The sequence below is a fragment of the Chiloscyllium plagiosum genome, unplaced genomic scaffold, assembly GCF_037043375.1.
Source record: "Chiloscyllium plagiosum isolate Xiang-an unplaced genomic scaffold, Cpla_swu_hap1 HiC_scaffold_28, whole genome shotgun sequence".
NCBI classification, from domain to species: Eukaryota; Metazoa; Chordata; class Chondrichthyes; order Orectolobiformes; family Hemiscylliidae; genus Chiloscyllium; species Chiloscyllium plagiosum.
Window position 1 is genome coordinate 23,002,206 of NW_028270166.1, and position 255,201 is coordinate 23,257,406.

General features: G+C 40.9%; 3 protein-coding genes across 12 annotated transcripts; 1 reads left to right on the plus strand and 2 right to left on the minus strand.

The window, feature by feature from the left end:
* Nucleotides 1–33,208: 33,208 nt before the first annotated feature.
* On the minus strand, nucleotides 33,209–57,534 carry cactin. The gene is made up of 10 exons (XM_043721173.2): nucleotides 56,757–57,534; nucleotides 54,808–54,903; nucleotides 53,200–53,345; nucleotides 51,760–51,922; nucleotides 47,709–47,823; nucleotides 42,260–42,452; nucleotides 39,342–39,464; nucleotides 37,747–37,869; nucleotides 36,720–36,988; nucleotides 33,209–36,010 (listed from the first exon to the last, which is right to left on the minus strand). Exons 1-10 carry the CDS (start codon nucleotides 57,336–57,338, stop codon nucleotides 35,520–35,522), a joined length of 2,301 nt encoding a protein of 766 aa, XP_043577108.2. The 5' UTR covers nucleotides 57,339–57,534; the 3' UTR covers nucleotides 33,209–35,519.
* Nucleotides 57,535–58,241: 707 nt separating this feature from the next.
* LOC122565320 (uncharacterized) lies at nucleotides 58,242–78,520 on the minus strand. The gene is made up of 4 exons (XM_043721172.2): nucleotides 78,191–78,520; nucleotides 65,417–65,618; nucleotides 62,076–62,142; nucleotides 58,242–60,328 (listed from the first exon to the last, which is right to left on the minus strand). Exons 1-4 carry the CDS (start codon nucleotides 78,421–78,423, stop codon nucleotides 59,961–59,963), a joined length of 870 nt encoding a protein of 289 aa, XP_043577107.1. The 5' UTR covers nucleotides 78,424–78,520; the 3' UTR covers nucleotides 58,242–59,960.
* LOC122565318 (phospholipid-transporting ATPase IC) lies at nucleotides 71,194–223,717 on the plus strand. 10 transcript variants are annotated; one of them, XM_043721168.2, is made up of 30 exons: nucleotides 105,784–106,139; nucleotides 107,453–107,475; nucleotides 121,533–121,580; nucleotides 121,659–121,748; nucleotides 133,410–133,501; nucleotides 139,077–139,190; nucleotides 145,489–145,587; nucleotides 149,097–149,158; nucleotides 149,724–149,796; nucleotides 149,888–149,958; nucleotides 151,948–152,030; nucleotides 156,330–156,488; nucleotides 160,775–160,863; nucleotides 165,565–165,758; nucleotides 167,729–167,937; nucleotides 169,450–169,481; nucleotides 170,305–170,461; nucleotides 178,667–178,855; nucleotides 180,735–180,847; nucleotides 185,995–186,159; nucleotides 189,724–189,835; nucleotides 191,555–191,630; nucleotides 193,199–193,343; nucleotides 194,390–194,666; nucleotides 199,509–199,732; nucleotides 201,480–201,563; nucleotides 203,704–203,949; nucleotides 206,816–206,954; nucleotides 212,227–212,357; nucleotides 220,453–223,717. In XM_043721168.2, the coding sequence occupies exons 4-30, from the start codon at nucleotides 121,691–121,693 to the stop codon at nucleotides 220,696–220,698; spliced, it is 3,639 nt and encodes a 1,212-aa protein (XP_043577103.2). In that variant the 5' UTR covers nucleotides 105,784–106,139; nucleotides 107,453–107,475; nucleotides 121,533–121,580; nucleotides 121,659–121,690; the 3' UTR covers nucleotides 220,699–223,717. The 10 variants fall into 10 exon arrangements, with proteins under 10 accessions (XP_087832173.1, XP_043577105.2, XP_043577104.2 ...); XM_043721164.2 differs by having other exon boundaries at nucleotides 121,680–121,748; XM_087976047.1 differs by lacking the exons at nucleotides 105,784–106,139; nucleotides 107,453–107,475 and adding an exon at nucleotides 71,194–71,371 and having other exon boundaries at nucleotides 121,680–121,748.
* Nucleotides 223,718–255,201: the final 31,484 nt, after the last annotated feature.

Here is a 255,201-nt window from a genome sequence, read left to right on the forward strand (position 1 = left end):
CCTTCCCTATGGAATTGGCTAGCTGTCTTTATTTTTCAATTCATTCATGGGATGAGGGCATTGCCAGCAAGGCCAGCATTTACTACCCATTCCTAATTGCCCAGAGGGCAGTTGCTGTGTGTTTGGAATAAATGTAGACTAGGGTAGCAGTTTCCTTCTCTAAAGGGCATAGTCAACCAAATGGGGTTTTCAACAATTGACAATAGTTTCATAGTCATAGAGTCATAGAGATGTACAGCATGGAAACAGACCCTTCGGTCCAACCCGTCCATGCCAACCAGATATCCCAACCCAATCTAGTCCCACCTGCCAACACCCGGCCCATATCCCTCCAAACTCTTCCTATTCATATACCCAACCAAATGCCTCTTAAATGTTGCAATTGTACCACCCCCCACCCCCAACATTTCCTCTGGCAGCTCATTCCATACCCGTACCACCCTCTGTGTGAAAAGGTTGCCCCTTAGGTCTCTTTTATATCTTTCCCCTCTCACCCTAAACCTATGCTCTCTCGTCTGGTCTTCCTGACCCCCAGGGAAAAGACTGCCTATTTATCCTATTCATGCCCTCATAATTTCGTAAACCTCTATAAGGTCACTCCTCAGCCTCCGATGCTCCAGGGAAAACAGCCCCAGCCTGTTCAGCCTCTCCCTATAGCTCAAATCCTCCAACCCTGACAATATCCTTATAAATCTTTTCTGAACCCTTTCAGGTTTCACAACATCTTTCATTACGAGATTCTTAATTCTGATTTTATTGAATTCCAATTCCACCATCTGCCATGGCTGGATTTGAACCATATTCCCCAAAACATTTCTTGGGTTTCTGGATTAATAGTCTAGTGACAATACCATGAGGCCATCACTTCCCCTGAAGGAGCACTGTAACGCTATATTAAAAAAAGATTGTGTGCTTTGATCCCACAATCATTTTTTGATGCTGCCAATATTAGCACCCAACTCCCCTCTAATTCAATATTATGAGAGTTTAATCTTTCAATAGTATCCACACCCATTTAATCCCCAGCGGGAAATATCTTCAGCAATTCTCTATGCTTTCCTAAGGGAAAAATACTAGAATTTCTATTAACATCACAACCTACATTATTCACCTGTGAGTGATTGCCTAGACATTTCCCTCAGTGCCTGCAGCTCTGTTATTGTCTTTCAGAATGGCATTAAGAGGCACATCTGGCTGCTAATTCTTCATAAAGTTATGGCTGGAGTGCATCATACAAATATCTAGTTGTAGCTGAACTGCATGCTCCAAATGATAACATAGAATATTTGTACTGAGGTTTTATTCATTACTTGACAATGCCTACATTTGGCTGTCAGACAGGACATTACTTGGAACACACCCCAGTTCAAACACAAAGTCAACTGTCACTTATTGACATTGGGCTATGGGAAAGTTCTTGGAATGTCCTTTGACCTCCCTCAGACAAAGTATCCAGCCTTTCTGTTCTTGGGAACAATAACATCGATTTGGTGATATCTATGTGTTCTGTGGGTTTAGTACTGTGTTTCTAAAAAATTTTTTAATGGATGCGGGAAAATCAGGCAGGTCCAGCATTTGTAGTCCTCATTGCTAATGAGGGCAGTTAAAAGTCAAACACATTGCTGTGAGTCTGGAGTCAGACTGTAGACCAGACTTGGGAAGGAAAGCAGATTTCCTGCAAGATTACAACACTTAATATTCTGAAGTCCAGGAGATGAAGAATGTATTAGTTATTTGTATTAAAAACACAAATTGCTAGAGAAACTCACCAGGTCTGGCAATATGTAAGGAGACAGAAGCAGGGTTAATGTTTCAAGGCCAGCATCTTTGAAACCCTTGGAACCATGACTGACCAGGAAATTTTCCTGCCATAAGTGTATCAGAAGGACTTACGAGTGATAATCAGGTGTATGTATGGCCATGCTGTGAAGGCACCTTCTATAGCCATCAAGTCCTGGAGCTGGTCTCAAACCTAGGACTGCTGGCTCAGAGGCAGATATACAACCAACTGCACCACAAAAAACAATGTAGGCAATGCAGTTTTAATTTTAGTCATTTATGGGATGTGGACATTGATGGCTAAGCCAGCATTTATTAATTGTCTCTAATTGCATTTAGAACTGTGACGGTGAGTTGCCTCCCTAACGTTTGCAGTTTTGGGATGAAAGTAGACCCACAGTGCTATTACAAAGCGAGTCTCCATGGCTTTGACCCAACAGCAGTGGAGAAACGGTGATAAAATTCCAAGTCAGAATGGTGTGTAGCTTGTAGGTGCCTGTTTAAAATACATTTTTACATCTTTCCAAAAGTTGAAAAAGTATTTTTGATTTTATAGTATATGCTCTCTTTAATGAGAAAACACCTTTACTGGGAATAAAATAGACTAAGTGCAGTATCATATTACAATTTAACTTTAATCTGTCAACCACAGTTGCTGTATTTCATTTTCTGGACATATTTTTTGGATCAAGTCTACAACAGAAGTATACTTTTTTCACCTTCAGCCAATTCTTAAAATCAGTGAGAAACTGAAGAATTTCAACCTCACAAAACTGCCAGAGCACAGATCTCCTCTTTCCTGAAATTTAAATCAGGGCATGGTGCCAAAAATGTCATCAACTTTTGCATGTTTGTAGGCCTCTGCCTGTCTGGTACAAGTTTATATTCACAGACAAACTTTTCTCCAAGCTAAAATGCTGTTGGACGAGCGATCTTTAGAAATCATGTTTCCATTGGCTGGACTGGATTCAAATCGGGACTTGAATGTCACGTTGAATTACAAACCAAATCAGTAATGGAGCAGTGAGGTAAGACTGACTCACATTGTCACATTTATTTTACGTGCCCCTGTTGATTGTTGGATCCATAAATGTACAAATTCTAAGCATAGCCAATAGATTTGAATGAGACATAAGACTAGGACATTTTGTTCTGTGGATGGTTGAAATTAAGCATAAAGTGCTGAATGTTTAATCTTATTCACTCTGCCTAATCATTATATGGTTCAGTGTCTATCAGCATGTTGAAAATACATTTTTGAGATGTCTAGGTTCTATTTTTTTCTGCAAAATATTAATTTATTTTACAACCTGTCAGTTGGGTTCTTTGCTATGGCATATCTCACTGACTATATGTCTGCTGCAGGAAGCTGATTAGCGGCAGGAACTCACTGTACAATTCTTGGCCTCTGTTGTATGCAAATAAAATGATTGACAGCAGCACAGAGATAGAATGAAACTCTGTTACATCCCATTTCCCAAAAGTGCCACAACTTTAGCATTACAAATCATCATTCACTTATATTTTGTTCTCATACATTGATTACATTTAATCAATGAGTTCGAGAAATTGTCACATGAATGTATTTGTTAAATGGTAGAAACTACAGGGATAGGCAGGGCTCTTGGGATGTGTTATGTTGCTTTTAACGAAATGTGTTCTGCCTGGTGCTGGAATGCATCGAGTCACAGAGATGTACAGCACGGACACGGACACTTCAGTCCAACTTGTCCACGCCAACCAGATATCCAAAACAAATCTAGTCCCATTTCCCAGCATTTGGCCGATATCCCTCCAACCCCTTCCTATTCAAATACTCATCCCAATGCCATTTAAATGTTGTCATTGTAGCAGCATCTGGCAGCTCATTCCATACATGCACCACCCTCTATGTGAAAAAGTTGCCCCTTTGGACCCTTTTAAATCTTTCCCCTCTCACCCTAAACTTGTGCCTTCTAGTTCTGGACAAACCCACCTTAGGGAAAAGACCTTGGCTATTTACCCTATTAACGTCCCTCATGATTTTACAAACCTCTATAAGCTCATCCCTCAGCCTTCAATGCCCCAGGGAAAATGGCCCCAGCCTATTCAGCCTCTCCCTGTGGCTCAAACCTTTCAGCCATAGCAACATCCGTGTAAATCTTTTCTGAACCCTTTCAAGTTTCACAACATGAGTCTGAAAGGAGGGAGACTAGAATTGTACACAGTATTCCAAAAGTAGCCTAACCAATGTTCTGTACAGCCACAACATGACCTCCCAACTCCTATACTCAACGCAAGCATACCGAATGCCTTCTTCACTATCCTTACTACTTGCTACTTCACTTTCAAGAAACTATGAACCTGCACTATGAATGCAGAGAGCATTCAGCATGGATTTCTTGTGTCTATTGCATTGAATGTTAAAAATGGACATTGGAGGGGCCTTCTGCTCTTTTATTAAGAAAGAAGAAAAATCTGCTACTGGAGACCCACTTCTCTAGCTGCCACTTACCAGTTGCAGGTGGGGAAGGAAGTGTTAGTGGCAATCCCAGTGAAAAATGGGACATAGTAAAACAAATGCTGAAAAACTGATCCACACCCCATTCCCCACTAAACCATCCTCTCTCTAATGTCACATTATTTCCACAGTTTTTTCAATTCTTTCCTGGGATGTGAGTATCATAGGCAAGGCCAACATTTATTGGACATCCTTAAGTACCCTTGAAGGAAGCAATGCAGAAGGTGGGGTGGGGGACGGGGGACGGGTGTGGGGGTGGAGATGGGGGTCAGTAAACAATCTTCTTGAATTGCTGTAGTCCATGCGCTTTGGTTCTGCCGTGCTTTGGTACAACCGAAGGGTTTATAGACCATTTCAGAAAGCCATTAATTGCTGTGGTATTGGGCTCACACATAGGTCAGACAACCAAGGATGTTGATCCTGACAAGTGTTAGTGAATCAGTCTGGTTTACCATTACTAGTGAGAAACATATCTTGTTCTCGAATTATTAATTCATGGAGTTTAAATTGTCCCACTGCTGTAGTGGGATTTGAATGCATGTCTTAGGAGCATTAGTCTGGACCTTTGGAGTTCCTCACTGAATAGCATTCCTACTCTGCTAGCACCCCAGCCTTTCTGGCTTTCAGCAGGGTTGTGAAGAAAAGTCTCTCTTTTCCTACTTATCCAGGCTCTAAAGTGTTAAAATCAATCAGGAGAAAGTGAGTACTGCAAATGCTGGAGATCAGAGTCAAAAAGTGTGGTGCTGGAAAAGCACAGCTGGTCAGGCAGCTTCTGCTCGAAACATCTACTCTCCTGATCCTCAGATATTGCCTGACCGGTTGTGCTTTTCCAGCACCACACGTTTTGACTATAAAGTGTTAAAGTAAACAGAAGTGATCTTAGTATTCATCAGTCCATGTAACGCTGTGATGTAAAGGTCTGACTCACTGTGTTGTATTTGGAAACAAGCCCAAAATCTATCCGCACAAAGAATTTTGATGAAATTAAAATGCCCGCAAAGGAATTGGCACAAAATATCGTCACAGGAACTAGCTCAGGAAAATGTCAGGAGGGAGATGATTCCTTTTGACAACTGTTCTGACTATGAGTAGGTAACTATTAAAAATAACCTTAAGTACTGATGTCTACTGATTACAAAACAAAGGGTGGAATTTTCCCATTTTCATGTAATATGTTTCTCAAGTGAAATTCATGTGGCCTGATCCATCATGGCTTGGAGTGGCTTTTCTCATGCAATCTTCACTTCACCAATTATACAGCCAGACCTTTGGGCATCTTTTTATGGGGAAATCACCTTTCTTGGCCATTGCTGCCATATTTAAAACCCAGCTGCACACCTGTTGCAAGCCAGGAATTTTGCCTCATATTGTGGTGAAGGAGCCTTTACATTCAGGACATGAATGCAGAGGAAAACAAAGAATGCAGAGGAAAACAAAGTCCTTTTTTCCAGCTGGCTATCACAGGACAGCAAGCCACCAGATCATGTCAGCCTGGACACCAACTGTAACCAGGTCATCACTGAGTCCTGAGTGAAGGGAATGCCCAGCAATTTGGGGAGAAAGTTAATTACCTTTGATACGCCAGGATATCTCAGCTACGTTGTACTCACAGGGCCACCATTCACATTAACTCAGCTACTGCATATACTTCTGACCAAGGCTCATGGACTAGAACTCTCACTATTACATGCATCATCACTACTCAATGGCTCTCACTGCCTCATCCTCCCAAACTACCAACCCTTCTTGCCCTCTGTATTTCCTATGCATTCATTTGGGATACCTCACCACCTGCCCTGTTCATGGATTGCTGGTAACTGCCCTTCCATCCATTTCCATCATACTCAATCCATCTCTCAGTTCCATTGCAGGACAAAATGGCAGTATATAAATAATTATAGTCAAGGAGCTAAATACCAGAAATAATGTGGTACTGAGCAGGAGAGACTGAGTTCAGCCTTTAATTTCTGAGTTGGTTGAAGAATGGATGAATTCAATAATTGGCCTCAGTGTCCATGCATATGAAAGGAAAAGATCAGCCATGATTCCATTCCCTGATGGTTATCCTTTCCAGAAACTCAATTGTGCTCCTTTTGTTTCTCTAAATGTTTCAATGTAGCATATGATGATGACACATTCAATCCATTATGGAAATGTGCCAAGTGCCATAAGGGGTTGGGTGTCCATCTGAAGTAGACATTAGGTCCATCACCAGTGTGAACTTGGACTGAACAATTTTGTTTGCAATTCCTATTCTAAATTGAGTCTCATTTGAATAAAAGTCCTTGTAAGGAGTCACAGGAGAAAATCACAAAATGCTTTATGATTGATCAGTAACATTTGCTTGGCATCTTTGTCCCTTCATTGTTGATCTGAGATTTGCCATAAAATGAGAAACAAACAACAATGAATAAGACCATAAGACATAGCAGCAGAAGTTGGACATTCAGCCCATCGAGTTTGGTCTACCATTCAATGAGATCATGTTAAATCAGAAAATCTTCAACTCCACTTTGTTGCCTTATCCCCAATATCCTTGGTTCCTTTACTGTTTAAAATAATCTGTCTCTCTCAGCCTTGAATATAATGACCCAGCTTCCACAGGCCTCTGTGGCCAAGAAATTTACAGGTTGACTACTCTCTGAGGAAAAGAAATCCTTTTCATCTCTGTCTTAAGTGAACAACCCCTTACTCTGAGATTATTTAGAGAATCCCTATAGTGCAGGTAGAGGTCATTCAGATGCACTAACCCTCAGAGGGCTAACCATCCAGACCCATCCTATCCACATAGTCTTGCAGTTACCATGGCAAATCCACTTAGACTGCACATTCTGATCACTACAAGGTAATTTAACATGGCTAGTCCATCTTACCTGCACATCTTTGGACTGTGGGAGGAAACCAGTGCATCTGGAGGAAACCAACACAGACACAGGGAAAATGTGCAAACTCCACACAGACAGTCTCCACCCAAGGCTGGAATTGAATCCAGGTCACTGGTGCTGTGAGGCAACAGTGCTAACCACTGTGCCACTCTGCTGCTCCTGTTGTCCTTGACTCTCCTACAAGGGGAAACAGCTTCTCCATGCCTACTCTGTCAAGACCCCTAGGAATTTCATGTGTACCAATAAATTCATAGTGCTATTCAATCACATAGTATAGAAGCACACCCTTTGGCCCACAATGTTATGCTAAGAAACAAGCACCAAATTATACTAATCCCATTTCCCTACGCTTTGTCCATAGTCTACTATGCCCCAACATTTTAAGTTTCCTCTTACTCTTCTGAGCTCCAATGAGTACAGACTACTTATCATCTCCTCATAAGAAAATTCTCCTGTACCCTGGATCAACTGAGTGAATATTCTCTGGACTGCCTCCAATGTCAGTGTATCATTCCTTAGGTAAGGGGTCCAAAACTGTTCTCAGTATTCCAGATGTATTCTAACTAGTGCCTTGTGCAGTTTTATCAACTTCCCTAATTTTTTTACTCCATTCCTTTTGAAGTAAAGCCAACATTCCATTTGTATCTTCTGTTATCTTCTGAATTTAGATGCATGCTTTTTGTGATCAATGCACGGGCACCCAATACCCTCTGGTCTCCAGCTTCTTGCAGTCTTTCCCCATTTAAATAATATTCAGCCTTTTTGTTCTTCCTGCCAAAATGTATAAACATTTTTCATATTTTCCCACATTATATTTCATCTGCCAAGGCTTTGCCTGCTTACTGGACATGTGTACATCCCTTTGCATACACTTTGTCATGCTCATTGTTTGCCTTCCCACTTATGTTTGTGTCATCAGCATATAGTACATTCACTTCCTCCATCCAGGTCATTTGTATTTAAATAATTGTGGCTCCAGCACTGATCCATGTGGCACTCCATTAGTTCCAGGTTACCATTTTGCAAATGTCTGCCTTACTCCAACTCTCTGACTTTCATTAGTTTTCCAAGACTCTAACCATGCTAATATACTACCCCAACTCCATGGACTTTTAAATTATTAAGTGCAGTATCTTATTGAATGTCTTTTTGCAATCCAAATGTACTACCTTTAGTGGTTCCCTTTTAGCTACCATTTGTTACAGCCTCAAAGAGTTCACAAAGTCACCTTGGAGTGCAGGTTCATAGTTCCTTGAAAGTGGAGTCAAAGTAGATAGGTTAGTGAAGAAGGCATTTGGTATGCTTGCCTTTATTGGTCAAAGCACTGAGTACAGGATGGGTTGGTCAAATTTCAGCTGTACAGGACATTGGTTCGGCCACTTTTGGAATATTGTGTGCAATTCTGGCCTCCCTCCTATAGGAAGGATGTTGTGAATCTTGAAAGGGTTCAGAAAAAATTTACGAGCATGTTGCCAGGGTTGGAGAGTTTGAGCTATAGGGAGAGGCTGAATAGGCTAGGACTGAAGCATCAGAGGCTGAGAGGTGATTTTATAGAAGTTTATGAAACCATGAGGGGCATTGATAGGGTAAATAGAATAAGTCTTTTCCCAGTGGTGGGGGAGTCCAGAATTAGAGGTCATGGGTTTAAAGTGACACTGGAAAGATTTAAAAGGGACCTAAGGGGCAACCTTTTCACACAGAGGGTGGTGCATGTATGGAATGAGCTGCCAGAAGAAGTGGTGGAGGCTGGTACAATTACAACATTAAACATCATCTGAATGGGTATATGAATAGAGGGATATGGGCCAACTGTTAGCAAATAGGACTAGATTAATTTAAGATACCTGGTCAGCATGTGCGAGTTGAACTGAGGGGTCTGTTTGCATGCTGTACATCTCTTTGACTCTAATAAGTTTGGCTGGCATTATTTCCCCTTTGTGAAGCAATGCTCACTGCCAGATATATTTATATATTTCTAAATGCTCTACTATTGCATCCTTAATAACAGACTTTTAACAGTTTGCTATTGACAAGCACTAAGCTAACTACCCTTTAATTATCTCTTTTATGTCTCCCTCTCTTTTGGAGTAAGGATATTATATTGACAGTTTTCCAATCCTCTGGGACTTTTTCCTGAATCTAAATATTTTTGGAAGTTTTCTACCAATGCATACACTTCTCTGCTACTACTTCCTTTAAATTGAAAAGAGGCCTTATTGGGGACTTATTGGCCTTTAGCCCCATTAGTTTCCCTAGTAATGTTTCTTTAGTAATAGTCATGGTGTATATTTCCTTCCATCCTTGAACTCCTTGATCATTTTAGTTTTTCTGGAGCTCTATTGCTGTCCTCTACTCTTTGCTCCTTTGTTGTTTTGGTTCCCCATTATTATTTCTCATGCTTGTTCTCTTACATTCACTTTGGCTTTTCTTTTTTCTCTTTATACATTTAAAGGTTCTTTAATTATCTGTTTTTATATAACTTGCTAGTTTGCCTTATAGTTTATTTTCTTCCTTTTTTTGGTCATCTTTTATTAGCTTTTAAAGCTTTCCTAAATGTCCAGTTTACCATGAGCATCTGCCACTTTGTATCCTTTTTTTTTCAATCTGATGCTATCCTTACGGTTCCTTGGCTAACCATAGTTAGTTTATCCCCTTCTTAGACACTTTCATCCTCACTGGGATATACATTTGCTGAGTCATAAACCATTTTCTTCCATCATTCCTCAATCATATTTTCTGCCAAGCTCCATTCCCAATCAACTCCTGCCATTGCTGCCTTCATCTATATGTAATTATGCTTACTTACGTTTTAGCTCAGTTGTTTCTGACCCAAGTTTCAAATTGAATGCTAAATGCTCCTATGTTATGTTCATGGTTCCTGAGGGGAATGCCTCTTACTCTGAGATTATTTTAAAAACCGTGTCATTATACATTACCAGATCCAAAGTAGCTTGATTCCTGGATCCACAACATATTGTTCTAGGAAATTGTTACACATATATCTTCCTCATGGCTACCTTTGTCAATTTGATTTTACCACTCCAAGCGAAGATTAAAATCAACCATGATTAGTGTACTGTCCTTATTACATGCCATTATTATCTCATAATTTATTGTCTGTACTGCACAACAGCTACTGTTATGTGACATATAGGTTATTCCCAGCAGTGCCTTCTTCCCCTTATTATTTCTGCTGCCTGTCAAATTGATTCCACATCCTCAGATCCAGGAACATTTCACATGCCCCTGAATCTTTAGTACCCAGCTTTGATCTCCTGGTTACCAAGTCTCCACAATATCTCTAAGACCATACACATTAAACTCTATTTGTGCTGTTAATTCACTCATTTTGTTCTGAATATTATACACATTTAAGTAAAGATCCATTACAATTTCTCCCCCTTTGAGCCTGAGAATTTAAAAATGAATCTACAATATTGTTATGATACAGGGTAAACTCCTTTGCTAATTTAAACCCAACAGACAGAGAAGCTCATCTCGCGCTGTAATGTTAAATTTTGAGAGGCAAAAAGCTATCCCAAAGGTCACTATTTACAGTAAAAATTAACAATTTTGTTCTTTAAGTCCAACAGAGAAGATTAAAACAACAGCTATTTACAACCCCCTTCTCTTTTATCTCCCACTCTACAATACTGGTCTGATATAATAAAAACAACCCTGATTAAGATTTACAAAAAAACTTCAAATTTCAAAACCAACTGGAATCTTCTTTTTGCATCTTCCCCTGCAGATGCATCCTCTTCATCTTTTCTTCAGTATTCTGCTTCACAGGTCTTTCATATGAACAGGTACCTTTCAGAGAGCTATTCAGCTAGCAGTCTATACTTGTTGGCTTTCTTGGCAGTTCTCCCCCTAACTGTTCAAAATGTCTGATTTTATACCCCAAAACATTGGATCGTTTCATTGGTTTGATGTCCTCCCAAACAGTAAAATTCGATTTCGATTGGATTTTGGTAGCTGGGGCATAATTTAAACTGATTGGCCAAATTTGAATTTGTTTTTCTTCCATGGCAACACATCACCAGTTACATGTGTCAACCAAATGTTACATTTTTTACCTTGTTCAGGACACTCTGTGCTTTCAGTCAGTCCTTGCTAGCTTCCTCTCTCTCCTAAAGGTACAGTACACCTCTACACCTTCCTAACAATATTTACTATTGACAATGTTTCAAGATGTTAATTGAAACAATGGTTGCAGGTTAAAATCCTACGCACAACAACATTCTAAGAACTTCAAACTGTAAATTTCTGTTTTCCTCCTTTTGTACTTGACACTATTTAACTTTGTAACTGTATTGCTTGACTTTATTATTTTCCCCAGGGCTAGCAGATTATAATCTCATACTCATTTTCACTCTACTTGACTCCTTACTGTACAATAGAACTGGTTAAAGATATTTTCATTGGAGACAGTGCATTGCCCTAAAAATAACGCAAAACGTTAGTTAATGTGGCTAGTCAGGGATGATGAAAAGAGGGGACTAATTCACCCCTATCACCTGGTTATGACAGTGTATCCAAAACATTAGTTCCGTTTCAAAGCAAACCTGACTTTGCCATTCTCAAAAATATCCACCTTTGTCCAGAAAGTTGGTTTATTCAATTGAAAGTTCCCTTGATCCGAAGTAACAAGGCGATGGATTTAAACTCGATTCCTAACTTGAAGCATTCAGTCCAGAGATAAGAAGTACTGAATTGACATGGTGTGGAAGTTGGGGGAGCAGGGTGGGAGGTCTGTTTCCTAAATTAGACAGATATTAATGATCCCATGATACTTTTTGAAGATGATTTTCCTCGTGCCTTGACTATGATTCCTACCCCAATCAACACCACGGCTGTTTATGTGATCCTGCTGTGTTGTATAGTTGTAATTCCTTATTGGGAATATTTGCAAACAAGGTGCGAGATAATTTATTTTATTTCAAGGACTGTGACCTGACAAAGGTTAGCTATAAGCATTTTAAAGACTTTAGTCATCTTAATGTGTAACTCCTTAAAAATTCTTCTGTATGTTTTGAATACTTCCTTGAACTGATTACATGAATGTGAATCATTGAGTTATGTTATTCAGCATCCATTTTACATTATGACTGCAACTCATTAAATATTTTCATCATACATTCTCTGCATCTTAAATATGTAAATAATTACATGTTTCAAAACACCAGCTGCCTTACCAGGATATTGATAATAGACTAGTCAAGAACATATTTGAACTGTTAGCAAATTATATCCAGATGTGGTATTTTTCAAATCACCTCTTTTGCATCAAATCACTACTTAGCATCTAAATGAATTATTTTTGCATGTTTTATTCACTCCTGGAATGTGGGTGTTGCTGGCTGGGCCAACATTTATTGCCTGTCCTTATTTGCCCTTGAGAAGGTGGTGGTGAGGTGTTTTTTTGAACTGATGCTGAAGGTGGACCCACAATGCCCTTAGGGAGGGAATTCCAGGATTTGACCCAGAGACAGTGAAGGAATGGAGATATATTTCTGTAGTGATTGGAACCAGCTGGATCCTGTTGACTATGAAGTCCTTGATGGAGTTGTTAACCTGGGCCAATCAGGAAAGCCCTGGCTCACCAATTATAAACAGGAGATACCTGAGCCACCTCTGTAATCTTTGCTACATGTATTTCAAAGGTGTGAAATGGCACGCTCTGTACAGACTATCCACCTTTTCTTCATCCACCACCAGGACACGCCTTGGCGTGCCCATTTGCCCTCGGGCGGTGAAGATCCCCAGTGCAGGTCTCTTTACACGAGAGTCCTCCACTTTCCCTGGGGGATCTGGGGTGGAGGGTGGTGCACGTAGTGGTCCCCTGTAATCGCAGATTGCAGTGGTTCATGGACTCCAGCCCAACTGTTTGTTCTGTGGTTTTGCGGAGTCCATAGACCATTTATATATCAGGTGTGGGCATTTGCACTCCCTTTTTAGTTTTCTGGAGAACCTTCTCTGCTTTTGGCTGCTCTTCAGCCCCACCTGCCTGATCTTTGGGCACTCGGTGCGGTGGGGGGAAGGTAGGTCAGAGGATCACCTCGTGGGTCTATTTCCCTACAGTGTGGAAACAGACCATTTGGTCCAACAAGTCCACACCGACCCTTCGAAGAGTAACCCACCATTTCCCTCTGACTAATGCAACTAACACTATGGACAATTTAGAATGGCCAATTTGCCTAACCTGTGCATCTTTGGATTGTGGGAGAAAACTGAAGTACCCAGCATAAACCCACATAGATACAGGGAGAATGTGCAAACTCCACACAGAGAGACAGTCACCCGAGGCTGGAATCAAACCTGGGTCCCTGGCGCTGTGAGGCAGCAGTGCTAACCACAAGCCACCGTGCTGCCCTTTTGTATATGGTAAGTCTGAGTTTTTGGTCAATTGTAAACCCCAGGATATTGATAATGAGGGATTCAGCAATGGTAATGCCGTTGAATGTTAAGGGATGATTGGTGATGGTCATTACCTGGCTTTCAGGTGACACAAATGTTACTTGCCAGATGACAGCCCACATATTCACTTGGTATCAACAGAAGCTTGATTAACAGCAAGCTCTGGAATGTTATAATATACAGTTAAAAGTTAAAAACATTTCACACAAACATTGAGGTCTTCAACTTTCTGAGTAAAGTGCCTGTCATAGATTTAAAAAGCTTTCTTTCATTTCAAACATTAACTGCTGTGTTTGCATTCCACTCTCCGAACAATATGTGGGTGGTCACATCTAAATCATTTAACCACAGTAGCTAGATATTTATGAGGCTTCAACCTGATTTTAGAACTTTAAATTTTACTTAGACATGCTTTTATAACATCATTATGTCTGCCGCAGGGCCAAGTGGTGGGTTTGGCACTGTAATATACCAAAGACAAGTTTGTGGGTGATATGAAAACCAAGTGGGAAGGCAGATGAGGTAGATGACACAAAGAATCTGCGGGGGATATCTAAGGATAAGAGAATGGGCAAAACCTTGGCAGATGGAATATAATCTGGAAACAGGTGAGGTTGTGCAATTTGGCCAGAAATTAAGCAGCTGAACATTACTTATATGGACAAAGATTGCAGAACGTCACAGAACGATTTGGGAGTCATCATGCATGAATCAAGAAGGTAGTATCCAAGTCCAGCAGGTAAGACAAGAGGCAAACAGGAATTTTGGCCTTTATTTCGAAGGGAAGGAAGTTTAAAAGTAGGGAGGTTTTGCTCATTCTATAAAAGGCATATTCAGACAACAGCTGGAATACTGTGAAGTGTTCTGGGGCCCCTTATCTAAGGGAAGGTATGCAGTATGAGCATTGGAGGCAGTCCAGACAACATTTACTCGGCTGATACAGAGTACAGAGGGACTGATTTATGAAAGGAGGTTAAGTTGGTTGGGTCTGTGCTTACTGGAATTCTCCCTTGTGGGAGAATCTAGGATCAGACAGCATAATTCTCCCCGTGTCTACATGGGATCCCCCTGGGTGCTCTGGTTTCCTCCCACAGTACAAGAATGTGGCTGTTAGAGGGACTGACCATGGGAAATGCAGTACTGGGATGGAATAGGGGGATGAGTCTGGGTGGGACTCTCTTCAGAGTGTTGATGAAGACTTGTTGGACTGCATGGCCTCTTTCTGGACTGTAGGGATTCTATGACTCTATGACTCTGGTGTACAGATTACCTATCCTCCCATTTAAGGTGATTTATCACATAAAACCATGTCCCCTTGTATTTTGGTCCTCATCCTCTAGCACAACAAGCGAGATTTACAAAAGCCCACACCAATCACTGAACTGACCCACAATTCCAACCAGTTCAGTACTGCAACAACTTGATGTGAAGAAGTCCGGTCTCAATATTTACAGAAGTGCTACAACACTCCTGGGATTTCTTCATTATTTCTACTTTATCAATGTGTGATTCCCTTGGAAGCATCCAATCCTAAAATATCATCAGTGGTACAGGATGAAAGAAAGTTTGACCCGGGATAGTCCTCAGAACCATCACCTGATTTCATGTATCTCCTAACACACCACCAATAAAATCAGTGGAGATCCTGGTATCAGCAAGGTGATGACTGTGGTGGCACTATCTTTTTAGAATTTGGCTAACAGAAAACCTGATGCAGAATTATGCGATATTGGTCAGGTGAGGCCTCAAACCAATTGTAGTGCAATGCTGACCTAGGGAATGATGGTGTTTTCTGGTAAACGGTGCCATGTGCAGTATAAACTCTACATCAGGTGTGATCAAAGAAGATCATGCTGGTTGCTCCATCATTGTCAATATCAGAACCTCCTCTGTTTCTTGGAATGGCTTGGCAGATATGGGCGGCAAGCAGAAATGTGTGTGTCCACATATGCCTCCCTTTGAACTTGGTCATAATCCAATTGGCCCCAGGAGCATAACCTCTTTGGAAATCTAGTCCAAAGTTGATTCCAGGAATGTTGCTCCAGGTGTCCATTTTACTAACAGGCCTTGTTGTTCACCCTTTGTGAGCTTGTAGGATCAACAACAAAATCAGAATTGCATAAATGTATCTCAGGGAAATACAGATAAGTAAATGAGGAAGAAAAGAACAGTGGATATGAAGTTAAGTTGAAATAAAGTAATATGGGAGGAGGCTTGCAGGGAGCTTAAATAACAGTTGGACCAATGAGATGTTTCTGTATTATAAACTCTAAAGGAACAATGTCTTGTGGAAATGCCTATGGAGTGTCAGAACAAAGTTAATTTCCTTGAAGAGGCCATAAGTAATGCTCTGGGTATATGGTCAGGAATCAGCAGCATGAAGATGTCACCAAGATACACAATGAATAATGCTCCCCATGTAAGGAGTGCCCAACAGCCAAAGCAAATTTAAACTTTTACAGCTTTTAATTGTTAGTGCAGGAGGGATGGCTTATGGTCAGCAATGGTGCACTGAACAACAACACATTGAATTGGCAAAACTAATTTGAAAGATGAATTTGTGGAATGCTTTCACAATAGTTTCCTGGAATAATATGTGATGAAATAAAGCTATTATGCAATGGTTCAAATTCCTTTGGGAAGTCATAGTAAAAGATTCTTGTAAAATATAATTTATTTCCATATTCCTTTTAAAAGTAATGAACTCAAGCCCATCCAAGGATCTTAAAACTTAAACAGAACCAATTATGTCAACATGAGGAAAGCTGGCTAAAGTTGATTAGAAAAAAAAACAAAAAATTATGATGAGAAATTAATGATGGCAAACATTTAAGGAAACAAATCAAAATGTTCAATAGAATTACATTCTATTTCATGGTTTACTGGGGAAGTTAAAGCAAAACTCTTTACTTAAAGAAAAAAAATCTGAAATCTGGTAAATCCCCAGAACCTGATGGTCTACATCTTGCGGTTCTAAAATAACCTAAGGTTACAAAGAACTTGATCAATTGGGTCAATAGGCTGAGGAGTGGCAGTTGGAGTTTAATTTGGATAAATGTAATCTCTGGACTGGTTATGTTTTCCAAAATTGTGAAGTGATCCCAGTGACTTGAAAGTTATAAAATACAACTCTGCTATTCAAGAAAATAGATGAGAGAAAACAAGGGATTACAGACCAGTTAACATAGCATTGGTCTCTGGGCAAATGGATCATACAACACAGAAGCAGACCTTTCAGACTAACCAGTCCATGCCGACCATAATCCCAAACTAAACTAGTTGTATCCATCGCACTTGGCCCATATCCCTCCAGACATTTCTTATTCATGTATTTGCTTAAATGTCTTTTAAATGTTGCAACTGTACCCGCATCCAACATTCCTCTGGAAGTTCATTCCACACGTGAGCTATTCTCTGTATAAAACAAATTGCCCCATGCCATTCTAAAATCTTTCTCCTCTTACCGTAAATATATGTCCCCTCGTCTTGAAATCCCCACCCTAGGGAAAAGATACCTACATTCATCTTCCATATAGCCCCCTAATTTTATAAACTATAAGGTCACCCTTTATCCTCCTGCACTACAGTGAAAGAAGTCCTAGCCTATCCAGCCTCTCCTTATAACTCAAACCCTCCATTCCTGACAGCATCCTGGTAAATTTCTTCTGGCCTCCTCAGCTTAATAACATCCTTCCTATAGCAGGGTGAGCAGAACTGCACACAGTACCCTTCCATTAACACCCTCCTTCGACTGATTGAACTGGTCCTCACCCTGAACAACTTCTCTTTCCAATCCTCCCACTTCCTCCAAACCAAAGCAGTAGCCATGGGCACCCGCATGGGCCCCAGCTATGCCTGCCTCTTCGTAGGATATGTGGAACAGTCCATCTTCTGCAGCTACACTGGCACCACCCCCCACCTTTTCCTCCACTACATCGATGACTGTATTGGCCCTGCCTTGTACTCCCACGAGGAGGTGAACAGTTCATCCACTTTACCAATACCTTGTACCCCGACCTCAAATTCACCTGGACCATCTCAGACTCCTCCCTCCCCTTCCTAGACCTTTCCATTTCTATCTCGGGCGACCGAATCAACACGGACATTTACTATAAACCGACCGACTCCCACAGCTACCTAGACTACACCTCCTCCCACCCTGCCCCCTGTAAAAACGCCATCCCATATTCCCAATTCCTTCATCTCCGCCGCATCTGCTCCAAGGAGGACCAGTTCCAAAACCGTACAACCCAGATGGCCTCCTTCTTCAAAGACCGCAATTTCCCCCCAGCCGTGATCGACGATGCCCTCCACCGCATCTCCTCCACTTCCCGCTCCTCTGCCCTTGAGCCCCGCCCCTCCAATCGCAACCAGGACAGAACCCCACTGGTCCTCACCTACCACCCCACCAGCCTCCATATACAGCGTATCATCTGCCGTCATTTCCGCCACCTCCAAACAAATATATTTCCCTCCCCTCCCCTATCAGCGTTCCGAAAAGACCACTCCCTCCGTGAGTCCCTCATCAGGTCCACAGCCCCCACCAACCCAACCTCCATTCCCGGCACCTTCCCCTGCAACCGCAAGAAATGCAAAACTTGCGCCCACTTCCCTCCCTTACTTCCCTCCAAGGCCCCAAGGAATACTTCCATATCTGCCACAAATTCACCTGCATCATTTATTGCATCCGCTGCACCCAATGTGGCCTCCTCTATATTGGGGAGACAGGCCGCCTACTTGCGGAACGTTTCAGAGAACGTTTCTGGGACACCCGGACCAACCAACCCAACCACCCCATGGCTCAACACTTCAACTGCCCCTCCCACTCCACCAAGGACATGCAGGTCCTTGGACTCCTACATCGCCAGACCATAGCAACACGATGGTTGGAGGAAGAGCGCCTCATCTTCTGCCTAGGAACCCTCCAACCACAAGGGATGAACTCAGATTTCTCCAGTTTCCTCATTTCTCCTCCCCCCACCTTGTCTCAGTCAAATCCCTCGAATTCAGCACCGCCTTCCTAACCTGCAATCTTCTTCCTGACCTCTCCGCCCCCACCCCCACTCCGGCCTATCACCCTCACCTTGATCTCCTTCCACCTATCGCATTTCCAACGCCCTTCCCCCAAGTCCCTCCTCCCTACCTTTTATCTTAGCCTGCTGAACACACTTTCCTCATTCCTGAAGAAGGGCTCATGCCAGAAACGTTGATTCTCCTGCTCCTTGGATGCTGCCTGACCTGCTGCGCTTTTCCAAACTTTTAATTACACAAATCCTGCCGTTGCTTGTTTTAGCAAGATGCAATACATGACGTATATCCAAATAAACTCCATCTGCCACTCCTCAGCCCATTGACCCAATTGATCAAGCCTCTTTGTGATCTAAGTTAACCTTCTTCACTCTCCACTGTATTACAATTTTGGTGTCATTCGCAAACTTACTAATCATGCCTTTTATATTCTCATCTAAATCAATTCTGTAAATGACAAACAAAAGTAGAACACTGCTGTTTACAGGCGTCCAGTCCAAACAATCCTCCACCATCACTCTCTGTCTCCTGCCGTTAAGCCAATTTTGTATCCAATTGGCAAGCTCATTCTGGATCCCACATGATCTAACTTTACTAATTAGTCTACCATGCGGAACCTTGTCAAAACCTTTACTAAAGTCCATATAAACAATTTTGAGAAGGTTTGGAGCTCAGTTTAAAGTTCTGGATGTGCGTTTGCTCGCTGAGCTGGAAGGTTTGTTTTCAGATGTTTCGGCACCATACAAGGTAACATAATCAGTGAGGAGAAAGTGAGGTCTGCAGATGCTGGGTGATCAGAGCTGAAAATGTGTTGCTGGAAAAGCGCAGCAGGTCAGGCAGCATCCAGGGAACAGGAGAATCAACGTTTCGGGCATAAGCCCTTCTTCATTCTTCGTGGCTGAACACATCAACTCCCCCTCTCAGTCCGTCAAGGACATGCGAGTCCTGGGCCTCCTCCATCACCAAACCGTGACCACCTGATGCCTCAAGGAGGAATGTCTCATATTCCACTTTGGGACCCTGTAACCATAAGGGATAAATATGGATTTCAACAGTTTCCTCATTTCCCCTCCCCCCACATTATCCCAGTCCCATGCCTCCAATGCAGCACTGCCCTCCAGACCTGTCCTTCACTCTTCATTCTGAGCTATCACCTTCTCCCTCACCTTCATCCACCTATTGTTTTCTCAGCTGCCTACCCCCCCAACCCCACCTCCTCCCATTTATCTCTCAGCCCTGACCCACAAACCTCATTCCGGATGATGGGCTTATGCCCAAAACATCGATTCTCCTGCTCCTTGGATGCTGCCTGACATGCTGTGCTTTTCCAGCACTACACTTCCGATCTCGGAAATGACTGCCAGACTACTCAGACCCCTTGGCATCATGGTAGCCTATAAAACTACCAAAACACTAAAACAACAGCTAATGAACTTGGAAGACCCCATACAGACAACAAGCAAAACTAATGTCATTTACAAAATACCGTGCAAGGACTGTAACAAACACTACATTGGACAAACAGGCAGAAAACTAGCCACCAGGATACATGAACATCAACTAGCCACAAAACGACATGACCCACTCTCACTCGTATACTTACATACAAATACGGAAGGACACCACTTTGACTGGGACAACCAATCCATCCTAGGACAAGCCAAACAGAGACAGGCACGAGAATTTCTAGAAGCATGGCATTCCAATTAGAACTCTTATCAACAAACACATTGACTTGGATCCCATTTACCACCCCCGAGAAAAAGAACAGGAAATGATATCTCCACAGGAAAGACATCACCAATCCAAGGAAACCTAAACACATAAATCAAAAGCAGGCCATACCATCAGTGCTTCACCAGAGGCTCATTGATGATGTTACCTAGTATGGTGACGAAACATCTGAAAACGAACATTCCAGCTCAGCGAGTAAACTTACATCCAAGTAAACAATGACGAAACATCTGAAAACGAACATTCCAGCTCAGCGAGTAAACTTACATCCAAGTAAACAATGTCTATAGCTCTGCCTTAAAAATCTTCTTGGTTATTTCGTCAAAAAATTCAACCAATTTTGTGAGACACGATTTATCTCGCACAAAACCATACTGACTAGCTCTAATCATTTCTTGCCTCTCCAAATGCATATAAATTATATCTTTCAAAATAACTTCCAACAACATATCCACCATTGACATTAGACTCACAGGTCTATAGTTCCCAAGCTTCTCCTTCTCTTCTAATGTATGATTTTGTTTTAGTCTTGACGAGAACCTCAATGCCTTTATTCATCAATTGTTCTATAATTCTTCCAGCCTTAGCTTATACTTTAATAGGAACATAATGATTCTGAACTCTCATTATCCCACTTTTGAAAGCCTCCCACTTATCAAATATCCCTTTCCCTGTGAACAGCCTACTCCGGTCAATGTTTGAAAGTGTTTGTCTCATGCCATTAAAATTTGCCTTAATCCAATTAGAACCTTCAATTATTATAGAAGGCTTATCCATTCCATAAATATTTTAAAACAAATAGAATTATGATCAATAGGTCAAAAATGTTCCCCTAATATCACTTCAGCCACTTGCCCTGTCTTATTACCAAGAGAAAGTTAAGTTTGCTCCTTCTCTAGTAGGAGCATTATTTTCCATAATGCTGGAATCCATTACTAAGAAAGTAGTTATAAGCATAGAAAATTATAAAAGAACAAAGTCAACATTATAATGAGAGGAAATTTGTTTTTAACATATTAATTAGAGATTTCTTTGAAGATAAAACACATAAAGTAGATTATGAGGAATAAGCAGATTTAGTATAATTGGATTCCCAAAAGTCATTCTATCAGGTGACACACAACAGTTCAAAAGTTTAAGCTCAATGAGATGAAAGTAATATATTTGCCTGAATAGACAATTGGGCAATATGCAGGAAGCAGTGAGTTGATGGAACATAAATGATGGGAATCCTTTAAGAATCAGTGCAATATTTACCATCGATATTAATGACTTAAAAGGGACCAAGAATAATATATCTACATTTGGCTGATGATACAAAGTTAGGTGAGAATGGAAGCATGGAGGACGACAAGGAGAGTTTGCAAAGAGATATAGACAGGTTAAGTGAGAGGGCAAAAAGTTATCAGATGGAGTGTAATGCGGGAACATTTGAAGTTATTCACTTTGGTGGGAATGATAGGAAAAAAAAGCCAAAAATGACGTTCATAGAGATGTGAGAATGTTTGTGTAAGGAGCATAGAAAGTTTGCTTGCAAACACAATAAGCAACTGAAAAACCCAATGGCATATTGCAAAGGGATTGGAATACAAGAACAGCAAGTTCTGCTATGGTTGTATATGATTTGTGTGCAAAATGTGTATAGGTTGGTCTCCATGCTTTAAGATGGCTGTACTTGCCTTGTTGGTGGCCCAGTAAAGGTAAACTCAGTGAAACATACAGGATTTAAAACAGTGTAGACACTGAAAGGATGCTTCCTGTGGCAAGGGAGTCTGGAACACAGTGAGATTGGGCACCAGGGGAATGATATAGAGCCTCAGTATAAGGCATTGGTCATTAAGGACTGTGACAAGGAGAACAATCTGTATACATGAAATCTTTGGAATTGTCCAATCCAGAGGCAGTGAATATTCTATCATTGAATATTTTCAAGAATTAGATCAATTGATTTTTGATCATTCAGGAGAGCTGAGGGATGGGAGGAAAATGGATTGGTGGTAGAAGAGCCACCGCAATGCTATTATATGATAGAGTAGAATCAAACAGCCAAATAATCTTCTTCAGTTCCAATTTTTTATTTTCCTAACTAACAAACAGATGTGGTAGATCTATGCTGACTTGTCTTTGCTATTGTTGGCCAAGAACCAGCCCAACTTGCCAAAGGGAACTGCCGTCTGAAATGTAATCAAAGTTGAATTAGATGTTATGGTCCCTTAGTGTGTTTTCAGTTTTGTTCTGCTGCCAAATCTCTCTTATTCGAACCGCTAATGTTGCCTGCACAGGTTCCAAAAAAGAGACAGTGTAAGATAGCAGATCCTCCCAAATTGTCTCAACGCCTTCTATGCTCACTTTGAGCAGAATTTCAGTGGAGAGGTAACACCAATTCCAATACGTCCTAACAAATCTAACCCAACAGTCACTGCATCAGAGGTTAGATCAGTTTTCCTTACTGTGAATCCAAGGAAAGTGATGGGATCAGACGGAGTACCAGGCCGTGCACTCAGGGAATGCGCAGATCAACTGGCAGAGGTCTTCTCGGACATCTTCAACCTCTCCCTGCAGCAGGCCACTGTCCCTGCCTGTTTCAAGAGGGCCAGCATCATCCCTGTGCCTAAGAAGGCTCATGCAGCATGTCTCAATGACTACCGCCCAGTGGCCCTAACTTTGGTGATCATGAAGTGCTTTGAAAGGCTGGTCATAGCATTATTAGAGTGGTGCTTAAAAAGCACAGCAGGTGAGGCAGCATCCGAGGAGCAGGAAAATCGATGTTTCGGGCAAAAGCCCTTCCTGATGCAGGGCTTCATCAAGAAGGGCTTTTGCCCGAAAAGTTGATTTTCCTACTCCTCAGATGCTGACTGACCTGCTGTGCTTTTCCAGCACCACTTTAATCTTGACTCCAATCTCCAGCATCTGCAGTACTCACTTCTGCTCGGTCATGGCATTAACAAACTACTCTTGACCCAATCAATTTGTCTATCAGACCAACCGATCCACGTCAGATGTCATATCACTTGCCCTTCACTCCTCCCTGGAACATCTTGACACCAAGAACAGCTACGTAAGAATCCTACTCATTGACTACAGTTCAGCCTTCAACACTATTATCCCCTCAAAACTGATTACTAAACTTAGTCATCTCGGACTAAGCCACACTCTCTGCAACTGGATCCTCAGTTTCCTGACCCACAGGCCACAATCAATGAAGATTGGGGACAATATTTCATCCTCACTAACACTCAAAACTGGAGACCCCAGGGGTGCATACTCAGCCCCCTATTGTATTCACTGTATACCCATGACTGTGTTGCCAAATACCAGACACTAATGCCATTTACAAGTTCACTGATGACATCACCATAGTCGGTCGAAACTCAGATGGCGACGAAACAGAATACAGATGGGAGGTGGAAGACCTGGAAAAATGGAGCACTGAGAAGAGCCTAGCTCTCAATGCTAGCAAAACCAAGGAACTCATTATTGACTTTCGGCGGGATGTTACTCATGCCCCCCTACACATTAACAGCACAGAAGTGGAACGAGTGGAGTGTGTCAAGCTCCTGGGAATGGTCATCCACAACAAACTTTCTTGGACTCTTCATGTGGATGCACTGGTTACAAAGGCCCAACAACATCTCTTCTTTCTCAGGTAGCTGAGAAAATTTGGCATTCTGTTTGGATGTATCACTACCTGATATGGCAACTGTACCATTTAAGATCAGAGATGGTTACAGAGAGTGGTAAACTCGGCCTGGACAATCACAAACTTCCCAACTATAGAATCCATCTACCACGCCCGCTGTCAAGGAAAGGCCGCCAGCATTCTCAAAGATCCATCTGATCCTAGCAATGTTTTTCTACAATCTCTACCATCAAGGAGAAGGTACAGAAGCCTAAACAAACGCACCAGCCAGTTTCAAAACAGTTTCTACCCTACTGTTGTTAGAATACTGAATGGACTCACAAACTCTTAACATTCGCCTGTTCCTGTGTTTTTGTTTTTGCTGCTGTTTACCTATTATTTACTTATCTATGCTACTTGAATAGGTTAGGATTCTCTTCATTAGAATAAAGGAGATTGAGGGGGGACCTGATTGAAGTCTACAAAATGAGGAAGGGTATAGACAGGATGATAGAGATATCTATTTCCCAGGATGAGGGACTCAATAACGAGAGGTCACGTGTTCAAGGTGAGAGGTGAAAAGTTTAAGGGGGATACACATGAAAAGTATGTTACATCGAGGTGGTAGGTGCCTGGAACGCATTGCCAGCAGAGGTAGTAGAGGCAGGCACAGTAGATTCATTTAAGGTGGATTTGGATCAGCTCAGGATTGGAGGGCCGACGGGCCTGTTTCTGAGCTATAAATTTTCTTTGTTCTCTTTGTTCTTCTTACTTAACTCTGTGATCTGCCCGTATTGCTCAATTCAATTTGTCGTAGATCCATTTGACTTAGGATTTGCTAACTTTTAAAATGTTTCAGCAGATGATTTTGCTTGGAAAACGTGAGTTTCTTTCTTGAGAAAACATTCTAAAAACACAAATTAAACTATTACATAAAATCATTTCAATTAAACTCGCAAACATGTATATTTAGACTTGCCAGACCTTGGATGTCACAAATCAAAAAGTGGATTCTGGTTAAAAAAATGTTAACACTTTACTACAGATCTGAAGCTCTGATTTGGAAGCAAATAGCTTGTGATATATTTTAAACAATCAACTGCTAAAGTTTATGTTGATGCCTTCATATCGATGTGTTCCATCGGTTCTATATTCCTCACTGGCACTTCAGAATTAGAAACTGCACTTTAAGTCGTGCAGAAAATTTAAACTTAAAAAAGACTTTTGTCCAGAATATTTGATAGATTAATGGAAGGTAAAGAATGAAGTTCATTAACTTCAATGCCATAGGAAATTGTAATAATTTTGTAATGAAGTTATTGGTCTTGTGCACTTCAAGAAAATCACAAAAATAATTGAAGCGTTAAAATGTAAATGTTGGAACATGTGTCTGAAAGTTGAAAACAACAATGAGCAGTGACTTTACAGGAAGCTTTACTCAATGTATTGCTGCACTGAAGGACTGAAGGAACAGTTGAACGGATTAGGTCTAGAACATTGGAGTTTAGAAGAATAAAGGTAATAATATTGAAACATACAAGATCTTGAGGAGACTGGATAAAAATTGAACTGCAGAAACAATCATTCCAATGTCCACAAACAAAGCTGCGTCAGAACATTATTTCAATGAGCCAACACACACTGAGCACAGAGGAACTACGCAGAGCAGAGGAAAATCATCTATACTGTGTATTCAAAAAGAATGGGTTCCTAATGAACACAGTCCACCGATTTCTCAGCAACAAACCAAAACAAGCAGACAAAACACGTCTAGACACCCTAGCCACTCTCCCCTACATGAAAGACATCTCAGAAATGACTGCCAGACTACTCAGACCCCTTGGCATCATGGTAGCCCACAAACCCATCAACACACTAAAACAGCAGCTAATGAACTTGAAAGACCCTGTACAGACAACAAGCAAAACTAATGTCATTTACAAAATACCTGCAAGAACTGTAACAAACACTACATTGGACAAACAGACAGAAAACTAGCCACCAGGATACATGAACATCAACTAGCCACAAAACGACATGACCCCCTGTCACTAGTATCCTTGCACACAGATAAGGAAGGACAGCACTTCGACTGGGACAACACATCCATCCTAGGACAAGCCAAACAGAGACACACATGAGAATTCCTAGAAGCATGGCATTCCAACCGGAACTCTATCAACAAACACATCGTGTTCAACCCCATCTATCACCCAGTGAGAAAAAGAACAGGAAATGACATCACTGCAGGAAATTACATCACTAACCCAAAGAAACCCAAACATATAAATAGAAAAGAGGAATTATCAGCAGTGCTTTGCCCAGAGGCCCACTGAAGATGTTACCTAGTAGGGTGATGAAATGTCTGGAAATGAATCTTCCAGCTCAGCGAGCAAACCTACATCCAGAACCTCAATCTGAGCTACAAATCTTATCAACACTTGCTAAGACTAGGTAATTTATGACCTGATGACCAATGGATATTTCCTCATGTGGGGGGAGTGTGGTATGGGCCAGGATAAAACAGAGAATTGTTTTTCCCTCTAAAGTTCACTGGAATGTGAAATTCTGATGTTTGAGCTGGGTAAGACTTTTGATAATACTACGCTCAATCCCCAGACAATATTCGTCAACTTGAAACAGTTGGAATTCCACAACTCATTCAGCTCCCAGGTGAGGAGGGAAGAACCACCCCCCTTCGTTATTCACAATCCCTTGGTGTTTGCAACAAGGTTAGTTTAAATAAGATTCCTCCTCTTATGGATATATTTCTCCCAGACCAAAGGAACTTAGATTTTAGAAATCAATTTAATCAGGATTTCTTACATTAACAGAAGAGTGGGTTTATTAGTTACTAAATGGGAGCAGAAATAATAAATCAACACTCGCGCACACATTAGAAATGAGAGTCCAAAAAATATAAGACACCTGATTCAGTCTGACTCATTTTTGAATACAGTAGACCTCCGTAGTCACAGGAGATACATTCCAAGACCTATCGCGGAAACCCGAATAGTCGCAAACCCGTTCATTTAAATGGGAAATTCACCTTCCCAGTAGCCCCCGGTCCCTGGTTCTGGAATGTTCCCTGTAATATGTTCGGGCCATGTTAAACCGTGGGTAACTCAAACCACAGATACTGGACTCATGGATACGGCAGTCGGCCTGTAGGTGAAAAAGTATTGTGGACATTATCATGGATATTACCATAATGTGATATTGATAGCTGGAAGTCAATCTCTTGGCTTGGCAGGTTGAAGAAATCCATTCATCTTGGTTTCTTTTGACAGACATTGGCTGACAGCACACAGAGTGAAAGAGACATCTCTCTTTCCTTACCTGTAATGTAGGTGTATTAATGGCTTTTCTCAAAACTGTAACCTTTACAGCACACTACAGGATGTCAGGCCACTAACATAGAAAGATTACTTACAGTGTGGAAACAGGCCCTTCAGCCCAACAAGTCCACAGCAACCCTCCGAAGAGCAACCACCCAGACCCATTCCTCTACATGTACCCCTTCACCTAACACTACAGTCAACTTAGCATGGCCAATTCACCTAACTTGCACATTTTTGGACTGTGGGAGGAAACTGGAGCACCCGGAGGAAACCCACGGAGACACGAGGAGAATATGCAAACTTCACACAGACAGTTGCCCAAGGTGGGAATTGAACCCGGGTCTCTGGCACTGTGAGGCAGCAGTGCTAACCACTGTGCCACCATGCTGCCCATAAAGACTGAGGCTGAAGCTTGTTTTTAAGCCTTTTTTTTAACATTGATCTTGAAGGAAAAACCACAAACTGCACAAACCACTTCAGGAAATGGCTGTGGACTTTCTATTTGAAGTGTCCCTGATTTGTGCAGGTTGTACATTCTAGAATTTCTCCTCAGATAGTGACTGAATTTACATCTGCAATTAACTTGATTATATCAGCCCTGTTTTAAGAAAGATATGTGGAATTAAAGCTCAATATGCCCATAAGTTTCCTAGGGTTATGATTCACAGTCATGATAGTACACAATAAAGTCAAGGATTATGGGACACAGATGGTCAAGAGGAGCTGAGAACACTAAATCAGAAATCGCCTTATTGAATGATGAATCAGTCTCTTACTTACAAGTCTTATGTGCAATGAGCACATGCACAAGCACATATCATGCGTGTGAATATCAAGTGTGCAATTCTTTGCCAGCATGATAGTTCTTGCCTCAAATTTCAATAGAATTCAATGAAAGATTGTCCTTTTGGGCTGACATCAGAACGTTGTATTCATAGCAACTGATTAAAACTGACTTGATAGTATAATACTAGTCCAGTATCTACAAATTTTAGATGAACGACTATAACCTGCAGTTAATATATTATCAACCTGAACTGCCCCATAAGGCTACGTAATTCTAAATAGTTAAAAATCACACAAAAACCAGGTTATAGTCGAACAAGTTTATTAGGAAGTACTAGCTTTCAGAGCACTGCTTCTTCATCCTTCATTTAGTCAATTATAAATAGGCTGTGCAAAATGATTTAACGCCAGTTCAAAGATTTTGCATTCAGTGACCATTCAGTAATCTTCACCAAATATATAGAAACATAGAAATTAGGAGCAGTAGGTCACCTGGCCTTGAACTCTATCATTCAATATAATCATAGCTGATTATCAAACCCAGTATCCTGTTCCCACTATTTCCTCAAAACCTATGATTCCTTTAGCTCTAAGAACTCTATCTAACCCCTTCTTGAAAACATTCAATGCTTTGGCCTCAATCTCTTTCTATGACAAAGAATTCCACAGGCTCACCATCCTCTAGGTGAAGAGATATCTCATCTCAGGCCTAAAATGCCTACCTGTACCAGACTATGATCTCTGGTTCTGGACTCCCTGACCATCCTTCTCTATACCTGTATCCTTCTTATCCTACCCAGTCTTGTGACAATTTCATTAGTTTTTATGAGATCCATTTCTTGCTTTTCTAAATATAGTCCTAACTCATCTAGTTTCTCTTCATATTTCAGTCCTGCCATCCCAAGAATCAGTCTGGTAAAGCTTTGACACCCTCCCTTCTCAGATAAAGAAGCCAAAACTGCACACAGTACTCCAGCTGTGGTTGCATCAATGTCCTGTACAATTGCAGCTAGTCATCCCCACCCCTGTCCTCAAGTTTCCTCACTAGGAAGGCCATCATACCATTTGCCTTCACCTGCATATTTACTTTCAATGATTGGTGTATAAGGACACCCTGGTCTTATTGTACGTCTCTTTCCCGATCTATCACCATTCAGATAATAATCCAGATTCATGTTTTTGCTACGAAAGTGGACAACCTCACAATTATCTGCATTATACTTTATCTGCCATTCATTTGTCCACTCACTCGACTTGTCCAAATCACACTGAAGCATCTCTGCATCTTCCTTACATTGCTTCATGTCATCTGCAAACTTGGAAATATTATATTTAGTTGTCTCATTTAAAAAAAAACATCATATACTTTGTGAATATCTGGCATCTAAGCACATTTAATCCTTGGAATACAACACTTGCTATTGCTGTTTATTCCTGCTCTTTGTTTCCTACCTGCCAGCCAGTTCTGTATCCATGTCAGTCTCGTGTACTTTAATTTTGAATTCTAGTCTTTATGTAGGACCTTATCAAAAGTCCAACCACATTTCACCTGCTCCCTGCTTATCAACTTTACTAGTTACATCCTCACTGCTCTGTCAAGCACGATTTCACGTTTGTAAATCCATACTGACCCTGTCAGTTTCCAAGAGCATAGCTTTTATTTTGTGCGATGGATTCTAGCATTTATCCTACTACTGATGTCAGGCTAGCTGGTCTATGATTCTATGTTTTCTCTAGTTTAAAAAAAAGGTGGTTACATTAGCTACCCTGGAATCTATAGGAATTATTCCAGAGCCATAGATTTTTTAAAAGATGACCACCAATCCGTCCACTGTTGCCAGGGCCACTTTCTGGAGCACTCAGGGATGTGGACCTTATTGGTTTTTAAGTCCATCAATTTCCCAAACACATTTCCCTACTAATATTGATTTCCTTCAGTTCCTCCCTCTCAATGGGACTCTGTGTTTGCTAACATTCTGGTTTCATTATTGGTGTCCTTTGTGAAGGCAGAACCAAAATGTATACATTTAATTGGTCTGCCATCTTTTTCTCTCCAATATAAGGGACCAACATTTGAGTTCATCAATTTTTTCTCTTCACATACATTTGCTTTTACAATCAGTTTGTATGTTCCCCGTAAGTTTTCTCTTGTAAACTATTTCTCACCTTTTACTCAATCCCTTTGTTGAAATCCAAAACACTCTCAACTGAGGTCAGCTACTCTTTTTTTTTTGTCAATTTGTCTGCCAGGTCTTTGGATTTAATACCATCCCTAATTTTCCATGTTAGTCATGATCAGGCCCACAATTCCTGTTTTATTTTTGTGTCAGTCAGAAATTAATAAATTATTTCAGCTCCTCTATGTATTCTTTAAATGTTTGCCATTACTTATCCAACATCCATTTAAATGATGTTCCCCAATTTATCATAACCAGCTTATGCCTCATATCATTGCACTTTCCTTTATTTAGAGCCGGAGGCCCAGACTCAGAATCAACTACATCAGTCTCTATCTCTATGCAGTATTCTATACTATTCACTCAACCCCAAGGGCCTCATTCAACGAATGCGTTGCACTACACAATACCCAATCTAGGATGGTCTGTTCTATAGTTGGTTCCACAACGTTTGGATCCAGAAAACCATCCACTGTACACTCCAAGAACTCTTCCTTTTCTTCATTGTCACTAATTTGATATGCTCATTAAATAAGCAGATTAAAGTCATCCATAATTGCAGATGTTCTTTTATTTGTTGTGTCTCTAATTGCCTATTAAATGGCTTCCTCCATATTACTGCTACAGTTTGGAGGTGTGTATGCAACACTCACTATCATTTTCTGTTCTTGGTATTTCTATTCTCTACCCATAGGGATTCCATTTCCAGTAATTAATATCTTTACTCAAAGTAGCAGGATGTACTCTTTTCATTCTTATGAAAAGCACATATGGAGAAGTTGGGAAAGGGTCGACTTAATTGGTATTCACTATGTCAGTGAGATGTAGCTTTTTGCTTTTACATTTTAAAGTACGTACACACAATCCAAAATCCTTTTAATTGTTGCCATATTCTTCAAATTGCTCCCTTTTGATTTTACTCTTAATTTCTTGTGGAATAATTAAGCTAGTTGTTGAGCCTGATGAAAGAAAAATATATAAACAGTGTGGGAAGGAACACAAGATCCAGGCCCTGCAGCATATGCTCTTCTTTGGCCAATTGGCAGATATTCAAGTTCCCACCATCTTCCTTAATCCCCACTGTAGCTCCATATTTTCAATGGAAAATCATTTTTCTCTTACATAAGTAAAAGCCACAGTGTCTCCACATTACAGTATGGTCAAGTGGCTCCTCAATAAGCTGTATCATAAAGTATACTATCACATTTGCAATAACTTATTTACTTTCTATTAATAATTTAACTGATTTGTCAAGAATCCAGTGGCAATGATGTTGCTGTCAATGGATAAAAATTTAGTGACTCCAATTCAATAAATGCCACAGATCCAGAACTATAATTCTTTGATTAAGATGACTACACCAATTTTGGGTTTAGGCAATTTACATTTAATGATGATTCGGCATGATGATGATTGCATTTTCAGCTTTAAGGAGGTGGAAATTATCTATCTGAAACACATCTGGGACTGCTCCTGTGGAGCCTGATTTAGGATTAGAGAAACAAGTGGATTGGATTTCTTTACGTATCCCTTTCTGGATATTTGCAAATTAATTCTGAATTTTATTCCATATAGGCAACATGTTGAGTGCTCCAAAGATGAGAAAGCAGAAAATCACACTATTAATACAAACCCACCAGATATTTACATAATAATGTCTCAAAGGTGCACTTAGAACCTCCATCAAACCATGTATATGCTCCTAGCAGAACATCTCTAGCTTCCATCTGACATATTCAGCACACTCATGCCCATATATTGCCTGTCTAGCAGCACTTATAGGGACATCTACAGGCCACAACCCAAAACAGTAAATAAAACAGATCGCATATTAAAATTACAAACTCCTACTCTGGGCTCACTCTCCTGTTGAATTAAACAAAAAACACATTTTCTTACTTATTTCTGGAATCAAAAAAAAAGTTTTCTTTCTTCTGCTTCACTTCCTCATGGATTTGTAGGTTGTGCTAGTTAATCATCACCACTGCTAAGCGAAGTAAAATCTCCCACCCTTGTTGAATTTTGAATTCTCTGCACTGGACCAGGAATCATCATTTTTTAAGTGCCATATCAAATGGCACAACTTTACACGATCCTCTAAACTTTCATAGCAACACTGCATGACCTCATTTTTGAAGTTTTAGTTTAGGTAATCTTTAAATGTTTCATTATTTCATTGTTAGCCTTTTGCTTGCCTTCCATTAATCCTCTGGTGACAATTTTACACACCAACTATTCTGCATGTACTTATTTGTTCTTATTTAGAACCTTAGTTCACGCTTTGGAACGGTTGTCAACATGGCATTTCAAAGCTGTGATTTTCTTGCTCCATTTCCCATTGTTCCAAGCTTCACTTTCATTATTCAGTCCTGACCAGACATAACATTTTTGAACAAAGATTCTTGATTTCAAGCTGATATTCCCTAGAATGTTACTTTGTTTTGTAAATACACTTTGATGGTCTAATTCTTCAATCAGATATCAATTTTGCTTTTGCCAATGTATGTTGCTGTACTTCAGAATTGATTGATATGACCTAATTTGTTCCTATTTACTGCGATGTTGCACCCTGGAATGTCCTTCTCCTTTGTCATTACTAGGTTAGATAGAAGTATCTAGGAGAAAGTAAGGACTGCAGCTGCTAGAGATCAGAGTCGAAAAGTGTGGCGCTGGAAAAGCACAGCAGGTCAGGCAGCATCCAAGGAGCAGGAGAATCGATGTTTCAGGCATAAGCCTGTCATTCTTGATGAAGGACTTACACCCAAAACATCAATTCTCCTGCTCTTTAGATGCTGCCTGACCTGCTGTGCTTTTCCAGCGCCACTCTTTGAACCGAGATAGAAGTATCGCTAATTAGCTTGGATTCCAATGAAAAGCTTACCACAACAACATTTCTCAATTGTGTTGCTGAAAGTACCACAGGACAAGACTCATCAAGATACCATTAAAAAGTAAAATTTTTATTTAAAATTTTTATAACCCTTTTTTCCTGGAATTATTTCTAGAATCAGAATACATTTTTCTTTTGCCTTACTGCCTAGGGAATTTTTAGCTTTTGCTGACTTAATCATCGATAATCATCAAGAAAACGGTACAATATGCTGAAAAGATGACTTTAAACTGTTTTAGTCAATGTTCATAATAAATTGCAACAATTACTATGGTTAATGAAAAAAAAACTAAACAGTGAATTGCACGATACACCTCTCAAAATTTCTTTACAGGAAGAAAAATAAAAATTTCAGTCCTTTTCATCTTATTTTCATGTGACACAGATTATAAATTTTTAGATTAGATCCCCTTCAGTGTGGAAACAGGCCCTTTGGCCCAACAAGCCCACCGAAAAGTAACCCACCCAGACCCATTTCTCTCTGACTAATGCACCTAACACTATGGGTAATTTAACATGGTCAATTCACCTGACCTGCACATCTTTGGACTGTGGGGGGGAAACCAGAGCACCCGGAGGAAACCCAGGCAGACACGGGGAGAACGTGCAAACTCCACACAGACAGTCACCCGAGGCTGGAATCAAACCTGGGAGGTAGCAGTGCTAACCACTGAGCTTCCATGCAGTTGGATCATAGTTTCACAGCACTGGAGCAGAAACATTTGATTTAATGCACAAAAAGAACTTGCTGACCGCAGCTGAAAATTCCAGGATGAGAAGTGCATTTCCAATTGAAACTACAGCGAGAAAAGCTGACATTTGGCAGAATTTCTATCACATAGCAACTATTCTTATATGCAATTTTATTCACTTCTTTTAGAATTATTTCTTTTTTAAAAAAAGTAATGTAAAATATTATTGCCTGTTGTGTACGGTCACCTGAAAAGAAATGACAGACAAAAATTGCACGGAGTAATTTGAGCAATTTGGTCACTTTTGTGACTATTGTTGAGTTAATAACAGCTTTCGGAAAACTGGTCAATTCAAGTTAACTCTGCTTCCTGCTTTTCGTTCTTCATTGGTTCAAAGACACAACAGTAGTGGTAAAAATCAAAGTCATTACAATATTTGGTGTTTTGATAGGTAAATAATTTCAACCAATTACTAATATTTATCCTATTTTATAAGCTCTAAGTGCAAAATGCTAATAGACAGCATGACAAAATTTCAACTGATACAGATTAGGTATATACGTTCCCTGCTTAGGCGGATGTAAACAATCCATAGCTTTATTCAGCAAAAACACTGCACTAGCATTTATCCCTTAAAAAAATACTAACTACAAATATCTATAAATCGAGGCATGTGGAATCTTACTGTGTGAAAACTGACCAACTGATGAAACAGTTGTTGAACAGGAGAATCCTGAATTTACAGAACTGGAGTCTTCCTTTGCCAATAACACCACTCAAGATTATATATTTAGATATTTTATGGCAAGTCAGGATCTCAATGTAATGTTGCATGGGACAAAACATTATAGGGCTGTGTCAGTTCACAGAACAGTAAATCAAGATAATGTTTATGAAAAGAGACTAGAGATTTAGCAGGCCAAGAGATGATTTAATCAAAGCTTTAAGATATTAAGGGTGACAACTGGAGTTGATGGGGAAAAAACAAGTCAGAATGTTTAGGATTGGGGGCTGTGGGAGGGGGTTGAGGGAGAAAAGACCAGTCCAAAAATTGAAGCTCGACTTATCAAGAACTAAATAATAAAACATTTCTTCACTCAAAGGGTGATATCAATTATCATTTGTTGAAGAGAATTTCTATAGATAAATTATTAATTTTCAAAGAGAGTTTGATAGATTTTTGATCGCCAGATATATGAAGGGATATGGAACATAAGCAGGCAAATGAAGTTGAATTGCAGATTAACCATGATCTCAAGAATGGTGCAATAGGCTTGAGGGATTAAACAGCCTACTCCAATGTTTATATTCCTACTAAAAAAAATTGTATGGAAAAAAGAACTTGCAAGTTCTTGCAATAGAGATCAAAGGAACAACACAAATATACCTCAAATGATACAAAGTCATTTTAGGAGATTTCGTTCTTACAGCGGGGCAGTATTATGAATTTATAATTAGCTTGCATTCCCATGACCACAGAAACTTACTAGAAAAATCACAGTATAGAAGGGATTAAAATTTATCTCTCATCATTATGAAAAATGTATTTCAGTCTTGTTTGAGAACACGGTTTTATAGTCTTCTGCAACATTCATAACTGGTCGACAATCTCAGAAAAGAATGCAATGAATACACAATAAACAGTCATATCCTTTTACTCAGCAGCTTCTATCTTCTGTAACGATATCTTTTAAAATGAAACCATAGTTGAAATATCCCATTGGCAAACTGACATCTAAAACCATGCCGGTGAGAGTACTCCCACTCACGGTTCACAATTTTGAAAGCAATATCTTCATATGGAGGGCCTGCATGGAAGCGTAGAATTGCAAAGTCTTTGTTGTCCACACACGGCTCTAGGAAGTATTGTGGGGTTGCTCTTTTGTCAATAAGGTCTGGATAAAATATGTTGAATTTGTAACCCTGGACAATCTTTGGAGGAGGATTGTCAAAATCATAATGTGTTTGATTGTACTTGTTCCACTCAAAGCCTGTATGAACACGGTTGAAGAAGCGGGGTTTCCTTGGACGATATTTGTCAGCCCAAAGGTAGACTTTACCAGTTAAGGGCATCTCCACACTGAACTGAGCTTCGTCAGTTCCCATTCCCTCCTTGGCTTTGCGTACAAAAGCATCTTCAGCACTCTCACTAGCATCACCTACACAAAACAATAAACCAGACACTGAAAGCAGAAGATAATACAATCTAACAAAGCAAACATTAATTACTTGAATAAACTATAGGTTATAATCACTAAAATAGATAATTTGAAGCACAGATCCCGATTATATAAAATGCCTCAATAATCATGACTTGTAGTACGTTAAAGTGCTGTGAATGGATGCTTAGAAACTAAAGAACAGCTTGCACATATCTTACTCAATCATAATTGTACTTTCCCCTCTTTCTTTTTGTTCAGAATTTGAGGAACACAGTTAGGATACAGAAATAAGAAGCTGCTAGCTAAGTCAGAGAATAGGAAATAAAGTTTGTTAGTGCAATCATTTTAACAAATAAAAAAATTACTGGTTATCACAAATAGGTTGGGAGGGCATCCTTATTGAGATAATGCTGAAAACAGTTTACTTTGCTGAAAACAGACTGTCAGAATGGAATGTCAGAACAAAGGTTGACCTTCAAGAACAGATACACATGAAATGAAATAATCTTTTCATCGAAAACCTTGGCCAAGGAAAGATAACATTTCAGAGGCTCTGGTGTGGAACAATGTGTAATTCGTAAAAACTTAACTGCAAATACTGCATTTCATGAAGATAATTAGAAAAATAGCTACAGTGCAAAGCAACAGTTTATTTTAAAAATTCCAGATTTCAGAAGATTGCTTAGTCAACAGATCATTCACTTACCTGTCACTTGCAATTGCTGCCTTGCCATCATTAATTTTTGCAGATCCTCTTCAGCATCTACTATGTGAGTGTCCATAGGTAATTCATGAGGGCTGAGTAACCTAGGACTGTATTTGCCAGCATCATAATCATCCAAGCTTTGCTGGATTAGATCCTCCTCAGTAAGCACTGCCTCTCCTTCAGCTTCCTGTTCTGCATTCTCATCATCTTCATTTGGTTCTGAAGTGCCTGAGGCAGAAGTGCCCGGTGCTTCCTTGTTTTCACTTGATCTGCAGGATATAGTTAAAAATCAGAATCTCACTCTTTAGAAATGATAGCTGGAGAGCCTCAAAACCATCAAAGTGGAATCACTTTCAAAATATTTCCATCATTAATGGCTGGCTAATTAGGAAAAGAGGAACAGTTTTGCCAAAACATGCATAAACACATTTGATTCTTCTTTTGGATTTATTTTGTTCAATTCAGAGGACATGTTGCCCCAGCTGTTCGTACAACTATTTGCTATTCTACAATTTGGAAGGCTATTTCAAGGATACAAAACACAAAATCAGTTTGGTCTTTGGGCCAATAAAGAAATCAGCTTTCTTGAGTATAATGTAAGGTTGATATAGCAAATAACAAATTCTGAACATCAGAAATTATGTTTATACCTGGGAATTCTAAACTAAAGTATCTGTATGGATCAAGCAGAGGGCCAGAGGAAAGGGACAAAGTTACAGGGAGGTTAGGCAGACAAGAGGCAAGAAAGCATGAAACTAAAGATTATTCAGCACTAGCACAAAAGTTATGAAAGAAATATAACAGAAGGTAAAAAAAAAAGGATGGAGGGCATTCCAAGAGGAAGGATTTTGTGACTGAAGGCATAGGACTGACAAGATTGCTAATGTTTACTGTGTGAAGCTGCCTTAATAAATTCCAAAATTCAATTGCTGTCTACACCAACAGGCCATAAAATAGGTAGTTAAAACTTCTGGGTCTCCAGAACAGGCACATACAGCACAGAAACTTAAAGAACAAAGATATGTACCTGTCCTTGGGAAATGGAGGCTCTTTATTTGGAATTGCGAAGAATGACTCATTTTCAACTTGTTGATTTTGCTTTAGCACGCAAATATTCTGATGTAATTCATTTCGACCTGTTTCGTCAACTCTAATGAAAACAAAATAATATTCAGATAAACAAACTGTAGAGTACAAAAATACATTCGAGTTTATTTCATTGACATTAGTCATTTTCTGTTACTTCTTATAGATAGATGTAACAAGAATAAAAAAAGAAATTTTTTTCTCCCTAGAGAGGGAGATTCAAATTCAACAATCCCATGACATAAAGCTTTCCCACATTGCACTGCCACTTCTAGATCAGTCAATCTCTGATCGAAGAGGAATAAAATTATTCCACAATAACTAACAGTTCACCATCCTGTGTAAAATTACTATTTGGGTCAAATACTTCACAGCAGTGTAAGGTGCCAAAATATTTAATTGGAAATAATGCCAAAGCAATTCAACTGAAATTAATAATCAGCGTAACCCTATCATTTCATATAATTAGTTATTTTTATGCTTCAAATAAAGTAGTATTGGATGCAGAATCAGTACAACTGATAGTAGCTTCAATTTTGCTTTATCATGGAGCTCATTTATAGGATGTTGGCATTGTTAGCTGGGCCATCCCTAGTTGCCCTTGGGACAGTGCCTTGGTGAAATGCCACAGGCCATGTGCATTAGGTATGCCCACAATACTATTATGGAGGGAATTCCAGGATTTCGACACTGCAAATTTACAGCTGATGGTTTTCCATGTATCTGCTGGAAAGCCCATTTATAGATGGTAGTGGTCAGCAAAGATATTTCATCTCCAGTGTCAATAAAGAACAAGGTTTTTTTTAAAAAAGGTCTTTATAGACAATGCTATTGAGTGAATCATCCTGCAGCCACACATTGTTTAGAAACTCCTCCATTTTTTTGAGAACAAGGTTCTCTGTATTACAACTGTTGGATGAGGACAGATTGCTCTGTTCTGAGTACACAAGTAAATGAGAATAAGACAGCATTTATAAAATGTAGCTGTCTCAAGTAAGCCTACTGAGATCAATCACTTGTAACACAGAACATAGTTTCCATAGGTATCTCAAAAACAATTTCCATGAAAGTACAGAATGGAATCAAAGATCTTGATTAACATGAAATCATCCTGTTGCCCTCAACCATCCTGAAAGTTAATAATCAGAATAATAACAAGGCTGTAATCCAGTGGATAGGAGAACATCGAAAACCATGACAATAAAACATCACCAGTTCATCAACATCTGAAACTCAAAATGTTTTACTATGATCAAAAACTTTTAACCTGTTCTTTTTCCATTTATCTTTGTGGTCAGTAGAATGCACATTTGACTGCAATGAACATCATGAAAGTTGAATTTACCTGGCTCACTCACATTTAATCTTGTCTCCAACATGTGGCAATACTAACATTTAGTGTGATAGCTTCTAAACAATGATCCTACATTAAGAAATTAGGTTAATTCGAGTTATCAAACAAAAAGTGATTCTAAGTGCTCTTGTTATCTGCAATAACCAGATGGAAGACAGACCTTGAACAGCATGAATACATACTTTTCCTTGGGAGACTCTGATTCTTTCTTTAGAATGGGAAACAAGGGTTCACTTTCCACTCCCTGCTCCTGCTTCAGTTTGTAAAGCTTCTGACGCAACACATCCTGATGCCTTTCACGTAGTCTGACAGAAACATCACAAATACAAAATATGTTACAGTTCATCCAAATAAAGTAACAACATGTCAGAAAAAATAAAAAGGACAAATCTGTGACCATTTAATGTCTCATTAGGATAAAGAATAAAAGAAACAGAAGCAAGACTGCTTGTGACTGCTCGACTGTCGAATAAGATCACAGCTGGGTCTTCGCCTCACTGCTATTTATCTACCCTGCCTTGACATCTTGACGCCCTTAAAATCACACATTTATGGATCTCTGTCTTGAATATCCACAATGCCACAGTATTTGGAGTACAGAATTCCAAAATTCCAAGCCATCTGAATGAAGTATATTATCCTCATCTTGTTAAGTGACCTGATACTTTATCCAGGGATAATGGCATTAGTCCTAAACTTTCCAGCCAAATTCTGTACTGTCAATCCTTGAAGAATCTTACAGGCCGCAATGAGGTCACCTTGCATTCTTCTCAATTTCAGAGTACAGGCCCACTAGACTTAATCTCAATAATAAAACAATGGTCTTATTCCAGGAATCAATTCAAAATTAACTTTTTTTTGCCTCACCTCAGACGCATTCTTTAGATATAGAGACCAAAACTGTTCATGGTATTCCGGACTTGGCCTCACTAAAGCTCTTATATAATTGCAGCAAGACTTTCTCACTCTTACTCAACTCCCTTGCAATAGAAATCATTTACTATTTGTCTTCCTTAATGCTTGCTGTACTTGGATATCAGCAAATATATATTGCCTTTTCAAGTTCATCCAAATCTCTCCAGTCACTACCACTTAATAAATTCACATTATTTGAAAAATATTCTCATTTTCTCTTCCACCTGCCAAAGTCAATTACATCACTTCCCAACATTTCAGGCTTTGCATGGTCTTAAAATTTGGATGCATTAACACTGTTTCCAGGATGATAATGTAAATGATTAAATAGTTGACGTTCCTGAAGTGAGTTTTGCAGCACTCCACTAGTCAACAGCCTGCCAACCTGAAAGTGATTCTTTTGTTCGTTTGCTGTCTTCTGTCCTTTCATCAATTCTCTATCCATACAGTATATTATTCCACTAGCTCACCTTGTGCAACCTTTTGTGCAGCACCTTAACAAATGTTTTCTGAAGATCCAAATGTACTACACCCATTGTTGTGGTTCTATTCGCCGAGCTGGGAATTTGTGTTGCAGACGTTTCGTCCCCTGTTTAGGTGACATCCTCAGTGCTTGGGATCCTCCTGTGAATCGCTCCTGTGATGTTTCCTCCGGCATTTATAGTGGTTTGAATCTGCCGTTTCCGGTTGTCAGTTCCAGCTGTCCGTTGCAGTGGTCGGTATATTGGGTCCAGGTCGATGTGCTAATTGATTGAATCTGTGGATGAGTGCCATGCCTCTAGGAATTCCATGGCTGTTCTGTTTGGCTTGTCCTATAATAGTAGTGTTGTCCAAGTCGAATTCATGTTGCTCGTCATCTGCGTGTGTGGCTACTAAGGATAGCTGGTCATGTCGTTTCGTGGTTAGTTGGTAGCTAATTCAACTAGCCATGAAACGACACGAGCAGCTATCCTTAGTAGCCACACACGCAGATGACAAGCAACGTGAATTCGACTGGGACAACACTACTATTATAGGACAAGCCAAACAGAGAACAGCCAGGGAATTCCTAGAGGCATGGCACTCATCCACAGATTCAATCAATTAGCACATCGACCTGGACCCAATATACCGACCACTGCAACGGACAGCTGGAACTGGACAACCGGAAGCGGCAGATTCAAACCACTATAAATGCCGGAGGAAACATCACAGAAGCGCTTCACAGGAGGCTCCCAAGCACTAAGGATGTCACCTAGACAGGGGACGAAACGTCTGCAACACAAATTCCCAGCTCGGCGAACAGAACCACAACAATGAGCACCCGAGCTACAAATCTTCTCACAAACTTTGAGTACTACACCCACTAGTTCCCTGTTATACACTGATAGTTACATTCTCAAACCTGAAACAGATTTATCAAACATTCTTTCACTTTTGTAAAACCACTTCTATTTGGTATAATCAAGTTATAGAATTCTAAGTGCATGTTACCATGTATTAATAATGGATTCCTATATTTTTCTAATGAGTAATGTCAGATTAATTGGTCTGTAGTTCCTTGTTCTTTCCTTTTTTCTTAAATAGCAGCATATTTGCCACTTTCCAATGTTTGGACAATTCCAGAATTTGGAAATCATAATCACTGCATTATATGTGCACCATATAAATTTACAACTTAAAGAACTGAATGAGACAAAAATTATTCGTGACATGGAAGATAAATACAACTAAAGGCTATTTGTATACCTTCACTTTGTGTAGGCTATATACTGAGATATGATGCACTGAATAGCCTGTTGCAGTTTCTGTAAAGGATGGCTAGTGGACAAAAAGCTTGCTGATTGCCTTTGGACAAAGTTCATATATGAGGAGTGACAACTTGGGCAATCCATAGCTCATGTAAAAGGGCTCCATTGCTTATGTGTTTGTAACATTCACACATATACATACTAATATGTATCATCCAATGCCAACAGTACTCCAGAATGTGTAGAGTTCTACCAAGCAGTACCTTTGGAACCATAGAAAAGCAGACCTGAATGAGTCAAAAGTTTCATACCGATTAACCAACAGCCTCTCTGAAAAGCATGGTTGCACAGCAATCCATAATACACTGCAAAGCCCCACTGCATTCAACAAAAAATAAATGCCACTAATTATGAATCCTTTTTTAGTGCCCTCTGTCCCTTGTGCTCAGTCCTACCTGGCTCTGGCCATATATGCCTTGAGTTGTTGCAATAAAGATTCCCAATAGCCAATGTCCAGATTTGAACCACCAGTTTTGATCTTTGCCTCAATGTTCAGGTACAACGCTTGAAGCTGGTTGTAAGTTTTTCCTTTAAATACTGACTGGACATCAGTGCTCACTGAAGTATTAATTCCTTCTCTTCTCTCTCCTTGACAAGAATTTAAAGAAAAACAGTGAATTAGAAACAGCATTCTTTAATCATTTAGCACTGAACAAAATTCTAGAGGAAGGAACATATCTACTATTGCCACTAAAATTTTTACACAAGCACTGCTATCATCTAGTAGAACGTTCACACCCAGAAGCCATGCATGATATATCAAACCTAATGCTTTTGTTACTGTACTATTATTTGTTTTCTATTCTGTGCTGAAGGTATATCTCCATCACAGCTGCAAGAGTCGATTTGAGGACTCAATTAACCATTTACTTTCAATAGCCACCTGAGCAGTGTAGTAGATACAGAGGAAGCAATTGCATAAAACCAAGATGGTTTTCATATGCTATCACATCTTACAAAGCTTACGAACCACATTTAACAAAATGCGTGTGTTGTATAATGATCAACGAAGATAAATGGACATTTTAAGTCAGAGCTTCTCCAAAGTGGGGGTCAAGACCTCAAATAGTTTGTAAGGTTTGAGACAGCAGACCACTATGGAATTTTGACAGAGTTATATCAGCTGAAACCCTGCAGTCTCAGTTCTCAGTCAATGATCACATTAATTTTCAAGTTTCAAAATGGGGTCACACTGGTATAAAGTATGGGATGCAATGTTTTAAACAATGAACAGAATGCAGCAGCTCAAAACTTAAATATTTTGCTTATCAATTCATCTAAGTAACAGAAGTGTTCGAAGTAATCAGCAGTATGGACAGAGTAGAATTGGTATTGTAGAAGCGTCAAGGACCAAAGGACTCAGATTGTAGGTGAATGGCAAATGAACTAACATGACACGAGGAAGATATTTATTTTAATAGCCTAAACCTTAATCTAGAATTTTGCAAAGAGTTAAAAGTACAATTTTTGTCCAGAGATCATGAGCAGCCCATTCTGAGTCAGGTTACACTTTAAGGTCAATTACCTGCAACCAACTGTATTACATTCTGGACATCGCTAAGCCTTAAAAGCCTATTCATAATCATAGAATCATACAGCATGGAAACAGACCCTTCAGTCCAACTCGTCCCTGCTGACCAGACATCACAATCTGTCCTAGTCCCATTTGCCAGCATTTGGCTCATATACTTCTAAACCCTGCTTATTCATATACCCATCCAGATATCTTATAACTGTAATTGTACCTGGCTCCACCTCTTCCTTTGGCAGCTCATTCCATACATGCACCACCTTCTGTGTGAAAAAGTTACTCACAGGTCCTTTTAAAACCTTTGCCCTCCTACCTTAAACCTATGCCCTCTAGTTTTGGACTCCCCACCCTAGGGGAAAAAAAAGCTTGGCTATTCACCCTTTCCATGCCCTTCATAATGCTCTACAAGTTCATTCCCTCCGCTTTTGATACTCTAGGAAAAAAAACCCAGTCTATTCAACCTCTCCCCATAACTGAAATCCTCTAACACCAACAACATTCTTGTAAATCTTTTCTGAACACTCAAGTTTAATAACATCTTTCCTATAGAAAGGAAACCAGAATATACAGTATTCTAAAAGTGGTCTCACTAATGTCCCATACAACCACACCATAACATCCCAACTCCTATAAGCAGTGTTCTGACGATGAAGGCAAGTGCGCCAAACACCTTCACCACCCTCTCTACCTGTGACTCCAGTTTCAAGGAACTCAGTACCTGTATTCTTAGGTCCCACTTTTCGGTAGCTCTCCCCAGGACCTTACCATTAAACATATAAGTTCCATCCTGATTTGGTCTACCAAAATGCAATACCTCATTTATCTAAATTAAACTCTATCTGCCACTCCTTGGACCTCTGATCAAGGTCCCATTATACTTCACTATCCACTTCACTACCTATTTTGGTGACATCTGCATACTTACTAACCATACCCCCTGTATTTGGATGTGGATCTTATATGACAAAAAGTAGTGGACCCAGCACCAATCCCTGTGGCACACTGGCCTCCAGTCTGAAAGGCAACCCTCTATCTCCCACCTTCAAGTCAATTTTGTATCCAATTGCCTAGCTCCCTTTGGATTCCATGCGAACTAACCTTCCTAACCATTCTACAATGTTGGTCAGTCTTGGGGGCCATGGAAGTCAGAACAGAGAGATAAATCTTGAGATTGTCTGGAACAAGACCTATATTGATTTGATCAAGTATTAAAAGTTGATTAAAAAGCTGAAAAATACAGATCCTGTATATTATGGAAGCTTGTATGGTGCTATCATAACTATTAATTAGAAGGAGGGGCAAAAACATGGGAAGACAGAGCGAGAGAGAGCAAAAATGGAATACTGAACTCAATAAAGCCATGCGAAACAACAGCATGCGTTCTGGGGTGTTCTCCTTAAGAACATTAGTACACTTGGTATGACTGGGTCCAAAGAACTCCATTCTTGGAATACAACTACAACATGATTAACATGTCGACATGATTACAAAAATACATTTCCCAACAGTCCCTTCAAAGAAAACAAAAATGAATCTGGGTTTTCAACAACAAAATCCTTCACAGTGAACATTAAATTATATTGGAGACCTTTATTCAGTTTGTTTGGTTCTCTCTAGCCCTCAAGCCTTATACTTTATCCTTACATTGCTTTTCACTGTTTCATACAGGTTCATTCCCCTTGTAACCATGTTGCGTAGCTCTAAGCTGCTGCACATGAGTCTATTTGAGTCTAATTGGAAAGCACTCCCACAAAGAAAAATAAAACATGCTGGCATTAGCAGTATTTCTCGGTCACTGACAGGCCTTGCTACAAGTGGTTTCTCATACTAAGCTTGACCTCCTTAACCATTGCTTGGTGTTCAGATCACAACCTGCTCCACCAGGAGTATTAGTTTAACATTCTGGTTCAAATACTTTTTCTTTTTCAGTTCCAAACATTTAGGAGTTGCTGCACTGTTTCTCTGCATGCTAATGGACAATGAACGTATCAGGAACTTCAGAAAATGAAATGAGTATAGGCTGGTTCAGGGAGGCAGACTGAACTCAGAACTTGCACTAGGAACCTAGGCGCGATACAGATCGGAAAACGCAAACAGAGAGACTGGAAGGCTGGGACTTCATACACATTAAAAGAGTTCACAACACAAATATGCAAATTAAACCTGGGAAGTAACAGTTTTAAATACAAAGTATGCTTAGTCTGAAAGGGTGCAGGGAGGAAATAATTAATAGGTTCAAAAATAATTGTAAAGCTTTCTAAAGCAGCAATGCATAGACAAGAAATACAAAACTACCTGGATGTCTCACAGCACAAATTAGGTTTGGAAATGGACAAATACAAACACAGTAACCAATCATTACAACCAACACACTGTTCAACATAGAAATGACAGGCTTTTCTTTCTGAAAACAGAGTTTCATTTGGCAGAGAAAAAAAAACACTTTTTATTATTATTACAGGAAATGTTTTAACAGTATTCCTGTACTGCACAGAAATTCCTCATCAGACATGACCAGATCAGTGATCACTCCAGATGATATAATTTTCCCTGGATCACTCCTAATTATTTAATTATTCAATTAACATACTACAGACCAGTCTGTTACAGGTGTCAACCGGTTAATTTTAAAACTAGATATCATGCTGTTGGATAAAGTTTTCAGCCAAGGAAGGCATTTTCTTTTCCCCATTTGGATCCCAAATTGATTGGTGGGACTTTGAGTAAACAAAATAGCTCATCAAATATTGTTCTAATTTTAGTTTTCTGAAAATGGTTGTTTTGGTGACTTTTGAAAAGTGGTTAAGGTCTTTTTCATTCAAAAACTTTAACATAGTACATAAATTGGAGGTAAAGTATTTATAAAATGTAACACAAGTAAATCATATGATCAAATAATTAAAACTCATTAAGAATGGCAGTTCTGATGATGTGTCAAGTCTGCAGCATGTGGGAAGTCCGGTATGTCAACATGACCCAGGGCAAACAGGTCTGCAATAGGAGTCTGAAGTTCAAGCAGGTTCAGCTTAGACTTTATGAGGTAGTAGCTGAAGAACAGACACCATGATGCATAACAGGAGGGAGGAAACTTAATCATATTCTTTGTATCACACTGCCTAGGTCATCAGATTTAGTCAGTAGTCAGAGACAGGAGGATGTTACTGAGAGTAAGGCAGATGAGGGGAGCGAAAGAGCAAAAGTGTCAGCCCAATAGGTCTGAAGTCCCCCCAGCCTCTTTCAGCTGGCAGAAAACAAAGTGAATGCACAATTGGTCTTGCAGGGCCTCAACGTTTTACAATTTATATAAATGACTTAGATTGGTTATCACCAAGATTGGTATAAAGAAGTTGCAGATGGACATAGAAATGTTGAGTGGGGGACATGGATCTGGCAAATGGAGTATAATATGGGGAAATGTGAAGTTGTTTACTTTGGTAGGAAAAATAAAAAAAAGAGGCAGTGTATTACTTAAAATGGAGACCCACATGGAATTCTGAGGTGCAGAAGGATGTAGGTGCTCAAGTCACAACAGGTTAATATGCAGGTATAGCATGTAATCAAGAAATCCTTTATTATGAGAAGAATTGAACACACAAGTAAGGAAGAATATAATGGGAATTGGCAATGCCACATCTTGAATATTGCGTGCAGTTTTAGTCTCCTTATGTAAGGAAGGATGTAACTGTGTTGGAAGTGTTTCAGAGAAGGTTTACTAGACTGGTATATAGAATGAAGGATTGCGTTATGAGAATACATTGGCAGGCTGGTTGGTTTTCAAAACAAATTTAGAAGAGTGAGAGGTGACTTGATTGAAGTATACAAAATCATGAATGGCCTTGACAAGGTGGATGTGGATCAGATTGGGACACTACTTTAAAATTATTTGTGTTTTATTGCCCTTTCAGAACCGAGGACCTCTTTTTCTTCCAGTGGTTGTGTAACATTTGAACAATGTCTCAGAAATGGGCAAAGGCAGCATCAGCAACTATCTTGAAAAGAGAGGTGGATAATCTGGTTAGGTAGGCGAAATCAAGGGTTAATCGTGGGTCGATGGGAATATGATACTTTAACCAAAACAGATCACTCATGATCATACTGAACGGTGGAGCAGGCTCAAGAGGCCAAATGGTCTATTTCGACTCCAATTTTTGTATGAAATCTACATTATAGCAAAAATTAAATAATTTGAGACTGGGAAGTGACCAAGGCATATTTATTCGCACACAAAGTTTTAGCTTTGCAAATTTGTAACATAACTTGTTCATAAGAATCAGCTTAAATAAATTCAAACTGGCCACTTTCTTTCTATTTACCTGGTCCTTTTCCAGAAGCTTCAAGTTTTTTCAGGTTACTTATTTCATCCTCAGTAATAGTAGTCATATCTCTCCAAAAGTCAGCATTCTTTCCTTGCTCTAACTCCATATAGACCTTAGAGAAAAGATAAAAGTCGGTCAGTCTCACAAGGATCTTCAACTTGGCATGTAGTTAGACCATGCATAATGTTAATGTTTGTATTTCTAAATCATGTCACAGTCTAATTACTGAAATGTTTCCCTTTGAAGTTTATCTACACAAAGAGTGTTCAAAATATTATTAACACAGTCTAATTAATATTTGCACAGCAACTCAATCCAAAGGGATACACACCCACCAGTAATGTGTGAACACTGACAGTGAATGCTAAAACAGCTAACCACTGCACACCTCATGACCAAACAGAAATCTGCCATCATTAATTTTTCACACACATCCACTTCCAACTGAATTAATTCCATAGAAATAAACAGATCTTTTTCACCGTGGAAGATGGCGACTTGTGGCGTATAACAGGAATCAGTGCTAGGGCCCCAGGTATTCATAACATACATCAACAATTTCGCTGAGAGAATCAACATAATACTTCCAAGTTTGTTGATGACGCAAAACCAAGAAACTTGAGAGAGGTGAACGGGAAGAAACTTCAAAGTAATTGAGTTGAACAAGTGGGCAAATACTTGGCAAATGCATCATCATGTGGTTAAGTATGAAGTTATTCACTTTCGTATTATTTAAATCGTGATAGAATCACAGATGTACAGAATGGAAAGAGACCCTTCGGTCCAACTTCTCGATGCTCACCAGATATCCCAACCCAATCTAGTCCCACCTGCCACCACCCGGCTCATATCCCTCCAAACCCTTCCTATTCACATACCCATCCAGATGCCTTTTAAATGCTGCAATTGTACTCGCCTCCACCAAATCCTCTGGCAGTTCACTCCATACATTATCACACACAGGGTGGTACAAGTTGCCCCTTAGGTCTCTATTATATCTTTCCCCTCTCACCCTAAACCTATGCCCTCTAGTTCTGGACTCCCCCACCCCAGGGAAGAGACTCTGTCTATTTATCCTATCCATGCCCCTCATGATTTTATAAACCTCAATAAGGTCACCCCTCAGTCCTAATCAGTCCTTGCCTTTCCAAATACATGTGCATCCTGTCCTCAGGATTCCCTCCAACAACTTGCCCACCACCGACGTCAGGCTCACTGGTCTATAGTTCCTTGTCTTGTTCTTACCACGTTAGCCAACCTCCAATATTCTGGCCTCTACAATATTCCTTTTGCTTCAGAGAACTTCATCATAATTACCTGACAGCGGTCCCTTGTCATTATCATCGGCAGTCCCTCACAGGCAGTATTTGTATAGACCGATGTAACTACCGCAGGCTCTGTTAGACTTGAGGCAGTGGTGATCATGGGAAACGGTGGGTGGGGCATTGGTATGGCAGTGTGTTCCTTTTACTGTTTTCGCCTGCCTTCCAATTATTTCCCCAATGGCAAGTCTTGAAGTGCTCAATGCCTTCCCAGATGCTGCTCCTCCACTGTGGACGATCTTGGGCCAGCGACTCCCAAGTGTCTGTGGGAATTGGAGCTACACTTAGTCAGTGAGGCCTTGAGGGTATCACTAAAGCACTTCCTCTGTTCACATGGGGCTCACTTATTATTTCGAAGCTGGGAGTGGAGCATCTGCTTGGGGAATCTCATGTTAGTCCTATAGACAACGTGCCCAGCCCATCGTAGTGAACAGAAGGTGGTCAGTGCCTTGATGTTAAGGATGTTGGCCTCACCAACGACACTGATATTGGTGCATCTTTCTTTCCTGGGATTTGCAGGATCTTGCATAGGTAACATTGCTGGTACTGGTCCAGCACCTGGAGGTGCCCGCTGTAGACAGTCCATGTCTTAGAGCCATATAGGAGAGCAGGAACCACCACAGCTCTGTAAACTATGATCTTGGTGTCAGATCTGACGCTGTTATTCTCGAACATCCTTTTCTTCAGACAGTCGAAGGCTGTGTTAGCACACTGGAGGCAATGCTGGACCTCTTCTTTAATAGCTACTTTGGTCAACAGGACACTTCCGAGGTATTGGAAGTAGTCAATGTTCTCTAAAGCCTTCCCATGGACCTTTTGTGAAGATGGGTGGGAAATGCACATTTATTAACTCAGGTGTCCATGTTTCCACAAAAAAACTTCCTCTTTTCAGTCCCCACCAGGTTTCACAATTCCTTTGCTTTTCATAGGTTTATAAAAGATTTTGATTCTCTTTTATCTGAAAGATAGCTCTAAAAAATTATCCTATCTTTGCTGTGGATTCCAACGTGGATCATAACTTCTGGCTATGCTCGGTATTATTTAAAATAAAACTGTCCAAGGATGTTTTCACATCTCTGGAGTGGGTAGGCCTTGAAGCCAGGCCTCCTGGTTCAGAGGAAGTGACACTAACACTACACCATAAGAATCCTCTTTCCAACTATTCTACTTCTTCGTGCAAAATATCATGCATCTGTTCAGAGATACATTTTACCCTTGCACCAAACAGGAAACACACCATTCACAACTGTGATCATAGAAGCTTTGAATCTCCTACAGAGAAAGAACTCCTCCATCTTCATGTGATCCCTGGGCAGCTGAATCACTTAACATGCCATGATTTGCTTATTCTTAAAAAAAAGTAGTCTTCCTCTCTTTCCATGTTTTGGACCCTTCTCAGAGTGACAGCGTAATAGGAAGTTTAATTTTTAACAACTGAAAATATTCAACCTGTGCAAGATAAATCACTGGGGAGGACAAGAGGGATCTGAAACAGCTATAACATAAAGCCACAACATTCCAAGGCAGTTTTGTTATACTTGTAAACTTTCAGTCATTGCTGCCTCACTCTTTCAGAATTCTTTCCGTCCATGTCTTCAAACGTCTGGTAGCAAACCTTGAGCTATTCATAAATTTAATTTCCCACAAAATTCTTAAGTTTGTAAAGTGTTTTGAGCAATTTACACATTTTGTGAAAATTTAACTTTAGTGCAACTGTGACATCTAGTGGCGTATCTCAATACAGTTTAAAAGTTCTGGGGATCAATTATTTAACACAAATCTGAAACACCCTCTCAGACAAATCTTGACAGTGCAAGTTGGTTGAAAGACAAGCCAATTAAATGCTTTTATCTTGATTACTTATCAGTGCTGGAGCTGATCAGCTCTTAGACTGAAGAGGACCAATAAATGTCATCTCCCAACATCAGGACTACACTAGTGGACTCTCAATATTGAGACAACTACACTTTACAAGAAATACTGATGCATGTTATTTTAAACTGTTTCAGATCTGCTCCTATTTTGTTAAAATTATTCAGTACCATCTCAACATTTGAACATTTCTCCCAAGCAACAAAATTTCAAACAAAGTGGAGCAGGCTCCAAGGTTTTACAAAGTTGTTATTGTATGCAGTTCTCTACTATTACTACAGTATGATAGTTGCAGTTAGAAGTAGCTGTGAGAAACTTTCTATACTTCTAGTATTTGGAATGAGGAGTGTGCTGGAATACTTTCCAATGTCAAAACTAGCATTCTGATAAGAAAAATAGCAAGATTTTTAAAAAGATTCTCAGGGAATGCATATGTCATTGGCTATGCCGTCATGTATTAACCATCCATAGTTGCCTTGAGAAGGTGGCGAATCACCTGCAGTTTGATATACTTGAGCAAACTAAATAAGAACCTTCGTGGGAACAACACTACCTGCAAAGTTCCCCTCCAAGCTAGTGACCAACCTGACTTGGAAGTATATCACTGTTCCTTCATTATTGCTGGGTCAAAATTCTGGAATGCCCTCCCCAAGGGCACTGCTCAGCCTACAGCACACATGACTGCAGTGGTTCAAGTTCGCAGCTGGCCACCACCTTCTCAAGGACAACTAAGAATGGACAATAACTGCTGGCCAGCCAGTGACACCCACGTTCTACAAGTGAATAAAAAAAAGAATAATCAGTGACAGGATATCAAGACATCACCAAAGAAGAGGGCATGAACTGGGACATACCCTGATATCCTCAAGAAGATCTTCCAAGTCTGATGCAGTCAGCCCATTTAGAAATGTATACGGTTCATGCATTTCTACAGCTAGATCATCATCCTCTGCACTGATGTATTTTGCAAGAAGGTCAATTGGCTTGGCTCTGCCTCCTAAAATGCGGATCTTTGATCTAAAACAGAAGAACAAATTGACAGCTACCTTCTCACTAACATAAATAAATCAACATGAAGTATGCTATTACTCATATATTTTTATTTTATATTGTACACTGTATAAAAGGTGGATAGAAGTATTAGATGAAATAAACTAATAGATTGCAGGAATGAAGCATAACATTACACAAACAAACTTCTACTTTCCAAGCTCCAGAGGAACCCATTCAGATCTGCATAACAAGACCAAATTAACACTTGCATGCTATACAGCATAAACGTTTAAATTAATTTTGACTTTCAGTTGATCATCTTTACTATTATCCATGGTGACTGGTTTTAAAGTGTATACCTTATCTCACCCAACTTTCAAAATGTTCATTAAAAACCTTTAGGAAAGGAAATCTGCTGCCTTTACCTGATCTGACCTAGTGATTCTGGATTCTTGATGTGATTGACATTTAACTGCCCTTTGGACAATAAATACTGTCCCAGTCAATGAAATCCACAAATAAATCTTTGTGAAAAGTGGCGTATGGCTCATGCACACATGCCTCCAGAAAAGTTCACATGGCTGCTAAAGGGTGCATTGTACTTGTTTATTTTATTTTTATTTTCTAAAGGACAATCATAGTCACCTGCCACTTCTTTACAAGGGTCGAACACCTCAACTAAAAGAAAGGCATTTAGAATGCTGGAAATGTGAAATAAAAACAGAAAATACTGGAAACACTGAACAGTTCTGGCAGCGTTTTTGAAGATAGAAGCAGAGAGTTAGCACTTCAAGTCAACCTTCCATCAGAATTCAATTCTGGCGAAAGGCCACTGACCTGAAAAGTTTGTCTCATATTTCTCTCCTCGGCAAATGCTGCCCTTCTTGCTGAGCATTTTCAGCACCTTCTGTTTTTGTTGAATTCTTTAGTGGAGAAAGAGATTCAGCAGCAGATCAAACAGTAAACTTATCAGAATTGATTATTAAAATAAACAAGCCAAACAAAAATAAAAATCCCACTTAGGTTTAATTTTGAATAGTTCAGCAAATTTGTTATAGTATTTTAAAAACAAACATACATAACATATAAATGTTTGGAGTTCCTTAAGTATTATTTCTAAAAATGTACTAAAACTCACCAGGAACATTGTCACTTCACTTTCTGTCTAGAAATACAGATGATAATGCCCGTACTGAACAAATGATATTCTAATAGAGGTAGAACTACACATTTTCAATGTAAAAAATATGGAATAGCTTGTTTCAATGCACTCTGCCAAAAATAAAACTTGCTTTGTTTACCTCAGTTTAGCTTGCTGTAAATGGAAATAATCCTCTTGTTCTGCCCAGGTCTTAAAATGCTCTGCTTCCTTCTCGCGTTGTAACATCTCCAATTCCTGTTCCCGTAGGCACTTTTCCCGCTCTCGTTCCAGACGTAGCTGTTTTACCTACAGCCATAATAGAATGTGTAAGAACTCTTTACCAAAAAGCACATTGGCCAAATAAAACAGTTTAGCACAACCAAAAGCATGTAAAATTAATGATCCAAATTATGGTTCATAAATTAGCTCTTTTCTTTAATTCACATATGAAAGGTTTATCGAATGTGTATTATTCATTTACAGGACAAGGATTTATCGGTTTTATGTTTACATTAGAAGTGTAAATTTGTTCCATAAATCGGTTATGTGTTTCTATTTATTCTTTACTCTCACTGAAACTGTTTCTACAAAATTGATATTAGTTTGTCAACAAGTTTAATTTTGTTGATAAAATGCTAACAATTTTTAAATGTAAAAAAATGTTGACAAGCTTGAAATCCGTCAAAATAGTACTGACAAAACAAGGTTTTTTTCAATACACTCATGCTTTTCTGATCTTGAATTGATATATGAAATTGGAAAGATGATGAATCACCTTCACTTTCTACTCTATAACTCACCCTCATGTTTGCAGACAAAAATTTACTCCAAACCAAATTCTAATCAGTTGTTCCAATAACCAATTTCCAACATTTACCAACTGCGCAGAGAGTTTGGATTTCTTTCAATGCAACTTATGGCTAACTAAGAAGAAATTTCTCCACGTACCTTCTGTCGATGACGATTAAATAACCTTCTAATATTATCTTAAACCAACAGAAGCAAATAAAAGAAACATGCAGCAAAATAGAATCAATGTGTTACATATTTATGGAATCTCAGAAAAGCTGCAGTGCAGAAGGGAGCCATTTTGGGCCATGGTGACTGCACTGGCTCTCCAAATGATTAAAACTTCATACCATTCTCCTGCTCTCATTTGCTGTATTCACAGAATCCCAGAAGATACTTGACAAAGCGCCACACAACTAACTTGAGGAAAATTATAAATTATGGAATAAAAGGGTTACGAATAATGCGGACATAAAGCTGACTGAACAATAAGAAACAGAGATTAATGGTCCATAGATATTATTCGTGGAGTAAGGCTGGTGGTGGAGTTCCCAAGGGGTTGGTATTGAGATCTTTGCTTTTTCTGCAATATATTAATTGTGATGTGAAGGGGACAATTTTAAAATTTGCAAATGACTAAACTAAGACGAAGAATAATATTAAACACAAAAAACTTCAGAGCAATCACTTTATGGAAAATGTTGTTTAGAATGAGGTGAGTCAATTTCTAACAAGTGACATTCGCATTTCAGGTAACACCATTAATTGAATTTTATTTTAAGAAAAACACTACAGACTATATTTAATTAATTACTCTTCTTAATAAAAACATCCCATGAACTTTAACTTCCAAACAAACAGTCAGTTACAACTAACCAGTATGAAAAAATGGCTGAGAAATGTATTTAACTCCTGTATGCAAAACACAAGGTGTGATTGCAATGGAAGATTGTGGAACATTGAGATATTAAACCGATACCTTTTGCAATTCCAAGCGATTGTCTTCTTGAATTTGCTTGTTTCTCTCCTTTAAATCTTTCTCAGCTAGGTGACTAATTCCTTTCTTTTCCAGAGCCTATAATGAAAGAAATGAAAAGTTTGTTTTAAGCAGTAACATTTATTGAACCACAATCTATTCTGAACATAGAGAAAAATCTATAAAATCAAACGTATGAACTTGAAGCAGGAATGGGCAATTCAGTCGTTCAAGCCTGCTCTGCTACTTGATACAATCATGGCTGATCGCAACCTGAACTCCACTTTCCTGTTTGCTTTCCATAACCCTTCCATCCGTTACTGCTTAAAAATCCATCCAACTCCTCAAACTTTACTCAAAATCCCTTTATCCACTACATTGCGGGGCTCATGATTCTTTGAAAGAAGTAATTTCGCATCTCCATTTTAAATCTGCTACTCCTTATTCTAAAATTCTGACTTCTTGTTCTAGATTGCCTGTCAAGGAAAAATCTTCTCAATCAACTTTGTCAACCCCCTTTAGCATTTTATATACCTCAATCAGAGGAGACTTCAGTCAATTAGATCTCAAAGGAAGCATTATCTTTGATGAAAACTCCTTTAGATCTGTTACAATGCAATGTTATCGAGGGACTGCGTCTGGTACACTGGTAGTGTCTCTCCCTCTGAAACAGAAGACATGGGTTCAAGTGCCACCTGCTCCAGAGGTGTGTCATAACGTCACTGACCAGGATGATTAGAAAATATTTACAATGTTATCTATTAGAATTTTAAAAACACAACTGCTATTCCTGCAATGATTTGCAAATATAGAAAAATACAACTTTAATGAACAGAATGTGTTAGCACGTTTCACAGGAGCATAACCTGACGAAGCACTGACCCACAAAGAGATATTAGGACAGGAGACCAAAATCTTAGTTGTAGATTGCTATCTTTTTAAGTCATTTCTTACGAAGTACAGAGATTTAAGGATGGAATTCTACCCTTAGGAACTAGATAGCTGAAGGCACAACCACAAATGGAAAACTGAAGGAATTCATTATGTCCACAAGGCCAGAGTTCCAAGAGTGCAAGATCTTAAAACATTTTATAGATGATTTTGGGTAGTTAAGAAGGTTCAATGCCAATTCAATCACAAGGTTGGGAATTTCAGTACAAGTTATTTCCTACAGTGCAACCTTAAACAACACTAAGAATGCTTCATTGAATGAAAAGCATTTTCTAGCAGCTGAATAATAAATTCAAGTTCCTTCATACCAAGGGCAGAGTCTAGCTGCGAAGGCAAGGCTCTCCTCAGCTGGCTAGAGAGCTGGTAATAGGGCCGAAAATAAGGCTCAAGATGCACCCCCAGAGAGAGCTGCTGCCCAGAGGTTGGCAATGCCACAGAGTTGGTTATGTCTGCTGATAGGACAACAATCAGGACAAAGATATCAAGTTTGTGTGCATGTGTACATGTTAACTTTCAATGACAATCCCCACTCCATGTCCAATCTCTTGACAAACACTGAATGCTTCTGATCAAGGGACCTTTCACAAGCCTCAGTTTAATAAACTGCCGAAATTGGTTAACTTGTTAGTTACATTGCATAGTCAAAAGCCCTCATGCAGCTTAGTTACTCCTAGGGGCAGGGTACTGCATCCTATAGATGATCCTCAATGGGTCACTTGAGGGCTTCAAATGGAGGCAGGGCAGAAAAGTCGACGTTCCCATCCCAAATTTAATTCTAGTGGAGACAGGAAAGCCTCCTCCAGCCCCCTACGTCAGTGACCTTCCAGCCTCCAAACTTATGCTCCTCCTCTGGGAGCATAAGATACGTCCCATGAATCTTGAGCATTATTATGATGATGAGCAGGACAGCTTTAAGATTAGTGTCAACCCTGAACGAAGGGCGGCTAGAGTTCAGAACCTGACATTCAGCAGCAAATGTGTGCGGGACAATTAACGGTAACCTTATGCCAGATAAAGGTGCCCAGCAGGTTGTTGTCTCCGAATGGATTGTCCGCGTTCGTGTAGCCCATGTACTCCTCGCTCCAGCCCATCTTCTCCCTCTTCTTCCTTTCTTTAGCCTCTTTCCTAGCCAGGCGGCGGGCCCGCTTCTCCTCCGGGGTCTCGATGGCCTTGGCCAGTTCTCGCTGCTGCTTCTTCTCGGCTTTCTGCCTCAGCTTCTCCTGGAGGCTCAGCAAGCGGCTTACACTGCTCGGGCTGCCGGAGGGGGATGGGGATGGGGATGGGGATAGGGAGGAGGAGGAGGAGGAGGAGGAGGAGGAGGCGGCGGCGGCGGCAGGACGGGGAGAAAGCGGCGGCGAACGGGACCGGCTCCTGGAGCGGGCGGGGGACGAGCGCGGTTTTAACCGTCTGGGAGACGGGCTCCGGTTCCGGCTGCGGTTCCTCCTGCATCTCCCGTCCCGGGAAGCTGACCGGGAGCGGCGCCGCTTCTCCTTCCTCTTGTAGTGGCAGTGGCTGCGACTCCGACTCCGGTCCCGGTCCCGGTCCCGGTCCCGGCTCCGGCTCCGGCTCCGCTTGGAACTCATCGCTTTCCAACCGTCAACACCTCAATAAGGGTCCTGTCTCACCCGCGGGCGCAGCTCCGACTACAATCCGCCTGACCCACTCCATCAATCGCTTCACTCATCGTCAAAGAGAAACAATATCCAGTGTTTCTTTCGCGGTAACAAAGCACGAAATAAAACAAATACTTTACGGCGAATTGTCACGGGATTAAAAAAAAACGAATCAAGTCCCTGTAGTAATTGTTGAGGTCCTTTTTCTGGTTCCGGTCGCATACTAAATGCGTCACGCACCTGCCGGAAGTCAGTCAGTGTCTGTGTTTGAAGCTGTGGATTGGGTAGAGTGGACTTCTGAGCCAAGAAGGCATGGATTTGGGATACATCCACTCTAGAGCTGTATAATAATAATAATATATAAATGTAAATAATAAAGGATTTGAAGTTATCTCTAACTTTCTTTAGAGTAACCATATAATGAATTAGTTTCAGAACTATAAAGCTGTGAATAAATTTGGTTGTAAATGTTTTTATTTGTTCTGAGTTGATAACTTTATCACAGTACAGGTATTGATCCAACCTTTTTTTTAAAAGAAGGAATCCTGGAGGACAGGCAGGAAAATTAACTTCACAATTAAGTCAGCCTTGATCTTGTTGAATGGTGAAGCAGGTTTGAGGGCCCAATTACTTACACTGTTCCTATTTCTGGTGTGATATACAGAAAATTTAAGCCAAAACTACACCATTACCCTCCCAATCTAACCTGATTACTCTCCCAACCAACCCACTGATCTGATTACAATTCACCCTGCACAACCCAAACTCACCTTCCCATCTCATCCAGCAATTCCCCCATCTACTAACCCAGCCAGCCCCCTACCCAAGTACCCACTTCATTCACTTACCCATTCAGTCATCTATTCAAAAACATCAAAATATACTTTTAAATGCAAGTGTTTATTAAGTCAACATCTGTTTTTCTTTGAGGCAATAACATGCACAATAGCTCCACTTGATACATTTCTTTGTACATAAGAATCACATGGTGCAATTAGTCTGTAAGGTACCTTGTACTGGTATAGTGAAAGAAAGTCATCCATTTTTATAAAGTCATGAGTAATGTACTACACTGGTTTATAATTCACTGGTACATAGTTTTTGATGAAGAAAAGTGATACAAAATATGTATCCTCCAACACAAGCATTTTGAACAACTTTAAACTAGATATTATTAAATCATTGGTAGTACAGTGATGACATATTTTGAACAAGGAATTGACCATAATACAAGATAGTGAGTTTTGACAAGATTTATAGCTCAGGTTGAAGTTCTGGATGTAGATTTGCTTGCTGAGCTGGATGTTCGTTTTCAGACATAACATCATCAGTGAGCCTCCAGATGAAGCATTTGTGGTCTGGCCCACTTTCTATTTATGTGTTTAGGTTTCTTTGGGTTGGTGATGTCATTTCCTGTGGTAACATAATTTTGAGAGACAAACAAGACAAAACATGTCTAGAAACCCTAGCCAATTTCCCCTACATCAAAGGCATCTCAGAAATGACTGCCAAACTACTCAGACCTCTTGGCATCATAGTAGCCCACAAACCCACCAACACACTAAAACAGCAGCTAATGAACTTGAAAAACTCCATTCGGACAACAAGCAAAACTGATGTCATTTACAAAACACCTCGCAAGAACTGTAACAAACACTGCATTGGACAAACGGGCAGAAAACTAGCCACCAGGATACATGACCATTAACTAGCCACAAAAAGTCATGACCCACTCTTACTAGTATCCTTCCATACAGAAGAGGAAGGACACGATTTCGACTGGGACAACCCATCCATCCTCGGACAAGCCAGAGACACACATATGAGAATTCCTAGAAGCATGGCATTCCAACTGAACTCTATCAACAAACACATTGACTTGGATCCAATGTACCGCCCCCTGAGAAAAAAAAACAGGAAATGACATCTTCATAGGAAATGACATCATCAACCCAAGGAAACCTAAACACATTAACAGAAAGAGGGCCATTACACCAGTGCTTCATCCGTAGGCTCACTGATGATGTTACTTAATATGGTGACAAAACAACTGGAAACGAACCTTCCAGATCAGCAAGCAAACCTACATCCATAATACAAAGTCTGTTTCCTAACCCTATAATCATAGATAGAATGATCTTTTGAACTGTCCAGCAGAAGTGGCAACTACAGATCCAAATGCTATACAAATTTTCAATAATGGAAATCTGAATGGGCTATTATTGAGTAATGTTCTGAAGGAGATTTACAAATATGAAGTAAAATTATTCAATTGCATTAAAACCTGTGTGCTGAAATCATGTTAATGGATTCAATAATTAATTTGATAAATTAGATCATTTGAAAATACAGATCCAGATATTTCAACTTTATTGAAAGCAAACTTCAGTGGCAGTAATTGCATTGGCTCAACTTCCAAAGTGATAAAATATTCAACATTTTCCTTCAATCTTCTGTGGGAAGAGATGAATAAAATGACAGCTCAGCTGACCACTTTTTTTGTCTTGTTTTTACTTACATTTAATATTTTCTCTCAATCTTGAGCAGAATGTATACCACTATATAACTTTTATATAACTTTTCATACATTCGTTACAAGTGCCACACTTTCTTCATATATGCCTCTTTAAAACTGTAGTCACTGATGTAGTACCCCATGTCAGGATGACTCTTCAGGCTACAAGCAATAGAAGTTGTTTTAAAATATTCCAGAAACTGATGTGTTATGTTCTGAATACTAATAATTGTGTCCTCTAATGCAGGCAAGACCTGATTGATGTACTGCATCCAATCTGGAAGATTTATTTTCCACCATTCCTGATCAGGATCAGGCAGAACTGTTCCATTTGATTCCAGGACATGGACAGAGTTCTTGTATAATTCCTCTGAGAGCTCCAAAACATCTTTGCAGAACATTTCCAAACAGACCAGTGATTCTGGAAACACGCAGAATAAGGACTCTTGAAAACAAAAGAGAAATCATTTCAGCATTTTTAAAATGTGTATGTCAGTGTCTTCTCAATGTCTTTCTCTTCTTCTTGAGGTCTCTGTCTAAAGGGAGGACCATGCCACAATCCATAATCTCCACTATGGGTAGGACAAGAAGACTGCTGCCGACTCCATTCCAGCTGGAATGGGGATTGTGCCCCATGCCATGAGGGGAAACATTTAAAAGGGAACTAATGGGCAATTTTTTCACGCTGAGAGTGGTGCATGTATGGAAACAGCTGCCAGAGGAAGCGGTGGAGGCTGGTAGAATTACAACATTTAAAGGCATCTGAATGGGTATATGAATAGGAAGGGTTTAGAGGGATATGGGCCAATTGCTGGCAAATGGGACTAAACTAATTTAGGATACCTGGTCAGCATGGACGAGTTGGACTGAAGGGTCTGTTTACATGCTGTACACCTCTATGACTCTAACTGGACTAACCAAACCCATAAGGAGTTAGTTTCTGGATGTAGCATTTCTGAACAATATTCTGGCTCATTCCCAACCCCAGTTGAAAGACACAAGCTGCCTCCAGATTCCCCAAACCCCCTACTGATCAGCAGATCTGATCTTCTCTACCTGTTAGCACTTGATTCCTCACAGTTCTCAGTCCTTGCTCACCTTGCTTTTCGGTTACATATCTGCTGCTCTCCTCTCTTTCTTTCCCATTCCAAACCCCGCACACCTTTCCACCTCCTCTCCATCTCCTTATCTTGAGTTCAAACCCTATTCCCTTCCCCATCTCTCTTGTTCCTATAAAGAAAGGTCACCATGTGATCTTCTTCGTGAGTCTAGGATGCTTCTCACTATTCAGCTCACATGCAGATAGTAGACTTTGGCAAAAACGTACTCTCTCACAATATTCTCTCACAAGTCAGAACCTTTCATCAGTCCAAACTTTCAAAAGTTTAAGGAAACTGATTTTAAAAAATGAAGTACTGCTAGCAGGTAGTCAAGCAAATCGTGCAACAAACAATGATTTAAACTCAACCGGGACTAAGCATGGTTGATATGGTCTCACACCATCATTACTTTGTGAACTGGCTGTGAGTATGCTACCTCTGGCTGTCTGCCTCTCTTCTGCAGCTTTTACTGACATGCCTGGGTGGCCAAGGAGCAGGGGTTAGCATGTTCACTTGAAGCCTTGTGTAACTCACAGGCAACCCTGGAAGTCTTTGTGTTTAATGTTTAATCCATTCATGGAATGTGGGCGTCATTGACAAGTCGAGCATTCATAGACCACCCCTAATTGCCCTTGAAGTGAGTGGCTTGCTTGGCTATTTTGAAGGGCTGTTAACCACATTGCAATGGGTCTGGAGTCATGTAGGCTAGACCAGGGTAATAAGGGTAGCTGTTCCCTTCCCTCGAGGACATTAACAAGCCAGATGGGTTTTTATGACAAATTACCAGACCCACGTACTGAGAATATTACTCTGGGGTTCTGGATTACTAGGCGAAAGTGAGGACTGCAGATGCTGGAGATCAGAGTCAAGATTAGAGCGGTGCTGAAAAAGCACAGCAGGTCAGGCAGCATCCGAGGAGCAGGAAAATCAACGTTTCGGGACTAGTCCAGTGACATTACCCCAATTACATTAGTTGTGACTCTAAACAGGTTCACCTTAGGTTTTCTGTTTGTTTCATAGCTCTGCTGTGACCAGCACCTCCTCCTTAATTTATTTAAAGAAAGGATGTAGTGGTATTAAAAAAAAACATACCAGCACTGGATTCAGAAATACAGCTCCCAACGGTTTGGCTTTCTTTGTTATGCATGTGTATCAATTCCTGTAGCAAATAAAGAAGCAAATATACAAATTGTTTGCTGAAATCCTATTTCTTTATTTGTCAGATTGTTTAAAGTAAAACACTTTTATTAGTTCACAACACTAAGCATTTGCCTCTTTCTACTGAGCTCTATAGTTGCACAGGAATATCCTATAATGGGATGAGTGAGTCAGTCTCAGTCTTACTATTTAAAAGGAGAAAGTTATGTTAGTTTTAGCTAATCACCCTAATGAAATTGGGGAGAAAGTGAGGTCTGCAGATGCTGGAGATCAGAGCTGAAAATGTGTTGCTGGAAAAGCGCAGCAGGTCAGGCAGCATCCAGGGAACAGGAGAATCGACATTTCGGGCATAAGCCCTTCTTCAGGAATGAGGAAAGTTTGTCCAAACTTTCCTCATTCCTGAAGAAGGGCTTATGCCCAAAACGTCAATTCTAATGAAATTGGGGCATGTGAGGAATTAAAATCGCTGAGGCACGATGCTACTTTTACACTGCAATTTCAACTGTGTCTTATGACCTCATTCCAGGCAAGCGTGGAGCTGACTGAAATAAAAAACGCTGGGGGTCAGAGGATAACAATCATTTTAGCATATTTTCTGTGAGGTCAACACCTACTGCTCACTTCCAATAATCATGATGTCAAAACACAGCAGATGAGAAAGTTAAACCATAAAGCCCTTCTCGGCTCCACAAGGAAATCGAGGGCCTCCTACACCACAGGTTACCCTTCAGTTGTCTGTGATTTACTTTACAGACCTCCAACCCCTATCAAGAAGTATCTTTACTGATGCTTTCTTTTCCCAACCCCGCTGCACATACCAGGTTTTAGAGTCAATTAGGCTAACTTATATAAATAAAACATACAGGGGTCTTGAAGTTGAAATGACATCATGCCAGTAACTATGAGAACGTGGTGCTTGGAAACTGTTACATTTGGGCTATTGAAACTAGAATCTGTTATGGCAAATTCATAATATCAGCAAAGCATAGTGATTGATGACCATTTGGAGAGTGAGAGGAAATAGGGTTTAACATCACATAACTCTGGGGTACCTCCAACAATTTAGTTTACAATAGTGGTGACGAAAGATTGGAAGCAATCTGGCTGCCTCAGAACGGCATGTGACAGGTCAAATCTATAGACAGCAACATCACTAATAAATCAGAAGGGCTGAACTATTCAAAACATGGCTGCAACTCTAACACTGACATTATCTCAAAAATTCTAAGTAGGTATACAACAGAGGGAATATGACCAAATGGTCTCCCAAGCTTCTGGGTGGTGCCATCCTTTGTTGATCATTTTTATTTTTCTTAATTTTAGTCACTCTTTCACAAGGAGGACAATGGTATGATATAGTTCTTGCAGGTTGTAATCAGCCCTTATTGCAAAGTTTCCTGTATTTATTCTGTTCACAGAAGTTTCCAATAGGAAAAAGTGGGAGAGTTCAATGTCCAGACGCAGTGCATTCCTGCAATGCATGTGCTTAAGCACAGATACATCTGCTCTCTGGAATAACTGAAATGTGTGGATGCATGGTAATTCATTCAGAAGGTCACACTGTTGATATCACTATCCTTTAAACTGAATCTCACCTCACATTGACAACAAGCTGCTGTGGTCCAAAGCAAGAAACCTAAAGCCAGGAAAAGACTGCTGCTCCATCAAACCTATCCCATACAGCTGTGATGTCATTGCACATCTGGTGAATAGTCACCAGTTTCATTTCTTTGTTCATGAGGCAAAAGACTGGGTGAACAGATGAGTCAGCTGGAGCAAAAACTGTTGGCATTCACGAAGCCACAATCTCTCATGCCCAGGCCATCATTGTAACTAAGGCTTGAATTCCCTCTGATCGCCTTTTACAGGATTCTTCTGGCGTAGTGGTAGTATCCCTACCTTTGTGCCAGATGGTTGGGTTCTTGTCCCACCTGTTCAGGAGGTGTGTAACAGATTGAAAGGTTTTTATATAAAAAAGGCCACAAGCTGGGTAGAAAAAATAAGCCACAACCTGCAGCAGTTAATAGTCAAGAACAAGCAAAAAACCAAATTCACGGTGATTTGGTGATGGAAAAAAAGTTTAGTTGTGTATGATAGTACTTCCAGATGTAAAAAGAAAAGAAAAGAATCCTGGACACTCAAGTCATTCCTAAGCATTGGACTTGCATTTGATGGTGGTCTCAATAAAGTCAAATGAATAGCTCAGCATCAGCAGCTCACAGAGTCATTTGAGCATGTACAAGCATTTACTTATGATAAGGTTTTCGGCCTACATCACGGTGTCAATGGATTGCTACCTTATACAGTTACAGATAGTCAGGGAGAAGGTAGCAGCTCTAAGGTCATTTAGTGTGATGAGTCTGTGATTAAACATCTAGCAGGAAATCTAAAGCACAAAGGGACTTGGAAGTCCTGCTGGTTCTGGATTCACTTAAGGTTAACATGTGAGCTCACTTGGCAGGTAGGAAGTCAAGAGCAATGCTTGCATTCCGAGAGGGCTAGAATGCAAGAGTAGGGATGTACTCCTGAGTCTTTATTTGACTGAATTTGGAATATTCTAAGTAGTTTTGTGTCCCATACCTAAGGAAGGATGTACTGGCCTTGGAGAAAGTCCAGAGCAGGTATACTAAAATGATTGCGGGAATGAAAGGATTGTCACATGAGAAGTGGTTGAGGATTCTGGGTCTGTACATAATGGAGTTTAGAAGGATGAACAGGGATCTCAATGAAACCTACATAATACTGAGAGGCATGGAAGAATGGACATGGAGGAAATATTTCCACCAATAGGTCAGGCTGGGACCTGAGGGCAGGGAGTGAAGGGATGACCCTTTAGAACTGAGGTGAGGAGGAATTTCTTCATCTAGAGAGTGGTGAATTTGTGAAACTCATTGCCGCAGAAGGCTGTGAAGGCAAGTCATTGAATGTATTTAAGACAGAGATAGATAGGTTCTTGAATAGTAAGGGGATCAATGGTTATGGGGAGGAGGCAGGAAAATGGGGTTGAGAAACGCATCAGAGGCTCAACTGGCTGAATGGCCTAATTCTGTTCCTTTATCTTATGGTTGTTATGAATAAACACGATCAAGACACCAAACTTCAATCTAGAGTGAATTGTTTTTTTTCTGCATTCACCATGTTGGATAGTATATTAATATAATTCTCACTGGCTCCTATTCTCAGACATGATAAATAGAATTGGAATATATAGAAGGCAAATATTTATATTGCAAACAACTTTAATGCAAAAGGTTTTGACAGTGATAGCTACCGACCTCAGTGGTGACCGCTGCATGGCGTAAATTTTTTTTCTGTAAATATATAAATTCTGAGATAAATTTCACATGTTGCTGCTCAATAGAATTCAGTTCAATATCAGTAACACCTTTTCGATGGAGCTCATATACTTTTCCGCTCCAGTTGTGACGAAGAGTGGTGATGCTATTAGTTGCTTCTGCAGATTCTGTACCATTCCATCTGCAAGACAATAACAGACAAAGGTTTCCAATTTCAGAATACTTCATGATCTAGCTGGTGAATTTCAGTGCTAGGTTGTTGACAGGTCTGTAGGCCATATGTCCCAAAGACAAATAGTTTAAAATAGCACATCCCTGTCAAATAGTTTAAAATAGCACATCCCTTCAGCTAAGAAATGAAAGAACTGCGGGTGCTGTAAATCAAAAATAAAAACAGAAATTGCTTGAAATGTTCTGCAGACCTGGCAGCATCGATGGAGAGAAATGAGAGTTAGCGTTAGTTCTGAGCAATAGCCACTGGAGTGGAAGTATTAACTCCAATTTCTCTTCACAGATGCTGCCAGACCTGTTGAGCTTTACCAGCAATTTTTGTTTTCACAACTCTTCAGCTGTCTGGTTAGCTCAATTGGTTGATCTGCAAGCACAATGATGCCAACAGCATGGGTTCAATTATTGATCTGGCTGAGGGTACCATGAAGGACTTGCCTTCTCAATTGCTCCCCTCACGTGACCCTCAGATTAAATCACCACCATTTGTCTTTAATGAGAGGAGCTCTATGATCTGGTAGGACTATGGCAACTTTATTTGACCTTTTACTTTTCATAACAAGCAAAGTACCGACCGTATCCAACCAGCCCATGCTTGCAAAATCCTTGAACCCAGTGTCCATCATTAGATGTAAATCTGTAATTGGATAGCATTTGCTGAACAATTCCAATGTTTGAAGAATTGTGTTGGCAATTTAGGACTGTCAGTCAAGCTTGCAGGGAGGTGTCCTTGTGTGCTAGAAGCTACACATACTAATACACAGGGCTTTTTTTTTACACATAGAATCCGTACATTAATTCTACCTGTTTCAAATCAACAAACTAGATGATAGCATTTGGTAGGAAAGCCTTGACCAGAGTGAGAGTGTAAAATGTAACCAAAGCTTGACATTTAATTGTCATTCATCATTAATCAGTTCATTTTCCCTGGCCACACTCTTGTCAATCAGAGTCCACTTGCTAACCTAACAGTACTCATGCAGAATAAACATTAGTTTTCCTTTTGAATGAGTGTTCTTTAAAATTGTCCGGATGAGTGCAAGATAAGAAACTTCAACAAAATGAGTCTTTCTTCAATGTGCTAAATTACATGAAGAATGTTCAATGCATGATCAAACATAACTTTCAGTGTTTCTGCTCTCACATAATTTAGAAAGAATACAGGCCAAACATTGTGTGTCAAATTATGTACAGAGTATCATGTAGTATATGAAAATGATGGACAGAAAAGACCCATTTTTCCATAATCTTAAGTTAAATGGGATTTTTCATAAAATTTGGACCTCTACTTTCCACTGATGCTGTTTGACCTATCTGTACACTTGCTGCAATTTTTATTTTGTTTCAAATAATGGGCTAGAAATTGGCAGTGAGATCCGCAAAAGGTTTGGAAGAGCACTCCTGCTTACGTCTGAACCCATTCTCTCTTGGGAAAGGCTTTCAATAGTTGAGTTAATAGTTGATGCCTGGTTAGGCTTTATAATGTCTCGAAACAGGAAACTTGGATGCCCTTCCCATTTCTGGAACATTGTAATTGTGATTCCAAAATATGTCAAGTGCCCTCACATGGTTTTCTAACCAGACATTCCCAAAATTTTCTGCAAAGCTTTTGGTTTCACATATTTTGTAATTAACCTGTTCAGAGATGTTGTAATAACATTTGGCGAAGGATGAGATTTGTTCCTTTCACCACACCACAAAAGATTTTCTGGTTCATATTCAGGTATATTTAATTAACCTATTCAGTGATGTTGTGACATCCTTGGGCTCCTTAGTTCAAAGTTATGGACACTACCACTGCTCCACAACAGCCCAGGCCCACATTCAAAGACATGATCTGAAGGTTGATAAAGTGGTCAAATGTGCACCCTCAATTGCTGACCTCCTATTCTTCAATTAAGACACATGTGCTATTATAAGGTTCCTCCATAATTGATACTGATACTTTCATAGCTGAAAATGTGTTGCTAGAAAAGTGCAGCAGGTCAGGTAGCATCCAAAGAGCAGGAGAATCGATGTTTCGGGCATGAGCCCTTCTTCAGGAGCCCTCCTGAAGAAGGGCTCATGCCCGAAACGTCGATTCTCCTGCTCTTTGGATGCTACCTGACCTGCTGCGCTTTTCCAGCAACACATTTTCAGCTCTGATCTCCAGCATCTGCAGTCCTCACTTTCTACTGGTACTTTCATCCAGAGTTGAGGGGTAGGATCTTGTTGAAATGCTATAACCATTCCAAGATATTCAAATGAGGTAGAGAGGGGTATAGAAGAGGACAGGAATCCTAATACTGATCAAGGAATCAATTATAGCTGTAAGGGGTGATGCTCTCTTGGAAAGACTATAAAATTAGACCACATTGATAAGAGTGAAATAAAACACAAAAGGGCAAATGTGATGAATACCCTAACCAGTCAGGAAGAGATAGGGAATCAAAATTTCAGAGAAGTGTAAGAATAATAAGGCATTAGTAGTAGGAGATTTTAACTACACAAATATTAACTGGAACAGTTTTAGTGTGCAAGGTAGTGAGGGCACAAAATCCTTAAATTGCATCCAGGGAAACTATTTTAACCACAGAAGTGAGCTTGGGAAAGTGGAAAGGAACATTTTGGACATAATCACCATAATTCAGTTAGATTTGGGATAGTTAAGGAAAAAGATAAGGATGGGCGGAAAATTTCTTATCGGGGAAAAGGCTAAATTTATTAAGATGGGATACAATCTGGCCCAAGTGGACCTGGTGCATCTAGTTGCAGATAAAACTAGACAGTGGGAAGTACTTATGGAGGGACCATCAAGAGCAAATATAACCTCATAAAAACAAAGGATTGGGCCAAGACCACAGAACTCTAGATGTCATGGGACATAAAGCTTTGGTTTAAGAAAAAAAAGAGAAACCTATGAAAGATATCAAGAGCTCAATATGGTTCAATACTCCAGAGGAAGTGCAAAGAGGAACTTAGAAAAGCAAATTAGGAAAGCTATGGGAGTACATGAGAAACTGAAAAGGGTCCCGTAATATATAAACAGCAAGTGAATGATAAGCAAAAGAGTAAGGCCTATTATAGACCTCAAGAGGTAATATGTATGGAGACCCAGAAGACAAAAGCACAGTCGTCAGTGAATACTTTGTGTCCGTCTTTACATTGGTAAATGGTGCAGGTATAAACGTCAGGGTGGAAGAGGGTGAAATATTAGAAACAATTAACACAGAGAAGGTACTAGCTGGTTATAGCAGCCGTTTAAGTGGATAACTTTGCAGACTCAGATACGATGTATCCTAAGCTGTTAAGGAAGACAAGAGAGGAGATAACAAGGGCTATGGCAGTAATTTTCTGATCTTCTCTGGCCATAGGTGAGGATCTAGAGGACTGGAGGACTAATGTTGTCCCATTATATGGCACGGTGTCTCAGTGGTTAGCACTGCTGCCTCACAGCGCCAGGGAATCGGGTTTGATTCCTGCCTTAAGCAACTGTCTGTATAGAGTTTGCACATTCTCCCCTTGTCTGCATGGGTTTCCTCTGGGTGCTCTGGTTTCTTTCCACAGTCCCAAGATGTGCAGGTCAGGTGAATTGACCATGCTAAGTTGCCCACAGTGTTCAGGAATATGTGGGTTGGGTGCATTAGTCAGAGAAATGTAGAGTAATAGGGTAGGGGAACAGGTGTAGGTGGGATACTCTTCAGAAGGTCGATGAGGAGTTGTTGGGCCAAATGGTCTGTTTCCACACTGTAGGGGTTCTATGATGATTATTTTACAAAACGGAGATAGACCAGGAAATTACAGGCCAGTCAGTCTAACTTGATGTTTTAGAAAGAATACTAAGTGACAGAATGCAAATGGATACAAACAGATTGATTAGAGATAATGAACCTGGATTTGTTAAGTTTAGGTCACGTTTGACAAATTCTGCCCAAACGCTTTGAGGATATAATGATGAGTGCTGATGAAGTAATGCATTTAATGAGCTCGAGATTGACTTCAGCAATACTTTTGATAAAGTCCCTGATGACAGATCTGTTGGATCCAAAATTGGCTGAGAGGTAGGAACAAGAGCATGATGTTAGAGGAATATGACTGGAGGTGTGCTCCACTGTGGTTCTACTGGGTCAGGGCTGAGGCTATTACTATTTGTGATGTATATAAATTATTTAGACTTAAGTATAGGGGGCATGATCATGAAGTTCATGGATGACACAACATTTGGTGGCAAATGTGGTGGCAAAAAGTGAACAGGATAGGTATAAACTGCAGGAGGGGATCAATAAACTAGTCAGCTGGGCAGAGCAAAGGCAAATTAAATTCAACAAGGAAAAGTGTGAGATAATGCACTTAGGGAGGGCTAGCAAAGCAAGAGATTACACTATGAATGGTAGAACTCTAGAAAATACTGAATATCAGAGGGACCTTGATGTGCCTATCAACAGATTCCTGAAGATAGCAGGGTAGGTACATCAGATGTTACAATGATACAAATACTGTCAGATGTTACTTCTTTCAAAAAACATAAAGCATGAGACAAGCTATAAATCAAAACAAGGAGAGTTCTTCCATTATTTTAAATGAGGTCTAAATGAGAACAATAGTGTGTGAAAATAGAATATGTTTACTTTTTATTAGTTTGTTTAAATTGGACTTTTATAAAGCGGTGGACCTAATGAAGCTTGGATACCTTGGTTAAGTACTAACATTTTAATACATTTATATTTGTGTGGCAGAACATTGGTGTACTACACTCCCTTCCATTGTGTTACACGCTACAACTGATATTAACCTATTTGACATGTTCTCTCAAGACTATTTATTTATTTAGAAAATAGGAGAAGGAATAGCCTATTTGGCTGCTTAAGCCTGTTTTTTTATTCAATAAGATAATAAACTTCACATAAAGCTACTTTTCTGCTTGATCCCACAGTCTTAAAGTTTGGCTGATCTCATTGGGTGTTAGCACATGTCATGTACATGTTTAATTCAGTTAAAAAAAAATCATGCAACACTAAGTTTTTAACTCTGTCCACCTCAGACCAACACCAGCTCCTCCAAATCTTGATTAATTCAGACATTATCATTTTATCTTATTCCAGTTCTTGTTTTGCTAAGTTATGAAATAAAGCTTATGCCTGGGATTGACTTGCAGTAACAATTTGCATTGGATTACAAATAAAAATGTAACTGCATAAATTGTTTAAGAGATTTAATCAAATTCTGGAAAAGCAATGAATTGTAACTCTTGAGAGTTAAATACTTTAATTCCATCATAGGAATTGAATAGGTTGTATTTATTTGAAATATGATATAGATCGAAATGGAAAAAAATGGCTACGAAAGTGCACTGTGTTAATAACAAATAGGATAGCATCAGGTGGATGGAGGTAACTATTCTATTGCATCCAATGCTCATGTTACAATGCAGGATTTGTATCTAGGCCATTGCCTTGGGGACATTTAATTTGTTTGAATAGATAAGAAAGGCAGGCATCTATTCAAAGTGGGTGGTTACAATAGCAAAATGGCTCAACAGCAAGAAAAGTGATTGGGATATTATTAGACCCTATGAATGTCGAAAGATTCAGAATGATTTGTTTAAATCATTAATTCTTTAATTTGGAGAAAAAGTGCCACATAAAATGAAAAAAAAACACTACTGGTTTGAAAGCTAGGATTCACTACGTTCCCAGAGAAGGCCTGGAATTACTTTGATGTTCTAAGGTAAGTGTAGAATGACTTCAGATGAACAATTACATTTTTGATGTACAATGTAAACAAATATTCTAACACAAAAGTTTCTAACATGCAAGTATTAAAAGGAAGACATGAATATGAATGATTTTATTGTCACATGTACCTTACAGTGAGCACATTAAAATACAGTGAAAAGCTTTTCCACTGTTTCTATGATTCATGATTTGATAATATTAAAATTGGAAGAGTTCATCTAGAAGAGAAAGTTATATTTAATTTACTGCACTGTATTCATTTATTTCAGTGCATGAAAAAGGTTAAGCAAATCACTTGTTAAAACGTTTGACAAAATACCTCATTGTTTCTCTATTTAGCAAGGTATTAACATGAAAATCATTCAAGTGAATAATTTCTGTCTCTTCAGTAATTAATGCTAGCTATAAGCAAAAAGTACTTAACAGAGCTGTTGCTCTGAACGTGTCTTATTTTAATATTTAATAGTTGATGTGATGCACATATAGATTGATAAAATGATCAATATTGCATTGAAACCTTCTTAAGCTCCACATTAATTTTCCAAAGTATAATTTAAAATGAATGATAGGTCAAGTGATTTCCCAACATGCATTCACTGTGAATGCTGTCCATTACTGGAGAAGTATTATTGGGGATTCATCACTTATGACTAAGCCAGGGTCTGTTTTTATACTGAAGAGTATTCAAGAATGTTAGATATGGTTAAGAATATCATTATGCTTCTTAGCATCTACAACCACTGGATGAAATACATGAATGGTACTCTAAGGGCTGGATTTTTTCAGTGATGGGCTGTTTAATAGATTAATATCCATTGGTGAATTAAGCAGCAAAAGAATTTCAGTGATTTATAAAGGTTCAATTGTAAATCTGCAGTTTAACACAAACACGAGTTTCCACTTTTCTTTGTCCAGAAGTTAACTCTCCACAAGAAATGAAGCCAGTTTTATATTCAGAAGTGCTCTATATCACAACTAATTTTTTTTTTCTCTATCACTAAATCACCCATGGTATTTTTTCCATCTATTGATCACCAACAATAAATGATCCTAGCTATTAAACACAAAGTCCAATGAGCAGCACCTACTCTCAATTAATTCTGAAGATGTGCTGGTCTAGTTTATAATTTTTTTAGAATTGGGTTTTATTGTCCTGGGTACTCAAGCAAAGGAGTACAGTGAGAAGTGCACAAAGTTGCCATTCTGTGGTGGCAGCTTAGGTACAGAAACCCTAAATAAGAAAAAACAACCATCTTAGATATAAAACCTAAAAGGCACCTGCATTTCTAACATGGGTGTCCTAATGCCAGGCTGGAAAGTTAATACAGGAGAAAGTGAGGACTGCAGACACTGGAGATCAGAGTCAAAACGTGTGGCGCTGGAAAAGCACAGCAGGTCAGGCAGCGTCTGAGGAGCATAAGCCCGAACATCAACTCTCCAGCTCCTCAGATGTTGCCTGACCTGCTGTGCTTTACCGGCGCCACACTTTTCAACCCTGGAAAGCAAACACAACAGAGTGTTTAGTTGACCTCTGATAACATTTTTTTTAGAACAAGGTGTCCCAACCACTTAAAAGACAGGAGCCCACCTCCAAGAACTGCCATCTAGATGGAGGACTGATAACTCTTAATTCTTAGCAGCAGGTGTGGTGTCTACTGCTGGGATTGCAACTGTCAAAAGTAAATATCAAATTCCCCACAAGAGGTTGGAGTGCAAACAGTAAGGCATTTTCTCTCAGGATAACCTTTGTCACTTGGGACCCCTGAGCCACAGATTACCAAAACAGGCACGCTGCCCTAGCCTACAAGAAGCTGGAAATGTGTTGCTGGAAAAGCGCAACAGGTCAGGCAGCATCCAGGGAACAGGAGAATCGACGTTTCGGGCATAAGCCCTTCTTCAGGAATGGGGAAAGTTTGTCCAGCAGGCTAAGATAAAAGGTAGGGAGGAGGGACTTGGGAGAAGGGCGTCGGAAATGTGATAGGTGGAAAGAGGTCAAGGTGAGGGTGATAGGTCAGACTGGGGTGGGGGCGGAGAGGTCGGGAAGAAGATCTCAGGTTAGGAAGGCGGTGCTGAATTTGATGGATTTGACTGAGACAGGGTGGGGGGAGGGGAAATGAGGAAACTGGTGAAATCCGAGTTCATCCCTTGTGGTTGGAGGGTTCCTAGCCAGAAGATGAGGCGTTCTTCCTCCAACCGTCGTTTTGTTGTGGTCTGACGATGGAGGAGTCCAAAGACCTGCATATCCTTGGTGGAGTGAGAGGGGGAATTGAAATGTTGAGCTACGGGGTGGTTGGGTTGGTTGGTCCGGTTGTCCCAGAGGTGCTCCGCAAGTAGCCGGCCTGTCTCCCCAATATAGAGGAGGCCACATCGGGTGCAGAGGATGCAATAGATGATATGTGTGGAGGTGCAGGTGAATCTGTGGCGGATATGGAAGTTTCCTTTGGGGCCTTGGAGGGAGGTGAGGGGGGAGGTGTGGGCGCAAGTCTTGCACCTCCTGCGGTTGCAGGGGAAGGTGCCGGGAGTGGAGGTTGGGTTGGTGGGGGGTGTGGATCTGACGAGGGAGTCACGGAGGGAGTGGTCTTTACGGAATGCTGATAGGGGAGGGGAGGGAAATACCTCTGGGACACCCAGACCAACCAACCCAACCACCCTGTAGCTCAACATTTCAATTCCCCCTCCCACTCCACCAAGGATATGCAGGTCTTTGGACTCCTCCATCGTCAGACCACAACAAAACGACGGTTGGAGGAAGAACGCCTTATCTTCCGGCTAGGAACCCTCCAACCACAAGGGATGAACTCGGATTTCACCAGTTTCCTCATTTCCCCTCCCCCCACCCTGTCTCAGTCAAATCCATCAAATTCAGCACCGCCTTCCTAACCTGAGATCTTCTTCCCGACCTCTCCGCCCCCACCCCAGTCTGACCTATCACCCTCACCTTGACCTCTTTCCACCTATCACATTTCCGACGCCCCTCTCCCAAGTCCCTCCTCCCTACCTTTTATCTTAGCCTGCTGGACAAACTTTCCCCATTCCTGAAGAAGGGCTTATGCCCGAAACGTCGATTCTCCTGTTCCCTGGATGCTGCCTGACCTGCTGCGCTTTTCCAGCAACACATTTCCAGCTCTGATCTCCAGCATCTGCAGACCTCACTTTCTCCTAGCCTACAAGAAGGCTGCCAGGTTTTACTAGGAGGTGTCCTCATATAGTGGGAAGGTGACCAGCATAAATTTCTAATTGGTATATACAACAAGTATATAACAAATGTACAAATATGCAACAAGTAAATTGCCTGTGGTTGAGGAAAGATTGTTACTCCCTGTCACAAATAAAATTCCACTGCATTGAAAAAGTTACAGGCACTCCATGACCTCATCTTCCCTAACCATTTTCTAACCAACATCCACCTCCCTGTCTTCAGAGGGTTCATACAATTCAACCCTACATGTGCAATGCTCCACTCCATGCAAGACTAAATCTTAATGTTGAAATGCAGGTGGAAATTTTCACTTTGTGACCTACTTTTGCACAGCACTGAAATTATATGATGTGCAAACTCAAGTAGAAAAGGCGATGGAAATTCACTGAGTGTGTTTTGGCTTTGTAACATGACACAGTCAGATTGGAATTCCCCAGCCCTTCGCAGTGTGTATCGGGTTTGAAGTCTTTGCCCATTCCCATATCAGTGTCTTCATGCCTCTCAGAATCAGACCACACTTAGCCCCGGCATTATATTGGGCTTAGTGCTGAGCTTTAAGCCCCACCTTTCTAAGATCTCTCATTCTGACCTCTATCATGATGCTCCCTCACTTCTATCTTTTCCAATCCATCACCTCTTCTGGATTATTTCAAAACTGCTGCTTTGCTGATTTTCCATTCCGTACCCTCAATCAATTCCACTTTTTCAAAATCTTCACATTTCAAATATATCCTTTCCAACCTAAGCTGCATTCATCATTCACTATTCCCCTTTTATAAAATAACAGAGTATTTAATTCTTGATTCCAAGAGATTTAAATTCCTCATCCATGTGTTTCAAATCCCTCCACTGCTGCTCTGACATTTCCTGCAATTTCCCATTTAAGTCACATGACAAACTGATTTGGGACTACGCTGCCATCACTTCACTGTCAAACTTATGAAACTCACTCCCTAACAGTCCTGTAGATATATCTACACAAGAGCCATGGAGGTTTAAGAAGGTGATTCACCACAATCATCTTAAAGGCAATTAAGAATGGGTGAATAAATGCTTGTTTTCCCACATCCAACAAAAATTAAAAGAAAACTACCTTCAGCTTTATATCTGTGATCACGTTTTATGATGTGAGACAATGGCCCTTTTCCAAAGGATGCAGAGATATGGTGGTTGGCAAAAGAAGCCAAGTTAACATAAGGAAATTGTTTTTTGGAAAGGAAAGGCTTTGTGATCTGGAATGTTATGCCTTAAAGTGTTGCAAGGAGATTCCACTTGCACTTTCAAAACGAAATTGGATAGCAAGTGAAGAAAAATTGGGAAAGGAACTATTTGCAAGTTCTTTCAACAAGCCAGCACGGAAAAATGGCCCCATCTACCTCCTTTTGTGCTGTACCACTCCACTATTAGTAATGCAAACTAAGTCATAACAATGCTGAACTGTTCAATCAAATAATCCAAACTTAAAACAGCAAAGAAATGGATTTTGGAGAAAGGTAAATGGAAAGCGTTTGGAACCCTTGGAAATAAAAGTTGAATGTGGAAATATACAAAACTGCAGACAGTAAATGTAACAGCAAAATAGAGTCCCAGTAAAATAATAATCAGGGAACAACGCTTAATGGCTAGATATGCAAACCCAATTAATGGCTTGAACATGACAGTTCAATAATAAATGACCCTATCCACAGTATGCCAATATTTGCTGAAGTTGAGCATCTTATTATGCTCCAAAATCAAAATTGATCTTGAAAAATGTTTCTTGCTGTAACTTGCTGGGAATTTATACTGATTACCACACATCAAGGGCAAGAGGGCATTGAGATTTATATGAATGTCAGGAGCAATGATATATCTCCTCTACCAATTCTATTTAGGCAAGGCTGGGTTTCACAGCCTTATCAAATACACTTGAAGAATTAAAGATAAAAAGAAAGATTGAATTAAGATGGAAGAGAGACAGAAAGCAAGCACAAGTAAAGGAAATTAAAATCTGACATTTAAAAACTCCCATATTAATTAAGTATCTGGAGGAAGGAGGCATCACATTTTTAATTGTTTACTTTCTGGGCCAGTGACATTGATTAGCAATCATCAATAATTATCATGTAGTTGAAGGGGTGCTTATTCTGTTAATTATGAGACAACGTTCTTAGTGTCCATATAATGTGCAACAGCAGCAACTACACAAAAGCCGGGAGGAGCTGGAGGATAAAATGACATTCCCTCGAAGCTAATGAGTGGTGAAAATCTGTCAGCATATTTGGGGATTTACAATTCATAAGGTAACTTCCCTTTGCCTCAAGTTGCTGACCAATTGGCACATCAGCAAAATATATCTTGTTCACATGCTGTTATTGTATTAGCAAATTTTGGCATAGTGAAAGAGAAACTCTCAATATGAAAAAGCCTAACCTACCTTTTGTTCGCAATTGTTTCCTGTACGTGTCCATTCCTTCATCGTCTCCTTTGCCTTCATGATCTACTCCATGATGTTATTTAGATCTTCCTTTCTCTTATTCTTTACCTCCTTCAGCTGTGAATCAGTGTGTATCACCATGACCCAAGACTTACTCCATGAAACTAAAATACAAAAATCTAGGCTGACCCTCCAGTGTAAAACTGAGGGAGTGCTGCATTGTTGGAGATGCCATCTTTCAGAAGAGATGATAAACTGAGGACCTGTCTGCTTTCTCAGGTGGATTGAAAAGTTACCATGACACTATTCTGAAGCTCACCCTGAATCCCATGTTATCTAACTTTAGGTCACCATGTTGAACCTTGTCAAAGGCTTTACTGAAGTCCAAGTGAACAACGTCTAGCTTTCTGCCCTCATCAGTCATTTTGATTACTTTCTCAAAAAACTCAAATTTGAGAGAAGCCATTACTGGAAAATTGTAAAGTTAGGACAATTGCCTGATACAAAGCAATTTAAATTTATGATTAATAGATTGAAGCACTGATTAATGACTAATAAACTAGGCCATCTCTCACATACTTGGCCCAATTCACTGTCCTACACCAGTTTTAACCAGTGGCACTCTGTCATCAATCAAACGTCTTTGTCATCTCCAACTCACATAATTCTGAACCTTGCATTACTTAACAATCAGAAGGTTCCGTGAATTAAGGAGCTGGTAGCCCCAAACTCATCAAATTTTTTAGATTCGTTATTAGTAAAAACATCACCGTTTTCTTTATTGTTGGAGATATCACTTCCCGATACTCGAGCAGTTTTACAAACCATTCTTTCCGGATCCTAAGCAGTGAGATTTCATGAAAAAAAAGACTGAATTATTTTTGAGGGTCGAATGAAAGATTAGAAACTTTCCCACGTATTAATATTAACAAATGCTGGACGTTATTGTGGACACATATCTGTCGGAGCCGGAACTAATTCACCATTGCAAGTGAGAAAATTTGCAACTATTTCCAAATGTCAAATCCCTCCCAAACTCTGATTGTGGATTTAATTTATTTTCTTCTCTGACCTAGATTAACAATGCATCCGCACTGCATATTTTTTTTTAAAAAAACGGTGAGTTACGCCATTATCCATCATGTGTTGTAAATACCTCGAAAATACAAACATAAAACGAACATGCAAAGCTCTACCTTCGGTACAAATTGACAATGTCATTAAGAGCATCAGCCCACTTCCAGCGGTAGTAGAGGAGCAGGATATTGGAAGGTCTGCTGATCCACTGTTTGGATGCATTTCCAATTGATTTGAGCAAGATGACAGCATCTCTCCGGGCTGCGTTGAGCAAGGCTTCGTGACTTTTGATTAAATCCACTGACCAGAGCGCCCGGTATCGCTTGTTGGAAATATCACACTGCTGCAACATGCCTGGATGGAGTCATCTGGTGGAGCTATTGGCGTTTGCAGTCATACCGCTTGCCCACTGCAGATAGCCATCTCACTCTCCCTCTTACTCTACCTACCTATGTATCTCACCGAGATTTCAACAAATTTCACTGACGTCACAGTGATGGACTTGCTGTGAAATGATTTTAAAGTCAACCCCCGCCAAGTTATAAATATAGAAACGGTATCATAGCAACAACAGCTGGCAGCAAGTCCCACGAGTGTAGGACGGGTGTCAGGCCAATCAGTTATGAGAGAATTGTAACGGTTTACATGTCTTCCCTGGCTCAGGGATGAGCAAAAATTGGAGCTAAGTTGCAGAACATTGCAAATGCTAGGCTGCTAGTTGTCAGCACCTTTGGAATATCCAGCTAGAGATGGTAATGCAGACATTCAATTGCAAGGAGTCCAGCAAGTTTGTCACTCTGTGAACAACTAACTGCATGTAATATTGCTTCCTGGATGACAATTTTAAGTAATGCAAAACTTATTATGAGCTTAAATCCTCCCTACCCATCCCCACCTTATTGTTGAGGTGGTACCTGTGTTGTTCCAGCTTCACCGTGACAACTGCAGATTACAATTGCAATCTGTAATCAGTTGAATTTTGGGATGGAGCTCCTGCAATAAGAAGCAAACTGTGACCATCAGTTCGTTGTGGTCAGTGTAATTACAAGTGAGAAACAGTTGTTGTCTGTCCCACTTTATTATTTTATAACTGAGGCCATTAAGTCAGGGCAGCACGGTGGCTCAGTGGTTAGCACTGCTGCCTCATGGTCCCACGTTCGGTTCCAGGCGCGGATGACTGTCTGTGTGGAGTTTGCACATTCTTCCCCATGACTGCGTGGGTTTCCTCCGGGTGCTCTGGTTTTCTCCCACAGTCCAAAAATGTGCAGGTCAGGTGAATTGGCCATGGTAAATTGCCCATAGTGTTAGGTGCATTAGTCAGAGGGAAATGTGTCCAGGTGGGTTACTCTTCGGAGGGTCAGCATGGACTGGTTGGGCTGAAGGGCCTGTTTCCACACTGGGAAGAATCTAAAAAAAAGAGAAACGTTAACTTTCTGTTTTAAAGTTGGCAAACGCTTGAGGCAGAGTATTAGCATGTGACCATCATCTGTCGGGGAAGAGTAGGAATTTCAAAAAAACACACAAGTTGTGATGTTAAGCAGAAAGATGTAAAAGCAGATATACCTTTCATTTGGTGCTCCATTTCCACTAGCATGGTCCATAGAGCTGCAGCAGTGAAAGTCTGAAATCCCGAAATTTCTTAAGGCTTTTCATTGTTATATTAAAGTATGAGTATTGGGTCACAAATATGATGCTAATAAACTTCTTGGCTTCAGGTCAACCCAGCTTAAAACCTCCCTTCTCATAGAGTCACAGTCATAGAGTCATACAGCATGGAAACAGACCCTTTGGTCCAACTTGTCCATGTCAACCAAGTTTCCCAAACTAAACTAGTCCTATTTATCTTTGTTTGGTCAATATACCTCTAAACCTTTCCTATTCATGAACCTATCCAAATGTCTTTTAAATGTTTTCATTGTTCTTGCTTCTACCAATGCCTCTAGCAACTTGTTCCATATATAAACCACTCTCTATATGAAAAAGATGCCCTGCAGGTCCCTTTTAAATCTTTCTTCTCTCATCGTAAAATGATGCTCTCTAGTTTTGAACTCCCATACCCTAGGGGGTTGAACAAAAAAAACTTTTAATTTTGCAAAATAACAAACAGCAGATGGCGCAGGTCTGAAACAAACAAAAACAGAAATTGCTGGAGAAACTCAGCAGGCCTGGCAGCATCTGTGGAGAGAGAAAACAGTTAACTTTTGAGTTGAAAATTAACAACTCAGACTAATTCAAATGTAAACATGCACAAAGAAATTAAGGTAAAGGTGCAATGTACATTCATATTGAGTATCTATATTGGTAGCTTCCCTGAATTATGACATTTTAAAGGATGGGCATTAAGATTTAATTCTAATTACTTCTTGTGCTGTACTGCTAGAAATAATCTGTTTTCTTAAGGATGCCATCTGTTTGACTATTTGGGTTGTACTTAAAGAAAGGAAGAATCTGGATGTTTGTATGGCTACTTGTTATGTTTTATTATTCCAATAATTTCTATTTGAGATTTTGCCCATTATGTAATTTTTATTGCATGGGCCACATGCTATTAAGATCTGAATTTAAAATTATAGCATTTTTGTTAACAATAGTGGTTTGTTGGGATATTGTGCAAATGAGAATTCTCAATGAAGGACAAAAGTTCACAGTACAGGATGCCTCTAAGAATAAGAAGAAAGAATGATGAGGTAATTAGCATTATCTTTGGGCAATAGATCATAAAATACTTTATATGGAACATGTATTGTCAGTGCCTGGGCAGAAGTCAGCTGACTAAGTGGGGTGTGGGAGGCTATGTAAGAAGGTAAAGGAGTATACATCCAATAAACTCTGCTAATCAACCAAACAAGGTAAAATATTGTGCAAACAAGTCATTAGTGATGGTATATATTCCATGAAGCAATTTGGTGATGAGGAAATCATAAATCCTGATAAAGCTTACATCATCCACAGAATTAACCTTGTAGCAATTGTGTGAAGGACTGAAATGAAAATTCTAATGGTAAACAAACTTATCTCTCACATCTTCTTTAAGGTTAACCCCTTTTACCTTAAACATATGTCCTCTAGTAATTGCCATTCCAATCCTTGGAAAAAGACTCCAACATCCATCCTATCTATACCTCTCATAATTTTGTGATCAACTATCAGACTGGCCTTCACCCTTTGACATTCAAGTGAAAACAAACCAAGTTTGTCAAATCTCTCCTCATAGCCAATACCCTCCAAAGCAGGTAACATCCTAGTAAACCGTTTCTGTAGCGTGTCCAAAGCGTCGACATCCTTCAGGTAGTGTGGCAACCAGAATTGTACACAATATTCTAACGTGGCCAAACAAAAGTTCCGTACAGTCATTATAGCAAAACATACAATTATATCACTTATATCCAATTTATATATCTTAATTAATCCACAAATCCTGTTGTGTTACATATCAGGTCACATATCAATCTATCTTTAAGAGATATGCTTACATTATCACTATGTCATGGCATGTGACCTGGGGGTATGAAGGTCTCACTAGTGCCTCTTGAGGTGTAGTGGTAATCTCCCTAGGCCAGAAAATCTGGGTTCAAGTCCTACTTGTTCCAGAGGTGTGTCTTTACAATTCTGAACAGGTTGTTTAAAATAATTAACAATAAGGTCTCATTTTACCCTAGAATTGTTCGAAGCATGATATGCCACAGGAAGCATGTATACAATTTTAATCTAATATTTGTATGTAATAGTTGTAATAAATCTGTAATAATCTGTTGGACTTTTCGAAACCCACAAAATTGTAGATACAGCAGATAAATGGAGGCCAATTGGAATTTGGGCATTTATTGCAAAAGGAATGGTGAAGTGTTGCTGCAACTGTATAAAGCATTCATGAGACTGCACCTGCAGTATTGCATACATTTTTGGTCCCCTTACTTGAGGAGGGATGTAGTCATATTAGGGGCAGTTCAAAGGAGACAGTCTTGATAGATTCCAGAGATTAGGGGTTTGTTTATTGATGAGAAATTGAGTACTTTAGGCCTTACTGTCTTGAGTTGAGAAGAATGAGAAGAGATCTAATTGAGATATATAAAATGCCAAAGGGGATTGAGAAAGTAGACGTTGAAAGGGTGTTTCCTCATATGCAGCAATCTAGAACAAGATGTTGTGGGTTTAGGACAAGGAATAGCAGATTTAAAACATCCAAATAAGAAAACGTTACTCTCTCAAAGGACTGTGAATCTGTGGAATTCACTACCCCAGAGTCCAATGGATACTGGGACTTTGAGTAAATTTAAAGAGGAGATGAATTTTTAACTAGTCACAGGTTGAAGAAGACCAGGCAGGAAAGTGAAGTTAAGGCCGAGATGAAATCTGCCATGATCATACCAAGTGGCACAGCAAGCTCACGAGGCTGAATTTCCTACTTCTACTCCTAGTTCTTATGTTCTTATATCCTTACAATGTGGGGAAATACCATACGCATTGCGACACCAGGGAAACAAAGTCGCATCAAAGTTAGCAGTGGTGGCTTTCCATCAAAAGACTCCAATATCTACACAAGTATATGATCATTCATATTGACCTAAAAAAATGAAAAGCTAGAAATGTTGCAGATCTAAAGAGACTTATAGAAGATTTGTGTATTTAAGCCATTAAATTTCACGAACTGTTAAAAGATTTAATATTAAGCAGGATTGTTTGCCCATAGGTTTTGCTTTGGGTAGGTTCAAAAGCTGCATATTTGCATGCAGGACAAATACTGCAAAATATTTCCAACTATCGCAAATCAGTCTTGTGAGAATCATCATTAGTGGTACCGTTGTCTTGGTTATGTACTGTTCTGCTGCAGAAAGAACAAACAAACCCTCAGGATTAAGTCATAAAATTTGACAATATGGCTGGAGGACTAGAATGCAATGAGTTAAAAGTCTTGCTGCAGTTAGACTAAGCTCTGGTTAGCATTGTGCTGAGTTTTTGGTATTACACCTTTGGATGAATACATTGGCACTTGAAGGAGTAGAAATTGCAAGGGTTAAATACCATGGTGAGAATAAACAAACCAAGGTTATGTTCCTGACAATTTAGAAGATTAAACAGTGATTTTGCAGACATTTTCAAGATATTAAAGGAGCTGATATGGTAGATAGAGAGAGCATTTTCACTGATTGTGGAATATGTTAAAATTGGATCAAAACCTTTCAGAACTCAAATTAAGACTATCCTCCATTCAGGACTGTTAAAGTTTGAAATCCTCATCCAGAAGTGGGAATTGATGCTGGATTGCCTGAGAGTGAGAGATTTTTGTTAGCCAAAACATTAAAGATTAGAGGGGCAAAATCCCAATCAGCCATGATCTCACTGATTGGTAGTAAAGGGTTGGCAGTTAAATGACTTTTACTTATGCCTATGCCAGGCCAGAATGTAGATTAACATGCAAAACAAAGGTAAAAGTTAATATGAAATAACTTAATGCTTGTCAAATAGTGTGAAATATAACTGTCTCAAAACAGAAATAAGTTGAATACTTCAATTGAGTATCTTATTGCGTAAAACAGGAGTTATTATGTAGAAATAATTCTGCTTCTGGCACCAAGATAACAGATGCTTTTGGGATTAATGGAATAATATTTTTACCATGTATTTTAAAATCCTTCAAATTCATGTTATAGATAAGGATTTTGGTTTATTCTGTGTCATTTTCATTTCTGTTGGACAAGAAACTTCTGTTTATTGTTAAAGCAAAATCTGTAACATCATGGCTTATGTTTTAATGGGAGACCACCTCATTAAAACCAAAAATACAAGATGTGATCCATCAAGGCAAATTTCAATCTGGAGTCTGATTGTCCAGCAATCACATCAGCTGGGATCAGAACAAAATCAAGGCTACTGTTAAGGAATGTTTGAAAGCTTTACAAGATCTGCTGCTCCCACATTCAAAAATGGCAATAATGGGGGGAATTCAAGATGGCAGCCATCTAGGACGATCATGTTAACTGGGCTCCGGGCTTCAACATCGGCAGGATAGAGCCAGAACCCATTCCAACCAAGTCTTTTGACTTAAACAATAGTAAAAGAGATATAGAATTTAAACATTTTACTTACTTTCGCTTTTGCTGCGGGAGAATGCCGAAGAAAGGAGGACGTTCGCACAAGGCCGATCCATTGGGGCGGTGGGCCTGATTACTCACCAGGCCTTGGTTGCTGAACTCACCACGGCTCGTGAGATGCTGGGAAAAGAGCCTGAATAAAATAATTGAGGAAAAGCTGACCTCGGTCTCTACTATGCTCCAAAACCATGAACAGCAGCTAGAAGACCTCAGGAAAAGGACAGATGAGCTCGAATGCCGAGTCACCGGAGTAGGAGTTGAAACTGATTCATCCAAGAGTCGAATTGAAGCCCTGGAAACACAGGTCAGTGGTTTGCTTGAGCTGTTTGATGATCTCGAAAACCAGGGCAGAAGGAAGAATCTTCATATTGTTGCTCTGCCAGAGAGGAAAGAAGGTCAGTGGAATATTTTGAAAAGTCCTTGCCGGAATTCCTTAGCTGGGAGGTTGAAAAGGGAAGGATAAAGATTGAGAGAGTTCACTGGGTAGTGGCACAGAGGCCAGGTATGGACCAATGCTCTAGCGCTGTCTTGTACGGTTCTACCATTATATAGACAAACATAAAGTCATGGATGCTTCCAGAACCCAGGGGGAGGATCCAGGGGCATTGGTGTGTGAGGGCTTTGGAGTCATGTTTTTCTAAGACTTTACAGCAGCGGTGATCCGGAAAAGGAAATCCTTTGATGGCATCATGAAGCGATTGAGAGAGAGCTCAGGGTCCAATACTCTCTAAGATACCCAGCGGTTTTGGATTACCTATAATGGATCTATGCACTTATTTAACTTGCCAGAGAAAGCAAAGAACTTTGTGGATCTGATCACTTGAATTGGACAATTTGCTAATAAGTTGTGTTAAATTATGTTTGGAATGGACAGAATATCTACCTTTAATTTCGAAGTTAAGCTATACCAGAGAATGGGTGATGTGTTTACTTTGACTTCACTTGTGCACATTGCTAATCTTTCTTTTTTTTGTTTTACTTTATCCTAATTACCTGTGTTTGTGGTGCGACCCTAGCGAAGAGGAGTTAAAAGTGTGGTTGGGATAGCTGGCAAGATTTTGGGATGTGCCCCCATTGAATGGGGGGGGGGGGGGTTAAATGCCCCTAATCAATGTCTTTGGCACTTTGTATGTGGCTTTGCTTTTTGATTTTTGATTTATATATAGTTTATACAAGTTTTGTAGATTTGTTGGTTGTAGCTGTTTTAGTTTATATAATTTTTATGTTCTGTGGATTTTATTTTACTGAAACTCAACAATTTGTATTTTAAATTCTTCCTCTCTGGACTCTAAATGTTACTATAGAAGGTTATGGCTAAGGATGTGTTTAACTGGTGTACCTGGAACATTAAAGGGAGCCATTCACGGGTCAAGGGGAATAAAGGTACTATCTAGTCTTAAAAAGGAAGGGTGGATATTGCCTTATTGCAGGAGACACAACTAGATGATGCAAGACATTTGAAACTGCAAATAATGGGTATGACCGGGTTTATTTCTCATCTTTTAATCCCAGGAGTAGAGGAGTGGCCATAGTTGTTAGGAAGAATGTCCCATTTAAGTTGTTAGAGCTTATTAAAAACACAGACGGAAGATTCGTAATTCTTAAAACCTTGATAAATGAGGAAGAACATGGGATCTTAAATGTTTACTGTCCCCCAGCCCACCCCCTTGGGTCCTTGGTAGATGCACTTTCTAAATTGATGAGTCTTGCACCTTGGCATATTATCATGGGGGGGGATTTTTATTGTCTTATAGACCCTACAGATTGCCTAAAGGCCCCTCGATATCTTCTTCACGATCTAAGCAACTAAGGGATTTGTGTATTGAACTAGGACTGGTGGATATCTGGAGATGCCTTCACCCTACAGGCAGGGATTTCCTGTTTTTTTTCCAATGTGCACAAATGTCATACCAGGATTGATCTCTTTCTGACTCCCCCAATGTATTTGGGCTCAGTGGTATCATGTACAATTGGCAACATGACTATCTCTGATGGTCAAGAGTAAGGACCCTAGAGAAGGTTTGGGCACTGGCAACTGGATCCCTTCACTCTTAATGATGCCAAATTTATCAAGTACTTTTCCAATGAATTCAGGGTTTTTCTAGACATTAATTCAGGCTGAGCCAACAATTCATCCATTCTCTGGGAAACTGCTAAAGCCTATGCCAGGGGATTAGTTATTGCCTATTCTGCCAGTAAGAAACGACAGAAGGGTGAGCAGCAATGCTTGTTCGAAACATGACTGAAGGCAGCTGAGAAGGCTTACTTTGATAGCCTGTTGCTGGCTAAATTACATAAGATCACAGTGCTCTGGTCCACACTGAGCTCTCACACAGACAGCGAAGGGGGAGCTTACATTTGCAAAACAAAAGTTATTTGAGCATGGAGTCAAACTGGGCAAGTACTTATCATATCTTGCCAGGAAAAGGAGTGCTCCTCAAGCCATCACCTCAGTCAGGGAAGGTACTGGAAACCTAACCAGTGACTGTACCAATCTGAAAGTTGTGAAGATGGACGGGCTAGCATGGTGTCTTTTTTTCAGAATCTGGATCTCCCGGGTGTGACCCCTAAACAAGAGTCTCTCCTTAATGCCACATTGTCGGTGCAGGAGGTGCAGGAAACTGTGAGGCAGCTCCAGAATGGAAAGGCACCAGGTCCTGATGGACACCCAGTGAATTTTATAAGGAATTTATAAACATATTATCAGGACCATTGCTTAGTAAGCTTAATGATGCTCATAGTCATGGCCTCTTTCCGCCATCTTTAAGGGAGGCAAACACCTCTCTTATCCTTAAAAAATCGATGGATCTCAGAGGATTGTGCTTCCTGTAGTCCCATCTCACTTCTGAATGTTGTTTTCAATGTCCTATCTAAGACTTTTGCACCAAAGCTAGAAACTGTGCTGCCCTCTATTATTAAGGAGGATCAGATACCATATAAAGGGTCACGGATCCTCTAATAATATCAGCAGATTACTTAATGTGATCCAAGTATGTCAACAAAAGTCGATACAGGGATTAGTGATCTCTTTAGACACAGAGAAGCCATTTGATTGGGTCGAGTGGCCATACCTTTTTTATACTTTAAAGTGGTTTGGCTTGGTGAGGCCTTTATCAGATGGGTTAGGATTCTTTATGGTGACCGTCTCTCCACGGTTCTCACCAATGGTGTGCAGTCAAACAATTTTAATATTCTTAGGAGCAGTCGACAGGGCTGTCCCCAATCACCATTGCTTTTCACACTGCTAAATGAACCACTGGCAGAGGCCATACATAGGGATCCCAATATCTCTGCTCCAGAAGTGGGGACAAAGTCACATATGATTGCATTGTATGCAGATGATGTTCTTGTCTTTTTGTCAAACCCAGCAGTTTCGGTACAATGCATCAACTCGTTTGGCAGTTTCTTGGGTTACAAGATCAACTTTGCGAAATTGGAGGCCATTACCATAGTTGAGCTCCCAAAAATGTATGGCCCCGAGGGTGAATCTCAATTTTCCTTTCAATGGTCACAGGAGGGTTTTCTTTACTTAGGTATATTCATTGCTTCCATCTTCGATAAGCTATTTAAAACCAATCTTGCCCATTTATTCAACAGCATTAAACAAGACCTTCAAAGATGAGCGGTGCTTCCAATCTCTTGGTTAGGTTGGATAGCCCTCATTAAAAAGAACATTCTCTCCTGCTGCTGTACCTTGATCTTCCCTTGATCTTTACAAAACAAACATTCAGGAGGCTGAATGGTTTGTTCAGTTCTTTCGTCTGGTGCCACAAGCAGTCCCTTATTAAACTAATTAAATTATAGCTACCCCACACATTGGGAGGAGTGGCCCTCCTGGATATTAAAAACTAGCAATTAAGCTTGTTGTTATCTTAAGTGAGTGACTGGGATCAGGAGGACCCTCTCTCATTATGGTTAGACATTGAAGCTTCTCAGGTAAGATGTCTCCTTACTAGTTTACTGTTCTTGGATAAAATGAGGACAGTTAAGGAATAATGTTATAGCCCAATTGTTATTAATACTATTAAAGCATGGAGGGTAATGCGACAGAGTGAGGGCAATAATGGTAAAACATCCTTTTTGACACCCATAAGTGGTATGCTGGTTTTCAACCGGGGATGATGGACTCGGGGTTTGAACTTTGGCATCTAGGGGTGTGTCTTGCCTGGATGACCTATTTAAAGGGGACACATTGATGTCTTTTGACCAATTAGTTTGGAAATGCGAGTTACCTAGCAGGGATCTAATCCATTTTTATCCAAATCAGGGACTATATTCAAATAAAGAACACTCCTTATAGATCTGAAATAAAGAAGAAGGTGCTTAATGCTAAAAATCTTCTGTCAGTACTCACTATCACCTGCTGGGAGAGGGTTCCTCAGACGAGACCGAGTGGCTTTGTAAGGTGTAGGAGAGGGGACTGGGCGTTGAGAACTCTTCTGAGGCACGGGAGGATATCTGGGAGAATGCAAGAAGGATCTCGATTTGCAATAGGACCCATGCCTTGCAATTGAAGATTCTCCACGGGGTCCACTTGGTTCTGGATCATGTGTCAAAATTTAAAGTGGGAGTATCTCCAATATGTCCCAAGTGCAAAATGAGTACAGGCACTCTCACTCATTGTCTCTGGTCCTGCCACAGGCTCCGGGCATACTGAAGAACAGTGGCAGGTGGAACAGAGAGGATCTTGGGACAGAGGTGGAAATGGACCCAGAATCTCTTCTTCTTGGCCTAGCTAATGTACCTCCTTCAGATGCACGCAAAGAAAAAAGCTTTTCAGTATCTTCACTTTTTATGTAAGAAAGAACATTCTGTTCGGGTAGGTGTCTGGAAAATCCCCTGAGGTTGTTGGGCTGGCATAAAACGTGGCAGCCCTTTTTGGACTACCTGGGCACAGATGTGTCTGCCATATTAATAAGGGCCTTTATATAGCCATGACGGTTCTGTTTAATGAATCTGGTATCCATGTAGGAGGAATTAGGAACACATGAATACGTATAAATTTATGCTCTCGATGATTATTTCGCTTAGCTGTATTATTATCATTACTATTATTATTACTTTTTTTTAGTTAGTTGTTAATTGTAATTTATTTATATATGTAATTAGTGGGTTACTTTGTACTGTTGTGAATTGTTGTGTTTTGTGTTTGTTGTAATATCCAGAAAAATCTTGTTTTTCAAGAAAAATTTAGATCAAAAAAGGCAATTTTTCTGTCCTGATGGGCTTTCAGGAAAAATGAACGTTCATTCAGGCTGTATTCAAACATTGCATGACAGTAAGGAAATATTCATTTCTGAAGCTCCCTTCATAATCACGTATCTGAAATTTGCATTCTGGGTTCTGCTAAGGTCCTCATCAGTTTGAGAGGGCATCCTGACGCAGACTCTTTCTCATCCACCCATCCTCATTCACCCTTCAGCATTTGCAGTTTTGGATTGACTGCTAAATGAGCATGTAATGCTTAAGCTGATTTCACTCCAACATCTAATGTTACAGAGTTTATGCTGAAAAGCTTTTTTTCCCACTGGAACAATGTGCTATGAGGCAGTGTTTGGATATCAATGAAACACTCGATATCACCCATCCCTCGATGAGTGCATGCTCCCTTGTATGACACAGAGCTAGAATGATTGCTTGCCCTGAGACAAATGCATTGTCATGAATAATTGTACAATTAAATTCATAGAGTCATACAGCAGAGAAACAGGCCTTTTGGCCAACCATGTCTATGCTGAACAACCAGACCACACTAATCCCATTTACCTGCATTTGGTCCATAGCCTACTTTGTCCTGGTATTTCAAGTGCTCATCCAGATGTTTGTTAAATGTTGTGAGAGTACATGCCTCCTTCACCCTTGCAGACAGCAGGTTCCATATTTCTATCACCCTCTGAATGAAAAATGTTTCCTCAGACCTCTGCTAAACCACTTACTCCTCTCCATAAACTTGTGACCTCTGGTCTTATGCACATCTGCTACTAGGAAACAATTCTCATGATTATCCTGTCTATCCTTCTCACAGTTTAGTATACCTCAATAAGCTCTCCCCCTCCCCCTGTTCCAATGTCCTTTACTCCAAGGATAACAAACCTAGCCTACTCAGTCTGTCCTCATAACTGAGACTTTTTATCCCAGGCAACATCCTGGTGAATCTCCTTTGCAATCTCTCCAGTGCAATCAGATCCTTCTGATAGAGTATCAATCAGAACTGCACACAATATTCCATTTGTAGCCTGACCAATGTTTGATAAAGTTGTAACAAGACTTCCTTGTTCCTATATTCAACACCCTGACTAATGAAGGCATGAATCCTGTATGTCTTCTTCACCACCCTGTCTACCTGTGCTGATACCTTCAGGTACTTGTACATCAAGGTCCTTTGGTTGCTCAGTACTCCCTAAGGACCTACCATTCATTGTGCATGATCGTCCCTCAAATGAATCACTTCACACTTATTGGGATTAAATTCCATCTGCCATTGCTTTGGCAAATTTTCCAGCAGATCAATTGTAGCCAGAGACCATCCTCTTCACAATCAGCAACACTACCAATTTTCATGTCATCTGCAATTACTCATTATATTTTTAACCTTCACATCCAAGTTGTTAATGTACAATACAAACATCAAGTATCTCAGCACATAGTAATAGACCAGTACAAACTTAGAGTCGAACATGAATTGAGAAAGGACCTTTTTTTAGGAATTCACATTAACTTTGCAATCAGTAATCTTATCACCAAAGTACTAAATATCGGTTTCTCTCATGAATGTTGTGATCCTTCTGAAATCTGTTGCTATCCAGAAATGAGCAATGTTTCACCAATGTAATTTCTAGCCACCTTGGGATGTGTGAAGAGGCTGCTTAATTTTGACACATTAGTCACATAACTTGACCCTGCAGCTAAACTAACAGTCGATCAGACAGATGATGATTTTGAGTATACACATAGATGTGAGATCCTATTTACAATAAATTATAATCCATGTGATACATGTGCTTTCTGAAGCTTTTCTTTGTGCTTGCCCTCCAGTGTATCTGGCTACAGTCCATGGGCCTGTAGTTCGGGTGAAGGGAACCTGACCTGGAATCAATTGACTGGATGATCTGGACAGATGAGCCTGGGGTCATTTGGAGCTAAAGGGCTCAGACATGCTGAGAATGTCTTGCCCAGAGGCAGGCTCACCATCCTTAAATACAACTGCCACTGGGGTGACAATCAAAGGCAGGATGGGGTTGGATGGGCCCAGCACATCTGGAACTTCTTGAATGGAGACTTCAGTAGGGTCTCTATGCAGTTCCTCTTCTGACTGTGTACCTGATGACACCACTCTATCTCCTTGAGATGAAGGGTTGGTCCCTTGGGGCAAAGGGTGTATGAATGCCACTGGCGCCTGGATAAGAGAACAGACCAAATTAGTTGCACAATAGGGGTAGGAGCTTAAATATAGTCGCAGTGGTGGTAATAGGAGATAAGTTCAGTACAAACGTATTTGATTGCCTTGACATTGGAAGTTTTGGCATTTACACATGAGCAGGTTCAATCCTCTTGTGCAAGTTCAAGGATTTTCTCCTCACAGTGGCTGCAAAGAGACATGTTGACTACCCATCCTTGTCTTTTCTGAACTATCCAGGTTATTTTCCCCTGCAATGAAGTGAACTGAAGGACTGAGTGAGATGAAAGTGGCTGGGACAGTTGAAATTGTTGGTGCAGGAGCAGGGAAGGGTGTGAGGTGTCCCAAATGGATGAGTAGGAAGCACAAGAGCAGGGAGCCCTAGTAGTTTAGGAGGGTGCAGTGGGTGAGAATTATTGAGGGAAGATGCTGCAAACAATGAAGGACATGAATGTACAAATAATGGAGGAATATACATCAAGGACAAGCAGAAGGGATTAGTTAATTTTGGTATTATATCCAGCACAACATCGTAAGCCAAAGGGTCCATTCCTGCACTGTATTAATCTATGTTCTGTGTTCAGTAGTGAGACAGGCAGACCATTAGCTTTGGTGGGAGGTTTGTGTAATGGCAGAGTTAGAGTCAGTGTGAGGTAGTGGAGAGAAGAAGGTGGCACTTACAACATTGCTACCTGTTTCTAATGATTATGGAAATGCACTGACATGGGTCCAGTCTACCTTGGTCCAGTCTGACAGTGTCTGGTGCTGCAATCTCCATTGGCAGTCCTGAGGAAAGAGGATGGCCCTCCTTTCCTCCAGAACCTCCAGCTGCCTCTCAGTGAACAAAGTAGCCAACCTTCCTTCCTCAACTATCTCCTATCGAGTTGCAGTAAAACAACTCACTTGGAATGGTATTTTCTAGCTGGCAGCATTTGATCTAGTGTATAGCTGAGTTTAGATATGGCACCCCCAGTTTCACTGCTAGAAGATCCTTGCAACTGTGAGAAATTCTGCTGTTAAGACTGCACAATTCAATGAGAAGTGCACTGTGGAGTCCAGATGAATTACTAATGAGAAAGTCACCATCGACCATGAATGGAAACCCTTCATAAAACTCCCTGAAAATGACTCAAAGTTAAAAGATGGGAAATCTCAGCCCATAGTTTTTAATTAATCCAGGATGCTCATTGTTATTCACATTGACGTTTTAGCTATACATTTAGTTATGTCAAACAATTATTTATTTTTCTGACAATATTGCAATTGCAATGCACCCTAAGGTAATATTATGGCATGTGAGGAGACTACAAAACTGACATTAGTATCAGTATCAATGACAGTGGACAATGTCAACAGCAAATTGTACATATGCCTTCTCCTTTTGGTGGTACTCACTCCCAGTCAGTAATGATAATAAACTCCCTACCCATTTCATATTTTTGCTTAAAAGCAATGTTAAAACCTTTCTAAGGCAGGATTCTTTGCTCCATCGATTTGGCCCTGGGATGGTTAAGACTCTTCACATTGGTATACAGGACTAAAACTACAAACTGTTGGCAACTATCACAGAGTTAATCTTGTGAAAATCCTCATTATTGTTACTGTTGCCAGAGTGACACCCTTTTGTTTTGTTACAGAAAGAACAAACAAACCCTGATTAATAAATAATGTGTTTAGGTAATATGCCATCCATCACTGTAATTTCTTCGAATATGAATAATGTGTTAGTTAAATTCAATGCATTAGATTGAATGTATCTAACTTATGATTATGCTGGGAAGCAATTAATTCAATTGCTTCTCTTTTCATATCTTTGTTCTTTTTTTCTGTTCCCTTTCTAACCATTTTGCTTGTATATGTTTTTGTATTATTTATGCAACATTTTGTGGATGTCAGTGATGTTGACTACACCAGCATTTATTGCCCATTCTTAATGGAATTTGATGTTGGTGCATCACCTTCTTGAATCACTATAGCCCTTGTGGTGTTGCTTCTGACAATAAGGGATAAAGATAGGATGGTGTGTGATTGGAGGGTCCTTATAGCTGATGTCATGCCTATGCATCTGCTACTTTGGCATAGAAATTTACAGCATGGGAACAGACCCTTTGGCCCAACTAGTCCATGCCAATCATCATCCCAACTAAACTAGTTCCAGCTGGCTGTGCTTGGCCTACATCCCTCCAAACATTTCTTATTCAGGTACTTATCTAAATATCTTTTAAATGTGTAGCTGCATCCATTACTTTCTCTGGAAGTTCATTCCACCTATGAACCACTGTCTGTGTAAAAGAATTGCCTCTTATGGCTTTTTAAAATTTTTCTCCTCTCACCTTAAAATATACTCTCAGTCTTTAAATCCCCCATCCTAATGAAAAGACACCTTATCTTTACCCTTCATGATTTATAAACCTCTATAAGGTCACCCATCAACCTCCTACGCTCCAGTGAAAAAAAGTGCCAGCCTATCCTGCCTCTCCTTATAACTCAAACTCTCCTTGCCCACAACATCCTGGTGAATGCTCCCTCTGGTACGAGAGGTCCCAGGTTTAGAGAAATCTGATCCAGTAGCTAATTTCATCTTGTAAAAGGTATTCATGGCAACCATGGTATCCTGTAGCATAGGGGTGCCAATTAAGTGAGCTACTTTATCTTGGATGATGTTGACCTTCCTGAGTATTGTTAGAACTGCACCCATACAGGCAAGTAGGGAGTATTCTGTCACACTCTATACTTGCACCTTATAGATGGTGGAAAGACTTCTGGCAGTCACAAAGTCAGTCACTTGCTGTACACCATGCAGCTCCTGTCCTGCTCTTGTGGCCCAGTATGCATTTGGCTCGTGCAAGGATTGTGATTAATATGAGCCTGAATTGTTGACGTGGAGAATTTGGCAATATCGTGGTGTTGAATATCAAGGCAAAGTGGTTAGATTCTATTATTAGATGTCACCTGCGTGTAAAACTTAAGGCTGAAGCTCCAGTGTACACTGAGTGAGTGCAATAATGGGGCAGATACCAACTTCTGGATGAGATGTTAAACCATTTGTCTTGAATGATTGATGTTTTTGTCACGTTTACTGAGACACAGTGAAAAGTGTTGTTTTGTGTGTTAAAAAGTTAGATCATTCCATACAAAATGCATTATGGTAGCAAAACAGAGTGCAGAATACGGTGTTACAGCCACAGAGAAGGTATACAGCAAGATCAGAATTAACATTTGAGAGGCCCATTCAAAAGTCTGATAACAACGGGGAAGAAGCTGTTCTTGAATCTATTGCTATGTGTATTCAAACTTTTGTATCTTCTGCCTGACAAAAGCGGGTGGAAAAGAGAATAACCCCTTATGGCTTACGGTGGAAAGGATCTTTGATTATGTTGGTTACTTTCCAGAGGCAGCGGGAAGTATACATGGAGTCAATGGGTGGAAGACTGGTTTGTGTGATGAACTGAGCTGCGTTCAACACTCTCTCCCTGCTCAAGTGAATGCAAAAGGAGAGAGGCATGTTGGTTCAGCTGCCTCATAGTGCCAGGGACATGGGTTTGATTCTAGCCTCTCTGTGTTGACTCTTTGTGTGGAGTTTGTATGTTCCCCTTGTGTCTGCATTAGTTTCCTCCCACAGTTCAAAGATTTTCAGGTTAGGTGGATTGGCAATGCTAAATTGCTCATAGTGTCCAGGGACATGTAGGTTAGGTGGATTAGCCATGGAAAATGCAGGGTTACAGGGATAAGGTAGGGAGGTGAGTCTGGGTTGGTACTCTTCAGGTAAGTCACTGTGGATTCGTTCAGCTGCATGGTCTGTCTCCACACTGGGGATTCTAAAAGATTCCCTGATATTATTTTGAAAAACACCAGGAAACTTAACCCAATGTTCTGACAATAGTCTATCCTAGAATCAGCATCACAAAAATAGATTATCTGGTCACTACACATAGCGATTTGCATGGGTTTGCTGTACGCAAATTGGCTGTCATGTTTCCTATATGATAAGCATGTGGAAACTACAAAAGTATTTCTTTGGCTGTACATGGTTCACGGCAATTCTCTAATTCTGAAAAGCTCGATGAAGAAAAGTCTTTCCTTCTTTGTGGTCATTTCCTGGAACTTGTGTTCTGTGACTATTTCCTGCCACTTATCAGGCCAAATCTGAATGTGGTCCAGGCCTTGTTACACGCAGGCTTCAGACTGCTTCACTATCTGAGGAATTGTACATTAAAGAATTATAATTGGACATGCTAACTTCTGGCCTTATGATAGAAGAAAGATGATTGATGATTTGTGGATTCGGGAAACTGCTTCTGAGGACTTCTTGTAGTGCTACCCTTGGGGTGAAATGGTTGTCTTCCAAAATTATAACCATCTTCTTTTCTGCTGGGTACAACTCCAACCAGTGGAGGGTTTCTTCCCTCTCCTGTCAATTCACATTGATAACAATTTTACCAGGCCTCCTTGATGTCACATTTTGTCAAATTTTACCTGATGTAAAGGGTAGTCACTCCAATTTCAACTTGTTCATCCATATTTGGACCAAGGCTGTAAAGAGATCCAGAGTCAAATCATCTTGACAGAACCCAAACTGAACATACCTGAGCAGGATGCTGGTGACTTAACTACTTGATAGCACCATCAATAATACCATCCAGGATTTTGCTGATGATCAGTGCACTGTCTATTTAAACTGGTATATATGAGAACCCAATAGATGTTAATTCTTTATTTAACAGAATGCAAATGAGAGGAATGAGTTGCAAGGCAGTGATGCTTTAAGGGAGTGATGTGATACCATAACCCATGAAAGCAAAGTGTAAATGATAAATCAAAAGAAGGAGAAAGTGAGGACTGCAGATGCTGGAGATTAGAGTTGAAAAGGGTGGCACTGGAAAAGCACAGCAGACCAGGCAGCATTTGAGGAGCAGGGGAATAAATATTTTGGGCATAAGCCCTTCATCAGGAATGACATTCCTGATGAAGGGCTCATGTCCGAAATGTCGATTCTCCTGCTCCTCAGATAATGCCTGACCTGCTGTGCTTTTCCAGCACCAACTTTTCAACATAAATCAAAGGAACCCAACTTAATAATGTAATCCTCAAACATACTGGGTCTGATTATATCGCAGGGTGGATTTCTAATGATTGAAATGCAAAAAATCTGGGTAGGTGATATACTCGCATGATAGGCCATGGAGACATTTAAATTCTCAGGCTTTTTAACACCTGGACTCAACTTTCAACCGAACCTGGCAGAAATCACTGCCTGTGCAGTAAACAGCAGTACAGGAGTCTGCTGCCATGACCCACAGAAGTAGTCATTGACAGGCAAGAGGTGCTGTGGGGAACAGGGGTAGATGATGCATTGTAACATCACAAGCACTCTAATATACAGTACACCACACACCATGATCCCTCCACTCTCTGTGCCTCCCATCACTCACTACTCTCTCTCTCACACACACATGCGCATACCCACACACAAACACCACACACTGTAAAACTTTTTGCCTTGTAACTGTACGTACACAATAACAGGATAATTATTCCTTCAACATCTGGAATTTTTCCACTTGATCTGTCTGTTGTAGTCTGACAATTCCTTCCATGTCCTGGATATGAAGCTGGTTCACTTCAAAGTATGCAAATATGATCTCAAACTGTTGCTAGGCACTACTAAACCCACATTATTAAACTATCTAATTACAGAAGTTACTAAGGCTCTGCACAATAGATCTTCTCGCACATCTCTCCTATTGCAATGGTTCATTTGCTACTGATGATGAACCAATGGAATTGTGATCAAGGTTTTGCTGTCTCATTCATTCTGGCAATGTTAGGAAGGTGTCACTACCAGATGGGGTGAAGCAAATTGACTCCCCTTTTTCCAAACTTCCTGATTGATTGTAACTGAGGTTTGAGTTCTTTTTAGCATGCTAATTTTTCCAATTAAAATGCAGTAAGGAACCATTTAGAAGATTGTATTGGGTTAAAAAAAATTGTTATCTGCTAATGCCAGGAGAAAGAATAAAGACTTGACTCCATGGATGCAGTCCTTGTGCAGTGACTGAGGCATCATACACACACACACGTCATTCCTGTGTCCTTGAGGCGTAACATATTAATCTGAAAACACACTTTTATGGATTGTCAGTTGTAGTAAAGGTTGCCTTTATTGCTTTTCTCTGTTATTTCTGATGGAACCGGCTTTTTTCCTCATGATGGGGGAAGGGACAGACTTCTCCGCCCATGTTCAGAGCTATATTCTTAGTTTCGTCTTCCTTGCTCTGATAAAGAAGCCCTTTGAAATTACAGCCGGTTGTATATTCCCTGTCAGCTGAAGGTTTTGTTTCCAGGTCTGATCATTTTAAGGAAGTTTCCAATTCCAACATGTGAATTGAAATAGGAGATTATGATATTTTCACACCTCCCAGGGGTATCTGAAACATTGGGGCAAAAGGTTTATTTTGGCTCAGGATGTCTCTTGTCTAACCTATGTTGGTTACACTGAAACCTAGCCAACCTGTGTGGATCAGGGATGCCTATGCCCATTTTAATTCAGTGTTTTTGTCCCTTTTTTTAAAAAGATTTCAGTCCATCAAAATCTCAGGTATTTAATTAGAATTCAAAGTTCAGTGGCCTATATTGTACATCATTTTGACAAAGTTCTGACTATCTTGGATAGTTCTAGCTCTTGGGACAGGTTTTAAGTGAGCCAACAATGTGTGCTATGCAGGGAAATTTGTGAGAGTCACGTGACAAATCAGGTAAGGCCTTTCTTAACATCAGGAGTAAATTGTTGCATTTTCAAACAGAGTTCTGGGCACTGAGACGAGATTCTGGCCTATAAATAGTGAGGTATCAACTAAGGGGGATTGTTGTTAGCAGTTAACCTTATGCTATTAATATTCCACCTACCACGAGAAAACTAGATACAGACAATTCTTGACGTTAAAGTCAGAGCTGGTAGCTCGCAACTTCAGCTCACTGCTTGCTCCTCTGGACTCCATCTTGGACACCTGATGATAAGGTGTGCATCAGGGCACAATGCAGGCATGCACCTCCATCCATCAGCTTGTCCAGCCAAATGATCACATGCTTGAGGCAGTTGAAGCTCCAGAGCAGAGTTGCATTGCTAATGAGGCAAAATTGCTCTCATATACCTTTCTGCTACTCCTGTGTTTGCTTGTGCATTTGCTTGAAGTCCTTGATTGCCAACACCGTGCGGTCTTCTCCTGCCTGTGGCCAAACAGGTGCCTGGTCTCCAGCAGTCCTTTGAATGCCAGTGACCTTCCTCAATCAGCTACGGATGTATTGCACTTATGTGCACCTGATTAAAATTTAACCACGGTCCCCACCAAGGTGTCACTTTTTGAGCTAGTGAGCCTTATCTATGCATCTTCTGACCAATGAAATCTCCTCGTGAGGAGTGTTTTTCTTGTGGGTCAACCTGCTCAACCAGCAAAACATTAGCCACCTCTCCCGAACTTGCAAGGCACAGGGTTAAAATCCAGGATTATAGATTATGAGCAATGAATAACACTGACGATGGGATTCATCTGAGAGTTGCATGAGAATGAAGAATGGTAGTTACTCAGTTTGTGGGACATGGATACCTCAGCATCCCGGCAGCAGTGATCCCAGTCTCCTTCCACAAGGGCCATGAATTGTTGGATGAAGAACTTACTGTCAGGCAACTCACCACATGTGCTGCCCCTTTCCACTATATTGTGGCCTCTCCTCCTGAAATGAGAGAAGGGGACACATTGAGTGAGCTGAATAGTAGTGTGGGAGATTAAGTGCGGGGGGTGGGGGAAGGATTTTTTTTAGAGAAAATGAAGAATAGTAATGGATGCAACAGTGAGAATGGTGGAGCATTACCCATGATGAGAGGAAGTCATAGTCGTAAGGGTAGAAGTAGCAGAGAGAAGATCGTGGCACTTACTTTGGCAGACCAGAGAAATGTATTGACCTTCTTAAGGCATTATTATGCATTCCTCCACACTGGTGGTTTATGGTGACCATGTGAGTCTGGTGGGGACATTGGCAGGGACTGGCAAGTTCTGATAGAGTCGCCTCCTCTTGTCTATCATGCAGGAAGAAAACACCATTCCTGTGCACCACCCTATTGACCAGAATATCTGGGACCCCATCTGAAAAGTAAGGCTCCAGTTTCCCCTTGTCTGCCAAGTCTGCAAATAAAGTGATGAAGTGTGCAGGGCAGCTTCAGAGTGCCAGTATCCAACCGAACACCAGTAATATTTTAAAGATGGTGGAGGTACTAGGGAATCCAATCCATTCCAGAATACCTGGTGAGATGGCAAGCTGGTGGTAATTGCACAAACATTGAAGAAAAGGTAGCTCATCGGATTGCAGTTTGGGAATGTTACAGCAAGAAATTCTCACCCATTCTCACAGAAACTTGACAAAATTGACATTGAATCAAAGTACTGTAAGATTCAGCCTTTGGATGTGAATGTGGACACGTACCATGCTTTGTTTGTTATGTCAGTCTGAGTGGTTTTAAAAGATCCGCCACCGAATGGCCTTGACAAAGGCTGAACAATGTCAAACAGGGAAACCATTTTTAGTTGTGGCTGAAAACTGATTTCCATTGAAATCAGGTTGAATGGAGGCTACAAGGTCAAGACCCACTCCAAGCACTTGAATAAAAAATCTTGGCTGACACTTCAGTGCAGTACAGAGGAAGTGCTTCAATGCCACATGTGATTTTTCAAAAAAATTCTATTAAACCTTTCTTCTCAGTTCAGCATAAAGATCCTTTGGCACTTTTTGAAAAGTTCTCTTGTTGACCTGCAGGAGGTGAAAGAACACAGCAAGCCAGGCAGCATCAGGAGGTGGAGAAGTTGATGTTTTGGATATATCCGAAACATTGCCTTCTCCATCTCCTAATGCTGCCTGGCTTGCAGTGTTCTTCTAGCCTCCTGCTTGGTTACTTTGAATTCCAGCATCTGCAGTTTTTTTTGTGTCTTGTTGACCTGGCCAACAAATGCTTAGCCAACCTCAATAAACAGGTCTATTGCAACTGGGACAAAGTCTCACTTTTTTCCCAGACATTACAACACTTCAAAAATGCTGAAAAGTGCATTGAGATATCCTGACATAGAGTCATAGAGATGTACAGCATGGAAACAGACCCTTCGGTCCAACCCGTCCATGCTGACCAGATATCCCAACCCAAACTAGTCCCACCTGCCAGCTCCCGGCCCATATCCCTCCAAACTCTTCCTATTCATATACCCATCCAAATGCTTCTTAAATGTTGCAATTGTAACAGCATCCACCACATCCTCTGGCAGCTCATTCAATACACATACCGCCCTCTGCGTGAAAATGTTGCCCCTTAGGTCTCTTTTATACCTTTCCCCTCTCACCCTAAACCTATGCCTCTAGTTCTGGACTCCCCGACCCCAGGGAAAAGACTTTGTCTATTTATCCTATCCCTGCCCCTCATAATTTTGTAAACCTCTATAAGGGCACCCCTCTGCCTCCGACGCTCCAGGGAAAATAGCCCCAGCCTATTCAGCTTCTCCCTGTAGCGCAGATCCTCCAGCCCTGGCAACATCCTTGTAAATCTTTTCTGAACCCTTTCAAGTTTCACAACATCTTTCCGATAGGAAGGAGACCAGAATTGCATGCAATATTCCAACAGTGGCCTAACCAATATCCTGTACAGCCGCAACATGACCGCCCAACTCCTGTACTCCAATACTCTGACCAATAAAGGAAAACATACCAAACGCCTTCTTCACTATCCCATCTATCTGCGACTCCACTTTCAAGGAGCTATGAACCTGTACTCCAAGGTCTCTTTGTTCAGCAACACTCCCTGGGACCTTACCATTAAGTGTATAAGTCCTGCTAAGATTTGCTTTCCCAAAATGTAGCACCTCGCATTTATCTGAATTAAACTCCATCTTCCACTTCTCAGCCCATTGGCCCATCTGGTCCAGATCCTGTTGTAATCTGAGGTAACCCTCTTCGTTGTCCAATTTTGTTGTCATCTACAAACTTACTAACTGTACTTCTTATGCTCGCATCAAAATCATTTATGTAAATGACAAAAAGTAGAGGGCCCAGCACCAATCCTTGTGGCACTCCACTGGTCACAGGCCTCCAGTCTGAAAAACAACCCTCCACCGCCACCCTCTGTCTTCTACCTTTGAGCCAGTTCTGTATCCAAATGGCTAGTTCTCCCTGTATTCCATGAGATCTAACCTTGCTAATCAGTCTCCCATGGGGAACCTTTGCGAACGCCTTACTGAAGTCCATATAGATCACATCTACTGCTCTGCCCTCATCAATCCTCTTTGTTACTTCTTCAAAAAACTCAATCAAGTTTGTGAAACACGATTTCCCACGCACAAAGCCATGTTGACTATCCCGAATCAGTCCTTGCCTTTCCAAATACATGTACATCCTGTCCCTCAGGATTCCCTCCAACAACTTGCCCACCACTGAGGTCAGGCTCACTGGTCTATAGTTCCCTGGCTTGTCTTTACCACCCTTCTTAAACAATGGCATCACGTTCGCCAATCTCCAGTTTTCCGGCACCTCACCTGTAACTATCGATGATTCAAATATCAGCAAGAGGCCCAGCAATTACTTCTCTAGCTTCCCACAGAGTTCTCGGGTACAGCTGATCAGGTCTTGGCGATCTATCCACCTTTAACCATTTCAAGACATCCAGCACTTCCTCCTCTGTAATCTGGACATTTTGCAAGATGTCACCATCTATTTCCGTACAGTCTATATCTTCCATATCCTTTTCCACAATCAATACTGATGCGAAATATTCATTTAGTATCTACCCCATTTTCTGTGGCTCCACATAAAGGCCGCTTTGCTGATCTTTGAGGGGTCCTATTCTCTCCTTAGTTACCCTTTTGTCCTTAATATATTTGTAAAAACCCTTTGGATTCTCTTTAATTCTATTTACTGAAGCTATTTCATGTCCCCATTTTGCCCTCCTGATTTCCCTCTTAAGTATACTCCTACTTCCTTTCTACTCTTCTAAGGATTCACTCGATCTATCCTGTCTATACCTGACATATGCTTCCTTCTTTTTCTTAACCAAACCCTCAACTTCGTTAGTCATCCAGCATTCCCTATACCTACCAGCCTTCCCTTTCACCCTGACAGGAATATACTATCTATGGATTCTTGTTATCTCATTTCTGAAGGCTTCCCATTTTCCAGCCGTCCCTTTACCTGTGAACATCTGTCTCCAATCAGCTTTCTAAAGTTCTTGCCTAATACCTTGGCCTTTCTCCAATTTAGAACTTCAACTTTTAGATCTGGTCTATCCTTTTCCACCACGATTTTAAAACGAATAGAATTATGGTCGCTGGCCCCAAAGTGCTCCCCCACTGACACCTCAGTCACCTGCCCTGCCTTATTTCCCAAGAGTAGGTCAAGGTCAAGCTTTGCACCTTCTCTAGTAGGTACATCCACATACTGAATCCGAAAATTGTCTTGTACGCACTGAAGAAATTCCCCTCCATCTAAACCTTTCACACTATGGCAGTCCCAGTCGATGTTTGGAAAGTTAAAATCCCCTACCATAACTACCCTATTATTCTTACAGATAGCTGAGATCTCGTTACAAGTTTGTTTCTCAATTTCCCTTTAATACAATCCCAATAATGTGATCATCCCTTTCTTATTTCTCAGTTCCACCCAAATATCTTCCCTGGATGTATTTCCGGCAATATCCTCCCTCAGCACATCTGTAATGCTATCCCTTATCAAAAATGCCACTCCCCCTCCTCTCTTGCCTCCCTTTCTATCCTTCCTGTAGCATTTGTATCCTGGAACATTAAGCTGCCAGTCCTACCCATCCCTGAGCCATGTTTCCGTGATTGCTATGATAACCCAGTTCCATGTTCCTAACCATGCCCTGAGTTCATCTGCCTTCCCTGTTAGGCCCCCTGCATTGAAATAAATGCAGTTTAATTATTAGTCCTACCTTGTCCCTGCCTGCCCTGACTGTTTGACTCACTTCTGTTCTCAGCTGTACCCGCCTCAGACCGATCTCTTTCCTCACTGTCTCCCTGGGTCCCACCCCCCCCCCCCCCCCCCCACCTTACTAGTTTAAATCCTGCCAAGCAGTTCTAGCAAATTTTCCTGCCAGTATATTAGTCCCCTTCCAATCTAGGTGCAATCCGTCCTTCTTGTACAGGTCACTTCCACCCCAAAAGAGATTCCAATGATCCAAGAATGTGAATTCTTCTCCATACACCAGCTCCTCAGCCATGCATTCATCTGCTCTATCCTCCTATTCCTGCCCTCACTAGCTCATAGCACTGGGAGTAATCCAAATATTACTACCTTTGAGGACCTCCTTTTTAAATTTCTGCCTAACTCTCTGTAATCTCCATTCAGAATCTCAACCTTTTCCCTTCCAATGTTATTGGTTCCAATGTGGACAATGACCTCCTGCTGGCCCCTCTTCCCCCCTAAGAGCATCCTGCACCCTCTCTGAGACATCCTTGATCCTGGCACTAGGGAAACAACACACCATTCTGCTTTTTCTCTGCTGGCCATGGAAACGTCTGTCTGTACCTCTGACCACAGAATCCCCTAACACAATTGATCTCTTGGAAGCCGACATACCCCTCATTGCATTGGAGCCAGTCTCAATACCAGAAACTTGGCTGTTCGTGCTACGTTCCCCTGAGAATCCATCACCCTCTACATTTTCCAAAGCAGCATATCTGTTTAAAATGGGTATATCCACAAAAGACTCCTGCACTAGCTGCCTACCTCTCTTACCCTTCCTGGAATTAACCCATCTATATGACTGCATCTGAGACTTTCCCCCCTTCCTATAACTGCCATCCATCACATACTGTTGCTGTTGCAAATTCCTCATCGCTTCTATCTGTCTCTCCAACTGATCCACTCGATCTGATAAGATTCGCATCCAACAGCTTTTATGGCAGATATAATCCGCAGTAACCCTTAAACTCTCTTTCAACTCCCACATCTGACAACTAGTACATATCACTGCAAAGGCCATTTTTGCTCCTTCACAATCTACAGACCCAGAAAATAACACCGTCTTATTCCTCTACAAACACTGCCCCAGGTTAAATTAATAGCTATGGCTTATATTTTAAGTTTAATCAAGAGACTTATCTCCAAAAACATATAATCAAGAAAGAATCCACTATACTCACTACTGCAGCCTTTCTCTTGGACAGACTTAAAACAACAACTAACTTATCTGATTCTGTGCTGTGAACATCCTGAAATGTTCTGTGCAAATGCAGATCTTGGCAGGAGCCAGGACTCTTTGTAGCTGAACCTATATCTTTGATTCAATCCCCTCTTCTTCCTATTTCTATTTGGCATCCATTTGGCATTTTAGAATGTTTCACACAGTTAAAGGTGTAATGTTAATGTTGTTGAGCTGTTTTTTGAATTGTTCCCTTTTAATCATCTGCAGCATTTAGAATGCAGAGAGAACTGACCTTTGAGTGAGGTTTCAGGGACTGGGTGCTGTCATCATTAACCATCTATATGGTGACTCCAGGAGGTTACATTACTACATACTACATTAATATGATGCTTTAGGCCACCAAGATTTATTTCTTTGAAGGGATGTAAGCATCATTGGCAAGGCAACATTTGTTGCCCATTCCCAATTGCCCTTCTGAGCAGTATTATTCAGTTTGGATTCTGGTGATCTTATAACATGGTGCAAATATAAGATTAGAAATGAACATTATCAATATTAGATGCATAATTTATTTATTAAGACTAACACCTTCAACATTACTGAACAAGGAAGTAATAGGACCACATTTAACACTATACATTAATAATGTTGGCAGTAATTTCTGGCCATAATCCCTAATAATTGGAATGGGAGTCCAGATTATAACATTGACAGTGCCAGCTTTGTTAAAATGTACCTTAATTTATTTTAAATAGTTAACCCTTGAATTTATGTAGCCCCTTTACTTCAGAAAAAAAAGCCAATTGAAATATTTGATATATACTGTGATCAATTCCTGAATAGATATGACCCAAATCCAGAGAAACTGTTCTCTCCTTACGGTGCTTTCCCAGTTCTGGGCAGATCTCCCTTAGGAACACACACTGATGACACACAATCAAATCAAATGTCAGTTTATCGAACTTCGCCGCCGCAAATGGTAATCGGAGCAGAATTTATAGTCCATTGAGACAGCGCCCTTCACGATTTGAAGCAATCCAGGGAATATATAAAGTATGCTGTTCCTCAAATGAAATTAGACTCGAGTGCGTCATGTGATGCAATTTCCTCCCTGCAAACTATTTTGAAATATTCGCTGAAGAGGATTTGTACTTTAGTTCTAAATGGAACACCTAGTCTCGCCCGGGTTCAGACAGAAAGACCGTGGAGAGAGACGAAGTAATAATTACCCTCCCAGTTAAACTTCATCCTATGCAGCCCCACGACAGTCTGATTGCTCTTCTAAGTGCAAAAAAAACTGCTTGAAAGACAAACCCGTCCGAGCTACATAGTGTGCACTGAGAGAACTTTGCGTTAAGTAGATAGCTGGGGGAGTAAAGATTGCTCAGGTGAGTTTGTTTTAATATTTTGAAACTGTAAACGGATCAGCTCCAACACGGAGCTTTGTTGAGATGAAGTTCTGTAGGTGTGGGCGCGTATCACTCACCCAGTGGCACTAGCAGCGAGTGAACATGCCACTTCGCAAAGGCTCAGTCAGCGTGGGCTAACCATGAGCCCCGGCTACAATTCTGATCAGAGTGGATTAATCATTCTGCATTTCTGGCAACTCACGATTACATTGCGGTTTATGCGTTTCTTTCTTAAATTATTGCGCAACCAGAAACAGCATAGAATTAGTTAACAGCTAACAAAAAGCAGCCACACAGAAAATGGGCTTGTTTTGAAAGACAAGCATTCCAGACCGTGCTGAGGGAGAATAGAGAACACTGGGCCCATTCAGTCTCTCGATATTTGACACAACAAATATCAAGCCACTGCAGCCTCTGCAATCAGGAAGGATAGCACTAGAGCTTCAAAGCAACACTTGTTAACGGAGAGAGTTGCCATTGTGCGACCAAATCCTGGGGCTGCAGTCTCATTAAAGGGGGAAGACTGGTGGTGGTTTGATCCTGAGAGTCATCACACCTCAAGTGAGGGGAAAGGTTGAGAAGGAGAATTCTTCATAGTCACCTTAGCCATTGTAGGAATTGAACCCACGCTGTTAGTATCACTGTGCATTACAAAGCAGCCATCTGAACAAACTGTCCCCCTTTCCTCATACGTAATAGTGTAGAATTGGAATTAATTTAATGGTCTATCCCCATTGGAATAGAATAGAATTTCTGAAAAAAATATCAAATCCATACTGTATATTGTTGGTTTAGACACCAAAACTCTTACTATTTTTCAGCTAGTGTGCATTACTTCCCACTACATTTACTTTGATATCTGTTGGTGTTATGATAGGACAAGGATGTAATGTTTTTGATTTATTGGAGCTTTTATGTTTAATTCTGTTTCTAAATGTTTCAAGCTCACCACATCCAATTCAGGGGAGAGCGCAGGTTATAAATACCAGCATTTGTGGTTTCCTCTGAAATGTGTCACGCCATTGCTCAAACATGTGTTACAGCCAACACAGGGTGGAGAATCCACATTGGGAGCTGGCATTCTTTGTGTGCATCTAATTGTTGCACAGCTGACACAACAGTATTGATATTATTGCCTGTGCCTCAGGGCCTGAGGTTGGCTTGGAAAGGTTGGACTCTGTGACAGTATCTATTATCCATTGTCTCACAGATACTGACATTTAAATGTGTTATTTTGTGGGTTCTCAGTTGCTTCATTCATTTATTTCAAATGATGCCATTTTACTTTTCAGCACCTGCAATGGCGTTGAATCTGGTATGTCATTGCTTTGCAAAGTTCTCTGGAAATGTTTGTACTTTTTACGGTTTTATACTTTTAGCATGTTTATAGTTTTTATAGTTTAAACATGTTGTCAAATTGAAACCTTGAATAAACCCTTTTGTGCAAATGATCAAAGTGGAATTAAAATGTAAGTATTTCAGTGAATGTACACCATAACCTTGTCATCTCTGGCATGAGACCCAAGATGTGCCTGTATTTTCGTGTTTCTATAATAATATTTATTGACAATGATTCTGGTTTCCTGGCATTCTTGTTCCTTTTGTTTGTTTGTTTGTAGTTTTCAATGAATAGGTGATCATGTTTTCCAAAACAGACCTATCACATGGCACTGTTCTTAATAAGCTTAAGACCAAGGATCAGTGGTATTTAAAGTGACTGACTCGCACTGGCTATAAAGAGAGATTAGTACAGAGATTCTCAGGTAAGGAGAGGAGGAAGAAAGTAGAAAAAAAAATTTGAAAGCTGGAAATCAGAGCAAATCAAAACAGAACATCTGTGGAGAGAAAGCAGAGTTAATATTTTGGCTCCAGTAACTCTTCTTTAGAGGAAGGTAGAGATCATTTAAATCTATGTTTTCTCTTCTTGCTGCTGTTATCATCTCAACTTCTTTTCTTTCGCTACTTATTTACTCTTTGGGTAAGTTTGTTCTATTTCAGCTTTGACATGGTAAATATGAAGAAACTGTTTGCACAGGGAGCATGGATGATAATTGGTGGATACAGATTTAGGAAAAGAACTAGGGTGTGGCAGATCTGGAAAATTGTTTTTGAGCATTTAATTGCTTTCATCTGAAATAAAACTAATGGAAAAGGTGGTGGAAGCAAATTTGATAGTTTAGAAGTGGAATCAGATATACATGATGAAAAGGATTAAAAGGATACATGGCCATAGGTAACAAGTATGGAAAGTGGACCCAAATAAGCTTTCCAAATTTGACACAAACATGATTACCTAAATAATCTCTTCCTTTGATTTTATTGTTAGTTGAGCTCCAGGTATGTAATCTCCTATTGTTAGCATTGAACTGATAACATGAACATTGAACTAATTAGGAAAGTGAAATATTTTGCTTTGGCATTTGTAATTAAAATAACCAAGATGCTAAACTGCTAAGAAAACCAATGGGAGAACCAATGGGTGGCACAGTGGCTAGCACTGCTGCCTCACAGTGCCAAGGATCCGGGTTCGATTCTAGCCTCGGACGACTATCTGTCTGGAGTTTGCATAGGTGCTTCGGTTTCCTCCCACAGTCCAAAGATGTGCAGGTCAGGTGAATTGGCCATGCTAAATTGCCTATAGTATTCAGGGATGTGTAGGTTAGGTGCATTAGTCAGGAGTAAGTAGGGGGAATGGATCTGGGTGGGTTACTCTTCGGAGGGTCAGTGTGGACTTGTTAGGCTGAAGGGCCTGTTTTTACAGTGTAGGGATTCTATTCAAAAATCTTCTATAAAGAAATGTCTTTTGCATTGTTCCATTATTAGTGCCCTCTCACTTTTATTTGGGTTCAGGTACATAATTCCTTAAAGTTTGCGTCACATGCAGACTGGATGATTAAAAATGCGTTTAACATGCTTGCCTTCATTGCTTAGACCTTTGGGTATAGGAGTTGGGACATTATATTAACACTGGTGAAGCTTCTTTTGGAGTACTGTCCAGTTCTGATCGACCTGATATGGAAGGATATTATTAAGCTGGAGCGGGTTCAGAAAATAATTACCAGGATTTTCTTGGGAATGGAGGGTTTGAGTTATAAGGAGAGGCTGGATAGGCTGGAACTTTTTTCACTGGAGCTTAGGAGGTTGAAGGTGACCTTATAGGTGTATATAATATCATGAGGGACATAGATAAGACGAATAGCAAGGGTATTTTCCCCTAGGGTGAGGGAGTTCAAAACTCGGGGGCATATATTTAAACTGAGAGGAGAAAAATTTATTAAGACATGAAGGACAACTTTTTTACACAGAGAGTGGTTCATATGAGGAATGAACTTCCAGATGAACTGGTGGATGCAGGTGCAATTACAATGTTTAAAAGACATTTGGATAAGTACATGAATAAGAAATATTTGAAGGGATATGGACCAGGTGCAGATGGGTGGGATTTAGTTTAGGATAATGATAGGTATGGACTGGTTGAACCAAAGGGTCTGTATCCTTGCTATATCACTCCATTACTCCATGTAGTCTGAAGTAATATAAAAAAGGCAAATAAACATGGGTTAAACGTTGTAAAAACTGTCCTTTTTTTAAAAGATTTTTACTAAAACATGCAAATATTTCTTCAGTGGGAAGGGCACAAAATCAAGGTTTTGAACTCCCTTGCACAATGGGAGTCTTGAATATGAAGGAAGTAGAGTGTTTCGGATTTGCTTGTATAAAACACCAAAAGTGAATCTCAGCATTTTCAGTCATGCAGAAGAGCTATACCAGACAGTTTTGAAAATGCTGAAAAGCACTGAGTTTTACACTCTGGGCCATTGAGGCAACAGCAGAAGCAGATGGAGATTTATGTATTTTAGTTTTCCTCTCAGACAACATCTGTGTAGCAACTTGTGCACAAATCAACAACTATGGTAATGGGAAGTACAAACATGACCAGGGAACTTTGCAAAGCCATGACATACTGCTAAGGAGAACACATTGTCCTCTCACTTCATATTAATTTAAGATTGATAAACTTTTGTTGAGCAAAGTGTTAAGAGATATGGGCCAAAGACAGGTATATGGAGTTAGGCCATAGATCAGCTATGACCTCATTGAATGGTGGAATGAGCTCGAGGGGCTAAATGAGCCGCTCCTGTTCTTATGTTTCCAATCAAGTTTACTAAGTTTCTTTGATGGGCAGAGGAGGTGGAGTGGTGACTCATCGTAGATGTGACTTATTTGTTGCAACCATTCCTACTGACATTTCTGCAAAAATCCCACAGACTTCACATTCTTCACTGCTGGGTAGTGAGTAAATCTAAATAGTGACAGCAGCATATTGCATGTTGTACCAAGTTGTTATGATCAAGGCCTCAGTATCGATATGATTGGTGAGCAGCACAAAGCAATGGAAGAGCAGGAAGGTGATAGTGCACACTAACCTTTGCAAACCAACCTCAATAGTCTGGCTGACAAGTATGTAGGTGATGCTTTCTTTTAGTGTTGGTGAGCTTTTCAACTGGATAGTAATATTTTCATATGAAGTGTATTAACTGCATAAAATGAACCTTTACTGGTCAATTTCTCATCTGTTTAGGAACATGGTATTGAAAAATAGACTGGATCATCTGGTGGTTTCAGATTCATTATTGGAACTTGTTAGCTTCACATCCATCTAAAAGTGTCGTGTTAATTTCTGACTTATTTATTATTACTTCACGTAGCCATTTTCAATGGTATGAAACATTTTTCTTATTTTCTGGCAAAGATGCTTCCTGTTTGGATGCCTGAAGTTCCTTGGTCTAGGAGCTGTTGCAATTAACTCAAAGTGTTTTGGGCACTCCAATGTTATAAGGTCACAGGTGTTGCCTCTCGAGTGAGATAGAAAAATCTGGCCTCAAATGAATGTAAAGAAGTGAAGTTTGAAGAAGTATAGAGGAGTTTTCTTTAAGTTCAGTCATGGGACATGGATGCTGCTGGCTAGACCAGCATTTATTGTCCATCCTTATTGCCTTTGAGAAGGTGTCTTCTTGAACTAGTATAGTATTGGGACTCCTACGGTGCTGTTAGAAGGCAGTTCTGGATTTTGACCCAGCAACAATGAAGGAGTCGCAATACAGTTCCAAGTCAGGATGTTGTGTGGTTTTCAAGGGAATTTTCAGGTGGAGGAGTTCACTGCTTTTATCATTCTGGGTGGTAGAGGTTGTGTTTTGGAAGAGGCTTGGGGAATTTATTACAGTGAATCTTGAAGAGGTACACACTGCTTCCACTGCATATCTGTATGAAGGCACTGGATGTTGAAGGTGATAGGTGTGGTGACAATCAAGCAGCTGCTTTGTCTTGGATGTCAAGCATCTTGAGTGTTATTGAAGCTGCACTCGCTCAGGCAAGTGGAGATTGCTCTTGAGCTGTGCTCTGTAGATAGTGAACAGATACTGGAGACACGGGAAGTGAGTTGCTGGCCATCAGACTCTGATCTGGTCTTGCAGCCATAATATTTAAATGGCTGGTCCAATTAAGTTTCTGGTCAATGATAAACCCTATACTTATTCAAAATCGGCTTCTTCACATTAATCTGAAACATTCCAATTCTCCCTTTTGTATTTTGACAACAAATTTCGTGAAGATGGTACATAAACTGAAGACTTTTATTAATGAATATACACCCTGCTGATTTGAAATACAAAGACACCTCTCTATTGTTGAAGTTGTCACAGTTAAGCTGTCTCTGCATGTTGTTGGTTTGTTATGGGACATACACCATGGGTGCATGAACTGTTTGATATTTATACACATTTCAGCATGGGTAACACTTCAGTGGAAAATTCATGAAAGAAAAATGATACTAAGATACATCAAATAATTAAAAATAGTAGCACAGATTGATTGCAGAGCATATATTGAATATACAGTTGAATTTAAAAATTGCTTAGAATGCCCAATTTACCATTGGACAAAATCATACTTCATTGATGTTCTTGAAAAAAACACTCTCTCTAAATATTTTAACATGCTCTGTAAGTCTTCACTTTCATAGCTTTGAAATAGGATGGCAAACATCGTCATGCCAATCGACTAGTTGTTCCTGTCCTGCTTATGATTAGTATGGTAACATAATAAATTTTCAGTGACATTGAACATGGAGATTTTATCTTAATCATGTGGGCAATAAACTGGCAGAGTGAATTTTCAGCCATTATAAAGCCTACTTGAATTTCATTGCATAGACATTGAATGAATGAAAATAGGATGAGTTAGAGACAGTACATGTGGTGAAGATGAAAATTTACCCTGAAGATAAAACTAAATGCAGTTTTCAGGTACAATTACCCTTAATGCTAAAGTCCTAGGGAGTGTTGCTGAACAAAGAGACCTTGGAGTGCAGGTTCATAGTTCCTTGAAAGTAGTGTCACAGGTAGATAGGATAGTGAAGAAGGTGTTTGGTTTTCTTGCCTTTATTGGTCAGAGCATTGAGTATAGGAGTTGGGAGGTCATGTTGCAGCTGTACAGGACATTGGTTGGGCCAGTTTTGGAATATTGCTTACAATTCTGGTCTTCCTATTGAAGGATGTTGTGAAACTTGAAAGGGTTCAGAAAAAAATTTACAAGGACGTTGCCTGGGTTGGAGGATTTGAGCTATAGGGACAGGCTGAACAGGCTGGGGCTGTTTTCACTGGAACATCGGTGGCCGAGGGGGTGACTTTATAGAGGTTTATAAAATCATGAGGGGCATGGATAGGATAAACAGACAAGGTCTTTTCCCTGGGATGGGGGAGTCCAGAACTAGAGGGCATAAGTTCAGGGTGGGAGGGGAAAAATATAAAAGGGACCTAAGGGGAAGCCTTTTCATACAGAAGGGGGTGTGTACATGGAATGAGCTACCAGAGCAGAGGCTGGTACAATTACAACATTCGAAAGGCATCTGGTCGGCATGGATGAGTTGGACTGAAGGGTCTGATCTGTGCTGTACATTTCTATGACTATATTTCTATGACCAGATACCCCAACCCATTCTAGTCCCACCTGCCAGCAGCCGGCCCATATCTCTCCAAACCCTTCCTATTCATATACCCGCCCAAATGTCTTTTAAATGTTGCAACTGTACTAGCCTTCACCACTTCCTCTGGCAGCTCATTCCACACACGTACCACCCTCTGCATGGAAAGGTTGCCCCTTAGGCCTCTTTCATATTTTTCCCCTCTCACCCTAAACCTATGCCCTCTAGTTCTGGACTCCCCCACCTCAGGGAAAATATTTTGTCTATTTATCCTATCCATGCCCCTCATGATTGTATAAACCTCTATAAGGTTATCCCTCAGCCTGCGATGGTCCAGGGAAAACAGCCCCAGCCTATTCAACTTCTCCCCATAGCTCAAATCCTCCAGCCCTGGCAACATCCTTGTAAATCTTTTCTGGATCCTTTCAAGTTTCACAATATCTTTCCGATAGGAAGAAGACCAGAATTGCACGTAATGTTCCAACAGTGGCTTAACCAATGTCCTGTACAGCTGCAACATGACCTCCCAACTCCTGTACTCACTATTCGGGCCAATAAACGAAAGCATACCAAACGCCTTCTTTACTATCCTATTTACTGCGACTCCGCTTTCAAGGAGCTATGAGCCTGCACTTCAAGGTCTCTTTGTTTAGCAGTACTCCCAAGGACCTTACCATTAAGTTCATAAATCCTGTTAAGATTTGCTTTCCCAAAATAAAGTACCTCACATTTATCTAAATTAAACTCCATCTGCAACTTATCAGGCCATTGGGCCATCTCATAAAGATCCCGTTGTAATCTGAGATAACCTTCTTCGCTGTCCACTACACCTCCAATTTTGGTGTCATCTGCAAACTTATTAACTATACCTCTTATGCTCACATCCAAATCATTTACATAAATGATGAAAAGTAATGGACCCAGCACCGATCCTTGTGGCACTCCACTGGTCACAGGCCTCCAGTCTGAAAAACAACCCTCCACCACCACCCTTTGTTTTCTACCTTTGAACCAGTTCTGTATCCAAATGGTTAGTTCTCCCTGTATTCCATCAGATCTAACCTTGCTCACCAGTCACCCATGGGGAACCTTGTTGAATGGAAAAGCGCAGCAAAGTGAGGGGTCCTGCTGTGCTTTTCCAGCAACACATTTTCAGCTCTGATCTCCAGCATCTGCAGCCCTCACTTTCTCCTCGAACCTTGTTGAACGCCTTACTGAAGTCCATATAGATCACATCCATTGTTCGCCCTCATCAATCCTCTTTGTTACTTCTTCAAAAACTCAATCAAATTTGTGAGACATGACTTCCCACGCACAAAGCCATGTATCCCTAATCAGTGCTTGCCTTTCCAAATACATGTCCATCCTGTCCCTCACAATTTCCTTCAACAACTTGCCCACCACTGTCAGGCTCACTGGTCTATAACTCCCTGGCTCGTCCTTACCACCTTCCTTAAACAGTGGCACCACGCTAGCCGATGTCCAGTCTTCCGGCACCGCACCTTTGACTATCAATGATACAAATATCTCAGTAGGAGGCCCAGCAATCACTTCCCTAGGTTCCCACAGATTTCTGGGGTACACCTGATCAGGTCCTGGGGATTTATCCACTTTTATGCATTTCAAGACATCCATCACTACCTCCTCTGTAATATGGGAATTTTTCAAGATGTCATCATCTATTTCCCTACATTCTATATCTTCAATGTTCTTTTCCACAGTAAATACTGATGCAAAATACTCGTTTAGTATCTTCCCCATCTCCTGCGGCTCCACACAAAGGTCGCCTTGCTGATCTTTGAGGGGCCCTATTCTCCCCCTCGTTACCCTTTTGTCCTTAATGTATTTGTAAAAATTATTTGGATTCTCCTTAACTCTATTTGCCAAAGCTATCTCATGTCCCCTTTTTGCCCTCCTGATTTCTCTGTTAAGTATGCTCCTACTGCCTTTATACTCTTCTAAGGATTCACTCAATCTATCCTCTCTGTACCTGACATATGCTTCCTCCTTTTCCTTAACCAAAACCTAAATTTCTTTAATCATACAGCATTCCCTATACCTACCAGCCTTTCCTTTCACCCTAACAGGAATATACTTTCTCTGGATTCTCATTATCTCATTTCTGAAGGCTTCCCATTTTCCAGCCATCCCTTTGCTGGCGAACATCTGCCCCCAATTGGGATTTGAAAGTACTTGCCTAATACCATCAAAATTGGCCTTCCTCCAATTTAGAACTTCAACTTTTAGATCTTGTCTGACCTTTTCCAACACTATTTTAAAAGTAATAGAATTACGGTCGCTGGCCCCAAAGTGCTCCCCTACTGACACCTCAGTCACTTGCCTTACTTCCCAAGAGTAGGTCCAGTTTTGCACCTTCTCTAATAGGTACATCCACATACTGAATCAGAATTTTCTTGTTCACACTTAACAAATTCCTCTCCATCTAAACCCTTAGCACTATGGCAGTCCCAGTCTATGTTTGGAAAGTTAAAGTCCCCTACCATAACCATCCTATTATTCTTGCAGATAACTGAGACCTCCTTACAATCTGTTTTTCATTTTCCCTCTGACTGTTGTAGAAGTTTAAGAAATGCCCACACAAAGCAGTCTGCATGTCATTTCAGCGGTTCTAGAAAGATGTCAAAATCAGAATCATTAGGAAGGGCGGGGAAAACCTGAAATAATGTCTTGTGCAATTTGTCATCAAATCCTGAAATATTATTAGTGCACAATGTATCTGGATATCATTCAAATTGTGGAATATCTGCAGACAATTTGTTGTGGATGGATGATTTTTAAATCTGATCCACAGTGGGATCCTTATGATGATCCTATGATCGAAGTGACTCAGAATGATGAACTCTTTACATCAGATGTCAAAGACGATTAATAGTTTTCAAATTTTTTGATTTTAGTTAAAGGCATTCTTATAAAATTAATTCGTTCAATAAAAGATTTAATAATTTAATTTGGGTTTTCATATATCAGATTGACAATCACCTGCATCAACACCAAGGTTTAACGATTGTTTTGAGGTTTCATATCTTGACTTTTCTGCTTTAAAACATTGTATGTAATGGAATACTAGCTTTAATGGCAAGACATAGAGGATGGAATGTTATAGGGACTGAGCGTGTGAGCTATGGTGAGATTTGTGACAATATTGGATGAAAAATCCAGTGAGCCCCATCTCGACATTGGGAGCATCTCACTGCATCATTTATGGTTTTGCTGAGCAGTGAGGTGAGTTTCTCGTTGGGAGTGTCAAATTGCCAAGGAAGGGCGATTACAAATTGATAATCATTTTATTAACCTGATAATTCACCTCATTACTATTCAACTTCTTATCTTACTAAATGCTTGGAACCAGGTAGGGAAACTCCGCACTAAGATGTGCACTCTGGTGCACATGGGCTTTTAAAGATGGTATGGTTCAGGGATGTGGTCTTTCAGTAGAAATCTGCTGAGTGGGGAATTGTTCTGCAAACAGCACAGAAACAGTTGTTCTGGAAGCAGAATTGGAAGTGAGGAAGAGAAATCAATTGGGCACTAGTTAATGAGGAGTGTTTGGTAGGAATGGTGAGAAATTCTGCTGATCTCCGTGGCAAGAAATCCTCAAAGTTCCACACTGCTTAGACTTAGCCAAAAAATTACACAAGTGAAATTATCTAAAGGGTGTAGTGTAGGTGCTAGTTTAGTGCCACTATTCACTGTGCACTGCTTGGAAAGTGACAATGTCAGTACAAAGAAAGACTGTAATCAACAGTCTTATAGAACAACAGGGTGATTTAATAAATCATATGAAGGCATGAAGATGAGGCAGAGTAGATAGAAATAGATCTACATCAGGATGTAGAAGATTAAATATAATAGTTATTGGAAAGACGTCAGTAGAAACCCATTTTTACAAAGGTGGTTATGAAGCTTTGGAATGTACAAACAAAGGTTGTGATGTTTAAAAATGGTGAGGTCAATGTTTGAAAGTGACATTCATAGACTAAGCTGTAAATCAGAACATTGCTGTCATATTTGGACCCAGAATTTGCTTCCGCATACTCATGCCATCACTAAGCCTGTCTGTTTCCATTTCTATAACTGAGTTTGCTCTGACTTTGCTCATCTGCTGCTGAAATCCTCATTGATACTTTTGCCACCTCTATACTCAACTATTCCAATGCTACCTGTTCCCTCACATTCTACCTAAAATAACCTGACATCATCCAAAATTGTCATTTACGTTTCCTGTCTCAGTAATTATTCACATTGCTTGCTGATCTCCACTGGCCCCTGTCAAACAATATTTTGATTTTTAAAATCTCTTTGTTTTGAAATCCATGGCTTCACCCTTCCTGTATTCTGTAATCTTCTCCGGCCCTGCATACTCTGGAATTCAACACCCGTCTAGATCTAACCTCCATATGCATTCTAGATTGTAATCATTCTATCACTGTGGGCATACCTTCGCTTGCCTCGGCTGCAAGGTCTGAAATTCCGTCAAGCTACCTCTCTGCTTCTCCACTTCACTTTCTCACTTAGGGCGCTCCTTGAAACCCATGTTCCTGATCAAAAAACTTTGATTTAATCTAATAACTTGTTATATAGCTCGCTGACATGTTGTATCATGTTGTGGGAAGTTTTATTGCATTAAAAGCATGATATAACTGCCTGTTGAAAGAGTAAGGTATCGAAGGAAATGAGAACATTATGGTCTCATGAAGTTAGAATTATTTTAATTGGGGGAACAAACACTCTTTCAGTCAATCTGGGTTTTAGGGATGGACAATAAATGCTTGCTGAGCCAACAATATTCTCATCCTGTGACTGAACAAAAAAAAATTCAGTGCCTGTGCTGCAGTTTATTTTATGTTTAGAAATTTCCCTGCTGTACAGCTGCTTAGCACATGGCACATTTATAATAGTTTAAACAAAAAAGCATGATAATTGGTACTACCCATTATAAATTTGGAATTTGGAATCTATAAGAAAAAAAGTTGACGAGAAGTGTGACAACAGCAAGTAAGATTCTGTAACCAGGACATGCACACAGATGTTAGCATTGTAACATTCAGTGAATATGTAATCACTCTCTGCTTACTCTGTTTTCTCACTGACTTTCTGTACAGTCAGTATTCTTGATTTACAAAAAATCTTAATATCTAATGAAAGGGTTTGGTCACAACACATCTACAATAAAGGCCATTACTTTCAGCAATTACCTGTAACTTTCCAAACTGACTCATCAGTCAAGACTTTCAGTTTCACTTCTGGTGTCGACGCCACTCCCTCTGACCTTATGTAAAACATGTTATTTCATCTTCAGCTAATCCCAAGGGGCTCAGCTGTCCAATTAAGTGATAGTGTGCCAGAACTCCAGAGAGAGAGCGCGAGAGAGAGAGACCTGCCACAACTTTCCTAGTCCAACTGACACACAGCAGAGAGGCCATCTCAAGCCACAGCAAAACCAGCAGCAGAGGAAGAGTTCTGATGAAGAGCCATATAAGACTTGAAACGTTAACTCTGTTTCTGTCTGCGCAGATGCTGCCAGACCTGCTGAGCTTCTCCAGCATGTTTGTTTTAATTTTAGATTTACAGCATCTGCGATATTTTGCTCCAATTAAAGCAGTTGGAGAGGCCTTGCAATAACATGGTGAGAGGCTCCAACAGCACAGACTATCTAAAAGGTGAAGTCTCATTATTGGTCACTGTTGTTCTGTTCTGTCATTTATTAGTGTAGCCCTTATTGCAAATACCCTGCTATTACCATTTGTTTGTGTCATACTGCCTTGACAATATCATGTATGTTTATTCAGCTTTTTAAAACTGAGTAGTTTGCAGACATATGCTGAAGCGTAGCAGTAGTAGATTTTGAACTTCTGTAGGTCCAGGGCATGAGGAGGTGTGATTAGAGCAATAATGGACTGGCCAATTAAAACTGCGATGGACAAAAGCAATAGTAGTTAGATGGAGTATATTAGATGTATTAGAATGAAAACTCCAGTGGATAGGATCACACTGGAACAAGTGTACAAATCTAGGACAAATGAGAAGAGAAGATGCTGGATGTAATACTGAAGTTAGAAGGATAATGAGGGCCAGAACTAATTTTGTGAAGATGAAGGATGTGTTAACAATAAAGAAATTGATTGAATTTAATATAGGGTACTGTGTCCTGAAGATTGTAGCACACTTGAACCTTTGATGAATACAGATTGTTAATTTTCAAATTTATGATTTAACAAAACTCAAAGTTAGCTTGGACTATCAACTGGCCCAAATGTCTTGCTTCTTTAGCATTTAGTTTGTCTCAATGTGCAATCATGTTTTTGCAAAAGTTATGATGAGCCAGTTCAGTTTGGGTATTAATGGAATGTGCAGAGTAACACCTGGAGCTCCTGTGGTTCCCACAGTTACTGTACTGTCTGTTTTATTGAGACAATATGTTCACTATGAGGTGTGCTTTGTATGAATGATACATGAAACAATCATTTTATTTTTAAAGACATGTTCAGCTGATTGAAAGCCCTCCCTTTTACTTTAAGTTCCTTCTACATTCCTTGCTTCTTCCTTGATTGTGTCCGTCTCAGTTGGTAGCTTGTTGAGAGGTTGGTCACTGCAGATGAATGAGTTTAAGATCCTCACAAAGGAAAGATGAGAGAGATTAGGAGAAAATTTTACTTTATTTTTAGGACAAGTAGAGCCCATGAGCGACAGAAGTGGAAAATGAATCAGCAATTTTAAAAATAGGAATTGAATAAATATTCAAAAAAAAATTTTTTTTAAATGCAAAGAATGCGACTGGAAAGTGAAATGTTTCAGACAGCAGCGACAGTGTGGCTGGAAAAATGTATGATTAAATTGGGATGTCCCACATTTTTCACTTTTATTTTAGTCTGTTGTAGCCTGGTCCTGACAGGCACAAAATTGCCTTTTCAAGGAATTGACACAAATAGTTCTTCCAAAATCAAGTTGGACAAATTTCATTGTTTGAAATCTGGGTGAATTGTGTTTTCGATATGGAAATGTCAATCCATTATTACTGCAGATTTTGTCAACCAAACCACTGTGTTTGAATAGCATAAAGTCTGCTAAGGGGATGTCAACTAGAAATGAGACAGTAAAAATTAGGTGGGGAACTGGTCGAGTTAGATGTGAAGTACTTCCCACAGTTATTTTAGTGTGTTTTACTGATACAACGTGTTCACTGTGGGGTGTGCATTGAAGGAATAAGACATGAAACAATCATTTTACTTTTGAAGGCATGGTCAGCCCTTCCTTTATTTTAAATTCCTTCTGCACTTCTTGCTTCTCAATTCCTTCCTTGTATCTGTCTCAGTTGGTAGTTTGCTGGGGAAGTTTGAACACCAAGATGAACTTGTTAGATCAAATGGCCTGCTTCTGTATAACTAATACAAACTTTATGGGGTTTCTAAATGTAAAATTTAAATTTGGCTATTGAATTAAAGTTGCGCAAAAGGGCTTACTCTGCAGATCCTCTTAGAAGCCAGTGGTGTAATGGTCTGTCACTTTGTACAATTGTACAGAGCCAATGGTTGAAAAGCTGCAACTCATTTGAGGTATTTGAATGACATCATGAATTTGGATTAAAATGTTGAGTGTTTTACATTGTCTTCTAAAGCTAAAATGCATAATAACCTTGAACATATTCCTTAAGAGGTCATTTTTAATAATGAGTAAACAAAAAAATCTAAGCTTTGCAGAGTGTTTCTGCCTTCACTGCTGGTTGCCCAGTGTTCTAAATTGCAGGGAATATGTTTAGCAATAAGGAATCAGACCTGAAGTCTAAGCTCGTAGGGTTGGAGGAGATTACAGAGGCTTAGTGACAGGTTTTATATATTCTAAATGTTTGTAAGAAACAATGTTAAATTTCTTTTTAATGTCTATTTGGATATGATGCATAAATGCAGCTGAGGTGACTATTAAATCACAAAACTGGACAAAACATGAGACTGGATTGAGGACATAGATCAAGGTCAAGCCCTCTAACCAGCTGTATCTCAATTTTACTGTTGCAATTTGTGTATTTTTATTAATAAACTACCGTATTATAAAGTTAAAATATATTTGAAGGAATTTTAAATACCACTTGTAGCAATTTAGAATTACAGCCTTAATGGCTTCCATTTAAAAAACATTCAATTGTAAAAAACAAACTAACTGCAAAACTGTTGAGCTTCCGTGGAGACTGTTCCAAAATTGAAATTCTTACTGCGATCTCAATTTCTCATTAATCTGTCTCAACGATTAATGAGAACCCATGGTACCTAAATGTAGGAAGTGTACTGAGACATCATAAATTAGACCAGCATAATGTGTTTCTATTATTAAAGCAATATTTTGCATGTGTTAATTTTCATTCTTTCCATTTACAGTGTAGTTGGCTGAAGTGACTCCTAGGTTAACCCTGCTGAGGGTTCCAGGTATGAAACATTTCTTTCTGTAATTTGGTCCTGTATTGTACTTATAGCTTTTGGTATATTATATATTCTATTAAGTAGCTATTTTTATTTTTTTGACAGGAATTTCCATAATGACCACTTTTGAATGTTCAAATTCAAATAATTTTGAGACATTTCAACTAAGGAAAGGTAATGTATTTGTACATTGATGTTATATGCTCAGCACTATTATCTGTTAGAATTGTATACTGGTGCTTAGTACTGGGGTGTGGAGTATTTGAATGTGGATTTACAAACACTGAAACTTTTTGCACTTTAATCTCAGTTATTTTAAGGTGACTTAAGTCAACAGCTCAATACACTGAGAAATGTGAAAGAGTAAAAGTGTGTGGTTGGCTGGAGTGGAATCAGCAGATATCTGAGAGAAGTTGGTACTGCCTGCACTCAGAACAAAGGTTTAGCGTTCCCCAGATGATGACAGGGATAGAAATTAAGAAAGATAATACAATTTAAAGTCAAAATGAATATGAAAAGTTTAGAATGGATCTGAGAAAACAAATATGAAAAGCAAAGAGAGTACGGGGTGAGAGAGCATCTAGCATAAAATCGAATACAAAATTCTTTTTGAAGTGTACATATTGTAAAAGAGTAGTAAAAGGAGGAAATGGGCCAAGACACCAAAAAAAGGGCTTTGAGGCTAGGTGTGATTGAAGCAATGAAAGAACACTTTGAATCTGTTTTTACCAAGGAAGAAAATGCTCTTGGCGAAAGAGAAGGCAATTGAGACACTTGAAAGTTTAACATTGACAGGAAGGACCAATCAGATAGACTGTCTGTACTTAAAAACAATAAGGGACCAAGAGAATGTAATATGTTGTTTAAAAACATTTGTAAAGCTAAACTACAGGCCAGTTAGTTCAACCTTGATGATAGTGAAGTTTTTAGAAATAAGAATTCAGAATAACTTAATAGTCATTTACGAAAATGTGGTTAATTTATTAAAGATTTGTTAAGGGTACGTCCTGTTTAACTACCTTGCTTGATTTTTTTATTTAGTCGCAGAATGGTAGTGCTATTTGTGGTATACATGAATATCCATAAGAAACTTGATACTCTGTTACATCAGAAAGCTGAGAGCAAAGTTATAGCTTGTGGAATAATAGAGACAGAAGCAACATGGATCTGATATTGGCTATGTGACAGGAAAGAAAGAGTATCAGTGAATAGTTTTTTATAGACTCAAGTATTGTTTATCATGGAATTCCCCTGTTTTCCTTGATGTACATGGTAAAGTTAACATTGCTGTAAGAGTTAACCCACCGTAGAACTGCTCTGTAATGAAAGAGAGAGAACTGGTGGTGGTTTAAGCAAAGGATCACCAGGCCTCAGGTGAGGGGAGAGGTTGAGACAGAAAATCTTTCCAGTTAACCTCAGCCAGTGTGAAAATTGAACCCACATTGCTTGCATCACTCTACATTGCAAACCAGCTGTCCAGCCAACTGAGCTAAACTGACCCCCCCTCCAGCCTGATGTTTAGTAATGACCTTAACCAAACTTTGTAGTTATACAAAACATGGAAGTAATGTGAAACATGATGAGGATGTCGTAGAATTTTAAAAGGACCGAGACAGTTTGGTGGAGAAGTGGCAGATGAAATGTAATGCAGGGAACCTGTTCAGTTTCTCATTTTGGTTGGACAAATGTGGAAAGATGACGGAAAAGAAAGTTTACAACTCTAAAGGGCGTGCAGGAGCCAAGAGACCTGGGTGTATAGATGCTCAAGTCAATGATGGTGGAAGGATGAGTTAAGAGTGTAGTTATAAACCATGTAACATTTTGGCTTTTAACTAATGGAGCATAGCATGCATAAACAAGGAAGTTATTTAAACTATATAAAACACTGCTCCGTCCTCAATTGGAGCATTAGGTTTTGGACAGCAACTTGTAGGAACGATGTGATGGCTTTAACAAGGATGCAGAATGATTTCAGAAGTAGTTCCAAACACGAGGAGCTCTGGTTGTGTGAAAGGATTGGAGGATTGGGACTATTTCCCTTGCTGCAGATAACGTTGAGGTGAGATTTTGGTAGAAGCATCCAAAATCATGAGGGGTCTCGGATTGGAAAAACTGTTCTCATTGGTGGAAAGAACAAGAGCCAGAGGGAATAGATCTCAGGTAACTGGTGAAATAAATGATGATAACATGAGAAAACCATGCTTCACACAGTGAGTGGGTATGACCTGAACTGCAGTGTTTGAGAGGAGTGGAGGTAGGGCCAGTTGAATATTTCAGAAAGGAGTTGGATCATTACCTGAAAAGGATAAATAATTATAGGACTATAGGGGAACGGAAGAGGAATGGCACCAGATGACTTGTTCCTGGCCGCACAAACATGATGGGTTGAATAGTCTCCTAGAGTGCTGTAACTACACTATATTTCAAAGGCCCCTTCAAATTTTAAGTCTAACCCAGCTTTTACCCAATGACCTGAAGACACCAGGAAAAGAAGGTACTTATGGTCTTACGAATATCAATAAATATGGAATTACTTCACCCAGCTCTTCCATTTAGGGCTGTAATTATAGCTCAGTGAAATCACCCTTGCTTCTGAGTAAGAAAGCTGTGGATGCAAGAGTGTTCAGCACAATATCTCAGCTGACATTCCAATACAGTGCAGAGCTGTGTTTCAGATTAGACATTAAACCGAGAGCCTAGGAGCCACCACTAAGTGGACATTAATTTCTCTACGACAACATTTTGAGATCAGGAGAGCTTTCTTCAGTGCCTGAGCAAAGTGTATTTCTCATTAGCATCGCAAAACAGATCATCAGATTGTTATTACTTTGGTGTTTGGGGGACCTTGCTGTGTGCAAATTCACTACACCATTGCTATATTATAACAGTGATGACACTTCAAAAAGGGAAATACTCAATTAGTCTGTGGCAAAGGTGCTAGAAATGTCTATAAGGCTTCAAGATGCTCTTGGTATCTTGCTGGATTGGCCCATTCTACTGTTTAAAATTGAGCAGCTGTAAGAGAATACTGTTTGGGGCTTTTTTGAGATGTTATATGTAGCATAGATGCAGGAGAACCAGTGAATGAGGTGTATTTGTATTATAAGAAGGCTTTTAGAGTCATAGAGATGTACAGCATGAAAACAGACCCTTCGGTCCAACCTATCCATGCCGACCAGATATCCTAACCCAATCTGGTCCCACCTGCCAGCACCTGGCCCATATCCATCCAAACCCTTCCTATTCATATACTCATCCAAATGCCTCTTAAATGTTGCAATTGTACCAGCCTCCACCACTTCCTCTGGCAGCTCATTCCATACCCGTACCACCCTCTGTGTGAAAAAGTTGCCCCTTAGGTCTCTTTTATATCTTTCCCCTCTCACCCTAAACCCATGGCCTCTAGTTCTGGACTCCCTGACCCCAGGGAAAAGACTATTTACCCTATCCATGCCCCTCATAATTTTGTAAACCTCTATAAGGTCACCCCTCAGCCTCTAATGCTTCAGGGAAAACAGCCCCAGCCTGTTCAGCCTCTCCCTGTACCTCAAATCCTCCAACCCTGGCAACATCTTTATAAATTTTTTCTGATCCCTTTCAAGTTTCACAACATCTTTCCGATAGGAAGGAGATCAGAATTGCATGCAATATTCCAACAGTGGCCTTACCAATGTCCTATACAGCCACAACATGACCTCCCAACTCCTGTACTCAATACTCTGACCAATAAACGAAAGCATACCAAACACCACCTTCACTATTCTATCTACCTGTGTCATTACTTTCAAGGGGCTATGAACCTGCACTCCAAGGTCTCTTTGTTCAGCAACACTCCCTAGGACCTTACCATTAAGTGTATAAGTCCTGCTAAGATTTGCTTTCCCAAAATGCAACACCTCGCATTTATCTGAATTAAACTCCATCTTCCACTTCCCAGCCCATTGTCCCATCTGGTCCAGATCCTGTTGTAATCTGAGGTAACCCTCTTCGCTGTCCACTACACGTCCAATTTTGTTGTCATCTGCAAACTTACTAACTGTACCTCTTGTGCTCGCATCCAAATCATTTATGTAAATGACAAAAAGTAGAGGGCCCAGCACTGATCCTTGTGGTACTCCACTGGTCACAGGCCTCCAGTCTGAAAAACAACCCTCCACCACCACCCTCTGACTTTTACCTTTGAGCCAGTTCTGTATCCAAATGGCTAGTTCTCCCTGTATTCTATGAGTTCTAACCTTGCTAATCAGTCTCCCATGGGGAACCTTGTTGAACACCTTACTGAAGTCCATATAGATCACATCTACTGCTCTTCCCTCATCAATACTCTTTGTTACTTCTTCAAAAAATTCAATCAAGTTTTGGAGACATGATTTCCCACGCACAAAGCCATGTTGACTATCCCGAATCAGTCCTTGCCTTTCCAGATACATTTATATCCTGTCCCTCAGGATTCCCTCCAACAACTTGCCCACCACCGACGTCAAGCTCACCAGTCTATAGTTCCCTGGCTTGTCCTTACCACCCTTCTTAAACAGTGGCACCACGTTAGCCAAGCTCCAGTCTTCCAGCACCCCACCTGTGACTATCGATGATACAAATATCTCAGCAAGAGGCCCAGCAATTACTTCTCTAGCTTCCCACAGAGTTCTTGGATACACCTGATCAGGTCCTGGGGATTTATCCACTTTTATGCTGGATGTCTTGAAATGCATAAAAGTGGATAAATCCCCAGGACCTGATCAGGTGTATCCAAGAACTCTGTGGGAAGCTAGAGAAGTGATTGCTGGGCGTTTTGCTGAGATATTTATATCATCGATAGTCACAGGTGGGGTGCCGGAAGACTGGAGGTTGGCTAACATGGTGCCACTGTTTAAAAGACATCCAGCACTTCCTCCTCTGTAATATGGACATTTTGCAAGATGTCACCATCTATTTCCCTACAGTCTAAATCTTCCATATCCTTTTCCACAGTAAATACTGATGCAAAATACTCGTTTAGTATCTCCCCCATTTTCTGTGGCTCCACACAAAGGCCGCCTTGCTGATCTTTGACCTTAATGTATTTGTAAAAACCCTTTGGATTCTCCTTAATTCTATTTGCCAAAGCTATCTCATGTCCGCTTTTTGCCCTCCTGATTTCCCTCTTGAGTATACTCCTACTTCTTTTATACTCTTCTAAGAATTCACTCGATCTATCCTGTCTATACCTGACATATGCTTCCTTCCTTTTCTTAACCAAACACTCAATTTATTTAGTCATCCAGCATTCCCTTTCACCCTGACAGAAATATACTTTCTCTGGATTCTCGTTATCTCCTTTCTGAAGGCTTCCCATTTTCCAGCCGTCCCTTTACCTGCGAACATCTGCCCCTAAACAGCTTTCGATAGTTCTTGTCTAATACCGTCAAAATTGGCCTTTCTCCAATTTAGAACTTATTTCCCAAGAGTAGGTCAAGTTTTGCACCTCCACACACTGAATCAGAAAATTGTCTTGTGTGCATTTAACAAATTCCTCTCCATGAAAACCTTTAACACTATGGCAGTCCCAGTCTATGTTTGGAAAGTTAATATCCCCTATCATAACCACCCTATTATTCTTACAGATAACTGAGATTGTATATGATGTTGAGATGAGATGGTTCAGATGAGGCGATGGAGAGTTACAGATTAGCGAGGAAGGATTTAAAGTGAGAGTTAAGAAGAACAAGGAAGGGACATGAACAGTTTTTAACAGGTAGAATAAAGGAGAACCCTAAAGCCTTCTATAGGTATGTGAGGAATAAATGGATGACTAGGGTAGGAATAGGACCAGTCAAAGACAGAAATGGGAAGTTATGTGTGGATACTTTGGAGATCGGAGAGGTGCTAAACAAATATTTCTCATCCCTTTTCATTCAGGAAAGGAGAATATTGTAGAGGAGAAGAATTGAGTTATGGGATATTAGACTAGAAAGAATCGAGGTTAGTAAGGAAAAGGTGTTATAAATTCTAAAAGGAGTAAAAATAGACAAGTACCCTGGGCTGGATAAGATTTATCTAAGGATTCTCTGGGAAGCTAGGGAGGAGATGTTGGAGCCTTCGGCCTTGATCTTTGAGTTGTCATTGTCTACAGGTTTTGTATCAGAGAACTGGAGGATTGCAAATGTTGTGCCCTTGTTTAAGAAGGGCAGTAGAGATGACCCAGGTAATTATAGACCAGTGAGCCTTACGTCTGTTGTTGGAAACGTTTTGGAAAGGATTATAAGAGATAGGATTTATAATCATCTAGCAGGCAACGATTTGATTGCAGATAGTCAACATGGTTTCGTCAAGGGCAGGTCATGTCCCACAAACCACATTGAGTTTTTTGAGAAGGTGACCACGCATGTAGATGAGGGTAGGGCAGTTTATCTGCTGTCATGGACTTCAGTAAAGCCTTTCATAAGGTTCCACATGGTAGGCTGTTGAAGAAAATGCAGAGGCATGGGATTGAGGGTGATTTAGCAGTTTGGATTCAAAACTGGAAAATATTCAGCCTGAAGCCCAGTTACTAGTGGTGTACCACAAAGATCTGTTTTGGGACCACTGCTGTTTGTCATTTTTAGAAATGACTTAGACACAGGCATAGGTAGATGAGTTAGTAGGTTTGCAGATTATACTAAAGTCAGTGGAGTAGTGGACAGTGTGGAAGAATGTTGCAGGTTGCAAGGGGACTTGGATAAACTGCAGAATTGGGCTGAGAGATGGCAAACAGAGTTCAATGTGAGGTGATTCACTTTGGGAAGAATAACAGGAAGGCAGAATACTGGGTTAATGGAAAGATTCTTGGTAGTGAATGTGCAGAGGGATCTTGGAGTCCATGTACATAGATCCCTGAAAGTTGCCACCCAGGTTGATAGTGCTGTTATGAAGGCATATGGTGTGTTAGGTTTTATTGGTAGAGGGATTGAGTTCCAGAGCCATAATGTCATGCTGCAAATATATAAAACTCTAGTGCGGCTGCACTTGGAATATTGAATCCAGTTCTGGTCGCCCCATTACTGGAAGGATGTGGAAGCATTGGAAAAGGTGCAGAGGAGATTTACCAGGATGTTGCATGGTCTGGAGGGAAGTTCGTATGAGGAAAGGCTGAGAAACTTGGATCTATTCTCGTAGGAAAGAAGAAGGCTAAGAGGGGATTTGATAGAGATATACAAAATGATCAGAGGATTAGATAAGGTAGACAGTGAAAGTCTTTTTCCTAGGATGATGATGTCAGCTTGTACAAGGGGGCATAGCTGCAAATTGAGGGGTGATAGATTTAAGACAGATGTCAGAGGCAGGTTCTTTACTCAGAGTGGTAAGGGCGTGGAATGCCCTGCCTGCCAATGTAGTTAACTCAGCCATATTAGCGACATTTAAACAGTCCTTGGATAAACACATGGATGATGAGGGGGTTGGGCTTAGGTTAGTTCACAGGTCAGCACAACATCAAGGGCCGAAGGCCGTGTTCTGCGCTGTATTGTTCTGTTATATGTTCTATAATGTTCTATACCTGGCATATTATGTACTGTTTTGACCTCCTTATCTCAGGAAGAGAGTACTTGCCATAGACAGTGTGCAACCAAAGACCACTAGCCTAATTCCTCAGACGGTAGAATTTTCTTATGAGAAGTGATTGAGAAAACTGGGCTTGTATTGTCTTGAGTTTCAGAGAATGAGAGGTGATCCCATTGAAATTATAGAATTCTTACAAAATTTGACAGGATGGAAGTAAATAGGATATATCTTCTGATTGGTGACTTTAGAAATAGAGATATAATCGCAGAGTAATGGGTAGGCCGTTCCAAACTGGGATGAAATTTGATGTTTTCACTTAGAGAATAATGCATCTTTGGAACTCCTTAACCCTGAATTCTGTGGAAGCTGAATCATTATGCATGATTAAGACAGAAAGTATTTTTTTCCTAGAGATCATTGACTGATCACAGTAAAGTGGCGTTGAGGTAAATGATTAATTGAATTATGGAGCAGACTTGATCGGCTGAATGGCTGACACCTCCTCTAGTCTTCCTAAATTTTATTTGTTCTGCAAGCTTTGTGGCACTGAAGAATCTGAAGTTTGGGATGCTAACAGACCCCCCCCCCCCCACCCCTTGGGAAAGTGATCATGTAAAGGGCTGGACTGAAGAGTAGTGCAGTGCAGATTGCATGTTAGTATTTCACACCCGTAGCAAATTCCTGATTGTAGGCCAACCTGGGGATGACTAGTCCTCCTCGAAGAAAGAAGACTGCCAGTCTCTGTGGATGCAGGAGCATCCCTTCCCGCAGTTAGTCTCTGACCAAGGCTTAAAGCAGCTTATAGAATGTGAGAAAAATGCAGGAAGAAAATTGTTTCGAAGAGTATAAAAGTTAGTTGCATCGTAGAGGCATCGCTTACTTTGCTTTCAGATTTAATGCAACATTTGTTTCCAAATGTGAACAGTAACACTTTTGAAAGTGTTAATAATTATAACAGGACATAATAAGGTTAGGAAGTCATCTGCAAGGTATAAGTTATGTTTTGTGTATTGTTTCAAGAAATATAAGTTCAGTGGATGAATCCCTTGTTTTGAAATGAGTTTTGAAGAAGTGTCACTGGAGCCGAAACATTAACTGTGATTTCTCTCCACGCGTGCTGCCAGACCTGCTGAGTTTTTCCAGCAATTTCTGCATTTGTTTTTGATTTCCAGCATTCACAGTTCTTTCTTTTTTGTTTGTTCAGGATTAGTCCCTTGGTTTGAACTATGGCTAGTGCACTGCTATCCCTTGAACAGTTCTGAGCTGACCTTCTGGTTCTTTTCACTTTACGTACATAGAGAGGGATTATTGTGTAGATATAGGTTCAGACCTTTCATCTTCTGCATTTATTGCATTTATCGGAAAATGGTGTGAATTACAGCAGCATTCTAGCATAAGACTCTTATTTTCGATGCTTGGTTTTAATGCTCAGCATATAGCCAAAGCTGATATCAAATTCTGCAGCTGGCATGGTATTACACTAATGTTATGGACATTTAATCTAATGTGCTTCATTAGAGCATTCATAGTAGTACAGAAAGCACACAAACCTCCTGCTATCTAATACTTTGAATTTCATTGTGAAGCGTTGCGATTTAATACGGAAGGTATAGTGTCAGATTTAGAGTATTGCCAGATTCAAGCAGTGCAGAGTTATACTGTAAGCTCTGCATTGCTCAAACAAATTGAGGAAAACACAAATGAGTGGGTAAGCTGGGTCTTTACTAACACTAAAGTATTAATTTTGAATAAAGCAGACTGAGCCCTCCTTTGGCAATGACTTGCTAGGATTTGGCAGTGATTTTAGTCTGATGTTCTGTTGCTTGCTGAGTGTTAAGGCACATCAGCAATCATTTTGTAACAAAGGAGAAAATTATACTCAGCCTGTTAATTTCAAAATGTATCCTCAGAGAGCAACAGGGGGTTGCTGTCCATTTTATAGATAATGTCCTGACTATATCATATTTTTAAACTATTTACATTAGCCTTGAAATGGTCTGCTTAATATTGTATTCCACATATTGCAAGCTCCTTGGGCAATGTTTTCAATGATGATGTGACTGTGGCATTTGCAGACCCTACAGTGTGGATTCACTTTTCACTGTTGGCACCCATTGGTCTCTCATAGTACTGTTCCCAGCAAGATTAATTGTTTGGTAGTACAGAACTTGAGTGTTGGTGATAAAAGGCACAACTTGTCAAAGCTTTTTATCTTGCACTCATCAGGTCAATTTCCAAAATATCAATTCAAGGGAAAACCTATGCTGCTGTCATAGTCCACTTGTCAAACAATCTCCTGTCATGTCACATAAATGTTAGTTTTGCACTTGAATTAGTTTTCTTTGAAATTGTCCTAATGAGTGTAAGATGGAAAGCTTTGACAAGATGTGGAGGTGCCGGTGTTGGACTGGGATGAGCAAAGTTAAAAATCACACAACACCAGGTTATAGTCCAACAGGTTTATTTGGAGGTACTAGCTTTCAGAGTGCTACTTCTTCATCAGGTGGTTGTGGAGCCAGATCACACAACACAGAATTTATAGCAACAGGATTGTAGATTACTAACAGTGTGGAAACAGGCCCTTCAGCCCAACAAGTCCACACCAACCCGCCAAAACGTAACCCACCCAGACCCATTCCCCTACACCTAACACTACGGGTAATTTAGCCTGGCCAATTCACCTATCCTGCACATTTTTGGATTGTGGGAGGAAACCAGAGCACCCGGAGGAAACCTACGCAAACACGGGGAGAATGTGCAAACTCCATACAGAGAATCGTCTGAGGCAGGAATTGAACCCAGGTCTCTGGTGCTGTGAGGCAGCAGTGCTAACCACTGTGCCACCGTGCCGCCATGTAGTGTCATAGAAGGTAATATTAAACAAATTTAGCTTAAGTCTTTCATCTTTTAGAATGATCATGATAGTTTGGTTCCTTCATATGTAATCCCCAGAAGTTTCTTAAAGATACACTTTCAAGATAACTTTAACAATAGCTGCCATCTCAGTTCAGATAATGCATTGAAGGTGTGAGGTTAAAGTCTGTCTGTGTCCCAGTGTTAGGTCAGACTGATTCTATTTCTAAAGTGGAATTTACAGAATCTTACATGAATTTATGCAGTTTTTGAGCAAAATGAAATATAATTCTGCAAATACAAATTCACCCCACAAACTTATATTTATGTACATGCAGGGGTGTGTGTGTGTGGGGTGTGTGTGTGTGTGTGTGTGTGTGTGTGGGGTGTGTGTGTGTGTGTGTGTGTGTGGGGTGTGTGTGTGTGTGTGTGTGTGGGGTGTGTGTGTGTGTGTGTGTGTGGGGTGTGTGTGTGTGGTGTGTGTGGTGTGTGTGTGTGTGTGTGTGTGTGTGGTGTGTGGGGTGTGTGTGTGTGGGGGGTGTGTGTGTGTGTGGGGTGTGTGTGTGTGTGGGGTGTGAATGCACCCGATGTCCTGGTCGAAGCCATCCCCATAGGTACCGCACTTGGCTATCAACCTCTCCTCGGCCACTTTGCGTTGTTGCCTGTCCCGAAGTCCACCTTGGAGGATGGTCACCCAAAGGTCTGGGGCCGAACGTCCCGGACAGCTGAAGCGTTCTCCGACTGGGAGGGAACACTACTGACTGGTGATGGTTGTGCGGTGTGCATTCATTCGTTGCTGCAGCCTCTGCTCAGTCTCACCAATGTACCATACCTCAGGGCACCCTTGCTTGCAGCTTATGAGATAGACAACATTGGCCGAGTCACATGAGCACCTGCCATGTACATGACGGGTGCTGTCCCCACGTGTCATGGTGGTATCCATGTCAACACCCTGACACGGATACCACATTTACATGTGGGGACACCACCCACCAAGAAGAGTCATATTGGACTGAAAATGTTAACTCTATTTCTCTCCACAGATGCTGTCAGACTAACTGAGTTTTTACAGCATTCTTTGTATTTGTTTATTTCAGAGTTCTAGCATTCATAGTATTTTGCTTTTTTTTCTCTGTGTATCTTGTTACTTACCTTCAGCCAGCTTGTTCTCTATCTTAGTGATATTAATAGGGAGAGAGTAACTTTGATGGGAACAGTGTCAGTCAGAATAGAGCAGGAGACAGCAGTGGGGTCAGGAGTGGCAGAGGAGAGAGCAGTGAGATGTTGTAATGAGCAGAGTAAATTCGTATTAAGCATTGCCATATACTGGAAACTGTCTCTCCAAAAGGCAGAAAATGCGTAATCAGATATAAAGAGGAAAGGTTGTAAGGATTGAGACAGATAGTCTGCGAAAGTCAGTAGATAAACCATAAACCCAATGGATGTTGAATTTCTACTTTGCAGACCAAACCTGGGAAGTCAGAGCTAACAACAGGAGATATCACACCCAAGTCAAGGAACCTTTCTTCCTCTGCTTTAAGACAAGGAAATATGCTGTAAGTTTCTTTCTCTTTTTTGAATACCTCAAATCTGATATTTCACGTTAGCAAGTCTTTCCTGCAGAGCCAAAAACATAAACGCATTTTCAATCTAGAAGCTTTCTTAGAAATGGCCCTGGTTAAATGTGTCGTTAGGGTTTTGCTTTCACAGATGTAATAAGAGCAGCTTCAAGCAAATCCCTGCTTGATATTTTCAGAAAATATATTCCTGAATATTTTATATTGAAAATTACTGTACTTATGCAGACATAACGACTTTAGACCTATTTTTCTGCATTGACCTAATTGACTTGACCAAACCTTCTTTCACCTTGTTTCCAGTAAGGACTGCATTCCATCCTTCCAGTTTCTCCATCTCCAATGTATCTGTTCCAATGATACCACTTTCCATTGGGATGCCTCAGATATGTTTTCCTTTTTCCTGAACTGAGAATTAACCCATTATTGTTGACAGGGTCTTCAGCCTTATCTAACCCATTTCCTGCACTTCTGCCCTCACTCCTTCCCTTCCCTTCCCTTCCCTTCCCTTCCCTTCCCTTCCAGAACTAGAATAATGTTGGCAAAAATGAGGAATGCGGATGCTGGAGATTAGAGTCGAGAGTGTGGTGCTGGAAAAGCACAGCAGGTCAGGCAGCATCCGAGGAGCAGGAAAATCAACGTTTCGGGTAAAAGCACTTCTTCAGGAATGAAGCTAGGAGCCTTGGGGTGGAGAGGTAAATGGGAGTGGGAGCTGGGGGAAGGTAACTGAAAGTGCAATAGGTGGATGGAGGTGGGGGTAATGGTGGTAGGTCAGAAACGTGGGTGGAACAGCTAGGTGGGAAGGAAGATGGACAGATGGGACAGGTCATGCTGAGCTGGAAAGTTGGAACTGGGATAAGGTGGGGAAATGAGGAAACTGGTGAAATTTGCATTGATGTCATGGGGTTGGAGGGTACCAAGGCAGAAGAGGAAGCATTCTTCCTCCAGGCATTGGATGGTAAGGGAGTGGCGATGGAGGAGGCCCAGGACCTGCAGAGTAGGAGGGGGAGTTGAAATATTCGGCCATAGAGTGGTGAGGTTGGTTGGTGCTGTTGGTGCAGGTGTCCCGGAGATGTACCCTAAAGCGCTCTGCGAGTAGGCGTCCTGTCTCCCCAATGTAGAGGAGACCGTATTGGGAGCAATGGATACAGTGAATGACATCTGTGGAAGTGCAGGTGGAACTCTGATGGATGTGAAAGGCTCCTTTGGGGCCTTGGACAGAGGTGAGGGAGGAGGTGTGGGCACAGGTTTTGCAATTCCTGCAGTGGCAGGGGAAGGTGCCGGGAGGGGAGGGTGGGTTGTTGGGGGGGGGTGCGTAGACCTGACGAGGGAGTCGTGGAGGGAACGGTCTTTACGGAAAATGGAAGAGGGTTGGGGAGGGAAATATATCTCTGGTGGTGGGGTTCGCTTGTTGGTGGTAGAAATTGTGGAGGATGCTTTGATGTATACAGAGGTTGGTGGGGTGGAAGGTAAAGACCGGGGGGGGGGGGGGAGAGGAGGGTTCTGTTCTTATTGCAGTTGGAGGGGTGAGGTTTGAGGGGAGAGGTGCAGGAATTGGATGAGATCTGCTGGAGGGCATCATTAACCATATGGGAGGGGAAATTGCGGTCTTTAAATAAGGAAGCCACCTGGTGTGATCTGTAGTGGAACTGGTCCTCCTGGGATCAGATGTGGGGGAGGCATAGGAATTGGGAATAAGGGATAACATTTTTGTAGGAGGCAGGGTGGGAGGTGTAATCCAGGTAGATGTGGGAGTTGGTAGGTTTATAGAAAATATCAGTATTGAATCTGTTACTGTTGATGGAGATGGAGAGGTCCAGGAAGGGGAGGAAGGTGTTAGAGATAGTCCAGGTGAATTTAAGGTCAGTTGGAATGTGTTGGTTAAGTTGATGAACTGTTCAAGCTCCTCGTGGGAGCATGAGGTGGCACCGATGCAGTCATCAATGTAACGCTGGAAGAGGTGGGGAGTGGTGCCAATGTAACTGCATAAGATAGACTGTTCCACCTAGCTGAGTAAGAGACAGGCATAGCTGGGGCCCATGCAGGTGCCCATGGCTACCCCTTTCGTCTGGAGGAAGTGGGAAGATTCGAATGAGAAATTGAGGGTGAGGACCAGTTCAGCCAAACGAATTAGAGTGTCAGTGGAAGGGTACTAGTGGGGACGTCGGGTGAGGAAGAAATGGAAGGCTTGGAATGTCCTGGTCATAGCGAATGGAGGTTCTCACTTTCCACTCTCCCAGTTTATGCATTCAAAGGAGCTTTTCTGCCATTTCCACGACCTTCCATTAAATGCATCTTTCCCTCCTCTCACTTGTCAGTATTCTTCAGGGACCATTTCTTCTGTGACACCTTGGTCCACTCTTCTGTCACTCCTAACACTTCCTCGACTTGCCCATGGTACTTTCCCATGCAGTTGCATTTCCCATGCAACTTGCATTTTTATTTCTTTTGTCCTCTGTCCAAAACCTCAAGCTCACCTTCCAGGTGAATTAACAAATTACTCATACTTTTTTCAATCTAGTATCTGTGTTTTGGTTTTTGCCACTGTTTATCTATTATTTACTTATCTGTGCTATTGAACTATGTGATTTGCCTGTATTGCTTGCAAGACAAAGCTCCTCACTGTGCCTTGGTACACGTGACAATAAATTCAATTCAATTCAGTATGCTGTATTCACTGCTCACAGTGCAGTCTCCTCGACCTTGGTGCATTGTGGGACACCTCTCCTCTATCTGTAAAAATGACTCTGACCTTCCAGTTACTTGCCATTCCAATTTGCATCTTGCTCTCATGTTAACATTTTTGTCCTTGGCCTATTGTTGTGTTCCAGTGAAACCCAATGCAAATTTGAGAAACAGCTACTCATTTTCTGCCTATGCACTATACTGCCTTCAGAACTCCAACATTGAGTTCAACAACTTCAGATTATGTACACTGTCTTCCATTTTCAATACACTCCCTCCCTCCCAGTATCTTTAATGCATGGGTTGCTCTCAGCAAAGCCAACCTATTTTTGAATATTCACACCTATCATCAACACCTTTTTTGCATCTAGATCTTTCCTTTATGACCATTAGCACTGCTTTTCATCTTTTATTTTGGGCATCCTCAATATCAGTTCCACTTGCTCTTCTATCCGCTTTGTCAATAGCATAAAAAACGATAACTTCCAGCCTCCTTCTGTTTAGAACAGATGGTGCTAGACCTGCTGAGCTTCTCCATTACTTTCAGTTTTTATTATGATGTGGAGGTGCTGGTGTTGGACTGAGGTGGACAAAGTTAAAAATCACACAGCTTCAGGTTATCGTCTAGCTACCTGATGAAGGAGCAGTGCTCTGAAAGCTTGTACTTCCAAATAAACCTGTTGGACTATAACCTGGTGTTGTGTGATTTTTAACTTTGCTTTTATTATAGTAGATGTCCGGAATACTCATTGGGTTAGCTGTAGACCAGAGGCTTCACTTGCCTGCAGGACCATGCACATTTGCTACTTCTGTAGTTCAAATGTGACTCAAATCAAGAAGCCTGATAATAGTGCAAGTCCTCATTTATCCTGATAGCAGAATTTTGTATCTATTAAAGTAATTGCCAAGAATGGATGCACAAAGCGTAACATGAGATTGCATAGAATCTTCAATAAGGTATTTATAAACGTGATAGCTTCATACGGGACAACAATGTGAAATTAGTTGTTTGCAAGATTAGAGCTTCCAGTTCAAATACATTGTTTATGACCTAATGTATTGGTGAGCAGAATCAATGGGAAATTTACCTGGTTCACATTTCTAGCCACTAACCTCTGCAGTTACCCTCCGTGACTCTGGATGTTTTCCTGGATCGTATTTCAAGTGGAGAATTAAAAGTACAGAATGATGTGATACTGTCAGGCTGCAGAAAAACTCTGTCTGGAGCTTTACTTACATTGTTATTAAAATCCCCTTACACAGATTAGCTCCAAATTACCTACCACTTATAGCTGCACTTTGATGAATTGTTGAACCCAAGTTTATTTGTGATTGGCTTAGTGCGCAGTAATGAAAGCTAGACTCCACCATCCCACTTGTCCAACTGCACTGCAGTTCCACAGACACTGGGAATTCTCTGGAACAGAGATTCATTCTTGGTGTGTGAGCTGGAACAAAGTCAGCAGGGTCCGTACACACCTAACCCCGATACCTAATATTTATGCTTTTGCACGTTGCTGACTGTTCGGTCACCTCAGTACCACAATACTGGAGGGGAAGGAAACCATTCTTGATCTCCTGTGTATTGCAAAAGCAGTCACTGGATAGAGAAGAGGAGGGACTGTCCTGTATATTCACTTTTCTTCTGTTCTCCCTGACCTCAAAGAGAATTGTCACATATGCGCTGCCTGATAGTGATTGGCTAATTTAGAACAGATTTGGGAGTGAATCTAGGATTCTCCTTGCTTATGATCCAGCATATGTCAGTGAACACATTAACCCAAGGACAAATTGGAGGAGCTGAGACCTCATTAAAATAGTATTCCTAATTTATTTATCGAATTACTCATACCAAATACAGTGGGACTCAAATGTTTAGTTTACTGGTAAGGTTGCAGGAGAAAAGAGTGATAATGTTCTGGAGTCTTCTTTGAATAAAGCTGATAGGTCCCCATTGAGAGAGTGATATAGATTACATTTGTGGAGAAGTTTCCAGCTCAAACTATTTCACACTGTCTCCTGTTACAAAGGCGTTCCTGACTCAACCAGGATAATATAGGCACTATTTCATCAAATGATGTTGCCCAGCTCAGACAGCCAACAAAGAGCCTCTGTTGCCATTTGTTTTTGGGAGGTCCACCAAACGAAATGCCACTGAGGATTAGGATCTCAAGGGCAGAAGTCCTACCTGCAAAGAGGTGTTGGCCAATCAGAAATGGTATCCCCCCCCACCGTTCCCCCAACTAAAACTGCCATTGGAGAGGATGCTTCACAAAGGAGCCAACCATTTTGAGCCTTCCCAACAAGCTCAGATGGAGAATAAGCATAAACGACAGAGAAAGCATGAGAAAACTGACCATCCCATCCCCCATCAGCTTCAGCAACCACCATTGGCTCCACCTGTGGTAGAGTTATTGGATCCAGGAAGGACTGTTCAGTCACCTCAATACCACAACATTGGAGTGGAAGGAAACCATTCTCAATCTCAAGGGACTGCCTAAGAAGAAGGAGGGATGCGGCTGGGTGACAGGGAGGGTTATATTTTCATTGACTCCATTTTTAAAGTTATTTTCTTTTTATTTTGGTTACTAATTGTAATACAGTTGTTGAGTGGAAAGTTCATTAATTCTGAAAGATTGTAAAGAAACAACGATTATGGAAAAGATTAATTACTCAAGAACTACATAATCACTGCTGGAGTATTACTCAGACTAACAATAGTTTTTGAACATTAGCTCGAAAATAGCAGGAAAACAAGTGCTTTTCTTCAATTAAGGATCAATGAATTACTGTGTACATTATAAAAATACATACTGAACATCTATTACAATCATCTTGCAATTGTCATTGTGATGTCTGTTTATTTCAGGGCAATGAAATTAAGACTTCAAAATACAATGTTGTTACCTTTCTACCTCGCAACCTGTTTGAACAGTTCCAGCGAGTTGCTAATTTCTACTACTTGCTTATTGTTATTCTCCAGGTAAGAACAGTTGACTGATCTCTCTATAGCTTGGACTTTTGGCAACATTTCAAAGATATACTAAATAAAACAATAAAGGAAATGTAATCCTTGTGAGTTCTATACTCTGGAATATACTTCCATAAAGCAAATTTATTCATAGGTTAAGAATGGAGGATAGTAAACATTGAGTACTGAAGTGGGTAGAAGTCATTGCTGATGAGTGTCAGAGGGAAAAGCCAATTCTAAAGTTTTGTTCACAAGTCATGATGTGGAGGTGCCGGTGTTGGACTGGGTTGGACAAGGTCAAAAATCACTTGACACCAGATTATAGTCTAATGGGTTCATTTGAAAACACTAGCTTTCAGAGTGTTGCTCCCTCATCAGGTGTTAGTGAGAGGGGAAGACCTTAGACACATAAGGTATTCCTCATTTCACTAACACCTGATGAAGGAGCAGCGCTTCGAAAGCTAGTATTTTCAAATAAACCCATTGTTCACAAGTGGAATAGGATGAATATTGTATTGGCTCAGTCTTACCAGTACATTGGTTGTGGATTGGGAAACAGGAAGGCTAGCAAAATGGCACAGGTTGGATGGTGTTTGATGTCTTCTTGCTGCCATGCTATCTCCTATCAACGGGAAAGGTGGCCATCCCTCCCAGAATTTAATTGAGGATCTTGCATAATGAAGGTAGAGCCTCTTCCAACCTCCATTAGCATATTAACAGAAGTTTGGGTCTGTCTGCTGCAATTTTGACCATTCAGTGAGGGAGTGGAGGTCTCCTCTTTTTTTGCACATTTTAGCTTGTGGAAGAGCCCTTGATAGCAATCTCAGTTTAATCAACTCAAAGCCATTAGCAGTTCAAAATTCTGGAAAATGCAGCAATGTTGACTCCTATGTAAGTAAGGCTGATAGAGTTTCAGTCCATAGATTGGTGGAGAGTGAAATGTAGGAGCAGTGTTTGTAAGCCACACTTTATTCTTCCATGGGATATGGGCATTTGTTGCCCATCCCTAGTTACCCTTGAGCACAGTGGCTTATTAGAGTCAACCACTTTGCTGCAGGCCTGGAGTCACATGTGGGTTTAGTGAACCAGAATTTTAAAAATAATAATCAATTATCACTATTAGCGAGACTAGCTTTCTGTTCAGCACCTTGCTATCATAGTGAGATTTGAACCTGTGTTTCTCAGCAGTAGTCTATCCCTCTGATTTATTTCTACAGTGATGTTGCTGCTGTGCCACTATTTCAATCAAATGAGTTCAACCTCATCCTATCCCAGCTAGATTGTACTCCAGCAGCTAATCACTGGCACAATCATGTGAATCCAGTGGGAGACAGCCTTGGGAGAATAGACTGAGCAACTGGGAGGAGAACAGTCATTACAACAGTCTCCTGTGGAAATGACTTCTCTGGGAAATCCGAGATTAGATTTCCAAAACAAAACAGCTGAACTGCCTTGTTAGGGCAATAGCAGTTTGCAGAACTTTTGTGACTCATTGCTCACTAACATCTGTATTGGATGCTGAAAAATTCATGATTTGTCTTGGTTGTGTCTGCAGTTTAATGTTCAGTCAACTACAAATTACCCATTAATTTATGTTTACCTCATATTATTTCTGGACATTAGAATACCAAGATAGATATTGTTGGTTGTTTGCTGACATTGTATGGTAAATGTTTTTCTTGGATGAAACCTGTGAAACCTTGTGGCTTTATTCTTTTAATAACTAATTTATATTTCAAATTCCATCTACCTGAAACAACAAGTTAATTTTCCCTAACTGTATTGTAACTAATTTGGAAGTCTTTTTGCAATTGAAACCAAATTTGGGGTTTTGGCCTGGGATTCCTACAATGGCCATAAGGCATAGGGCATAGGACACCACAAGGGGGCTCCACAGTCAGTGATGCAGTTCTGAAGAGTAGAAAACTTGACACCCAATTTGTGCTGAGATGACTCTCTCAAATAGCAGTGTTATGATGACCAATCTGGGTGAAGTTGACTGAGGGATAAATATTGGCCAGGATATTGGTAATAACTGCCTGGCAATGGATTAATTTATCTCTACCCACAAAATCAGACAGGACCTCTTTAACATCTCATCTAAAAACAGTACCTCCCTCAGTACTGTACTCAGTGTCAGCCTTGTTTTTGTGCTCAAGTCCTTGGTATTTGTTTCTCTTGTACTTTTTATGAAAGGTGTCCACATTAGCTTGATCCTGGTTTTCCACATTCATTTGTATTAAATTATAGGCAGTTAATTGATTCCACATTTTATCCCTTTTTCTGAAGAGATCTACCTGGAATTTTCTTCATGCTTTACCTGATCTAATACTGTAACTGTCAAAACATAAGAAATAAGATCAGCTGTAGACCATTGAGCCCCTTCAAGCCTGTTGCACCATTCAATGAGGTCATGGCTGACTTTCTACTTCAACACCATTTTCCTGCGCTACCCCAGTGTCCCTTGATATTTTTAACATGTAGAAATCTATCAGTCTCAGTCTTGAACATGCTCAACAACTGTGCCTCCACAGCCCACTGGAATAGAGAATTCCAAAGATTCACTGCCTTTTGATTTAAGAAATCCCTCATGATCTCAGTTCTAACTGGCCTGCCACTTACTCAGAGGCTGTGCCTTCTGGTTCTAGATTCTTCTGCTAGGGGAAACATCTTATCCATATCTAACCTGTTATGTCCTGTAAGAATTTTGTATGTTTCAATAAAATCATCTCTCATTCTTCTAAACTCCAGAGAATATAGGCCTGATGTATTTATTCTTTCCTCAAAAAGGACAATCCCTCCAACCTAAGATTAGTTTGAACTTTCCCTCTGTGGCTGGTTTATCTTTCCATTGGTAAGGAGACCAAAACTGCACACAGTACTCCAGAAGTGGTCTCTCCATGGCTTTATATAATTGCAAAAAAAAACATATTTATTCCTATACTCAAATCCTGTTATAATAAACACCAACATATCATTGGCTGTATTAATTGCTTGCTGTTAACTTTCAATGCTCATCAACAAGAACATTCAAGTACCTTTAAAGTTCAACATTTTCCCACCTCTCAGCATTTCAGAAATACTCTGTTTTTCTTACCAAGTTGGGCAACTTCAAACTTTGTCTTCCAACTACCAGTTCTTTCGCTTACTCACTTAGTCTTTCAGGATCCCATTGATGCAACTCACAACTCACACTTCCACCTAGTTTTGTGTCATCTGCAAACTTGGAAATATTTAATTTTATTATTAGACCAAATTACTTGGTATAGATTATCAACAGCTGGGGCTTGTGCTGCTACCTCATGGTACTCCACTAGTGACAATCCTGCCAGCCTGAAAATGAGCCATTTATTCCTATCCTCTGTTTCTGACTATTAACCAATTGCTGTGGGTAAATTACCACAAGCTATCTTTAATTTAATAACTTTATTAAGAATCTCACAGACAATCAAACAATGAAACAATTATTTAAACTTTATTTCATGTAGCACCCAAAATAAGACCCCTCAAGTAAGCAAGTTAAGCCTCACAACACAACTTGACTATTACCCAATTAATGGTGGAATTTGGCTACAATTCCAACCAACAGTGTCTGTCTCTGGAAGTTTGATCCATGTATAGTGTTGATCTCTGGAGTTCTGCTCCCAAGGAATCCTGAAGTTGAATTCTTACAAAATTTTCTTCTTTCAAGCTTGTGGTGTGACATTATTGATGATCGGTTAGATTCTTTCATCCATAATGTTGATTATTCCTCTGGAATCATTAAGTCTGTAGTTTACCTTCTGATCTGAAGTAGCTTCCCCTGTTCCTTGTTACACTTGGCATTCATTGTCTGTTTGAAGACACAACATCCCTGCAATTAACTCCTTAAATTCTTCTACAGGGCAATCATTTCTCCTTGCGGCACAAGGCAGCAATTTATCAAACAGTTTTATTTATGTAGCTTTGACTTTTTTTCCCAAGCATGGCGAATTGCTTTCAATTCCTGAATAACAATCTGTCCTTGCTCCTTAAAAGTTTATTACACAGAGTTATTGGTCTTCTTTCAATTCATGAACAATTATTAAAGTTTTGAAGTTTACACTATCACACAATTTGTACACGCCTCTCAATCCCATGTCCTCTCATTTTACTTACTAATCTCTGGTGTGGGACATTTTCAAAAGCCAGAGTATAATGGTCAACTACAAGAGAGCACAGGTTCAAAGTGAGACAGCAGAAGTTTAGGGGAGAAGTGAGGGGAAAACGCTTCACACAGAGAGGGGTGGGTGCCTGGAATACACTGCCAGTGGAGGTGGTGAAAGCAGTCACATTAGCGATGTTTAAGGCGTGAATTGATAGACACATGAATGGGAGGCAAACAAAAAGCTAAAAACTATGTATGGGCATCAAGTAGCTGGTCTAAATAAGGTTTGGAATCAGTGCAGGCTTGGAGGAATGAAGCTGCTGTATTGTATTGTATTGTATTATTGTATTGTATATCCAAAAGATTTGTTAAACATGGTTTTCCCCTTCATAAGTCAACATTGACTCTGCCCAATCCCTCCATTTATTTTTGAAGTGGCTTGTAATCAACTCCTTTATTTTCTAGAATTTTCTAGACTCTAGAATTTTCCATGTAAATCATGTTCAATTAACAAGTCTCCTTTTCGCTATCCCTCCTTCCTTAAGTGAAGGGTTTACATCTGCAGGAATGAGTCCAGAGTACAGTACATAGAATTTTTAAAAATTTGTTCATGGGATGAGGGCATCACTGGCTAGGCCAGCATATATCACCCATCCCTAATTCCTCAGAGGGCAGTTAAGAGTCAACCACGTTGCTATGGGTCTCGAGTCACATGTAGGCCAAACCGGGTAAGGATGGCCATTTCCTAAAGGATGTTAGTGAATCAGATTGGCTTTTTTGGGCCAACAATCAACGAATGGTTCATGGTCATCATTAGACTCTTAATTCCAGATTTTTAATTGAATTTAAATTCCACCAACTGTCACGGCAGGATTTGGGTCCCCAGAACATTATCTGTGTCTCTACAATAACACCACTAGGCCATCACCTCCTCTTACAAGATAAACACCAATATGTTTATTGTCTCTACGACTACTTCTTTCCATACTCTGAGATCTTGAAGATCAGGTCCAAGGGATATATCCACATTAAGTTCAATTTATTTATCCACAACTTTTTTTTGAGCGATATAATACAGGTTTCGATTAGATAACCTACAGTGTGGAAACAGGCCCTTCGGCCCAACTAGTCCACACCGACCCTCTGAAGAGTAACCCACCCAGACCCATTTCCCTAATGCACTTAACACTATGGGCAATTTAGCATGGCCAATTCACCTGACCTGCACATATTAACTGTGGGAGGAAATCGGAGCACCCGAAGAAAACCCACGCAGACACTGGGAGAATGTGCAAACTCCACACAGACACTTGCCCGAGGCCGGAATCGAACCTGGGACCCTGGTGCTGTGAAGCAGCAGTGCTAACCACTGAGCCACCGTGCTGGTCTTCATTTATACTAGATTTTTCATGATTTCTGAGAGGTTTTTATAATTTTTTTTTTGCTCGGTGCAGAACGACAAATTGTATTTTTTTTGTCATGTCTCAGCAATTTCCTTATTCCTCATTGTGAATTCCCCTGCCTCTGATTGCAACAGACCTACATTTATTTTTGCTAATCTTTTCTAGCTACGTGTAGAACAATTGGGGAAGGTAGACCACGCCTCCCTTGTCACAGCAGTCCAAGATACAAGATCCATTACAACATACAGCCACTTTGACAGCTAGGGTGCGAAATGTGTAGTGGATGGAATGCCAAATGGATAAGATGCCATGAGGATGGGGTACCAGGGCCTAAGTAGGCATGGGGGCCAGATAAGTAAAAGAATATTTAGGTTAAATTAGGGTGATGGGAGATATCAAGTTTGGCAGGGGACAGGAGATGTATCGGATCCAGGGGTTTGATGGAGGACGTAGAGGTGTTCAGGTGTGCAGCAATGATGCGATGTTTGAGTCCCAGGGTGGGGGCGATGGTGGGGTTGAGGTCTAGTGGGTATTCTGCTCTAGTGGAGATGTAATTGGGGTGCGTCAATTGAACAGCTACTTGGGAGTTAGACTAGGAATTTAATAGGGCAAAAGTGAGGACTGCAGATGCTGGAAACTAGAGTAGAGATCAGGCAGCATCTGAGGAGCAGAACAAAGGAAAAGAGAGTAATTGGAACACCAAATGAGAAGTTTTATCAGGTTCTGTTGCCAGATTTGGAAATACTGTCAGTTTCAATTGACTGTGCTTTCTATTGTTTAGGCTGTACCTGCTATTACTACTCTGCCTTGGTACACAACAATGATTCCACTCACCTTCGTTTTAGGAATAACAGCCGTTAAAGATCTCATTGATGATATTGTGAGTACTTCCCCACCTGATATTAGATAACAACTTTAATTTTAATTTGTATAGAGGCTTGACTATCGTAAAATGTTTCAAACTGGCTTCACAGGGGCTCTTAGACAATAAGTGATGCTGAGACAACAATAGAAACTTTAAGACAAGTGACCGAATACTTGGTCAAAATGGTAGATTTTAAGCCAACATGCATTGATATAGATAAAAACCAAGGCTAATATAAGCATTAACCAAATTGTGTTCATAAGTTTAAAAGATTTTGTTTCTCAATCTTGGTTCATTGATAAGCTTCACCAATCTAGGTCTAGATTTGCATTATCCTTGGATAGGAATGAGACTGAAAGCAATGATTATTATAACTTGAACTTATCTATGATACAATACCATCATGCCAAATATTAGGCTATGATTCATTCTTAGTTTTGTGTTAAATAATAAATTACAAACCTATCATTTTGCAGCTATCAGTCCATGTCCGAACCTCTAGAATTTGATGCCCTTTCCCAAAGTGTATTTGGCGACAGGGGTGGTATTTAATTGGGTGGGTGGGTGGTGGTAGGGAACCCACCACCTTCCTGTGTTGGCCTTGATTAAGTCTAGGCTTGGAAGGCTTATCAATGGCCTCTTGCTCTGCCACCAACTGAGCTATTGGGTTTGCTTGCATGTTCCTGCATGGGTGGGTTGGGGGAGGTGCTCATTGGCACATGCCTAGTACTTGATAGAGTGACTTGGCCTTGGGAAAGCTAGAATTCATTAAAAACTATCACCTGCCCCTTCCTCCATCCTCATGTTCTTCTCCCCCATGACAGCCACCCTGTGATCCTACCCTATCTTTACTCAGTGATGGCCTGGGCCTCTGCTTTGGACACTGCCAGAACAAGTTGTCCAAGGGAACCAATCTGGTGTGTGCATCATTCCTGTGGACAGACAACTTGGTCAATGATTGCTGTTTGCTGTGGCATTGAGCATGAACCCCACGAGTGTATGAGTCCCAGCATTTTGCAACTTGTACATCCTACTCTTCTGGGCCCAGGTTGATGGATTTTAATGTGGGAAAATGATAGGTCACTCACATCGCTCACAAACATAAAAAGACAGAATATTTATTAAAAGGTGTGAAACTTCTAAATATTGAGTTCCATTCAGACTTGAATGTACCAGTACAAGGAATACGAAAAGTTAGCATGCAGATACAGCAAGCGATAGGAGATTACGATTGGTGTTCAAGAAGATAGAATTCCTTTAATGGTACAAGGTTTTGGTGACACCAAGATTGGAATTCTAGGAACAATTTTTGTCTCAATATTTAGGAAAAGACTTGAGGGAAACATTGAAGGAAGATCAGCAAAGGTTCACTTAGATTGGTCCTTGGGATGACAAAGTTATCCGATGATGAGGCCTGAGTAAACTAGGTCTCTATTGTCTAGACTTTAGAAGGATGAGGAGTGATCTGATTGAAATGTACAAGTTCTGAAGGAGTTTGAAAAGGTAGATACTGAGACTTTGTTTCCCTCCCAGGGAATCTAGAACAAGGGGGAACCGATATCAGGGTAAAGGATTTGAGGTGAGAAAAAAACTTGATAATCCCTTGTGTGTGTTTCTCCAGAATTTTTTATCCCAAAAGTTTGTGGATGCACCATCTTTTAATATATTTAACACTGAGACAGATTCTTAATCTCTCAGGACGTTAGGAATATGGGCAAAGGATAGGAAAATGAAATTGAAGTCCCACATCAGCAATGATTGCACTGTAGGCTCAACTTACTGAATGGCTTCCCAAGTAAGGACAGATTAGCAAAAGGACTTACATTTTTGGACCCCTTTAAAACTGATTCCTTTTCCTGCTAGACTGATTTAGTGGGAGAGCCACAATCACTTCCCCACTCAGGCCTATAGTAAAAATAGCAATTGGATCCTGATGACTTCATTGGAACTTGACCTTCTTATTTAAGGACAGATTCTACTGCCTTCTGTCAGGTATCCTTCCCACCCACACTTCACCATAGATGAAGAATTGTCTGCAATTAATGGCTGTGGAACTCTTTATGAATAGTTCATGCTTTAGAACATTGACAGAGTCCAAAGTGAAAGCACTGTCTGACCAACAATGATTTTGTAACCTATTCAATTAAGCTCTTTAGAGGTTAGAACATATTTCAAACCTTCTTGAAAATGTCTGCGTGTGCTTTAATGTTTATTAGAGCTATCTCAGGACAGTAGATGGCTTATACAATATTTTATGTCATTGGAATGCCTTCTAGTTATTGCTTAAAGAGGTTAAGACTTGTGATTAGCATCCTGAGTGTAGCCCATAAAATAAAAAATAAAAAACAGATTTTTGTAATGGAACACCATAATTCATGAAATGCAGGCATCATTTTTAAACTGACTATTAGAAATGATTTCAAGAAGAAGGAGGATAACACTGACTTATGTAAAATGCCTTGGGTATACCATATTCTTGTACTGTCTGCTCGGCAAATAATATATTTGTAACAGTCATACTATAGAACATAGGATTTAAGACACATCAGAAAGCTATTTGGGTCAGGTATTTTGTTAGCTGACTATATCAAAGCCTGAATAATCAGATGCTTTAGCTACCACCTTGGTCCTTTCCCAGCGTCAATTATGTGCCGCTAGAGTTTGGCCCTTGCTGGAGTAATTTCAACATCCACCATAACTCTGCCCCCTCACTGCAGCTCCACCCCCTCACTGCAACTCCAACCCCTAACCATAACTCTGCCCAGCACAAGCCCATCACCCAGCTACAACTCTGTCCCCTCAGCACAACTCCACTTCCTCACTACAACCCTATCCCCCATCACAACTCAACCCTGTCCCCGCCACAACTCTCCCCTACCACAACTCCACCCCTCATTATAACTCTGCCACCTCATCACAAGTTCATACACTCAGCACAAATCCATCCCCCATCACAAATCCATCCCCCCCACTACAACTCCATTCGCCACAACTCCACCTCACCACCACAACTCTGCCACCTCATCATAATTCTGCCCGCCCACCATCTCATTCACTTTGAAATCCTTTGGATTAAGTAATTTGAGTTTACTTTAATGTTGACATAGACAATTTCACACAACATAATGTGTTCCCTCCTCCTTTATTGATTCTAGAACCTGAGCTTCTATAATCTCTCCTCGTTGCTTATTTCCTTTACACGTGAGATCATTCAGGTTGCATTATATATCGCATATTTGCGTGTCAAGGACAATGTGTCACTTATAATTACATTTACTGAAATGTATTTGGAATTCGCTGGAACTTATAGAAATGTGTTTAAATTAGCTACGCTATTTATTTAACCAACATCAACAATATTTGTAACTTGGCTGGTGTGTGTTTCTGTGTATATTCATTTAACAGATATATAAAACGTTTTTTGTTTTAATTGATCGTTAACAGGTTATTAAATCTGTGATGATTTACAATCAGGTGTCATTGGCAAAAAGACTTGGTTGTTCAACGTTTTGTCTCTGTATTAGGCACGTCACAAGAGCGACAAAGAGATCAACAACAGACCATGCGATGTTCTTGTTGGGAAAAGGTAAGTAACTAAACAACGAGACAGTCGACACAATGTAGAGAGTATTAGGAGCTAGTGGTCAGTATGGTATTGTGTTTTATGTGGTACTGTATCAACCTTGGCTAAATGTTAACATTCAAACCTTTGGGTCAGGAGGTTGAAGGTTCTAGGTCTTCCTAGGAAAAATAGAGCATATTGTTTAGTTTGACACTTCCTTGTGATACTGAGACTGTATTGCACTGTTAGAGATACTTTCAGCTGAGCAATTAAACTGGATACTTGCTTGGTCTCTTGGATGAATGTAAAAGATCCATGACCCCATTTGAAGAAAAGCTGGCAAGTTCTCCTGAAGTTCCTGTCTATATTAATACAACCAGCAGCATCTGTAAAAATAGATTATCTGGTTCTTTGACTGATTGATTGCTTTTTGTAGGATTTCATTGTATCCAATTTGGCTGCCAAAGCTGTCTTCATTTCCAACAGTGAATATTTTAAAAACTATTTCACTGGTTATGAAACATTTTGGAAGGCCCTAATTTAATGAGAGCCCCTATGTAGATTGAACTTCTTTGTATTTCTTTTGTAGCTTCACAATTGCAAAATGGAAAGAACTCCAAGTAGGTGATGTGGTTTGTCTGAAGAAGGATGACTTTGTTCCAGTGAGTTGTCTTTGAAAGAAATACACTCTTTATTCTATGGAGGGATAGTACTTAAGTATCTCAACACTATACTTGTTTGTGGTTCTCGTAGGCTGATCTGTTCTTGCTGTCTAGTTCGGAGCCAAATAGCCTGTGTTATGTTGAAACAGCTGAAATCGATGGGTAAGATTTCTATATTTGCTGTTATTTCTATTTCATTTTCCTGCATGTGTTGTGTTCAGGAGTTATGTGACTCTCCCTCCATTTCTGACCATGGTATTGCGAAGGGAGGGTTCCCACTACACATGTAAATCATTAATAACATTACATTGTTTTCAGTTTCTTTATATATTTGTCTCTGGTTTACAATGAATCTGGCACATTCAGGAACCCATTACCACTTTTGAGAGCCTTAGTTCGAGTTGTGGAGAACCCAGCTGAATATGAATTACACCCTCTTTTCTCAGGGACACAACTTATTTATCGAAGTCATGATTATACTTCAGCCAATATAAGATCAATTTGCTTATCTTTCCCAACCAGCCATTAGTTTTCTTACTGTACACTGCTGACTATTAGCTCCAAATCTCATTTGCTTCAAACCTGCTTGCCATCTTTGTCTGCCCAACATCACTAGTAATTTCTTTTCCACAATTCTGTTGCCTTCTTATTTAAAAAGCTGTTGCCTAATTGTCTCATTTCCTTTTTTCCACTTCATTTCATGTTTTGGGGTGGCCTCTGCTCTTTGCTGAACTCTTCCATTTCTCAACAATATCCACTGCTTTGATGATCACAGAACTTATCAAAAAAAAATGCATCTGTGATATTCCCTGTTCAATGCATTTAGGGATACGTTTGCTGATTTTGTAGTGTCAATGCAGAACTTCTTTGGAAAGGAACATGTCATGAAATCAGATGCATTGTGGTGTACCAGTGTGATGTGGCTGTGGCCTGAAGTGTATTTGTGCCTAATGAGGCCATAATAATGTTAGCTCCTGTAATAACATCAGATCTAGATGTGGGAATGTAGTACTGAAATATTCAATACATATTTACTACTGCTCCTTTTATATGTTCATATTAGTTATGGATACATAGGTACATGGGTTAATGTTAAGCTATTCAGTTACAAATAGCATATTTCCATCAGCATGTCATGCTTCAAGTGGCCAAATTAAGATCAAGGTTGACACCATTTTACCTTTAGGTCACATACTTTGACATAGTGATGATATTATGATCACGTCTCTTAAAGGTATGCTGCATACTAACCGTGAGACATAACACAACATGCACCAGCATTTTTAATTTACAACACCGTTGGTTGAGTGAACAGTATGTGACTCAGTCATGTGAAGCTCTTTCATTTTGAAATGTAGAGACATGGGACATACTAGTAACAACAGGTCATTTGACTCTTCGAGCCTAATGTAACATTCAATGAGATTGTGGCTGACTGATTGCAGTTTCAATTTCACTTTTCTGTCTGCCCTTTTTAACTCTTGACTCTTTTTTGTCTGTTACAAATTTATCCAACATCGTCTTGAACAAGCATATGAGACAGACTAATAGCCTTCTCATCTCTAGCTTAAACCGTGTTCCCTTGTTCTAGTCTTTCTGCCAAGCACCAGCATCTACCCCGTCAAGCCTCCTCAGGATCCTCTGTTTCAATAAGACAGTGATAGTTTAACAGTAACTGTAGGATTGCTTTCTGCTGATGCATTTCAGGTCCAATTTCCCCAGAGTCTCCCATTCCAGGCCCACTCTTTCGACTCAAAAGTTGCTAGTTTTGCTTGGTGCCTTCTTCATTAGTGTCACAGGAATTATTGGTGCAGATAGAATGAGCCATGATCATATTGATGGAAGAGCAGCCATGACGGGCTGAACGGCCTACTCCTGCTCTATTTTCAATGTTTCTGTGTAATATAATTTGTGCTGTATTGGGAAGTGATCCCGTGATTTCATAATCTGTTTTAATGAACAATGATGCCATCTCTCTCTATCTATTTTTATCCTCATTGGTTGAATAAAGATACCATTGTAACTCTTAATGTCATTAAACCTTGTCAATGACAGCACCTTTATAATATTACAAGATTTCTGCCAGTTCTTACAGCCCGCTGACACAGATCAAATTCAAAGTTTTAAAACAGGAAACAATTTTGCTTTCAGTGAGACCAACCTGAAATACAGACAAGCACTAAGTGTTACACATGATGAGGTGAACACCGTGGACCAACTAGCACGGTTTGATGGTGAGTATTGACTATGGTTGCAGAACAATTTCTCAAGGTTAAGTAATTGAATGACTTTCCAAAGAGCAAAGTTTTTGTCTTGTACAAGAGAAAAGGATTGATAGAATGTCCTCATGTCCATCATTCTATAATTTCCCATTTTATAATCTCTGATCTAACTGTAAGCATTGCCTTGTGTTCAAATAATAACCACATGCTGATATGGGATATTCACATTCTTCAGTGTAATACCCATGATAATGACTTGACCAATCAAAAATGACTTTCCTGATTTGAATTTAAATGAACGCTTGGCAGTTAACTGTTCCCTTTAGCACTCTCCATGCCAGTGCCTCTATCAATCAGCAGCTTGATCCCATGCTGTTGTTCCCTTTGAGATCTGATGTTCTTGCAATTGTGTCCTGATGAGTGCAAGTCAAAAATCTTCAAGAGTCTCATTTGTCAAAATTACTCAAATCTATGTATCATAGCAGAAAACCTAAAGTTCTCTGATGTTTAAGTATTGAGCCAAAATATTAAGTAGTTCAGAGCTGAATTATAATCTGCAGTGAGTTCTATGAACTTGTTTGTCTTGCTGCTGGTATGTCAGGCATTCTTTGCTGTTGCTCCACTTCATTGACATGCCCACAGGTGCAGATATGGGCAGAGATATGGAGTTAAATCTGGGTAAGTGTAAGGTGCTGTACTTTGTGAGATCAAACATTAAGGGAAAGTTTACAGTTAATGGAACACCTCTGAACAGGTACAGGTATTGATTTACAGAGGGATCTTGGGGTTCAAGTCCATAGCTCTCTGAAAGTGGCCATGCAAGTAAATAGCTGAAAATGTGTTGCTGGAAAAGCGCAGCAGGTCATGCGAGTAAATAGGGTAGTAAAGAAAGCATATGGCATGCTTGCCTTTATTAGTCAGAGAATTGAGTACAGGAGTCAGGATGTCATGTTGCTGCTTTATAAGACTTTGGTTAGGTCACACTTGGACTGCATTCAATTTGGGTTCCCACATTACAAGAACGATGTGGAGGCTTTGCAGAGGGTGCAGAAGACATTTACCAGGATGCTGCCTTGATTAGAGGGCCTGAACTTTAAGGAGATGCTAGAAAAACTCAGGTTGAGCTGTGGAGGTTGAGGGTAGACTTGATAGAATAATGATATGATAGATTTGGTTGATGGTCAGACCCTGTAGCTCAGCATTTCAATTCCCCCTCCCACTCCACCAAGGATATGCAGGTCTTTGGACTCCTCCATCGTCAGACCACAACAAAACGACGGTTGGAGGAAGAACGCCTCATCTTCCGCCTAGGAACCCTCCAACCACAAGGGATGAACTCGGATTTCACCAGTTTCCTCATTTCCCCTCCCCCACCCTGTCTCAGTCAAATCCATCGAATTCAGCACCGCCTTCCTAACCTGCAATCTTCTTCCCGACCTCTCCGCCCCCACCCCAGTCTGAACTTTCACCCTCACCTTGACCTCTTTCCACCTATGAGAGGGAGAAAGTTCAAAGGAGATGTAAGGGGTACGTTTTTACAACTTGGGAGGTCATGTTGTGGCTGTACAGGACATTGGGTAGGCCACTGTTGGAATATTGCATGCAATTCTGATCTTTTTCCTATTGGAAAGATGTTGTGAAACTTGAAAGGGTGCAGAAAAGATTTACAAGGTTGTTGCCAGGGTTGGAGGATTTGAGTTATAGGGAGAGGCTGAACAAGCTGGGGCAGTTTTCCCTGGAGAGTTGGAGGCTGAGGGGTGACCTTATAGAGATTTATAAAATCATGAGGGGCATGGATAGGATAAATAGACAAAGTCTTTTCCCTGGGATCGGGGAGTCAAGAACTAGAGGGCATAGGTTTAGGGTGAGAGGGGAAAGATATAAAAGAGACCTAAGGGACAATGTTTTCACACAGAGGGTGGTACGTGTATGGGATGAGCTGCCAGAGCTCCCTATAGCTCAAATCCTCCAACTCTGGCAACATCCTTGTACGTCTTCTCTGAACCCTTTCAAGTTTCACAACATCTTTCGATAGAAAAGAGACCAGAATTGCACGCAATATTCCAACAGTGGCCTAACCAATGCCCTGTACAGCCGCATCATGACCTCCCAACTCCCATATTCAATACTCTGACGAATAAAGGAAAGCATACCAAATGCATTCTTCACTATCCTATCTACCTGTGAGTCCACTTTCAAGGAGCTATGAACCTGCACTCCAAGGTTTCTTTGTTGAGCAACACTCCCTAGGACCTTACCATTAAGTGTATAAGTCCAGCTAATATTTGCTTTCCCAAAATGGAGCACCTCATTTTTTTCAGTCCTGTTCCTAGCTCATGAAGTTTATGCATATTTTGGAAGTCATACCTCAGTGCAGGAAAACAGATACGTGGATGATATGGGATTATGATCAAAAATCTAGCTGTTTGGCCATGTTATGGAATACTTTGCATGTCCATCAAGTCCTCAGGTGGAACTTGAAATATCAGAGATGAGGGTCTTTGATTATGCAGAAAACAGAGAAGATGAGTTGTCCACCTTACAGGAGAGAGAATTATGGCAAAATTTAACAGAAATGACCAAAATCCTGAAGAATCTTGACAGTGTAAGCGAAGTGTAACCATTAGCTGAAGGATTGGTAACCAAGGTGGCATCAATTCAAGGTAATAGTCAAAAGAATTAAAAGTGAGATGAGGCCAATATGTTTTATACAGCAACTATGCTGCTCTGAAAGGCAAAGTCTCAACTGGTGACAGAAACAGATTCAGTATCAAGATCTTTTCTGAAAATAACTAAACATTGGAAGGGGAAAATAAATTGTGGGGCTATAGAAGAAAAGTGAAAAGGAACGAGGCCAACCGGATAACTCATTCAAAGAGCCAACATAGGCATGATGGGTAGAATAGATTCCTTCTGTCAGGTACAGTTTTATAATTGTTGATTCTTCAAAATCGTTTTGAAATATACTTGAGAGAGATACACTTCTGTGTCTGGTATCAACCTTATATGGTTTTATGTAATGAGCAGAATTTACCGTGTTGAACTTATGGCTGGCTGACAGCATTCTACAGTATTGCCATATCTGCTGTTCACTTTTGTCTGGAAATGACCATGGTTTGTCTGTCAACTGGTTGAGAATTCCAACCTCTAATCTTCTGCACCTCTCTATTGAACAGCACCCATATATATGCAACCTTATTTTAAACAAGATCTGGTCTGGAATTGTCTTCTAACCACATTAGGACATATTCCCCTGAATTGACTTTATAATTTTGAATTGTACAGTGAGCTAAGAGCTTCCTTTGTGTTATCCCCACACCTGGATTGGGAGCAGTGACTGTGTCTCGATCAGTTTGGTTTTTACTCCTCAGGCTTACTTAGATGAACAAACCGCCTGCATTTGACAGAGGGTTCAATCGTGCTCTGTAGTACAGAGATCTGGGAGCAGAAAGAAAATAACTTTCATTCTGACAATCAATTTGTTCTCAATAGTGTGATCTGAAACTTCTGAAGAGTTTTTTTTTACAGTTGAAGGCCATTAGAAAACATAGCTTGAGTCGTTGTGAGTGCACAAAATACCTTCACTTCAACAAAGCACCTGTAACTTGGGATCAACAGGCTTGAATCAGCACGTTATTTGGGATTAGTGCTGCTGGTCACCATGACCAGAGCTTTAAAATGGTATAATCCAGTGGATCTCAGATTGAAAGCAAGACTTTTATCAGATGATATGCAAGGACTTATGCTGCTCTGAAATGCAGATAGAGCAGATTTGTTAAATTGTTAATGTGTCAGGACAGATGTTTGACAAGTGCCCTTTCAGCTTTTATTGTTGGGGGAGGGTTGTTAAGTTCTTGTTGCCTTGTCAAGCTGCTGCCTTTCACTATGGCCTTGTTAGCCCTCAACATTCCCACATGTCCTTTTTCTTCTGATTCTGACTCCTTGGGAGTTTCTGATCTTAATCACTTCACTAAAGCAACCACGCCATCAGCTTCCTGGACCCCTGGCTCGAGAATGTTATCCCCCTTAGTTGTTCCCCAATACCTTCCTCCTTGACTAAATATTTCACCATCTGTTTGAATATATTCTTTCGTTGTCTAACATTGAACTTTGTTTAAAGTGTAACTGTTAAAATGTTTGGAATGCTTTGTTTTATTCTGCTATATAAATGTTAGTTATTGTTCCTGTCTTCGTAATATTAATATTGCATATTTATTTGAGACATCCTTCAGACAAATATGTTATATAAGTTGGTTATTTTTGGTGCATAGTTACCAGCAGCCTTTAAACTAATACATGTTGTTTTCACAGGTAGGATTATCTGTGAAAAGCCAAACTGTGACCTACACTCATTTACAGGCACATTATTTTGGAAAGGACAAGAATTCTCACTTGACAATGAGCAAATATTACTCCGAGGTTGTAGAATACGAAATACAGAAAAGTGCTATGGGGTGGTTTTATTTGCAGGTAAGTTGACCTATCCATACTAATGTGTTGCAGTCAGAACACAGGTCTTCAAATAGAATGCAGTGTATTCTGTCCCGTTGCTATCAGGCAATAATTGAGGAGAAAGTGAGGTCTGCAGATGCTGGAGATCAGAGCTGAAAATGTGTTGCTGGAAAAGCGCAGCAGGTCAGGCAGCATCCAGGGAACAGGAGAATCGACGTTTCGGGCATAAGCCCTTCTTCAGGAATTCCGAAACGTCGATTCTCCTGTTCCCTGGATGCTGCCTGACCTGCTGCGCTTTTCCAGCAACACATTTTCAGATTCGGCAATAATTGCCAACTTGAATTTTGTAATTGGGTTAGTCCTTGGAAAACAGTTCATTTCTTGATTCAAGATGATTTCATTTGAGAATTTTCTTTTATTTTATTGTTAATTAGATTGCTTCACTCAAATTACCAGATAATTCAAATTATGGATAATTTTAATTTCTTTCACTGATAAAATGCTTGTAATTAAATATAGCCTTTTAAAAACATTTTAAATTCAAAGTAAAAGGAGGCAGCACAAACGCATAGAAAAAGTTTTTCTCTGTGACTATAGTTCTTGCACAGTGAGTGATCTGATGTTTTCTGGCCATGGGTAGGCGATAGTGAGTATCTGGTGCAGGTTGCCAGAGCCATGCAAGATTCCTCTGAAGGGAAGTGTTTGGATATGGGACAGCACAAAGCCTCCGCAAGGAGTTTCCAGTTTCTGATGGTGTGATTTTAGTGTTAATTTTGTTTGCTGTGGAATCCAGGAGAATAAGAATGGGTGTATTCTGGGCAGCATTGGCAAGTTGATCAAGCTGCAAGCCAGGAAGTGACCGTGTGGGTGTTCTTTCCTGATGATGATGTTTCAAATCACTACCTTGATTCAAATTGAGAAGTGGAGGTTGGGAGGTTGGATTATTTTCCATGTTTCCCAGTCCATTCTTACTGTTTGTGATTTTCTAGTCCACCTATGATGGCATTGGAGAGTTCTTACATGTAATATGCAAGTTTCATTTTAACAGTGCAGTGCAGTTAATGAGATGTATGTCAGTGTAGAGGTGATTTGCAGATTCTCTCCTGAGAATGTGCAATGATCAAATTCTCAGATCACTGATATTTCAGAAGAAAGGATATAGAGAGTAGCCATGGGGACATGACTAAACGGACAGTTGTTTCAAAAAGACAGCACTGCTGCAAGGGATTGAAGGAATTTTACTGGACCCCAGACAGGTGAGCTGGCAGCGGTGGAGGGGGGATGGGGCGCTACCTGGTTTTGCCTCAATCTTTAGCCATTGAAGGACAGCTTTCTGCCTGACCCAATTTTGAGTCTGATGGAGTTGAGGTCAGGCGACTCTTGGATGTACTTGGCTTCAAGTGAGAAGCTTCTGTCACTGTCCCTGTTTCCCAATCAGGACCCCCATTCTACCCCTTTGCTTCCACTAGGCATTTTGAACATGAGCCCTAATCCATTCCCACCCACCACCTTCCAGGGTCTTCCTCCTCTCCCACAGTGAGATTCATGGCCTCCTGTCATTTAGAATCTGTTGACTGCCTGTGGTCTCAGCAATGGTGATCTCTCCTTGTCTCACAGCCAGGAATACAATGCTGCTGGTCATTCAGATTGATCTCTGAGGTGAGACTTCCATGCATTTGCTATGACCCCTCATCACAGACTGACAGATTTTCAGGCTCAGGTTAAATTGTAAGGCCTTCCCCAGCATGTCAAGCTCCTGATTGTGCTTATGTCCTGGGGGCTGTAAGTGCACTCTCTAACCGGGTGCTTTTTCCTTCCAATTTTTGGTGTCAGACTGACTGAGTCAAGATCCCAGAACTTTATGGGAAGTAAGGGAAGAAATTGCTGGGCCCACTACTGAGATATTTGAATCATCAATAGTCATGGGTGAGATGCTAGAAGACTAGAGGTGGGCTAATGTGATACCATTATTTAAGAAAGACTGCAAGAAAAAGCCAGGGAGCTATAGACCAGTCAGCCTTATGTCGGGGGGGGGGGGGGGGGGGGGGTGGTAAGTTGTTTGGAGGGGATTCTGAGGGACAGGAATACGATGCACAACATAGCTTTGTGCATGGGATATCATGTCTCACTAACTTGATTGAATTTTTTTGAAGAGGTGACAAGATTGATGAAGGCAGTGTGGTGGATGTGGTCTATGTGGACTTCAGCAAAGTGTTCAACAAGGTTCCACATGGTAGATTGGTTAGATTACATTGGGATCCAGAGGGAGCTAGCCAATTGGATACAAAAATTGGTTTGAAAGTAGGAGACAGATGGTTGCTTTTCAGAATGGAAGTCTGTGACAAGCAGTGTGCCAAGTTGTGCTAGGACCATCGCTTTTTGTCATTTATATAAATGATTTGGATCTGAATATAAGAGGTGTGATTACTAAGTTTGCAGATGACATCAAAATAGGTGGAGTAGTGGATAGTGAAGAAGATTATCTCAGACTACAACAGGATCTTGATCAGATGGGCCAATAGGCCAAAGAATGGCAGATGGAGTTTAATTTAAATAAATGTGAGATGTTGCATTTTGGTAAGGCAAACCAGGGCAGGACTTACACAGCAAATGGTAGGGGCCTGGGGAGTGTTGCCGAACAAAAAGACCTAGGGGTGCAGGTGCATCTTTCCTTGAAATTGGAGATGCAGGTAGACAGGCTAGTGATGAAGGCATTTGGCATGCTTGCCTTCATTGGCGCTGGAAAAGTATAGCAGGTCAGGCAGCATCTGAGGAGCAGGAGAATTGACATTTCATACAAAAGGGCAAATTTAACATTAAACTAAAGTTGCAGCTTTGAGGGTAGTGGGATTGTGTATTTGCAGAGTTTTATAAAGCATTTGATAAATACCACTTAATAGATATTTTGACAAGATTGAAGACTTTGTCTTGAAATTACCTATGGAACAAGGAGTTAGAACGTCATGTTATGGCCATACACCGCATTGGTGAGGCCACTTTTAGAATATTGTATAGAATTCTGATCTCCTTCCTATCGGAAGAATGTTGTGAAACTTAAGAGTGTACAGAAAGGATTTACAAGGATGTTGCTGGGACTAGAGAGTTTGAGTTATAGGGAGAAGCTGAATAGGCTGGGGCTTTTTTCCCTGGAGTGTCAGAGGCTGAGGGATGACCTTATAGAGGTTTATATAATCAGGAAAGGCTTGGAGAGGGTGAGTAGCTAAAGTCTTTTTTCTTGGGTTGGGAGTGTCCAAAACTAGAGGGCATGGGTTTAAGTTCAGAGGGGAAAGATATAAAGGGGACTTAGGCGGCAACTTTTTCAAGCAGAGGGTGCATGGAATGAGCTGCCAGAGGAAATGGTGGAGGCTGGTACAATTACAACATTTAAAAGGCATCTGGATGGGTATTTGAATAGAAAGGATTTAGAGGGTTATGGGCCAAATGCTGGCAAATGGGACTAGATCAGATTGGGATGGATAAGTTAGACTGTGAGGTCTGTTTCTGTGCTGTATGATTCTATGATATTACATCACAAGAGTTCAAATCAGTCAGACTTCACATTTCTGAGGTCATGATGGGACCTACTTGCCTGACTCCCACTTTGAGTTAAAACACCCACCCTTAGTTATCAGAGCAGTGCTAGGGTTTTGTACCTTGGAAGTGCATGGCCTTTGAGATGATGTGTTTACAATAAGAAAGGGATTAGATTCTGTCCATATGAATACATTATTTGAGCTAGATAGACTCTGGAGCATGAATACAAGTTAGGAAACCAGAACACTACACGCGTATAAAAATAATACCTCTTATAATTCAGACTCGCAAACCTCTGGATTAATTGCTGGCATATTCAGTAGGTGTATATTTGCTTCATGAGAAATCCCTGTATGTGCTAAATTTCTCTATATACATAATGAGGATTGGGACATGAGTGCTAGTGTTACCAGTCATTAGGATCTCCTGGATCTTAATCGTCTTTAAGGGAACTAGTGGCTTTTGTTCTGCTATTTCCCAAGACCAGAATTATTATATTACTCATGATTAGAATTAATTAGCTTCCCTACAATGTGGAAACAGGCCTTTTGGCCCAACAAGTCCACACTGACCCTCCAAAGAGTAACCCACCCAGTCCCATTTCCCTCTGACTAATGCACCTAACACTACGGGCAATTTAACATGGCCAATTCACCTGACCTGCACATCTTTGGACTGAGGGAGGAAACCGGAGCACCTCATATAGGTTTCCTGCTGATGACTTTGCATGGATAGATCTAAACTTATTTTATATTCTATTTAATTTTCAGGGGTGGATACAAAAATAATGAAAAACAGCGGGAGATATATCTTGAAGAAAACCAGAATTGAGCGCCTCATGAATCGTGTGGTGTTTCTCGTATGTTCTATCACTTTCCACATTTTACACTTCGTAGAATTATGAACATTTACCTATAGATTTACATGTAATTTTACTCATAATGTCCATAGTTTTACTCACAATGTCTTTCCTGATGTAAGGCTTATGCCCGAAACGTCGATTCTCCAGCTCCTCGGATGCTGCCTGACCTGGTGTGTTTTTCCAGCGCCACTCTCTCGAGTCATAATGTTCATGCCAATCTCTTGTTAGACTGATCAAAAATGAAGCTCACTGCCCTGCTCTCTGTCCCATTTCTCCTTCTGCCCTAATTTACCATTTACTTTCTTTTGGAAAGCTGATCTGCTTCCTAATTTGCCTGTCGCACTACAGCAAATCTTATTGAGCTCTAGCAACACTGCAGAACGAAAATTTATGACTTCCTCATTATTTCACTGGCATTTTAAATTAATAATGCCTTTATCATTGATGCTTAATCTCAATCCTTATTTACTCTATCAAATTGTTTATTATTTAAAATATACAAATCCCTGCTAAATATCCTTTCAGCCATTGTTTAGATGAGCCATTCGAAATCTCCTGGTGCCACTTTGATAAGTTTCCATGTTTTATCATTTAGAAGATCTTGATTAAATTACCCTTCCACCAGCTAAACTCAAGGAATACAAATTAAACATATACTAACATTTCTTACAATTTAACACTTTAAACTTGCTAATGTGGTATATTTGCATTGTGCCCCCTACCTCCCCACAGCTAGTATACCAAGTCCTGTTCCAGAGTTGTGTCTCAACATCTCTGAACAGGTTGATTAGGAAATATCTCCCCTTCCTGAGGTTTGATGCTCAAAAGTGAACAATGTGTACAATGTGCAATGTTGGTGCACTAAACTCTGTACAAACGTCCTCACTTTGTTGCAAACCTCCATGTCAAAGTTCAACATTCCATTAATTTTTTTGATGACATATTGCATCTCTCCACCAGGTTTTAGTGATTTGCCTACATGGACATTTGTTTCTCCGTAGTTCCTAATATTTCCCTGTTAAGAAAATATTTGGTTGGATAACCTCACAGTTACCCACAGTGATTTCCATTTATGATTTTGCTCCCAGCTACACAATGTACTGTTCTCTTTGTCTTCATGTCTCTGCACATAATGTTAATAATTCTCTGGTCAAGTCATCAATGGTAAAAATCACACAACACCAGGTTATAGTCCAACAGGTTTTTTTGGAAGCACTAGCTTTCGGAGCATTGCTCCTTCATCAGGTAGCTGTGAAACAGGACCATAAGACACAGATTTATAGCAAAAGATTACGATGCCATGCAACTGAGGTGAACAAACCTAGATTGCTGTTAAGTCTTTCATCTTTTAAAATGAGTTGCAGGTTTTGGTTCATTAATAAGTAAAGCCCAGAATTTTTAAGTCTGGGATTCTGGAGACAACTTAAGGTTTTATGAAAAAAGGTGTCATCTCAGCTCAGACAATGCATTAAAGGTATGAGGTTACAGTCTATCTGTATCCTAATCTTGAGTCAGACTGATTCTATTTCCAAAGTAGGAATTTATAAAATGTTACATGGATTGACTGCCTGCATTGACTGCCTGTAAATTGTTTGCTTTTTGAGCAAAATAGAATGTGTCTGCAAATAAAATTCTGTAAGTGCAAATTTACCCCATAGACTTATATAGAGAATGAGATAGAGAGAGAGTGAGTGCACATGAGAGTGTGTGTTCACGTGTGTGCCTGCTTGGTAGAGTGTGTTCATGAGTATGATGGAGTATAAGCCTATGAAAGGGTTTGTGCATGGGTGTGTGAGAGAGCATGTGTATGGGAGAGGGTCAGCATGAGTGTGTGAGTAAGTAAGAATGTGTGTGTTTGTGAGTGAGAGAGAGAGTGTGTATAGTGTAGTGGGGTCACCGTAGTGTGACATAATCCCAAAATCCTGGTTGAGGCCATCCTCATAGGTACCGAACTTGGCCATCAGCCTCTGCGTTGTTGCCTGTCCCAAAGTCTGTCTTGGAGGATGTTCACCCGGAAATCCAAGGCTGAATGTCCCTGAATGCAGAAGTGTTCCCCGACTGGGAGGGAACACCCCTGTCTGGTGATTGTTGTGCGGTGTCCATACATCTGTTGTTGTAGCGTCTGTTTGGTCTCTCCAATGTACCATGCCTCGCGGCATCCTTGCCTGCAGTGTTTGAGATAGACAGCGTTGGCTGAATCACATGAGTACCTGCTGCAAACATAGTGGGTGGTGTCCTCACGTGTAATGGTGGTATCCATGTCAATACTCTGACACGTCTTGCAGTGGTTGCCATGACAGGATTGTGTGGTGTTGTGGTTGATGTCCTGAAGGCTAGGCAGTTTGCTGTGAACAATGGTTTGTTTAAGGTTTGGCAATTGTTTAAATGTGTGAAGTGGAGGCGTGGGGAAGGTCTTAGAGAGGTGCTAATCCTCATTGATAATGTGTCCCGGGCTGCAAAGAACACAGTGTAGTTTCTCCACTCCCGGGAAATATTGGACAACAAAGAGTACCCTATCAGTCCCATCCCTTGTCTGTCTCCTGAGGAGGTCAATACGGTTTCTCGCTGTGGCAAGTCAGAACTGAAGGTGCTGAAGAACAGCTTTATCAGGACAGGGTAAGACGCTCAACTCATCGATCGCTAGTTCTGACATGCCACAGCGAGAAACTGTAATGACCTCCTCAGGGGACAGACATGGGCTGCAACTGATAGAGTAACTTCATTGTCCAGTACTTCCCGGGAGCCAAGATACTACATCATGTTCGTCACAGTTTGCAACAGGTTATTGATGAGGATGAACACCTCGCCAAGACCTTCTCCAGACCTGCACTTCTCATCTTTAAACAACTGCCAAACCTTAAACAGACTTGTTCACCGCAAACTGCACAGCCTTCAGGACAACATGGACCACAAAACTGTACAACCCTGTCATGGCAACCGCTGCAAGACATGCCAGAATATCGACATGGATACCACCACGACATGGATACCACCATTACACATGGGGGCACCACCCACTGTGTATGTGGCAGATACTTATGTGACTCAGCCAACGTTGTCTATCTCATACATTGCAGGCAAGGATGCCCTGAGGCATGGTACGTTGGTGAGACCGAGCAGACATTACGACAATGCACAATGGACATCGCACAACAATCGCCAGACAGAGTTGTTCCCTCCACTCGGAGAACACTTCAGTCGTCAGGGACATTCAGTTTTAGATCTTCAGGTGACCATCCTCCAAGGCGGACTTCAGGACAGACAACAACACAGAGCGGCCAAGTAGAGGCATATAGCTAAATTTGGTACCTGTGGGGATGGCCTCAATCGGGATTTTGGGTTCATGTCACGCTACAGGTGACTTCACTACACTACACACTCTCTCTCTCACACACACACATGCACATTTTTACATATCTCACATTCACACTGACCTCTCTTATACTCATACGCACCCCGGACTCACACCCATGCACACACCCTCTCACAAGCTTATACTCTGTCACACTCACGCGCACACTCCACCAAGCATGCACATACATGAACACACACTCTCTCACGTGCACTCACACTCACATGCACACACACACACACATATATATAAGTCTATGGGGTGAATTTGCATTTGCAGAATTGTATTTGCAGACACATTCTATTTTGCTCAAAAAGCACAAATCTGCATGCAGTCAATCCATGTAACATTTTATAAAATCCTGCTTTGTAAATAGAACCAGTCTGACTCAAGATTGGGATACAGACAGACTGCAACCTCATACCTTTTAATGCATTGTCTGAGCTGAAATGTCACCTTTTTAAATAAGACCTTAAGTTATTTCAAGAATGTGCCTTGAAAGAAGTTTTGGGATTTACGTATTAATGAACTGAAACCTGCAGCCCATTTGAAAAGATGAGATTTAACAGCAATCGAGATTTGTTCAATATATTGTTTTCACTGCATGACATCATAATCTTTTTCTATAAATTCTGTGTCTTATGGTCCTGCTCCACAGTTATCTCATGAAGGAGCAGTACTCCGAAAGCTAGCACTTCTAAATAAACCTGTGAACTTTAACCTGGTATTATGTGGGTTTTTTTAACTTTGTCCACCCCAGTCCAACGCTGGCACTTCCACATCAAGTTATCAGTAAGGCTGGTGAAGGTTTGAGGCTCCAGACAGTCCCTTGGGAACAACACTAGCTATCTCCCTTCATCCTGACTATCTGTTTCCTAACCCAAATTACTAGACCATCTACAAAGTGCAGCTTCAGTTTTTATCCCAGTTTCTTCAGAGCTCAGTAATGTAATTAAAGTTTTTAAATAGGATTTGACTTAAAGTAAAGGAATTGTGGTATAAATGCACAAAATAGGAATGTTGCACATGCAACATTTCGTTATACTGTGCTTATACTTTTAATTCCAAATTGTGTTTATTCTGACCTTGCATTACATAAAACTAGTCACACCATTTTTTAAAGAAAGTGCTCCATTGGGCAGGAAGTTTTTAACAATGTCTTGTGGACAAAGAAGGTGCTTCCTAAAAGCATAAATTTCTTCTTAATGTTTGACATGTGTAAGCACTGGATTTCGTGTCCAGGACTGGCAATATCGGGCTGTGAGATCGAAGGTGACTGTAGCAATACCTATAAAGTGGAATGCAACTGAGTTAAGTAATTGCACATTTACTTGATACCTTTTCAGGTCCTCTTGATTCTCGCCGGTTTATCGTTCTGCCTCGCAGCTGGAGGTGCTGCCTGGGATGAGAAATTTGGAAAGAAAGCTCCATATCTCGACATTGAATCCGAGAATTTCAGTCCAGGATATCGAGGCTTTCTGTCTTTTTGGGGCTACGTTATTATTTTGAACTCGATATTGCCAATGTCACTTTACGTTACGTAAGCACGTCATTCTCTGTCTGCAAAGCTACATACAAACACTTTGTAATGTGCAGCTATTTAGAATCATCTCCCCGGAGATTGATAGTGCAATGAGAAAGCTCTTCAGAAGTTGCAGGTGGAGGTGAAGGCATAGTGGTATTACCTATTACTCCAGAGATTCAGGTCTGGAGACTTGGTTTTGAATTGAATTTGAATTCAATCAAAGTCTGAAATTAGATAACCACGAAATGATGCTCAGGGATGAAACCGTCTGGTTCATTCATGTCCATTAATCAGCTCCCACCTTCCAATAGGAAAGGAAACTGTCACCTTACCTGAACTGGCCTATGTGTGATTCCAGACCCTCAACAAAAAAGTTGACTCTTAACTGCTCTCTAGGCAATTAGGAATGGCCAATAAATGCTGGCCTACCCAGTGACACCCACATCCTGTGAATGGATTTGAAAAATAGGTAAAAAATTCCACTGATTTCTTCATCATTGAGAAGGTTAAAGAAAGAGAATAGTTATAATACTTTGGAGAACAATGGAAATGGGTTTTTGTTAATGATTTCTAGGTTTTGATAGTAATGCAATTTGAACTGAAAAAGATTTGGAAGAGATACTATCAATAATTATTGGAAGCATATCCTTTAAAACATAATCCCAGACTAGTCCTGAAATGGACTGACCCCAAATGTTTGGTGTGTGTTAAGGCTCTGAAATATGAATATGGCTCTTCTTGAAATGTAGAGTTTCCCTGTTTCCATAAGTTAAACACTCATGATTTTCTTTTATCAGAAGTTGTTCTCCTCACTGCTGATGTTGCATTAGGTAGTGGATCTGAAGGGTTAATGTTCATGCTGCATTCATTGGCTTCACCCAGTTGACTGATGTCACACACACACGCTGCCTATGGTTGCAGGCAGGAGTTCTACTCCAGCTTTCAGAGGGAGCAGCTGTATCTATACCAACTCCCTAGCATCCTGTGATTATAACCAAATGGAGTTGTATCCATTGCTATCCTGTTATCTAAGAAAACTGCCTCTTCTGTTTATATGTCATGGTGAGCCATGCTCTGCCACTAATTACTAGATAGGTCCAAGACAAAATAAAGACAAAAGAAAATTAGAGTCCAGCTTACCCACCGACTGGTAGAAGTGGCAAATACCAGTAGGTGCCAGCGATGGTCATCTGGGAAAACACCACAGCAGCAATGAAGACCAACAATTGAGTCAAGCACATCGACTTAGAATAAGTCAAATTGCAAAGGGAGAAGGAACTGGAGCAATGCAACCTTGTGTGCTAATTATATTAAGGGCCAGTAGAGGGAGCTGTTTTACTGCAATTGGAAGCAATGTTAAAGAGTATTATTAGGTTTACTTTGTCCTCTAGCAAGAGTTAAAATTAAAAATCACACACTAAATTCTGTGTCTTGTGGTCCTGCTTCACAACCACCCGATGAAGAGACAGTGCTTTGAAAGCTAGTGCCTCCAAGTAAACCTGTTGGACTATATCCTGGTGTTGTGATTTTTAACATTGTACAGGCTCCTTCAAATCATGTCTAGCAAGGGAACTGTGAGATATACCTAAGTTGTATGATTAAGGATGTTCTAAAATGATTACCTTTTCCAATAAGTACAATAGTTCCCATACCAATAAAAACATGAAATTTTCTAATGTCAGGATTGCTGTGCTCACTGTGCACTAATAACCATAGAATCAATAAATAAATACTGCTGCATTGCAAACATATATTTCACATATTTTAGTGGATCTCTTCGTGAAAAATGTAATTCTTAATCACTCTACATTGCTGCGTCATGTTAAAAATGGCTTAGTTCTTGCCTTTCACAACAGTTAATGAAATGTAGTGAACGCAATGGCTTAATAGAGCTGAATTAACGTTTTGCAATTCTGACTCTGTTCACATATCACTGCATAGAGCTGCTGTACGCAGTGGATAATTGCAGCAGTTTTGTATTTCAGTTTTGAACTCCTTCATGTAGTCCAGAGCTTTTTTATTAACTGGGATATAAAGATGTACTGTGATGAGAGAGACAGTCCCGCCAAAGCAAGAACAACTACCCTGAATGAAGAACTTGGCCAAATAAAGTACATTTTTTCAGATAAAACTGGAACTCTAACCCAAAACATCATGACCTTTAAGAAATGCAGCATCGGTGGACGGATATATGGTAATTGTTATATTGCTAATGTTCAGGAGTAAGAAACAATTTATATTCTATTTCTTGTCAAAGGTATCCTCTCCAAGAAAAATGCTTACAAGACTAAGAAGAAAGATCTGGGCTATTTCCAAAAAAGTTTTAACTGCAAAAGGCACTTGTGATTGACTTGCAGTTCCATTTTAGTTTTATTTGTGAAGTTGCTCAAATTTGTAGGGATTATGGATTCAGATCTTTACAAACCTTCACAGAAATAAGCAGTTGTGTACAGTCTTTCCAAGAAATTACCTGCAGAATAAATTCATGCCCCCACTTTGTAATGTCTTGTATGATCTTGGCACACTCCAAAACGATTTACTATCAGTGAATTACTTTTGAGGTTCAGGCACCATGATATAAGCAATTTGCAGCTAATGTGTGAGCAACAAAATCTTACAAACTTCAAATTAGGCAATCAATTTGTGAATCTGTTAATTAGGCACCTTGACCCAAAACCTAGGTGTCTATTGGCTGGATTCTGCCACCTTGTCCAGGCAATTAGGGATTGGCAATAAGTGTTGGCTCAGACAGAGAGAACCACATCCTATGAACGCATAAAGACAGGGCCAAAGGTTTCCATGCATTATGCTGTTCTGAGGCCTTGTAGTGGGTTGTGACCACACCCCCTCTCCCCCTAAGCAGAAGCACTGGGTTCATGTCCCTTTCTAGGACTTGATGCTCAAGGAAGTTGCAATCATGATGAGTACCAATTCCTTTTAATATTAGCCAATGATGGGCAGTAAAAGCAGGAGGTATCCCTAGTTAGCCATGGGATGGCAAAGTATTGGAACCTCTATTTCTGTTATCATATAGTCTTTTGTGGGATGTGGGTATCGCTGGTATTTGTTACCCATTCCTAATTGCCCTTGAACTGAATGGCTTGCTTGGCATTTCAGAGGATGGTTAAGAGTCAGCCATGTTACTCTGGGCCTGGAATAATGTATAACACAGAACAGGTAAAGATGGCAGATTTCCACCCTAAAGGATATTAATGAACCAGATGTGTTCCATGTCAATCAATGATGTTTGTTATGGTGACTAGTACTCAGGGGATCTTCCAATTCCAGATCTAACAATACAATCCCACCAGTTGCCATGGTGGAATTTGAACCACTGCATCTTGATTATTAGTATGGGCCTTTTGATTTCTAGCTTAGTAACAATGCCTCTCTATGCCCCCCCCCCCCCCCCCCCCCACCTTAAATATTGATTTTAATGTTGCCACACAATATGGACACTCTGGTTTGCTGGATGGTCAATAAATATCAGGTTGTTGCCAACAACTTGGGCTTCAATCTCTGTCATGGCTGGAGTGGCTTTAGGACTTGCCTCCTTGCCCTTGCCATGCTGGAGGGTTCTGGTACTGTGGGTGAGGCTTGCCTTTGGAGGAAGAATTGAAGCAGGATATTGTGGATTGTAGAATGAATTATCAATGAACAATATTTTATACTTTATAAATTAAAAGTTGAATTCTTTAACTTTCAGGCAATCAATTTGATGATGTCAAAAATGCAAAGGTAAGTGTTTTGTAATCAAAATGATCTGTTAGCAATCAGTTTTATGATATTGATGGTCCTTGAATTTTGAGCTTCAGTTCAAACCTGTAAATCATTAAGTACTGCTGCCTTACTGCAGATGATCACAGGAAGATAGACAGGGCTCCCTTCTGACTTTGCTTTTGTTTAATTAGAATCTCTACAGACCAAGCCCATTTGGCCCATTGAGTCAGCACCAACCCCTGAAGAGCACCCCACCCTACCCATCTAACCCTGCATTTTCCATGACCAATCCACCTAACCTAATCTTTGGACTGTGGGAAGAGACTAGAGCACCTCATAGCATAACGCAACAAAATACAATGGAAAGGGCAAAATGGGCTGCTCCTGTTCTTGTGTTTCTGTAACTAAATTTGGTTAAATGTACTCCCATCTTCTGAATAAATATTTGATCAAAGTTGAAAGCAGAATCATCAGTGTGTTATGTGTGGGCTTCCTGAAGACACACTTCATCTCCATGTCTGCTGATACTTCATCCTGGGCTGTTTCCTTGGCAGTTATCAGTCCCAGTTTGGCATTGCCTTGTTCTCTCAGTGGAAGGGGAACGAGATAGATCCCAGGGCTGCCTCTGCTGGAGCAGAATTGAAGCTGTGCTGTTGGGGTTATTCTGAATGACACGCTAACCACCCAGATAATTGAACTCTGCAGCTCTGAACATGTCACATGAAGTATTTCAGTTCCGATTCTGTAGTTCTGTGCTTCAACCAATGATGAATTCCATGTTCACTGATTGTTGTGAAACTCTTCTTACAACTCACTGAGACAGTCCCTGGGATATTTTCAGGTAGTTGACTTTAGCTGGAACACATTTGCTGATGAGAAGCTGAAGTTTTATGACTGCTCGCTGTTGGAACTGATACGTTCAGGAGATGACCCAGGAGTTCATGAATTCTTCAAATTATTGGCGGTTTGTCACACAGTAATGGTGGAGGCCAAAGATGGTGAGTTTGAGCTGGCATTGTTTCCTAGTCATTAGTTTATTGTGATCATTGTGGCTTATGGTGAAAGATGCAGGCAAAATATTTCTTTAATATTAAATAGGTTGTTTCCATTGTGCCTAAACTAACTCTCTTTACTCCACCAACGAGTGCAAGACTGCTCTCCATATTAAATATCATGAGAACATTGGAGGTAGGAGCAGGAGTAGGCCAGACACCCTTCAAACCTGTCCTGCCATTTCATAAGATCATGGCTAATCTGCCCAAGGCCCCAACTCCTCCTGTGTGCCAAAACATCATCGCACTGAACTCCCCAATATTTCAAATACTTAGAATTAGCATTAGGTTTTATTTTCATGTGTACTGAAGTACAGAAATACAAGAGTACAGTGAAAACTGTACAAAGTTGCCATTTCCAGTGCCATCTTAGATGTAAAGATACTTAGGTACAAAGTAGAAAAATGAAGAAATATAGTTACATTACAATCCTGCTATAGTCATGGGACTGCAGTAGCTCCACACTGGGCTTTTCCCTTGAGGCCACACTGTCCCCTCACACTGGACTTGCACTCCCACGAATGCTTGCTGTCCCCCCACACTGGACCCACTCACCCCATGAGGGCACAGTCTCCCCTCACACTGGGCCCACACTCTCCACCAAGTTACAATGTCCCCCGCACTGGGCCTGCACTCCCACAAGGGCCTACAATCTCCACAAGGGCCTGCTCTCCCCACACTGCCCACACTCCCCACAAGGCCTCACTCTCCCCTGCACTGGGCCTGCACTCGCCATGAGAACCTGCACTCTCCACAACGGCCTGCTCTCCCCACACTGGGCCCATACCCCCACGAGGGCCTCATTCTCCCCTGCACTGGGCTTGCTCTCTGCCGACCGCCCCCATCTGGGCTCACCAGCCACTTCGCTGGTGAACAACACTTGACCTCCTCAATGCTCATGAAAATGAACAGAAATATGAATAGAAGATTGATAGACTTCTGAAAGCAGTGCAGGATTCAAGTTAAATTTAACTAACAAAAATTGTTGCACTCAAAGAGCAGGTGATAATTGGTGGAAATTTTATGCTTTAGATTGGGATTTCATATCTCAGTGATCTTGCCTCCACAACTCTCTCGGCTAGAAAATTCCAGACATTTACTGCTGTCTGAGTGTCCCCTTATTCTATAACTGGGAGACCTAGTTGAAGGTTCCCCCAATAGAGTAAACATCCTCTCAGCGTCTAGTCTGTCAAGCTACCTCAAAATCTCGTGCATTTATATGTTCTGAACTTAATGAAGTGAAGAGCACTTTATAAGCAGTTTTACCCATTTAGAAAAAAGAAACCCAAAGCTGCTTTTAAGAGCACTTGCATAGCTTAAAGCTTACAAACTTGTGGAAAGTTGCTGTTAAGATTTTAAATGATATAGAACCAAGAGGATATTTCAAGTCATTGATCACTGGAATCATTGCATCAACATATCCCGGGCATATTGTGTCTATTTTCTGCTAAGTGCTTTTGTTGGGTAAGGCTGCACATCTGGCCTGTTCAGTTATGCTTTCAAATACTCATCAGTATGATCCCACACTGTTTCAGATGAACAGTTGGTTAAGAAAGGACAGACAAACCAGTATTTCAGAAGTGGCCATTGCTGGGAAATAATTGAACCAGGTGCATACAATACAAACACATTGAGTGGAATGTTCCTAGGCAAGGTGAGAAAGGTTTTCATCTCTGCAAGACTTAGATCCCCTAAAATTAATGTTAAACAGAAGCTCCAACATCATAGAGTCACAGAGATGTACAGCATGGAAACAGATCCTTCGGTCCAACCCGTCGATGCCGACCAGATATCCCAACCCAATCTCATCCCACTGGGTGCTGGTCCTGCTCTTCGGTTTCTGCGGGACAAAATTAAAAGCAAACATGGAAACCACTCCTTTTGTAAGTCATTAAGATGATTAAAAAGTCATTTAAGAACCATTTTAATGCTCATTTCTGGATTTGCCAAACTAGGAAGTTCTCTCCGAAGTGTTAGAAAGTCAGCATGCAGCAAGTGCACGACAGATGGGGAGTGGGGGTGGGGGGTGGGGGAACTTCCTCAGTAAAACTGATGGGTTGGGAACGCTTTGATCAGTGAAACTGAAGGACTGCAGCCCTGGCCATCAAGAATCTTATGCTGGACCTCTGAGTAACACTGAGAGACCTGGGGAGCACCCATCTCTGCTCAGCTCTCCATTCATGTGGCTGCTGCAGCTTCAGAAATCCAAGGCTTGGTCAGCCCTTGTGGCTCCTTTAATTAAAACTCCCTCCTTCAATGTAATGAATCTGTCAGCCTACCTGGTCCGGAGGGGAGCCCAGAGGCAGATGGCTCCCTGGTGTCTCCGAGATGGATAGCTAATGCCACATTTAATTTAAAGAGCCAATACTAACTTCAGTGTTAGGAAATCAAGTTCCTGACCAGCAAATGGCTCTACAGTTCTCACAGCAGCTAATCCAGAAAATTTGCCATTCTGTCCTTATTTTAATAAAAAGGTTCAACTCAGTCTGTTATCATTTATCATTAAATAGCAAAATTTCAGTTTTTTGCATTAGCTAAAGTGATAGAGTCATTGCAGTCCAGCCAGAAGAACTGGTAGATGTAAGGCTGATATAAAGTTAAGCAGGCAATCCCCACTATAAAAGCTGAAACCTATAAGATTCTTGGGGGGTTTGACAGGTTGGTTGTGGAGAGGTTGGGACCAGAGGGCACGAGCTCAGAGTAAGAAGGGAGCCATTTATGACCAAGATGAGATAGATTTCTTTTCTCTCTGAGGATGATGAATCTGTCAAGGTCTATTGAGGCTGGGTTGTTAGCATACTCAAGGCTGAGGTAGATAGATTTCTAATCATCAATGAAATCAATGGTTGTTGTGTTAGGGCAGGATTCTGGAGTTGAGGATTACAACATTGGCCATGAATGGTGGGGAAGACTTGATGGGCCAAATGGCCTACTTCTGCTCCTCTGTCTTAAGGTTTTATATAGGTGGATGTGGAAACTAATCATGGATAAAGTTAACATAAAAGTATCAAGTAATTATCAGAGACACATCTTGGAGATTTTCGAACAATCAGTATGTGTAAATATTCAAAATTCGATGAATATTTCCATTAACTCTGTCAAAAGAAGTTGCAATTCACAGGTCATTTTTGAAGGCAACTTATACATCCTTGGTGCATGCTTCCTTTTGGGACGTTTTGCAGAGAGAAATCAACACAATGCCATCTCACTCACTTCAGAAAAGCGAGTCACAGCACCTAATGCTGTTTCTCACAGCAGATGCCATAGAAACATTCCCGATGATCTATGTAATTAACCCTTTTTAAAATGAAAGTCCAAACTGAGGTTGACAAGACTGAGAATAAATAAATCCTTTGGGGAAGTTGAGACAAAACAAAAGAAGTGAAATTGGTACAACTCAAGGAGATGAGAAAGGTTATGGAGGGTGGAATTTAATGCATTCCCCGGAAACCCTGGAGACAAAAGGAGCATTTAATCAAGTCGGGGAATGGTGGATGGGAGCCACATTGCCTTTGGACCTCTGCCCCATTAAGTCTGAGGTGGGAAGACTGATGGAGGACCTTCCCTCTTAATGGCCTCTTCCTGCAGCCACTAATATTGACCCAACTGCATTTATAAGTGGGGGGAGGGAATGGTTTCAAGCAGTGCAAGTGAGTGAGAAGTGGGAGAGGGCAGGGGCAGTGAGGGAGTGGGGACGAGATGTGAGGAGTAGTAAGGGTTGGGGGAGTGAGAAGTAAGAGGAGGGTAGGGATGTTGCTATGTCAGTTAGCCATAAAATAAACCTCTGGGTTTGTTTACAGGATTCCGGGGGAAGTTATCGCTCGCTGCGTGACTGAGAAACTCAGCATAGGAAAAGAGATATAGAGCTGAGAATCCCATTCCTCACCTTCCCACCACTAAAGCAACAGAATGGAATGGAGCAAACCTGTCATTCATCCAAATTAGATAGGGGACTATCTTGGGATGGCTTCCCACTCTTAGGCCTTATTTAATCTACAAAGTGAGCCCTTAGTCTGGGACTCTGGGGAAAGGTAGGAAATAGCAGTCTTTGCGATTTTTGAGAAGATTTGTAGCTCAGGTTGAGGTTCAAGTTGTAAGTTTTCTCACTGAGCTGGAAGATTTGTTGTCAGAATTTTGTCACATGCTAGGTAACATTGTCAGTGATTCTCCGGTAAAGCGCTGATGTTATGTCCCACTTTCTATCTATGTGCCTTGGTCTCAGAAAACTAGTCACCAGGATACATGAGCACTAACTAGCCAGGAGTTGAAACTTTATTGCTGGAACAGCACAGCAGGTCAGGCAGCATCCAGGGAACAGGAGATTCGACGTTTCGGGCACAGGCCCTTCTTCACTAACTAGCCACCAAAGGACATGACCCACCATCATTAGTATCCTTACATACAGATGAAGAAGGACACCACTTCGACTGGGACAACACATCCATCCTGGGACTGGCTAAACAGAGACAAGCATGGGAATTCTGAGAGGCCTGGTATTCAAAACGGAACTCCATCAATAAATACATGGATTTGGACCCATTTACCAATCTCTGAGAAAAAGAACCGAAAATAAATGGGCAACAACACACTGCAGTACCCAGGAACTACGAGCAGCAGGAGAGAAATACCTATACAGCGTATTCAAGAAGACCAGGTACCCAATAAACACAGTTTGCTGATTCCGAAACAACAAACCCAAACAAGCAGACACAATGCACCCAGAAACTCTAGCCACATTACCATACAACAAAGACATCTCTGAAATGACTACCAGACAGCTCCGAACCCTTGGCATCATGGTAGCCCACAAACCTACCAACACACTGAAACAGCAGCTGATGAACCTAAAGGACCCTATACCAACCACCAGAAAAACGAATGTAATTTACAAAATACCATGCCAGGACTGTAACAAACACTACATCGGATAGACACGTAGAAAACTAGTCACCAGGACACACAAATACCAACTAGCCACCAAAAGACACGACCAGTACCACAAGTATCCTCACACACAGACGAAGAAGAACACACTTTGACTGGGGCAATGCATCCATCTTGGGACAGGCTTAACAGAGACACGCAAGGGAATTCCGAGAGGCCTGGCATTCAAACCGGAACTCTGTCAATAAACACATCGATTTGGACACCATTTACCAACCTCAGAGAAAAAAGAGCCAGAAATAATATCACCCACCTTCACAGACCAAGACGCATAAATAGAAAACAGGACATAACATCAACGCTTCACTGGAGGCGCACTGATGATGCGATCGAGCACGGTGACAAAATATATGAAATACAAACCTTCCAGTTCAACGAGCAAACTTACAACCTGAATAGCAGTCTTCATCAATCCTTGAGACACTGTGCACAAAAATGAAAGATATGCAGCCAGTTAATCGATAAGTGGCCTCAAGTGAGGCAAAATCTACTTTTATTCTGAAAACTACAGAGGAACCTCGATTATCCGAATGAGGTGAGCGGGCACTGTTTTGTTGGGATAATTGATTATTCGGTTAATTGATTTCCTCTGGGGCTCGGAATTCTCTGGTAAGTCTGCTCCCTGTTCAGGAGACAAGACAGCAGCACGCGGCGCGTGAGCCACCTCCCCCAACCCTGTCCGCCCCCAACCCCTCTCCCACCCCCTGCCTGCCCCCACCTTGTCCGCACCCCACCCCGCCCTCAACCCTGTCCGTGCCAGCAACCCCCAACCCCATCTGCCCCTCCAACCCCATATCCCTGTCCGCCCCCACCCACCATCCGACCCCCGTCTGAGCCCCCGACCCCACTTCCCACCCCGGGGCAGCCGGACTGGACACCAACCGTAAGACTGCTGCTGCCTTTGCGGAGTAAGTCTCTAAATAGCGCGCACATACATACACAACTTTTTTTAACAGGTTCCACCTCTGCCCTGTACAGGACAGTGTTAGAGAGATTATCTGGGGAAGGGGGGGTTTGGGGCACACCCCTGTGTAGAATTCCAGGGAAAGTGTGGAGGTCGGGGGGGGGGGAGATCAGCTCTCGGCAGCATTTCGGTGAGCCGAGTTCGTTCTTAATCATTGTACCTGTAAACAAAAGACGCGATCAGGGTTGTAACAGCTCTGATGTAATGTTTCTATCGGACCTCGAGATCGTTTGGATAATCCGATATTCGGATATTTGATATTTGGATAATCGGGGTACCTCTGTTTGTCAGGTTAACGCTATGGTTGGCAAAAACAGCCTTAAAAATACACAGATGTTGATGCAGGAATGATTGAGCATTGGAAAATATCAACATAGTTTTTGAATAATGTTGAAGTGCACATGTTGCCAGTTAAAGTGGGTATGAGGAACAGGACAGGAGTACACCCAGCTGATGGGTCAGGGTGCATTACTCACAGGATCTAACTGTAGATGTGGAATGCCCATATTTTGCACCAGCAGAAGCAGACACACCACATCTGTTCAGTCATTCGGCTCAAGACATAATTTTAAAGAGAGTTCCTTAAAGGAAGAAAGACAGTTGTAAGGAAGACATCACAGGGCTTAGACATCTGCTTTTTGTCATTTATATAAATAATTTGGATGTGAATATAGGAGGTATGGTTAGTAAGTTTGCAGATGACACCAAAAGAAGTGGTGTGTGAACATCTCAGAATGCAACGGGTCCTTGATCAGATTGATCAATGGGCCAAGGAGTGGCAGATTGAGTTTAATGTAGATACATATGAGGTGTTGATTTTGCTAAGGCAAATCAGGGCAGGACTTAAACAAAGAGACCTAGGGGGTGCAGATACGTAGTACCTTGAAATTGGAGACGCAGGTGTTTGGGACACTTGCCTTCATTGGTCAGAACATAGAGTTGGAAAGTCATGTTGCAACTATACAGGAATTGGTGAGAACACTTTTAGAATACTGTGTAATAATTCTGGTCACCCTTCTATAAGAAAGATGTTGCTAAACGCAAGAGGGTGCTGAAAATATTTAAAAGGATGTTTCTGGTACAAGAGGGTTTGAGTTATATGGAGAGGCTAAGTATGTAGGGCTTTTTTCCCTGCAACATCAGAGGCTGAGGAGTGACCTTAAAGAGGTTTACAAAGCATGAGGGACATGGATAGGGTGAATAGGCAAGGTATTTCTCCTAAGGTAAATGTGTCCAAAACTAGAAGGCATAGGTTTAAGGTGAGAGGAGAAAGATTTTAAAAGGACCTGAGGGATTCTAACCCTACTGCGAATCCTCTTGCAAGGATGCCTGCCTTGAAGAAGTTTTTCTTCTCTCTCTACAAGAATCTCAGGGAGTCCCTCTCCCACTGCAACTCCCAGGTCATTTCCTCTGCCCTGAAGCTCTTCCACCTATTGTACTTTCTCCCCACCCCCACCCTCCTCTCATTTATCTCTCCACCCTTCAGGCACTCTGCCTGTCTTCCTGATGAAGGGCTTTTGCCCGAAACGTCAATTTTCCTGCTCCACAGATGCTGCCTGAACTGCTGTGCTTTTCCAGCACCACTCTACTCCAGAATCTGGTTTCCAGCATCTGCAGTCATTGTTTTTACCTAGGTAACTTTTTCACGATGCTGCCAGAGGAAGTAGTGGAAGCTAGTACAATTACAACATTTAAAAGGCATCTGGAAGGGAACATGAATAGGATGGGTTCAGCAGGATATGGGCCAAATGCTGGCAAATGGGACTAGGTCAGATTGGGATGTCTGTTCCATGTGGATGAGTGGAACTGAAGGGTCTGTTTCCATGGTATATGACTCTATGTCATAACTCTATGACTTATTTCGCATTTGTTGAGTTTGACCCTCCCTCAGGTCAACTTAAGAACAAAATATAGAAAACAATGGATTCCCTATTACAGCATTCCTGCTTTAATTTTTTTTTTGAAAGATGTGCCCAGTAGCAGAAATTGGGCAGTGACTTGGTGAAATGGGATCACTGGACTAATTTAGGTTTCTGTTTCAGTTGGGATCTCCCTATTCCAATTTACAGAAGGTAATCAGTGCTGGATGCAATTAATTATATTGCTGAGAAACAGTCTGTTTCAGCCCAGTGCTACTGAATTATTTCTTCTGTGTTCATTGGGAACTCAGAAACCTAATTTGACAGAATTTCCTAACATCTTCTATTTAGAAACTGAACTTTTCTTATTTTCTTATCTTCAAGGTCAGCTTACATATCAAGCTGCTTCCCCAGATGAAGAGGCTCTGGTAACTGCAGCAAGAAACTTTGGCTATGTGTTTCTGTCACGTACGCAGGACACAATAACCATTAGTGAGCTGGGAGTTCAGAGGACGTATACAGTGCTGGCAATGTTGGACTTCAACAGCTTCCGAAAGAGGATGTCTGTTATCTGTAAGTACGCAAAGAAAACAAATTTAAAAATACATTTCCACTTCCAGAGTCATGCAGCATTTTAGAGAAAATGCAGCATATTGAGTCTGTGAGGACATCCAGTCAGCTGCATTCCCTCCACTCTATCCCTGTAGCTGGTTATGTTTACTCCCCTCAAGTGTGCATTGAATTACCTTTGGAGACTGTTAATCATTTCTGCTACTACCACCCTGCATTACCACTCTCTCGGTGTATGTAGAAGGCTTTTATTTCTGTATGGGGAAGATCTGTTTCTTAAAGCATTGACTGTTTGTTTTTTATTCCTTTTCTTTGCCAAGCAACCAAGAAGATGGGCAAAAGCCTACCCTAGTTCATATGCCAATCAGTCACCCATCTGAGTATTGTGCCTCCTTTTCAGAACATGCAGCCTGATTACTTGTCACATTTTAAAAGAGGGTGTAGCCGAGTGGCATTACTGGATAACTCACCACAGACACAGCGTGAATTTCTATAATTCCATAATTCTTGTTCCATGGCTTGTTGAACCACTTTTTATAGAATTGAAAGTCAAATGTACACTGTAAGATTGAAGTCACCCAGGTAAAGGTAGACAAGCAGGAGGCTGGAAGAACACAGCAAGCCAGGAAGCATCAGGAGTTGGAGATATCAACGATTCGGGTATAACCCATCTTCAGGACTGGGGATGGGGGTAAGGGGAGCTGCAGATAAAGGAGGGGGTGGGGGATGGTGGGGGAGGATTTTGGGTGGGAAAGGGGGCAGAGTGGTGAGGTAGGGATAGGTGAACACAGGTAGAGGGTACAGCATGGTTGGTCGATGGGAAGGATGGGTCTGGTTGGTAGCTGGAAGGAAGCTTCGGTCAGTGGAATGGAAGGGAGGGGGAGGGGTGGAAAGGGAGTCGGGGGATGGGAAGGAGGTTATTTGAAATTGGAAAAACGTTGACTTCTCTACATCATGATGCTGCCTGGCTTGCTGTGTTCTTCCTGCCTCTTGCTTGTCTACCTTGGATTCCAGCCTCTGCAGTTATTTTGTTTCTACCCAGGTAAAAGTGGCAGTTTTCATTCCCCAAAGTATTTTATTGATGTAAGAGGTTTTTCACAGCAATTCATTGGTTTTCTTTGACATGTTCTGGTACAAACAGGTACCAAACTATTTGAGCTAAAACTTAATTGACAATAAACCTGGTTTACAAGTATAAAACCACTCCCTAATGTTCAACTTGGTGTGTTGTGCACATATATTCTGAGCCAGAGGTGCAGAGTCTGCTAAATTTGAAGAGGATGAATTATTAACATCCAAAGACAATGTCAGAATGTTTTGCATATGTATTGTGGAGGCCAAACATTTGTTTCAGGAACTCTTTCCTAAATTGGACTATTCTGAATAGAGCCATAATGCGTTCTGAGATCCAAGTGCTATCTAACCATAAGAACAGAAAGTATAACTTCAAAACAAAACTGAATTGCATCTGCCACCTTGTCCCATTACTCTCCACAGCACATACTGGGCATCACAGCTGAAATGTTTCTTGGCTTGTAGAATTGTTTCCTCTAAGGAGGATAGTACCACATGGAAATAAGCCATCCTCCTTGTCTATGAGGTCAGCATTTCAATTTTAATTTTCCTACTCTCTGCAGTTCTCCTGGGCTCTGCTGGAACCAGAAAATCGAAAACAATTTGACTACAAAATTAAGCTCTGAGTTTGTTGTGCTCATTTTATTTTTGGAAAGCATTACACTTTGTGATGCATTCCTGATGAAATGCAATATCTCCTCTTGTATTTGTGGCCCTGAGCCCAATCTCAGTTGATCGATGTTGTGAATTCTTTGAAGTTGTGAAAGTTCATGTGCCTAGGTTCACTTGGAACACTTTTATTCTGCAGTGGAAGATTCAGAGGGAAAGATTAAACTGTACTCCAAAGGAGCAGATGCGGTGATATATGAAAGGCTTTGTCCAAACTGTCCCCACAAGGAGAGCACTCAAATGGCACTTGATGTAAGGCTACACATTTCTTTTTACCATATTCAAATTATCTACCGTGAGCACTGTGGGTGCATTCAAACGTCATTCAACATATTTAGCAGGCTTTATGTTTTTCAGAGTCCGTGGGAAGTAGAAATTGTCATTTTTTGTGCGTCTCTTCATATTGTCGTCACTTAATAATTTCCTCAATCCCCGGTCTTGTAAATGCTATGTTGATGAAATCCTTCAGCTTCCATATGTTTTATGGGGAATTGCAGGTCCCACGGGTTGAGAAATGTCAATCCGCATTGAACTGATAAATTGCTTTGATATTTTCTGCTGGGCAATTTACTCTGGAGTTGTTAGAATGGCACCACCCAAAAGCAGGAACACACACTTCTTTGGAATATTTATACACAACAACCAGTGCAGTACTGCCAGCTTAAGGTGAACTCTTGCCAGTGGCCTCTTGTAATGCAATCATTGCCTTCATTGCTCTGACCTCTGAGTGTAAGAATGGGGACACTATGTTGAGGTTGTACAAGACATTGTTGAGGCTCCTTCTGAAGTACTATGTCCAGTTCTGGTCGCCCTGCTGTTGGAAAAATATTATTAAGCTCGAGAAGGTTCAGAAGAGATGATGCCAGGAATGGAGGGTTTGAGTTAAAAGGAGAGGCTGGATAGGCTGGGAGATTTTTTCACCAGAGCATAGAAGTGAGATGTGACCTTATAGAAGTTTGTAAAATCATGAAGGGTATAAATAAGATGAATGGCAGGTGTTTTTTCCCATGGCCAGGGATTTCAAGACTAAGGGGCACATTTCTATGGTGGGAGGAGGGAGATTTAAAAAAGACATGGGGGCAATTATTTTTACACACAGAGTGGTTCATGTGCGGAATGAACTTCCAGAGGAAGTGGTGGATGTGGATACAGTTACAACGTTTAAAAGACATTCAGATAAGTACATGAATAAGAAATGTTTGGAAGGATAGGGGCCAAGCTCAGGCAGGTCGGACTAGTTTAGTTCGGGATTATGGTCAGCATGGACTGGTTGGGATGAAGGGTCTGTTTTTGTACTCTATGACTCTAGTCGTCGTAGTGAGTACTTGGTGACATTGGGGGTCTCTGTCATGTGGAAATTATGAACATTTGTGAATCAACAAACAAACTTTTTTTTGTCAAGATCCTCGCTAATGTTCTCCCATTGTAAAAATTATTGGTCCTGTTTTTTAACAAGGTGGTCAGGGGAGCTTGGTGGATGGGCATGGAACCTATAAGTGGTGGTCTGGCTGGTCATCATATGTTTACATGTGATCCAAACCTGACCAAATCCATGACTTGATGGAGGATGGGTGATAAAGTTAATGGAATAGGTATGCTGATCTCCTCCTCACTTGCTCAAAAGGCAGGGTAAAATCAGGACATGGCAAGTCTGCAACATTTATCAGTGAGGATAAGGTACTATTATCATTTTAACTACAATTCTGCCAGATCCAGTAAATCATTTAAAATCAGGGCCATCCTCAATTCTCAGGTGGACTGATGAATTTAGAAGATCAGACAAAGGAAGTTGGAGATTGAAGACCTCTAGGGAAATCGTATGATACATGCTGTAACACAGTCAGCATACTCATGTAGAATAACTTAAGACTGTGAAATAAAAAATCTGGATGGTTTGTCGTTTAAGTACTAATTCTCATGTGAATTGTGAATAATAGGAAATTCTGTGTTTGCTGAAAATACAATTATGCAATATTTTCTCTTCTAATACATTTTAAGAAAATGATTTACTTCAGTAATTGTTGCATCAACATAATGTTGTTAACCACCACCACCACCCTCACCCTGACTTTGAGCAACATTTTTCCATGTGAATGGAATAACTTCAGTGATGATATACACAGAGGGGATTTTTAGAGGCACACAACTGTTCATCATTTCCACAATACAGGACACAAATTCCGCACAGTTCACTGTGAGAATTGCATCACAAGAGGTGACAGGAATGAGTTCTCTTTAAGTTGTACTGTTGCTGGGAATAGATTCTTGTGAAAATTCTGATACGCGCACTTAAAATAAAACTGATATACCTCAACTGGACATTAAGTAGGTAAACTTATATTTTCAAAAACCAGAATGCTCTTCTTGGCGTGCTCATTTCGGCTCTAATACTGCACCCAAGGCCATCAATATGGTGCCCTTTCTCTTAAAATGGTTTGATGTCAAATTATATTAAATAATGTTCCTATAAGGTATTGCAGGGTAATTTTACTGTGTAAAAGGTGCTATATAAATGCAAGTTGTTGATTAGTGCTCTAACTCATTCGAACAAAAGCCAAGTAGTGCAACGAGCTGTTCTGATTGGAAGTAAATTAATTTAAGAAACACAAGAGCTACTTGCCCAGAGGATTTCAAAGCAAGTTCACATAAATGTCCCTGATATTGTGTGGGAAGGTGGTATCATTATTGCACCTTCTTTCCTAACATTGATCTTAGGTCTCTTTAATATTTAGCTTGGATTTAGTCCTGTTGTCACTGTCTCTGTCTAGAATTAGTTGTGAATCTTACACGGGAACGATGCAGCCAGCTAAACCAGTTCACATGGTGGTAAGCCCGTAAGTGTGGGTGATGATAAAAGTAGCAGATGCAGGTACACTGAACAACGTTTAAAAGACATTTGGATAAGTTCATGAACAGGGACTGTTGGGACATGGGCCAAGTGCAGGCAGTGGGACTAGTTTAGTTTGGGAACATGGTCAGCTCAGACTGAAGGGTCTGTTTCCACGCTATATGACTCTGTGAATCTATGTAAGTTTACCAAAGAACAAAGAGATCAAAGAACAAAGAACAGTACAGCAGAGGAACAGGCCCTTCAGCCCACTGACACATGATGCCTTTCCAAAATAAAAATCTTTTGCTTGGATATGGTTTGTATCCCTCTATTCCCTGCCTATTCATATATCTGTCAAGATGCATCTTAAATGTTGCTATTATATCTGCTTCACCATATCATACATCACTGGGTCATTTGGCAGGGCATGACTTTGGTGTCAGTTGCCTGCATCACCTAATTCATGTGCAAGAAATGGCACCATATTGAAATGGCAGGGGGCCCTTCATTACAGTTACAAGTCAGCAGGCACTGGTAAATACACAACATGTTGTTCATCTGCAGCATTGATCTCCTCCAGTGCTCGAGGGTGAAGTAGAGGATGAGTGATTCCCATAGTGCCAAAACCTCTCTAGAGGCAGCCTCCAAGAAGAAAGATTTTTCAAAAGCAATTCACCATCCTGTGATACACACTCCCACCCATCAAGTTAGGCAAGCCACATAAAAGTCACCAGCTTTCACTGGGTGGTTTAATGAATATGTGTGTTTCGCTAAATCAGGGAGGCAGAATTATATTGCATCAAATCATATTTAAATTTATGCAAGTCAGTAATTAAACATACCAGTGTGCTTCTCATTCTAATGAGCAAGTCTCCCATTTTGTTACCTTCCCTGCCCCTACCTTCATTGCTTACAGTTTGTTTGCTGCTGGGAATCTGATGCGATGCCTCCCACACCATTCTCTGTATTTGCCTATTACCTTGGGTGCTCCCCAGTCCATGCAAAATCCAGCACCCCCAAGTTGGAACATAAACCCCTGCTGTTGATCCTGTCTGTGATGATCTGTGTGTAGTCTTTGCTGCACAATGAGGATTGGATTGTAGCCATTTTCCCTAAGGATCCAACTGCTAACATATAATATAATGATGGCATTATGGTCTCATGTTTGTAGTGTTTATGTAATGAGTTATAGATCTTTTTGCACTTGGTAATATGTAGTGGGAGCATAACATCAGCATTGTGATACCCTAAGAATAAGTGATAACTCCCATTTGTCAGAACTGTATGAGGCAATAATTGGCTCCAATATAAATTAACTTTGAGAGCATTGGGCTGAGGTGTTTAATCAAAGTGCTGGAACAATGATTAACACAAACACTGCAACCAAACAAAACATATTAGCAAATGCAGTGCTAGGGACTTGAAATAAGTACTCAATTTAAGATAGTGAGAAAATTAAAATCATTGAATACATCTCAAATTCTCTGGGTACATTACTTCCTTTAGTTTCAATTCTCACTTTTATGCTGAATTTCATTAATTAAAGTTGCAGCCATATCACATGAAAAGAACTGGGCACATTGTCAATGAATAAATCTTGATGATTACATTATTATAACATTATATAATACAATTATTGTATCAAGATTGGATAATACTGTCACATTGTCAAGTAACAAATCATTTTTGCCTATTGATTAGTTCCAGTCAGAACTGGTGAACTAATGTACTGATCTCCTGACCTGGCATTCTTTTGTTAGTTCTCCGGTGTAGCCATTCTGAAAGTTGCTCTATCCCATTTATTAATGGGTTTACACTGTCCATTTTGAAATTTGATGTGATGTTTGCAAAAGGCTTCACATGAGCGATTTGATAATACCAGTGATTCAGGAATGTCGTCCATAAGGCCTGAGAGCAAATCAAAACCTCAATCTTGATATCACTTTGAGTGTTTTAGTTCTTTGTTGATTAAGAGTTGAGTCAGTGTGCCATCCTGGAATATTCCAAATTGGAGTGGGGAAAAGAGTGACATAATCTATCAATATCTCTGTCAGCTGATCTTGAATGACACTGACTGAGACACAGCTCATCTCACTGTTTCACTGAAGAGCATGAGAAACAGCGAGGCCGTTAAACATAGAAACACAGAAAAAAAACCATTTGGGATAGAAGCAAGCCATTCAGCCCATTATGTCTGTACCAGTTGTGCTTTAAAATATGGCATTGCATAGCATTCAAATCTTGGCCTAAACTCATTCTTTTCAAATGATTCAAGTACATTTTAAGATATTTTATACAATTCTGAATATCACTTGAAAAGTCTAACTTTTCAAATGTAGTTCTCCCCGATGTACTGTAAATATTTCTCATTATAAATAGGTTAGCATCCCAGCATAAATATTAGAAAGAGCGTCCCTTGCTTATGAAATATTGTTGAGGTAGGCAGCATAGGGAATACTGTATCTTCAATAATCTTTTCACACATAAATTGTGGCATAAATCAATGCTAGCTTGAAGGTAAGCTTCATTTGCCAGGACTGTGTTGTGAAAATTGATATGCTTTCTGCAGTACTTTGCTGCGGAAACACTGCGGACATTGTGTCTGGCATACAAAGAAGTGGAAGAAAGCTACTTCAAAGACTGGAACCAAAGGCACCACAAAGCTAGCGTCATTCTACAGAATCGTGGAAGGTTGCTCGATGAGTTGTATGAAGAAATTGAAAGAGATCTGGTGGTAAGCCATAGGCTTTATTAAATAGTTATGCCGGAAGAGGTATTTGCAAGTCAAACCCTTTCATTTGCTAACTTATAGACACAATAATGGCTGTTTCTACCAGTTTGTTGCCTCTGAGCATCATTATTTATATATAGCCAATAGGATGCTTTCAAGTTAACCTTTGCCAGGAGAATCTTCATTATTTAGACCTTTAATAATATTGAAAGAAACACAGAGCTTGATGATAAGGGTGTTTGTCTAGATCAATGCAGGAGATACTTGTATAACCACTGCTAATGTGTAATCTGAACATTTATAGTGGCCTGTTTCTCTCTGAGTTACACTCCTGCCCTGTCAATACTAAGTTGGTTCACTAGGAAGACATGGTACACCAACATCCTGCTGTTCAAATCCTTGCAGAGCCTTGCCCATCCGTAACTCTGTAACCAACCCTGCTATACAGCACATTGGTGAAGCCTCTTCTGGAATACTGTGTCCAGTTCTAGTTGCCCAGTTATTAAGCTGGAAAGGGTTCAGAAGAGATTAACCAGGATATTGCTGGGTATGGAAAGTTTGAGTTATAAGGAGAGGTTGGATAAGCTGGGACGTTTTTCACTTGGGAGTTGGAGGTTGAGAGGTGACCTTAAAGAAGTTTATAAATTCATGAGGGTTACAGATAGAGTTAATGGTAGGTGCCTCTTCTCTAGATCAGGGATTTCAAGACTGGGGGCATATTTTTTAAGGTGAGAGGAGAGAGATTTTAAAAAAAAGACATGAGGGGCAATTATTTTACACAGAGAGTGGTTCACGTGTGGAATGAACCACCCGAGGAAGTGGTGGGTGTGGATACAATTGCAATGTTTAAAAGACATTTAGGAAAATATATGTGGACAGCACGGTGGCTCAGTGGTTAGCACTGCTACCTCACAACGCCAGAGACCTGGGTTCAATTCCCGCCTCGGGCAATTGTCTGTGTGGAGTTTGCACATTCTCCCTGTGTCTGCGTGGGTTTCCTCCGGGTGCTCCGGTTTCCTCCCACAGGCCAAAAACGTGCAAGTTAGGTGAATTGGCCATGTTAAATTGCCTATAGTGTTAGGTGAAGGGGTAAATGTAGGGGAATGGGTTTGGGTGGGTTGCTCTTCAGAGGGTCGGTGTGGACTTGTTGGGCCGAAGAGCCTGTTTCCACACTGTAAGTAATCTAATCTAATCTAATGTATAAGAAATGTTTGGAGGGATATGGGCCAGGAGCAGGCAGGTGGGAATAGTTCAGTTTGGGATTATGTTCAGCATGGACTGGTTGGACTAAAGGGTCTGTTTCCATGCTGTCTTAACTCTATGACTGTATTCTTCCAATTCTGGTCTCTTCCATATTCCCTCACTTTCTTAAGTCCTTGGTGGTTGTCTCTTAGCTACTGAGCTTCGAAGCTCAAAGTCTCTCCCAAAGCTTCCTTTTCCTGTAATGTGTCTTTGTTCCTTTAAGATGGTCCTTTCAAACCTAACTCTTTGACCAAGCTTTTTGCCATCTGTCCTAATATCTCCTTACACTTGCTGTCAATTACATCTGATAATTTTCCTGTCAAGTGTCTTGGGACATTTTATGAGGTTACTGATGCTATAAACAACCTGAGTGCGAGAGCTCAGCTTTCTCTTCAGTAATCTAATTGTTTTTCATAAGTGACACCTTCCTTCCTCATCATCTTATTGATAAATATTGTATTAAATATGTAACAAGGGTCAGATGAATACTCTCCATCTGAAACCTTCTGATAACTGGAAAACAAACCTCTGTTTGCTTCAGCTGAAATTTTGACAAATGTTTTTTAACATCTCATTTTAAGAATTAATACACGTCTTTGTATTTCAGGCAAACTGTGGTGTGCATGGAAATGCATTTTTACTTCACAGTTATTTCATTTTTGTTAAAGACTAATTGGTTTAAACTTTTCAATTTGTGGTGCTATAATATGAAGTCTGTGCAGCCCATTGCAGCTACCAAACATTTGAATCAGAGACTAGGAAAAACTCCTTTATTTTGAACTTATTCACAGGATGTGGGCATTGCTGGCTAAGCCAGCATATATTGCCCAGAGGGCAGTTAAGAGTCAACCACATTGCTATGGGTCTGAAGTCACATGTCACTCCAGGTCCAGGTGGGGATGGCAGTTTGCTTCCCTGAAGGACATTAATGAACCAGATGGGTTTTTTTCCGAAAATCGACAATGGTTTCATCTTCATCATTAGGGACATTTAATTCCATATCTTTATTGATTTACCTGGGTCTCTGCATTAACAGTCCAGTGACAATACACCAGGCCATTGCCTCCCTGAGATTCAGTTGAATTCTATATTGGTGTAACGAGGTGTGTTTTGCAACACCATCAATGGACCTTTCTTGATCTCTTCTGAATTGTGGAATTCAAACAAGCTAATTTAACAATGTATTTAGAGAGCAATTCCATTCAGATTCTGGATAGTACAAAAGACTACAAGATCAACATTAGTAAAATGGAATGAAAACAGAAAATGCTGCAGAAACACAGCAGGCCAGACTGCATCAGGCAGAGAGGGCATTCCAGATCCATTTACTAGAATGGATGAAAATCATTGATCTGTAAATATTAGATTTGATTCTCTGCCCAGATGTGCTGCCTGACCTGCTGGGTTTTTCCAGACTAAGGATTCTGTGATTGTTGGGAAAAACCCTCTGGTTCACTTAGCTCCTTCAGGGAAGGAAACTACCATCCTTATCCAATCTGGCTCTTAAATAGGGATGGGCAATAAATACCAGCAGCTGCCACATACCACAAATGAATAATAGAAAAGGCTTCAAAGGGCAGGTTGCAAGCCTCCTGAAGGAGACTGGGGAACAGAAAGGTTGGTGGGGTGTCCCATTCATGGTGGAAAATGAAGCAGGCCAGAGGAAAAGCTGCTCTAGGTGTTGTCTTTTCTTTCGGGGGGTAGGTTAAGCTGTGGAGGAAATGACGTTGTGGTGAAATATTTAAACTTTTAATTCACACCCTGGGAGCACTGCCTGCTCTTCATTCTGCTTCCATCAAAACTAATTGCAGTCTTTAACCTCCCAGCCAACCTGAACCTACTGTCCTCTGGGGTTAAAATTCCCATTCACCAACATCAAAGCATCAGGAGGTTCCTCAACTGTGGGAACATCACTGAGGAGGTCAAACCTTTTTAACCCAATGTCCTCAGGCAGAGGTGCAGGTGGCATTTGGTAGTATCAGAAATCCACCTAACTTTCCTCTGTTTGTTTTCTGGGCACTGAGGCTACTTAAAGACCCCAACATAAATCCAGCTAATCCAGATCAGGTTCCAAGCTGAATAAATGACTGGATAAAATCCCTCAACAGGGGATGATGGGGATTACCAAGGAAAGCTAAAATCAAATTATAGAGAGTGGAAACATTATCAGAATGGTAAGAAATTCTAGTCGACCAGGAACAGAATCTTTAGCTGTACCAGTCTTCAGGCGTGGCTCTCTTATACACACTTATTTTCAGCATAATGCTTGCAAACGTGTTGAAGGCCTTTGCTTAAGTGAAGTGCTTTTTTGCATTTATGTTACAGCTAATCGGAGCCACTGCTATTGAGGATAAATTGCAAGATGGAGTCCCTGAAACCATTCAGAATTTGAAGGAGGCAGATATTAAAATTTGGGTACTGACCGGAGATAAGAAAGGTGCTGGAATCATCATAAATTATTCAAATATACTTTTTAACATTTTTCCTCACTTGTGCAAGATTTCCTTCTGGGAGAAAGTGAGCACTGCAGATGCTGGAGGTCAGAGTCGAAGAGTGTGGTGCTGGAATAGCACAGCCAGTCAGGCAGCATCCGAGGAGCAGGAGAATCGATGTTTCGAGCATAAGCTCTTCATTGGACCCCTGTTCCTGATGAAGAGCTTATGCTCGAAATGTTGATTTTCCTGCTCCTCGGATGCTGCCTGACCTGCTGTGCTTTTCCAGCACCACAATCTTCAACCAAGTTTTCTTTCTGCCATTCACGTCCACCTACCTTTCAACAGCCAACTAGGTTTGCTTTGTGATTATTTTTGAATGTGGTCTATCTTCGGCCAATGCAAAGACACAAGGCATTTTACAGAACAGTGGAAATGTCACAGGATTTATCAATCCAAAGACCCAGGCTGATGAGTAAACATCACACCAGTGCTGAGGTGAAATTTAAAGTTAATTAGTGAATCTGGAGTTGAAAGCAAGGATTGGAGTCTCCGACCTTGCAGCCTGAGTCAGAAGGCTGGACTAGAAAAGGGTCTGTTTCTTTCTGGAAGGAGGGTCGAGCTTTGTCTGAGGATCACATGCTGCTTTCATTAGCCGTGCATACCTGGGTAAAGTGGCCAATCTCATGCCTGGACAGGCAGCTGGATGTTGGCTCTGTCACTGACTCAAGGGGTCAGAGGTCCTGCTGCTAGATTTAAGGGCACTTGCCCAGGCTTGCCCATCATTACTGTCCCAGTGGTTTTACAGCACTCCCAGGACTCCTCCATTGACCTCACTCTTTAGATTCAACCATGTTACAATTGTATTCCACCAAATTAGTGGAGCTGCAGAACAAACGTCTTAAAATTCCAACCAACAATCATGAACAAAATGATGACAGAAAAATCATTGTCACTATTTCCCACCCAATCCCCTTCCTCAGCATTAATAACCATACTGTAACACCCTTGCTGTCTTGTCCACACACAGTGCCTGCCTCAATGCACCTTACTCCCCTTGACTTGCCAGGTGTGGTTGGACAGTTGCATATGATCTCTTGTCTTCACTTACTCTACCACAGAATCCACAATTGCTCCAATACAAAAAAAAGGACCAGTCAGGTCTCAGTTCGGCAACATAAACTAAAGTCTCTGATGTGCTTTGGCACATTTCTGATCTTAATTCAAATGACTGCAAACTTAAACCTGGCTTATACAGTCTGACTTTAACCCTATAGGCTGTTGCTGTCCACCCAAATCCTCAAAGAATCCCAAAGCATTGCTCTGTGGCACCTCACTCCCATGTTAATGGAACACAGAGGAACAGTGCCATTGAAAAGAGGAGAGAGCAAAAACCATTATCCGACTGTTACAGTATCGAGGCATCATCTTCAGACTGGGAGATTGCACGAATTCTGTGACCATGGTATAAGATGAATTTGAGCACTGTTTCATTCCCTGACACAGAAATTGTTACAGCTGCAATGCAGAGTTGAGAGCCACAGCAGAATGCAGTTGCTGCTGATGTGGGCAAATACATATTTTCAACATTGGAATATGGGTCAATAAAGCCTTTGGGAAAAGCCTGTGATTCCTAGATGCTTACTAGGTAGACAGCAACACTTTTTGAATGAATAGCAATTACCTTTTTTGTAATTTCATTTTTTTTCCCCCATTTTCAATAGAAACGGCAATTAATATTGGATATTCCTGTAAGTTACTCTCGGACCGAATGGTGCTTTTTGATGGGCATGATATCAGGTCAGTAATGAGGAGTGGTGTTCCCTGTTAGTGAATTGCTTCAGCAGTGTGGTGTAGCTGCCACAATATAAGGGGTGTGGAAGATAACCTTGGCATTGTAGGGAGGTGTGAAAATGCTTTGGGTGTCTGTTGCTATGACATAACTATGTCTGACTAGCACTGAGTGGGTTAGGACTGAGGAATCTCACAGAGTGGGATTCTCTGCATCCCAGCCTTCCTGCTCTGGGTGAGGCAGAGAGAGAGATGATTGGAATCTGCTGTTTAGAGTCATAGAGAGTCATAGAGATGTACAGCATAGAAACAGACCCTTCGGTCCAACCCGTCCATGCCGACCATATATCCCAACCCAATCTAGTCCCACCTGCCAGCGCCTGGCCCATATCCCTCCAAACCCTTCCTATTCATATACCCATCCAAATGCCTCTTAAATGTTGCAATTGTACCAGCCTCCACCACATCCTCTGGCAGCTCATTCCATACACGTACCACCCTCTGCATGTAAAAGTTGCCCCTTAGGTCCCTTTTATATCTTTCCCTTCTCACCCTAAACCTATGCCCTCTAGTTCTGGACTCCCCAACCCTAGGGAAAAGACTTTGTATATTTATCCTATCCATGCCCCTCATAAGTTTGTAAACCTCTATAAGGTCACCCCTCAGCCTCTGACGCTCCAGGGAAAACAGCCCCAGCCTGTTCAATCCTCTCCCTGTAGCTCAGATCCTCCAACCCTGGCAACATCCTTGTAAATCTTTTCTGAAGATTTAGGCTTGGGCCTAAATCCAGGCCTTTGGAATGCACACTCAATGAACTGTAGTAATTCATGGCACCATGATTAGATACAACGGTGAGGTAGTGGTATAGTGGCAGTATCAGTGGGTTAGATATCTAGAGGACCCCTGGGGAGGTGAGTTTGAATCCCACTGGGGCAAATGATGAAAATTGTACTTGATTAAAACTTTAGAATTAAGATAGTCTCAAGGTAACCATTGTTGCAAATAGTGCTGTTTAAGGGAAGGATATCTACCTGCGTGTGACCACACAGCGATGTGTTTGACTCTAATCTGACCTCCGAATGGACATTTCATTCATGGGCAACCAGGGATAGGCAACAAAAGCTGGCACAGCCAATCACATCTCATCAATGAATGACACAAAATCGAATTGTGTTGCTTCCTAAGCACATGACAAAACCTTTCGTTTTAAGGCTTGAGTACGAAATGATCATCATAAAGATTATTATTAACATCCTTGGCAGCGTGAGAGTGCACTGTTCTCCCCCTCTCCCATCTCCTGTAAGCTGCTTTTATTTCTAATTGTAGCCTGGGTTCAAGTCCTGCCTGCTCCAGAGATATGTCAGAACACATCTGAATAGGTTGATTCGAAAGTATCTAGGGACTTTTGGAATGATCAGTAGCTCATTCACTTTATTAAATGTAACCCTTTAAATAGTGATTAGTTAGAATGTTTTACAGACCTCTGACTTAACTGCAAGAGCATGAGCTGAGGGATCCTGTGTGAAATGTGAGCCAACAGTAACATAGTGCACATTTCTGTCATTTCACCACCTCAGCAAAGCCTTGGAGAAGTTACAGAAGAGCAACTACATGTACAAGGATAACAACATTGCAACAATTTCTGGGGCCATAAGCAACAGTGAGCAGCCTGACCTGCTCTCGTGTGACAACAAGGCTCTGATTATCACGGGAAGCTTCTTGGTAAGCTACACGTTCCTTCGACTTATTTACTTTTAGACTCTATTAAGCATTATTTTACCAAGAAATAGCAATTATGTTGTGTGCAGATCTTAACAGTGACCAGGAAAATGGGAGAATTATCGATCTTCCAATGGATTTTGCTGTAACACTCACACAGAACATGACATGTTATGTAGCATGATCCAGATCTGGACCTGAGAACAAGCAGAGGAAGTGACATAAGTGAGATAATTGCATTGAGGAATGAAACTAATCGAAAGAGAGCTGTGTAGATTTCCAGTTTAATTCCTGGAATTAAAGAGTTATACTTTGACAACAGAGTTAGTGAAATGGACCTTTATTGTCTGGAGTTTAGAAGAATAAGAGGTGACATCAATTAAAATGGTAAAAATTGTAGTGAGTATGAAAGGACACATGCTGGGCTAGACTTCCCTTATCTCATCCTGCACCATCTCCCATGATTATGATTTCCTTTTTATATCCTATTGCCTGGCCTACAACTACAAATAGTTGTTTCATTTTTCATATTAGCATGTTATTATTTTGTTTTATTGTTGGGGTTGACCATAATAGTTAGTCAAACCAGTTGTTCACATTTTTTGATTAATCTGTTGAAATGTAAATATTTCACTGAGACTTACAAGTTTTTTTTTTACGTTTTAGCATAAATTTCTTAAGATTTAACACAGCTTTGAAGTCTGGATGTCTGTTGTGCTTAGCTCCCTTTTATACTCTTCATATCTAGACTTGAAGGTGTTGCTTCTAGTCATATTCCAGTCGTTCTTATTTATCTGTGAGGGAGATACCAGGTTACTTTGCAAGGTCTCTTGGTCTTGCAACCATGTTAGTTCAATTTCAAATTTGGATAAGTTGTATCAAATATATACACTTAGACCCGTTCAAAAGTGTTCATGGACTGTCAGTGGGAGACAGTGGGGAAAGCGTTGTGGAATATTGCCTCCCATTAGTGAAACGTTTAATTACAAATATCAATTCCGTTTCAACTCCACTTGTTGAATTTGTAACATTTTCCAATCTACATTTAGAACAAGTTCACAAGACGCTTGAAGCAATCGAAAAGGAAGAAGACATCTTGCTGGAAGTTGAGAACTGTCATTAACCCAAAATCAAGAGAGGAAGTTGACTGTGAAGAGGAGGCTCATGAGAGAGCATTTGTGGAGCTGGCCTGTCTGTGCAAGTCTGTCATCTGCTGTCGTGTCACTCCCAAGCAGAAAGCCATGGTGGTACAGCTGGTCAAAAAGTACAAGAATGCCATCACGCTGGCCATAGGAGATGGAGCGAATGATGTTAACATGCTGAAAAGTAAGAATAAACTCTCAAAGCCATGAAGAGAGAGACACAGCTAAGGTCCAAAGCCATAGAGCAGTGTTAGATCTACAGCATGGTAACAGACCCAACTCGTGCTTGCTGACCAGATATCCTAAATTAATCTAGTTGACTAGTTAACTAATCAGCTAGTTAACTTCAGTTGTTAATCAGTAATTTCAGTTTTACAGAAGATCAGTGTGAGTATGAGGAAGGAGGGGACAATGCGTGAGCTTGGGACAAGATGGGGTAGGTAAGTTGAGGGGGATGGGAACCTGTTCAAGCCACCTCAGTACAGTATCCATGGAAATCTCAATTTGTGTGTCCTGTCTATATGATGGGAGCCTAATCTGGTGGGAAGAGTTACATTACAGGCAAACAGGAGTGGGAATTCAGGTGATGGGGGAAAAACAAACTAAAGGGTATGAAGAGTGAACAGGGGAATGATATGTGCAGAAAGAACCACTGGCACCAAGTAGTAGAATAAAAGCATGGACTTGATGGGCTAAATGGCCTCCTTTTGTGTTGTAATACTCTAATATTCTGTGACTGCAACCATCAGCAATACTGGCAGCATTATTTCAGAGACATCGAGCATTTAAAAGAACGGTAACATTATGGAACACACACTGGAAAGGTGCTGTGAGCCCCTGAAATAACTCATTAATGTTGGTTGATTGATGTCAGATCCCTCTGATTTATTACTAAAAAGGAAAATTTAACCTTTAATAGTTTTGCAATTGGATGCAGGTAGATTATATTAATGGAATGCCGTAGTTGAATGTGGTCCTCGATTCTTATGGATTCAGACATTAATCCTCCTATCGCTTACCACATCCTGCATTCTTATTGGTTTCAGGAACTGCTAGGGAATCAGGTAACTTAATGGCCCATTACTCAAAGACATTAGTTTTTTAAGTGATTTCAAGGTCTTTGCCACCATTTCTGAAATCTAATTTGGCATATTAATCATTCTTCAAGCGAAGAACTCCCTCACAATTTTCCTTTTATGAGTTTGAACTTTTATCTCTTAATCCTACACACCCAATTTTACTTTGAGTCATTACCAGCCTTTGTTTTTTCCTTTACAGTTAAATTATTTGTTAATTTCTCCTTAAGCAAGGCCAATACATAAAAATTGGTCTCAATGTCCAATATTGTTTCATGTTCAGGTGTAGTGTTTACAGGAACTGTGCTGCCACCTGGTGGTTTGTACAATAGTTATTTTTACAACACATTAAACCCAAATCTTAAGAATGGCATTTTTTTTAGGAAACTGTACTGGTTATGAAAACCATGGTAAAAGAAGTATGATCTATTCCTTTTCTTTTCTGTGTAATTGAACTATTTCATTTAAAACAGTGAAGCTCAGCAGAAACTAATACAATGTGATTTAAGATCTTGAGACTTTAAAAAGGAGATCAGTCTTCCATTGTGCTGCTTCAATAGGTGATAACATTTTGAGACCCAGTGTTAGGAACAGGCTGTGATATTTTAGCAGGTTAATGTTGTTTGGTGGATGTCACACCAGTCCTAGTATTTAATAAACAGGCAAATCAGATATTTCGAACCCAGATTTTGTGGGACGTTTTCTACTTTAAGCTCTCTTCCCAGGTCCTGGTGATATGTAAAGTTCTTATCATTGTGGTGGAAGATTGTTGAGCTTAGTAATAACAAGGTATCATGGAGAAAGAAATGAAAACGGCTTGAAATGTTGATGGTTTTATATTGTTAGCTCTGCTTCCAAATAAAGAAACAACAGTTCTGGCTCCTCATCCAAACAATTTCTATGATTAATCCAAACCTAAAAGTGATAGAGATAGGTTCATCCTCAGAATACAATCAAAAGATCAAGCATTCATTTGAGAAAAGGATCCCAGAACTGTTCAGTGGAATACAAGATGACAGCACAGGCTGGGGGTGATGGAGGGAGAGACAGTGTAGGATAGAGGCTGTGGGTGGGGGGGGGATAAGAATTTCCTCCTCTCTAAACTTAAAGGAAGGAACTTACTTTAGTGTAGGTCATGTGTATCGAGATATACAGATGAAAAAGCAGGGAACAGAGGGATATGGACCATGTGCAGGTAACTGAGATTAAATTAGAATGGCATCATGGCCAACACAGACACAGTGTTGCACTGCACCATGTTCTATTGTTGGGTGATCCAATCCCATGAGTTTCCTACCCGGGGGTATCGTGTTAAAATGACTCCTGCCTTGACTGATCTTTTCTCCTCCTCCCTTTCCATCTCCTGTTCTTAGTTATTGAGGGGGTGCAGGTTATGGGGTGAAGGCAGAAGAATGGAGTTGTGAAACATAACCCTGATTTGACAATATGAAAAGAATACTTAAGAAGACTATTTTCCAGTTCAATCATTCTCATTATTTTAAAGTATAATATTTTGTTTTTATCTCCTTAACATTGATTAAATGATGATCAAATGGTGAAGCAGACTGAATGGCCTAATTCTACTTCTGTGTCTTAAACTCTTAGCGTCTTATCCGTGAGAACACTGAGTATTCTTTCCCTTTCCCTGCACAGCCCCAATAGGTTCAGTTCTTTTGGTTTATTTTAAATATTAGCAGCCAAAATTTACAACAGTCATTTATTGATATGTGCTGCCTTTAGAGCAAGATGAATTGAATTGAATTGAATTTATTGTCACGTGTACCGAGGCACAGTGAAAAGCTTTGTCTTGCAAGCAATACAGGTAGATCACAGAGTTAAGTCGTATAGATAAGTAAATAATAGGTAAACAATGGCAAAAACAAAAGCACAGGTACAAGTGAATTGGTGGGCGGCACGGTGGCCCGGTGGTTAGCACTGCTGCCTCACAGCGCTAGAGACCCGGGTTCAATTCCCGCCTCAGGCGACTGACTGTGTGGAGTTTGCACGTTCTCCCCGTGTCTGTGTGGGTTTCCTCTGGGTGCTCCGGTTTCCTCCCACAATCCAAAGATGTGCAGGTCAGGTGAATTGGCCATGCTAAATTGCCCGTAGTGTTAGGTAAGGGGTAAATGTAGGGGTATGGGTAGGTTGCGCTTCGGCGGGTCGGTGTGGACTTGTTGGGCCGAAGGGCCTGTTTCCACACTGTAATCTAATCTAATCTGAATGTTAAGAGTTTGTGAGTCCATTCAGCATTCTAATAACAGTAGGGTGAAACTGTTACAAAACCGGCTGGTGCTTGTGTTCAGGCCTCAGTACCTTCTCCCCAGTGGTAGAGATTGTAGAAAAACATTGCCAGGGTGGGAGGGATCTTTGAGAATGCTGGCGGCCTTTCCTTGCCAGCGGGCCTGTTAGATAGATTCTATAGATGGGAGATTGGCCTTTGTGATTGTCCGGGCCTGGTTCACCACTCCTATAACCATCACCGATCTTGAATGGTACAGTTGCCATTCCAGGTAGTGATACATCCAGACAGAATGCTCTCGATGGCACACCTATAAAAGTTGGCAAGGGTATTCGCCATCATTCCAAATTTCCTCAGCTGCCTGAGGAAGAAGAGACGTTGTTGGGCCTTTGTAACCAGTGCATCCACATGAAGAGTCCAAGAAAGCTTGTTGTGGATGACCACTCTCTAGAGCTTGACACTCTCTACTCGTTCCACCTCTATGCTGTTAATGTGTAGGGGAGCATGAAGTCAATAATGAGTTTCTTGGTTTTGCCAACATTGTTCTCAGTGCACCATTTTTCAGCTCTTCCACTTCCCGTCTGTGGTCTGTTTTGTCACCATCTATGATTCGACCGACTATGGTGGTGTCATCAGCAAACTTGTAAATGGCATTCATCTGGTATTTGGCGACACAGTCATAGGTATACAGTGAGTACAGTAGGGTGCTGCGTACACACACCAGGGGGCTCCAGTGCTGAGTGTTTTGAGGATGAAATATTGTCCCCAATCTTCACTGATTTGCATAAAAGGTGAAAAATAGATATGCTGATTGGACAAAGCTTCAAGATCATTCAAGAACCAGTCCCAAGTTGACTCTGTTTTTATGGTGTTGGGTTGGCGTTAAGTTTATTTCCCATTTCTAACTGCCCAGTGTTATGGACTAGGCCAGACCACTCAAAACATTCTTAAGCCGGCAGCACCAGATCATAACTTAGCAATTTGTTTTGCTAAGTGTACAGTGGAAATTATCCAGAGCAAGATAGCTAGGTTGATTACTAGATTTTAAAACACAAAAAATGTATTCACAAAGTTACACAATGAAGCACAAAAACAGAGTAAAGGACCCCTACAGAACACAGCCTATCCAACTAGACTTAATTATGCTCTTCCGAAATACACAACAGTCCCAATAAGTAAACTCCCTTTAAAAACCAGTAGAACTAGAACACATGCTTACAGGTTGAAGTTGAGAGGCAGAAAAGAGAGAGAGTTTCCACATACTTCCTGTTAAACCTCCCAGTTCAAGACTGAACTAAAACTGCTCAGTCTATTTAAAGAGCTGACCACTCCCCTTTCATTATACAGGTCACTTCTAAAACATGACCACTTTGGCCTGAAGTCTCATCTGTTTAAATATAAACAAAAGGCCTCTCAAAATCCTTTTCATCTCTGTACCAAATCAGACTGTTTGGAGCCCGGCCTGGTTTATTACCCCTCCAATAAAACAAGGACAGAGTCTCCTTGAACCAAGGAACAGCTTTTAGAAAAAAAGGAACAAGTTTTGTGACACCAGGAGGAGGTGCAAATCAACCAGCCTCTCGAATGTCAGTGGGTTTGACTCCACCAGAGTCAAATGAAAAATGTCATTCCAGAACCTGCGAATGGTCTGAGACTGAGAGTGTTCCAGTTCACAGCAAGTGATTTTACAAACTGTTGTGTCTTTCCCCAGCGGCGCATATTGGAGTTGGGATCAGCGGACAGGAGGGCATGCAAGCTGTTTTGTCCAGCGATTACTCACTCGCTCAGTTCCGCTACCTTGAACGGCTGCTTCTGGTTCATGGACGATGGTCTTACTTAAGGATCTGCAAGTTCCTGAGATATTTCCTATACAAGACATTTACGTTTTCCTTTGTCCAAATCTGGTTTGCATTCTTCAGTGGATTTTCTGGTCTGGTAAGAAAACATGTCTTAACGTTGCTGATATGCTTACCTGACGTTCTGAATCAATGGGAAGCATGGGATTTCTGAGTGGGTGCAGTTAGCAGCTCTGTTGAGGGCTTTCTAGGCCAGGACTTACCTGACTTCACACAACCAAAACTCAGCATGTTTATTTGGTATAAAACAAGCCTGATTTGACAATATGAAAAGAATACTTAAGGAGACTATTTCCCTCTTGCAAACTTGACCAGGTGAGATCTGTAAACTGTCTGAGAGGGACCTGGCTCCCTCAGCTCTCCCATGCCAACCAGCTCCCTCCCCAGTTTCCTGAAGTTTTAGTGTGAGCACACTGCTAATATTCCCCAAATTGTGAAAAGCCCATATGTGAAGCTGATGGTTCTTGACCCCACAAACCTTGGTGGTCTTGGAGATGTGGCTAGCCTGGATTTTACATGAGAAAGATTGATCTTGCTCCTCCTATTCTATCTTCAGCCCTTTGACCTCTCCCCTTACAAAACATGAAGGTGTTGCCAACAAGAAAACCAGCTTCTTGGAAACCTTTTAATCACACCACCCACAGTCTAAAGGAAATAATGCTATCGTACACTTTGACAACCTCTCTACTATTGATGAGCTGTTAGCATCATGGAGATTTAACAGCATGGTAAGAGACCCTTCTGCTCATTGTGCTTGCACCAGTCATCAAACATAAAAATTCACAGAATTCCTGTAAGTGCGGACATAGGCCACTTGGCCCATTGAGTTCACACCGATTTTCCAAAGAGTGTTCCATCCAGACCCACCCCCTACTCCTGTAACCTGCATTTCCCATGGCGAATCCACCTAGCCTGCGCATCCCTGGACACTATGGGCAATTTAGCATGGCCAAGCCACCTAACCTGCACAGCTTTGGACTGTGGGAGGGGAAACTAGAGCACCTAGAGGAAACTGATACAAACACAGAGAGAATGTGCAAACTCCAGACAGCCAGTCGCTCAAAGGTGGAATCGAAACTAGGTCCCTGGTGCTGTGAAGCAGCAGTGCTAACCACTGAGCTACTATGCCATCCCATCCTTTCCATTCTCATCCCAGTTTCCAGTACTTGGCTCATGGTCTTGTATACTATGTTGCATCAAGTGCTAATCTAAAGATTTCTTCAGTGTCTTGAAGGTTCTTGCTTTTATGTCCCTTTCAGGCATTGAGTTCCAGATACCCACTACCTTCCAGGTGAAAAACATATTCTTCAAATCTTCCCTAAATCTGCTACTCCTGAACTTACACCTGGGTCTCCTGGCTAATGACCCATCTACTAAGAAAAAACATTTTTCCTTATCTATATCCCTCATAACTTTGCACACCTCAGTCGGGCTCCCCCCTTAGCATTCTCTGCTGTACGAAATATAACCCCAGCCTATCCAGTCTCTCATCGGAGTTGATTAATTGGTTACTGATTAGTTACTCAATTTTCCCAGCTGGTATCAATGGTGAATTCATCATCAGCATGTTGTTTTGCAGTGTAAGTGATTCTAATGATTGAATTGTAACGGACAAGTAGTCAAAGGTGTTAATTCTCAGTCAGAAACTAAAGAAAACAACTCAAATGCAAAATGTATTCTGCCCTGCCCTGTGTTCTATCAAATCTCCAGTTTGCCAATCAATCTAAGTTTACATCGAAATAGGATTGCTTTAACTTGCTTTGTATCAACTTGTTCTTTAACCTGCACAATAACCTTCGGAATTCTGATCTCTGTTTTCTCTAAAGTCTGTCTTTGAGAAGTGGTGCATCTCTTTCTACAAAGTGGCATACAGCTGGCTGCCTGTCCTCCTGTTGGGAGCACTGGATCAGGTAAGGGGCCATCAAGCTTCTGTGTTCATCAGATTCCGCAAGTGAAAATAAACAAGGCGTTCTCCAACAATGCAAGTGATGGTCAGAGCACTGTGAAGAAAATTGTAACACATTGCTAAATTGAGTCAGAAGTCACATGACACCAGGCTATAGATCAACAAGTTTATTTGAAATCACAAGCTTTCAGAGTGCTGCTCCCTTGTCAGGTGAAGTGACACTTCAAATAAAGTGACATAGTGGTTATATCACAGGACTAGTAATCCAGACAGCCAGGTTAATGCTCTGGGAACACGGTTTCAAACCTCACTTTGGATCCAGCAGAATTTACATTTGATTAATTAATAAACCTGGAATTGAAAGCTGGTCTGAATAATGGTGAACCTGAAACCACTGTTTGATGTATAAATCCACCTTGTTCACTGATATCTTTTAGGAAAGAAGATTTCCCATTCTTACTTGGTCTGGCTTACAAGTGACTCCAGACCAATGCAATTGATCTTTAATTGCCCTCTGGAATGATCCAGCAAGCCACTCTTTTCAAGAACAATTAGAAAGTGATGCCCACTTCCCTTGAAAGAATTAAAAGAAATTTGTACCTCAGAGTCATGGAGTCATAGAGATGTACCCTTCAGGTAAATTCCTTCATGCCAGATATCCTAAATTAATGTAATCCCATTTGCCAGCATTTGGCCTATATCCTTGTAAACCCTTTCTATTCATATACCCATCTAGATGCCTTTGAAATGTTGTAATTGTACCATCCTCCACCACTTCCTCTGGCAACTCATTCCATACACACCACCACGCTCTGTGTGAAAAGCTGCCCCATAGGTCTTCTCCATCTCTTTCAACCATCCCATGTTACAGTGGGTTTCATGTTCTTATCAATGGTTAAAGAAGTTCCTCCTAAATTCTTCACTTGATCTTATTGTGGATACATCCTACTCATGGTCCCTTACAATGTAACCAAATTATTTAGTTGTTTATCCTAGCCTTGAAAACATGTAAAATTGAGAATAAAAAAGCCTCTGGTCGTTATCTATCCATATTCTTTAGTTGTTTTTCCATGACATTGCATGATTCATGATGGGGACATTATTTCTTCTGGTTTGTGTAATCAATCACACCTCAAAATAAAAGCTGTAAGGATTCCATCCCGTTTAACTCCATCCCCTGGACAACTTAAAAGAGATTTTCTGCTTTATTGGAATTCGCATGCACGTGGTCAATGGTAGATCCATCTCACACAGTAGTGGATGAGTTTCCAGTGTTAATGTTAAATAATTGGACAGTTGGCATAGTCTGGTGAACACCTTTTACATCTAGTGGCTTGGAAGAGGAAATATAGTTAAAAAGAATCAGGGACAGATGCCAATGCTCAGATGGGCCCATCAACTTCTAAAACACAATGAATGTCAATCAGTGCTCAAAAATCACCAAAATGGAAGGATCTTAGCTAAATATGGCCTGTTGATTTCTATTTGATGTAGATAAATACATCGTTCACATCTAGCACTTTCCTAGTAATACGTACCGCACATCTGATAGTCATGACTGCCGTTTATTCCTTTAAAACATTGATTTTATTTTCTTGCTTATTTCCCCATAAATAATTGAGCAATCGAAAAGAAATTGCTAGGTGTGACCCAATTAGTCAGAGCTGGGTTTTGATTTTCTCTGCTGAAGGTGCAGTGTAACTGTGAAGCAATCATGTTTCTGGCCAAGATAAGCCCTCCCAGATTTAGTTGATTAAACCACACCCACTGTCAAAATAAGCACCCACATTTAAAGGGCCACACCTCTGATTGACAGCATTGTCCAATCAAAGTGTCTACACCATATTTGCCATTGCTATCTTGGAGCTTGCAATCCCAATTGTTAATCACATGACCCCACCCTATGAAGTAAGGTACAACTTGTGTACAAGCCCTAAGTAATGTCATTCCGTTGAATTGGTTGTATTGCCCACATCAAACCATTTGCTCTATAATGATGTTTCAGTTCCCAGACTACTGTTTGAACTCAATGACTCCAGACAACTAAGAAACATTGATATAATATTTTGTATTAAATCAAGTTTTGGTTTATTGGACATCCCAATGCTCTGATCTGATGTTTTCCTATCTTTCTGTGTTTGCAGGATATAAGTGACAAACTAATTACCAAGTGTCCAAAACTCTACAAGATTGGACAATGCAATGAACTCTTCAATTATAGGATCTTTTTAATTACTCTATTTCACGGTCTTCTCAGTTCAGTAGTTATATTTTTTATACCATATGGAGCATTCTTGGATACTACAGGGAAAGATGGCATAGCAGTCTCAGATTACCAGTCTTTATCAACAACTATTGGCACTGCTGTGGTAATTTCTGTTAATATAGAGGTAAGTCCATAATTTAACCTTTGGCCATCACAGGACTACGTAGTAGAGTGTACATTAATGACTATTTATACTAAGAACCCTATTGAGAAAATATATTTTTTTGAAGTTCAAATTTGCTGATCAATTAAGTCAGTGTTTCACTAACTTTGATCTGTGGATCATCTGAGCGAGGTGGTTACAAAATAAAGTGGAAGATGGTAATTGTAATGTCACTGGATTAATAACGTGGAAATCTTGAATTGAAGACTTACCTCAGTAATGGTGAGAATGATACAATCATTAATTGTTGTAAAAGCCCGTCTGGTTCACTTTCAAGGTAGAAAATATCTCATCCTTACTCAGTCTGGACTACTTATGACTCCAAGTTTGCAGCAATTTTAACTGACCTCTGAAATTCCTGAGGAAACCACTCAGATCAAGGCAATTAGGGATGGGCCAATAAAATGCTGACCTTGCCAATGATGCCCACATTGTATCAAAGAATAAGCAAGGGTGCATATAGAGCAGGGCTGGGCTTATGAGTAGGCTATATGGACAATTGGTTAAAGCCCCCTCCGGTGTGATTTGACAAATGTTAAGGGAGTCTGGATCCTTTTACATTCAATCTTAGAGATGCAGAAAATTATGAAGCATGTCTCAATCCATCCTTTAATTGGTCTCCCAGTACTATCCCAGATTATTGCTTTACAAACTGAGCAATGCAAATTATCCTCGTAATTATATGGGTTTTAATGACTCTGTTTGGAAACCATGTTTTTACATCTCTATCCACTTCTCTTGAAAAACAACAAAGCACAGGCTTTGATATTGAATGAATGACCAGTGTCTTGTCAAACATTACAGCAAGGATAGGCGATCTCTCTAGTAAGAAGCAGTTACACCCATTACATTGACATTTGATATGGATCTGGCCAGACCCCTCAAAACATTTCAAGAATGTAGCTGAGACCCTAACTTTGCTAGTTGTTTATACATGTGTAAAGTGGCTATTCCAAGAGAGATAACACTGGTCAAACCACTTAGTTTTAAACAAAACAGACTTTATTTACAAGATTACCGAATGAAACGCAAACAAAAGAAAACATAATACCGAGTAACTTAACCTATCCGAAAACCCAACAGCTCATCCCAACTTACTGATGCTGTTCCCAATAGTTGCAACAACTCCCATAAGTACCCTTTTATGGGAAAATCAAACACAGGTTCTTAACAGGAGAGAAGTCAGAGAGAGATTATCATGGACCTGCTTCTTTGGTCCAGCAGCTTTTACAACACAAGTGCTCAAAACCAAACCAAACCAAGCTAGAGAAAAGCTGAGCTGGGAAAACTGGCCACACCCCTTTCATTGTACAAGTTATTTTTTCAAAAACTTGAAAGCCTTTTACTGAAGCAGTATCTGTAAGGTATAATCAAACTGGGCCTGAAACCCTTCAACTTAGACTTTTTGGCGTCTGTCTTTCATGACCTCTGAAAAAAAACTAAGGACAACATAACCTTGTTAAAGGAAATGCTTCATTACACATTTATAAGTAAGTGCCTGTTTTTTCAAAGTATTACAGACATTATTTATGTGCCCCACTTTTATATTGTAAACGTTATATGATTTAATTTAGTCATGGATCTGTGATTTCTACTCCAGTTGAAAATATCCTTTAGCCAAAAATATTGGTTTAAGTGATTGTACTTGAGTGTGGTTATTTTGCAGATGACACCAAAATTGGAGGTGTAGTGGTCAGTGAAGAAGGTTACCTCAGAATACAACAGGGTCTTGATCAGATGGGCCAATGGGCTGAGGAGTGGCAAATGGAGTTTAATTTTGATAAATGTGAGGTGCTGCATTTTGGAAAGGCAAATCAGAGCAGGACTTATACACTTAATGGGAAGGTCCTGGGGTGTGTTGCCGAACAAAAAGACCTTGGAGTGCAGATTCATAGTTCTTTGAAACTGGAGTCACAGGTAGATAGGATAGTGAATAAGGAAAATGCCCTTATTGGTCAGAACATTGGATATGGGAGTTGGGAAGTCATATTGCAGCTGTACAGGACATTGGTTAGGCTAGTTTTGGAGTATTGCGTGCAGTTCTGGTCTCCCTCCAATCGGAAGGATGTTGTGAAACTTGAAGGGGTTCAGAAAAGATTTACAAGGATGTTGCCAGATTTAGAGGATTTGAGCCAAAGGGAGAGGCTGAATAGACTGGAGATGTTTTCCCGGAGCATCGGAGGCCAAGGGTTGACCTTATAGAGGTTTATAAAATCATGAGGGGCATGGAAAGGGTAAATAGACAAGGTATTTTTCCTGGGGTGGGGGAGTCCAGAACTAGAGGGCATAGGTTTAGGGGGAGAGGGGAAAGATATAAAAGGGACTTAAGGGACAACGTTTTCATGCAGAGGGTGGTGCATGTGTGGAATGAGCTGCCAGAGGAAGTGGTGAAGGCTGATACAATTACATCATTTAAAACGCATTTGGATGGGTATAGGAATAGGAAGGGTTTAGAGGGATATGGGCCAAGTGCTGCCAAATGGGACTCGATTAATTTAGGATCGGCATGGACGAGTTGGAATGAAGGGTCTGTTTCCATGGTGTACATCTCTATGACTTGATTTAAACACTTCTATTGTGGTCCAGTTCAAAGGATTCAGAGGAATTAAAGTATTTTGTTGTAATCTGAAAGTGATGGACATATCCAAGAGTCAACTGCAGCTAGATTGATTAGCATTTAGATATGAAATAATTCTCTTGTATATCTAGAGAGCTTTTTTTTCAAATGTTTAAATGTCTAAATGAAAGCAGTTTCATGAAAAGTAAAGGTAGTTTGACTTCTGTAAATCTCTGAATAATTCAAGGTAATAATTTATTCTCTCAACAGGTTATGTTAGAGATTTCATATTGGACAGTTCCCACTGTTTTGTCTATCATCATCAGTCTTGCACTATACTTTTGCATCACCTTTCTAACCCAAAGCACCTTCTTGACTCAACTAGCACCAGATATGTTCCAGTTCCATGGTAAGAAAGCAACTTAATGTTTAGGTTTGTTGATACTTAACAGCAGATAAGTGAATTATTTTAGCAGTTTAGTCAATGCAAATTTGCAACAGATTGTAAGATTAACTGATAGAATACAAATTTGTACCTCTGTTCCAGGTTTTTCACTGAATTCATTGGGGTTGAAGAGAATATTTTCTTAGCTTTGAGAAATCTTCCAGCATTTGTCACTCTGTAGTGCTTCAAATGACCTTAGAATCGTAGGATTGCTACAGTGTGGGAACAGGCCATTCAGCCCTACAAGTCCAAACCGACCCCCCCAAAGAATAACCCACCCAGACCCATTCCCTTACTACCCTACATTTACCCCCAACTAATGCACCTAACCGACAAATGCCTGAACACTATGGGCAATTTTTACCAGTGGCCAATTCACCTAACCTTCACATCTCTGGAATGATATTTCTGTGGTTTCAAGCAATCCCTAACTGCATCTTGCGTCTTTCTTACATGTTTATCCTCTCTGGCCTTTTATTGTGTTATGGACTAAGCCAGACCACTCGGAACATTCTTAAGCAGGCAACCCCGGCCCATAACTTTGCAATTTGTTTCGGTAAGTGTACAGTGAAAATTATCCGGAGTGAGGTAGCTAGGTTGACTGACTACTAGATTTTAAAGCAGCCAAAAATGTATTCACAAATTTACACAATGAAACACAAAGAACAGAATAAGGAACCCCCCACAGAACTCAGTCTATCCAAACAATGGTGTTCCAAATATACACAACAGTTCCAATAAGCAAACTCCTTTAAAAGCCAGTATAAATGGAACACGTGCTTACAGGTTGAATTGAAAAGCAGAAAGAGAGAGAGAGAGAGTTTCCACATAGCTCCCTGTTGAACTCCCAACCAGTTCAGGATTGAACTAAACTGCTCAGCTAGAGAGCTGACCACTCCCTTTCATTATACAGGTCACTTCTAAAACATGACCACTTTGGCCTGAAGTCTCACCTGTTTAAATATAAACAAAAGGTCTCTCAAAATCCTTTTCATCTCTGTACCAAACCAGACTGTTCAGAGCCTGACCTGTTCAGACCCCCTCTGAAAAAAATCAAGGATAGAGTCTCCTTGAGTCAAGGGACAGCTTTTAGAAAAAAAGGGACTAGCTTTGTGACAATTGATCATTTTAATTTGCACTAAAATGTTAAGAACATTTAAAGGAAATCACAAGAATAAAAGCAAAATATTGTGGCTGCTGGATATCTGAAATTATAACAGAATGCTGGAAAAACTCAGCAGATCTGGCGGTATCCACAGCAAGAGAAATAACATTAATGTTTTGGGTCGAAATACTTTTTTCAGAACTGAGTCTTTGCTCTTGTAACATTAACTCTGTCTCACTCTCCATAAATGCTGAGTACTTCCAGCATTCTCTGTTTTTAGATTAGATTCCCTACAATATGGAATAGGCCATTTGGCCCAACAAGTCCACACTGACCCTGCAAAGATTAACCCACCCAAACCCATTCCCCTACCCTATATTTACCCCTCTCTAATGCACCTAATACTATGGACAACTTAGCATGGCCAATTCACCTGACCTGCACTTCTTTGGATTGTGGGAGGAAACCCACTTAGACACGGGGAGAATGTGGAAACTCCACACAGACAATCACCTGAGGCTGAAATCGAACCCTGGTCCCTGGAGCTGTGAAGCAACAACGCTAACCACTGAGCCACCGTGCTACCCTTTATTTAAGTGGATCACATACTTTGTTCATCCTCCTGACTTTTAAATTTATATTTGATCGAACAATGAACGCTGATATGATTGGAATGATGGGGGTCAGAGATTTATTGAGTCACAGTGTGAAGCAGCTGGATTAAAGTTCTCAGCAGTCATATCCTTTTCAGTTGGATATAAATTTTCAAAAAAACCTTGCTCTCAGTGATTCTGAGAATAAACAGAGTTATTTAAACAGTGAAGCCTGAGGTGTGATTCCAGGTCAATCCTTAAATAGTAAAGTTCAGCTGGTTTTGTGCACATGGATCTTTGCTTCTGAGAGCCTGATCCTCAGTCACCCCTGGCTGAGGGGTCAAGAGCAGACATCGTTTGAACATTGTGCTCTTTTTATGGTACACCAGTGTTCCAGTGCCTCCAGTCTGGAAGGAGCCAGCGCCAACTCAACTCCAACTAACAGCCTATTAAATGCTTCAAAGAGCAAGTTAATGAGTTGTGGAGAGACAAAGGTGATTTTGAAATCACAGATAATCAGAAAAAGCATACATCTGCTGGAGGGCAATGCTTGGAACCAATGAATCTTTGGTGAAATCTGAGTTGTGTGGCATCTTTTTTTTTTGGAGGGATTTTCTACATGAGGCCTAGTGGATTGTCTTACTGTCTCTTGTCAAACTGGCCACATTAATTACCCACTGCACCTCTATGGCATCTCTCATGCCTGATTTCCACTCCTTTTGATCACGGTCAGTGGATATCATGGATTGACTTGCATCCCTTGTGCCTATACCATCTTTAAAAATCCATTATGCACTCCGACAAGCACTGTCAGGTCAGAGCTGCCCTGCACAGTTCCTCACATTGGCCTTGGATAGGGGAGACAGGGGGTATCAACACCTAGCTTTGTGGGCAGGGACCTGGGGGTCCTGCTGGGTGGGGTGATGCCAGCCTGGCCTGAGGAAGCCATGCAGTTCACTGCAATGTTAACCATCTGGAGGAATGCCCAGCACACTAGCAAGAAGATCACTGTCCTTCTCCACTCTGCCAAGGACTAAATGACCATCTCCTCACCAAAAGCTAACAGTCACTTTGTCTCTGGTATTGCATCACCTCCCACCATGGTTCATGATCTACCATATTCATTATTGATCATAATAATTTTCCCTAACCCTCGATACCACTAAGCATGCATGCCCTCTGCACTACCTATTCACTCGCTTGGGAAATCTCTACACCAGCACCAACAATAATAACTACCATCCACTTTCATCTCCCTTATTACCTGTTTTTCCCTCTCTCTGTCTCACATTCCATGAGGAAAAGAGCCTACAATAGGGCAGAAAGAGTCAAGACAGATAGTGGACTGCCCAATATTTGGCTCTGCACTCCTTCTAAGTGGAGGGTACTGACTCTGACCACCCTGTACAGGGTCTGGATTGGTATCAGTGGGTGCCCTTGACTTAACATGTTGGGAATCTCTGAGTGAAAGCTATCTCCTTTGACCTGACTGAGGCCTGCTGATAACAATGACATGCTTCCTGCCTTTGTGTTTGCTCCAAGAGGCATGATAATGTGACCATAGTGTCTCTGTCTAAGGGGGTAAGATGCAAAAACGCAAGACAAGGTAATGCACAGCAGGGAAACTGTGAGCAACAAAGTAAGCTCAGAATGCCTGAGAGCAAGTGACGACCCTGGAGATGCAGTCTGGTTCAGTCCATGAGTTGAATACATGCCCCTGAGCACTCAGGGTCCTTGCTGCAACATTACAATGATAGCTGCCAGTTCAACCCAAGATGCAACATTAAAATACAGAAGCATCCTGTAATCCCAATCATGATCAGGATCCTAATGTATCTGACTCAACCTCAGAGTTTTCTGTAATTCATGCGTGCACAGTGTGTTTTTTGTGTGTGTGTGATATTTGTCGTCTGCGTTTGTGTGAACATTACTTACTTGTCCGTCAGTCCTGTCACAGAGCAGGCATGCAGTAAGTACTTGCCATCAGGTTTGTTGGAGCTGGGAGAAAACTATTCGGGAACAAAGAGGAAGAGATAACTAGATTTTTGAAGAGTAAAGGAGTTAAGGATTATGGTGAGAGGGTGGGTAAGTGAAGATGAGTTCTGAGTGAAAAGATCAGCCACGATCTTATTGAATGGCGGAGCAGGCTCAAGGGACCAGATGCCCTACTCCTGCTCCTATTTCTTATAAGACCATAAGACATAGGAGCACAACTTAAGCCATTCAGTCCATTGAGTCTGCTCCGCCATTCAATCATGGCTGATAAGTTTGTCGATCCCATTTTCCCGCTTTCTCCCCCTAACCCTTGATCCCCTTGACAATGAAGACCTATCTATCTCTGTCTTCAATATGCTCAATGAAATGCTCAATTCCGAGAAGCAAGGTTTCCCCAGTTCTGTTGGGAGCACTGCTATATGACCGCCAGAAAGATAATAGATTCCTGAAGGAAAATTCAGTCCCATATCCCCTTACCTTTTCATTCTCCTCATGGGGAATGATGAGATTTAGAACAAAGAACAAAGAAAATTTACACTCCTGGAACAGGCCCTTCGGCCCGCCAAGCCTGAGCCAACCCAAATCCACTGTCAAAACTTATCACCCAATTCCTGAGGATCTGTATCCCTCTGCTCCCCACCTACTCATGCATCTACCGTGCACATTAAATTAATCTACCGTGCCTGCCTCTACTACCTCTGCTGGCAATGCGTTCCAGGCACCTCACCTACCACCCTCTGTGTAAAGTACTTTACACGTGTATCCCACTTAAACTTTTCATCTCTCACCTTGAAAGTGTGACCTTTCATTATTGAATCCCTCATCCTGGGAAAAAGCTTATCTCTATCCACCCTGTCTATACCCTTCATGATTTTGTAGACCTCAATCAGGTCCCTCCACAATCTCCTTTTTTCTAATACAAACAATAATAACCTACTCACCCTCTCTTCATAGCTAGCACCTTCAGGCAACATCCTTGTAAACCTTCTCTGCACCCTCTCCAAAGCGTCTACATCCTTTTGGTATTGTGGCGACCAGAACTGTACATAGTATTCTAAATGCAGCCAAACCAAAGTCTTGCACAATTTTAGATTTATTACCGATCCCCATTTCAATTCGGAGTTAATGGCAAATCTTCTCTCTTGAGCCACAGTGACTCATAGAAAAGGAATTCCCTGACTTTAACCCAGCAATGATGTAAAGAACATTAAACATGCACCAAAGGTGGAATGTTTGACAACTTGACAGTGACATGATGCTCCAGTGCAGCTACGTTTGTTGTCCTTGCAGGCAGAGGAGGCAGCGGGGAGGAAGGTAGCAGCAAAGGAGCCCTGGTTCAGTTGGTAGAGTGCACACTGTGTGTAGTAAAGGCTACTAACCCAAAGGGGCTGGTAATGGGAAGAGCTGGTCAAACAAGCCGTCTGCTTAGTTAAATTTGTGTACGGTAATTCCATTGAGACAATTCAGAGCTTCCACAATAATCTGCAAATATGGTTAGTGTCAGGATTTTGAGTGCTTATTATTTTTGCTTTTTACTTTACAGGAGCAGCATTAAATATTTTTAAACAGCCTTATGTCTGGCTCACCATCCTACTGACTATTGCTGTAAATTTTATCCCTTCCATTACAATACGATTAATTTGGCGAGTCTTCCACTCCAAAACTGCAGGAAGAGTAAGTACTGTTGCTTTGAAATGTTCAGTGCATCTACTATTTCTAAAGTGATGGTGATAAAGGCAAGATATTGCTGATGCTGGAAATCTGAAACAAACACAGAGCATGTTGGCAAAACTCAACAGGTCATAGAGTCATTGAGATGTACAGCATGGAAACAGACCCTTTCATCCAACCTGTCCATGCCGACCAGATAGCCCAACCCAATCTAGTCCCACCTGCAAGTACTCGGCCCATGTCCCTCGAAACTCTTGCTATTCATATACCCATCCAAATGCCTTTTAAATGTTGTAATTGTACCAGCCTCCACCACTTGCTCTAGCAGCTCGTTCCACACATGTAACACCCGTTTGGTCTCTTTATATCTTTCCAGTCTCACCTTAAACCTATACCCTCTAGTTCTGGACTCCCTCACCCAGAGAAGAGACTTTGTCTATTTACCCTATCCATGCCCCTCATGATGTCATAAACCACTATAAGGTCATCCCTCAGCCTCCGACGCTCCAGGGAAAACAGCCCCAGCATATTCAACCTCTCCCTGTAGCTCAAATCCTCCAACCCTGGCAACATCCTTGTAAATCTTTTCTGAACCTTTTCAAGTTTCACAACATCCTTTCGATAGGAAGGAGACCAGAATTGCATGCAGTATTCCAACAGTGGCCTAACCAATGTCTTGTACAGCCACAACATGACCTCCCAACTCCTGTACTCAATACTCTGACCAATAAAGGAAAGCATACCAGACGCCTTCTTCACTATCCTATCTCCCTGTGACTCTACTTTCAAGGAGCTATGAACCTGCACTCCAACGTCTCTTTGTTCAGCAACACTCCCTAGGACCTTACCATTAAGTGTATAAGTCCTGCGAAGATTTGCTTTCCCAAAATGTAGCACCTCGCATTTATCTGAATTAAACTCCATCTGCCACTCCTCGGACCATTGGCCCATTTGATCAAGATCCTGTTGTACTCTGAGGTAACTTCCTTCGCTATCCAGTACACCTCCAATTTTGGTGTCATCTGCAAACTCACTAACTATAGCTCTTATGTTCACATCTAAATCATTTATATAACTGATGAAAAGTAGTGGACTCAGCACCGATCCTTGTGGCATTCCACTGGTCACAGGCCTCCAGTCTGAAAAATAACCCTCCACCACCACCCTCTGTCTTCTTCCTTCGAGCCAGTTCTGTATCCAAATGGCTAGTTCTCCCTGCATTCCTTGAGATCTAGCCTTGCTAACCAGTCTTTCATGGAACCTTGTTGAACGCCTTACTGAAGTCCTTATAGATCATGTCCACTCATCTGCACTCGTCAATCCTTCAAAAAGGATTTTGTTACTTCTTCAAAAAACTTAATCAAGTTTGTGAGACATGATTTCCCATGTACAAAGCCATGTTGACATCCCTAATCAGTGTTTGTCTTTGCAAATACATCTAAATCCTGTCCCCTAGAATTCCCTCCAACAACTTGCCCACCACCAACGTCAGGCTCACTGGTCTATAGTACCCTGGCATTTCCATAGCACCTTTCTTAAGTAGTGGTACCACATTAGCCAACCTCCAGTCTTCTGGCACCTAACCTGTCGCCAGCATCACTTCCCTAGCTTCCACAGAGTTCTCAGGTACACCTGATCAGGTCCTGGGGATTTATCCACTTTTATGTGTTTCAAGACATCCAGCACCTCCTCCTCTGTAATATGGACATTTGTCAAGATGTCACCATCTATTTCCCTACAGTTTATATAATCCATATCCTTTTCCACAGTAAATACTGATGCAAAATACTCGTTTAGTATCTACACCACCTCCTGTACCTCCACACAAAGGCTGCCTTGCTGATCTTTGAGGGGTCCTATCTCTCCCTAGTTACCCTTTTGTCCTTAATATATTTGTAAAAACCCTTTGGATTCTCCTTAACTCGATTTGCCAAAACTATTTCATATCCCCTTTTTGCCTTCTTGATTTCCCTCTTAAGTGTACTCCTACTGCCTTTATACTCTTCTAAGGATTCATTCGATCTATTTTGTCTATATCTGAGATATGCTTCCTTTTTCTTAACCAAACCCTCAATTTATTTAGTCATCCACCATTCCCAACACCTACCAGCCTTCCCTTTCACCCTGACAGAAATATACTATCCCTGGAGTCTCATTATCCCATTTCTGAAGGCTTCCCATTTTCCAGCCATCCCTTTACCTGCAAACCTCTGCCCCCAATCAGCTTTTGAAAGTTCTTGCCTAATACCATCAAATTAACCTTCCTCCAATTTAGAACTTCAACTTTTAGATTTGGTCTATCCTTTTCCATCACTATTTTAAAACTAATAGAATTATGGTCGCTGGCCCTAAAGTGCTCTCCCACTGATACCTCAGACACCTGCCCTGCCTTATTTCCCAAGATTAGGTTAAGTTTTGCATCTGATATTGGTAGGTACAACTAGATATTGAACCAGAAAATTTTCTTGTACACACCAGTTCTAAAGAGGGACCATTCAAAACTGTGTATTTACAGTATCAGTCTCTCCACAGATGCTGCCAGACCTGGTATTGAGACTAGCTCAACTGCAATGAGGGGTACATTGGGTCAATTGTGTTAGGGGACTCGAATCTGAGGCACAGATAGACATTTCTGTGGACAGCAGTGAAAAATCAGAATGGTGTGTTGCCAGGATCAGTGATGTCTCAGAGAGGGTGCAGAATGTTCTCAAGGACCAGCAGGTCCTCTCCATCTAAATCCTTAACACTTTGGCAGTCCCAGTCTATGTTTTGAAAGTTGAAATCCCCTACCATATTCTTACAGATAACTGAGATCTCCTTGCGCATTTGTTTCTCACTTTCCTGCTGACTATTAGGGGATCTATAATACAATCCCAATAAAGTGATCATCCCTTTCTTATTTCTCAGTTCAACTATTCCTCACTATCTCCCTGGGTTCTACCCCCTCCCCCCCCCACCTTAATTGTTTAAATCCTCCTGAGCAGCTCTAGCAAATCTCCCTGCCATTATTTTAGTCCCCTTCCAATTCAGGTACAATCCATCTTTCTCGTACAGGTCACTTCTACCCCAGAAGAGATTCCAATGATCCAAAAATGTAAATCCTTCTCCCATACACCAGCTCTTCAGCCATGCATTCATCAGCTCTATCCTCCTATTCTTACCCTCACAAGCTTGCAGCACCGGGAGTAATCCAGATATTACTACCCTTGAGGACCTCCTTTTTAAATTCCTGCCTAAATCTCTATATTCTTTCTTCAGAATCTCATCCTTTTCACTTCGTATGTCATTGATTCCAATGTGTACAATAACCTCCTGCTGGTCCCTCTCCCTCTTGAGAACATTCTGCACCCACTCTGATCCTGGCACCAACGAGCAACACATCATTATGATTTTTTTTGCTGCTGGCCACAAAAACGTCTGTCTGTGCCTCGGGCTAGAGAGTCCCCTAACACAACTGATCTCTTGGAACCCAAGTACCCCTTGTTGCATTTGAGCCAGTCTTGATACAAGGTCTGGCAACACCTGTGGAGAGAGAAACAGAGTTAATGTTTTAAGTGGTCCCTCTTTAGAACTGATGATGGTAACTGAAATAACTGCATAGAGGCTGGTATCCCGTCACCAAGTCACCCTTTATTTACTTGTGCACAGTACATTGGCTGTGGTCAGTCAGCTCAGAGTCAGTCTCCTGAACTGGGGAGATTCTAAATCCCATGTTTATATGGGTCAGCTTCCTAATTGACCAGGGTAAGAACCCCAATCAAGGATCTCATAGTCAACAAGATCTACCTGGTTCCAATCACTACAGTAATGCTTCTTTTAATTACAATTAGATATTTTCATATTATGAATGTGGACAATTGAAGCTCATTCCTACTGTTTCTTCCCTCCTCACAATAAAATATAGCTAAACTATTTGTCTCAAGGCAGCAACTGAAGCTAAGACTCTTCTGAGCAGTAGTTCGAAGGTGAATGCGGAACATTGTTTCCATACATCTCCTGGCTGCTTTAGGACAGTCAGCTCTGATAATGGGTGGGGGAAACCATTCAAAAGTAGCATAGATTCAGAGCTCAGTTCCAAATGTTAATGATGGAAACAACAGTAAGCAGGTTGCTGTGGATGTTAGAAATCTGAACTAGATACAGAAAATTGTGCGAATACTCTGCTGGCTTGGCAGCATCCATGAAGGGAAAACCAAGCCAGGCGTAATTTTCGTTGAACTGGTGGTGGGAAGTGTTGTCAGCCAGAGAGTCTAAGGCAATAAAAACAGAAAATGCTGGAGGAACTTAGCAGTTCTGGTTCCATCTGTGGAGAGATAAATAAAGTTCATGCTCTGAGCCCAGCATGATTTTTCTATGGAAGACAGTGGAGGGAAATCTCAGGATACTCCCCCAAATTCACAATACGTTAGTAATGCCATTGCTGTCTGCCCTGCCTGGAAGCCTGGTGGGTGTCAGGGTGTGAGAGGGTCTGAGGGGAGGTGAGGGGATGATGGAGGACGAGTTGTGGAGGGTCTGGCAAAGTGCTAAAATCTGGGCATGCTCGGAGAATGGAAATGGGGGCCTGGTTCTGTTGACTGTAGGGGCAATTGAGGGATGGTAGTTGGAGGTGGTGGGTGGGGGGGGGGGGGGGGTGCAGGGGAAGGTAGCAGCTGCTAAGTCGCAGTGTGTAATCCGTCAGACACTTGGATCCAGGGGGGTATCTGTGAAAGCACTTTCTTCCTGAATCTCTTTGAGAAGGTTTTCCCACAGTCACAGTCATAGAGTCGTAGAATTGTACAGCACAGAAACACATCCTTCGGTCCAACTCGTCCATGCCGACCAGATATTCTAAACTGATCTAGTCCATTTTGCCTGCATTTAGCCCATATCCCTCTAAACCCTTCCTATTCATATACCCATCCAGATGCCTTTTAAATGTTATAATTGCACCTACCTTCACCACATCCTCTGGCCTCTTGTTCCATACATGCACCACACTCTGCGTGAGGTTCCCTTCAGGTCCCTTTTAAATCTTTCCCTTCTCACCTTAAACCTACTGCCCTCTAGTTTTGGACTCCTGTAAACTGGGAAAAAGACCTTGACTATTTACCCTATCCATGCTCTTCATGACTTAATTAACCTTGATGAGTGATTAAAAGTTACTTTACAAAAAGGATTGCTTTTAGTTTAGGTGCTTCCTGATGAACAATACATTGTAGAGGGAGCTATCCCACTGAGAATCGTTGTTGGGTTCTGAGACAAGAAACTGGGGAACTAGCTCTGAATTCTTTGGCACATATCCATTGATACCCCTACTCTCTGATTACACTCCTAAATGAGCAGGCTCTCACTTAGGAAAAACCAAAATTTAAATCTGATACCAGCTATACAAGACCCGCCCACCAAAGGAAATGCTGTCAAGTCCTTTTATCACATTAAATACCTCCTCCAAATTCTATACCAAGGAAGCATAAACCACGTTTACAGAGCCTGTCCTTGTAATGTAGCCTATTAATCCCTAGTATCATTCGGAAGAATCAGGGCTTCAACCTCTCTAAGGTCAATAGATTCTTCTGGAAGTGGGATGCCCAGAATTGAATGGTGTATTCCAGTGGGGTCTGATCAAGGCTGCATCCAAGGTCTGGGACTATGCTGCGAAGAGGAGCTTTCTATCAGAACCCCTTCTGAATGGCATTAGTTACGTCTGAAATGGAAGCTTTGAGAATAACGATGAATAAACATGCAGACATTAATTATTGATCTATTGCAACAAATCTATCTTTTATTAAAACAAAAATGATTTTCTGAGAGATTCTATGTTACTTCATGGTAACTTCGTTGAGAGGATTTCCAGTAAAAGATAATCCCAGAATGAATAGCAAGAAGCCTTTGGAACCTGATCATTAAGTTAGTTGACAAGAGTCATAGCTTAATCTTATGAAAGAAAACCTGGCAGGCCAACTCGACAGGCTTTATAACAGTTTAACTGTGATACTGTTATATTGTTCCATTATAGTTGTTATTATTATATCGTTACATGATATTACATTATTATATTGGCCCAAATCCTCCATTCTCTAGATTGTCAGAGACCAGACAGCATTCCCAATACACTGACTATGGGAATTGCCCGGAACATTTGAGCTTCTGTTGGGTAGCTTCCCAGTTTCCTGGGACCCTGTGAAAATGTCTCTGACTCTGAAGTTGGAGAGCTCAAACTTATTTACCTAAAGAGTTACGTAGGAACTGTTAAAGACAAACTCCTGGGTCCCAAGCAAATGACATCCTTTCCACCCTGCGACACTCGTAATCCCTCCAACACTCCCCACAACCCTACCTGACTAGACCCTACACCCCTGACTCAACCCCATCAAACCCCCCACCATACCTCATGACTTAATCCACCTATTTAGCTGCCAGAGTCAAAACGTGTGGTGCTGGAAAAGCACAGCACATCAGGCAGCATCCGAGGAGCAGGAAAGTTGACGTTTCAGACATAAGCTCTTCATCAGGAATAGGGAGGAGGAGTGCCACGGGAGCTCAGAGATAAAAAGGAGGGGGGTGGGGCTGCGAGAGTAGCTAGGAAGGTGATAGGTGGATGCAGATGGGGGTGATGATGATAGGGTGGAGCAGAGAGGTGGAAAAGAAGATGGGCAGGTGGGACAGTTCAAGAACGTGGTGCCAAGTTGGATCTGGAATAATGTGGGAGTAGGGGAGATGAGGAAACTGGTGAAATCGATGTTGGTGCTGTATGGTTGGAAGGTCCCAAGGTGGAAGATGAGGTGTTCTTTCTCCAGGCGTTGGGTGGCTAGGATATGGCAGTGGAAGCGGCCCACGACTTGCATGTCCTTAGCAGAGTGGGAGAGGATGTTGAAGTGGTTGACCACAGGGTGGTGGGGTTGCTTGGTGCGTATCCCAGAGATGTTTTCTGAAACGTTCCGTAAGTTGGCGTCCTGTCTCCCCGATGTAGAGGACACCACTGCAATGGACAAAGTAAATGAGGTGTTTGGATGTACAGGAACATCTCTGCTAGATGTGAGGGGGGAGGTGTGGGTGCAGGTTTTACACCTCTAGTGGTGGCAAGGGAAAGTGCCAGGAGTGGAGGGTGGATTGGTGGGGGGCGTGGACCTAATGAAGGAGTCGCGGGGGAATGGTCTCTGAGGAGTGCGGATAAGGGTGGGGAGGGAAATATACCTCTGGTGGTGGGGTCTGATTGTAGGTAGCAGTAATGGTGGGGGATGATGTGTTGTATCTGGAGACTGGTGGACTGGAAGGTGAGAACAAAGGGGGTTCTATCCTTGCTGCGATTGGAGGGGTGGGGTTCAAGGGCAGAGGTGCAGGAAGTGGGGGAGATGCGCCACCCTAACCCTTACCCATTTCCCTCACCCTCTTTATGCGCTTACTCATTTACCTCTCCCAGTCTACTCCATTTTCTACCTATACATTCATCCATCCATTTATTCACCTATTTGCTAAATCGTTCATTCACTAAAGCATCGAGAAACTTTGGGACCTTTAATTATTTCTCAGAATAGAGCAACAAGTGTTGTAAGGTGGTCTGGCATCTGGACCCAATCTCTTTGGTACTACCTTCGAGGTATGCTTCCCTGAGGGATCTTCCATCAGAGGTTCAGAATGCAATAGAGGGGGTAGCTTTTTGTCTGGCCAACATTGGAAACAGAGATTCCTAAGATGATCAGATGATTTGAACCATTATTCATGAAGAAATAGGTACTGATTGTCATGGGAACATACATTCATGTCATTTCCACTGCTGCACTGCAGTTACGTGCTGAGCAACAATGTGCTGGTCCACTAGTCACAGAGAGCTGTTGGTAAAACATTGCATGAAGCTCCAGAGCCAAAAGACATTGAACACTGATCCACATCCTCTAGTTACTGTTAACGTGGTGAAGTTGAAAATTACCCCCAGTGTCTTAAAGCCACAGGCTAACAATGGATGTCAATACTTCACCGAGGATTCCGACTGTAAGTGAACTATCACGGTTGAGAGAGGACCCCATTGAATTAACTTTTTTGATGAAGGATCTAAGTGGGTACATGTGAAGGAGAACAAGATCTTTCCATAATGTGTTCACATATTTTTCATAATTTTCAGGCTACTTACGAAAATCTAAACAAAAGTCAGCAAACATCAAATAACAAGGCCACTCACTTCAGAAGAGGTTCGACACAACGGCGCTCCGCCTATGCCTTTTCACAGGACAAAGGCTACGCTGACCTCATCACCTCAGGGGCAAGCATCCGAAAGAAGAGACCTGCTTCAGGTACAAACACAATAACAAACACCTTCTCCCAAAGTATGCCTGAAGGAGAAACAGATGTGGTGCAGGAAAGATTCTGAAGTCATGCATTCACTAAGACGTTGGAAAACGTTCTGATACTGTTTCGAGGACCATTGTGGTAAATATTGAAAAGGCTAGGATTCTGACTGACTGAAGACTGTGCTAGGCCACAATAAGAGTCAGTTTAGTTGCTGCAACTTGAATGAAACAGAGTGCCTTTCCTCCTGACCTGTTAGTGCCTATATATAATGTATTGTTATTTCCGTCTATTTAAATCTAGTTATGTGATTTTCTTTGACTGTTAATTTTTAGAATTTGTTCTGTGGTGCAAGGGAATCTTTGATTGGATTTCTTAGTTTTGGTGTCTGAAAGCCAAAGCCCATTCAGGTTTCCAAACTTAAAGAAATTCAATTTGTATAACTAGACCACTACAAAGAAACATTGTGATTATGCTTTCCTGTTGCCCTAGCAGTGATCACACACATGGTAAATACTTGATATATAACCTAAACTAAAGCATCTATGATTAAGAGAGAAATTTTAACTTAATTCACTGGGTTAGGTGGGGTTCTGGCTTTTATACCCAGTATAACATTGCACTTCACCATCTTCAACAGGGAATAAAATTGGTGGGTATAAAGCCAATGGTTAAGTTAGAAATACTTGTAAATATTTAGTTCTCATTAAGGATTAACCTTCACCAGATCATCATAACTCATATAACAGAACAAACATAATGTTGTTAGACAACTAAATGTCAGGTATAGATCTATTCTTCACTAGCAGAGTAATGTCCAATAGAAATCTCTGACTAAGCACACGTCACCATGGTGACAACAATTAAGCAATATGACATTCAATACAAAGACGTATTGAATATTCATTCAACTTAAATCTACCAACTCACTGAGAAATTCTGTCTTTCAGCAAAGTTTGGAATTCTGATGTTAATTGAACAGACACATCAGATTTTAGTATCCTAAGTTTTTGACCAGCTGCACTGAATGTTATTTGGACTTCATCAGAGAGATTGCTGGGAATGTTAATGTCCACAGCAAGACATGCCAGGCCTGTCCATGCTCTGGTTTGCCGCATTCACTTGCTGGCCTGGAGCAGTTATTTCGATCGGTCGAGCTGATCTCAATGTCAACTCCCCTCTCTGTTTGATATTTTTGGTGTTTCCATGGTGTTATAGTTCCATGGTTTCATTTGACTCCATTTTAGCAGGCAGCCAGTAACTGAGGAAGTAAATGACACATCCTATGCTGTTCACACCTTTTCACAAACAAAGGTACAAACATGTTCAAATGCACATGCAGTTACTGTGTGGACATGAATATTGAGATATCATGCTTAGTAACAGTGTATGTTACCTACTTTTGTTAATTAAACATTTACTTTTTCCTATCTGGATTCTTGATTCGCCACACATGGCTAGTGACAAACATTTTGGACAACATTTCACTAAAAACAAAAATATTTAATGCAATAGCTCCAATGCCTAAACCAAAAATGTTTAGATAAATGCTTTCTACTTAATGTTCCAAGCATTACCAGGCAATCACTTCATGTAATGTCTTAAGTTTAATCAGATGTAAATGTGTATTAAGTTGCCAGAAATCAGAGATTCATTCTCTCCCAGTGTCTCTCTAATCATTTGATTGTTAATAGTATGCATTTCATTCAAATTGACTCAATATTTGTAACAAAAATTGATGTTCAGGATTGCTGTTTGCACATGCATGCCAGCTTTATATCCGAAGTTCAAGTAACCCAAATTGGACCACTTATTGTCACTTCAAGACTTAAGTTCATTTCAACACTATTGGTATGGTATTCATTTTAGTAGCATGCCATTCATTTTGTCAATTATTATTATTAAAATGATCTCTTAAAATTTCCAAAATATAGTATTCCCTGAAGCAACCACATATTAAATAATGAGTCGAAGCTCAAACATGGACTCTCGGTGATTTATATGCCTCAAGCACCATCCATTAGAAAACTTCAATAATGGATTTGCATGAATGTAAATCCAAATCAATTTTTTTTATTATTATTGAACCTAAGGTTAAAAAAAAACAAAAGCATGATATGCCATGGATAGCTTTGTAATGTTCCCAGCGCTTCATTGTTCTGCAGCCTGGATGAACTTTGTGTTCCAAAGATAATCATAGAGCATGCAGTCAGCCTTAAATGGTGCTACCTTATAGGTACTGTAAATGAAAATGATCTCTCTCTCCCATTTGAGTAGAGCAAGTATAGGAATGAACTCTTCCCTAATTCCAAGAACCCAAGAGCCTCTCCATAATCTGGTCATTATAGGACTCAATTATTTGACCAAGTTAAACATTCTTATCCTCAAGTACAAAACATTGGATTTGTTTCAGAATTCACCAAACTCATATCTGGTCACAAGCTGAACTTGTTTCTGAAATCAATTTGACCTTCATCTCCAGCACCCCCCATCCCTGACATGGTCAGAGCTAGTATCTGCAGATAGGAGTATGGGTTGGGAGATGCTTTATTATTGACCTTTATGTGGTATATTATTTTAAATGAAAAGAAATCTGAACGCTCCATATTATTTTTAAATAATGCCATTAGAGTTCATTACACAGAGACTATATTTACCTATAATGTATTTTTGATATTTTTATATTCAAACTGTTTATTCATAAAACGATTTTACTGTAAATGTGCAATGAATAAATAGGCTACAGCAACTGTTAACAAATCCATATGAGACATAGATTGAAAATATTTGGATGAACCGTGTATTTTATCTGAAAGAAGATATTATCACTGTGAAAAGTCCTTGACAAATGTGCTGTTACATTAGTAGAAATTGTGAGCAGCACTGTTCTTATGCAAACACTTGATGCAATTTTACCAAATTTTTCTGTAATGTATTTCCTCACAAACGGCAATCTGTTTAAGAACAGTGCTGACTGTAATTTGCACTCTCATATCTATGTATATGAAAACAAATTGTAATGAGACATTACACTGTGAAATTGCTCACTTCATTTGGGTAAATAGTGTTCTGTTAAATAAATGACTGAGATTATAAAACCATTTTATGCTGTTGTCTACCAATCAATCTTTAAGACAAAATCTTCAGGGTGCAAGTTCTTTTTAAACCATGTCAGGAATGTCCACATTCTTGTCCTCATAGACAATAGCATAATACAAAGCCTTAGGCCATATTCAAAGTTGCAATCAATGATCCCATTAATTTGTTTCTTTCCCAGTCTGCTGATCACATCACATCTTGATCTTCTGATCTCGGGTTTTTCTCTCCAATAAGGCAACAACACTTAATATAGCATTATGCAACTTCGTGCTCCAGAAAATTCAAACAAGGTCAAGTCAGCAAATAAGAAAAATGAGAACAAACAAGATTGTTTTGATTAGGCTTTGAGGTTTGGATTACTAGGCTTGAAGCCACTTGTGGCCAAAGAGCCTCAGGCCAAGCCCCAGGCCTAGACTCATCCTCATCAATATGATGGCCAGGGGAGGAGAAATAAATGGAAACCTCCAGTTCACTATTCACAGATACTGTGGGTGTTGTGGAAATATTCATTAACCAGCAGTTTGGGGCTTTAAAGGTTATTTGTTCATGCAGTATTCCTGGAAACACCTGAATGCCACATCATTCACACATTATACACTCAAAAAAGATACAATTGAAGACGATACATGTGTTAAATCAAAAGAATAATTAGCAGTTCTCAAGCTTGGCTTGCTGTCGGTACCAATCATTATGGGTAGAGAAAGGAGTAAATTTCCAATTGTGGATTGTAATTCAGATGGATTTAAATTGCTGAAGTCAGATATTAGACTATTGTAGGATTTCTTTGCAGAGGTAAATGTTCACATTTTGTGAAGCTGAGCATTTGTGATTTTTGTATCAGAAGGTCACATTTCTTTGCAGATGGACTTGGAGTTTTGGAACCAGGCAGGGATGCTTTTTAAAAACTTTGTTAGCTCGCAATTCTCAAAACTAAAGATAACACTGCTTTTTCAGCATGCACTGTTTTCCAGTGTCTCCTGAAGATTCCCCAGGTCTTTTCCTGGATCTTACAATAATTAAGGATTTCAGTATTAGAGACCAGTTTTCATCACATGATCAACGTGCATTGTCCATCCAGAATAGTTTCAGGCTATTGATATACAGTAGGAGATAGATGGTATCACACTTACTTTGTACAGAGCTATTCCCTTCAGCTGTCTTCTGTGAAGCAGTGATCTTGGAGAGGAGACGTCTAAGAGTCCATTGATTCGTGTTTGGAAAGCACTTTGCAATTCAAATGAAAACAGTAATTACCGTCAAAGCTTAGCAGGTCTGGCAGCATCTGTAGAGAGAAATCAGAATTAACATTTCGGGTCCAGTGACCCTTCCTCAGAACTGAGGCTCAAAATGGAGTTCTGGGGAAGGGTTACTGGACCTGAAATATTAACTCAGATTTCTCTCCATAGATGCTGCCAGACCTACTGAGCTTTTCCAGCAATTTCTATTTTTGTTGCTGTTTCGACATCTGCAGTTTTTTTGGTTTTTATTTTGCAATTCAAACCTGGCAGATGTGCATTTGTCTTCAGATATCCATTTCCAGGAGGAGGCCTCCACCCAGAGGTTTGATAAAGTCTGTACTGAATAGGCAAACACTACCTGACCCATGGCAGCCATCTTGTGAGTGTTCATTGTTAAATATAAAAGACAATTCCAGCAGTTTCAACAGTAACCTCAATGTCTGCAGAAAGAAATAGTTACATTTGTCGCGAATTGAAATTTCTCAGTGTTTCACACAATGAATGTACTGTTTACATGCAGCAAAGGAAGTTACTTTTGGCAAAATTTGGTGTAAAAAAAAAACACTGGTCAGAATAATGGTGATTGCTGTTATTCAGGTGGAAATGACATAGCAACCTCAGACAAATGGCAGGTGCACAGTCAATTTGGAAATTGAACAGTAGTTTGATTTGCACACCTGCACTGTTAACTTTGGGAGGTTAGCACCTTGTCGTCTGCCTTTCTATTTATATCTGTTGATTGGTGTCAATATTGCTATGTTTATGGGGATATGAAACAAACCTCATCACAGAAAGTTAGTTCTTGCTATTTCCTGTCTTAAATATCTTTTTAGTGGCACGGTGAATACTTAATTGACATCCTGTTGTGTGTAGGTAAGTTTCCCAAAACAGCGTTTCTTTGCTTCTAATTTAATCTGAGAATTATTCCAGATACTGAGAGACCAACCCATGGCTCCTCCTATGACTCAGTCAGCCTGCTGGCCACCTTTCCCACCATAATGTACTGGAATAAATTCTGTCCCTTATTTCCCTTAGGTTGCCAATATTAGCCAACACTTTCAGAAACTTGCTATGTAAACAGCTTGAAACTGAAATGTACAAGGGCAAGTTTAAGTAACATTGAAAACTACTGGATGCTACAGCAAAAATTGGCTCAAACATATGGCAAAATGACTTTTTGTAGTGTGGTGAACTAAAGCAAGTCTAAAGCAATAAATATGATAGTTCATTTTATTGTGTGAAGTTCAAAAACGAAGAAAAACAACTATGATTTAACTTCTCCTGACCATTTGACAGCCACTGAATTATTTTGGTAGTGTAACCATTGTTAATTTAAACTGGACCATCGTAATATTTTGTGTACTCTTAAAAAGAAGCAGGTATTTTTCTTATGTTGAATTCCTTGTTACTAATAGAGTCATAGAGATGTACAGCATGGAAACAGACCCTTCGGTCCAACCCGCCCATGCCGACCAGATATTCCAACCCAATCTAGTCCCACCTGCCAGCACCCGGCCCATATCCCTCCAAACCCTTTCTATTCAGATACCCATCCAAATGCCTCTTAAATGTTGCAATTGTACCAGCCTCCACCACATCCTCTGGCAGCTCATTCCATACATGTACCACCCTCTGTGTGAAAAGATTTCCCCTTAGGTCTCTTTTATAGCTTTTCCCGCTCACCCTAAACCTATGCCTTCTAGTTCTAGATTCCCCAATCCCAGGGAAAAGACTTTGTCTGTTTATCCTATCCATGCCCATCATAATTTTGTAAACCTCTATAAGGTCACCCCTCAGCCTCCGATGCTCCAGTGAAAACAGCCCCAGCCTGTTCAGCCTCTTCCTGTAGCTCAGATCCTCCAACCCTGGCAAAATCCTTATAAATCTTTTCTGAACCCTTTCAAGTTTCACAACATCTTTCCGATAGGAAGGAGACCAGAATTGCATGCAATATTCCAACAGTGGCCTAACCAATGTCCTGTACAGCCGCAACATGACCTCCCAACTCCTGTACTCAATACTCTGACCAATAAAGGAAAGCATACCAAACGCCTTCTTCACTATCCTATCAACCTGCGACTCCACTTCCGAGGAGCTACGAACCTGCACTCCAAGGTCTCTTTGTTCAGCAACACTCCCTAGGACCTTACCATTAAGTATATAAGTCCTGCTAAGATTTGCTTTCCCAAAATGCAGCACCTCGCATTTATCTGAATTAGGTCTTGTCTGCTAGTTACATAGTCCAGGAAATTTGGGCCATACTTTCATTTCCAGATGGAAATGTCAACTATAATTTTCAAATTTACAGTGTTGTTAGGTGCAATTTCCCTAATAAAGATGAACTGGGACTATTAACTCCGTTTATACAATGTATCATCAGCAATTATGCAGGTATAAGACTACAAGGTCATAAGACATAGGAGGATAAGGTCATTCAACCGTTCAAGTCTGCTCCACCATTCAATCGTGGCTGATAAGCTTCTCAACCCCATTCTCCTGCCTCCCCCCCATAACCCTTGAACCCCTTCACAATCAATTACCCAACTATCTCTGACTTAAATACACTCAATGACATGGCCTCCAGAGCCTCTGTGGCAGTGAATTCAATAGATACACCACTGTCTGGCCAAAGAAGTTTCTCCTCATCTCCATTCTAAAAGATGTTCTCTTTATAATAAGGCTGTGCTCTCAGGTCCCAGTCTCTCCTATCAATGGAAACATTTTCCCAACATCCAGGCCATTCGGTATTCTGTATGTTTCAATTAGATCCCCTGTCTTACTTCTAAACTCCATTGAGTATAGACCCAGAGTCCTCAAACATTCCTCAGATGTTCAGCTTTTCATTCCTGGGACCATTCTCGTGAACCTCTTCTGAACATGTTCCAGGGCCAGTAAATCCACACTGGTCCACACTACCCTCCGAAGAGTAACCCACCCAGACCCATTCCCCTAACCTACATTTACCTTGAGAGAATCCTGGAATAGAATTCCCAACTCTCTTTGCACTTCAGAGTTCTGAATTTTCTGCCCATTAGAAAATAGTCCATGTCTCTATTCTTCTTACCAAAGTGCATGACCTCTCACTTTCCCACGTTGTACTCCATCTGCCACTCTTCGAACCTGTCCAAATTCTTCTGCAGCCTCCCCGTCTCCTCAATACTACCTGTCCATTTATGTATCTTTGTATCATCTGCAAACATAGCCAGAATGTCTTCAGTTCCTTCATCTCGATCATTAATGTATAAAGTGAAAAGTTGTAGTCGCAACATTGACACTTGCAGAAACCACTTGTCACTGGCCCAAATCCTGAGAAGGACTCTTTTATCCCCACTCCCTACTTTCTGCCAGACAGCCAAACGTCTATCCATGCCTCTAACACCATGGGCCCTCATCTAATTCAGCAGCCTCTTGTGCAGCATCTTGTCAAAAGTCATCTTGAAGTCCAGGTAGGTAACACCCATTGGCTCTCCTTGATCGAACCTACTTGCTATTTCCTCAAAGAATTCTAGCAGATTTCTCAGGTATGACCTCCCCTTGATGAAACCATGCTGACTTTGCCTTAATTTCCCAAACACTTCCAAGTATTCAGAAATCTCATCCTTCATAATGGTCTCCAAAACCGTACCGACGACCGAGGTTAGGCTAATCAGTCTGTCATTTTCCACTTTTTGCCTTACTCCCTTCTTAAACAGGATTGTCATGTTAGCGATTTTCCAGTCCTGGGGGACCCTCCCTGACTCTAACAATTCCTGAAAGATCACCACTAACACCTCTACTATTTCTTCAGCTATCTCCTTTAGAATCCTGGTGTGTAGTCCATCTGGTTGGTGATTTATTCACCTTCAGGCCATACAGATTTTCCAGCATCTTCTCCTTGATGGCCACCATATGCAGCTCTGCCCCCGACTCTCTTGAATGTTTGGGATATTACTCGTGTCCCCCACTATGAAGACAGATTCAAAGTAATTATTCAGTTCCTCAGTCATTTCCTTGCTCCCCACTACTATCTCTTCAATGTCATTTTCCAGCAGGCCAATGTCCACTTTTGCCTCCCTTTTGCCCTTTATATATCTAAAATAACTCTTACAGTCTTCCTTTATATTACTGGCTCGCTTACCCTCATATTTACTCTTCTCCCTCCTTTTTTTTTGTTGCCCTCTGGTCTTTGTAAGAGTCCCAATCCTTTGGTACCCACTGCCTTTCACCACCGTCTTTGCTATCTCTGACATCCCCTGGTCAGTCACAGTTGCCTCACCCTCCCTGTACCATGCTTCTTTTTCCTAGGGATGAATCTCTGCTGTGTCATCTGAATTATTCCCAGAAACTCCTGCCATTGCTATTCTGCTCTCTTTCCTGCTAGGCTCCTCTCCCAGTCAATTCTGCCCAGCTCCTCCCTCAGGCCTTCGCAGTTGCCTTTATTCAGCTGTAATGCACTTATCTCTGATTCTATCTTCTCCCTCTCAAATTGCAGAGTAAATTCAATCATGTTATGATCACCACCATAAGCTCCCTTATCAAGTCTGCCTCATTGCACAACACTGAGTCCAGTATTGCCTGTTCCCGAGTGGGCTGCACCACAAGCTGCTCCAAAAAGCCATTGCGTGGACATTCCACAATTTCCTTTTCTTGCAATCCACTACCAACCTGATATTCCCAGTCCACCTGCATATTGAAATTTCCCATGATCACTGTAACTTTGCCTTTCTTACACACCTTTTCTGTCTCCTGGTGTATCTTGCATCCCAGCTCCTGACTACTGTTTGGAGGCCTGTACATAACTCCAACTATGGTTTTTGTTTGCAGTTCCCCAATGCTACCCACGCAGATTCTACACTATCTGACCCTACTTTGTTTCTTACTATTGATTTAATTCCATTTCTAACTCATAAGGCAACCCTAGCCCTTCTGCCTACCTGCCTATCTTTTCGATCTGCCAATCCTGATCCCCTTGCAATCACAGCTCCGTGATGCCCACCATACCTGCCGATTTCAATCTGCGCCACAAGATCAATTACCTTATGCCTTATACTGTATGCATTCAGATATAACACCTTCAGTCTTGATTTAACCATCCCTCTTCTCATTGTCATTCTTTTGTCCAGTGTGCTTGAAGTTTCATTGCTAACCCTTACCAAACACTCTGTCCTTTTTGTGTCTATGTTGGAGATTTTAATAACCTCTCCTGAGTTCTCCTTCCCTGCTGTTTCTTACATATTTTTCCATGTAGTTGAATCCAGCCTTACAGATGTTAACCTACTGCTTTGTTTATTATTTCCACTATTTAAATTGAATTAATGCAGCAAATTATCATACAAAGTAACTCTACGATCTATGGGTTTTCATTTGACAATGTACAACTATAATGAAACTTTTGTTCATCTACCATATGTAGCAAATCAATCTAAATAACTGATTGGCAATGGTTGTCAGAGAAATTATTTGGAGCAAAACATCATTTTGAGAAGCCTCAGAAGAATGTTTATCATCAATCTGTTGTGACGTATAATAATTTGAGCAAAGTAATCACTGCTGACTGCTCCTCAATAACTTTAATAAGCTTTGTGTCATCTTCACATTGTAATAAGTAGAGACTGACATTCCAGAATTGGAAAAGCTGTGCAGAGAAATCTCCAGTAGTCTATGAGTACAAGGTTAACTAGTTAAAAACAGGTAAAAACAATGACTGCAGATGCTGGAAACCAGATTCTGGATTAGTGGTGCTGGAAGAGCACAGCAGTTCAGGCAGCATCCAAGGAGCTCCTTGGATGCTGCCTGAACTGCTGTGCTCTTCCAGCACCACTAGTTAAAAACAGGCCAATAACTGTTCACTTTGTTCTTTTGTTGGTTATTATAGACATATTTCTATTGTCATACATTGTTATCAGTCATACTCTTGGCTTTATAATAATCTGATTCTGAGCTGATTCCAGGCTATTGAATTTCTGATGGGAGTCAGGTCTCTTAAGGGCCATGTGACTGATAATTCCACACATTGGGCAGTATTTAATTCAAGTGACAATGATCTCACCTGCTAACTGAAGTACTGATGACCGACCTGCGTCGCTCCTCCTTTGGGGAAGGTCCCTCATATTAAACGCTGGTCAAGTACCTAAGTTGCCAGGAAAGGCCTTTCCTGAAATCAGGGACCCCAGCAGCAGAAATACAACCTTCAGAGCACTCAAGGCCAGTTAGAGGCCAACAGCTCCTCATTATTGTAAGGCAGGACTGGCTGCAATGATCCTACCAGAAACTTAGGACCAGCAAGAGAACCTGGCCCAGTTGAGTGAGGATGGCATGCGGGTGCTGGGGTGGAAATTATCTGGGCTTTGGAGACAAAGAATGGTGGTAGTTGTCACTTGGCCCCTCTTCTCACTTCCTGTTGGATAGACCTGGACAAGGTAGGTAATGCTTTACTCTAATATAGATAACTAGATTCTTGGGTCTTTTTCATAGTAATTGTTTATTGACACCATGCTAACTGCATATATTACTACTCTGAACAAGGTCTAAGTTGTTGTTCCTTTTCGAGAGCATCCTCATCATCACGTGGTCATGATGTCTACGATGATATGACTTCCTCTATACATGCTTGCGAATTAACCCTTTACCCTACACCTTCTACTAGTTTTCCTGGAGACCACAAGTAAACAAGATTCCTGCCAATGGCAGGCCTGTCCACCAAGTTAATAGCCTCAGCTAGCAGTAGAGAGGGAAGGTCTCCATGGGCCTTAATTATAGTTAATCAGGACAAAGGGTCCCCACCCAGAAGACTGCATCAGATTAATTGCCTCCCTACTCCAACCCTGCTCAGGAATAGGACATTACATTTCACTCATGGTCAGTCATTTTCAAATCTGTGAACAGAAAATTGTACGCTGTTTGCTTATTATATTCTATCATACAACTCATGCTGGAGACACAGACTTAACTATGGTTTCCGTGTAGCCTCACTCCCTTCCTATCTCTGTAAGTCTCTCCACTTCTACCATTTTCCATAATCTCTACATTCCCCCAACTCTGGCCTCCTGCATACTCCACTTGGTTCACCCCATTATTAGCTTATGCTTAATGTTTGGAATTTCCTCCATAAGTCTCCTTGCTTCTCTACATCTTTGTCAAATTTTAAGAAAGTGCACAAAAACGTCCACTTTGGTCAAATGTTTATGTACTTGTCTTAATGATCTTTGCTTGGCGTCAATCTAATTATTGTTTTGATTATGGTCCTGCAAAGCATCTTGGGGTATTCCAGTAGATTTTAGCTATAAATCTGCAGGTTGTTGTAGTTGCATCAGTCGGTGCTAATGTTCATTGTCAGGACTGTCTGTTCTTCATTGACTTAAAAAATACCATCTACTCCTTGAGTGTCCCAAAGCAGATTCATTTAAGCAAACAGCAGAGATCAAAATGCCTAAACTGTGAAGCAGTGAAGCATCTGTGAAGAGAAAACAGAGTTAACATTTGGAGTCCAGTGACCAGGATCAGGAATGAGCAGAATACACAGTATTCCTGGCCTATAATGCAGCTGTGAAAACAGCAGCAGAGTCAAGCCAGCAGCTGTGGTAAAACAGACGGCATGCACAGTGCAAACGTCTCAGAGTCTATCTTAAGCCATGATTCGGAGATGCCGGTGTTGGACTGGGGTGTACAAAGTTAAAAATCACACAACACCAGGTTATAGTCCAACAGGTTTAATTGGAAGCACACTAGCTTTCGGAGCGACGCTCCTTCATCAGGTGATTCTCGTGCACCAACTCTACAGCAGGCGCCACAACCTTGAAATTCAGATGGAGTCCACACTCTCAGCCTGCACACAGGATACATCAGTACAATTACGTGACATTGCCAAACAGACAAGGCAACAAAACTACACCATGTACATGCAGGCCAAGAACAAAAAACTGGAGAAGCTTGGCATTCTCACCAGTAATAGCAAAGCCCGCCCTGGAGCCACAGTAGACAACATTATCACTGCGGGGAAGTCTATTGTCAACTTATCGGACCACATCCTGCGACTGGAAGAGATTGAAGTCCTGAGTAGGGGATCTCAACTTCTGCCCCACCACCAAAATGGACCCGTTGGTTCTTAAAGCAGACACAAAGGAGTTCATCAGACAAATGAGACTCCGGGAATTCTTTCAAGGTGCCAGCAGTGATCTCACTGAGCCCACTGATGAACTAGAACAGTTATCACAGGGATCTGTAGAGGAGCGACCAAAGAAGGTGTCAACATGGACCCCACCGGAGGGCCGCTGCCCTGGGCTTGACGTGTATGCTCAAACTGTCAGGAAATATATAAATGCCAAATTCATCAGCCGTACCCACAAGGTAGAGCAAAACATCACCCGTTCCCAACGCAATGCCATCCAGGTTCTCAAAACCAATCACAACATTGTCATCAAACCAGCAGATAAAGGAGGAGCCGTTGTCATTCAGAATAGAACAGATTACTGCAAGGAAGTATACCGACAACTGAACAACCAGGAACACTACAGGCAACTACCAATTGATCCGACCAAAGAACATACCCGAGAAAAAAGAATCACCTGATGACGGAGCGTCGCTCTGAAAGCTAGTGTGCTTCCAATTAAACCTGTTGGACTATAACCTGGTGTTGTGTGATTTTTATCTTAAGCTAGGTTGTTATAAGCATGACATAATGATGGGAGCATGCTACTCTTTGTCACCAAAATATGATAATCCAGAACTGATCTGCCTGTGAATATATTAGTGAGCTGTAATAAATGTCGTTTGGATCTTACCATACCACATCTGATTTTTTTCTTTGTGTTACAAAAGATAACATAAGCACCATTCTAGTTTACTTTGTGTTACAAAAGATAATTTAATATTGTTGCATCTGGTAAAAATACCCTGTTAGAGGCAAAAGGCTCATCACAAAATAATGCAGCAATGACTTAAGTAGACTAAAGTGAGTAAGAGAGAAAGGTGGGAGTTTTGCACTTTATTAATATTTCACAATATGCAGTCTAAGAGAGACTACAATAACAGAGGAATGAAATGTTGCATGGTAACTGCTGGATATGTATCACAAACGAATAAGCACAACAAAAATAAAGATGTGGCTTTCAAGCAAACACAGAGAAATACGAGAGAAAATCGAAACAAGAATAGATGCTGCAATCTACTCTGCTAAACAATGATGGACAAGTTTAACAGACAGGTGGGCATACCTTTTCTGTAGTGCAAAGTCCGAAACCACACACCATGTTTCAACTGTGTCTCATTGAATTTCATAAATCCTTTATGGCTTTTTATTGCAATAACTATAGTATTAAGTGCTAGAGATTCTAGAAACCACATTATAGGATAGGTGTGATTGCACTGGGAGTGTGCAGAGGAGATTCACTTGGATGTTGCTTGGGCTGGAAAGTGTTAGTTATGAAGAGAGATTGGGTTGACTGCAGATGTTTTCCTTGGAGCAGAGGAGACTGAGCAGAGTTATACAAAATTATGAGGGACATACAGTGTAGACTGGAAGAAATGTTTTCCCTTTATGGAGGAACCAGTTACCAGGGGTCATAAATTTAAAGTTGGGTCAGGAAGTTTAGAGGGATGTAAGGAAAAAAACAAGGGAATCTGGAACTCATTGCCTTTAATTAAGGATGGTAGAGGCAGAATTTAGATTTAAAAAATATAAGGCATAAGCATTAAATTAGCCTTTGATCAATAAGACAGAGCTATTTTCTGGTTTTGTAGATTGTGAAGGAGCAAAGGTGGCCTTCAGTAGAGTGATATGCTTATCTTGTCGGATGTGGGAGTTTAGGGAGAGCTTACATGTTACTGAGGATTAAATCTGCAGGAAATGTCTTTGGTTGCAAATCCTATCATATTGAATGGATTGATTGGACCGACAGTTAGAGGTAAAGAGGAATTTCCAAGAGCCGGAGGTATGATGGATGGCAGTTATAGTGAGGCCCCTTTCGGTGAGGGCTGACCATGGGTTGCATCCTCGTTGTTCTAGCTTTCTGCTTCCATTAAGCAACGTCACTCGTGACTGCAGAAACCAATGCTGTAGAGACAGTCCCAGTTGCAGATATCACATCTGTATGTGGTTGTTGATCTGCTAGAACTACTGCACTCTTTCCTTCATGCCCGCTTGTCTGCTGCAGCGCTCATCAGCTTCTTTTCCCCTGTTTTGAAGTATTGGTTCAGGGTGCTCCTCCATCTCGTGCAGTCAGCAGCAAGCCTTTACTAGGGATCAGTAACAATATCAAGAGTCTACATGTCCCTCATGCAGACATCCTTGTAGCACAGTTGGAGACACACTGTGGGTCTCTTCCCGCTTGCAAGCTGTCCGTAGAGGATATCCTTTGGGATGTGGCCCAGCCAGCGCAGACTGACATTTTTGTCTTCAGTGTCAGCTTGAGATTTGTCCATACTCGAGTCATGAGGTGAGCAAGAGTTGAGGCTGCTTTCCTGATCATCTTGTCTATCTCTATGTCCAAGGAGAGGTTGTCAGTGATGGTAGAGCCAAGGCACGTAAACTGATGGACGACATTGAATTCATAGTCATTGATGGTAATGACCGGCGGTGCCTCTGTGCCCAGGTTGCTCGTCTTCATCAGACTGATAATCAGCGCAAAATCCTTGCAAGCGTGAGAGAGGCGGTCTATCAGTAACTGGAGTTCCTGGTGGGTGTGTGTTGCACTGCAGCATCATCGGCAAACAGCATGTCCCTGATGTTTTGGCTCTGAGGCAGGCCAAGGAGAAGAGCCTGCCATCTGATCTAGTGCGTAGGTAAAACCCTTCTGTTAAGGTGGCAAAAGCATGTTTCAGGAGCACAGCAAAAAAAAACAAATCCGGATCCGGGGCCGTGAAGGCAATTTGTTGTATCTACAACCTCATTCTGGCAGCTCCCACAACTGCGCTGGTACCAAATTGGAATAGCTCTGCTTGTTCCCCACACCATGCTGCCTAGGCTTGCATCATACCACCACCACATCTGGAGAGGACACTCCAACTTCGCCCGCAGCGTCGACATAACACAGGGTCAGCAGATACCAATTTTGAGTCATCGCTAGACTGGCATAAAGTGCAATGCCAGGGGTTGCTCCCGATGGTGGGAGGGATTTTTGGATTCCACTGGACAGCTATCACCTGCCTCAAGCTGGGCAGCCCCCAGCCAGTAAGGTGCTGTCCTGCCACAATCTGCTATCCTCATTGGATGCATGGGGATTAGGAATTATCTGAACAGCAGGTTGTAATCACTGCACCAAGCAACAAAAGAGAGCAGCTCTAAAGCTGGGAAATTGGAATGTCTGGACAATAATGACCGGCCTCTCAGAAAACCTCATGGCAGTTATAGGAAGGGAGAAAAACTGCAGATACAGTCAGGTAGATGAGTTAACACCAGGAAAGGAAGGAGGGGTAGGCAGGTAGTGCAGGAGTCTTCTGTGGCTAACCCTATATGAAACATACATGCTGTTTCAGAAAATGTACGGATGGGGTGATGGACTCTCAGGGAAATGTAGCACAAACAGCCATGTTTCTGGTATCAACACAGGCTCTAATGTAATGAAGGGTACATTGGGTGCCAAGCGATCAATTGTGATAGGGGACTCTCTAGTCAGAGGCACAGACAAATGTTTCTGCAGCCAGCAGTCAAAAATCAGAATGGTGCCAGGATCAAAGATGTCTCAGAGAGGGTGCAAAACGTTCTCAAAGGGGAGAGGGCCCATCAGGAGGTCATTGTACACATTGGAACCAATGAGATTGGAAGGGAAAAGGATGAGATTCTGAAGGGAAAATATAGCAAGTTAGGCAGGAATTTAAAAAGGAGGTCCTTGAGAGCAGTAATATCTGGATTACTCCCAGTGCTACGAGCTAGAGAAGGCATGAATAGGAGGATAGAGCAGATGAATGCATGGCTGAGGAGCTGGTGTATGGGAGAAGGATTCACATTTTTGGATCATTGGAATCTTTTCTGGGGTAGAAGCGACCTGTACAAGGAGGATGGATTGCTCCTAAGTTGGAAAAGGACTAATATATTGGCAGGGAGATTTGCTGAGGCTGCTCAGGAGGATTTAAAATATTAAGGTGAGGAGGGGCGGGCAGGGGTGGGGGGGGAGCGGAGGGCATCCAGGGAGATAGTGAGGAAAGAGATCAATCTGAGACTGATACAGTTGAGAAAATAAACAAGCCAAACAGTCAGGGCAGGCAGGGACAAAGCAGAGGATAAGGTAGGACTGATAAATTAAACTGCATTTATTCCAATGCAAGGGGCCTAACAGGAAATGCAGATGAATTCAAGGTGTAGTTAGGAACATGGGACTGGGATATCATAGCAATTGCAGAGATGTGGCTCAGGGATAGCCAGGACTGGCAGCTTAATGTTCCAGGATACAAATGCTACAGGAAGGATAGAAAGGGGGGAAAGAGAGGAGGGGGAGTGGCGTTTTTGATAAGGGATAGCATTACACTTTTCTTAGGGAGGATATTCCTGGGAATACATCCAAGGAGGTTATTTGGGTGGAACTGAGAAATAAGAAAAGGATGATCACCTTATTGGGATTGTATTATAGACCCCATAATAGTCAGCAAGTAATTGAGAAATACATTTGTAAGGAAATTTCAATTATCTGTAAGAATAATAGGGTAGTTATGGCAGGAGATTTTTAACTTTCCAAACATAGACTGGGACTGTCACTGTGTTAAGGGTTTAGATTAGGTTAGATTACCTACAGTATGGAAACAGGCTTTTTGGCCCAACAAGTCCACACTGACCCTCTGAAGAGCAACCCATCCAGACCCACCCCCTCTGACTGACGCACCTCACACTACGGGCAATTTAGTATAGCCAATTCACCTGACCTGCACATCGTTGGACTATGGGAGAAAACCGGAGCACCCGGAAGGGTTCCACGCAGACACGGGGAGGATGTACAGTCTCCATACAGACAGTCACCCAAGGCAGGAATTGAACCCAGGTCCCTGGGGCTGTGAGGCAGCAGTGCTAACCACTGAGTGACAATGTCACCTCAAGCTTAGGTGGAGAGGAATTTGTTAAGTGTGTACAAGAAAATCTTCTGATTCAGTGGATGTACCTACTACAGAAGTTGCAAAAATTGACCTACTCTTGGGAAATAACACAGGGCAGGTGACTGAGGTGTCATTGGGGGAGAACTTTGGGGCCATCGACCATAATTCTATTCATTTTAAATTAGTGATGGAAAAGGATAGACTGGATTTAAAAGTTGAAGTTCTAAATTGGAGGAAGATTAATTTTGATGGTATTGGGCAAGAACTTTCAAAAGCTGATTGGGACAGATGTTTGCAGGCAAAGGGACGGCTGGAAAATGGGAAGCCATCAGAAATGAGATAACAAGAGTTCACATACAATATAATCCTGTTAGGGTGAAAGGAAAGGCTGGTAGATTTAAGGAATGCTGGATGACTAGAGAAATGGAGGTTTTGGTTAAAAGGGAAGCATATAGACAGGAAAGATCGAGTGAATCCTTAGAAGAGTTCAAAGGCAGTAGGAGTATACTTAAGAGAGAAATCAGGAAGGCAAAAAGGGGTCATGAGATAGTTTTGGCAAATAGGGTTAAGTAGAATCCAAAGGGTTTTATAGATACATTTAGGGCAAAAGGATAACTGGGGTGGGGGGAATAGGGCCCCTCAAGGATCAGCAAGGTGGCCTTTATGTGGAGCTGCAGGAGATGGGGAAGATACTAAATGCGTATTTTGCATCAGTATTTACTGTGGACAAGGACATGGAAGATATATAATGTGGGGAAATACATGATGACAGCTTGAAAACTATCTATATTACAGAGGAGGAGGTGCTGGATGTCTGGAAATGCATAGAAGTGGATAAATCCACAGCACCTGATCAGGTGTACCCTTGAACTCTGTGGGAAACTAGGGAGGTGATTGCTGGGCCCCTTGCTGAGATATTTGTATCATTGATAGTTAACAGTGAAGTGTTGGAAGACTGGAGGCTAGCCAATATGGTACCACAATTTAAGAAAGCTGGTAAGGAAACACCAGGGAACTATAGACCAGTGAGCCTGACATAGGTGGTGGGCAAGTTGTTGGAGGGAATCCTGAGGATAGGATGTACATGTATTTGGAATGGCAAGGACAGATTAGTCAACATGGCTTTGTGCGTGGGAAACCATGTCTCAAGAAATTGATTGAGTTTTTTGAAGAAGTAACAAAGAGGATTGATGAGGGCAGAGCAATAGACATGATCTATATGGACTTCAGTAAGGTGTTCAACAAGGTTGTCAATTGAGAGACTGGTTAGCAAGGTTAGAGTTCATGGAATATGGCGAGAACAGGCAATTTGGATACAAAACTGGCTGAAAAGTAGAAGACAGAGGGTGATGGTGGAGGTGGAGGGTTGTTTTTCAGACTGGAGGCCTGTGACCAGTGGAGTGCCACAAGGATCAGTGCTGGGTCCACTACTTTTCATCATTTATATAAATGATTTGGATATGACGTGGGAGATATAGTTAGTAAGTTTGCAGATGATACAAGAATTAGAGGTGTAGTGGACAGCGAAGGAGGTTACCTCAGATTACAACGGGATCTTGATCAAATGGGCCAATGGGCTGAAGAGTGGCAGATGGAATTTAATTTAGATTAATGTGATGTTCTGCATTTTGGAAAAGTATACCTTAGCAGGACTTACACACTTATACATTCCTAGGGAGTGTTGCTGAACAAAGAGACCTTGGCATGCAGAACCAGAGGGCATAGGTTTAAGGTGAGAGAGGAAAGAGGGTGGTGCGCCAATAAAATGACCTGCCAGAGGAAGCGGTGGAGATTGGTATGATTGCAACATTTAAAAGGCATCTGGATGGGTATATGAATAGGAAGGGTTTAGATGAGGCGTCTGGGCCAAGTGCTGGCAAATGGGACTAGACTAGGTTAGAATATCTGGTCGGCATGGACAAATTGGACCATGGGTCTGTTTCCGTGCTGTATGTACTCTATGTACACTTGCAATGCCAAATGGACCAAGTGTTGAAGAATGGGATTCGAATAATTATGTGGTTGTTTTTGACTGGCACAGACTCAATGAGCCAAAGGGGTAGACTCTACGACTCTATCTACATTAGGTCCTATGCTGGTGTTTTGTGATCTAGAATCCCAACTCAATCTGCTTTTGCAAATTACCCAGCTTTCACCATTTGAAGTTAAACTTGACTTCCAATATTTTTTCAACTGAAAATCCATAACTTCATATTAATCACATTGAGCTGCTTTTCAAATTTCACCATTTGATTCATATTCTCTTGCAGTTTCCTTTAGTTCTTAGAATGCTTTATCCATCAGCTTACTTGAGCATGGTTTGCAGATTTAGACACCCCACATTCTACATTTAAATCTATAATGCACACAATGGTTAGACATACTCCCAAGAACAGAATCCTGTGTTAAACCATGATCCACTTTCAACTCCTCCCACAACTACTCGATTATTTCCATTCCTCTAATCAATTTTAATCCATTGTCCTGCCTGACCCTCATCTCCATAATCCTTATTCTTCTCTGACAGGCTTCTGAATGGCAGCTTGTCATTGTCTTTCTGGACGTCCACGTATATAGCATTTGCTGTATTTCCCTCACCTACAAATCTGTCACTTCCTTAAAGAGCTGAATTAGGTTTGTTCAGTAAATTGTGTTTTCTGAAACCCATATTTGATACATCTCTTCATTTAGATATTTTAACTAATTATTCAAAAGTTTTATCTCAAAAACAGATTGCTACTTTCAAGCCAAAACCAAGCCATTATGAACATCAGTGCCTGTGGAAGGCCAGGTATAGAAGGCATGGTTAGTAAGTTTGTATATGACACCAAAATTGATGCCATAACAATCAGTGAAGAAGGTTTTCTAAGATTACAAAGGGATTTTTATCAAATGTGTCAATGAACTGAAAAATGGCAGATGGAATTCAATCTGGATAGATGTGAGTTATTGCATTTTGATAAAACAAACAAGGATTGGGCTTATACAATTAATCGCCTGGTCTTGAGGAGTGTTGTAGAACAGAGAGACCTAAAGGGGCTCAGGTGCATAAGGCTGGGACCTTTTTCACTGGAACATGGAAGGTTGAAAGAAGAGAAGCTTATAAAATAATGAGGGGTATATGTAGAGTTAATGGTAGTTGTCTTTTCCCTAGGATAACGGATTTCAAGACTAGTGGCTGAAGAAACTCAACAGGTCTGGCAGTATCTGTGAAGAGAGAAGCAGAGTTAATGTTTTGAGTCCCATGACTCTTCTTTGGAATTGTTATGTCCAGTAAACATTAAAATGCAGTAAAAACCCTTGAAACACTAGTGGCTTTACCACCCAGTAAGTGCAACATGACCACAGATTAAAATGGGAGACAATTTATTGTTTCCACAGAGTACCTACAGTTCCATGCAAAGGAGATTCACCAGGATTTTGCCTGGGCTAGAGCATCTCAACAATGAAGAGAGACTGTATAGGGTGGGGTTGTTATCTTTGGAGCAGAGAAGGCTGAGAGGGCCTGATTATGGTATACAAAATTATGAAGGGAACAGATATGATCAATAGAAATAAGCATTTCCCTTTAGTATAGAGTCATTTACCAGTGGGCATAAATTTAAGGGAGGACGTTTAGTGGGGATTTAAGAAGAAAGGTTTTCACTGAGAGGCTGGTGCGTATTTTGAATTTCCTGCCTGAAAGAGTGGTAGAAGTGGGAACCATTATAACATGTAAATAATTTTCAAATGAATTACTTGAAATTCCATGACATAAAAGGCTATAGAGTGTCAAAAAACTGTTTTTTTCTAAAAGCTGTTCCTTTTCTCAAGCATAATATGTTCTTGGTTTCTTTCAGAGAGAATGTAAACTGCTCCCGGTGTCAACTAAACTGGTTTGGTACAGAGATTAAAGGGTTTTGAGAGGCCTTTTTGTTTATATGTAAACAGATGAAACTTCAGGTCAAAGTGGTCATGTTTTAGAAGTGACCTGTATAATGAAAGGGGAGTAGTCAGATCTTTAGCGAGTAGTTTAGTTCATCCAGAACTAGTTGGGAGTTCGACAGTGAGCTGTGTGGAAACACACTCTCTCTCTCTGCCCTTCTAACTTCAACTTGTAAGTATCTGGTCCATTTTTAAACTCTGTTTTAAGAGGGTTTGATTATTGGGACAGTTGTGTGTATTTGGAACAGCATAATTAAGTCTAGTCTGGATAGACTGAGTTCTGCGGTGGTTCTTTACTCTGTTCTTTGTGTTTCATGGTGTGAACTTGTGAATAAATGTTTGTCTGTTTTAAAACCTGTTAGGAGAAAGTGAGGTCTGCAGATGCTGGAGATCAGAGCTGAAAATATGTTGCTGGAAAAGCGCAGCAGGTCAGGCAGCATCCAAGGAACAGGAGAATCGACGTTTCGGGCATAAGCCCTTCTTCAGAAAACCTGTTAGTCAGCCTAGCTACCTGACTCCAGGTAATTTTTACTGTATATTAAGCAAAACAAATTGCAAAGTTATGGTCTGAGCTGCCTACTTAAGAATGCTCTGACTGGTCTGGCCTCATCCATAACAGACTGGGGGCTCTTTGTGGGATTTTAAACAGTGAGTGGTAGGTGCTAATGTCTTTATTTTGGGTGTTGGTTTGTTTAGGTATAGTAATGGCTGTTATAGTCACCAAAGGTTTTCTGGAAGTGGATGGAGTGACTTTGGAAGTTTTGCAAAAAGTGAGTGAGACCAAGCTGCAGAAATTAGCAGAGAAGTTGGAATTGGGACTGCCTGCTCCTGTGAGGGAAGGAGAGATAATTACAGCAGGAACTCAGCATGTAAACTTGCTGGAGAAACCATCAGAATCTATAGAGATGGCAAGAATTCAATTGCAAATGAAACAGTTTGAGTTAGAGATGAGAGATAAGGAAAGGGCAGCAGAAATGAAACAGTTTTAGTTACAATTAAAAGCAGAAGAAAGGGGAAAAGAGAGCAGAGAAAGAAAGTGAGCTCTTGAATTTCAAAAACTGACACTTAAAAAGGAAAGTCAGTTTAAAAGGCTGGAGATAAAGACTGAAGATAACCTTAGGGAGAAAGTAATGCGAACTCATGTGGAAGAGCAGAGAGTTAAAACAGCAAGGTTAGCAGCTGAAGTGGCTGATGGTTATGAGCTGGTCCAAAAACTTGGTTTGGCTTCCAGAATCAATTTCAGTCCATGAGGGATAGAAACTGGGGCAAAGAAAAATCCTCATGTGGAAAGGGAATGGTAAATCTCAGTGACGATCATAAGGTAATTTACCACAGGGTAAAAAAGAAACCCTTCAGGAGACAAAGAAGCTAAAAAGGTCCAGTTTTTCATTGTAATAAAGTCAGCCACACAAAATCAGTGTTGGTGGGCTAGGAGAAAGCCAGATGTAGGAAAAATAGTCCAACCTGGGAGTTTTGTTGGACTAGTAACAAAATGCACAAGGGAAGTTAGACAACTGCCTCAGAGTGTACAAGATTATCAGAGGTTGATTAAGGAGGAAATGCCAGATAGGCTTAAAAAAAACATGCAGAATAGGCCAGGAGTAGTAGATAGCGGTTATGATATTAAGGGTCACAGGATCCTCTCAGTCTGTGATGCTAAAGGATGAGGAGGTATGTACTCCTGAGGGACAATTGCCAGAAAAGGTACTGGTAACAGGAATTCATGGTGAGACAAAAAGTGCTCAATTACGTAAAGTGAGGCTAGACAGTCCAGAGAAGAGTGGAGAATTTGTGGTAGGCATATTGAACAAACTCTTAGCTTCAGGAATACAATTTGCCCTTGCAAATGATATAGCTGATTCACTGGTAGGTGTGTGGCCTACTCTAGTTGAAAAGCTAGTGGAGACGCAGGCAACTGAAGATATGTAGGATGCTTATCCAGGAATTTTCCCTGATTGTGTGATCACAAGATCACAGAGGCACAAGCTGAAGCAGGAGGGATCAAAAGGCACAGATAAGGAAACTGACATAGCGTTTTCTGAGACCTTTTTTGATCAGATAAGGGGATTAGAGAAGGAGCAAATAGGTAAACATGCAAGTATCTTTAGCTCTGCTGCACTTATCGAATTACAGCAGAAAGATGAGGAGTTAAAACAATTATATCAAAAGGTATTTACATAGAAGGAAAGTGAATGCATCCCTGTGTTTATTACTTAACAAATGATGTCTTATTGAGGAAATGGAGACCATCACATATTCAAGCAGATGAGAAATGGGAAGAGATTCATCAAATTGTTTTACCAGTAGAGTACAGAAAGGAGGTGGTGCAAGTGGCGCATGAGCTATCACTTGGAGGTCACTTAATGGTAAGGAAAACACAGGCTAAAATACAAAGACATTTTTATTGGCCTGGACTACACAAAGAAGTAGTTGAATTTTGCTAGACGCGTCATACATGTCAGCAAATCAGAAAACCACAGGCAGTAATAAAACCTGCATTTTTAATACCTATTCCAGCATGTGAGGAATCTTTCACAAGAGTCTTGATTGATTACGTAGGTCCCCTACCTTGTAAGTATTTGCTGACTATAGTAGATATGTTGACTAGATTTCCAGAGGCATTCCAATTACGCAACATCACAGCTAAAACAGTTGTAGAAGAATTACGTAAATTTTTTACTCGATACAGACCACTAGAGATCCAGTCAGATCAAGAGTCAAACTTCACATCTAAACTATTCAAGGTGGTTATGGATTACTTGGGAATAAAACAATTCAAATCTACTGTGTATAATCCATAATCACAGGGAGTGCACGAGAGATGGCATCAAAGGCTAAAGACCATGTTAAGGGCTTATGGTCAAGAATTCCAGGTGATTGGGATAAAGGAGTTCCCTTTGTACTTCTTGTGATTGGAGATGCACTGAATTAAGCAACCAACTTCAGTCCATTTGAATTAATTTTTGAGCATGAAGTAAGAGGACCGTTAAAATTGATTAAGGAGAAATTAATAAGTCAGAATTTAGACACTACCCATTTGGACTATACGCCAATTTTTCAAAAACAATTAAATAGAGCTGGAGAGTTGGCTAGACAGCATTGAAAAGTATCACAGCATACAATGAAACAGGATAATAAATCACAAGTTCACAATTTTGCAAATGGGGATAAGGTATTGGTAACAGGTGAGCCTTTAAAGACAAGGTTTAGTGGACTGTATCAAATTGAGAAGAAATTAAGTGGCGTAAACTACTTGATAAAGATTCCAGACAGGAAGAAATCTCACAGAGTGTGTCATAGAGTCATAGAGATGTATAGCATGGAAACAGACCCTTCGGTCCAACCCGTCCATGCCAACCAGATATCCCAACCCAATCTAGCCCCACCTGCCAGCACCTGACCCATATCCCTCCAAACCATTCCTATTCATATACTCATCTAAATGCCTCTTAAATGTTGCAATTGCACCAGCCTCCACCACATCCTCTGGGAGCTCATTCCATACACGTACCACTCTCTGTGTGAACATGTTGCCCCGTAGATCTCTCTTATATCTTTCCCCTCTCACCCTAAACCTTTGCCCTCTAGTTCTGCACTCCCCAACCCCAGGGAAAAGACTTTGCCTATTTACCCTATCCATGCCCGTCATAATTTTGTAAACCTCTATAAGGTCACCCCTCACCCTCCAACCTCCAGGGAAAACAGCCCCAGCCGGTTCAGCCTCTCCCTATAGCTCAAATCCTCCAGCCCTGGCAACATCCTTGTAAATCTTTTCTGAACCCTTTCAAGTTTCACAACATCTTTCTGCTAGGAAGGAGACCAGAATTGCACGCAATATTCCAACAGTGGCCTAACCAATGTCCTGTACAGGTGCAACATGACCTCCCAACTCCTGTACTCAATACTCTGACCAATAAAGGAAAGCATACCAAACACCTTCTTCACTATCCTATCTACCTGCGACTCCACTTTCAAGGAGCTATGAACCTGCACTCCAAGGTCTCTTTATTCAGGAGCACTCCCTCGGACCTTACTATTAAGTGTATAACTCCTGCTAAGATTTGCTTTCCCAAAATGCAGCACCTCGCATTTATCGGAATTAAACACCATCTGCCACTTCTCAGCCCATTGGCCCATCTGGTCCAGATCCTGTTGTAATCTGAGATAACCCTCTTCGCTGTCCTCCAATTTTGGTGTCATCTGCAAACTTACTAACTGTACCTCTTATGCTCGCATCCAAATCATTTATATAAATGACAAAAAGTAGAGGACCCAGCCCCGATCCTTGTGGCACTCCACTGGTCACAGGCCTAGTCAACCTAGCTATCTGACTCCAGGTAATTTTCACTGTACACTTAGCGAAACAAATTACAAAGTTATGGTCTGGGCTGCCTGCTTAAGAGTGTTCTGAGTGGTCTGGCCTCGTCCATAACAAGAGCAAGTGCTGGGAACTGGGACTATACTCTGTGACTAGCTAATATTCACATATCAAAACTAGAAAAAAACTAAAATGAGTGAAGAAATGAAGTTAATTAATATCAGCAAAGAAATTCAGCAATTCAGCAAAGAATATCAGCAATGTTTGGAGAAATTCAAGGAACTAATAGCTGTCGAATTTCATTGGAGGGAGTGCAACAGAATATAGAATACTGAGGGGTCTGAATAAAGGGAATGTGGAGAAGATGGTTCCACCAGTAAGAGAGACAAGAACCTAAGGGCATAGCCTCAGAGTGAAGGGACAACCCTTCTGAACTGAGATGAAGGGGGGTTTCTTCAGCCAGTGGGTGGTGAATCTGTGGAACTCATTGATGCAAAGGGTTTTGGAGGTGAAGTCAATGAATGTATTTAAAGGAGAGATAAATAGGTTCTTGATTTGTGCGTGGCACAGTGACTCAGTGGTTAGCACTGCTGCCTCACAGCACCAGAGACGCATGTTCAATTCCAGCCTTGGACAACTGTCTGTGTGGAGTTTGTACATTCTCCCTGTGTCTGTATGGGATTCCCCCAGCTGCTCCAGTTTCCTCCCACAGTCCACCGATGTGTAGGCCAGGTGAATTGGCCATGTTAAATTGCCCATAGCGTTAGGGGGAATGAGTCTGGGTGGGTTAATCTTTGGAGAGTCAGTGTGGACTTGTTGGGCTGAATGGCCTGTTTCCACACAGTAGGGAATCTAAATTAGTGAGGGGATCAAGAGTTACAGGCAGTAGGCAGGAGAATGGTGTTGAGCAACATATCAGCCATGATTGAATGGTGGAGCAGACTTGATGGGCCGAATGGCCTGATTCTGCTCCTGTATCTTATTGTCAACAAATTCTCTGGTTGACCTCTGCTGAGAAGCTGAGTAATGCAGTTTAAATTTCTGGAGTTTAGAAGGATGGGCAATAATTGAGTATGGCTAAGGCTTAACTGAACAGATTTTGGTCTCAAGAAATCAAGGGATGCAGGGAGTGTGCAGGAAAGTTGGGTTGAAACCCAAGATCAGCCTTGAACATATTGAAGGACAGACAATTCTCTGTGGTCCTTTTGGCTGCTTCTGCTGCTATTTCTAATATTGTTCTGTACACACACTTACAGGTCAGCCATCTACTTTGTCAATGGAAGAGTGACGTGTCACGTATGGAGGGAAGAGAAACTAAAAGAGGGGAAAATATTTTGTAAATTATGCTGCATTGTATTTTTAATTGTTTCAGTGCCAATATTCTTTTAAGTATTCAGAAACTGTCGACTATGTCACAGAATTTTGTGGCTGATGTTAGTGACTAAACAAAATATTAGTACAGGAGTCCCCAGTCTGCTATTAAGGAGAGACATTACCTCACTTAAATGGGATTACGCCTACATTAAAATAGTGGATAAAGAAGTGGTATTGATACATTAAGAGTCTGTTAATACTGCCAAAGTAATAACTAGGCTCCATAGGGGTCATTTTCTGAGACTGGACTCTTACTGTGGAGCCTGACTAGATGAGTTACAGAGTAGACTCCAGTATATGCTAGCCCACTCTCTCATGTGTCGTTGTGATTAAAACATTGCATTGGGAGCCTCTGCTGCCAAAACCACTCCTTATTTATCTGGGAAAAGATGTTTTACAGATGGTTAAGTGGAATTGGAAATATGTGGATTTAATGATTTTCTAGAAGATTACTAGCTTCAAGTCAACTTTCTGTTATTGCAAATCAAATTCTGTCATGATGACCAATGACTATTTTACAATCCAAGATGGTCTGCCACACCTTCATACTCTCATCTACTGTCAATCAGGTCCTGTCTGACATGTGGCTGATGCAGCTCAGCTCTGACATGGACAAAGAGAGCTTCCTCCTCCTCAGTATCTTCATTTCTCTTCTCCAGTGTCCTTATCCTTCCTTTCTAGTGTCATCATCCCTCCTCCTCGGTGTCCTCATCACTCCTCCCCAGTACCCTCAATTCCCATCAGAAGACTGGTCCCATTCCTCCAGTTCCTCAAGTATCCAGCGCATCACCTCACTGACTGCTTCAATCGTGCAAAATATAGCATGCCAGGACTTTTCGAGAGGGTTCTCCCAGACTGATCCAAACAGCAGAAGTATATCCTCAGCAGCCCTATCATCTACCCTACCCTGCACCTAGGAGAGTCATAAACAGCATTGTATCTGTGCTCCACAGCAGACAATAGATAGCACAATTATGTCATCAGTTACAGTTGCAGTGGGTAGCTCTTTTCCTCCAGTAGCCAGCTTTGTAAGGCACCTAGACTCTCAAACACACAAGGTAAATAAGAGGATATAAGAGTCATGGTGGCTGCCTGGGTAGTGGATTCCCAATTCCAGGAAGTGGTAAGGTCACCTGAACATGGATTGAATGGGATCCCTTCCTGTTGATGAATTCCAGGGTGCTATGTCATGGTCCTCTCAGTGCCATGTGTGTCAATGGCACCCTGTGCCTGGGGTATCCCAGGTATTTTCCTGAATCTTGCTGTCCAGGCTGTAGCATTGATCTCATCATGGGCGAACAACTGATCTGGTGTGATCTTACACAGATGGCATTGGTCACTGTCCTGACGTATTTGTGAGTGCACAGTTGAGAGATCCTACACAGGTCACCGGTCACTGCCAGGAAACAGCCAGTTGCAGAGAGGTTTAATGCATCGTTCATCTTCACAGTGACTGGGTCATGATGGCCTCCTATTCCTGCAACCCACAGAACCCATATCAAGCATCACAGTATACCCAGGATGGATGGAGCCTATATTGATACTGCGCCTCGTACATCCTCAGGAAATGGAGTTAAAGACAAAAGAACTCTGATCTTCCTGCAGACCCCAAGTATCCTGAAGAGCACTGTGACCTCTCACTGAGTTCGGTGCTCCTCAGCCTCCGCTGTGACCTGCTGCTGGTCCTGAGTTTGTCTTCAGCCCCAGTGCCTCCGCATCCACCTTCCCCTTTTTAGGAAGTCAACCAACATCCCACCAATGACTGGGTTAGTGCACGACTCTTGCTGCAATGACCTATGCTGGGAAATGAAGGGGCAGAACAGATTCTGAGCTCTGAGAACGGTCAGTGGTGACATATTCTGCAGTTTGAGGGCTGCACACACTGCTCCATACAATGTTCATAAGTTCATAAGTTACAGCAGCAGAGTTAGGCCATTCGGCCCATCGAGTCAGCTCCGCCATTCAATCATGGCTGATATGCTTCTCACCCCATTTTCCTGCCTTCTCCCCATATTCCTTCAATTAAAAATCTGTCTAACTCCTCCTTAAATTTACTCACTGTCTCAGCTTCCACTGCATTTTAGAGTAGCAAATTCCACAGATAGCTGGGAAGGCGATAGGTAGATGCAGGTGGGGGGTTGATGGTTACAAGTCAGGGGAGGGTAGAGAAGATAGGTGGGAAGGAAGGTGGACAGGTTGGACAGTTCAAGAGGCTGGTGCCGAGTTGCACCCCCACTCTCCTATTTATCCTTCAGCCTCCTTGCCCCCGCTCCCTCCTCACATTGCTGAAGAAGGGGTTATGCCCGAATGTCAATTCTCCTGCTCCTTGGATGCTGCCTAAGCTGCTGTACTTTTCCAGCACCACACTCTCGTCTCTGGACCTGAATGCTCCATAAGAGGAAGCATCTGCTCCATGTCTATTTTATCCACACCTTTTATTAGCTTGAATAACTTCAATTTGATCTCCCCTAATTCTTCTAAATTCCAAAGAGTATCGGCCTAAGCTCTTCAATATCTCTTCATATGACAAACCCCTCATCTCTGGGATCAATCTAGTAAACCTCTTCTGATCTGCCTGTAATGCCACTACAGTGAGATAACAAGACTCAGATAACAAGGACCATGTCTCCATCATTTATCCAGCTTCAGTCTCAGAGTGTGCACCAATTCAGTGAAGGTGCTACGCCGGCTGAGTGACCAACACATGACATTGAATAGGGTCTGCTGTCCTCTGCACCCTCCCCCCACTACCCCCACCCTCTCACCCCATCCCACAGCCACATCAACCATAAAACTCATTATTGAATTCAGTAGAGATGACCATAATGCTTACAAGACAGAAGATGAAGCCATCATCTCCATCTCCCACAGCACCATTGCAATTTTCATAAGTTATTAATTGCTTTTGGTCAGAATTTGCCTCTTTTCATGTCATTGCCACTAATTTCTGCACCATTGAGATGCCAATGCTCAATTCACAAGGACCAGTGTAATGGTGCAAATCACCATTGGCCAGTATTTGAACCCTAAGTATGCATGCATTGCAAAATGATTAGTGTAATGATTGCAAATGAAATTAAGTTAGAGCTTGCAAATGCAAAGCACTTGCCTCTTCAACGCCCTGGCATTCAGGAAACATGGATCCTGCACGTTCGTCTATCAAACTGACACTGACACGTCTCCACTCTGGGCATTGTCACAGCTATTTTCCAGTTGCAGTTAGCATCTACTGAATGGCAAGTGATGGCAGGCAACACACTTTGTGAAACCGTCAACCCTGTAAAACCCATCATGTTCAGCTGTCCCTCCAAAGGTCCTCCTAGCCACCTGAACCCTGACCAACACCTTAAAGATAACTACCCTGCTCTATGCACTCTCTCTGAAGGTTATAGTAGACGTCAGCTGTCAGCCCCCTCATATAGACTACCATGCCCTCCAGTGCTGATCCACAGTCCTCCCTTCTAGCCTTACCTTTCCCTGTCACCATTCTTGTCCCACCTCCAACCTGCTTCTGTTCTACCCTTCCCTAGCCTTAGATGCCCAACCCTCTTTTGGCAATAAGTCATCTTTGTCCTTCACAGACCCTCTTTGCATCTTCCTCAATGATCAACAAATAGATCCTCGGGACTGTATTTGCCCCAGATCTCTGACCTACTTTAACAATCAGGCCCAGTATGTGTCTGAGCACTGTCTTCACAGCTTCATGACTGACAGTTTGCAACTGCTCTGATCCTTGTGATAGCCATAAAGAGCTGACCATTACCTACTCCCTGATCATTCCTGATGAAGGGCTTATGTCCAAAATGTCGATTCTCCTGCTCCTCGGATGCTGCCTGTCCTGCTGTGCTTTTCTAGCACCACAGTCTCGACTCTGATCTCCAGCATTTGCAGTCCTCACTTTCTCCCACTCCTCAGTAGTCAGACAGATCCCCTGAACCATGACCAGCCCAAATGAACAGATGACCATGGTGAAGCTCCTGGGCAGTGTATGGACTGTGCCTTTGACTGACAGTGCTCCTCTCCCTTGCCCCTCCTTTCAAAGGACTGAGGACTAGACCTATCCACTTTCCAACTTGGTCACTTGGTTGAATAAACATGCATTGCGAATGCTGTGCAGGAAGCCATCACATGCTGTAGGTGTTAGATTAACCCTTTGGCATACATATATTTTGAAGAAAGCATAAAGAGAACATCAGTATTTCAGTATTGGTGGCTTTTAGGCTGTAGCTGAAGCATCAAAGAGTTAACAGGTGTAGGACAGCATAGCAAGACAAAGCATGGATGTTGCAAGAATGCTGTGGATGCACAGTAAGAGAACACTAAGAAAGCAAGAGAGAAGTCTTGACTTGCATTCTGGTCCAAGTTGGGTGCCTGGTTGTTTTAAAAAATTCTCAAGGTCAGGTTCGTAGGAGAGTAGTCTGACACAGAACAAACGACCAAGAGGCGAGACTGCTAGAATATGGGCATTTTATTCCCCGCAGTGTCGCACAACGGGTCTGGCTTATACTCACTCTACATGTTACAAAAACTGGGAGCCGTCAGTTCTCGTAGAGCGGTTGCCAACAACCCACGCTCGGCGGTTAAACGTAACCCCGGAGCAGACTCACCGAACTGGAGACTTTTCCAGCTGATATACTCTTTTCCAGATATAAACATTCATGTGAACAGCAGAGCAAGGCTAAAAAACACATTCCATTCTGGTTACATACAGATAAGAAGATTCACACGGGACTAAGCAACACCTCCATTCCGGTTAGATTCACACATGTATTGGGACATAATTTTTAACCGTTTCACCACATTCCACTGCTTGTAATTTTACACCACATTCCACTGCTTGGCCCAATACATGTGTTACATTATGATTCACACATGTATTGGGACATAATTTTACACCACACTGGTCTTACGTGAAAATTGTCCTTGCAGCGGCCCTTTAATGCTAGTTGAAGGTGCACCTATCATTGTAGGTCTGTGTTTTCCAGGCATCCTGTAGATTGTAAAGGTGCCACGAGGATCTTGAGGGGATGGCAATGTTAGTTGACAAGGGTCATGCAGCGGTGCCCACAGATCATGCCCTGAGATGCTGTTGCATGGTGCGCCATGGGTGAACTGAAGACGCCGGGTATCTCCTTTGACTTTAACATTGAGAATTCCAGCATCTAGTTTGGTTGTAGAAGATGGTCAGATAGGAAGCTACATATTCATGAGGCCAGATGTGTAGTGAAAACATTGGTTAACAAGCAGTGTTCCCTCTTAATAGACAATACAATATTTCCTAGCAGGAATCCCACCTCATGCCTGGAACTTAGATAAAAGATGCAACGAGTTGCTCCCAACATCAAGATATCTCTAGCCAGATGATAGCTCGAGCCAGATGTCTCACATGATTTCTCACTGCAGCCCTCACTGTTCAGGACTCTAGAAGATACCACTCCAAATGTCTGTTCATTGAACGAGGTCATTAAGCAAGGGTTATTCTTTTTCTCATTACTAAGTTAAACATTTTGTAAAAATATCAACAACATGTAAAGGTGATCTTATGATACAAATGCCTATTATGCTTATTACAGTTTCCTTTCTACTATTTAAACTACATGGCTAAGCACTGAAATGACAGAGAGGAACCTGATAGTTATGTATTTGTTATAGTGACATTACTTACTGCCATTTCTATTTTAACACATGATAGAAATTCATTCATTCTGTTATAAAGAATGTCCTCCTTTAACTTGTCCAGCAAAATGGACATGATTAATTTCTAATTGAGCTGGAAATTTTATTTAAAGTTCTAAATGTTAAAAAGGCAAATTTATGAGGCTATATCACAGCAGGGAGTTTCACATAAACTGCAGAGACAGCCTTATTGTATTCCAGCTCTTTCCTAGATCTTAACATCTATAAACAACCTGCTCAGGTGTGTTTATGAAACACCTCTGGAGCAAGCAGGATTTGAACCTAAACTGCCTGGCCCTGAACTCAGGACACTACCACTAAACCACATGAGCTCTGATCTTTGATCTTTACTGCTATCTGGTGAAACTGCAACCTGGGAGCATGACCTCACAAAATGCTCCTTAGGGTTTAATGCCAAAATTATAGTGGACTCTGGACTATTCTAATAACAGATGATATGTTGAGAACGGATAACACAACAGATAACATGACTAAATTTCACCCTGTGCTATCCTGAAAGGATACTTATTTAAAAAGTGTGAATAAATTAAAATTGGACATAGTTTATTTAAATATACTACCAATAATTTCATGCTTCACGAAGTAACATAATTTGACAAGAGCTTTCGTTAAATTTGAGAATTACTTTACTTCATTGCTAATGGGAAAGGTAAAGTGTTCCAGACATAAATTTTTTTCCAACATTGGTGCATTACAGTTTTAGTTTTGAATCTCAAACTGATTAGAAGAAATTATCTAAAGTATAAAATCTTCAAACCTAATTTCTAATTCACAAGCTTCCATGTGATTTTCCTACTGTGAAGTTATTTCTTAACTAATTTCTCATCAGAGTTGATATCTCCATTTAACTTGGAACATTATGAAAGGTTGATCTGCCTAACAATTACGCACTTGAAAATATTCAGGAATTTCCAAAAAGGAAAAAATATCAGAAAGGATTTTATACAAACCAGTGCTTAGAGCAAAATGAGAGGACTTTTGTTAAATTACTTTTAAATTGAAACAAATAGTTTCATAGAACTGTCACTCTACAGTTCTCACAGCTGACAGGGTTCTGGCCACAGAGAGGTTAGGTGAACATGGACATCCATAAATTTGGATGTAAAATGTGCAAAGGTGATATCATATCTAAGGATTAACTAATGAGCCATCTATCTTATTGTGTCTGGGAGATTACTGTGCTCAAACAGATTGCCATTTACAAAATTAATTAATTATTTGTAAAGCACTTTGAGATGTCCTGAAGTCAAGTGAAATGCTTCATAAGTATGAGTTCTTTCTTGCTTTCCACCTGTAAACCTGTAAAACAATGCTGCTTGAAGTTATTGTGTGCTGAATATTCCTGTAGTAGCACATGGAAAGTATGACATGCGAGGTGGTAAATTGAAAGAAAGTAGGCAACACATTTCACATAAGAACATGCAGAAATTATAGGAGACAAATTAAGTGGTATTCATTATTATCCTGACTGGAGCTATTTTCTGAAATCCAAATGTGTCAGCACAGAGCCCAGTAGCAAGAATGTTCGATTAGATTAAATTAGATTCCCTACAGTGTGGAAACAGGCCCTTTGGCCCAACCAGTCCACACCGACTCTCTGAAGAGTAACACACCCAGTCCCATTTCCCTCTGACTAATGCACCTAACAGTATGGGCAATTTAGCATGGCCAATTCACCTAACCTGCGCAGCTTTGGACCGTGGGAGAAAACCCATACAGACACAGGGAGAATGTGCAAACTCCATGCAGACAGTCGCCTGAGGCTGGAATCGAACTTGGGAGACTGGTGCTGTGAGGCAGAAGTGCTAACCACTGAGCCACTGTGCCATGGAAAGAAATGTCTTGAAATAATCTTTATCTTTCTGCTCCTTCCATATTGTCCACCCATTCCCATTGTTATTACTCACCACAGTTTCTCCATTGGTTTTGGGGGTTT

Bases quoted from the DNA above. Each gene is read 5' to 3' on its own strand.
- cactin (XM_043721173.2), bottom strand. From the start codon at position 57,338: ATGAGTTCCAAGCGGAGCCGGAGCCGGAGCCGGGACCGGGACCGGGAC. The intron at 47,824-51,759 runs GTATGTCCCAGT...CTTTTCTCTAAG, and splicing joins ATCTTCTTGAGGATATCAGG to GTCTATATGGAGTTAGAGCA. The intron at 39,465-42,259 runs GTAGGACTGAGC...TGTTTCTGTCAG, and splicing joins GCATATATGGCCAGAGCCAG to ACTACGTGAAAGGCATCAGG.
- LOC122565320 (XM_043721172.2), bottom strand. From the start codon at position 78,423: ATGTTGCAGCAGTGTGATATTTCCAACAAGCGATACCGGGCGCTCTGG. The intron at 65,619-78,190 runs GTAGAGCTTTGC...ATTGTCTTGCAG, and splicing joins ATTGTCAATTTGTACCGAAG to ATGGAATGGTACAGAATCTG. The intron at 62,143-65,416 runs GTCGGTAGCTAT...TATTTGCTACAG, and splicing joins ATGCAGCGGTCACCACTGAG to GAATTGATACACATGCATAA.
- LOC122565318 (XM_087976047.1), top strand. From the start codon at position 121,691: ATGACCACTTTTGAATGTTCAAATTCAAATAATTTTGAGACATTTCAA. The intron at 191,631-193,198 runs GTCAGTAATGAG...TCACCACCTCAG, and splicing joins TTTGATGGGCATGATATCAG to CAAAGCCTTGGAGAAGTTAC. The intron at 212,358-220,452 runs GTAAGTACTGTT...CATAATTTTCAG, and splicing joins ACTCCAAAACTGCAGGAAGA to GCTACTTACGAAAATCTAAA.